Consider the following 285,983-nt stretch of genomic DNA (forward strand, 5'->3'; position numbering starts at 1 on the left):
GGGAGGTGCCCATCTCTGCCACCCCTCTGAAGGGAGGGGGACCAGCAGCCCTCTGTATGGGGCCTCCTCCCCCCCGAGGACACTGCTGGAGCCCAGCGGTGCTCGGGGCTCTCCCTCACGGCCTTTGCACACAGGAAGGTGTGAAGTTCCCTCCGACTGGGACCCCAGGCTGCAGTTCACCCCGGAGCAGAGCAGCTACGCCTTGAACGATTCGGTGCAGCTGAGCTGTGCTGGGGAGTATGTGCCATCGGTCCCCCACATCAGATGCGTTTCCAGAGGGATGCAGGCCTTGTGGAACGGGACTGCTACCTGCAAGGGTAAGCATAGCCCCCATCACCCTGACCCGGGGTCCTGCCCTGGGGGCAGACCCCCCGTGACATGGTCGTGCTCCAGCCTCACCTGGTGACAGGCCAGCAGCGGGAGATGCAGACGCTTTGGCTTTCTCCACTGTCCTGGCAGTGTCTGGGCATCTTCTATCTCAGTCCCTTGCTGCGGGCAGCTGCCAGGTCTGTGCTCCTGGGGAGGGGTTCCAAGGGGGAAGCCTTGCTGGCCAGCGTCTTCTGGCTCCAGATGGAGAGCTGCAGCTGCGAGGCTGGGAGGAGGAGGAGGAGCAGTTAGAGGGCTGCAGCTTGAGGCTTCGGCTCTTTGAGCTGCACGAGAGTCCCGTGTTCCCCTGGGAAGCCTCTCTGAGGGTTGGGTGAGCTCTGGTGGGGGAGGCTGTCACTGCTGCACTGTTCAGCTGGACACGAGGGGGGCCAAGAGAACAGGGTGTCAAGCACCCCATGCGTAGCTGGAACCCAGGGAAGGCTTGGGAGTCCTGGAGATAGGGGTGATGACAAGCCCTGTGCCCCTGGACAGTGCCTGCACACGCGGTGCTCCCAGAGGCGCTCCCTCGGCTCTGTGTCAGGGTGAGTGGTCAGAATCATGGGGAGGAGAGAGCTGTCCCAAGCCTCCTCTTGTCACCTCCCCAAAATACCCCTCACCCAATCTTACCTCTGATGGACACATGCCAACGGCCTGTTTGGTGGGACCCAAGACCCCAGAGGGCACCAGTGCTTGGGCATGACAAACAGAATGAGGAAGTGACTCTGAGCTGCAGCGGTGGTTTCCAGCCACCCTTCACCCACGTCCAACGTGCAGGGGAGCTCAGCCACTGAACTACTCTGCATCTGTAAATGGAGATGCGTGGCTCAGGAGGAAAAGCAGTGATGCCGGGGTCCCCATTCGGGGAAACATAGTGTACATGGGTAAGCAGGGTGTCAGGAGGTGCCTCCTAAGGAGCTTCTGTGGTCAAATCCCACCCCATTCATCCATCTCTGAGCACTGACCATCACCACTGTGGACAGGGATGCGCTTCTGATGCCTGATCAGGGCCACTCAGGTCTCCCTGTTTCTGATACCTGGGACCTTTCCTCAACTGAATTCTGGCACATCCTCATCCACCACCTTCCTGGTCAGGCCCCAGCCCTGGCTGACCCTCACCCACAAGGAGAGCTCCATCCTAACAAGCCCCACTGAGGGGTCACATCCTGTCAGATGGGTGCGTCACCTTCCCTCTCCCTTCAGGGACCAGAGGAATTGCTGGGGATTGCTGATACCCCACCACCTACCCCTGACCCTCCTCAAAACATCCTGACCCAACTAACACCCACTTTCACCTCTACCAGAAATGTGCCAAAGGCCCCGCTGGGACTCAAGGCTCCGACTGACACCAGACCAGAAAAATTACAGGAAGAACGAAGAAGTGATGCTGAGTTGCACTGATGGTTTCCAGCCAACCTTCACCCATGTCAAATGTGCGAGGGAAGTGCAGTCCATCAGTCACGGGAAACCTGTATACAGAGAGGTTTGGAATGGAAGGGACAGCAGAGGCAGATGGATCAACATTCAGCCCATGTTAAATGTGGAGTGCATTGGTAAGGGAGGCATCAGGAGCTCTCCTGACTGCCCCACTCTGCCCTTCTTGAGCTGTCCTCCAGCTGTACCTGCACGGGAGGTTCCAGGCTGTCTGCCTGCCTGGGGAAATTGTATATGCCGCTGAAGGCGGTGTTAAGGCAGCCCCTGAGCCTGCCCTGTTCCTGCCCCAGGGCTCTCGGGAGCCTTGGTGGGAGGTGGCTGGTACCAGCCTCTGTTTCTCAGTGTCCCACAAGGAAGGGGCTTTGGAATTGAGGTAGGGGGTAGTGGACAGAGCTGCCCATGCCAGGCAAAGAGCCCAGTATGCAGGGCTCCAGGCTGTGGTTTGTGGGTGGCTGGGATGTTCCTGGTCAAGGTGTGTGGGTGGCGTGGGGTTCCCTGAGGGCTTCTGGCAAGAGCATGTGCAAAGAAGACATGGGCTACAGCGCTGTAGGTCTGACAGGCATTTGTGGCGCAGGTCGTTCAGGGTTTGGGGGATCACAGGACTCTGCTCCCTGTGTCCTCTCAACCTGTACAGGCAGGGCAAAGTCCTGGCCTCCTCTTCATGTGTTGGTCTCCCCTCCCAGTCTCTGCTGCATGCTATCATTGCAGCAGACAGCTTTTGGGTTCAGGCTTTGTTGCCTTCTCAGGTGGATTCAACATGTTGTCCTCCATGAGGGATGAACAGGGCACCAAGATCAAATGCTGGTCCATCAGTCTCCATGCAAATGCGAGTCCCTTGTGGGTGCTCCCAGTCCCTAGAGCTCCAGCTCCTCCTGGCCTTTTCCCAGAGGCGTAGGGGAAGCAGCATAGAGCCCTTCTTGGCCTCGTCCCCTCGCTGAGGATGTGGTGTGGGAGGGCTGCTATGTATGGTGATCTGGAGCTCCATCCCTCACCCTGCTGTGCCAGCAGTGGGATCCCCTACTCCATCCCCTGGCATGCCCTGTGGGGCCACCATCTGCCCTGCTAAAGCCTTCCCATCTTGTTGGTGCAGAGAAATGCCAGAAGCCCCAGTGGGACCCCAAGTTTATCTTTGACCAAGATCAGGACACCTTTAACCCAAATGAAGTGGTGAAGATGAGATGCCCTGAGGGGCACTGGCCTCCTCCCATGGAGATCAAATGCATGAAGCTGGACCCAGAGGAAGGCTCCATGATTCCTCAGAGCAGCTGGTTTGTAAGGAACAGCACAGGTCTCTGGCACCGTGTGAAGGGGAGCTTGACCTGTGTGGGTAAGTGAGCAAACCAGCAACACTCTCAGTGCTCAGTCTGTTCTCCCCAGGCAGGGAGAGCAGTGCTGCATGTGTCCTACAGTATTAGTATCCTGTGTTTGGGGTGGTCAGGGCATGGCGCAGGCATTCACTCCAGAGAAAACTTCTGCTGATGCACCCCAGGTTTGTGTCCCCACTGCTGGCAGCTGGGGCACCCTGCACAGTGCTGAGGGGGACATGCCCTTGCTGCTGTGTGTAGTGTGCCGGGCAGTGTGTCCAGGCAGTCAGATAGGTCTGCTTGGAGAAGATAACGATAGCCGAGAAGCAGGAAGACAGGGACCTGCTCTGAATGCTGGGTTTGTTGAAAGGGACAAGTCACCAGATCAGGTGCTAGCCCCAGGGTGGAAGCTGCATACAAGTGCTTGCTCTTACCCTCCCACACAACCACTGCGGCACCCAGAGTACCCCTGGGAATGTTCCAGGGCCAGAGGAAGGCTCAGGCAGTGCCGGAGTGTGGTCTGCAAGAAGGCGGGATGACCTGATCCCCACTGTGCTGGGGACACGCTAGTGAGGGAGCGGTGGGGATGATGGAGGTTGGATGGAAGGCTGGGAGGGGAAGGGAAGGGAGTGACCCTCTCGCAATGTTTCCTTCACAGATGTCCTCCAGGTTGTCCCTGAGACCTTGGAGATTTCAAGCACCAGCATCAAACTGAACTGGACCTGCAGGCTGCCTGACACCTGCCAGCACATTCGGGCCACATGCCGGCTGGAAGAGCCTTCCTCCCCTCCCTGTGAAGCTGAGGAGGTGAAGGGAGAGGAGCTGCTACGTGGCTGGAAGGGAACATTTTCCTGTCCACCTCTGCAGCCCTTCACTGTCTACACCGTCACCATCTCACTGCCACCCAGCACGATCCTGTACACACGGCTTCTGAGGACAAAGGAAACGGGTATGCTTACACGAGATGTAAAGGTGCCCTTTGCCTGGCAGCTCAGCCTGATCATCTGCTCCCTGCAGTGATGGTCCTGGGATCAGGGCTACTTAGATCCCGTGGGGCTGTGGGGAAGGGGCTGTGCAGGGCCCTGGAGCACAGCATGTCCCCCCCTCACTCTTCCCTTCCTCATTGCTGCTGCTGTGGCTCATGCAGCCTTTGTGGGGGAAAAATCCTTGCTGGCCGCATGTGTGATCCCATCCTCCTGCTCTTCCAGTGCCGGACAAACTGGAGAAGCTGAGGCTGGATCCCAACACAGGGTCCCTCAAGTGGAAGGCACTGCCCTCCTGCAAAGGGGAGATCATTGGATACCAGGTACCAGGGGACCACAGAGTCCCCGTGGTCACCCTTACCTTGCCAGGCACCTCCTTGCCTGGAGCTCTGTGGAGACAGCCTGGGGAGAGGTGTGAGCCTTCCTCAGCCAGGGTCCACCAGCTCTACAGCACTGTAGTTGTTCTGGTGGAGTCAGGTCCCCTCCTGTACCCAGCCAGCTGTAGCACCCCTCTCTCCAGAGCTGCCCAGAGCAGGAGTGGGAGGTTGGTGCTGCTCCCAACCAGCTCCCTGTCCTTTCTCTAGCTGAACATCACGGCCAGGAGAGCACATGATGGCAGCTTCCTTGAATTCAAGCAAGTGTTGGTGAATCAGTCTGTCACCAAGTACACGCTGCCTCATCAGGCACCTGGAAGCAAATATTTGGTGACAGTGCAGGGCCTCACGGCAGCTGGTTCTGGGGCTGCATCACTGCTGGAATTTCAAACCTACGTCTCAGGTAATGTTTTTTCTGCCCTGAGTCTGGCTGAGGTGGTCTCCTGGGAGCAAGTGCTGAGCATGGATCAGCTTCCAGAGCTGTGTGTGTACCCCTCCTGTCCCCACCAAGACAGAGGCAGGGAACATGGGCCCCCTGAGAGCCTGACTCAGCAGTGGGGGCTGTGGGGCTGGGTGAGTCCTGCTTTGAGGGGGTCCATCATCTTGTCCCCAGAGCTGCTGCATTGCTTCAACCCCTGTTTGTGCCTGCAAGAACAGAGGGGGGCCCTCCACTCTTCCACCAAAGAAGACGATACCCATCCCTGCTTTTGGGTACACTTGGGGCTCAGGGTCATGGGGTCTGTGAGTCCTCTTGCTGTGCACAGCTTGATTGAGTGGGCTTCCATATCCCCCGACTATGTACAGGAGATGGGCCTCCAAGGCCTCCCTCCTTCTGCCTTGCCCAGCATATGTGAAGGCAAGGGAAGGCTGTGCCTCGCTGCCCATCCCTGCAGCAGCCAGGACAGCAGAGCCTGGACACACGTGTCTACACATATGCACATGCCCAATGCCAAGGTCGGGGTCATTGCTGACGCATGGCCCAGGCTGTGGCACACACTCCCAGCTGTGTGTTAGTTGCAGGGCAGCCTCTGGACTTGTGGCCTGGGCTGGTGGTCATTGTGGTGGTGGTGGTGGTGCTGGTCCTCCTGTCTGCAGGGATCCTGTGGCTTGTGCTGTCCAGGTGAGTAGGCAGGAGACTTGGAGCTGCTGCTCTGCCTCAGGCCATGCTGTGCTGTGGGGTGGCTGGGGATTGAAAGGGCTGATCCCACCCTTCTGCAGGTGCAGAGGATGCAGCTGCGTGGTTCTACCATAGCAGGGCTCCTGGCTGGGGCTCATAAGCATTTTCCGTGGGGCTGGAGCAGGAACCATGTGTGCTCAGGGACCCCCCAGCTTCTTGGTGTTGCAGCCACCGCTGCTATCTCCTGGAATCTTGGTGGGCAATGCCTGCCAGGTCATGAGTGGCCCAGAGGGAGGGTGTGCAGAGCCCTCCATGCCTCTGCCGCTGGGTTCAGCAGGGATTTGGGTCAGGTCAGCTTCTCCCCTAACTCAGGACCACCCTTTGCCTTCCCAGGAAAAGAAAAGCCTTGCCCAGCAAAGCTGAGGATGACCATTATACAGGTAGGATCCCCACCACAGAGATGGCTGTAAGGCTGGGGTTGGAGTTGGATGGGGAGCAGGTCTATTGTAGAAGAGCCTGTTGTGACCCCGGGGTGGTTTCAGGCAGCCCACCTGCCTCTGGGTGACCTGCCAGAGCAGTGTGTCCCACACTATCCCTTGGCTATCCCCAGCCAAGAGCCTTCTCCTTCTGCCTCTTCCAGCAGCTCTGGCTGGTGTCCCCCTGCAGGGCCAGTAAGGGTTGGGACCTGCCCCTCATGCTTGCCCTGCTCAGGGGAGCAGCACCCTGCCAGTGTTTGTCCCAGGGTGTCCCACAGCCTCCAGCGCTGCTGCCTGTCTGGGTCTGCCCTGCTCCTTCTCCTGCGGCCCCTGGTCCCTCAGACTGTTTCTGTTGTGTTGTCCCCCCAGAGCTTCAGCCTTATGAGAATCTGGATACTTACTGCATGATAAGAGAGACTCTTCTGGCAGTGGAAGACGCGGGTAGGAAATGTATTGCCCTGCCTGTGTTCCCACACATGTCAGGGACAGGTTGGAAAATGGCAGTTGTGATGATGTGAACTCTCCATGCTGCTGAGGGTACACAGCAGCTTCTGCCCTGGGTGTCCTTGGTCTCTGCAGGTAAAGGTGGCTGGTCTGGAGAGCTGTTGCCCAAGACCCTGCCTACCCCGAGGTCCTCAAGAAAGTCAGAGCAATGAGGGAGAGAAGATGGAGCAGATGTCTGTGGCTCAGTGCTGATGGCAATTCCCATATCCCCTTCTTGAGGCTTGGTCCTCCACCACTGGAAGCAGGGCCCAGTCTGTGCTGGATTATTGCTCCCCCTTCAATTTGCTCCCTTATCAGGCTCAACTGTCCTCTGTCACAGAGCAGGAGCATCCCAAGGCCTGGGATGACCTGCTTGTGCCAGCAAGGACATGTTCTGGTAGTCCTCCAGCATCCTGGAAAAGCTGCCTGACCCTCATCCTGTTGCCCTGCAACTGTCCTCTAAGACTGAAGCAACTCTCTGGGTCCCAACCCCTCTTTCCCCACTCTGAATCCCCACATCCATCTAGACCTCCACCTCTGCTTGAGTTTGGCCCAGTCACACTGTCCTTGCAGCTGTGCTGCTGTGTCCAAAAAACCAATAAATTGTTCTGGTTTGCAGGGGATGCTTGCCCCACAGCAGCTCTCATCTTTGTCTTGGTTCCTCCCTGTTTTGTGTGTGAAAATCCTATGAATCTTCATGGAGGATGGACTAGGCTTTTCCAGACCCAGGTAGCCCTGAGGAAGCACACCTGAGAAATGGCGTGCTCCCAGTGCAATGCTTTGTGTTGCTCTTTCCCTCCTCCCCATCCTACAGGTAGTACAGTCCCAGCCACACCTAGCTGGACCTCTGTGTCCATCTGTGACACCTTCTGTGGGTCCTGGTGCTTATTTCCCATTTTGTGAGGTGCAGTTGACCCTGGCCCTCCTGGGAAATTCCCATCCTGCAGCCTTTGGATCTACTCATCTCAGTGACTGCTGCTGCCTCAACGTGGCCACCAGCAGCCACTGCCTATCCTGCATTACGGGATGCTGGTGCCCAGTGCAGCTTGGAGGTTGAGCAACAGCCTGCAGTTCCTCCTTGGTGACAAGCACACTGCTTGAAGATGGGGCAATTGACCACCATCTCTTCTCCAGCCTTTTTATTGGCCTGGGATGACCTACATGTGACAGTAAAGACATGTTTTGACAGTCCTTCATATGAGCTGTCCGATCAGCACCGTTATACATGCAGCTGGGCACTTGGACAAAACATCTCCTTCAGTGGAATTTCATTGGTGTGACCTGCATTCCTGATGGAGCTGCTCTCGATAGGTGCTGGGAAGAGAGGGAAAGAGGGGGCTTAACAACTATATTGGGTCTGGCTGAGCCCCCCAGCAGCCCTCATAGTGCTGTGCTTTGTGCTGATAGCAAGAAAGGCGGTGATAACACACTGGTGTTTGGGCTACTGCTGAGCAGCACTCACACAGCATCTAGGCTGTCCCTCCAACATTCCCCCCTCACCAGCAGGCTGGGGGTGGGCAGGATCTTGCATAATTTTTGGTTTTGCTTTCATTAAACTGCCTTTATCTTGACCCACAAGGTTTCTTCATATTATTTTCTTATTTTCTGCTGAGCAGGGTAGAGATAGAGCTGCTTGGTGGGCAGATGGCATCCAACCAAGGTCAGCCCACCACAGTCCTTTCTGGCACCCAATGTCAAGCTTGAGACAGCGGCAGTTGTATACAAAGTGAGCCATAGCTGTGGTAGTTATCAAGTGGATCAAGTGCAAGCTCCTGTGTGGGTCATGGAGTCTGCTAGGTGGACGGCTTATCTCTATTTTGCGAAGTTTGGGAACGAGTCAAGGGAAACAACGGCTGTGTGCTTTGCTCTGACATAGATGGCCTTTCTGCGCTGTGGGAGTGATTTTGTGGGGGGGGTGAAGGAACTTGGGGCTGAGCTAGCACAAACAATGACAATGTGCTTTGCCCTGGCATTGATGCCTTTGCTGTCCTAGGGTAGCTATCTTGTGGAGAAGATGAGGGAATACACCTGCCTCTCCGTGCCCAGGACTGATGTGGATGGTTTTGTTATGCGGGGTCCTGAGGTCCTGGCTCACCCTTATGTGAGCTGTTCAATACTGTTACTAAATACTGTTGGCATATTATGGGTTTTGTGGACTTTGGTCTCACCCCGGTGTAAGAGGAGACAACTTCTGTGTGAGGCAATACAGAAATGTGCCCTGAGACGGCGGTCCCGGGGTGGCAATGTGTGTGGAAAGATTTAGGCAGATTCCTAGGATGGGCATCACTTCCCATAGCCAGGGGCTTTGCACCTGATGGATGCACTCTGTGCTGGGTAACCAGCTGGCTGGGTGGCTGAGCCCAGAGAGTGGTGGGGAATGGAGCTACATCCAGCTGGTGGCCGGTCACAGGTGGTGTTCCCCAGGGCTCGGTGCTGGGGCCAGTCCTGTTCCGTATCTTTATCAGTGATCTGGACGAGGGGATCTAGCACACCCTCACCAAGTTCACAGGTGACCCCCAGCTGGGGGGAGCATTGATCTGCGGGAGGGCAGGAGGCTCTGCAGGGGGGTCTGGGCAGGCTGGAGCGATGGGCCCAGGCCAGTTGTGTGAGGGTCAACCAGGCTCAGTGCCGGGTCCTGTCCGTGGGTCACACCAGCCCCCACAGCGCTGCGGGCTGGGGGCAGGGGGCTGGGAACTGCCTGGGGGGAAAGGGCCTGGGGGGGCTGGTCGGCAGCCGGCTGGGCATGAGCCCCCCGTGTGCCCAGGTGGCCAAGGAGGCCGGCAGCATCCTGGCTGGTGCCGGGAACAGCGTGGCCAGCAGGGCCAGGGCAGTGCTGTCCCCCTGCTCTGGGTGCTGGCGAGGCCGCCCCTCGACTCCTGTGTTCAGGTTGGGCCCCTCACTGCCAGGGGGACGCAGAGGGGCTGCAGCGTGTCCAGAGACGGGCAGGGGGCTGGGCTAAGGCTCCGGTGCTGGGCTAATGGGGCCAATGATCAGCAACTGTGAGGCAAAGAAGCCCAACAGCTGGGATCCCTTGCTAGAACCTGAGGATCCGGGAGAAGCATTGGAAAAGAGGCAGCAATCTGCAGTCTCTGGAGACAGCTCCTTTCAGGTGTGAGGGCGAGAGATCCATTCAAGGAAGCTCTCACGAACTCCCCAGGAAAGTGGACTACTGCACATGAAGGCATCCAGTACCTGAGGGAACTAGCAGTACTAGCAGCCATCTACAACGATCTAGACAATGAGGAGGTCTCCAAAGATCCAGAGGATGTCCTGTGCACACGGGCCATGTGAGGAAGGTGATTCAAAGTGCCCCGATATCACATTCTAACAGCTTGGCAGCGATGTATTGCCTGGGTATGGGTACACCAGCTGTGGAGAAACTGTCTTCTTGGCTCCAAAACTTGGAAGAACATCTCTGCGCTCCCTCATCCCTACGGGCCAGCACCTTGGCTGTCAGGGGCGCCCCAAGAAACGCGTGCTCTGCTGCCCCAACCAGAGGGAAAGGGAGCCCCAGGCACGTGCCGCACGGTGCACTGTGGTTCTGCCTGCGTGAGCAGGAGAGGACATGAGGAGGTGGGATGGTGAACCCACCTTTAAGCGGGAAGCCTGTGTTAATGAACCGAGAGGGAAGACGGCTGTTAAGAAGGGGTCACCCACGAGAGCTGTCGGCACAGTGGCTGCAGAGACACAAGAAGGTAATCAACGGTCTGCCAGACACAGAAGAACTGAGGTCAGCTCTCCTGATCCTGGTGAGGGGACTTCTGGTCCGGCACTGCAAGGGTCAGACAGTGAGTACTCTGAGCAGGAACAGGAATGGAGGGTCCCTGCCTTCAGGCAGGTGGAGGAAAGGGGTGACCGGGTATACTGGGCCATGTGGATTCGATGGCCTGGCACATCAGAGCCACAGAAGTATAAGGCTTTGGTAGCCACTGGTGCGCTGCCTGCCTGCCGATAGGATGTAGAGAATAACATATTTTGTTTTCCTTTGCTTCCACATGCGTGACATTTGCTATTGCTTCATTAAACTGCCTTTATCTTGACCAACAAGTGTTTTTTTCATCTTATTTTCTGCTGAGGACAGCAGTGATAGAGCAGCTTGGTGGGCACCTAGCATCCAGCCAAGGTCAACCCACTGCAGCCCTGTGTGACTACTGCTGGGAGAGCAAGGGGAATACACTGAATTTGGATATGGGGAAACAGAGGGTTGGTCTGTGCTCCTGCCACCTCCTGGGATGCCCTGCTCCCCACTGTGTATCCTTGTACCTCATCAGACCCAGGGCTATCAGACTCTTCCTGCTCTGACCAGACAAATGATAAAGACACATGGCTGGAGGGGGCTGCCTGCCCCCCCAGCTCCTGCCCAGTCCCCTCATTGCCATCACGGGTTCATGTTCCCTCCGGGGTTCTGAGCTGTCTGCACCTTGTTGGAGCAAGGCCATGAGCTGGGCTTTTGTGGCCTGGAGCTGTGGCTGACAGCCTCCCCAGGCCTTCAGGGCTGTGCTGGGCAGCTCTGACATGAGTTTGGATGGGGTGTGTGTTGGGAACCAGTGAGTGGTGGTGCTTCCCCCTTAAGTCATGGGCAGGAGTGTGTCCCATGCATGTGGTGTGGGCAAAGCTGAGGGACAAGCATGGTCTTTGCTGCTCTGCAGCCCCCGTGTCTGATCACCCAGCCCTCTGGGATCTGAGACTTCCCAGGGAGCCTATGGGAGGTTCTGGAGGAAAAGAAAAGCAGGAGCTGCTGAGGGGCAAGGGGGGTGGTTTAGTCATGCTAAGGGTTTCCTTGGGCACTCTGCTGGCACAGGAGGTCATGGTGATCTGCGCACTTGGGGACAGAGGAGACTGCTGCCAGACTGAGGAGGGGGGGAGGCAGCTGGGGATGGAGGAGCAGGGAAGGATGAGAGAGAGTGTGTGCTGAGTGTTTTTTTCAGAAGGACCAAGGACCGCTTCAGGCGTTGAGGTACTACTAGCAGTTCGCATCCCCATTCCTATCCCAGCTTCTTGCCAGCTCTTCATGTGCTTTCTCAGAATCTTCCATCTCCTGCGATCATTGAGGGGAAGTGCAGTGACTTATCACAACTCTAAAATCCATGCAGTGGCATGGGGAAGCACACGGGTATTACCTCAGAAAGAGGAGCAGTGCTTCTTGAATGCATTTTGGTAACTAGGAGGGTTTGGGGAGGAAACCCTTGGATCTTGGTGTCAGGGTTTCTTCTACTGAGTACCAGAGGCTGGATACCCCTGGGGAAAAAAGGACAAAAGGCAGGAGCACTGATGCTGATGGGAGGTTCCCTCCCCAAAGAGGAAGCCTCTTGTAGCGCACAAGGTTTCACCACAAGTTTATTTCCTTCCTGTGGTTGCAAGTCTTGCAGTCAGTTACGGATGCCTGGGCTCAGAGGCAGCAAGTGGGGCTGAGATTTCAGTCCTGCCTAGAAACTTCATGCTAGCATGGCCCTGCAGTTGCTGTCTCTGAGGTTTCTCCTGGTCCTTCCATCTCTGCTGCCAGCACAGGGCTTGGAAGAACCTGATCCCAAGGTCCAAGGAGTGCCCGGGGAAACAGGTAAGAAAGGGTTCCTCCTCTTCCCTGGAGAGATTTTGCCGCTCCTCCTCCTGCAAGTTTGAGATGCATCTTTACTGCCTGCAGCCCTGGGCTGTGCCAGCTGGGGTGCCTGCTGTTTCTGGGAGACCTTAGTGGGCAGGAGCTATGGTGTGGTGTGGGTGCACTGGGGGTGCTGTGGGAAAGACAGGATTGGGCTGGATGGTTGGGGGTGGCTCATGCCCTGCACCAAGCCAGTTTGCCAGTCATTCCCTGGAGGTTGCAGGCATGAATCAGGTATGAATTCATGCATTGTGAATCAGGGGAATGGTCTTCAGGGAGCAGGATGACAGCTGTCTGTGCACGTCCTGTCCCCAGGTGTGCCCAAGGAACACTGTGCCTGCTGAGAGCAGAGCAAAAGGGAAATTGCTGGCTGGCTGGGCCTGGGCGTGGGCAGCAGCTGGGTGCCTGTGCGTGGGGTAGGTCGCAGCTGTGTGACAGTGAGACACAGCTTCTGGGTACTCAGCTGGACATCTCTTGCCTTCTGCAGTCAGGGTTTTTTGAGAGCAAAGCCTGATGCTAAGTGGCTTGTTCACCAGCATGTCTGTACTTCTTCATGGCTGTTCAGAAGATGGTCTGAATCTTGTGAGATCCTTTCTCTGCCCCTTTGGGAGAAATAAGATTGTGTTTTAAGCACTTTGATGCCTCTCAGAGTACCTTGTAGAGGCTGGAATTGGGAAGTGCTCCTTCCCAGGTACCAGCATCCTTGCCTGTAGGAACCACTGCCATAAAGCCTCCCCCCAGATCACTCAGCAAACTCCTGGGACAGGCTGTGGCTGCTCAGCCCAGAGGATGGTGAATGTGGTGAGGAAGGGGTGTGGAGGAGGAGCAGGGCTTGTGCCAGGGAAAAAGGGCCGGAGCTGTGGTAAAGCAGAGGGTGTGAATGGAGAAGGCATTGCTCATCTGCATGTCCCACTGCATGGTGGCGTGGGGCAGGAGGACAGTAGCTGAGGGACTGACTGAGCCAGCACAGGGACCCCAGAAGTGTAACAGGGACATCTCTGAACCCTGTGGTAGTGATGAACCATGGCTGGAGAGACATCCGCCCCAGCAGGACTGATGGTGCCATGGCCCATCAAGGGCAACCTGAGCTGGGGTGGGTGACATGTCTGAATGAGTGGTCAGAGGGTGTCTTCTAGTGCAGGGGTGATTTTCCTGGGAAGCTCCCTCGTGTGGGCTATGGAGGAGGTAATGTAGTGTCACTGGACACAAGGATGGATGGGGCAGATTCATGGATGAGTGATCATTGACGCTTCAGGTACACAATGAGAGCCCCATTACAGCAAGCCTTGCCTGTGGGTCGCATCCTGGCAGATGGATGGCATCTTCCCTCTCCCTTCAGGGGCTGGAGGGATTGCTGGGGAATTCTCTTCCACCAGTCACCCATGCATCACCTCATCATCTCCCAGCCCAGCTAACACCCACTTTCACCTCTACCAGAAATGTGCCAAAGGCCCCGCTGGGACTCAAGACTCCGACTGATACCAGACCAAGAGAATTACAGGAAGAACGAAGAAGTGATGCTGAGTTGCACTGATGGTTTCCAGTCAACCTTCACCCATGTCAAATGTGCGAGGGAAGTGCAGTCCATCAGTCACAGGAAACCTGTATACAGAGAGGTTTGGAATGGAAGGGACAGCAGAGGCAGGTGGATCCGCATTCGATCCAGCGTGGAGTGCATTGGTAAGGGAGGCATCAGGAGCTCTCCTGACTGCCCCACTCTGCCCTTCTTGAGCTGTCCTCCAGCTGTACCTGCACGGGAGGTTCCAGGCTGTCTGCCTGCCTGGGGAAATGGTATATGCTGCTCAAAGCGGTGTTGAGGCAGCCCCTGAGCCCACCCTGAGTCCAGCCTGTGGTTCACCAGTGGGTGGGATGTTCTTGCTGCAGGTGTGAGAGATAAGGGTTTTCTTGAGGGCTTCTGGCAAGATGGTACGCACAAGGGAGAGAGGCATGAGAGGGCTTTGTGTGGTCTGTGTGGTATCACAGTTGGGTGAGGGGGATCAGAGGGCTCTGCTGCCTGTTTCCTCTCAGACTGCGCAGCTGTGAGTACCACAGCTTGCTCCCTGTGGGTTGGTACCCTTCAGGCTCTGAGTCGTGGTGGCTACAGGCTTGGCACCATCTTCTCACAGCGTGGGGCACTGAGGTCCCCTCCAAGGGAGAACAGGACAACAATGGGCTGATTAGGAATACAGCTGAGGGGTCCCATAATTTTTGAAAACAATAGCCTTCTGCTGCTCTCCAGCTCAGCAAGTGCCCTGAGACCTGGGCCACAGCAAGAGGGCTTGGAACTGGTTCACTGCAGGAGACTGTGAACGTGGATGGTGTGGAGAGGTCTGTGGGAGGGGGAGGGGATGCTTCTTCTGTGACTCCCCCTGGGGCCAGGTTCATGCCATAGCCCAAGATTTTAGGGTGTCCCGTCTGGTTCCCATGGGTGTTTTGCTGACTTCATGTGGCAGGTTCATAGAATGACAGAATCATTTAGGTTGGAAATAACTTTTGAGATCATCAGGTCCAATCATTAACCCAGGACTGCCAGGTCCATCACTTAAACTATGTCCCTAAGCACTGCATCTACATATTTTTTAAACATCTCCAGGGTTGGTGATTCCACCACCTCCCAGGCAGCCTGTCCCAGTGCTCCACCACCCTGTCAGTGACAACGTTTTTCCCGACACCCAACCTAAACCTCCCCGGCACAGACTGAGGCCGTCTCCTCTTGCCCTGTCACTTGTCACCTGGGAGAAGAGACCGACCCCCCTGCCTACACCCTCCTGTCAGGCAGCTGCAGGGAGCCACAAGGTGCCCCCGAGCCTCCTCCTCTCCAGGCTGACCCCCCCCAGTTCCCCCAGCCGCTCCCCACCAGCCCTGTGCCCCAGCCCCGGCACCAGCCCCCTGCCCGTCTCTGGACACGCTGCAGCCCCTCTGCGTCCCCCTGGCAGTGAGGGGCCCAACCTGAACACAGGAGTCGAGGGGCGGCCTCGCCAGTGCCCAGTGCAGGGGGACAGCACTGCCCTGGCCCTGCTGGCCACGCTGTTCCCGGCACCAGCCAGGATGCTGCTGGCCTCCTTGGCCACCTGGGCACACGGGGGGCTCATGCCCAGCCGGCTGCCAACCAGCCCCCCCCAGCCCTTTTCTGATGGGTACCTTTCCAGCGTTCCTAGGGCTTGAAATAGCCCTGCCTTCTTAGATGCCACAAGGCACCAGGGTCAAATGTTGCTCCATCAGTCACTGTGTGAGCTTTGTGCATAGTATGAGCCCCTCATGGGTGCTCCAGTCCCTTGAGCTCCTGTACTCCTGGCCTTTCATGGGGGAAGCAGCTTGGGGCCCTTTTTCCCCTCATGCTCTTCCTGGGTATGCGGTGCATGAGGGCTATTCTGTACGGTGTCCTAGAGCACCATCTCTCACTACACTTGTCAGGGAAAATGAACCTTTCTCCTGGGGTCTATGCAGAGCAGGAAAGGGCTAGGTCTTTCTAAGAGCTGCATCTATTGGACTGTAGAGATGCTGGGACCCACAGACCCCTCCGTTTTGATCCAGTGGGGAAAACTACCTTGAGCAATAGTAGTCCACACATTTACCCACATTCCTTTCTGTCCAGACTTCTGCTCCCCTTCCAGAGAGCTGGAGTGACCAGTTTAACTCTCTCTTTCTCTCCCACCCCACTGGTGAGGAGCAGGGCTGTCTGACCGCAGCACCCTTGCAAGGCTGGGAGGGGAAGGGAAGGGAGTGACCCTCTCACAATGTTTCCTTCACAGAGGTCTTCCAGGTTGTCCCTGGGACCTTGGAGATTTCAAGCACCAGCATCAAACTGAACTGGACCTGCCGGCTCCCTGACACCTGCCAGCACATGCGGGCGACCTGCCGTCTTGCAGGGCCTTCCCCCCGTCCCTGTGAAGCTGAGGAAGTGGAGGGAGAGGAGATGCTACATGGCCAGGAGGGAACATTCATCTGCCCCCCTCTGCAGCCCTTCACTGACTACACTGTCACCATCTCACTGCCGCCCAGCACAATTCTTTTCAAGTGGTTGGTCAGAACAGAGGAAACCGGTATGTGCGCAAGGGTTAGAAGAGAAGGGATGATCATGGGCTGTGCCACACGATAACAGATAACAGAGGTAGATAATGTCCCCTTTGCCCAGCAGTTCAGCATGATCATCCACTCCCTGCAGTGATGGTCCTGGAATCAGGGCTGCTTGAATCCTGTGGACTGTAGGGGAGCCCCCCGAGCACAGCATACCCCCTCCTCACTCTCCCCCTCCTCACCACACTATTGCTTTTCTTGCTGTGGTGGCACATGCAGCCTTTGTGAGGGACAAACCCTGTGTGAGGTGTCCCTTTGCAGCCTGTCCCCTGAGCCAGGAGCTGCCTGCACCCTGCTCTGGGCTCAGCCCTTCCCCACCAGCCCCGTGTGTGACCCCATCCTCCTGTGCTTCCAGTGCCGGACAAACCAAAGAAGCTGAGGCTGAGTCCGAACACGGGGTCTCTCAGGTGGAAGGCGCTGCCCCCCTGCAAAGGGGAGATCATCGGATACCAGGTACCAGGTGTGGTCTCCTTCACCTTGCCAGGCACCTCCTTGCCTGGAGCTCCATGAAGGCAGCCTGAGGAGAGTAAAGAAGGGAAAGCCATAATGACCTGTGAGATGAAAGACAAGTTGAGGGCTCCTCTTGTGGGGGATATCACAACAGTGCCTGAGGTGTTGCAATACCATAGCTGGCCTTGGGCTCATGACACGTATACACACCTCTTCCAAAGAGCAGCCTCCCTCTTGCCCTCAGCTCTTCACAGAGGCTTGGTCCTTTGCTCACGGAGGCAGCCACTGTGACATCTTGAGTGTTGGCTCCAGGTTCCTCCTCTCCTCCTCCTTGTCTGCTTTGTGGAGCCTTCCACGGCTGGGGCAGGCGCAGGGAAGGGGAGGCTGGCGCAGGGCTTTGCTCCGTCTCGGTGCGCTGTGGGCAGGTTCCCAGCGGGCGGGTCGGGGCTGCTGCCCTCCAGCTCTGTCCCCTGTCCCCAGCTGAACATCACGGCCAGGAGCGCGCGGGACGGCGGCTTGCTGCAGATGGAGCGGCTGCGGCTGAGCCGCTCGGTCACCGAGCACCCGCTGCCTGGGCACGGCCTCGGCCACAGCTACACGGCGACGCTACAGGGAGTCACGGCCATCGGAGCCGGGGCTGCGTCGCTGTGGGAGTTTCAGCCCGACGGCTTGGGTAAGGCCCGCTGTGTTCCAGACCCTCGGGGTGGCCCTGGCGTGTGCCCCGGCTGAGGCGGCTCTCTGTCCCCAGCCCGGTGGGCTCCTGGCCGCTGCGGACGAGCGGGGGCACAGGGGAGCTGTGCTCCACGGCCAGCGCTGCCCGGGGCTGCCCTGCTCCTGGCACAGCCAGCCCCGCCGCGCTGTGCTGCCTGCTGCTGCTCATCCGCTGGGTCTTGCCTCCAGACACGCCGCACCCTGCCGGCATCAGCTGCCGCAGCGTCCGTGACGTCTCCCCATCGCAAGGGACGGCCGTGCTTCCCCTCCAGCCCATCGCCCGTCCCCCCGCGGAGGTGAGGTGAGTGCAGCCTCCGGCGGCCCTGCTCTCCGCGGCCCCCGCTTGGGCTTCCCCCCGCAGCCGCCTCTGCCCCGCTCTCCCCGTCAGACAGGGCATCTCCCCCGGCCCTCTCAGCGCGCTGCCTTGCAGGGAGCACCAGCTGATCGTGGCCGCCACGCACAATGGCACGGTGGTGGAAGGCGCCTGCTCGGGGGAGCCGCAGCCCCTCAACGCCAGCCGGCAGCCCGACACCTACGTGGCCGCCGTGCTCAACCTCACCGCCCCCACGGACTTCGTGCTGGGTGCCGGGACCCACGGGCAGGGTTACCGCAACGCTGCGCTCCGCCCGGGCTGGGACTACACGGCCCTTCTCCGCCTCATCCAGCGCTCACAGGAGGTACTCGTCACGGGGGGAGGGGGGCTGCCGCTCTCCAGGGATGCTGCCAGCCGGGGACGGGACCCTCGGCGCGGTCTGGGCTGGGTGCCGATGGCAAGCAGCGGTGCTGCCCAGGCTCCGGTCCCGGCCCCTGTGCTGAGAGCCCAGGCACCTTGACAGGACAGTGTCCCCGGGGTCCTCGGCCACTGCTGGGGCATTTGGTGGTCATGCGTGGGAGGCCTTTGTCCCCAGGGAGGGTGGTGGGGAAGCAGTGGCCTGAGCTCTCTCTTCCGTCTCCTCCCACAGGCAGAGAAGTTCACCTGCATCTGCTACAGCTTCTCTCTCGGTAAGTAAGTGGGCTCCTCGCTCCCTGTGCCCGAGAGTCTCTCCTGCACGTCCCCTTTTCCCAGCCTGGCCGCTTCCCACGGAGTGGTGCTGGCCGAGCCCAGTGTCTCCTGTGGGGTGGAAGCAGCCTTTTTTTTCCCCTACGTGAGATCATCCTCTATCCCAGAAGAAACCTAAGCCCAGACACACATCTGCTCTCGCACATACCCTTTGCCATGGTTGGGGCCATTGCCAGAATCTGGCCCAGGCTGTGGCACCCACTCCTGCCTCTGTGTTAGTTGCAGGGCAGCCTCCGGGCCCTTGGCGTGGGATTGTGATTGGGGTGGTTGTGCTGTTGGCAGTCCTCCTTGTATCTGCCGGGATCCTGTGGTTTGTGCTTTCCAGGTGAGTAGGAAGGGGACAGATTCAGCAGGGCCACAGGCAACACCAGTCTCTTACTCAGGACTCCCTTTTACCTTCGCAGGAAAAGGAAGTTTTTGCCCAGCAAAGCCAAGGAAGACAATTAAAAAGGTAGGAAAATGCAACTCCCTGGACCAGCATCACAGAAAAGGCTGCAGGGCTGGGTGACAGCTGGGAGGAGAGCAGACATCTCCCAGGAGATCCTGATCCTCAGGAGAAACACCTGCACATCCTCTTCACTGACATGTCTCTCGATTTGCTCCAGCCCTGTGGTGCCGTGGATGGTCGGGATGGCTCTGCCCCCTAAGCCCCACGCAGCAGCAGAACATGGCTTCAGGTAGCACTCCCAGCCTGAAGCAGTGGCAGGGGCAAGCAAAGGCGGGATCCCAAAGGGTGGCTTGTGGCTTAGCCCTTTGAGGGACCCATGGCTGTCATCACCTCCAAGGGAGCTATCTGCTAGGTGGGGTCTCAGGAGGGTCAGGCTGAGGGACTGCTGCTCCTACCTGGGCACTGCCGAGCACCTCTGGAGACCTGTAGTTGGTCACAGCTGTGACGGAGGGGTTGGGCTGTGGCAGGTGCTGCCCTGTGCTCCAACTTGTCTCAGACACTTCTGTGCGCAGGCAGCTGTGGTGGTGGTGTGAGCTCCCCATGCAGCCAAGGGCACACAGCAGTCTCTGCCCTGGGTGTCTCTGGTCTCCACAGGTAAAGGTGGCCATGCTGGATATCAGTCAATCCAGCCCCTGCCCAGGACCACAGGAAACATTCCGAGCAGTGAGGGAGTGACGAAGAGGAGAAGGATGACCCCAGCTCAGTACCAATGGCTGCCAGGTCCCCTGGCTCTCCTGTGACTGTGACCAGCACTGGGGATCCCACCCAGTTCAGCAGAGCAAGAGGAAAAGAGGAAGCCAAGGAGTGCTGTGAGCTTTTTCTTTCCTCACCTCCTTCACCTCCCATCTTTCACTTGCTACTGTTCTAAGGCCTTTGAATGTTACTTTCTGTAGTTCCTCTTTTTTGGGTGTTGCTTTCATTTTTGCTTTCCTGGAAGCAGGAGCAGTATGCCAGATTTCCCAGTCCCTGACTCACAGAGGCTCAGGCTCAGTGATGCTCCATGCTCCTGAGATGTCCTAGGTTCCCAGCCCCTCTCATCAATCTCTGCTGACATTCAGCCAAGGCCAGGGCTCTGGTGGAGGCTGGCCTGACCACACTGCCTTTGTGACTCCGACTGCTCTGTCTGGACAACCAGTAAAGGCTCGTGGTTTGAAGGGGGCTAGCTGGCCCACTACAGCTCCTGCCTGGTCCCCCCATTGCCCTTGTGGGGTCACATCTCTCTGCAGGGAGCTAACTGCGCCTTGCTGAGGGGAGGCCATGAGCATGGCTGCTGTGACCTCGTGTCCCCAGATGGTGCCTGACAGTCCTTCTGACCCCTGGGGCTGTGCTGGGGAGCTCTCACATGAATTTGAATGAGGTGCATAGTGGGAGTCAGTGAAGGGTGATGTCCCTCAACACACATCTTGGGCAGGAGTTTGCTCTGTGCCCAGCTCTGTGACCAGAGCTGAGGAACCTGTTGCTCTCAGCTGCTTTGCAGGCCCTGTGCCAGGTCAAATGTGGAAGAAAAGTGAAGATCAGACGTCACTACCACCATGGCCAGCACAGAGTCTTTATTGGTGAGACACAACACAAAGGCGTGGAGTCAGTCCTGGCTCTGAGGCCCTTTGCCCTTGAGCAGCAAAGGCAGAACCAGTCTCTGTGGTGCAGCAGCCTCCGCCAGGACCACATCCAGGATATCTAAATTGACCCCCTACCACCTGGGATTGCCATGGTCAACCCAGACAGGCTGGTGAGGGAGCCTCTCTGGACCTGGCAGGGCTGTGGCACCTGGATCAGCATCAGGAAGAAGGAGCTCCAGGAAGGGATTGTGTGGGGCGGGAAGGACCAGGCTAGCCTTACAGGACTGGATTGTCCTTCCTTTGGCTTTTGTTGGCTTTGGGCTTCACGGTTCTTCGAAAGTAGGACAGATAGCTTGTACTTCTGAGCCTTGTGGATCTTACAGGGCTTTGATGCTGTTTGATGGCAAAACACAGTTTGGGTGCTGGGGGAGCCACCCCATTTTCCCTGGGGCTGCCTGGAGGGACAAGGCATGTGGATGAGACAGCTCGTTCTTTTCATCCCTGGCACAGACAGGTCAGGTCCTGGTGCCTCTGCTCTCGTCTGCATACTCAGGCTGTGATTCCAGGTAAATTCCTGTGAAAACTCTGGGCTAAGGGCCAGGTTCCCACTTCAAAGCCTGACCACAATTTGGAAACAGTCCAGCCTGTGCCCTCCAGACACAGAAGACCCTTGGGGTGGCTTTTCAGAGGAGTAAAGCATCCTAGGGCTGTACACATCCCTCTTGTCTCCTCTGGTTTCTATTGTTATTGATGGAGGGCTGTCAATAGAGTCAGAGGCCAGGCCAGAAATGGGCTGTGGACATGCCTCTACTTGAAATTCCCATAGGTTTCAAATGAATTCAAGTAACTGAGGGCTAGTTCGTAGCAGAGTCCATACTGCTCCTGTGGACAGAAAAATGTATGTGAGAACCTGGTACACCAACACCTACCGCAGAAGGCCAGCCTTGGTTACCAACCTCTCCCTGAGCAAGCCAGGCACAGGTACAGCCCACTCTCCTCCTCTCAGTTGGAGCCCACCTTCTCTGGCTGAGGAATCACAGACATGTGCTCCAGTAGCTGACAGCTGGGCTACCCCATTGCTTGAGCCAGCAGGTCTCAGAAAGAGCTAGTCTCCATGGCATGAAGCATCTGCTGCTCACTCCCATCCAGGGTGCTCATCTTATCATGGCCTCTAGCACCCAGACCAGGTGGTGAGGTGGGTGCAGGACAGGCATCTGAGCAGCCACCAGCGCAGCCCTCTGTTGAGCGGGCCAGGTGGACCAGAAAGGGGCAATTCAGCCCACAGGATGCTTCAGTGCCCATTTGATTCTGCAGAACCTGCCCCTGAGTGAGTGGGTATGCCCCAGCAGCAAACAGTGTTTTCAGAGGTGTCATCTGCCCCTGCTGGCCCCAGCATGATCTGAGCAGAGAGGTGCTACAGCAGCTTCTGGGACAGTCCAGGCTATGGCTCTTGCTCTGGTGTTGCCATCCCATCTGGGTTTGAAGTCAGAACCTACCACATCTTTAATCAGCTGTCTCCGCCGCTTCTTCAGCATCCTCACAGCCTGGGATACATCTACCAGGCCCTCACTTTGGATCTGCTCACACAGGAAACTAGCAGCACAGAAGATCCCGCTCCGGCTGGCACCATCCCTGCGGAGGACAGCAAAGGGAGACTTTTACTCTGAGGTCACCTGTCAAAGCTGAGCCTCAGAGGTGTCCCACCAGACCTGCAGGCTCTGAGGATGATCTTGTCCATAGATCCTGTGCCCAGCTAGCCTGTACAGGGAAGACTTCCTCCCTGAACACAGCTGAATTCACGTCCATATGTCCACCCAAGATGGAGCTGTGACCCAGTTCACTGACACAGTCTGGGCTGAGCCAGCTCTATGCCATGAGGGCTCCACCGAGAGATATCACTCACCAGCAGGTGACAAGGATATGACCGTCTTGGCTCTGCCGATGGTGTGTCTCCACCTTCCCTAGCAGACTGATGATGGTGGCAGGGTGTGGGGGAAGACGATGCTGCATGGGCCAGTCCTTCAGTTGCCAGAACCGGACTTCCAGTGCAGACTTCTTGGGCTAGTGGGAAAAAAGACACTTGGGTTGGGCAGAGAAGAATCCCGTTGGCTTCATGGAGGTAAGGGAAGATCAGTGCATGTTAACCATGCACGCTGGATCAAGGGAGCAGCTCCACATAGGGTGGCCTGGTCCCAGACTTTGCCCTTCTCCATTGAGTGCTCTGAGACTCGCAGATGGACAGAGCACAAGGTAAGAGCTGAGCACCAAGTGCAGCTCAGATGGATGTCAGTCCAGCACCCGGCTACCCATAATAGCTGTCCCCATACACCAACCACCAGCGAGATACAAAACCATTATCTATGGCTGCTGTCCTTTGAGTTGGAAGAGTACACAAATGTACCTCTGCCTTGTACCTCTGCCCACAACCTCATCCTCTTGGGACTAACCTCTCTCCCAAGGCAAAAGGCCTTGCTCTGGCTAGTGCCCTTCCAGGATCCCATCAGATCCCTCTAACTGTTGTAGTCTCTGCCATCCCTAGCTGTGACTTTGACCCTCAACCAAAGCCTGCTGACACTGGAGCCCGGCTGGTCATCCCAGCTCTTGCAAAGGCAGTTCTCAAAGGACTTCACCATCTCTGCGCAAAGAGCTCACCTGCTGCCTGTTGGTGAGGGCAAGTGTCCAGGCTGTGAAGCCAGCTTCAGGCTCCTCTGAGATCAGGTGGACATTGAAATGACCGTAGGCAGCTTGACCCTGGGTGGGCCAGAACTCCACGTATGTCTGAGGGAGAGACACACATGTGATCACACACAGCCCCAGCCTACATGCGTGGCAGAGCTCAGCACCTCATGAGGGTGTGCAGATAGCAGCCCCTCGCCCATGAGCCACTGTGTGTACGTGGATGCTCTGCCTGCCATTTGCTGGGGACCAACTCATGGTGCTGCAGCCAGAAACATAATACTCCCTCAGAGAGGTCTCCTGGGCAGGGGTAGGCAAAACTGAGGGATGCTCCCTTGCTGTGACACTGGGGACACCCCACTGCTGTAGCGTCACAGTGCTACAACTGTCCTCAGGGTCCTCCCAGGTGGACCCCACAAGCTTGCAATGGGCTCCTGCAGCAAGCAGTGCTCTCATTAGAAGAGCTGTGCAGGGACAAAGGCTGAAAACGTGCTGCCTGGCCCCACGCAGAGCCAGGAGATGGGAGGGTCAAGCATGGGCTGCTGACCTTGTCCAGCTCCTGGACCTGGTTCAGCACAACCACCGATGTGCAGGTGTAATCCCAGACCAGAGCCCAGAAGTCCACCAGTGTGGTGGGAAAAGGCAGCTGGGTGATGATGAGTCTGTCCTCCTCAATGTATGTCTGCAAAACACACCAGGGCGTGGGGGAGGAGAAGGTCATACAATCCACCCCCCCTGAGAGCCCCTTCAACAGTGGGAACGGCCCCCTGCCTCCATCCATCCAGGGTTCTGCAGGCTCAGAGGAGAGCCAGAGGAGACCCAGGCCACACCAGCCCTGCTCAGAGCAGCCTTGCAGCCCACTGCCCCCTCAGGTCATCACATCCACCCCCTGCTCTCAGCAGGCAGAAGCCAGCCGCTGTGAGGCTGTGCAGGCAGGGCTTGGGCTGATCATGGGGGCCATCTCCTGGCATCTCCTGGCAGCATGGCCCCAGCTGCTGGGAACTAGTCGCTGTGAAGAAGCCCCTGGGCTGGGACCCCTCAAACCAGGGTGGCATGGTCTACCCCTGCCTTGAGCAGTCATGGGGTGTGTGCGTTTGCGTGTGTCTCTGCTGCTCTCAGCAGCTCCCATTCCCTGCTGGGGCCAGAGCCTTACGTTGGCAAAAACAGCGTTGATGTAACCTGGTGAGCCATCTGCGTTCAGTAAGGACATCAGGATAGGTCGGCAGGAGTCCGCTGTGGAGGCAACGGGCAGAGAGAGAAATGATGAGCCATCTTTTCCCCCTGCAGAGGGCTGGGGATTTCCCTGCATGTGTTGGGGTCAGCGTGGATCCCTGTGGCATGGGCTGGAGGGGCTTGGATGAGCAGGCACCACCAGCCCCATGGCCATGACAGCTCAGGGCTGCCTGACACGGCATGTCTGGAACACCATGAGTGGAGGCACAGCAGGTCCGTCCACCTCATTGCTCCCTGATGGCTCATCTGAGCTTTTCCATTGGGGAAGATTCAACCCAAGAACATGTTTATCTCAGGCATACCCCATGGATGCATGCCTCCAGCAAGCTCAGAAGGAAGCAGGGATGGGGTCTTGCTCTCATGGAAAAACCACCCTAATCTCTATTTATGATGACTGGACCTTGGGCAGAACTTGCCAGTATCATGGTGCTGGGGCGGGAAGCAGCCAGGCAGCATCATCCCCCCATGCTGCTCTCAGGTGCTGGGTCACAGAGCAAGGGGCTGCCCAGCCCTGCCAGCAGTACCTGGCAGGATCCCTGGCTTGCGGTTCTTGGGCTGGTTGGTGGGTTTCTCTGCTTCTCTGCATGGCAGGAGCTGGAACAACTCGGAAAATTTCTGCAAGGCCTGTAGGGATGATTCAGTCAAGCAAGTCTTGCCTGTCAGCTCCTCCCCTTCTTCAGTCACCTCAGGCAAATGCTTCCCCATCTCCATCCCACAGCTGGAGGGAAGCATTAGGGGGGGAGGCACCACAGACCAGCCCCCGCAGCACCAGACCCAGTGTACCATATATTGGTGGTACCTTGAACTCCTTCTCAAGAACATTGTTGTGCTTTGAGGTCTCAGCTTCTCGCAGGCAGTGGACATGGCTGGTGATGCTCTCCACTGGCACCCCGGTGCTGCCGCAGAGCAAGCCTTCGAGCAGCACCTCGTACAGGAACGCGTACTGCTCCTGCATGAGGATACGGGTCAGTTGTACAGTCACGAGCAGCTCCATGAGGAGCCCTGGAACTCCAGATCACCAGCTTACTGGCATTGACCCGTGCCAGGTGTGAGTCAGGTCCATCCTTCACCTTCTTGCTGTGGGGCCCTGCAGCTAGACACCTCTCAGTGCAAGCAGCCCTGCCCTGAGAAACAGCCAGCAAATGCAACAACGCAGACAAGACCATCTTCCTGTGGTTTAATGTTCCCTCTCAGACCAGACCCCTGCTCTGGGGAAGGGAACCCAGAAAACCAGTGAACTAGTTCTACAAACAGCCAGACGGTACTGTCCAGCCTAATTTCCTCCAAAGGGTGCCAGCACTGAGCAGACCGTGAGGGTGTAGTCCCTAGTCCAGGACACAGCAGCCCAGAAGATACCACAAGGGCAGACATCCTGAAAGCCTGAAGGACATGTGGACTCTTGTTCACACTCCTTGCCTACGAGGCAGCCCTTCTATACTAGGATGAGTGGTACATATTAATGCTGCTGGCACCTCAAGGTGTCTTAGGGGAACATGGAACACCACTAAGTTCAGACACAGCATTGAAAACAAGATACTGTAGTCCTCATCACCTGGCAGCTCCAGTCCCTGTGGCTAGACCATGAATGGCATGGACAGTGTGGCTTTGCATGCCACATCACTGAGAAGGGTGGAAAGCAGATCTGCAGCCTGAGAGTGTGCAGGAAGCAGGTAACTCTCCTCACCTTGGTCTGCACCATGCTGACCCGCTGCTCTCGCAGCCTCTGCACGCAGTGAAACACATCTACCTTCCTCTCAGCCTTCCCCATCTTCAGGAGGAAGTCCAGGGCTATGAAGGTACCTGTGCGCCCGATCCCTGCACTGAGGACACAGAAAATTGGGGGTCAGTGCTGCCCCAGCCACCTCTGTCCCAGCACCCAAGTGCTGCCAGCCCATTACCTGCAGTGCACCAGCACGGGTCCAGCAGGTTTTTCCAACCCCGTCTTGTTCACCATCTCCACTAAGCACAGGAGTTGGGCAGAATTTCTTGGGACCCCATGGTCTGGCCACAGCAGGTAGTGAAACTGCTCCACCACTCTTAGGGGAGCACAGCCTGCCTGCAGAAAAGGAGACATGGCTGGCAGCAGGGAGCAGGAACCAGCTCAGAAGCGTGCATGGAGGGACACCAGCACAGAGTGTTCCCCTCTGGCACTCCCACTACAATCACTGCTCTGCTACAGCTCATCAGACAGTGAAGGGCAGATTCACTGAGCACGCAGCTACACAATTCACTTTGTCCTCTGCTTCCCCGTGCTGTGAAGAGTGAACTCAGAGCAGTAAATGTAGCTTGTGCCCCAGAGGAAAAGACCAAAAAAATCACAGTTCAGAGTGTTTCCATAGTCATTGAAATGCCCTGGCTTTCCCAAATAAGGTACTTCCTAAGGCTGGTGCTGCACTGAAGTGAATGTAGTCACTTTTGTTACCAGCCCATTTGTATTTTTCCCTAAATATCACATTCACTTGGCCTGAACTAACGAACTGGTATGTCCCACCATCAAGTGTTCTTGGAGCTTTACCTTTCAGCTACACTTTGCTCTGGGCAAGACAAGAAAAGACAGGAATATGTGTAACTGGAATTTCTCTGTATTGTACCTGTTTTCCCCTCCTTCCAGCTCCTTCAGTTTCTGCTTTTTTTCTGAGTCATCACTTCAGAAGTACCCATCTTGAGAAATGTCATTATGTAAGTTTTCTTAAACCATAAACTATCTGCTCAGGTTTAGGAGCTTGTAAATGACCACGGAGCTTCAATGTGTACCCTCTGCAGATTGGCCCAGGTGGCAGGCAGGCACCTTTCCCATCATCGTGGATGTACAGAGATGCTGTTTTATACTCTTTAACTGCTTTTATACCCTTTGTGATCACCTCATCCAAGCCCTCAAGGATGCATGATCTGCCCATGTGCATCATCGGTCCAGACTCAGCTGGACCGGTGGAGCTGATGCATTGCCTTTGCCTGGCACAGAAATCTGGGGCCAATGCCTTGGCGTGGCACCCAGTGGTAGCAATGCTGACCTGCTAGTGCTGGACACCAGCCTCTCTTGGCCAGCAGCTCCCACCGGTTGCTGAAACTCAAAAGCATCCTGCATCCCCATCTCAGCTATACACCAGCCTTACCTTCTGCAGGCAGAAGATGCGCGTGATGAGGCCTGTGGTGGTCCTGGTGTTGCTGAGTGTCACAGTGAAGTCCCCATAGACCTGCTCCTGCTCTGGCCAATACTGCTCACACTTAGTCTGTCAACAGCAGTGAGACCACTAAGCATTAGCCAGCTCATGAGGGTAGCATTGCAAGCCAGCAGTGGTGTGGAGCTGCTCTTTGCCTTCACTGACAGCTGCACTCGAGCAAAGCAAAGCAGGCAAGGAAGCCTGGGCTCCGCAGAGACCCAAGCTGAGCACAGGCTGAGATGGTTTCTCTACCTTGTTCTGCTCCACTAAGCCTGTCAACATCACAATGACTGAGATCTTCTCCTGCCAGACCATCTGCCAGAAATCCACCACTGTCCCAGGTAAGGGGCCTGGAGGAGGAAGAAGAGAGCCCTGTGCCAGTGCCTGGGCTGTGGGTGTGTGGTGGCCTCCGGGCACAAACTGGGTGTTCCCAGGCTATGAGCAGCCCTGGGCTTCCCTCTAACTGGGACACCACACAGCCTGGGCACAGCAGAACCTGGCAGGGACTGCTGTGCACTTTGGCTTCATCACCCATGTTAGAAATTAGGACAAGGAAGAGGGAGGGCAGGTGAGCCGAGGATACGTCAAGGACTCACTGCTGCTTCAGGGGCTCCCCCATCCACATCCTCAAGAGGACCCATGAGCTGCTCCCACACTTAGTGTCCTATTTCCTGAAGAGCATTTCTGCAGGTCTGCAAAGACTCTGAGACCTCCTTACTGCATGCTGTGCAGAGCAGACTAACCCATCCCAGCTTTGCACCATTGGAACAAGCCTGTCTCTGAGTTTACTGAATGCAGACACGTCAGGAATTTGCAGGTTTGTTCCCATTGCGCCAGCCACCAAGGGGAACAAATCAGGCTTGTGCATGAAAGGTCCACGTACTCAGCCTGGGCAGTGCAGGGATCAGCTCCAACTGGCCACTGCCAAATTGCCACTTAGGCCTTCCATGCCCTGCAGTAGCTGTAGCCACCATCCAAGACAGGCCCAGGGGATACAGGGCCTTGGACCGAGCCATTAACAGCTCCTAGGCTGCTGTCCCACTTCCCCACTCCCCAAAGTACTCAGGGAAGCGACTGGCATCTCCTGAGTATGAGGGCTGGGAGCACCCACCTTGAGCTGCAATGAAGAAGCGTGGACTCCGGTAGCTCTGTGGGGGAGAGGTTCAAACAGCTCTGATCGAACAGGTGAAATATTTAACGAGGAGTGAAATAAAGGACCCCATCCCCACAGGCATCAGAGCCCAGAGCCCTCAACACAGTATGTCCCACAATTACTCCTGGCCAGCATGGAGAGAGGGTACCCAGGGGCTGCATCTTGTCTCCTGTCCCCTCACACAGGTCCCTTTTTGTTAGAGATGAGAACTGCACACAAACCCAGGGCAGCTCAGAGAGGATGAAAAGAAAGTGACATCCCAAGATCTGCGCACACTTGAGGGCAGAAAGTGCCAGACCATTGGGCCAGCCATGTGAGCAGGACTGTCCTCACCCAGCATAGCCAGACACCTCTCCTACCCTGCCCAGGCACCCCTACCCTGCTCGGGGACAGCGATTCCTTGCTACCTACATCAACATAGCTGGCATTGATGTAGCCATTCCCTGTGTCAGAGGGCTGCAGCACCACACGGCAGTGATCATCTGAAAGAGAAGGAAGGCAGGAATCAGTCAACTGTCTCTTTGAGGCAGCAATGAAGTGACTGTTTGAGGATAGGAATGTAATTTAAGAAAGTCCAGCACAGTCCACTCCCTCCTCAGCAGCACTCCAGGACCCAGGACATGTTCAGAGGTAAAGAACATCTTACGAGATGAAAGATGACATGGCACAGCAGGAAATGCAACGTGATTTTGGGGAAGACTGTTAATCACAGTCATAGAAACATTGAACGGTTTGGGTTGGAAGGGACCTTAAAGATTATCTAGGTCCCACCCCCCCTGCCATGGGCAGGGACACCTTCCACCAGACCAGGCTGCTCAAAGCCCCATCCAGCCTGGCCTTGAACACTGCCAGGGATGGGGCATCCACAGCTGCTCTGGGCAGCCTGTTCCACCGTCTCACCACCCTCACAGTAAAGGATTTCTTCCTAAAATCTAATTTAAATCCACCCTCTTTCAGTTTAAAATCATTCCCCCTTGTCTTATCACTACACACCCCTGTAAAAAGTCCCTCTCCAGCTTTCTTGCAGGCCCCTTCCCAGGTACTGGAAAGCCACTATAGGGTCTCCCCAGAGCTTTCTCTTCTCCAGGCTGAACAACTCCAACTCTGTCAGCCTGTCTTCATAGGAGGGGTGTTCCATCCCTCTGATCATCTTTGTGGCCCTTTTCTGGACTCGCTCCAACAGGTCCATGTCCTTTTAACACTGGGTGCCCCAGAGCTGAACGCAGCACTCCAGGTGGGGTCTCACAAGAGCAGAGTAGAGGGGGAATATCACCTCCCTGGACCTTCTGGCCACACTACTTTTGCTGCAGCCCAGGATACAGCTGGCTTTCTGGGCTGTCAGCACACATGCAGTTTGCCAATGGCCAGATATTCACCATGTGGGGCCCAGAGAAGCTTTAAGTGTTGAAAGCAATTGGGTCACTCCTTCTGCTTTCCCACAAATATCTGCCTCTGGAAGGGACACAGCAGTGCTCAGCAGTGACTAACAGCAGGAACAGGAATACAATGATGAATGATTAAGTTTGCAGGGAGACTTGAAGAGCAGAACAAGTATTCTCCAATTGGATATAAAACAGGGGGGCAACATGATGATTTTGGAAAATGCCTTTGGGTTTCAGTGGCCACAGAGGATGAGATGAGGAAATGAGGAGGTGCACCTGTGACAGCCCAGCACCTTGTACTGCCCAACCACCTCCAAATGCCTGTGCCAACCCCAGGAGAGCTCTCTTACAAGGGATGATGCTCTTGTAGCGGTTCTTGCTCTGGTTACACAGCTCCTTCCCAGCATCACAGGGGTGCAACAAAGTGGAGGACAGTTGCTGCAGAGGAAGAAGGCAAGCCCGCTTTGCATTGGCACATGCTCTGGGGCCGGCTAAGGCCAGCTCCATCACACACCCAAGGAAGGAGTGAGGGCTGGGTGGACAGTGTGGCTAGGTGGGAAAGAAAAGCTAAACCAGACCTGATACTCTCTCAGACGCCCAGCACCGTGCCTGTCGAGTGATTCATCCTCTGTCAGCTCTGCCTCTATTTCTGCCCTCTTAAACCTCTTCAGAGTCTCCAGCAGTTCCTCCACTGGGATCTGTGTGTTCAGCTTGCACACACCTACAGAGAACATGAAAGAGAACAGGAGTTTAGCATGCACCTGATGGCTGGGCCTGGAGAACCGCAGCTGGGACTGAGCTCACATTGTGGTGATCAGGACCCCACCGAACCCGAGACTGTCCCTCCCCATGCAGGTCTGTTTCTTCTGGGAGTGTCCCTTTCCCCACGCCAGCCAGCTCTGATCCCCTTGCTCTTGTAAGTACCTTACAGAGCCTGCAAGCACCCTGCCTGGGCTTTGAACAGGCAGCCTGTCCAGACAAGGTATCAGGGCCTCTGCTTATACTGCACCTCCTTGACATCTTCGCAGGGGGATAGTGCTGTTGCTCTCCGAGGTTTTTGAACCGTTGTACTTTTGCCTACAAAACAGTGAGTCAGGCCCATAGACCATAAGAAGATAGTGACAGAGGAGAGGCTGTTGCCCATGTAACAACCCTGCTTCCCACCTTGCTTTATCTCAGGGTTCACTTGGACACTCTCTGGAAGTGCAAGGCACTGGATGGCTCACAGAAGGCAGGAGAGGTGAGGCACATACTGACCTGAAGAGCACGAAGAGCAGCAAAATCCCCAGTGCCAGGAGTACAATGACCAGCACTACTGCCAGCACCACAGGCATCCTCTCTAGCAGCGGTGTCGGCTCCTGTCCTGCAACCAGTGCAGCCCAGACTCAGGCTCCCACACAGCCTGAATCAGGCACCAGGAGATCGATCCCACAGGGGCATGGGATGAAAAGCAGCTTACCTCATCTCCCACCACAGGCTCTATACTGGAGAATAGCTAAGCTGGTGGAGAAAGACTGCGTGCTTGCCTGGGTGTGATACCCTCCAGTGTGGGCCCTGTCTTCCTAACTGCCCTAGGCACAGCCAGAGCCTGGTGAGGTGTTTGCATTTCTGGGATTGTACTTGTAACAGGGGAGTACTGGGATTAAGACACAATATATGACAATGGCAGGGATGATACACAGTGTCCAGCTGCCACTGGTGCCACACCTGTGCAAGAGGCCTGATGTTGCCCAAAGCCCATCTATCATAGATATCCTCAAGACCCAGAGAACTTCCAGGAAGATGCTAGTAAGACCACAAGACCCTACTGCTCCTGGGCTCGGCCAGCACCACTCCGTGGGAAGCGGCCAGGCTGGGAAAAGGGGACGTGCAGGAGAGACTCTCAGGCACAGGGAGCGAGGAGCCCACTTACTTACCGAGAGAGAAGCTGTAGCAGATGCAGGTGAACTTCTCTGCCTGTGGGAGGAGACGGAAGGGAGAGCTCAGGCCACCGCTTCCCCACCACCCTCCCTGGGGACAAAGGCCTCCCACGCATGACCACCAAATGCCCCAGCAGTGGCCGAGGACCCCGGGGACACTGTCCTGTCAAGGTGCCTGGGCTCTCAGCACAGGGGCCGGGACCGGAGCCTGGGCAGCCCCGCTGCTTGCCATCGGCACCCAGCCCAGACCGCGCCGAGGGTCCCGTCCCCGGCTGGCAGCATCCCTGGAGAGCGGCAGCCCCCCTCCCCCCGTGACGAGTACCTCCTGTGAGCGCTGGATGAGGCGGAGAAGGGCCGTGTAGTCCCAGCCCGGGCGGAGCGCAGCGTTGCGGTAACCCTGCCCGTGGGTCCCGGCACCCAGCACGAAGTCCGTGGGGGCGGTGAGGTTGAGCACGGCGGCCACGTAGGTGTCGGGCTGCCGGCTGGCGTTGAGGGGCTGCGGCTCCCCCGAGCAGGCGCCTTCCACCACCGTGCCATTGTGCGTGGCGGCCACGATCAGCTGGTGCTCCCTGCAAGGCAGCGCGCTGAGAGGGCCGGGGGAGATGCCCTGTCTGACGGGGAGAGCGGGGCAGAGGCGGCTGCGGGGGGAAGCCCAAGCGGGGGCCGCGGAGAGCAGGGCCGCCGGAGGCTGCACTCACCTCACCTCCGCGGGGGGACGGGCGATGGGCTGGAGGGGAAGCACGGCCGTCCCTTGCGATGGGGAGACGTCACGGACGCTGCGGCAGCTGATGCCGGCAGGGTGCGGCGTGTCTGGAGGCAAGACCCAGCGGATGAGCAGCAGCAGGCAGCACAGCGCGGCGGGGCTGGCTGTGCCAGGAGCAGGGCAGCCCCGGGCAGCGCTGGCCGTGGAGCACAGCTCCCCTGTGCCCCCGCTCGTCCGCAGCGGCCAGGAGCCCACCGGGCTGGGGACAGAGAGCCGCCTCAGCCGGGGCACACGCCAGGGCCACCCCGAGGGTCTGGAACACAGCGGGCCTTACCCAAGCCGTCGGGCTGAAACTCCCACAGCGACGCAGCCCCGGCTCCGATGGCCGTGACTCCCTGTAGCGTCGCCGTGTAGCTGTGGCCGAGGCCGTGCCCAGGCAGCGGGTGCTCGGTGACCGAGCGGCTCAGCCGCAGCCGCTCCATCTGCAGCAAGCCGCCGTCCCGCGCGCTCCTGGCCGTGATGTTCAGCTGGGGACAGGGGACAGAGCTGGAGGGCAGCAGCCCCGACCCGCCCGCTGGGAACCTGCCCACAGCGCACCGAGACGGAGCAAAGCCCTGCGCCAGCCTCCCCTTCCCTGCGCCTGCCCCAGCCGTGGAAGGCTCCACAAAGCAGACAAGGAGGAGGAGAGGAGGAACCTGGAGCCAACACTCAAGATGTCACAGTGGCTGCCTCCGTGAGCAAAGGACCAAGCCTCTGTGAAGAGCTGAGGGCAAGAGGGAGGCTGCTCTTTGGAAGAGGTGTGTATACGTGTCATGAGCCCAAGGCCAGCTATGGTATTGCAACACCTCAGGCACTGTTGTGATATCCCCCACAAGAGGAGCCCTCAACTTGTCTTTCATCTCACAGGTCATTATGGCTTTCCCTTCTTTACTCTCCTCAGGCTGCCTTCATGGAGCTCCAGGCAAGGAGGTGCCTGGCAAGGTGAAGGAGACCACACCTGGTACCTGGTATCCGATGATCTCCCCTTTGCAGGGGGGCAGCGCCTTCCACCTGAGAGACCCCGTGTTCGGACTCAGCCTCAGCTTCTTTGGTTTGTCCGGCACTGGAAGCACAGGAGGATGGGGTCACACACGGGGCTGGTGGGGAAGGGCTGAGCCCAGAGCAGGGTGCAGGCAGCTCCTGGCTCAGGGGACAGGCTGCAAAGGGACACCTCACACAGGGTTTGTCCCTCACAAAGGCTGCATGTGCCACCACAGCAAGAAAAGCAATAGTGTGGTAAGGAGGGGGAGAGTGAGGAGGGGGTATGCTGTGCTCGGGGGGCTCCCCTACAGTCCACAGGATTCAAGCAGCCCTGATTCCAGGACCATCACTGCAGGGAGTGGATGATCATGCTGAACTGCTGGGCAAAGGGGACATTATCTACCTCTGTTATCTGTTATCGTGTGGCACAGCCCATGATCATCCCTTCTCTTCTAACCCTTGCGCACATACCGGTTTCCTCTGTTCTGACCAACCACTTGAAAAGAATTGTGCTGGGCGGCAGTGAGATGGTGACAGTGTAGTCAGTGAAGGGCTGCAGAGGGGGGCAGATGAATGTTCCCTCCTGGCCATGTAGCATCTCCTCTCCCTCCACTTCCTCAGCTTCACAGGGACGGGGGGAAGGCCCTGCAAGACGGCAGGTCGCCCGCATGTGCTGGCAGGTGTCAGGGAGCCGGCAGGTCCAGTTCAGTTTGATGCTGGTGCTTGAAATCTCCAAGGTCCCAGGGACAACCTGGAAGACCTCTGTGAAGGAAACATTGTGAGAGGGTCACTCCCTTCCCTTCCCCTCCCAGCCTTGCAAGGGTGCTGCGGTCAGACAGCCCTGCTCCTCACCAGTGGGGTGGGAGAGAAAGAGAGAGTTAAACTGGTCACTCCAGCTCTCTGGAAGGGGAGCAGAAGTCTGGACAGAAAGGAATGTGGGTAAATGTGTGGACTACTATTGCTCAAGGTAGTTTTCCCCACTGGATCAAAACGGAGGGGTCTGTGGGTCCCAGCATCTCTACAGTCCAATAGATGCAGCTCTTAGAAAGACCTAGCCCTTTCCTGCTCTGCATAGACCCCAGGAGAAAGGTTCATTTTCCCTGACAAGTGTAGTGAGAGATGGTGCTCTAGGACACCGTACAGAATAGCCCTCATGCACCGCATACCCAGGAAGAGCATGAGGGGAAAAAGGGCCCCAAGCTGCTTCCCCCATGAAAGGCCAGGAGTACAGGAGCTCAAGGGACTGGAGCACCCATGAGGGGCTCATACTATGCACAAAGCTCACACAGTGACTGATGGAGCAACATTTGACCCTGGTGCCTTGTGGCATCTAAGAAGGCAGGGCTATTTCAAGCCCTAGGAACGCTGGAAAGGTACCCATCAGAAAAGGGCTGGGGGGGGCTGGTTGGCAGCCGGCTGGGCATGAGCCCCCCGTGTGCCCAGGTGGCCAAGGAGGCCAGCAGCATCCTGGCTGGTGCCGGGAACAGCGTGGCCAGCAGGGCCAGGGCAGTGCTGTCCCCCTGCACTGGGCACTGGCGAGGCCGCCCCTCGACTCCTGTGTTCAGGTTGGGCCCCTCACTGCCAGGGGGACGCAGAGGGGCTGCAGCGTGTCCAGAGACGGGCAGGGGGCTGGTGCCGGGGCTGGGGCACAAGGCTGGTGGGGAGCGGCTGGGGGAACTGGGGGGGGTCAGCCTGGAGAGGAGGAGGCTCGGGGGCACCTTGTGGCTCCCTGCAGCTGCCTGACAGGAGGGTGTGGGCAGGGGGGTCGGTCTCTTCTCCCAGGTGACAAGTGACAGGGCAAGAGGAGACGGCCTCAGTCTGTGCCGGGGAGGTTTAGGTTGGGTGTCGGGAAAAACGTTGTCACTGACAGGGTGGTGGAGCACTGGGACAGGCTGCCTGGGAGGTGGTGGAATCACCAACCCTGGAGATGTTTAAAAAATATGTAGATGCAGTGCTTAGGGACATAGTTTAAGTGATGGACCTGGCAGTCCTGGGTTAATGATTGGACCTGATGATCTCAAAAGTTATTTCCAACCTAAATGATTCTGTCATTCTATGAACCTGCCACATGAAGTCAGCAAAACACCCATGGGAACCAGACGGGACACCCTAAAATCTTGGGCTATGGCATGAACCTGGCCCCAGGGGGAGTCACAGAAGAAGCATCCCCTCCCCCTCCCACAGACCTCTCCACACCATCCACGTTCACAGTCTCCTGCAGTGAACCAGTTCCAAGCCCTCTTGCTGTGGCCCAGGTCTCAGGGCACTTGCTGAGCTGGAGAGCAGCAGAAGGCTATTGTTTTCAAAAATTATGGGACCCCTCAGCTGTATTCCTAATCAGCCCATTGTTGTCCTGTTCTCCCTTGGAGGGGACCTCAGTGCCCCACGCTGTGAGAAGATGGTGCCAAGCCTGTAGCCACCACGACTCAGAGCCTGAAGGGTACCAACCCACAGGGAGCAAGCTGTGGTACTCACAGCTGCGCAGTCTGAGAGGAAACAGGCAGCAGAGCCCTCTGATCCCCCTCACCCAACTGTGATACCACACAGACCACACAAAGCCCTCTCATGCCTCTCTCCCTTGTGCGTACCATCTTGCCAGAAGCCCTCAAGAAAACCCTTATCTCTCACACCTGCAGCAAGAACATCCCACCCACTGGTGAACCACAGGCTGGACTCAGGGTGGGCTCAGGGGCTGCCTCAACACCGCTTTGAGCAGCATATACCATTTCCCCAGGCAGGCAGACAGCCTGGAACCTCCCGTGCAGGTACAGCTGGAGGACAGCTCAAGAAGGGCAGAGTGGGGCAGTCAGGAGAGCTCCTGATGCCTCCCTTACCAATGCACTCCACGCTGGATCGAATGCGGATCCACCTGCCTCTGCTGTCCCTTCCATTCCAAACCTCTCTGTATACAGGTTTCCTGTGACTGATGGACTGCACTTCCCTCGCACATTTGACATGGGTGAAGGTTGACTGGAAACCATCAGTGCAACTCAGCATCACTTCTTCGTTCTTCCTGTAATTCTCTTGGTCTGGTATCAGTCGGAGTCTTGAGTCCCAGCGGGGCCTTTGGCACATTTCTGGTAGAGGTGAAAGTGGGTGTTAGCTGGGCTGGGAGATGATGAGGTGATGCATGGGTGACTGGTGGAAGAGAATTCCCCAGCAATCCCTCCAGCCCCTGAAGGGAGAGGGAAGATGCCATCCATCTGCCAGGATGCGACCCACAGGCAAGGCTTGCTGTAATGGGGCTCTCATTGTATACCTGAAGCGTCAATGATCACTCATCCATGAATCTGCCCCATCCATCCTTGTGTCCAGTGACACTATATTACCTCCTCCATAGCCCACACGAGGGAGCTTCCCAGGAAAATCACCCCTGCACTAGAAGACACCCTCTGACCACTCATTCAGACATGTCACCCACCCCAGCTCAGGTTGCCCTTGATGGGCCATGGCACCATCAGTCCTGCTGGGGCGGATGTCTCTCCAGCCATGGTTCATCACTACCACAGGGTTCAGAGATGTCCCTGTTACACTTCTGGGGTCCCTGTGCTGGCTCAGTCAGTCCCTCAGCTACTGTCCTCCTGCCCCACGCCACCATGCAGTGGGACATGCAGATGAGCAATGCCTTCTCCATTCACACCCTCTGCTTTACCACAGCTCCGGCCCTTTTTCCCTGGCACAAGCCCTGCTCCTCCTCCACACCCCTTCCTCACCACATTCACCATCCTCTGGGCTGAGCAGCCACAGCCTGTCCCAGGAGTTTGCTGAGTGATCTGGGGGGAGGCTTTATGGCAGTGGTTCCTACAGGCAAGGATGCTGGTACCTGGGAAGGAGCACTTCCCAATTCCAGCCTCTACAAGGTACTCTGAGAGGCATCAAAGTGCTTAAAACACAATCTTATTTCTCCCAAAGGGGCAGAGAAAGGATCTCACAAGATTCAGACCATCTTCTGAACAGCCATGAAGAAGTACAGACATGCTGGTGAACAAGCCACTTAGCATCAGGCTTTGCTCTCAAAAAACCCGGACTGCAGAAGGCAAGAGATGTCCAGCTGAGTACCCAGAAGCTGTGTCTCACTGTCACACAGCTGCGACCTACCCCACGCACAGGCACCCAGCTGCTGCCCACGCCCAGGCCCAGCCAGCCAGCAATTTCCCTTTTGCTCTGCTCTCAGCAGGCACAGTGTTCCTTGGGCACACCTGGGGACAGGACGTGCACAGACAGCTGTCATCCTGCTCCCTGAAGACCATTCCCCTGATTCACAATGCATGAATTCATACCTGATTCATGCCTGCAACCTCCAGGGAATGACTGGCAAACTGGCTTGGTGCAGGGCATGAGCCACCCCCAACCATCCAGCCCAATCCTGTCTTTCCCACAGCACCCCCAGTGCACCCACACCCGCATGTGCTGGCAGGTGTCAGGGAGCCGGCAGGTCCAGTTCAGTTTGATGCTGGTGCTTGAAATCTCCAAGGTCCCAGGGACAACCTGGAAGACCTCTGTGAAGGAAACATTGTGAGAGGGTCACTCCCTTCCCTTCCCCCCCCAGCCTTGCAAGGGTGCTGCGGTCAGACAGCCCTGCTCCTCACCAGTGGGGTGGGAGAGAAAGAGAGAGTTAAACTGGTCACTCCAGCTCTCTGGAAGGGGAGCAGGAGGAGTCTGGGGTCATGGTGCTCCCAGAAGCTGGATGTGATCTTTTGGGACAATTCTCCCAGTAAGACAACTTGCCTCCATTCATTCAATCATCAGGACATGGTGGGGGTAACAGAAGCGGAGGACAGTGTGTCCCCAGCTGGGCTGCATCACCACTCTCATTGCACCCTTTGAGGTGTGTGACTGTGGTCATCGTTTGGTGCCATGGGAGAGCACAATGGGACACATTTCATCCTGCCCTTGCAGGACCTGCTTTCACAGTCATCAAACCAAACAGCACTGGCCTCAAGGGAAAATCATGACATTCCCATGCTGACTCTCACCCAGACACATTCGCAGTATCCTGCCCTAGTAGATGACCAATCTGCTCCTGATGCCACCCTTACCGATGCACTCCACACCGGACTGAATGGGGATCCAGTCACCTCTGACGTCCCTTCCAAACCATGGGTGTCTGTATACAGGTCTCCTATAACTCGTGACCTGGACTTTGCTCAAACATTTGATTTTGGTGAAGGACGGCTGGAAACCCTCAGGACAGCTCAGCATCACTTCTTCCTCCTTTTGGTAATTCTCCTGGTCTGGTGCCAGTTGGAGTCTTTGGTCAAACCGGGGCCTTTGGCACATTTCTGGAAGAGATGCAAGTGGGTGTTAGTTGGAGTGGGATGTTTTGAGGAGAGTCAGGGGTAGGTGGTGGGGTATCAAAAGTCATTCAGACTATGTTAAAGTGGGGCAGTCAGGAGAGCTCCTGATGCCTCCCTTACCAATGCACTCCACGCTGGATCGAATGCGGATCCACCTGCCTCTGCTGTCCCTTCCATTCCAAACCTCTCTGTATACAGGTTTCCTGTGACTGATGGACTGCACTTCCCTCGCACATTTGACATGGGTGAAGGTTGGCTGGAAACCATCAGTGCAACTCAGCATCACTTCTTCGTTCTTCCTGTAATTCTCTTGGTCTGGTACCAGTCGGAGTCTTGAGTCCCAGCGGGGCCTTTGGCACATTTCTGGTAGAGGTGAAAGTGGGTGTTAGTTGGGTCAGGATGTTTTGAGGAGGGTCAGGGGTAGGTGGTGGGGTATCAGCAATCCCCAGCAATTCCTCTGGTCCCTGAAGGGAGAGGGAAGGTGACGCACCCATCTGACAGGATGTGACCCCTCAGTGGGGCTTGTTAGGATGGAGCTCTCCTTGTGGGTGAGGGTCAGCCAGGGCTGGGGCCTGACCAGGAAGGTGGTGGATGAGGATGTGCCAGAATTCAGTTGAGGAAGGGTCCCAGGTATCAGAAACAGGGAGACCTGAGTGGCCCTGATCAGGCATCAGAAGCGCATCCCTGTCCACAGTGGTGATGGTCAGTGCTCAGAGATGGATGAATGGGGTGGGATTTGACCACAGAAGCTCCTTAGGAGGCACCTCCTGACACCCTGCTTACCCATGTACACTATGTTTCCCCGAATGGGGACCCCGGCATCACTGCTTTTCCTCCTGAGCCACGCATCTCCATTTACAGATGCAGAGTAGTTCAGTGGCTGAGCTCCCCTGCACGTTGGACGTGGGTGAAGGGTGGCTGGAAACCACCGCTGCAGCTCAGAGTCACTTCCTCATTCTGTTTGTCATGCCCAAGCACTGGTGCCCTCTGGGGTCTTGGGTCCCACCAAACAGGCCGTTGGCATGTGTCCATCAGAGGTAAGATTGGGTGAGGGGTATTTTGGGGAGGTGACAAGAGGAGGCTTGGGACAGCTCTCTCCTCCCCATGATTCTGACCACTCACCCTGACACAGAGCCGAGGGAGCGCCTCTGGGAGCACCGCGTGTGCAGGCACTGTCCAGGGGCACAGGGCTTGTCATCACCCCTATCTCCAGGACTCCCAAGCCTTCCCTGGGTTCCAGCTACGCATGGGGTGCTTGACACCCTGTTCTCTTGGCCCCCCTCGTGTCCAGCTGAACAGTGCAGCAGTGACAGCCTCCCCCACCAGAGCTCACCCAACCCTCAGAGAGGCTTCCCAGGGGAACACGGGACTCTCGCGCAGCTCAAAGAGCCGAAGCCTCAAGCTGCAGCCCTCTAACTGCTCCTCCTCCTCCTCCCAGCCTCGCAGCTGCAGCTCTCCATCTGGAGCCAGAAGACGCTGGCCAGCAAGGCTTCCCCCTTGGAACCCCTCCCCAGGAGCACAGACCCGGCAGCTGCCCGCAGCAAGGGACTGAGATAGAAGATGCCCGGACACTGCCAGGACAGTGGAGAAAGCCAAAGCGTCTGCATCTCCCGCTGCTGGCCTGTCACCAGGTGAGGCTGGAGCACGACCATGTCACGGGGGGTCTGCCCCCAGGGCAGGACCCCGGGTCAGGGTGATGGGGGCTATGCTTACCCTTGCAGGTAGCAGTCCCGTTCCACAAGGCCTGCATCCCTCTGGAAACGCATCTGATGTGGGGGACCGATGGCACATACTCCCCAGCACAGCTCAGCTGCACCGAATCGTTCAAGGCGTAGCTGCTCTGCTCCGGGGTGAACTGCAGCCTGGGGTCCCAGTCGGAGGGAACTTCACACCTTCCTGTGTGCAAAGGCCGTGAGGGAGAGCCCCGAGCACCGCTGGGCTCCAGCAGTGTCCTCGGGGGGGAGGAGGCCCCATACAGAGGGCTGCTGGTCCCCCTCCCTTCAGAGGGGTGGCAGAGATGAGCACCTCCCAGGATGCGGCCCTGGACCCCAGGGACATTAATACTCCTTGCACCCTCAGGTGCGGAGCGGGCGGGTTACCCGGTGGCCCTCCTGCCCACACAGGTGCTGTGGAGGGGTCCCGGCCAGAGGGATCCAGCAGCGCGGGGGCTGCTGCTCTCCCTTCGCTCTGTCCCCCAGAGACAGGAGCTGGGGGAGAGCCAGAGCCAGAGGGTCTATGCTGGCATTGCTCACCCTCCCACCTCTGGCCCTCGAGGCAGCTGCCAGCAGCCTGTCCTCAGACCTCCACATGTAAATTCACAGCACTGGCCACAAAGCTCACACCCCACCCCATGCACCCAGCCTTTTCTCTGCACTTCACCCAACACGGGACTGCTTTGTTGTGCCTTGGTAGGCATGTCCCCTAGATTTGCTCACCCAGCACAAACCAGGTGCATGAGAAGGTATCAGGGTAGCAGGTGGCCTCCCCTAAAATAGGATGACACAGCCCTCTTCAGCTGCACATCTCTCTACAACTGTCTGCTTGCTGGCAGGCAGCACTCATGAGGCTGCAATCCCTTACACTAGAACACCAGCATCACCACACTCCCCTTATCTTATTGCTCACCTGCATTCCTGCCATCCTGCTGGGCACTACCTGCTCACACCCACGTTCGTGCTTATTTGCAGCGAAAAGCCTGCTCAAGTTGCCAATTTGCTTTAGCTCTGTCAGTTACACTTCTTTTTTCCTCTCTATCTCTTGCCCAAAATAGCCCCTCGCTCCAAGGGCTGGGTACCTCCTGTCTCATATTCTTCCATTCTCACTCAGGAGGGGCAACACCCCCACATCTGGGTAGGCAGAAAAGACTTGACAGGAACTGCAGGTACATATTTAACCAGCTGTATGTTTAGTTGCATTTTTCACCACGTAGATTGGGCAGCTGATGGAAGTAAATTTTCACTTTCCGTTAGCTGCTAGACAGGAGTGCTGCTTTCTCTCTGCATGGCACTAACCTGGTCTCTACCTTCTGACCAGATACCAGTTTTCATGTAACAAGGAATGTACCTCTCTGCGAGCCCTTTTCAACCAACAAATTCTGCTGTAAGTACCCAAATTTTCTCCCGAGTTTCTGGGGTGCAGCCAGGCCAGGCACAGTGAATTTGCTCTGCTTCCCAGCACGCCCAAATGACATTAGGACTCACCATGAAACCCTGATTGCCCTGCGCTCCTCATGCAGCAGGCCAACAGACCACAACAGCTGCATCACCCCAGCCACAATAAAGTCCCTGCCAAATAAATGGAATAAAATACCACCAGATTGGCAAATGGAGAAGCAATTATTTCAGGCAAGTGAGAGCTACTTGTGAAGGCATTTTTAGTGCTTTGTTTTGCATTTCAGGGCTTTAAAATCGTGCCTGTACAAAGTTTATTTGTTGATGGGGATCCTTCCAGCTTCAGTCACAGCAGAAACGTGAACAATCATTGCTTGAAAACAGGTTTGTGGGGCCTGACCGAGCAAGAAGCAGTTTGGGTGAATGAAACCCCTCCAGTGGAGACAGCCCTAGGAGCTGAGGGGGCTGTGAGTGCTCATGAGCAGCTGGCCCTCCCAGACTGCCCCAGTCTTGACCTTCAGTGCAAAGGGGGCTTGTTGCTCCTTTTCCATGTGCTTCCATGCAACCTGGTAGCTGTTACAGTCGCCGCAGTGGCACAAACCCCACTGGCAGCACAGGGCTTGGCAACGTGCTGAGCAGGAAGCCAGGAGGAAAACAGAAGTTCTCCTTTGTGTGCAACCTGGTGACACGGGTGCAGATTTCCAGAGATATCTGGGGCAGTGATCTACAAACACTGATGCTCTGCTGGCAGGGGTGGTTGTAGCTGTATGCCAGAGCTCTGCCTTGGTCCCAGCCCTCCCTAAGCTTCACACCAAAACTGTTAGTGCCCTTCATGTAGCAAAGCATTTGCTCCTGATAAAACCATGAACAAATCTCTCTAAAGGTTCAAGAGGCCTTGTATGGTGCTTCCTTACCAAGTCCGGGAGTAATGCTACATCTCACGGTTGCTGATTTAGAGGTGTAATAGAGTGCAGACTTACTGTAGTACAAAGGAGAATTCGTCCTTAATGTTTAAAGTTAATGATTTTTTTTTACTAAAAGGTGAAGCTTTTGCATGCTGAAATTAGGTGTAATTCAGCATTATATTGATTACTGCTGACAGGCACTTCGGATTGATTCAGCCTTTCCCTTAGTTATGGTTGGTTCACTGAAGTACAAGTAAACAGGTGCTGTGTAAGAGTCCTATGCTGTAAGCAGGTGTGAAAAGATCCCCTGGACTCAGCTGGAACAACAGCCACACATTTCTGACTAGGCTGGCCTGCTTTGTCAGAGTTCCAGTGAATCGATTCTCTTAAACCTGGGCATTTATCAGCCCTAAACCTTTTCCAGAGACATCAGCACCTTTTCCCTTTTCTTTTCTTCAGGAGAAAAGGGCCTGGCAGAGGTGCAGTTTTTCTCCCAGGCTTCCTCAGTCCTGTCTGTGTCTGCTCTGATCCAGTGTGGTTTCCAGTGTGGCATCAGGCAAGGGCAGATGGCTGAAATGTGCTTCTGCAGAGACTGCCTGTGTGCCAGCGGTGTGTCAACGGCCACATGTGCCTTTTCAGGCACAAGGACTACACCAGCTAGCAGTCCCACAGGCAAACCTTCTTGCTGCCTCCTTGTACCTGGCAGTGCCCGCAGGGTTCTTTGCAAGCACCGGTGGGATGCCTGTCCTCTGCAACTCATCCTTCCCTTTCTGGGTCCTCTGAGCTCTGGGGGTGGTCATTCGTCCCCCTTTTTTCTTCTCCACAGGCTCCCCTGTGCACTTTGGCCTGCTAGATGTGGCCCTGTCATGCTCACACATGGGGCAAGCAGGGGCTGATACACCACCCAGACCCATGCTGGGCATGGACCATGCCAGGCAGAGCGTGAGGGCTGGGTGGGAGAGATAAGACAGGCAGAACCCACAGCTCATCCCCATCCTCAGAGGAGCCAGAGCCTAGAGAGCACTGCTGTAGGGGAGTGCACCAGCCTCAGAAATCAGCCTGGGAATTAATGCTGTCTGACAGAGGGATGGATAAGGCAAAATCAGCTCAGTTGCCTTGCAAAGGGTTTGTGTACACCAGCAAGGCAAGCTGAGAGGCTGCCAAAGCCTACTGACCTCCTGCACACAGAACATTTTGCTAGCAGCACCTGTGCCCCCACAACACCTCCAGGGCTTATTTGCACCTCTGCTGCTGCAGAGGAGCTGAAGACATGCAGCTTGTCACAGCATTGATACCATGTGCATTCAAGCATCTGCAGCTGCTCAGAGCCCTTCCCAGTGACTTTTCTGTTGACTGTTTGAGGCAAAAGCCTAGAAGTCTCTGCTTCCCCACAGAAGGGGGAAGAGAAGATGCCCTCTGTTCACATCTGTTTTTGTCTCAAGAACATTGCTGAACACAATCCAACTCAACCTCACTTCTCCAATAAGCCCAAATCTAGCAGGCGTGTGATTACCACTTGGGACTCACTGGGAGAAAAATCCATGACTGCTGGGTGCAGTCTGGACACACAGGGTGGGGGACACACCTCTGTTCTCATCCTTTCTTACACTCCTTCCCCGATCACTCTGTAACATTTGCCATGGAAAAAGAGCTCCTCAGAGCAAAGGGGCCTTTTCTGTAGCCCAGGGTGGCTGTTTGTGCGCTTTGGTGGTGGCCACGGGGAGCTGTGGCACATGTGAGTCAGAGGGTATTGGATGTCCACCATGCTGTGCAAAGGAGACGGATGCACACACCTCTGTGGGGGGGCACAGGGCACTGCTGAAGAAGGGAGGGTGCGCAGAGAGAAAGGGGAAAGAAACACTCAGCTTCTAGTCTTGTAGGGACTAACAGCATCCGGGAGACTAAAGAAACAGTCATCAAACACTGGTTTTTACCCTGCACTATGGTACACAGAAAGCCGCCCACAGGCCCTCCACCCCCAACTGCAGGAAAGAGGCTGACACAAGTGAAATTTCCGTGTGGAAAATATGGTGTAGAAGTGACCAAACAGGCACCTCTCATTGGAAAATACCGTGTAGATGTGACCAGACAGGCACCTCTTATAATGTGCAATGTGTGCTCGCTGCAAAATGGAGAATGCTGAACGCCTAGGCAGTGGTAACAGAAGGTTAGTTTGTTTGCCTCATACAGTCAGAGATTAACTGTTACTTTTTTTTTTTTCCAAATTGATACTATTAAATGAATACTCTCCTTCTTAGTATTGCTTAATATCCATGAATACAGGCAGCACTGTACAGAAATACCTGGACTGCCTGTCCCTGCTGCAAGGGGAGTTATGAGTGGCAGGCAAAGCAAAGTGCTGGCATGCCCTAGAAGCACATGCCGGGAAGCATCAGGAGAAAGGAGAAATAGCTATGCTGGTAATTCAGGTCAGGCTTCTGGGTTCAGCCCTTTGCTTACCAGCAAAAGATGTACTTTCTTGCCTTATATTGTGCCCTACACAAAGCATAAAAGAGAAGGTGAAATGTAAGGAGCAGCAGGCAAAGTTCAACCCTTTTCCCATGGCAGCTCCAGCAGCTAACAGAGATGACAGCAAAGTGCACTGGAGTCTCGCTGTGTTGGATGCCACGTGCTCACTGAGAGGAGCTAAGAAAAGCAACCACCATTTCCACCAGTGGAGAGTGGTATTGCAAGCCACCGAGGAGGCATCCTAGGGTCTTAAAGCATCTCTGTACTCTTCAATAGCAACCAAAGCTCCAAGTGGATCTTTAAGAGGGATGGGCAGTGTTAGGGAGGGGAAGGGGCAGAGAGACCTCCAGGCTGATCTGCTTGGGAGCAGTGCCAGGGAAAGGAGATGGTGAAGCAGGTCACTGAACAAGGCACCATGGGAAGAGCATGGAAACGGTGGCACTTTAATCTGTACTGCTCTGCCATGCAACAGGGCGTCTGGCAGGGTTTTAAGAACAGGAGGTGAAATACTTGTTTCCTGAATCTATAATGTAAAGTGGGAGCATGGTGGAGCACACAGTTCACAGCTCCAAGGGTGTCAATCCCCAAGGCACTCCTCTGCAGCATCTCTTAGGGTTTGTGTTTCCCACAGGATTCACTCTAGGCAGTGCTTGAAATTCGAGTCCCACTGGCACAAAACCTTTCAGATTAAGCGTAGCCTTATTTTACCAAGCACCCAAGCACCCATGAGGTGTTGCAGCTACACCTCTAGTTAGGGCTTCTGGTTAGCTGCTACTAAATTGCTGCACAATGTCAGGCAAGGCTGATGAGAAAGTGGCAAGGGACAGCCTGGATCACAGACCTTGACCGCAGGGAAAATATCCCATAGAAACTTCTCAACCTGCCTCACAGGTGCACTGGGACTGTAATGGGATGAGGCTTTTGTACTGGTGCAGCATCTCAGGGGTGAGAAAAACCCCATAAGAACAGCACTGCAAAACAGTAAGGTGACAATAGGACAATGAGACAATGAGCCCTGCTCATTGCACGGTGGCCCCATGATAGATTGAGCAGAGCAGCAGCACTGCACAGGCTCACACATGAACCACATGTACCAACCACATCCTCTGCCTGCAGCTGCTCTGCTCCTACCTGGGCTTCCAGCCACACAGCATGCACCCTCACCCCCTGCCCAGCGCCGGGACGCAGCTCTGCTATGGCAGGGAATGCCTGGAAGGGTACAGCAATGTGCAGTGGGAGCAGCTTGTCCACCGTTCCCACTTGACTGTTCCCCCTCCCTGATTGTACCCTAACATCTGCCAGGGTCACAGGAGATGCTCAGGGACCCTGGGGAAGGGGGACTCCTGGGTCATGTCCTGTCCCTGTGTCTCCAGTCTCTGTTCAACAGCTTTACACTGCGCCACTGCCACTGTCTGCCCCACAGAGGCCCATTCCACCCTAACCTGCCCCATCCTAGCCTTGCCCTGTCCCTCAGTGAAAGAAGGCCCTCCATCTACCATGTGGTGGCCTCTGCACAGGTCCTGGGTGGGATGAACCTGTGTGCTGAGGATACAGGCAGGGCTGCCTGCTCTGCTGGGTGGGGCTGGCAAATGTTTGTAGCTTGGTTCCTCTTTTCACAAACACCAATGTGCAAACTCAGCAATACTATCTCTGCTGCTGGCAGCCCCAGTCTCATCCAGGGGCATCTGGGTGACCAAGATGTGCAGACCAAGATGCCAAGAGTCTGCTGGCCACCAGGTCCCCACTGCACTCCAGTGCACATGGTATGGCCTTAGTGTGCACCGTGCAAACAAGCTGGAAAGCCACACAATGCTTGGGCACAAGTGCACGTGCCAGCCTGGGAGGACAGCTTCGGTGGGGGATCTGGGAAAGGGGAAGCCACTCTGGGAAGGAGGATAGCCTCTGTTGCACGTTTCACTCTTGGTGTTTTGAGTGACAGTGTGCTGTGCTCATGCTCCCTGCAACCCCAGGGACACATTTCCCCTGGGAATGAGCCTCTATGGCCCATATCACACAGTACAGACCCTACTGTCATTTCACATCAACAACTAAAGATCCTGGTCCCATTCCCCGGTCTCTATCACAGCCAAGGCACTTAACTGGCAGGTTTCTCTAGCCTGTGTCAGCTCAGATGCATCCCAGAAGCAGAACAGGACAACACAATTCGATGCTAGTTTAATGATTTTCATCACTTAGCTCCAGCAAGACTGATTTAGAGAAATACTCTGATTCAGGCATGTGCAGAGCAACACAAGGTCACGGCCCCTGGACCACAACTCAGACCCCAGACAGTGCAGCCTCCTGTGAGGTCGGATAACGTGAACCCACAGACTGACTCTGCTGGGGTGAAAGTGTGCAACCTGTGTAGGAAGAGCCCAGAAGAGCTTTGGGGGTGCCCTGGCCTTCCAGCACCAAGGAAACCTGTTAAAGAGCAACTGGAGTACATCATAACTCCTGCTCCCAGGGTCTCCTGGACACACGGGCTTGAGCTCATGGCTCCTCAGATCTTTGCTGGGCAATAGCACCCATCTCCACTGCAGTGAGGACAGAGCATCTGCACACTGTGCAAAGAGAGACCACCACCTCTTGCTCCTAGGGGACATTTCCCACTTTGTGGAGGAATATTTCATTCCTGGCAGAGGCTTTCCCAGCACACTGAGGTTTGCTGTCCTCCACCCCCAAACAGAGCCTTACCCCACCACAACCCAACTAATGCCTGAGTCTCTTGGGTCCTGGTATGGACATCAGCTCCAGTCCACTCTGATGCAGCTATTGCATCCTGCACATGGTATAGGTACACAGCAAACCTGCAGCAGAACAGTGAAACCTTCTCTTCAGCGGAGCGAGGAGAAAGCACTTCTTACCTGTTTCCTGGGGTTCTCCGGAGATGTTGGGGTCTGGGTTTTCCTGCTCCTGTGCTGCTAGCAGAGGTGTGAGGAGGAGGAGAAATGTCCATCGCAGGGCCATGTTTACTTATGCTCCCAGGGCAGGACTGAGGTCTCAGACCCTCTGGCTGCCTCAACAGCACACACGTCTGATTGCAAGAAGTGCAAGCACAGAAAGGAAACTGCCACGCAGAGAAATCACATATGGTGCAAGAGGCTTCCTCATTGGAGAGGGAACTTCTGCCAGTGCCAGCGTTGCTTTTGTTCTCTTCTGTGCACCCAGGAAGCTTCACATCCCTTTTGCAATCTAGCTGTTTTCTGATATCTTGTCTGAGAACCACAGTTTTCAGGATTTCTGGCAAGAGCAATTACTAGCTGCAATGGCTAGGTTGCCTCCTTTCCTGGCACAGATCTTAGCAGTCCCAGAAGGACTTGTGAGGTGTGCTGGTTCATGGCTGGGGTTTTGCAGGAAGATGTAGCTTCCATACTCACACAGTAAAGTCAAGCAGAGACTACATCAGACAACTGCCACCTTGTTACTGTCTGATAAGAATCATGATAAAAAGGACTTCTAAAGTGCAGTGGCATTTAGTTAGCTGGCAGTGCATGCCATGGGCAGGAAAGCCAAGGTTTTGGCAGGAGTGGCTGGATGCTCAAGACTGGACTGAGATCAGATGCTCAGGAACAAGCTGATGAGAGCTCTGGGGACCTGGAGCCCATGGGTTGTGGCAGGTTGTGTTGCCAACACATGGTGGGAGTGGGAATGACCATGAAAGGGTGAGAAGGTGGCACAGCCATGGCAGTGGGCAGGGAAGGGGCTGCTTGTGAAACTGTGTGGCTGGAGGCTGGTGGCACTGGTCACAGCAGCAGACCCAACCATCAAGAGGTGGCACAGGGCAGGAGTTCATGAACTTGTGCTCCAGCTTCCCCAGCCACCCAGCAGCCCTTGCTGGCTGTGCTTGGCATACTTCCCCGCTGAAACACACAGCTGTAGAAAAACAAGCCCTGAAATCTTCTCTGAGGCTTTGCAGCAAGGCTGAAGCCCCTTGTCATGGCCGTCCTTTTTACTGTGGTCTGCAGCAAGGCCCAATACTCCCAAGGCTGGGGTCAGGCTCTGATTTCGGCTGATGCACATCCGTTGTTTGATTTGTACACCCCATGACACCTTTATTCAGCAGCATCGAGCAGGACAGTGTGGGGTGACCCTCTCCACATGCACTCCCCCAGCCACCCCAAAAATCTGACCCTGAGCGAAACATGCTAGAAGTCTCATCGGGCTTTTTTTTTCTGCAATTATGGTGCCTGAGGGCAGATACTCCTGCAGTCTTTTGCCTCTCAGGGGCAGAGCTGGAATCTGCCTGGCCACCTTCCTTGTGCCTTCCTATGCTCAGAATGGCAGTCTCGGCCTCTTCTCCCTGGTCTGTTTCATCTCTTTCTGCAACAGAGCTGTTAGGACCAGTGGTCTGCCCCAGTAAGCTACCTTTTTACTTACTTTGCTCAGATGTGAAGCTTACCCACAGAGAGCAGGGCACATCCTGGGAGGCAGCTGGGAGGTAGCTGTGCTCTGCCTCAGTGTGGGAGGTTTGTGAGGTGGGGGGAAGCAACTGCTCCCTGCCCCAACAACAGCAGCAACTCAGATATCACCTCTCCTTGCTCCTTGGTGATTCTGGGTCTTTCACAAAATAATCAAAGGGCTGCAAAAGCAAGCTTTATCAGTAGGAATCTTTGGAAAATGAGTAGGGAAATTCCATAAATTAAAAAAGACTGAAAAAAATCACATCCCTGGTCCCTCTGTGCATCAATCCTAGCACAATGGTTGTCAGTTCCTGTGTTAACAGTATATGGCATCTCCACAAGCTCTTCATTACTCCATCTGAAATTTCAAAAGCCGTGGAGGAAGGGTGGCCCAGGCAGTTTCCAGGAAGCCCTCTCATTCTTTCACTCTTCACACTTCCCTTTGCTTTACATCAAAAAAATCCAGCCTTGATTGTAACCTGGGCTGCACAGAGGATCAGGGGTGTTGCAAGCCAGTGCCGCTGTCCCCAGTGGGTCCACCAGCTACATGCTTTGTTCAGACAAGGCAAACCAAAAGCCACAAAGACAGCTTTGGCTTGTTTGCAGCAAGACAGGATGCAGGTGTCCCTGGACGTCTGGGTTTGGCAGGTCCCACTGCCTCCCCTGTGTCACCCTGCCGCAGAGTGCACCCTCCACATCTGGCACAGCCAGGAGGACGGGCAGGGCGTATTTTGGCAGGGTGTAGGCAGAGAGCAATGTCCTGCTGTGATGCCAGGGTCCAGGCATACTGCCATGCATATGTCCTATTTTGCCACAAACATCACAGTGCACTGGCATTTGGGCCACACTTTGCAGCCGTCTTGCCACCCTGGGGGATGTTACTCCTTCACTGTGAGGACATGCTCTCTTATTGACCCTACAGACTTTGTGGCAGATGTAAAGCTCTTGACATCTTTGCAAAAAGGACTGCTGGCTGCTTCTGCCGGCTCTTCTTTGCTCTTTTTTTTGTTTTGTTTCTGTTTGTCTTATTGAGCTTTTACATCTTACCTGCCTGATACTATTTTTTGTCATGACTAGACATGACTTCTTTGAAGGGGCCTGTGTTTCAAATAACCTCTGGCCCTGGCAGGTAGCCCTGCTTGTCCCTCCCTATCTTTTGATACCAGGAGCCTTGAAAGGCCACCTTAAATCTTTGCAAGCTTGTATCTCTTTGTATCGGTGGTACAAAGAGGTGTGCATCCCTCGTCTAAAACAGGGGCCCCATTGCTTGGGCCAGGTGTTGCAGAAAAAGGGCTCCTGCCTGTTCCTGGCCTCCTGCCCACAGCTGGAAGTCAGTGCTTGCACCCACATGCACAACTCCTCTGCACGATGCTCTCCAGGACCAGCACCTGCCTTGCTGTCCTCACTTAAATCCCTCCTGCACTGTTGCCCATGGACCATGTGCAGACGCTGGTGCAGAGAGACTGGCTTTTGCCCCATGAGCATGGCAGCAAGGGGAAATAGGGGCTGTGGGCCAAGAAAGCCACTCATGGGCAATGCTACCACTGAAGTTCATTCAGAGAAAACCTTGTGGGTTTCATTGTACAGATGGGGGCACTGAGGCGGAGAGGGAGTCAGCAAAGGGGGCGAGGAAGGAAGTCTGCATGGCAGATGCTGATTTCAGTGCTAAGTCCCAGGATGGTGCCGCAACTGCAACACTGTCCTTCCTCCAGCTGAAAGGGAACTGGCCTGCACCCCAGCATCTGGTCTTGCCTCAGATGCTGCCACCAGTGTGGTCACACCAACCAGGGAACTGGGAAGCAGCTCCTGTGACCCCAGGCTGGGACAGCCACCACCTCGGGAGCTGAACTCTCCCCAGGCTATGCTGCAGCTGGGCTCTCTGAAAGCTGTTCTGAGAACGCACAAGCTCTCAGGAGTTAATATAAGCTCATACATGGTTTGATTGGCCCCAAAGCTGGGTTGCAGCGCTATCCCCAGCCGGGCAGCCCTTGCTCTGTACTGCCTGGCTGCTGCATCGAGTCTTCCAGGACCTGGGGATGTGTCACTGCCTGCTGAATGCTGGCATGCTGAACATCAGGTCTGGCTGCCAGGAAGAGCGTGAGAAGGAAAGGCATTCCCTTCCCTTCCCCAATATGTGGCTTTTCCTTCAAACACATATTCCCACTTGCGCTTTGTGCTCCCTTGCATAGATGTTGGCCCCTCTGCTGCCCTCAAGTTCGGTGCTGCCTGCAGCCCTTGCAAGAGAAGGGTCAATCCCAGCAGAGCATGAGCCCATTTTCCATCACACTGGTGTTCCCCTCCCTTGCTCAGCTTTTAGTGCCTTAAAAAGCTGCTATGTTAACGTGGTAGCTTCTTTGTTCTCTGTCAGATGCCATGCAGTTGTGGTGATGTGACAGTCACACGTTTCTGCCAGGCCTAATACTGGTGGCTACTGAGTCTGTTCAGTGAGACACCCTCTGCTTTCCCATGAGCCTTCCTGGATGGCAGGCCTTGCAGGTCTGTCCTTAGAAACTGTTTGTGATGTCCTGGCTCAGCCATAGGGTTCCGCCTCTGAAAACAGCTCTTTTGCTGTGGCTGTAGACTCCCAGGGCCTTGTGCTCGTGCTGGGGCTGCCTGTTCTGACTCCATGTGCATCCTTGTGCCATCTTTCCCCGCCTGTTCTGGCTTGTGCACATCCTCATCCCACCTCTCCTTCCCTGTCCTGACTCCATGTGCATCTCTCTCCCACCTGTCCCAGCCTGTCCTGCCCACACCTGCATCCCACCATAGCTCTCCCAGCCTGTCCCCAAGGCAGCTTGGCAGTTCTCTGGCACTCAGGTGCCTCCTCACTTCCCAGTCTTCCACAGCAGCCTCCGAGAGCTGCCAGCATTGCTTCAGCCCTGACAGGCATCTATGGTCACAGCCTTTGCCTTGAAGGTGAGTCAGGTCCTGATGACCTGGGCAGAGAAGGTCCAAGGGGACCTGCCAGAACCCTCTAGCACTTGGCACCAGCAGGTCTCTGTCTCTCAGCTGGCACATCAGATTGTCATGCACATCTGGATTCCCACTGCACCCTTAATCCCCCTCCCAGCCATGCTGACACCTCATGCCTTTACCTCCCCCGCTGCTGGATCCCACAGTCCCTGGCCACCATTCCAAAGCAGACCCTCGTACCGTAAAGCTGGGCTCCTCTTTGCTACCCACATGCTGGATGCTCTGCTCCCAGGCTTCATCCCCAGAGCCCAGCACTTCTTTTCTAAGACCTGCTCTGTGATCTGCAAGGAGGCCAGAAGCTGCTTGCAAGGAACAGGAACGGAGGACACTGCTGCTGCTCCAGGACCCTGGACAGGTGACATGAGATGGGCAGGACTGACTATACATCTTGCTGCTTGACCAGAGCTACCCCTGGCCTTGCTCTACACCTCAGCACATGCAAGGTGAGCACCAGTGCTGGGGTGGCACCGGTGCTGGGGTGGCACTGGTGCTGGGGCTGGCGACTGCCCTGTGCCTGCTAGGACGTGGGGCTGGCCCTGGCAGGCAGCCTACCACCACGAGGTTGGGAAGGGACTTTAGTTGGTGCAGTAAGGCGGCCAGGGACAGGCACTGTTTGCTAGTGAAGGGTTGCTGTGTTTGGGTTCAGGGAAGCACCCAGGGTGGGTCATGCATGCAGCATGACCATTTTACCTGTTCCCACCTCCTCTGGAGCTGCTCACAAGGCTCTGGGCCAGCATCAATCCCTCTCTCCATTACCACCCACACCTCACAGCACTCACCTTTCTGCTGCTCTGTCACAGGTGAAGGGATGCCAAAGGATGCTGAGGTCCCTGTGTCAGGGGGCTGGCTGAGCTGCCCTCAGAGAATCACAGAATGATCAGGCTTGGAAGTGACCTCTGGAGATCATCTAGTCCAACCCCCTGCTAAAGCAGGTTCTTCTCAGACCAGGAGACTCTCCTCAGACCAGAAGCTTCCTCTGACCAGGGTCATCTCAGGACACAGCAGCACCAGATGGCTCCTCTCCCTCTTCAGCCTGCCCCTCGTGGTCCCACATCCCCATCAGGATCCTGCAGATGACCCTCCAGGACCAGGACACCAGCAGAGCCACCAAGCCACAGCAGCAGTGCTGGCAGCTACTGTCCCATACATATAACTGCATGCCTTCCGGCCTCGCAGGCTTCACAGGCTTTGTGCCCCATGACAAGTTCCTGACTGGGACAGGCTATCTGACAGCCATCAACCATGACCAACTTGAGTTTAGCTGGATGATCCCAAAGAAGACTTCAGCAGCCACAAACCCCATCGCAGCAACCCCACATCCAAGCCTCTGACACCCTAACCAACACACTATGCCTCCCCTGCACCCAAGGCTGCCCCAGCAGCAGGCACCCAGCAAGCAGCTCTGCATCAGCTGGAAATCCCCTCTCCTGCCCCGGAGCTGATTCAGCAACCTGCGGGCTGTTTGCTAGCGCACAATCCCCTTCTCCACTCGGTCCAGGCAGCACATGTGGGGAGAACAGCTTGGCTCTGTGCAGTTTGTGAGCAGCCCTGGCCATCTATCCTCCACTCTCACAGGTTAATTAAAACAGCCCATGTGCAACCCCTGGCTGCTTGGTGCCTCTCCAAGCCAGGACAGGGGCTTACGTTGCTTCTTTTCTGGATTTTTTTTTCTACTGTTTTGACTTACTCCACCACTGCAGACCGTTTGTCTACATCGATGTAACAAACTCAAGTGTGGTGTCCTTGCAGGAAAGGCTGGAGCCTCAAGCAGAGTTTCCCCATTCTCCCGGGAGCTACTGAGGTGCAAAGGGAAGGGCTGGGCTCTTGGGGCTCATTCCTGCTGGATTTGACATCCAGTACTTGTGAGTCTAAGTTTAAAAGTCCCAGAGCCCTTCCTTGTGAGTGACCTGCAGCCTCTGAGCTGCATGGCCAGGTTGTCCCAGGCTCTGGGTCCCAGCCCCACAACCCACCCTTCACTGCCTCCTTCCCATGCTGCTCAGGACTTCCTTCCACTGCCCACAGGTGACAAGTGCCAGTTTGACCACACCTATGGACACCTTACTCACAACACCCTGGAGAAGCAGATGGTAGACTGTAATACGTGTGAACTCCTGTCTGAAACCTGCTTCTGTCCCTGCAAGCATGCAGAAGGAACAAAGACAAGGAACCCTGAAGAATGCTGCCTCCCTGAGACGTGATCTAGCCCCCCCAGCAGCCTGAACTGACAGCTCTGGTACCTGGGGGCAACCTATCTCCTTCTGAAGGTCTGGTGTTGGCTGTGGTGGAAGCTGGGCAAAGCCTGCAGTGCAGTGTCCCAGCAGAGGTAACCCTCATATCCTCCCCAGGGGTGGGATGAAATCACAAGACAGGGTAGCTGGGAGCTCAATCAGCACCTTTTTTATTAATATGCATCATAAATAAAGAAATAAATAAAGGCGAGATACCTTGTTCTAACAGGGAAATACAAATTAAATATGGTGCAACGTCTGCTAAGCAATGTACAAGCAGGAGGTAACCTTGCAAGACCAGGGCCCCTCGCCATGGGGAAGCCAGCCCAGGCACGATGCTGCAAGCAGCGTCAACCCGGCCAAGGCACCAAATACTGGCATGGCCTTTCACTAACACTGTTCCCCACCTGATGGGTAAATGAAGATCCCCACCCCAGCAGGTAGCATGAACATGGCAAGGAAGGGGTTGACTGGCATTGCTTCTACCGAGGACCCCCAGCATCCCCTTGTGCTTGTGCACATTTGTCCCCCACCACCCTATGGCACTGCTCAGCAAGACCAAAAACACTACGCCAAGGAGAGCACCACCCCTCCCTCCCCGGCTCCCCGACTCCCTCTGGGAGCACCCTTCGATCTACCTACTGGGAGCGCTGCCCCCAACTCCAAAGAGCACCCCTAGCCCAGTCAGGGACCCTGCCCTCACCCCGGCCCCTCCAACTCCCCCTCCACTGAGCATCCCAGGGCTTCCCAGGCACTGGCTGCCTGCTCAGTGTGGAGGGCGTGGGACCACCCCCCAAAGAACCCATTTCCACACAGGGTGGCACTACTCATCCTGGACCTACGTAACACTGAACATCCACACACCTTCTTCACGACCCCACACACCCCTTTGCTCCGCACACACACACATACCCTGTCCCCCTCCTCTGGCCGTGGCCAGGCACAGCCTCAGCCCTGCAGTGTGGCAGTGCCAGGCCACTTGGCTCGGTACAACACACCAGGCACCACTATAACGCATTAGGACAGGGCTTCTCCAGCGTCAGGGAGCGTCCCTTGCAGCCCCCCATCAATGCAACCCATCAGTCCAGCCTTGCAGAGACCCTGCCAATGCGTAGTGGCTCTACCCCTGCAGCTGATGGTGCCAAGGATGCTGAAGGCTGCAGACTGCACTGCCACCCCCAGGGAGGGTACGGCCAGCATTCTGCACCCTCCAACATGAAACTGAGCCAGGCAGCAGGAGCAGCACTGCTGTGGCAGGGACTGCTTGCATTCCTGTTACGTACAAGTCAATGGCCTACAGGTGCTGGAAGTGACATGGGGTGGAGGAGGCTCAGGCAGTCCCCGGTGTGGTTGCATGCATGGCGATGCCTGGCAATATGAGGTGCAGCTCACAGAAGACCCCACGGGCCGAGATGGCCTTTGGCAGCTGCACGAGGAGGGGCAAGAAGGAACCACCTATGGTTACTGTATTCTGTAATGGCAAGAAAGGTAAGAAACTAGCAAGAAGCTATGTCTGTTCCTCTGGCAGGGTAGGCTTCCCCAGAGGAGCCTCAGCAGCTCATGGTACTGTGCTTGGCCTCCCAGCCACATCAGTAGTCCTCGTCCTCCGGATGGGTGACGTACATGACAGGCACCAGTCCCTTCTCGGAGCCAAGGCTGCACTGCAGCCAGTCACCGTCCACCTTGGAGATGACCTGCAGGATGTCCCCCTTGTTGAAGCTCAGCTGTCCTGCCTCAGTGGCAATGTGATGGCAAAGAGCTTTCACCTCACTGCAGGCAGAAAGAAGGGAGGAAGGATTAGCTCACCACAGGATGCTCACCCTGCTGAAGCCCAGGGACCACTGCAGGCATAGGGGAGTGAGGAAGACCACCCCCTGCCTTCCTCCCCAGCCAGGATCCCAGCTGCCCCCCAGCTTCCCCTCACTTGCAGACTGCAGAGTTGCAGCAGTTGGGTGCAGAAGCTGCATCATTGTCCCAAACCATCCCCTAGTCCACAAGTACAAAGGAGGTCAGGTGAACTGCAACAAGCAGAGCTGTGCCAACAACACCCACTGCACCCCAGTGCTTGCAGGACTGCCACATGGCGCCACTCACCAGGGAGGCTGGGGAGACAGCCCCCGGGCTGGCTGTGCCACGGGGGGCACTTCAGGTGGCTCTCGCTGGGAGGGCTCTGGCTCAGGAGCTGCTTCTCGCCACATGCTTGCCCCAACTGTTTGGGCCACCAGCTGGAACACAGATTTGTCCAAGCTCAGCCAGCCAGAGGGCAACCTGTAAGAAGAAGACAGAAGCAGGTAGTGGCAGGGAAGCATACCTGGGGGCAAGGAGCAGCTGCTCTAATGGCAAGGTCACAGCTTAGAGGTCTGGCTCCATGCATGAAGCACACTGTGGTCCCCAGGCTGTCTCCTGGCCGGGAGGGCTCAGCATCCTGCAGATGCACCTTGGCCTATACTGGGAAGGACATTTCCAGTGGCCATAGAAACAGTTAAGGGTATAGAGGGAGAGGCAGTGCAGGGAGGTCTCAGCTACACTGGGAACTTCATGCCTCCTCCTCCTCACCTGTTGCGTACAACAGGGATGGCTCCATGTTCCGTTCTCATTATGTGTTTTTGGGAGGGATGACTTGATGATGGGGGGCGTGCAGCCAGGGCCCTTCCCCTGGAGAGGGGGCTTAGGACCTGAGGCAGCGGTAGAGCTCCGGCAGAACAGGAAAGCCCAAGAGGCTGACTGAGCAAGGGTAGGAGCTGAAGGGGACGGTGGTGTGGGAGGAATTAAGGCAGGCTGGCAGGGGTGACAGACCTCTCTGTTCACACACTGCCTCCGATGTACCACTGTGGTGTAGCCCAGCAGTCGGCTGTTGGCCTGACTTCCACCTGCACTACTGTGACCACGGATGAACCAGCCCTCCCCAGCCCCAAACCGTCCCTGCCCTTACCTGTTAGGCTGCCTGGGCTCTTTTTGAACTTTCCTGGACCCAAACAAGTGTCCCCACTTGATGGGCTGGCTGCCCTCTGATGCACTGGTGCTGCTCTCCTCTTGCGGGACTGGTGCTGCTCCCACTCTTTGCTGAGCCCCCGCCTCCTTCTCCTTGCTGCGCTTCAGCTCCGTAAGCACGGAGTCTGGGGGACTGCCCATCCAGAAGGGCCAGCTCCGTTCCTTCACCTCTTCACTGACCAGTACCTGCTGGGGCTTTTCCAAGGGCTCTTCCATGGCTTCAGGACTTGGCTTGCTGGCAGCCTTGGGCTTCTCCTCCAAGGTGCCCTCAGCAATGGGGCAAGCTTCTGCACCCTCCACCACCCCTTCGCGGGGAGGTGGTGCCTTGCGGGCCTCTGCTGACCTAGGCACAGTATTCGAAGTCTTCTTCTCATAGCGGATGAACTTAGAGCCTTCAGCTGAGCCCTCGATGTAGATCTGAGAGCTCTGCATAAGCTGGTACCACCAGCCTGCCTGCCTGTCCTTCTTCCTTTCCCACGTGCTCTCTCGCATCTTCCTCCGCTCTTCCTCCCTGTCGCTGTCTCCACAGGAGGCCCCCACACCCTTGACCCTCTCACTGGCAGCTTGCTGGGGGCTGTGGCCTGGTGAGATATCACCATCTCTGGCACCCACTTTGCATGCTTCAGGGGCAGTGCTGCAGCCGTCGGGGTCCTCACTGCTGCCCCGCGTCCGCATCAGCTGCAGGGTGGAGTGTGCGGAGAGCAGCAGGTCCTGCTTCACACGTAGCAGCTCCTTTTGCTGCTGCTGCTCTTTGCCCATCTGCATCAGGTGGTGCTCGAAAAGCAGGTCTAGGTTGAACGGCAGCAGGGAGAGAGGCTGGAGCAGGAGCAGGAGCTCCTCGAAAAGAGGCTGGCACACGCTGTGAGACAGGCACAAAAACCCCACCGGCTGGTAGTGTGCCAGGACAATATCTGTAGGGCAAGAGACATTAATTAGAGGCCCTTGCCACTTTCGCCAAGCCACCAAGAAGCTGCTGACACTGTAGGGAGAGGAGCTGGTCACTAGTTTTTGTCACAGCTGTGGCTGCAGCGTGAGGCTCAGCACTGGGTCAGGTAGCACCAGGTGCTCTGTGAGCTCCTGGCAAACTGGCCCAGACCCTGCAGCACCAGCCTGGCAGACTATCCACTGGGATGACCTCTGCTGCAAAATACATGAGAGTAGAGTGTGAATAAAGAGCATTAAAGGCTTTGCACGTATTAAAATTCTCTTCCCACCTCCTGGAGATGAACAAGGAGCTGTGGATCTGGCCAACACCGGTCCCCTACGGAGAGGGGTGTCAGGGGCAGCTGAATACAGCCTTTCCAGAGACACAGCTGGGCTGAACTGGATCCTAACAGAAAATGGGCTAGTATTTCTACCTGCAGCATTCACCCTTCACTTCATCCTGCAAGGCCAGGTTGGATGGAGCTTTGAGCAACCTAGTCTAGTGGAAGGTGTCCCTGCCCATGGCAGGGGTGGTGGTGGAAGTAGATGATCTTTAAGGTCCTTTCAAACCCAAAACATTCAATGATTCTATGATTCATCTGACCACATCTGCAGTGCCGCCACGCTTCAGCTTTCTTGTCAGGTCTCACTCCCAGGGACAACGTTGGGAACAGGATTTATGGCTGTTTAGCCCCATTGAGATAACATACAACACAGACAGGACTTGCACCTTATCTCTACCCGCTTTGCCTGGCCTTCCTCATCCTGACAGCCCTAGCTTTTGCTTACACTTCTAGCTCTTAATGATGGCTTGAAACAGATGGTCTTCTGCTCCAGAAAACCAGGATGCTTTCTCTTGCCACACTGCTCAGCGAGTCTGCTCTCCTGTCTGCTCCAAAAAGAAGTGTTGACTGCACACACAGACCTGGGAAATGTCTGCTGACAGCCCCCAAATCTGCCAGAAGATACTGGGCTGGACTTCTTAGAGTGCACAGGGCCCTGGGCTGAGCACAGGCTGAGCAGCAGCATTCTCAGGAGATCCAGCAGGTTGAGTCTGTCTCACTGTGCACTTAGCACTTAGTCATGCTGCTTGTAAGCATCAGGCAGCTTGGTTGTGCTGCTGAGTTATCTGCACACTTCAGAAACATTTCTGGTTGAAAAAAACAGATATATCCAGTAAAAAGTTTGGGCTTTTGTCAAGAGGTTTTCCTTTCCATTTCTTTCCATTTCCCATGCCTGAAGGGTTTCAGCTAAGTGTGCACATCTCCATCTGTACAAAGCTCTTAGGCACCGAGCATGGAACACAGAAATTTGGAGAGGGTTAGATCTGGTCTCCTGCGGGTAGACTAAGGGATCTGCATTGGAGGTGATACCCTTCGATACCAGCTGCAGCTGGGAAGAACATGTCTGGCCAGGCTCACCTGGAGGGAGCTGCATGGAGCTTGGACTTCCACCTGGAACTTTCCCAGTAAACTGGGTCTGTGTATACTCTGGTCCTTCAGCTCAGAGCAGAAGGGAGCAGCCCAGGCTGAGAGAACAACAAAAGAAATGCAAGCCCCTCCTGTGCTCTACACTGTGCAGAATTTGTCCCCCACTGCAGCCCACAGCCCTCAGGCTCTTACCTTCATGGTTGTAAAGATGGTTGAACCAGAACTCCAAGGACCGAATACTGCAGGAAGGGGAAAACAAGCAGTGAAATAAAGAAATAAAGAAAGAAAAGAAAGAAAGAAAGAAAGAAAGAAAGAAAGAAAGAAAGAAAGAAAGAAAGAAAGAAAGAAAGAAAGAAAGAAAGAAAGAAAGAAAGAAAGAAAGAAAGAAAGAAAGAAAGAAAGAAAGAAAAGAAAGAAAGAAAGGAAGAAAAGAAAGAAAGAAAGAAAGAAAGAAAGAAAGAAAAGAAAGAAAGAAAGAAAGAAAGAAAGAAAGAAAGAAAGAAAGAAAGAAAGAAAGAAAAGAAAGAAAGAAAGGAAGAACAAAAGAAAGAACGAGTGAAAATCGATTCATCCCCTTCATCCTTTCTGTTTTACAAGAAGAAGTGTGGCTGGAAAAGGGCATTTATTTACACAGCATGAGACTGTGAACCTCAAGACCTAGTGAAAGGACAGTGGCTCACTTCCATTAGCATGCGCTAATCACAGTCACCCAGATTGTCATGGAGCCATCCAGTTTGCTTTACATGAGGCATTCTGCAACCCTAACGCCTAACAACCATGTCTCCAGCAAACTTCCTCACCATTTAGCTCCTAGGTCCACGGCTTAACTTAGTTTTTCTGAGAAGGGCTCACATGGAAGAGGCAAATAATTTACAAACGTAAGACTATTGCTGCAATCTTGGTATCTTGTGCCAGGAGGGGAGACCTGGGCTACCCTGGGTGGGGAGAACAAAGCAGAGCTTGCTCCTGCTTGTAGGGATCCCCCAACATCTGGAGAACTTGGGGACTCTTGCTGCTGCCAGGGCTCTTTCTGACCGCTGGAGAGGGGCAGGGAAATATAATCCTAGCAGAGCTCATCCCTTCACCGTCAAGAAGACATTGCTGCCACCTTCTGTTTAACACTAAGTGTAGTATGCACACTCCTTATCCAACCTGGAAGAGCCAGTCTTGACTCCTGGAACAGGGCAATTTCTCCTTCAGAGCCTCATGCTTGTTCACTGAAGGCCCGCAAAGCGGTGATGTAAGTAGGAATTTCCAGGAGTAATGTATGCATGTGTTATGTCTAACCTTGTATGAACCCTGACAGATTCTTCCCACCTAATGTTCTGGGGCTAAACCAAGCTGACAATGTCCTTCAGTGGGCTACAGCCACTCTTCTCACTCCTGACCTGGCTGGGTAGGCTTTGATCCTTCTGGAGTTCCTTGAGGCTCACAGGTTCTTCCTTCCCTCACCTGTAACTGGGAAGCAGCTTCCCAGGGTTCTTAAGTCTTTGACAACTGTGCCTGCCTGCAGTCAAGGACCAGCACCTGCTGCCAGCCCTGGGCAGTGACATGCAGCCAGCCCAGGGAGCCTGCTTACTTGAGGAGGCCAAAGATGAATGCGTTGAACCTCATGGTGTGGTTGGTGAGCTCCGTGTACTGGCTAATCTTGCTATAGAGGCTGTGCAGCAACTTGGTAGAGGGGCCTATGGAGAGAAGCAAAACTTTGAGATTAGTTGTGGTCACCAAAGCCAAAAATGACACCATGGGGAGGAGCATCAAGTCGAGGGTAGACTTTGGCTGCGTGCCCATGCCTGTATATGCACTGCCCCTCCACCAAACACCAAGATCAGCTCACTCCATCCCAACAGTTAAGACTCCACAAGGGAGATGGGCTGTGTTCTGTCCCAGACTGCCACTCCAAAACTCTGGGAGGGTTTCAATACCGCAAGGACCTGCCTCCCAGACTTCAGGGACAATCACGGCCCTTGGCTCAAAATCAGCAGGTACACAGAATATTGTGGGAGGTGGTTATAATTCGGAGTGTCTGAAATCACAGAGGTAAACACAGAGCTGGAGATTTGCCTCAAACAGGGTGGGAGGCTTTCCAGCCCTGGATGTAAATTCTTCATGATGCAGAAATCAGTGTGGCCCTGCCATCTGTAACCTCAGAAAGGAGTGACAGCCACTGCCACAATCCAGGGTGCAGCCTGGCACTAGCATCAAGTGCAGGTGTTGTGGGCATCCTTGAGCCAAGTAAGCTGTGAGTGCAAATTCTCTTACAGACCAAACTGAAGCACAATTCCGCCTTATACAACAGCTGTGCAAGGCTAAAGATGGTCTAGAAACACCCTGAAAACTTAGAGGGGGGAAAAAAGATTTTTTTCCCCCTTTTTTTGATTTCTAGGGCCTGTTATAGGAGAATTTGGAAATTTCAGGGGAAATGACAATAAATATTTGGGCAGAACACAGCACTGGCTCTCCCATCTTGCAAGAGAAGGTCAAGCTGCACCCTGTTCCATGCAGGAGATGGATGGGTATCAGTCTGCATTCCCATCCTTATAATCAACTTTCCCTAGCACCTCCCAGCAATAACATGGCAGTACCACAAAGTAACGGGCATTGCTGCATGCCCTCCATACCTAGCTGAGTGGATGCCTCCACCACACTCCAGGGGATGTTCCTCCTCTGGCCAATGATCATGTCCAGGACGTAAGCCTTGAGCCCATCACTCAGAATGTCCCGGACAGCAGGGCACAGGTATTTCAGGATGAGGTGCCCCACGTTGGGGCTCACGGAGCTGTTCCCAAGTTTGGCCTAAAGGAAAACAGGCAACAGGGAGAGTGTTGGTAACTGCTCTACAATGTATAGATGCATGCAAACAATCTAGCCCCACTTGCCTACTACAGACACCCAGCAGGCAATATCCAGTCTATCATGACGCCCAGCAGCTCCTTGAACTGGAAGGCCCTTCTTCACCCCTGCTGCCTCATACACCACTTCTGGACTGCTCCCTGTAAGGGCTGCCCCAGGCTAGGACAAGGGAATAGTTTAGGAAGAGAATATCCCAACTTGGGAAGAGGATATCCCAATTATAAGGGATGCCTGGTTCTGCCTACAAGTATAACAAGGCTGTCCTGCTGGAGGAAGAAAAGAGTAGGGGATTTTTCTGCTGCTGTAGATTTTCTTGTTGCTATTTTTGAACCAGAAAGCAGCAAGCCACATAGGAACTACCAGCTCCGAGGGGTTAAGGAACACTTAACTCAGTGACATGCCATGCTGTAATTCCTAGGGATTACTATAAATAAACAGGGTGAGGGCAAAATGGATGGACAGAGCTCAGGTTGAGGTGAGGAACACATAAGAGCCCAGCACCAGCAGAGCAGGGGCATATTCTGCTGCATACAGCCTTTTAGCTGCTGAGGAGTCTATCCAAACAAGTCAGCCTCAGGCCGTGCATGTCACATTGGTGGTCCCAGGCAGTGGTGTTCAGGGCACACAGATTTTAGCAGCTGAGCTGGAATTACAGTAGCTAGCTGGCACAGGTCCCCAAAGGCCCTGAACTGAGATTGAACTTCTGGGTCAGGAATAATCCCGTCAGATCCATGGAGCGTGGGAGCATCAGGGACGAGTGCTGCCTTTTGACAGGTGAATGCTCAGCCCTTGGTGCACTGACATAACGAAACCCCAGGTCAAAACCACAGCACTGTCTGGTAAGTAAAGTAATGGGGGAAAGCTGCCATCATTCCCCAAACCAACAATGCGAGAACAGGGAATTCACTGTGAAGCCTTAAAAAGCTGTGGGAATCCCAACAGCTCTGGTTAGGCTGCACAGCAACCTCTGCATCAGCAACCGTTGTAATTAGGGGCAAATTACCCTGGCCTCTGAGGTAAGACTGAATGGGCTTGGAATCTGTCCCAGAGAGGTTTCTCCTTGGGGATGGCACTGCAGGTCATTGTTGTCCAAACAGTGTCACATTGCTGCCACAGAGTCCCCTGCCTGAAGCAGAGCATTCAGCGCTGAGAGGAGGCACCACAAACACGCTGGGTGTCACAGGACTGCAGACACTGCCTGGTACAAACAGAAGCAAACTTGCTCTGCTTCTGTGTTATTCCAGAAATGGGAGATGAGGGGAGCACAGACCAAAGACAGCCAGTCCCATGAACAACCTAGGTGCACTCTGAAGCTAGTGGGTTCATGGTAGGACTACAGATGGTGCCCCCCTGCCCCACATGGGCAATGATTGATGCACTTTTTTATCACTACGGAGCCCTGTGACACATCGAGGGAATAGGGAGATTGCTTTGTCCTGGCACCAGTGCCAGAACAGAATCAGGGAATGTGTGGAGGAGGGACACACAACTCTGTACTGTATGAGAAAAAAGAGTTGGTGTACTGCATCAGACCAGAATTCCAGCTGGCCTTGTATTCTTTCTTATAAAGAGCCTTAAGTAAGTACATAAGAAAGAGTCAAACCAGAGCAAACTTATATAATACTTGCCCTTAATACTCTCACAGCCTACAACTACTTTCAACTCAGAGAATACCTAAGCTAGACATTCTTTCCCTGTATTCAATAGACCTCAATGAACTTCCCTTCCCTGTGTTTTTCTGATCTTCCCTTAATTCCATGCACTCTTTTGGCAACCCAGCATCGGGCAGCAAGAACTGTCACAAATTTATTATTATCTGCTGCATGGCGTACCATTGCCTTTGTTTGGTTTGTTCTTGGTACTGCTGCCTTCACTGGATACCCTGCAGTTTTTGACTACAGAGGATGGAGGGGCAATCTTTCTCCATCCTCTCCATGTCACTCATGATGTTGAAAGCAAGACATACCTTCACCCCTGGATCCCTGCTGGTTCCAAAGTGAGCCACAATCAGGTCAACAGCAGTGTTGATTGCCTTCACCAGACCTAGAGGGAAAGAACAAGTCAGAGAGCTGCCTAAGGGGCTCTAGGACAGACCCTAGGACAGACCAATGAAAAAAACAGGCAGGGGCATTTCAGGCCCGTGTCAGAATGTGTGACCTCTCTACCAAAACCATGCAAAGCTTCTCCAAACTCCTCACCAAATCTGTACTTGCAGGTTCCAACACTCACCAGCCCAACAGCAGGACGACCTTTGTAAGTGGCTGAAGCATAAGACACCCTGTCAATATTCCCGAAGGACATGGATTGTCACCTCCACACACCATCCCTTGAGGGAGCAGGGATGAGGACTGGGGCAATTAGTCTTTTGCTGCTTTGACCCTACACAGTGGCGGGGCAGAAGCCATGCATTTGTCAAGCTATGTAATGACGTTCAGTAACAAGCCAGTGGTGGGTGACCTGACACCTGCATCAGTACAGTGCAAGAACAGAACTGGAAGAAGGGAAAGCTGTCATCTCCAGTAACCACCAACACAGAGCTGGCAAAGGCAGGGGAGCCTTTCTGCACATCCCTTGCTCCTGAAATGATACTGAGTTAGCTGTCAACAACCCAGTCCCCAATGCTGCCTCTAGCATGGGTCTCACCACAGCCATATCTAGTCCTGCTTTGAAATCCTTTCTTCCACTCTTTTATATAAACAATTTACCAGGTAAGACCCATTAGACCTTTTACCTAAATTACAAAATGTCAGGCTAGCACACCTGCAACATCACGCAGATACACAAGTCTGTCCTTGCATACTGAGACAGGGATGGCCGCCTGCTGTGCCTTAGGGTCATACTCCTGTGCCTGCCTGCTCTCTCTGCTCTTTCTTGTGGACTAATGATCCTTTCTAATCACACTTTCTGGGACAAGCAGCTCAAAGATACTCCATGGCACATTGCATGGTGCAGACACCACAACAACCTGCCATGGAAACAGCCAGCAGTCCAGGGGGACACGTAGTTATGATGCTGCAGTAGAGAAGGACAGGGAAAGAAATCATTATGTCTATAGAGATGAGATGAGACAAAGAGAAGCACTGTCTCATGCTGCACCACACCACATTCTCATCCATGAAAGATGCACAGACTCACCTTTCTTCTGCAGCAAGTCGATGGAGATGGACTCTGTGTTGCCATCTGGGGAGAGGCAGAACTCAGCAGGGGGTTTCTCTGCTAGTGAGAAGTAGTCAGGGAAGAAGTCAGTGTAGGTAAGCTGGAGTTGCCTCATAGACTGTCCTGCAGGGCCAAGACATGGGGGAGAAGGATCATACCACAGTCTCTCCCACATGGTTCGCTTTTTCCAGAAGCAACCTGCACCAGCAGCCGTCTTCACCCCAGCCTGTCCAAGGCTGGGACAGCAAGGCTACAGGCTTTTTACTCTCCCAGCAACGGTTTGCAATGTGAGCCTGTACAGTTCAACCCCACGGTCCACCCAACATCTAGCTCCACCTTGACTGGGAGCTTATGGGCACTGGAAGATGCCATGGGAGGTTCAACCTCACAGCCTGGTGCTATGGGAAACCTTGCTGCACCAGTCTCTCAGGGCTGCTGTGTGGACAGCCCCAGCAAGTGGGGTTGAAAGCAGAGCACAGAGAGAATCCTTACTTGTCACACAGAGGCATCCACAGGCAACAAACTACATGTCTCTGCCTGTCCCCTGGGATGGCCTCTGTTTTCAAGAGGTGACTTCTGCAGCAGCTCCTTCATGTGCTCAGTTTCCATCTGGTCGATTCCCCAGCCCTGTGCTATGCATCTTCCCGTAAAGGAGGGATGGAGAAACTGGATTGGCAAAGCAAGGTGTAGAGCTTTGTGGAATTCCCTTCTCGACTTGAGGCTGGCCTGAAGAATGCTCTCCCTCCCACAGACAGGCAACACTGCTCTCCCCAGAGGGCTCTCAAAGGTTCAGCCAAAAGCAGCCTGCCCCTCTTAGCCCTTCCTGCGCAGGTTTTGGAGAATAGGGAAGACATAAAGGGCAAAGCAAGAAGACAGAGTCCTGTGGAGCACTACAGTGCTGCCAGCTGCCCCATGAAAGCTATAGCCCAGCACCTAGCATGCTGCCAGGGTTGGGACAGACGCTGTGGGGCACAGACACGGGATTTCCAAGGGCCACAGCTCCTGTGTTAGTCCAGGAGCGCTTGCTGAGGTCTCAGCAGGCTCTTGGGCCATTCACTTTCCCCTTCAATCCAGCCCAAAGCCGGACCTCACTGGTCTCAGCTCATGGAGAAGAGGGGAGGCACCACACAGATTGTACCTGTCAGTGAGGCAATTTTCACCTTACTCTTGTACCCCTCAGCCCCACTGCGAGTAGATGCATCATTCCTCCTGCTTGGAGCCCGCAGAGCAGTGATGAAGCCAGGCTGAACCTGAGCCCCAAGGTCACCTCCCAAGACCCCCCAGCAGAAAGGTGGTGCGCACCGTTCAGCTTGCAGTGGAAATGGCTGGTGTTGAGAGTGCCAGGGAGCTCAAAGATGGGATTCACCCAGTTCAGCCGAGGCTCTTGCTGCCTTCTGTCTAGGCTACCTGCTAAGCCAGGCAGCCCTGAAACGCGGTCCAGACCCAGGGGGTTCCTCCGCCTGTACTCCCGCCACTTCAGCGCTTGCGGAGAGAGGTGGTTCGCTAGGAAGTTGCAGACAGTGAGCACCAGATGGGAGGATATGAACAGATGGGAGGACATGGAGGGGAGATGGGGAGAGAGAAGATGAGGAAGAGGAAGGACAGAGAAAGAGAGACAGCACATTAGTTAAAAGTCCAGCAGTGTTTCAGGACATTAGCACATGTACATGGAGGAGGCAGAGGCCACAGCCTGGCAGAGCATGGCAGGAGCCTGCGTGGCCTCATGGCTGCAGGCATAGAGGGTTCAGGTTTCGGGCACCCCCAAGGATGCAGCATGGGGTGCTGTAAGAGCAGAAGGCCATGCTGCCCTCTCCAGAGGCATAGCGTAGGAGTCAGGACTGCAGGGACAAGCTCTTAGCATAGGGCTTCCTTTTGCAGACAAAGCGATGGTAGGGGCTGTTGGGCACTGCAGCTATAACGATGGGGAACCGCCATAGCCATAGGGAGCTGGAGATGTTCCAGAACAGCACGTCCTGGTGGATGGGTACCTACCATTGACAGGCCGTATTCCCAGGCTGCTCAGGGGACCAGAGCTGTTGCTCTCACTGCCACTTCTCCAGTGGGGATCTGCATGGCCTCCCACTCTGCTCACGGGCATACCACCCACCGAGAGGGGCGGGAGGGACCCACTGTGGAGCTGATACTCTGAGAGCGGTGGACTTGGCTCCAGCGGTGCCTCCTTCTTGGGAACCAGCTTGGGGTTCTCCTTTTGTCTCAGGGCATCAGCTTTGGTGGATTGGGAGGGCTGCATGGTGCTGACAGCCGGGGAAGACCTCGTGGGAAGCAGGCTGGCGGAGATGGGGCAAGACCTACTTCTGGGGGGCTGGCCCTCTTCAGCTCTTTCTGCCGTGGGCGAGGAAGAGGAGTCCATGCTTTGAAAGAAAGGCACGTTGCATCGCACAGGAGAGTAACTCCCGAGGGGGGACGGCCGGGTTGTCTCAGGGGCAGGCTTCTTAATGCAGCCATCATTGCGGGAGGCAGCTCCGTCTGCTGAGCGCTGGGTCAGAAGTGTGCTGTGGGCTTGGCTCCCTGCCACTGCTGCCTGCTCTGCCGAGGTGGCCAGGGCCGAGGACTGGGAACTGGAGATCTGTTGGCTGGCAGGTCGGTTGCTGGACAAGCTGTAGAGTTGGGAAAGGCTGGAGGCAAAATGGCTGTGCAGGGCACGGGCCTTGGGTGGCTTGCTGAAATGGTGCTGGAATACAAAGGGCTGGATGGGCAGAGTCGTGGGACGCTGGTCCTTGCTGTAGCGTACCACAGGCTTGCTGTCTGTGCCACCACCTTTGGGGAGAGAAAGGGGTACAAAGTGTGAGGACAGGCAGAGGGACAACCATCATCAGCCCAGCATATCGCAGGCAAAAGGGAGTGTGCTCTCAGCTGTGAGAGGAAGAGGATGAGCTAGAGGCCAGTGAGACACAGCGTGGTTTGAGTCTGAACTGGTTACACACATCATGAACTGGGAAAGTAAAGACATGTGGCCCCAAATGCAGAGTTCCCAGCTGTTTACAGCTGTCTGGAAGAGTAGGACGCTGCACCAGGAGCTTGTCTCTCCTTGTAGGGTCACCAGCTTCACATCCCTTCCCCATCCCTTGCTCCCAGGACAGCACAAAGTCGTGGCCCCAGGCACCTGCCTTCACCCTGTCTCCACCCTGGCAGTACCACAAAGACATGGCCCAACACACTGTGGTACCGCCAGATTTCTTATCCTGAAGGACTGTCCCCTCCCACATGTGCGGAGATCTCACCCAGCTGAGCACAAGCATTGCATGCAATAGCATCACAGCCCTGCATCCCGCATCGCACTTGGTGCTGTCGGAAAGGCTGCTTGCTTCCCCTTCTCCCTCCCTCCCTCCCTCCCTCCTTCCCTCCCTCTTCTTTCTCCTGTAACAGTCTCCCCTCTGAACACACAGCTCCCTTCATTCCCCTGCCTGTACCAGACCTAAGCAGGATGTTCCCAGACAAATTAGGACTGCAGCAGAAATAGAAGACCTTCCAACCCTGGAAAGTGGATGCCTGCTCCAGCAAATGGTGGACAGGGGTGTCCTAAAGGAGTGTGCTGGGCTGACCTCCTATGTGTGCATGCCTCCAGCTCCTGGTGGGGCCACAATATCCTGAGGGACACAGCTGAAGCATGACACACTGTGTGCTCAGTGCACAACACACACAACACTGGATGGACACACAGGGATGACTGGGATCCCTGATCACCAGCCACATCGCATCCTAGCATGGTGTGGAACCTTTTCCCTTGCTTCCCCTCCACTCTCCAAGCTCACAGCAAATCTTGGGACAAAAGACGTATCCCAAGCATGGCCCTGGTGTTACCTGCTGTCTGTGGGGTGTGCCAGACCCTTCTTCCTATAACTAGCTTTTAGCAGGGCTTGTTTTCCCTCCAGCCCCTTCTCAGACCCTCTAGGCTTGCTTGCATGCTGCTCTCAGCTGGAGCACACCACTCCTCTAATCTCTGCAAAACTCATGCTGCAAGTCCTGGCAGAGACTGTGGGAGCTCCATGACCCTGCACTGACAGGAGACTGCTGGCTCTGCCTCTTCCCTCTCCACCTCTGCCCCATGTAACTCCAAAGAAGAAAGGCTAAAACCTCCTCAATGGTTCCCTTCCCTTCACCTGCTGGGAACATTACTCCGCTGAGCATCTACACATCTTTGTCTTAGGAGCTAAAGGCGGGTGATTCTCATGGACTGGGGGAGTACAATGCCCTGGAAGGCAGAGAGTCCTCCAGGCTGCACAGACACTGAAGTGCTAATGCCATGTCCTTCCTTACACAAAACGAGAGGTTTACAAAACCTCAAGAGGCTTTAGAAATACAAAGACAAGACACTTGCACTGATCTGGGTCTGAAATAAGCACAGCAGGGCTCTGTCCCAGGGAGTGGTAGACCAGGAAACAAACTGCACAGACACTGGTCTCCCATCACCATGCTGGTTCCTCTGCTGCTCCCCTTGTGTCCCAAAAAGCTGCCTTTCTTTTTACTTCTCCATTCTGCCTAGTCTGGCTCCTTACCGTCTGCTTGGGCTCTAACATCTCTTTGTCCGTGGCCACCGGCAAAGCCACCTGAGAAGAGGGCATCTGCCTCCGTCAGCAGGGAGAGAGAGGCTTGCTCACCTGCCCCATGCCCACTGGGGACCTTCTCACCGGCGACTGAGTCTTTGGTGGAACACAAAGCCTGGCTATCCCCAAAAGTGTGATTCAAACAGAAGCCCTCGCAGCTCTGGTTCAGGCCATGGACGAAGGGCATGGGTGGAAGACTCTGGCTGCGGCGAGCTCGTTCTTCAAGGAAATTTGGGCAATCCCGCTGTGTCTCAGGGATAGGAGAGAACTCCAAGGAGGAATCACCACTGGACCGGAGTGGTGGGGAGGTGCCATTCTTTTTCCGGCCTTTAGCCAGTTCAGCAAAAGATGTCACCCGCTTTGGGGGAGAACTCTGGATGGGTATTGCTGGACTTTCACTCAGCTTGACTGGACAGCTCACCATGCGTTCCAAAGAGCCCAGCCTGCTGCTAGGACTCCTGTCCAGGTTCTGATCATAGCTCCTGGAGCGCTGCCGGCTTGTGTTGAGGTTAGGTGGCGACACGTTCACGTAGACCTGACCCTCAATCATATTCTGGGTGGATCCTTCCTTCGCCTCCTCTTCACTGCACTCCACGTTGCTTTCTTCTTGTCTCAGGTCAGGCCTTCTAAACAGATAATATTCAGTGGGCTGGGCTGGGCTTCCTTTGGTATGGTCTTCCGAGCAGCTAGTTATGGAAGATCCTGCTGGACTGGGAGAAGACTGGGAAGACAAGTCACACGTGACCAACTTGTAATAATTCTGAGTAGCCACAACAAGCCGTGCTTGGCTCTGGAAGCAGGCAGTGAGGTCTGAGCTCTCCGAAGTGCAAGGCTCACAGTGGAGGTGGTAGGAGTTGCAGTTAGCATCAAGGACAGGTGAGGAGGAGTGTTGACACCCACACACCTTCCCTGAACTCTCTGGGTGATGCGACTCACAAGACATCTTGGATTCTGTGGGTGATGAATGCAAATCCAGGTAAAAAGCTCCTGTGTCTGAGTGGCTGCAGAAGGAAGAGTCACAGGACAGGTTGGCTGAATTCAGGTTAGATCGAGAATGGCCATTCATTTTGTTGTAGAGAGCACTGAAGTTCACCAGCACCCCGTCAGAGCTGTTGCAGGAAGAGTCGCTGATGTAGCCCATCTGTTGGTCGATCACTTCAGACTGACTTGATGAACTGTAGCAGCGACAGTGCTGGAGCTCTGAGCTGGAACAGCTGCATGTCCGGCTGTGTAGGGCATCCTGATTCCTCAGTGATTCACCTGTGTTCTGGTTCCACTCCTGGTCGCCACCATTGAAGGAGAAGGTGGAGGAGCTGCCACGATGGCAGCTGCATTCATCCAGCTCCATGCGTTCTGAGCCCTGGTGGCACCTGTTCGCATTGTTCCTCTGCTGGACATCGTCACTGCTGATTTTGTCCTCTTGCCCATCTACCACACCAGACCGGCTGGCCATGTTCCAGGACTTCACAATATGGTTGGAGTCGTGGAGGTGGAAAGGGGGCAAGGTCAGCTCATGCAGATGAAAGGGAGGCTTGCCAGCCACAAGTGAGTTGTGAAGGTGGAAAGATTTTTGACCCAAGTCATCACCAAAGATGCTGAGGTCTTCACCCTCACTCAGCAGGAAAGGGTTGTGTCGCTTACTGATGCTAGGGACAATCAAATCCCTCGCTTTGCCTTCTTTGTTTTCTGAGGCCTCTGCTGGCGTTTCGGAGGTCTGGAGAAAGCTGCTGTACAGCAAGGAATCGGTTTGCGAAAGGTCTCTGTCTGGAAGGGCAGAGGTCCGTGTAATGCTGAGCTCTGGCTGGCAGAAGGGGTTGGTCCTTTTGCTTACGGAGCAGCACTGTCTGTCAGGGACCTGGCAATGCACCAGGGGAATGTGATGGACAATCAGTGTCTCACCAGTCAGTTTGGGTGGACTATCCATGGTGAGGAATGCTCTTCAGGACATCAGTTAAGCTGGTGCTACCCATGGACAGGTAGGGCTTCACATGAGAGGCAGGGAGGACACTTCTCATGAGGAACTTCAGATACCTAGAGAGAGACAAAAACACAAAGGAAGTCACCTCTCAGGAAAGGCAGTGACTATTTAAAGCATCCTTGGTTTGACTGAAGACTTGTTCTTGTCAGCACAAGTACCCACGTGCAAGGTCCTGAGTTGTCCTTCTTCAGGGAAAGCATCACAAGCACGTCCCCCTCCCTGCAGACTCCTGGGACAACACTTGTGCTTCCACTTGGCCCTCTCAAACTTTTCTGAAATAACTGTTTCACTCAAGTGGCCAAAGGGCTGCACAGGCTTTGGGCTACGTGAAGACCTCACCACGGACGGCACTATACACTCACAGGACAACACGCAGACAGCACCAGGTCTGAAATGAAGTGCTGCACTCTGATGAATGCACACATCTTCTCGGACTGGATTAATCCTTGCCTCCCTTTAGGTACCTTGAACTTTCCTTTAAGGACCAAACACTGAACCGTGCCGCCAGGCCTTGCAGTATTAAGAGACACACAAGTCCAGACAGAGACTGGAAAGCAGGAACAGACTGGAACAGGAAAGCAGCAACAACCATGCCTCTCCAACATCCAGCAGCCCTAAAGCTCATTCACTGGTGCCAAAGTATGCAACTAGATACGCACACAAGGGACTCTCATCTGCAAAGGAGCGGATGACTTCAGTGGGGCCATGGGGAGCCACTGGTGATGGTCCCATACAGAACATTGCCTTCTGCTGAACTCTTGCTGATGGTTAAGCCTCAGCTCAAACCAGCCTCTCTGGTGATCCAGGGTGCCTGGTTCACAGTCCCCTGACACTCGGCCACAGTACCTGTGGCACTTACCTGCTTATCTTACTGCCTGCTGCACTTCCTAACAGTAAGACTGCCACAGGGGCGATACAGGCAGAGCACTAAGAGCCCGACTCCCTCAGTGTCCAGTAAACAGCAGGTTCTCATGAAGCTAGAGGGGCATGTTCATCAGCATTTGATATGGGAGAGCGGAGAACATATTCATTCCTCCTTCCCTGTCGAACCCAGATGTCTAGCCTGCAAGCCCTCCAGGACAGTCTGGAGGGAGGTTCCCTCTTGCCTTCCCTTCTACATGCCAGAGAAGCCAGTGCAGAGAAGTGCACTGGAGGGCAGCTAAGGCAGCAAGGAGAGGAAGAAACCACAAAAGACAACAGTGATCCAGGATGGTCCTAAGGGATTAAAAAATTACCTAGTGTTCTCATAGATCCACCACTTCCTCTGAAAATCCTGGCCCAAACACCCTTGGTCAGCAATCCATGTCCCGTATTCCATCCAGGCATCCTCAGTGCTTGCAGCACCCTGACACTGCATACTGTGATACTTGTCTGGACTCCAGAACCCTGGGACTTCTGCCACTTCAGACTCTAGAAGGTGGGCATTCACAGTATCTGCCTTTGCCTACCTTACCCCAGCATTTGTGACTATGGGAAGAAAATGGATTTGGAGCAGGCTGCAAAGGCACATGGGAGCCCAGGGGGGAAACTGAGAAATATGGGATAAGTGAAGTTTGAACAACAGCATAAGCAATGAGCCAGCTCCACAGAAAGATCAGGAACTTCAGTTCTTTCAGCTTCATGGCATGAGAAGAGCTATTAAAAGATGCTAAAAAAAAAAATCAAAAGAAATACTTCCCACGCATAGTAGTGCTTCTCACAGACACAGGATGATGCTGTCAGGAAAAAAAAAAAAAAAAAAAAAAAAAAAGATGAAAAATGGACCTAGTGTCTACAGTAAACACCCAATGATGTAAAAGTTAATGCTAACACCAGTGTTAGCGAACAGAGAAGCCTGCTGGTAGACTCCACCAGAGATCATTACAAGACCTGCACGAGGGACACCCTCACTCTCATGTCTGCTTCTGCTGGGATGTTTCACCTAGGGTTTGGCTCTGAAGTAGAGAGTTCACCTGGACTGCTTGGACCACATCTAGCTGGACTATGGTGTGACCCTAAACTCTCCTCCACCTATAGTCTCCCTATATCACCCCTTACTCCCCTTTCAATGGCTCCTCTGTCTTACAAGCCTCTAGCTTCCTTCCCACAGCTGCTGCCATGGAGGTTGAGAGGAATGAGTCTGTCCTCAGCTCACTTCCTGGGGGGAGATCTTTTACATCAGGGATTCTCAAGATCATATTGTTTAAGAATCACCATGGGTAACAGTAGCTCTTGATTGTGCCAAGGACACCCACACGCTCAAAGTGGTGTTCAACAGCTGGGGCAGTGTTCATGCACCGGTTTGGACCTTATGCACCACTGATGGAACATGTAGCAGCAGGAGCCCTTATTTCTCCTGTCTCCTGCTCCCTCCCAGCATTGTATGAAAAAAAGCTGATCAGCTAGTGCCTATGGGCTCATGCAGACCTCCCCTGTCCTTGTTACTGCCTTTGTAGGTGATAGCAATGCTTAGATCACATCTCTCCATAAGGCTTTGCTATATTTTGAGTGTTGTCACAATGTAACCACTTGAAAAGCATCATTTTGAGGATACAGACTGTGATGACAGCACACTTCACTGCTGAAGTACTAGGTCTTCACTTGTGGATAACTGGCTAGCTGAAAAGGGTCACATAGACATAGTCCAGCTGGCTGGACAAAAATGCACATCGCTCTCAGCTTATCTGAAGTAAAGCAAAAATACACTGTCTTTGGCTGTCCTTGTTACACAATATCAGGAAGATCGCGGTGGGAAAAGAATGTTGCAGGTGGGAACAGATAACTACAGAAGAGAAACTAGGGGCGGGCTTGGTATTTGGGCAACTAACCAATAATGAGCTTAACTTTTGTAATATGTATGAGCTAATTATAACAAGGCATAAAAGGTGACTGTAAGGGACAATAAACAAAGTCTGCTGATCACTCATATTGAGTGACTGTGTCTTCCCTCCGTCACGACATTCACTGATGCTGGGAAATGGCTGCTTGGCAGCCGGCTCCCAGTACCAGCACTGGGTCTGCTGACAAGCCCTGCTGAGCAACACACACTTCATGCTGGTGCAGAAGCTGCTGTGGAAGGACAAGGCTTGCACAGGCACACTTTGACATTTGACAGCCAAATGTCAAGAAAGCTGACACACAGCCACTTCCCAGCTGTCGCTCTGGAGCTCTGGCTGCAACATGCAACTCTGCCCAGCTATTTAGTTTCGCTGGCAGCACAGGCTCTCCCGGTCGACTGGGATTCACTGGCTGTCAGAGATACTGCAGCAGACAGATGCCCACTGTGCCTGCACTCACAGCCTGCTCCCAGCACAAGGGTCTGCTGTCCAACATCACAGGTGGCACACAGCCAGCTCCTGCTGCGAGCCATTCTGACAGCTTCCTTAGCGATATGTGTGACCTTTTTTGTGCCCTAGATACCCCTCCTCTTTCTTGGGACACATCTCCTGACATCCTTCTGTCTCAGGGATGCAGGGAAGTTGGCAATGGTACTGCCAGCACAGGGATTATTCACTTCCCAACACCAGAGCACCCTCCCTGGCCACACATTCCCTGAGTCTCCCTCCCTGATTCTGGAAGACTGTAGAAGGATCCTCCCTCTTCCTATTCAGCATCTGGTAGGCTGGGATTGGCACTGGGGCATAAAAGCCAGCAAGCAGAGTAGTTTCAGATTCTGCTGGCTTTGATCAGCTCTTTTTACAGCCCTCACACCCCTTTGCAAGCAGAAGTTTCCAGATGTGGATAGGCAGTCTGCACCTGAATACTTTTTGCCAAATCAGTTCATTCTTCTTATTTATCATTTGCAATAGCTCAAGTTCACAGTGTGCTGAATCCTGCTCAGTCCTACACACACAACAGCAAACAGAGCACCCAGCAATGATCCCTGCCCAGAAAAGCACATCATCGTGGCAGTGAAAGGCTGGGAGGCATGTAGGGAGCACCATGACTCTAGACACATCAGTACAACAGCCATTTTATTTGCAAATCTGAAAATTCTTTGCCCTCTCTGTAATGACACCATCTGCTGCTACATGGGAGACAGGGCTATTTATTCAGTCAGCGCTTTCTGGAGGTGCTAAGGTTACCTGGAGAGGGTGAGGGCCAGACATCGCACCACCTGTGGACCCTCAATCCAGTCAAGGTAATACAGAGCAGAGAAGGATGCTTTTTGTGAGATACCTATGGTGTAGTGTGGAATTGCTTATGAATGCTTGTACACCCATGTAAATAAATAAACAAACAAACAAACAAACAAACAAACAAACAAACAAACAAACAAACAAACAAACAAACAAATAAATAAATAAGCAAACACATGACAAAACAAAGGAGGCAGCGTGCTGAAGGTAACAGGGGCATGCAGCACCTTGCAGAGCTGAGCCCTTCAGGTTATGCAGGTCATGCCTTTTAAGTCCTTGCTGAGTGCTACAGAAAGGCCCTCAAATCCCTCCTCTGTTGTACCCTCAAAGACTGAGGACATTGTGCTGATTTGAGGGTGGTCAGTGCAGCTCAATAGCTTCTGGAGTACGACCTCCTGCCTCTAGAACACTGCTGAGAAGATGCAGAAGCCATCAGAGCTGGCTCCAAACTGGCCTGCAAGGTTCTGCTTCAATTAGAGGGGGCTCATGCAAACACCAGCCCTGCCTCCAAGTGCTGATGTGTTAGGTGTGGTGCTCACATACCTCCAGGCATGCCCCGCTACCTGTTACCACCCCAGCCACGCTTTCGGAGTTCCATCACTGACAGCTTAACACCCGGCTCTGCTCAGCACTGTCAGCTGCATACGTGGGGCCACAGGGTTCAACACACAGAGATCCAAGTTTCCCCATAAAATGTAATGCAATACTGTAGGAAGCATGCAGAGATTTAAACAATAAATGTGATTTAAATGCAAAAGGACTGCACATATACCACAGAGGATGAAGAGGCAGGAGCAAGATCATTAGAACCATCAGCTGGAGGCAATGATGGCTTTTTGGAGACTGGCTCTTCTAAACAGATTATGGTTCCACAAATCACAGTCACTCTGCTATGAAACTGAACGCTCAATGGAAACCTTTATCTGTGAGGGTTCTTGCTGTCTGTTTCTCAATGGCTGTGGTTTCACTACCATCATCATCTTCCTCAGAGGGACCAAGATCCATCATGTGACTCAAGGGTGAAAGACAGAAAAAACAGAGTTAGAAGCTGGGCATTCAGTTTCATAGATGAACCAGCAAAAATCCTTTTGTATGGGAGCTGCTTGTTCTCTGAGGGTTGTTAAAAGCTTTTGCTTTAACATGCCTGAAGAAACCACACACCTCTACAAAACAAGCATGAGCAGAAACGCTGCAAAAGCAACGGTTTGCATGAGCTTGCAGATGGGGGCACAATACAGACATCGCCTCCCTGCTCCATGGGGAGAGATATATTCAGTGTACTCCCCCTACGTCTTCCTCCAGGCAAAAGGGCTAGCAGATGAATCCAGACTGAAAGCCACTCTTCAGACTGGGTGGAGGATCTCAGGGCTCACTGGTTCCTGCACCAGTTCCCAGGGTCCCAGTAATGCAGTTTAGTCCCTGCCCCAGCTATGACACTTCAAAAGCTGCTAGCACAGTACTGAATGGTTTTTTTCAAAAAAAAACTTAACAGGAAAATTTCAGGAGGCTGGAGGGCCTTCATGGAGCAGCTAGTGAAGAGGATGGGGTGAAGGGCACAAGATGAGTGGCCTGGGGATGGGTCTGAATCATGGGGGTGAATAAGAGGGTGGAGGTGAGGAAGCCTGTACGTTGTTGCAGGGTGGGACCAGCTAGTGGTATTTGTTTGGACATTGTGCTGGCTAATACATCTCTGCCAAATTCATGCCTTCATTAAATGCTTTAGTAAATCATCCAGCATATTTAATGAAAGAAAAGGTGTAAAAGGAAATACTAGTTGTTTGACTCATCCTAAACCTCCAACTCTCCTTCCCTGCTTCAGGGAACAGGGAGCATAGTGAGGGTGGTCTGCCTGGTCCCAGGCTGAATATTCCAGCACCCAGAGTCTAAAGGGGGCTGCAGCAACACAGAAAGACTAAATACTTCCTAAATTTCTGCCTCAGCTCAGGCTGGCTCCTCTTGTGCTGAGCAAACAGTGATTTCATTCCTGAAAAGACCACTCTCTTTTCTTTCCACAATGAGTTGCTGCCTGGGCCAGGGCTTTTTCCAGAGGTTTCCAGGACAGCCTGACTAATGTATCATTACTAGCCATGATTAATGTACCATTACATTCCAGAACTATACAGGATTATGATGTGTTCAAACTGGAAACTGCAGCACGCGACGATCAGTCACAGCCCTTGTGCTTGTGGCAGCAAGGAGCCGCGCAGGTCAGGGATGAGGGGCTGGCCAGCAGAGATTAGGGGGGTTGTGATGCAAAAATAAGCAATAGGTGTTATATGTATTCCTGCCGATGACACAACTAGCATGAGGTAGGTACTGCCTCCCAGTCACCGGAGAAGAAGCCCCAGCTGCTTTGTGCATTTTGAGTTACGCAAGACATCAGAAATAGCTCAAGCAGCAGATATACAGCAGCTCACCCAGGAGCTGGACAGTGACCGAACCAGTTTCTCCCATTTCTGTGCTCTCTTGCTCTATGACTCATAATTTGGCATGTGGCACTCGGCAGAAGCCACTTACAGGTGGTGACTCATGAGCATCCACCGAGGTGATCTGGGCTGGAACCTGCTCCTCCTTCTCCCCACTGGCCATCTTCTGCCCCAGCTCCCACCACATATGCTCCTAATTACTATATGCAATTCCTCAGTGGAGAAAAAGACTCTGATGTTTCTAGATGTTCATATTGCACCAAAATTGCGACTGAATTAAAGTGCTGACACAGTAAATGCTTCCCCACCACAGACACTCTAGTAGCAGCAGCAGCAGGAGGGACTACACTTCTATAGCACCTGAGCACTCTGAAAGCACACTGAAGATTTACAAGAGCAGAAATTACACAATTCCTTTCTGAAATATGGATCTGCCTGGGTGCTGGACCCTGGCTGCTGCAGGGTTCCCAGAGCCCTCAAGAACCCGTGCAGAAAGAAATAAAATCCTATAAGCACATGAAATTGCTGGGCAGAATCAGTAGCTGAAGATGCCAAGCTTAACTCCTCCTTCACTGCACAGCACTGGCCAGGGCTTACCTGCAGAGCTGGCTGCCTCTTGGACGCGCTTCTTTTACAAACCTGCCTCACCTAGGAACCAGAGGCCGCAGCTGAGTCGTGACAAAAACACAGCCAGCAGCAGAGTCAAAGCCTGCAGAAGCAGGGACTAAAGTTTTCTCAACAAATTCTACGCCTGGGAGCTGTGAGCTCCAAATTCCCCACCACAACAGCCACGGCTGGGCAGGGAATAAAGCATCCTAATGAGGGAGTCAGGCAGCAAACAGCACAGCTTTGTGATTCAAAGCTGGATCTCTGACCTGTGCCTGCAGGCATACAAGATGGCAAAGCTGCTCCCGAAGTCTGTTATATGGCTACACGCAACAGTGAGCGAGCAGCTCACTTCCGTTGAGCATTCAATTTCTTGCTCAGGTGTGCACTGCAGGGGCGAAGGCTCCCGAGGTGATAGCAAGAAGTGGAGAAGGCATGGATGCTTCATATGGATGGAGGTGTTTTCAACAGCACTGGAGGTTTCAGGGGTTTCTGGGGATCTGAAGCATCCCTAGAACTACTGTACTTTGGAAAGAGCTCTCCATGAGGGGTCATGAATCACTTCCACTGGGGCCTCAGGATTTTCCTCCCTAACATTTACTGGAGTCTGGCATCAGACATCTTGGTGTTGCCCAGCCCATGGCAAAGACAGCCTTGCTTACCCAAGGCTAATGGGAGGATAATTTAAGAAGCAAGTTTCATCCTCACAAAGAATAAGCACAGGAGGACAGCTCCACCTCAGGCAGTCCTAGATACCCTATCATGTTCATGATTTGAGGAGAAGAGATGTGCTAAGGCCTAAAAGGGACAACGAAGGTCTGTTCACAGTGAGTAAGACCTCACTGCAGTACTGGTCAGCACACCCATGCAGACTCCAGCCTCTCCAGGGCTGTGCATCTTCACTATTGCTTCCTCTCTGTCCAGATTAAAACTGGCATTGCATTTCTGACCAGACACACATTGCAGGAATCACATCTGCAAAACAATCCTGAACTCTCCTTACAAGGCAAAAGCATCAGGGATCACCAGAGAAAGCCTGACAAATAAGCAACTCAGTCTTGAGATAACTCAGTTAAAAAGGCTGTAAAATGTTCAGTGTCTGTTCAGCCCAGAGCTCTATGTATACAGGAATCACTGACTATCAAGTGAAAACCAAATGCTTCTGGGATGGCAGATTACAGGTGTACAACCTCATGTAGCAACACAGCAAAACATGGTACAGAACAGGTAGCAAAGGTACAGAAGAGTGAAGTAAAACCACGGCAGGGTCAAGTTCTTGAAATACATAACATATCACCCCACAACCCACCATAAATAAAGCAGCTAGCAATGCCAAAAATCCCCGGAAGCATTATTTTCAGACTTGAACACAGCCAGGGTGCAATGGTTTGCTACCAGGACTAGGTGGCCATGTCCCAGTGAATAGGAGAAGCAATGCAGGTATGGCATTACCTAGCAGTGATGGGCATCAGTTCCGCCAGAGTGCCTGCATCTGCAGGGCTGTATTATTTTTATGATGCAATGGAACTCAATATGCACTGCATGCAACCAGATCAGGAGCTCCAAAATCAAGCACAAACAGAAAACATCCCAGCAGCAGCCTGGTTTTATTAGATGTTCCTTTTCACAGTACACATCTAAATGGTTTTTCAAACAGCAGCTGTGTCCAACAGCTGACTCTTGCTAACACTGAAGGAAACTTTAACGCTTTCCAGCTCTAGGCAGTTCTGCTGAGACCAGAAGCAGTAAGTGGATACACAGGAAGAAAATTTCTGTCTCTCCAAGGAAGGAATATGTAACATGTAATTCATTGGTCAGGAGGCTGGCAGCACCCTGATTTGGGGATGATAGCTACAAAGCAAAAAGGCTGAGGATCAGCCTAATAAAGGCAGCATCTGATGAGACTAATGCATCAAATTTATCCTGCCCTCTGAAGGACATCAGGACCACATATACTTTTGCTGCTGATATCCAACTGCTTTTAGACCACAGGCTGGATTTTGCAGTCTCTTGAAGATTAGCTGGAGGAAAGGACCCTGTAGCACACAGGTTTGGAAGGGAATTTGCCTGATCACTCTTAAGACTGTGCATTTCTTGATTTGGCCAGATCCCTGAAGAAAAAGGTTCTCTGCAATCATGTCCAAATGCTGTCTAAATCTCACTTCAACAGAAAAACCAGGGTGGGCAAGAAAAAAAGAAAAAAAAAAACCAAGGCAAGATGACTCCCATGATGATGAGACAAGAAGCTTCTGATCTGGGAGGAAATCCTTGGACTGCAGTGAGACAGTGCAAGGTTAGAAACTGTCCTTTGCACTACACAGCAGGTCTTCACATGACCTCCCTGGCCAACACAAATCTATTTAAAGAATGCTTTTCTTAAGAAAGATGAAATCAAAGGCAACTGTTGCCACCAGTTCAGAAGGATGAGGGAGGAGAAAGAAGCAATGGATAGATGAACATACTTAGTCTTCACAGATCAACTGCTACAGGGAAGTCTTGATTCATCTGTGGACTGAATCAGATAGGCAAAGCCTCATGTTCCGCCTTTCCCGGCACAATTTAGATGCTCTGCATGAGGTGTAATAACCCCAAAGTGGGAAAATGGGTGACTGACCGGCTGCTCCATGCTCCCTCCCAGTCACAGCCAGCCTCCTCCAGATGGGAAGAGTTTATGTCTAGAGGCGGGTTTCAAAACTGGCCAATAAAAAGTTAGGAGCCTATATAATCATAGTACTATATTTTTTTAACATCCCTGAGTATTTCGCTTTTCTTATGAATTCTTGCAACTTTTAGGGCTTGTAACTTCAGGAACCAGTGAGTTCCACACTAAACTACTAGTTAACTGACAGTCCTATCGGACATAAGGGTATTTCATTGCTTCATTGCTTGAATGAAGGACAAAAACTTCATTGCTTGTCCTTGGGCTAGGGCAGGGAGAGTTAACATATTTTCTACTATGTTTGCCACCCCTCTGAGTACTCCCAAGCTTTTCATTCTGCTCATGTACAAGAGTATTCCCAGATCCTTGGTCTGGCCATCAACTTCTCTCTAAGTGTCCTGATGTGTGGGTGTTTCTATGTTTGCATGGCCGGCAGCAGGGTAGAACTCAAGAGGATCTGGATAAAACTGGAGCATCAATTTACGTAAGAGTATTTTCCATGTATCAGAACTAGCAAAAAGCAAGCCAGGACCTTAATAAAATACTTATGAAGCAGACCAGGCACTCCTAATGATTACATATACTGTTCTTCTGAGAAGAGAAACTCATCCCTTGCAGGGGCTGGCAACCCAAACCAAACTGAGCTTGTAAAGCTCTATTCCGAACAGTTTATTTTAGGATATCGCTCCACAAGACAGCTCATGTGCTAATTAGGCTTGGAATGACTGGGCTTAACAACAAAGCATTAAGGGTCTAACTAACTAAATCTGGTAACTCTGGATTAACCAAGGTCTTCTGCTGAGGAAACTCTTGCCAGGCTGCAGAAGATGCATAGACCTGTTCACTAGGAGAAAAAAGGAGAGCAAATGGGATGATCCTTGGCTCTGTACTGGAGGAGTACAGCAGGTCAGGATCCAAGGGGACACACCAAGTTTACTGGAGGGATGACCACTCTGCTTTCAACTACTTCAAGGGTGTTTGAGAGGGCTGAGGAGACACCTTAAGATTGTAGGCTCCCAGACCTTCCCAGCTGGGACATGCTCACATTAGGACATGTCCTTTCTTGAAGCTGTTGTGTTCTTCCTGTACCTGATGTCTCAGAGAAAAGAACAACAAGTGGTGAAGAAGAATTTGTCGCTCCAAAGTCCTTGCACTGAAATGGGCCTCAGCTCAACCAAGAGGTTTCAAAACTCTGCAACTTCTGAACACGTACTATAAATACACTGGGTAGTCTTACTCACACAAATGCCAAGAAGCCATTTGGGAATATTGCTGGGCTTTGAAGTTTGACAGCAAGATTCATGGACTAATTAATCACAGTATGTGAAAATTATTCCTATTATCAGTTTCAAGTAATCCTCTTTAATTTCCTGGAATGCTTCCATGTTACAAGCAGGGCACCTCATAAATACTTACCGTCTTTCTCTGGACTGCTCATTATTTTTATATCACAAACACCAGTTTCCCATTTAATACAAATAATTACCATTTCTTCAGTCTCTCCTCATGTAAGAGTTTTCCAGGGCTCTTGCAGTTTCCTGGGCAGTTTCTTAATTCCTTCCAGGTCTGCAGTCATGCTTCTGAGCTGGGGTGACTAATTGCACAGTTTCCCAATCAACAGTGGGCCAGCCCCTGACTCTGTATCAGCATCAGAAGACTGCACCATAATCTTCCATTCCGTTTCTTATGTACCTTAACATTCATATGTAGACACTTATCAAGTAAAGTCCCTTATGACCAGGGTGACATACAGATACTTTTTGCAGTTTAATGACATCACTTTAATGAGCTGAAGTCAATTTAATCAATTTAATCAGTTCAGTGATTTGTAACCTGACAAAGTGTACTTTTATGAGTATCTTCTGTTACACACATTTACATACCTCAGCATTAAGCTCAAAAAAAAAAAAAAAAAAAATCAAGGTTTACAACAAGACTAGCCTAGAAGAAACCAGGGTATTTTTCTTACATATCTGTTCTCTGAGGAAAGGAGCTTCTTTTTGTTGTCTATGGAGTGTGGTTTTCAGGGGTTTTGCTCCTCCAGGTTGCACAAATTCTCAGAGTAGGCTTGTGAGGACAGGTTTGCCACGTCCCCATGCAAATCCTCTTTGCAGTCCCCCAGTAGATAAACGGGTCTTCAATATCTGACTAAGATACGGGCTGAAGGATATTTTCCCTGGTGAATTTGCCTCATGAAATCAGTGAGGTCTGGTGGCTTCCTTCCACGAAAGAAGATTCCCCTTTCATCTTGACGAGCAGGCCAAGAGGTTGTTGTGGTTTTTCTTTTCAACCTCAGCTCGTGCCAAGGGGAAAGCAGTCAACAAGGCAACAGACCAAAATACTGGCTGTCAAACATGCTCTGGTACAGAGGGGAATCACCTTGCAGTGCCTCCAGGACAAATACAAACACATTGCTTCAGTTGGTGGTGTTTCTCCACTGCACAGTACCAAATCATGTCAGCAGCACAAAGCCTGCAGAGGTCAGGGTTATGGAGATGAAGATGTTCTTTGTGGTCTCTGAAGCTTGTGCAAAGTCACCAACAGAAGCACAGGTAATAGAAACCCCAATGGATCAACAACTACGATCAGTGCCTGAATAAGATATGGCCAAACATAAACTGAACGACATGTGACTACAGCATAGCCACCTTTGTGCATTAACCACCCTCATGGCATTGCTTGCCAGTGCTGGGACATACCTGTTTCTGGCAGTTCCTCCTCTCCTCTTCTGTTATCGTGCCATGAACTGGCTAGCTCTACTGCACTAGGAATCCTCTAGGGACATCTGAGGTCCCCCTGTGCTCCATGCAGTCTCACCTTTCCTCTGGTCCAGTACTCCCCCAAAACCAGCCAGTCTATCAGGAAGCAGGGAAGGGAAGCACATGGGAACAGAAAGGCTGTCAGGCTTACTGCACTAAGAAGTAGTCACCACCTTCGGAGTGCTTTATAAATACAGTAATTATAAATAGCAAGTGCCTGCAGAAATGAAAATGAGGCATATGACAAGGAGCTGAAGGCAGGAGACATCTGGGTAAGGAGGTGCTCTCCTCGGTGGCCATTTCAAGCAATATGACCTGCAGCTGAAGCACAAATCCCAGCAGCAGGTTAAGCTAGATGCCACTGGCTGTGGACAAGGGAGAAGAGCTTGCTGCCAGTAGAAAATGGCTAAATGCAGATGCATGCTGAAATCCTCTTGCTGTTCTTCCAAAGGGCCAAGCTACAATCACTGCTCACAATAAGCCACATTCAGGCAAGAAATCCCTTAGAAGTCCCTACAACAACTGACATCCTAACAAGTGAAGGAGAGGTCAACCAGAGTAAGCCAAACCCCAAGGCAGTTGTCTCACTCCAGGTATTGATCATTAGAATGAATCAGGCAAAGCCAAGGAAGATATACTGCATGAGCCAGTAATACCCTGGGACCAGAGATAGGAATTATTTATATCTCTCACTGGATCTTCTCCTATGTGGGTTTATGATTCTGCCACTTGAGTTACTGTAAATGATCCGAGGGTTGGACTACAGGGAAAAATGCCATGTAAGCAGACACTGGAACCAGCCTCACTACTAAGAACAGAAAATTGCACTAGCACAATGGTCCAGACAGGTCATTCTCCCTGCTGAGAAGGACATCTGTGAGGACAGCTATGCTATCTCAGTTTACACAGAAGACACATGACAATGCAGCATGAGGCATACAGCCCTGCTCTTTGCCATGGGAACCCCACAGAGGGACCAAAAGAAGGTGTCCTGCTAAACAATTCAGGTGAATTGGACCCACTAGGTAAAAGGAGGCCAAGTAAGCATGCAGTTGGTCCTGCAGCAATGCAGGTAGAGCAGAACAGAGAAGAGCCTGCCCACCGAAAGCATTTAGGTTGGCGTTTGCAGAAGTGATGGCAGCTGCTGCCAGCTGCTGCCAGTTTACAAAGAATAAGGTGCAGTTCTGGATTTAATCTGATGTGATTAGTCTATGTAGGGAGCAATGTATGTTCTGGCTTCCTTGAAGAGTAACACCTGAAGAGCTGGTCCCCTGAGGGTCAGAAGGAGCTGAGATTATCTAAATGTTGCTAAACTGAGTCTGTGTTAGCCAACGTTCAGGAGCACAGATTTTGCCCAAGGTTGACTGCATCACAGTTAAGCAACCCATCAGTTCAAATCTCACATCACAACTTGAGTTCTTGTGAAAAACTCATCTTCCTAAAACTGTATGCAGGGCTTTTTTCCAGCACCAGTGTGCAGGAGAGTTCCTGAGCATTTGCCAGAGCCACAGATGCTCAAGTGGGTCTTTTGCACAGCTGGGAGCCAAGGGGAAGGCAGAGTATCCCAGACCAGCACCCATTCCTTGCCCATGTGTCCCACCTTTCCCCAAGAACAGAGCAGGGTCTAGTCTGAGGTAACAGTGGGTCCAGGGCAAGTAGCAGGTGAAAATCTGCTGCACATTTGTCAAGGTCTTCCCTAAAGGCTCTATTTCTTCCCCTGTGTAACTCCCAGAGGAGAAAATCCCCTCTTACCAGAAGGGACTACTAGCTCTCATCACTCTGAGATACTTGTGCCACTGGCCAAAAAGCACAAAAGCAGGGCAGTGACACTCGCTCTCTGCTTCCAGACAGCATCTTGTGCTGGGACAGAGAGAGACAGTTTGGTGGTAGTGCCAGCTTCCTCTTGCTTGCCAAGCAAAGCAAAGCAAAGCATTGCTGCCATCACTCAAGTATTTATTATTTGCCACTCAGAGGTACTGCCAGCCCCATGCTGTCAGCACTGCACAAAGACCAACACACGGTCTCTATCCCAAGAGTTCAAACTCAGAGGGTGACCCTCAGCCAGAAGTTGCCATCACCCACATTATGGCCACTCACCTACATTACAGCTCTGCCTTCTGTCGCCCTCCCATTTACACCAGTGAACAGCTGCAGGGGATTTCAGTGGCTTTTTTTTTTTTTCCTATCTACTGATAAAACCACCAGCAGCTTTGCCCAGTGAGGAATATTTGCATGCGTGTGATGGACAGAAAAAAACATTGCCTACATGACCCTGAGGCTGTGACACAACTGCAGTGGGGAGAGGAAGAGTCTGTGGACAAGCCTGCTCTTGTGCTTATCTGCACAGATACATCCCTGCTTTGACCCACTTCTTTCAGAAAATGAACGTTAAAATAATTTTCATTGAGAGAGGAAACTGGAGCAGAATTAGGAACTAGAGCCATTTTGACAGCCCGTTTCTTTCTCTTTGGAGAGTAACCAAATTCCAGAGGAGTGGGAGGGCACGCAGGGAACCTGCTCAGCAGATAACCTGACAAATCCCTGCTAAGGCTAGTTACTAACACAGCTGTCACTGATCATTGCTGTGGGATTTCATCCCCTGCCAGACAAGCTCCCTCAGCTCCTTCAAGCCTTATCTTGTAACCTTTTGCATGGCTCTGGAAGGGGGTGAACTTCTGGCTCTTTTGGACTTAAGAGTCTGACCTGCCAGAAGCACTTTATCCACATCACGACTCTTCCCACCAAGCAGCACAGGCAGACAAGTGAACTTTCCCACTACCGGCCAGATTTCAGCAGCTTCCACAAACACAGGACAAAATCTTCTCATCTGGTATCGTCCTGTGATTCCACAGCTGACAGTGAGGCACCTCCAACCTTCTGCTTCTGAGCCACATGCACAGATCTCCGCATGTCTCACTTTCAGTTTGCTTTTCTTGGGTTTAACCATCAGAACCACGCCTACTGAGATATCATCCAGCATCATCAATATAGAACTGCCTTTGAACTAAGTATCTCAAGCTGACCCAGTTTATATTAAACAGAAGGGTAAAAAGTGAACACCTCTGTAACAAAACCTTTCTAATTTTTAAAGAGCCCATCTCTGGTGTATCAGGAAAAACATTTATAAAAAACAACAAGAACAAAGAACTTGGAGAAATACTGCAGAAAAGTCTTTCAATGTGCATCCTAAGTAAAAAATAATAATCTCAAATCACCAAGCACAGTGAGAAAATTAGAAGAGCAGAGCTCCTGACCAACCTGAATGAATAACTACACCAAGAAGGATATTAGAAGTAAGTAAACCAGCATCTTTGGCACTGTTTTAGCAAAACCAAGCATCCTAAAGCTGCAGTGATGACAGGTTAGATAATATAGAGGGAAGAGGGTGCAGAAAATGGAATGAGTTTTTGGAGTGGAAACAAATTCAAGAAGATTAATGCAGTCAAGTCAGAGGGACAAGATATTCTTCATCCCAAAACAACGGAAGAATAGTTGCATGACTGCAGCTGGAAGCAAGACTTTTGATAAAAATGTCTGTGAGGAAACAGAGGAAGGAGGGAAAGCTGTGTGGCTGGCAAATAAAGGTAAAATCTGTACCTGTTCCGAAAGAGGAAGGAAAGTGACCCACAGTACATTTATCAACCTGCCCTTAATATTACATAAGGCTTTCAGAAAACATTGAAAAAAGAATAACAAGACTGGGAAATAAATGAAAAATGGGGCAATGCACAACATGGGGTTGCAAAGGGAGGGCTACTGTCTGGCTATCAGGAATAATACCAGAGTGAGATCTTGACCCATCAGACTAGAAGACAATAAAGGTCCCTGGGACAGATAATTCATTCTTTCTTTGCTATCCACAGCCTCAGACACCTGTGAGGTGGTAATGGAGCCATGGGCAGGCCACTCCTGAGTCCATGGCATATTCTCCTGGGCCACCTGCACTTCCTGCAATGCAGGTCCAGGTCCCTTGGATCTAGAGATCCTGCTGCACTTTAACTCCAGCATCCTGCATCAATGCAGTGAGGAAGACACACACCAGCAATTACATCTCCTTCCTGCAAATCATTTTGGTCAGCTCCAGTCACCAGAAGCTCTTGCCCATCTTTTAAGCATCTCAAGGCAGAGATTATCTGTGCACTCTCACTGCTTAACAGATGCTCTTACAAAAGCAGCATCTACCACCTAGGTACAGACTGTATGTCCTGGGGAGCATTCCCACCCCATGCAGCGAAGGAGGCTACATCACTTTCTTTTTATTCCTTTAGGCAAGCACCATACACAGAAAACTATACACATTTTTTCTTCCGTGCCCCAATATAATAAGTATGTGTGTCCTGCATAAATGCGTCCTGTTGCATATCCTGTCCTCCAGCCCAGGATGCACCACACACACACGTGCTGTTGTTACCCCCCACCAACCTCCTGTTAGAGCCTGTTCTGCAGCAGCACCACAAGTGCAGTCGGATACACACCTACAGCAGCATATCCCACTCCCTGCTCCCATCGGGCTGAATGGGACAGAGACCTGGAGACACAGATAGGGTTCCCAGGTCCCATGGTGAGATAGGGATGACAAGGAGCTGCAGTTCAGGAAACCCCATGGTGCTTGCAGGAAATTGTCACAGAGCTGCGACAAGAATGCACTCTGCTCTGTGATTTTGCTGGAAGCCCTCTCCTTCCCACCTGGTACCCTGCACTGAAACTCTGGGTTTATCTTCTTCACCAGGCATAAAGGCCGGAGAGCCTTGCCACTGCATAGGGATGGAAAGGGAGCAATGAACTGAGAACCTGCAGCAGCAAAATGGTTCCTTCATAAAACTGCTGCAGAAAAAGGCTGTGCTGATGATCGCTCCCACCTCTACAAACCCCCTGGGGCTGCACGCTGCACTGGCCATCCCAGGGAACACAGTGAGAGGATGGAGAATGGTGGTACAAATGACACATTTACATTCTGTGACAATGACAGCTCTCAGTTTCCTCCTCTGTGGTCTCTGACCCAAAACTCCCTGTTCCTCTAGCTCTGCAATGCCCCTCACACCTGCCTCTTTTGTTCCATGGTTCCTCTACAGCTCTGACAAACATTTACCATTTTATCTATGTTTTTCCTACCATCCTGTTGCTCCTAATAGGCCTAAAGGTGGCTTATCTGAATTACTCTTGGGTTACTGGCAAACTGCAGAAAGTTTTTGTGAAAACATAAACTTGCCAAGCTTGCTGCTTAGCAACACTGGCATACAAAGCTGTAGGTATATGGAGATAAAAAAGTAGATCTCTGCTTCCTCCATGCTCCATACACCTTTACAATACCCATCAATCCAGACCCTGTATGGTCTGTTCCACAACACCCAGTGCTAATGTAGATCCCGTTAGCACCACAATCCCCCCAAACACCTGCAATTACAACCCCACATGCTCAGCATCTTCCATAACCCCAAAAGACTGCGTCTGCTATTTGCTTATCCCTTTGTTACCACACTCCCACGTGTATATTCCCCTGTAGCCATGTCAGTTCAAAATCTCATTCTTTCACACCTTTGTCTTGTTGCTGACTGCTACCCTGAATATCACCTCTCCGGCATTCATATCCCTACCCCACATATATCCTTCTCTTTGTTCAAACCCTTCTCCCTTCGTGTTTGCAGATGCAATTTGATGGAAGGATTTGTGCAGAGGGTGAGGGTGGGAAGAAAGAAGGTGGACAGGGAAAAAGGGGATTTGGTTATAACAAAACCATGTAATTAAGCTCTAGTAACTGGCACCCAGCCTGAACCCCTCATTTCAGTAATTAAAACCAGTAATTCCTCCATTCCTAGATAACCTTTCTCATCCAATATGTGAAAAGCGGCAGGGAGAAAGCATCCATTTACACAGCAAGCACAGACACGCCCTGAGCAACACAAAGGACTCCAGCCTGCACAGAGCCCATGTATCTCTTAGCAGAAGAACAGGATTTTACCTGCCACGATATTTTATCCTAATGCCTTTTGAACAATTGATTCACCAGTAGGGGAGTGGGGGTGCGGGTGGGGGTAGCAAAAAATGTCAAAAGCCACACTGACAGCAGCCTTTCCTCTGTCTACATCCTTTGTTTCTGGCTTTTCATGGAAGCGCTGTCTGTCAAAACAGCTTTTGAGCTGCACAGCAGCATCACCACCAGGGATGCACAGACAGCATGGTAGCTGGAGGGACCAAAACAATCCGTGTGGGCTTGGCTGTCATGGCAGGCACAATGGAGAGCTGTGCGACGGCATTGTCGGGGCGAAGCACGGCTCGCCTCTGCACAACCAGCCCCGGACATGACAACCGCTATTTCATAGCTACAATGGACAAATACACATTCTGCGCAACAACACCAGCCTCCTCGCTTATATACAGCCATTATAATCACAGCAGCTCCAAAGCAATGCAGCCCCTGAAGAGACAAAGCAATCCTAAAATCCCTAAGCTTCACTGGGTAGCCGGCAAAGTCTACAAAAACAAACCAGCCAGTTTGCAGGACAATGAACAGCCTGAAAAGCATCAGTATGACTAACGCCCACCCCGACCATTTCTCCATCTCACCTTTCCACAGATGCTCCGTTCCCTGTCTCACTGAACACGCCCTGCTCCAGCACTGCTGAGCTCTTGGATTCCAGCGGGCTCCGTGCTCTCTCACCAGGATGCTGTGAGAAACAGAGAATCAATTTTTTTCCATTTTTTTTTTTTTTTTTTTTTTCACAGCTGCATCCCTGGCAATGCAGAGGGTCTGCGCAATCACATCTCCAATGCTCCTGCTGCTGCTGCTGTGACGTTGCTGCGTGTGAAGGAGCAAGCATGCCCACAGCACCACCGCTCCGGCTTGCAATCGGTCCCTGCGGAACCTCAGATGAGGCAGGGGATGGGAGGGAGCGGAGAAGGAGAGGAGGGGAGATAAGTCAGGCTGGAAGATGGAGGATTGATTCTTATAGTAACAGGGAAATCAGGAAGGTAGCATGAGGAGAAATGAAAAGACTAAAGCCCGTGCCATGAAATAGAACTGCAGCATTTTATTCTGTGATGAGCTTGGGTTTCAGATGCTGTGTAGTTGCAAGCTGTCTGATCTCTTCTCCTGGCTTTGCAAAGGAAAGCAAAAGGAACTGCAGTGCTGTGTCCCTACCGTTGATAATGGCTGCTAGAACCCTTGGAGCTAAGATGCTCATCTGCAAAGAAATGCACAGGCAGAGGAGGAGGATGGGAGGACTCCTAACTGAGAGATCTGGAAAACTACAAGAAGCTTCTTGAAGCTTCTTTTACATTTCTGTAGCGTCTTTTGCTTGAGAGCTTCATCAACATTATCTGTGCTGTATCCCTGAAAGGCAGTCCCCCTGGGGTAAGATGCAACCACCAGCACCTCCCCTGGTACCAAACACACCTGGCAGAGGCAGGCTGTCTGCAGTCCCTGCTGTCACAGGGAGACTCAAATCAAGGTCCCAGCAACTATTAACTACAGCTTGTGATAAAAACACTGCCTGTAACCTGGGCTGAATCCCAGCATGTCCACCAAGCAATTCACAAGAGATCTTCCTTCTGAAACCCGCAAAAGATCAGGTTCTTTGCTATCCCAGGGCCATGTGAAAGGATTTTTCCATCACCCCCCTTTCACCAGAGGCAATTGCAACCTGCTCCACAGGCAAGCCAGTGCTGCTCCTGACAGTGTGTGGCTGATTCTGTTTTTCTGCCACAGTCTGGGCACAACCACACAGCCCAGAAACTCAGCTGTGCTCCTGGCTCTGCCAGGGGAGATGTTTCTAGCACTGGAGCAGCTGCCCTGAGACAACTGTTCTGGAGGGACTGTTACCAAAATTGTAACCAAGAAAGCTCTCCAAACCAAATGGTAGTTTAGAAAGCCAACATTGGTTTATTGCAGCACTGGGGGCATGGGGGATTTTTCCTCCTACCATGCACACCAAGCTGCTCCAGGGTACACATTATATACAACAGAGTAGTTGTATATTCATAGTATGTTACATATGCATTGTCATTCAAGCACAGGATTAGTTACAAGTTTCTCACTTCTAATGCAAATTAGTGTGCATCCTCTGATAGCACTGCTGAAGCTCTTTACTAACTATGTATGGACCTCAAGAGGGGGTTTCCCCTCTTTTGGGGGGGGTGCTATTGGAGTCAGAGGTTGCCATCTCCCACTGCCGCAATCGCTTTTGCACTACTTTCAACTAATTTTCTGTTGATGTCAGTGGATTGTAACACCTTACCAGCTTGTCTCCTCTTGCCAGAACTTTCCTCACTTGAAGGCTTCTTTTTGCATAACTTAGGTAATGGTGTTCTTTTCACCATTTGTTCTTTGTTTTCCATCCTTCCCAAAACTGACTCCCTTGATTAGAAGTCCTTTCATTCGTCACTTTTTAACAACTTTATAAGAGTCAGCTTGACTCAAAACTGTGCACAGGTTTGTTTAACATATAGTTAAACACTAGATCAGTTTGGTAATTTAGGAGTTTAGACAACAGGACCACCCACATTACTGCACTTCGCCACCGCCCTGAACTGAGCTAAGCAGAGCTCAGAAAACGGAGTGGCCACGTCAGAAAAAGCAACCCCTATGAGCCCACACCAAACCCCATCTCCTAACCCAAGGCTCCATGGAGAGCAGGTAAGTCAGAGAAGAGGTAAAAATGTCACACAGACACACGGCTCAAAGAAATTAAGAACTGTCACACACTCGAGTACTTTTTGCCCTACACCATGATGCACCCAAAGCAGCAATCAAACAAAACAAGCCCAGACAACATAACACTTCGCAGAAGCTTTTGCCTCTACAGAGGCCAACAGAGAAAGCTATGACAGCAAAATGTTGAGTCATCACTGGAAGCGGCTGCCAATTGTCTTGGACCCCAGACCACCCAAAATCTTTAAAACACCTCTTCAGGTAACATTCAAACTGCATTTCTGATTGTAATCCAGTGGCTGGTGGGTGGCTCCCACCAAGGGCTCCCCCCAGTGCAGACAGATCCTTCCAACCAGAACACACCTCACGCTGGCTGTGGGCTGTGCAGCCCCTTCACACTGGAGCCAGCACTGCAGACGGCTCTGCTGCTCACCTCCAAACACTGGGAATGATCCGCCAGCCCGTCCCAAAGCTCAGGGTCCGCAGGTCCTTCCCGAGAGGCTGATGCACCTGCCCCACCTGTGGTACTTCACGCTCCCCAGCCCACCACTTGCCTTTCCTTGGATGCTGGAGACCTGCACCACCACCTGGTCCCGTTCAAGCAGCAGGGATGAGCTCCAGGGAGGATGCAGAAGCGAGAGACCTACCTCCACGCCTGGCCATTACAGCAAGCAGAATGCTAGCCCTGGTGGTTTCTGCTCCACCCAAGCTGCAGTAAATGAGACTATTTACTGTACTCCCATTAGCGTGCAGCCCCCGGACCCCCGCACAGCCAGTCCCATTGTATTATCAGTGTTAATTAAGGCAGGCTCAAGCAGCCATCTCTGGCCCCTTCAGCTGGGACAGTCAGGGAGCAGCAGCGAGGAAGGAGACAGTCTCAGCTGCAGAGCTCTGTGCAGAACAAGGAGCGTTTGTTACCCAGGAGACTCATTCCCACAGCAGAGAGGAGAATGGAAACTATTTCCATGCCCTCCCCAGTCCTCCACAAGCATTGCCAATGCTGACGCCAGGAGGTATAAATGCTGGCAGGCTGAGTGCTTGCCTGCATCCTTGTCCCTGCCACAGGACACTGGCATTAACCAATTCACTGACAGCAATGTCTGCCTTGGGTGACCGACATGCACACCAGAGCAGATGGAGTCAGGGGGCTGTTTTGTTAAAAATCAGATAGAGCAATGCAGCAGATAAGGGGCTCCCTGAGAAACCCACCTATTTACATATCTCTTCCCAACATCAACATTTGTATCCTCCTCCCCAAAACATGTTCAGCACCTTCCCACCACCCCACTTGCACCTCTGCAGCAAGCACCCCTTTGCTGCATCTCCCTACCGGGCTCCACCACACTCAGCAACAGCAGTAAAAACTGATGGGCTGCCCTAAAGCTTTGTAGGTACTAAGAGATTACAGGCACTAATGAGGAAGAAGAAAGCTGTTTCCTGGGGACTGTCTTCTAGGAGATGACTTCTCTTTGATCACAGAGATGAGTCGCACGGCTGATGCCACAGTCTCAGGCAAGGAGGGGAGGAGGATACTGCAGGCTGCTGACTGCACTCCCTAGAGAAGCAAGGTGAGGGAGATGGAGGTGCCAGAACACATCTGCTCCTACAGTAACAGGTGTTCCTGTTCTGCTTGGTCTGGAGAGGTAGGTATAGGTGCTTCCCACACACTGTGCAGGAGAAAATTGCTTATCATGCAATGTCAAGTCTAATTCCTCACAGGCATCCTGCATGTCAGGTGGGGCTTCTGACATCTCACCTCCCTCCTTGCTCCAAGGGTGTGAGAAGTCAGTGCACATGTTCGCCCACCCATGAGCTCCACTAAGGAGGCACACCCTGTTCCCAGTGCCAGGCTGAAGCAGAGCTCACTGCTGTGGAGGAGCCCCACGTGCTGCACTCACACTGGACACCAGCCATGTGTGTGCCCAAGGCGCTTGCTGACAACAACCAGGACACAAATAGATCATTTAGGCAGAAAAAAAGCACAATACACTTCTGTCTTGGTCTCAGGCTCCTTCCTTCATATTCCAGGTAGGAATTGGCTGCTCAGGTTAGCATGCCCCCACCTACAAGAAGGAAGAAACCTTTCCACTTCTACTGCAGTTGTACAGCAAGGGCACCCACCAGCAGGCCAAGCCTCCCACCCATCTGCTGCATGCTCCAGTGACCAGTGAACTGGAAACAGCTCAGCCCCAGATCCCAACCAGCAGCCTGGGCTGCAGCTCACACTTCCAGCACTGGGCAGGAACAGGTCTTCAACCACCCCTCACCATCAGGTGCGGTGCACAGTGCGACCACCCTCACAACATCCAGACCACCCCGGGGCTGGTGCCTCTACACTGCAGCTCACAGCTATGACCCAGCACAGGGAGCTGCCTGCCACCTCCTCCTAAAGGATGAGTGTTTTGACCTAACCCTCATTACTTTCACTGTGTCTGCACCTCTCAAGGAAACAGAAAGTGGTACAAGCAACAGCAAGCTCATTGCCACAGTGGGCAACCTGTGCCTTGCTATCTGCAGATGCAACAGCATGAGCCTCTCGCTCATCGTGACCCCATCTGCAGCATGCCCACAGGAGGGAGGGACATCTTCACTTTTTCCCACATGCTGGACCGACCACTCATGAACAAAGCAGGAGCAGCTCAGTGCCTTCCCACCTTGCTCACTCATTGCTTGTGGCACAAATCTGAATCCCCAAGACATGGCAACCCCATCCATCACTACTGAGGCCATTTCAGCAATGCCAGAGAGAGGGATGTTGGTCAGAGCTGAAGTAAAAGCATGGTCCTGCTCAGCTGGAGCAAGGGGGAACAGAACACAGAGGCCAACTGGAAAGCAGGAGATGCTGAAAACTTCATAAAATCCTCCGAAAGGAAAACAAAAATAATTTCCCATCCCTGCAAGCCCTGCCCTTCAAGGTCAAACAACATTTCTCTCTCAAACACATAGAGATCAATACAGGCTGATCATTACCAACATGCGCTTGACAACTTTTCTATTTGGTGGGAAGAAATACAGGAGCTTTTGAACGAGGGGTCAAAAATCCAAGCAGATTGATAAAAAGCACACATTAGCATAGTGGCAATGCCTGCCCTCAGTCCTTGCATTTCCCCAGGGGGTCAGCAACAACGGATCCCTACTGAGCCTGCCTTCCGAAAGGATCGGATGCCAGGCACTGGAGACTGGGGAGTTATGCCGGTTGCAGACACATTCACAACAGCAGGATTCAGAAGCACACACACACACACACCCCCCCATGATCCTGCGCCAGCAAGTGCTGCCCACTGCCCATAACATCAATACTGATTTCCTCAGGGCTAGTGACACAAGGCAGGAGTCACACCTCCAAGTAAGACAGTAGCTTGAAAAGAGAAAGTTGTTTTTTTCCCCCAAATTTGAAATTTCTTGTTGCTTGCTAACGGCTTTCTAAAAGAATTAGTTCCCCAAATTAATTTCTTTGATGTTTTAAGAACATTCTCTGAATTTCCAGTTTATCTTTACCCATGCACAGCTCACCCCTATTCACTCATATTCCAAAAATGAGCTTTAACGTCAGCATTTATTCAGTCTGTGTTTAAAGTTATATCATCTGAGTTCTTTAATCACTTCACATTAGGTAGGCTTTCCATTTCTTTGATCATACCCATATCCCTTCTCTGCACCTGACCCAGTTTGCACACAGCCTTCAGAGAGCGACTGGAAATGTATGCGGTCTTCCAAGCAATGTCTCACCATGACTTAATATGCTAAAAATTCCCCATTTCTGCCTCAAGTATTTTGTCCAATGTGTCACGTTGGATGACATTTATCTTTTTCATGGCTGCAGCATACTAGATGCTCACAGTTGTCCTGGACGTCACTGACAAACCCTGGGTTTTCCCCCCTCTCACTTTCCCCAGTGAGGTCCCAGCTGGAGCTGAACTTTTTGCTCATTTCTCATGCACACAATCATACAATTTTGAACGATCCAATTCCCATTTGTATGATTCCTGAAGGACATGCAAGTTCTTCTTGCTGAATAACCCTGAACTCCCTGTGAGGATGCTTCCTAGCTTTGTGTCTTTAGGAAATACCACTAGTAAAATTTTAAGGCTCCGAGTGTTACTTGAAGTATTAAATAACTTCCATTTCTAGACTTCTCTCCACTAACAACTTCTTTTCAGACAAGCAGTTCTTCTTTCAACATTCCTGTTATCTTCCTCTAGTCTGTTTACTGCTCCTTAGATCTCAAAGGGTATTATGGATAGAAGTCCACATGGGTTCAAGGGGAGGCAAGACAAGGACTTGAGAGAACCATTTCAGCTTACTAAACAGATAAAATATAATAGATGTAGCAAAATCCCCTGGAAAAAATCTTGGGATATGAGACCTGCTTGCCCTGCTCACCCTCCTCCCTCGCTGACCACCTGCAAACTATTTTTGGAAAAGTCATACTGGGCAAGGTGGTTCCTTCATCCCAGTCACTCTCTCGATTTCTATCTCCCTGTACTCAGGTCAAATGCTTCCTACTGCTAGCAGCTGATGCCTCACTGCCCAGGAACAGAGGCTTTCAAAAGCTCCATAAGAAGTCAAAACTACCAGATAGGGCTAGTGCTGGCAAGGCTTCCCACAGGGCTGGGCTGAGTTCCACGTACTTCTCCAATACTGAGACATCTACGGGAAAACCAAACCAAGCCCACAACAGCTGTCTCTCTCCAGGTCCCTTCTAGCCCAGGATTCCACTATATTCATAATCTTTTCCTAGGAAAGTGCTGCTATCAAAATTTTATACACTGGAGACTGGGGCAATAAGGAGATGTGAATCACTTGGAAGGTTGTGGGAAAAGGAGAACAGATCCTACAATCCCAGTGCCCATCTTCTAGCTATAATACTCAGTACTGCCCAAGCAAGAGCAGAAAGAACTTTTAGGCTGAGAGAAATCAGGACAAAAACAACAGAGCAGCTCCTGAATCATGCCTGAAGCCTCAGCTTCAATCTGATAAACTACGCTCATAAATCTGTACAGCAGACTGTGAATTAAAGCAAAGCCTGGATATAACTCATCCAGCCTGAGACTTCAGAGTGAAACAGGAGCTCAGCTCTCAGAGCAAACCTCCTTTTTCAAGCATTCACTCAAATATTGATGATATACTGAGTGGGAATATAAACTCTTCCACCAATCAAAGCCTTGGCAAAAGGAACTGAAAGGGTATCATTACAGAAAAGATACGCCTTCTAATCTGGCAGTATTTGCTCTGAGCAACCCGTGGTAGCAGTGGATATTAAGGTGTTATTGGCTTCACTCCTATTAAAATCAGTTTTTAAAATGGGATCAATGCTGCCTCTACAGCACAATTTACCTAAACCATTAATTTCACCATAACTTAATACTTCCCTGCAGCCACAGCAAAAGCCTTAAGTTGCCACATTACCTACTATACTGGAGCTGGTGAATTTAGCAACCGCAGTTCTGCTGTATTCACCAGTTTGTGTTCTGACCTCAAATAAAAATTACGTATTTCCAGCTAAGCAGCTGAAAAGCCGGAGGGCTGAGCTGAATCTGCAGCCCAGAAATGGTTCACTATCTACATACTAAGTACAACCACAGATTGCTGTGTACACAGCATGCACTGTTCAAGGAAGGTGACTGCTTATAGTTCCCGTGATGTACACTGAAGTGACATTCCCTTCCCACTGCAGGGGCATTGCCTGGCTGACTCGAAGTGAGGGTGACTGCACTGCATACGAGCCTCAGCTCACGGAGACTGCAATGGAAGGGATGCAGCAGGAAAGGGGCAAGCAGAGGAGAAGAAAAACATCACTGTTGGACACACAAGAGGCCACATACAAGAATGGAAAAAGCCTCATGCCCTCCTGGTTCAATACTGAGTGTCCTGGTTTTGGCTGGGGTGGAGTTAACATTCTTCTCAGTAGCTCATACAGCGCTGTGTCTTGGCTCTGATGTGAGAATGCTGGTAACACACTGATGTTTTTAGTTGTTGCTGGATAACACTTATACGAAGTCAAGGAGTTTTCCGTTTCTGGGAGGGGACACAGCGAGGACAGCTGAGCTGAACCAGCCAAAGGGGTGTTCCATACCATGGGGCATCATGCTGGGTATATAAACCTGGGGGGTTGGCTGGGGCCTGGGGATCGTTGCTCGGGCACTGGCCAGGCATCAGTCAGCGGGTGCTGAGCAGCTGTACTGTGCATCACTTGTTCTCCTTTCTCCCTTTTCCTCTGGATTTTATCCTTTCCCCCACCCTTCCATTATCACTTGTTATTATTGTTATTGTTGTTGTACTTACATTTTTATTCAGCTTAAATTATTAAATTGTTCTTATCTCAGCCCTTGAGTTTTACATTCCTTTCCGACTCTCCTCCCCACCCCTCTGGGTGTGGGGAGCAAGCAAGCGGTTGTGTGATGCTTGGTTGCCAGCTGGGGTTAAACCACAACAGTCCTTTTTGTGGTGGCCCCACACCACAACTAAAAGCATCAGTGTGCTATCAACATTGTTCTCACATCATAGCCAAAACACAGCGCTGTACGAGCTACCAAGAAGAAAGTTAACTCCATGCCAGCCAAAACCAGGACAGAGTCATAAATACTGCAGTTTTCCAAGGCAACAAGGAAAAGTGCTGCAGGTTTCGCACAGAAAGCCCACACTCGCCTCTCTGCGCATGCCACAGCACTGCCCTGCCATCACTGCTCAGGGCCACCGCAGAAGTCAAGCGGTGAGATCTCCCAACTCACCACAGAGTGAGTTCCCAACAGACCTCCCTGTTCTCAAGCTCTCCCACCTTTGCAACAAAGCCCAGCAAACACATAACCACCCGCTGATTTATTAGAAACGTGCTATTAATTGTGGTTGTTTACACTGATTTTTTTTCTTAAAGTTTCTCCATTTACCACTCAAACCAGACATGCAGTGCTGCTCTGCCAGTGTTACTTGCCCCAGCTGTCTGTTTCAACGGCCAATAAAGCAATGTCTAGACAGCTTGTGCTTCTGCACAGCGCTCTGTCATTAAAAGAGGCTATTGAAGGTACACTCAAAAACCACCTGCTAGCAGGAATGCCACAACACAGTATTGGCAGGCACAGGACTTCAGTGCCACCCAAGAGACTGTCTGTGCTCCTGAGCACCCACATCCCAGCAGGCACCAAGGAAAGCTGCAAAAGGGAGAGGAAACAGGACCACTGAAAACTTCTGCTAAAAACCCTTTGTAATGCAGACTTGTAACTAACTCCTGGAGACCCTGTCCACCACTTGTGCATTTAACCTGCTGGCTGTCAGATGGAGTGGTTATTTTTTACTCTTCATCTGTGTTGTCTACAGTACTGATACTGTTAGCTGAAGGGATAAGGTCTATTCATAAACAGCAAATTGGCAAAAATTATAACCATTACCGTGACAGCTCACACACCACAGATTGCACATCCCCACCCATAATCATCATGCATGACCTGCTCATTCTGAAGGGATCTGTGGTTACCATAGATCACAGGCTGAACTTGGGTAATAGTGGCATTTTGCTTTGAAGCTGACAAACAGTATGTAGGGCTGTATGAATAGGCATGTCGTACGCAAGACGTGGAGTAATCCTAATCCCTCCTCTCTGCCCAACACACCTCATGGACATGTCCTACATGTACAAGCTGATGAGAGTTCAAAGAGAGCAAAACAGAGTAAATTGCAAAGCAAAAAGGTTAGTCGCTTGCAGAAAACTAGGGGGCACATGAAAGCTCTTCTTAAATGTATAAAAGGCTGCTGCCAAGAGCAAGTGAGTAAGCTGTTCTCCAAATCCTCAGCAACAGGAACAGGCTCCCTGAGGGGCAGCCAGGGGAGTTTAGGTTAGACATCAGGTATAACAGATAAAACTAGCTGTTCATTATTCTACCAAAAAAGCAGAGCAGTCAGGAGATAAGACTGGTTTGCTTAATATTTTTGCGTGGTCTTGTCTGCCTCAGCAGCTCTTTACTTACTTAGAGGTGTGCATTCCTGTAATTTTAACAGGCTTTTACTGTCAGAAAGTGGAAACTATTTGGTTTTATGCCTCTGCCACTGAAGAAATGCCCATCTTACGGTCTTGGTCAACCCCATGTGCCATGGCATCAGGAGGCAGTGATAGAGGGAAGGGAATGGACTGCTAAGATGCAGGATGCAGCAGATAACGTTCCAATCACTGGGAGCTTCTGGAGGGATGAAACAAAGAAACAAGGAGTGGCATAGCTGAAGTCCACTATGCCTGGGTCAGGGAGATGTAATTATGGCTTCTGGAAGTCTTATTCTCATGTGATTTCTGTTTGACTCAGAGGAGCAGGAAGCCTCTAATGCAGGATTAAAAGCCTAGAGCAGCTTATTCTGTGAGGTAGAATAGCTGGAGAAACAGAAACATGCTCCTGGAAAGACACATAAAATGTACAAGTACAGTCTGAGAGTGGAAATGCATCCCATGCCAGCTGATCTAGTAGCTAATGCACCCAGCTGTTGAAAACATACACCAGGTGGGTTTTTTTCCTAAATGGAATATGCTTAGCACCAGCTTTTAGCCAGTGGATTCATCCACCTTTCATCCACTGCAGTGAAGTGACTTTTTCTCACAAATTTGGTATTGTTGAAGATGATCCTTCACTAAGTTTTTCTCTAGTTATTATTAACTTCTTCCCATCTAATCGAGCAGGCTGTCCCAGATCATCGGTCAGCTGTACCTGACATCTCCATGCCAAGTCAGCCCATGAATAAACAACCTTTTGGGTGTATGTGCCTATTGGTATGTGCTTAATTGGCACAAAGAGTCTAATCTGCAGCACGTAGCTGCTATGCTGCCAGCTGTACAAGTCTGCCTCCTCCAAAAGACATGTGGAACCGACAGGCAGCCATCCCATATGCAGGCAGGCACACAGAGCCAGAAATGGGAGGTACATGGCTGTCAACTGTGCACAAGAAGTTTACTGAGGCTGGAGGGATAAAGGGGATCCAGGTGTGGGAGGAAATCCTGCCATGCTCTTTAAAACAGAAAATAAAAGCTGGCAGACGCAAAGCCTGGGCACCAGCAGTGACACAGGCCACGAAGGCAAAGCAGGTCACAGGAGATGCCTGAGAAACATGCCAACCTTAGACTGTGTTGGACAGGCTGGGACAGGGCTCAGGCCCATGTGAAGCAGATGAAAGGGCTGGAGCACACTGCCCTACGGGGCTCCCCATGGAGACTCTGCACTTGAGGAGCTGCTGGAAACTGGTGTGGGGCTCCGGCACTGCACAGGAGACTACTGATAAATGCCAAGCAAAGAGGTGCTTAGAGATGACAAACATGGTCATGTGTCCCCATGCACCCCAGACACATTCCAGTCTGGGAAACAAGAGCATGCCAGCGTGGAAAGAGCCTGAAAGAGCTCTCAGGAGCTCTGTAGTGTACGATGATACTCAGAGACTTGGCTCAGGACTAATAATAAGCAGCAGTGATGATGACTCAAGAGAGCAACTTTGTTGGCTGGACATGGGAGAGGAGCAGGAAGGAGCAGAGGAATGAACGAGCAGGAAGCCCCTGATGAAGGACTGATTGCCCAGAGCATGTTCCTGGAAAAACAGAAACATGCTTTTCATCTCCATGACGTTTTTCCATCTTGGGACAATTCTGAAGCCTGATTTCAATACATACTTAAGAAAGCATCCCATCCTGTGCAGAAACCCAGCATGTGACTCTCAACACACAGCAAGGAAAAGAGAAGACCAGATAAATGGTGAGATCGGGAAGAGGGCTAGTAAGGGCTCAGCATGTGAGATATAACAATCCAAGCCAGAAGACAAGCTGCTGCTCTGCTCTCAACTCATGCTCAGTGCAACAGCTGGAGAAAACTCTCAGTCATGACCTTTTAACAGGACCTGCTCTCCATCTCTAGGAACACCTGCCAGAATTAGTAATCCCATATCAGAGGAGGTAAAGCATGGCGTGCCAAACAGCACTTGTGACCTTTTTAGCAATTTTTGCATGCCTGCTGTTTTCACAGAAACTTTCTGTATCAGCTTAAAATAAATCCATCCTTTCTGAAAGCAAAGTACTCAGAGACTGCAGAAGCATCTGGCCCTTCCTCTACAAAGCCAGAAATCAGCACGGGTGTTATCTGGGGATGCAAAGGTGGAGGCCAAGGAACCATACAGGGGGATTAATGCTGCAGTCCTGAACCCAGCATCTGAAAGTGTGGTCTCCCCTGTCCATGACACTGCTGCTTTCGACTCTGAGCAAATACGTAAGCCCAAGCACTGCCCCCACGTTTGCAGCTCTTCTCTTCTGCATGCAAGGCTCCACATATTAAGCTTGTAACAGCACAGAGTGCTCCACTCCCACAGGGGGTAACTTATCCTACATCCCATATTAGACCAGGCAAGACAGAAGCCACATTATCTGTCTGCAGAAGGAGCATCTCTGTCTCCATATGGGGCTTCTTTGTGCATGAGCCCTCCAAGAAGCATTTCTGTGAGTTCTAGGTTCGATGCACTGAAGACAAGGACTCAGTGGGGTCTGCTGCTTTCCAGTGAGGTCTCTTGTTTTCCAGCACACAGCAGAAGCTGATGCTGCAGCAGCACGCAGACAGTGAGTTGCATACCTAGCATAGGACTTGACCAACAGGCAAAATCTCAGGGAGCGTGGGTCCCGAGCAATCTCTGTAGTGTGGTCTGGTTTACAGTTACAGGCACCAAAACACATTTCACAGCATGAAAAGGGCAGGATTTTGGAATAACTTTTGTGTTTCTATGGATAGCAAGAATATCCTGAGTTGTAGCTGTTAATTTAACATACAGATTTAATATGCCTGCCCCAATTAAACTAATCTCCAGCTACCAGCCCTTGGGATAAACCTAGGACGCTACATATGCCATTGCTACAGCCCAAGACGTTCTAGTGAAGCACCTACCTGTGGCCACCATCAGGGACCTGGCAGCAGCTAGATTAAATCCCAGGTTAACCCCTCCTGGAATGTCCTACCTCTCATCAGACCTAGCAATAACACACACAGGGAAAGCTCAGTAGCAAATAGCCTAATTAGAAGTGAAAGTCTCATATCCTCTTGGTAACCAGCACATCTACTGCACCTGAGGGTCAGTATCCTCTGTGGTCAGCAGGGCAGCAAGAAGGAGGAAAGCATGGGGAGCCCTGCCAGACTCCCTCCTGCTGCCCCCTCCCAAGGGTCCAAGGCTGCTCTCTATGGAAGATTCACAACACTTTGACTAAAACAACGGCAGCATTTGGGCAGGGCTGGGTGTTATTTTTAACACTTGCTCACATAACTCTTTGGATGAATCCTGGGAAGAGCTTGTCACCAAAATAGTATACTGTGGGCACTATTTATACACCCACTGGCAGCACAGCAGGACAGGCTGAGAAGGGAAAGCTAGAACACCCCCTTCCCTCCTCACAACAAGGGATGCAGGGGGCCCTGAAACATGGTTTGTGGTTTGGGCTCACCCTCATAAGTAAACCATCACCTGCAGAAGGCCTGATATCCTTGTTTGTCCTGTTTAGGAGACTCTCATCCACATGGGAGGCAAGCCCAGGTACAACAAGCCTGGGGAAGATGGATGGCTGTGTGTACAGGGGCAGGTGCATGCCAGCTGCTATGAACTAAAAAGAGAACAGCTGTGCCTAAACACCAGCGAGGTCAGAAAACAGTGCTGCTCCCCTCCTAATTATCCATCCTTGGCTAGTACAGGGAAGTCCAGTAGTAGTAGGGTTTCTTGGTCATCACGACTATCATGGTTTAATGCCAGACAGCAACTAAATACCACATAGCTGCTTGCTCACTCCCCTCCCCCCACCACAGGATGGGGAGGAGAACTGGGAAAAAGATAAAACTGGAGGGTTGAGATCTGAACAACTTAATAATTGAAAAGGAGAGAGAAGGGGAGAGGAAAAAAATCGAAAGGGATGGGAAAAGTCCGAAGTGATGCACAATACAGTTGCTCACCATTTGCTGACTGAAGCCCAATCCCCAGGCCCAAGCACCAATCCACAGGCCCCAGCCAACAACCCCCAGTCCCTTCATAACCCTTTTGAGACTGTTCAGGGAAAGAGGGCTTTTCCTCTGTCTCATATTCTGTGGTAAAATAAATTTTATTTTATTTTTTAATTTTAAATTTTAAATAAAAGACCATATTTTATATATATAAATATTAAAAAATTAAAAAAATATTAAAAATAAAGCCATTTTCATCCTTACTGAACTTCCTTCATTTTTGTCTTCCATGAGTTTTTTTCTCCCTCCCCCTTTCTCCCAAGGCACACTCAGACTGCTCTCTGCTTTCATGTCTCCTAGAGAAGCAGGTGACATGACCTGTAGAATATGCACAGGATGCTGTGTGTGAACAGAGAAGACAGATGGGCTCTGGAGCACCAGCACACCATCCTGCAGTAGAAAGGGAGCCAGAGTCTGAGTTTCCAGTGTGTAGGTAAAAAGCAAATGGATATATGCATTTCTTTTCCATGCAATAGAGGCTACAGCCTGATCAGCATGCTGACTGCTCATTAGAGCTAAAGAACAATGCAAAATAAAGCTGCATACACAGTGCTAATTGAAGCATGCTCTCCAGGCAGGGGCAGGGTTGGCTGCCACGTTACATTTAGCAGAACAAATGGAATGGATCTGCTCCTACCTTGCCAGATGCAATCTCCCCAGATCATGGCCTCTGCTCACTGCAGCATGAAGCTGGGGGCAGCAGCAACAGCATGAGAGCAGCAGGACAAATACAGCACGCAAAGCCTGTGGTAAACCAAAGCAAACCCAGCTTGTGCCCGTGTTGGCTCAGGGATCAGCGAGCCGTGCTGCGGGGAGTCTCTGCAGGCTGCTCCCCCGTTGCTGCAGGATGGCGGGCGAGAGGCTACATGACAAGGCACTTCTTCCAGATGGGAGCTGGCTGAGGGATTCCTCCCGCTGCCAGGCACCTGCCTCTCCTTGGGCACAGCAGTGCCAGGGTGCCAGTCTCACTCACAGAACATGTGGGCAGGACAGAAAAGCGAGGGCTGCGGGCTGCTGGCAATGCAAGGGCCAGATCGCTCATGAAAGCCCCAGTATAAACACAGATGCACTGTCGAGAGGACTACGGCAGAAATGCAGCTCGTGTTACAAAGAGCCATTTACAGCAAGCTCAGAAAGAAGCCAGCAAGATGAGGCTGTGCAGGCTGGCTCCATGGACTGACTGCTCAGGCAGGGGGTGGGAGGGCAGCTGCCTGCGAGGGGAAGCCCTGGGGTGAAGTGACCACTAACGAGGGGAGACCCCCCCCAACTCCACACTCTCCAGCAGCTCCTACAATGCCATACAGAGCACCTGCTGGCAGGAATGCAAACTTAAGCAATTTGGTAGCCTATGCCCCACTTGGGGTGGCCCCAGCCCCACAGCTGTGCTGGTGCTACAGAAGCCCATCATGCCCGGGAGAAAGGCTGATCCGAGCGTTGCTTCATCCGTGAGTGGGATCGGCTGATGGTGAAGGAGCCCATTCCTCTTGTCCAGGCCCTCTCCCCATGCTCAGGGGCTCCACATCATTGGGACTTGGAAAGAGAGACTCCTTCTGTCTCCCATGTGCCTTTGGCACTTCCTGCTAGGATTCTTCTTTCCCTGACATTTCAGGGTAACTTCCGAGCTGTACTGGAACTGGACTTAATGGCAGATAAGGAAGATGGGGGATAGGGACTAGCTTGGCAAGGAAGCAATGTGTCCAAGGGTCTGGAGGCTTTCCCTCCCCTGTGCCCACAACTGGAACCAGCAGTATGGGGTTTTTGCAACTTCCAGCTACTGCCTATTAAACAAGCACTGGAAAACCTCAGCAAGAGGCTGAGAAGGTGCTGTTTCAGGATGCGTATCACAGCAGGCTTAGCCTATTTTCAGTAAGCCCAGAGCCAGACAGGCATATAGCTTATGATCTCGGGGTGCAACTGGTGACAAAGAACAGGGAGCCCATGTAGTTCTGAAGCAACTAAAATCTGTTCTGTAGAGGCTGGGGGGACCTCCTTTGAAAAAGTATTTCCTAGCCTCAATAGAAAAAGTTTGGAAACAGTTGACTTAGGCCAATTGCATCAGTGTGTGCTGTTAAAAAACTAGCTTCAAGGACAGCACAGGGACCCCAGAGTAATAGCTGTATGTCCTGGTGATACCCCCCAGAAAGGTGAAGCCAGCCAGGGATTACGCCAGGCTGAAATGCTCCCTGCTGATGAATGCAGCCAGGTTGTATTCTCTATTGTTTCCCTCCTCCAGCAAAGTGCTGGTACGGACACTACATCTCCACCCAACTGAGAAAGCAGGGTTATTGGAGTTAAAACTTGCAGTTCCTGCAGACCCTGATACCCTTCCCCTGGACTGGCAGTGCCTGCGACAAGGAAAGTGCTTTATGCTTTCGGCCTCCGTGGTGCAGGGGGTCTCCACTGCAGCCCAGCGCAGCTGACCTGGGGATGAAATTAATGCTCCTGGCAATGAGGTACCCTTGCACATGACAAAAAGGGAAAACTTCCCAATGTAACAGCAGTGACTCTGGTCCCAGGTGGAGCTCCTCAGGTCTGTCTGGGACAAAACAGAGCCATGGCTTCATCACCAAGCGTTCATCAACATGGAGGGCTCCAGAGAGGGGGCTGCATCTGCAAACATGATGAGCCTTCATGACTTACTCCTGCTGCAGTGGGCTTGCAGGGCAAGGTTTTGGTGCGGGGGGGCACAGGGGCGGCCTCTGTGAGAAGCTTCCAGAAGCTGCCCCTGTGCCCGGTGCAGCCCGTGCCAGCCGGCTCCGAGCTGGGCCCGGTGCTGGGCAAGGCCGAGCCCGTCGGTGCCGGTGGCAGCCGCAGGGACCGTGTATTTCAGATCGTGTATTTAAGTGCGAGCGAGCCCAGCAGCCCCGCGGCCCCCCGGGCCGGGGCAGGGGGAGGCCGGGGGGCTCCAGGCGCCGCAGCAGCGGCTCCCCCAGCCCCGCGGGGCGGCCCCCGGCGGGGCGGGCCGTGCCCCCAGCCCGCGGAGCCCCCGGGGGAGCAGCTCCCCCCCCGCAGCCCGGGCAGGGCCCCCCCCGGGGCAGGGGGTGCCCGCAGGGGGCTGTGACCCGCGGCAGCGGCGCTGGAGCAGCTCCGGGCAGGGCCCGTGGCCCCGCGGGGAGAGGAGCCCGGGCCGGGCCGGGCTGGGGCAGGGCCGGTGCCCCCGCGGCGGCCGGGCCGGGCCGGGCGTGAAGAGCCGCAGCCCGTGGGAAGGACCCACGGCGGAGAAGGTCGTGGAACTGCTGCCGTGGGCTGGAGCCCGGGCTGGAGCGGGGGCAGAGTGAGCAGCCCCGTCCCCGAGGGGGAAGGAGCGGCAGGGACAACGGGTGAGGGACTGACCCAGCCCCCATCGCCCAGCCCCCTGCACCGCTTGCTCGGGGTGTTTTCTGATCTGGGTGGTAATGAAATAAACTGGTTTCCCCAAGTCGAGTGTACTTTGCCGTGACTGTAACTGCAGAGTGACCTTCGCCTTACCTCGACCCACAAGCCTTTTGTTGTATTTTCTCTCCCGTGTGGCTGAGGAGGGGAGCGATGAGCGGCTGGGGTGGGCACTTGGCCTCCAGCCGGGGTCACCCCACCCCACCTGAACGGTGACCAGGACAGGTGTCTCCTGCAGTGAAGGTACTATACTGACACATATAAGCAACACAACACTGAAGCCATTATATCTACCAAGTTGCTTCTGCAGCCAAGCTGGTCTTAGCCAGGGAATGGCTGAACACCAGATGATCCCAAAGGGTTTAAAAACCATTCACAACAACCCAGGCTCAAACGAGGCAGTTGAGAGTATTTAGATCAAGGCTGCCCACCACATCTGCAGCAACAGGAATCCTGTCAAGGCACAAGTGACAGCCCTGCAGCACCCGCAGCCTCCCAGGAGCACAAGCATTGACCTTGACTGGGGAACCCTGTCTCCAAGTTCTCCCCTGCACTTTCTGACCACACCTGGAGAGATGGAGGAAAGTGCTGCCTACAGAAAATGGGGTTTAGCAATCTGTACAGCTGGGCCTTGTTTCAGTTTGGGAGCTGCTTTTCCCTACCAGCCCTTCTCCACCTCAGTCAGACCCATTGCCCACGTTCCATCGTTCGCTGGAGGAATCTAGCCATTACAGGAGAGGATGGGCACAGAGGGCACCACTTCACAGGGCTTTACTTGTCCAGCTCAGCTACATAAAACTTCCAGCACACCACCTCAGTTTCCCCCCACCCCGTGACATAAGGATCACGACACTTACCAAGTCACTGCAGATGTTGTGAAGTTAACTTCGTTATGGGGTGCTGGCAGTCTGTACACAGAAACGAGCATTCTGTGACACTCCTTTTCCACCCATAAAGCAGACAGTCCTGGTGGCTTTCCCAGGCATACAAGCTACTGCACACAGCTTTCTTCTCCCTCACCACAGCAGGTAGGCTGCAAAGACAGGGATCCCCATTACCCCCCAAATCTGGAGCTTTGATCCCTCTACCAGCTGTGTCAGGCCATCTGCCAGGCAGGAATGCGATGCACCAAGCCCAGCCTCAGCCGAGCTGTCAAGGCAGCGGAAGGGCTGGGGCTGCACTGCTCTGGAATTCCAGCAACGCACAAACGCCCTGTCAGCCTGCACCAGGAATGACTCCTCCCTGCCCTGGACCAGGCTGAATCACTGGAAATACCAAAACAACGATGAGGTCACGTTCCCAGAGCAAGGAACTGCAGCCAGATATAGCTGCATGGAGAAACGTGCTAAAAAGGGACACAGTGCACAGGCTAGAGGCTCCGGCAGACAGGCACCCCGGGTATTTGTCTTGTTTAAAAACAGCTTGAGGCTGCCAGGAGAGGTTTTTTTCTCTGCAGGGAGCAGCGAACTGGGGAGCACAACAGGGGCTTTAAACCCTTTATCCATCCATTGACAGAGACACAATTAGTGCTCGTGAGAGTATAGATTTGGATTCAAGGAATGAGGCAGACGTACAATTAGGATTGGATTCTGAATCCAGTGTTCCCAAAATCTCTCTGTGATAACATGTGCAGGCGTAAGCAGTGAAGAATCCCCCTGCAGCAAGGTGAATGGCAGACAAAAATCATATGCCCATTACTGTCTGGTTGCCTTTGCTACAGCCTCCCAGCTTCTACAAAAAATCCCAATGGTAAGTTTTCAATGGGGTGAGCAGCAAGTAACAGTGGCTCCTATTGCTCCTAAAATGAGGATCTGAGGCACTCAATTATCAGCAAATAGGCTTTCCAAGGCAGTGCAGTTCCAAGCTTTTCCCAGTTCTCAGTGGAGAGCGACCGGAGACATTTTGCTAGACTGTGAAGGAAATTGCTACATAGGACTTGGAAAGGATAGAGGATCACAATAGAATTTGCAATAGCCTGCTCTTTCCCCCCCTCTGTAGGAGAAATTTGGATGGCTAACAATAATACCCACACTTATTTGAAGAAGATGCTCTAAGAATCTAGATTTTGTTCCATCAGGACATAAACCAGATCCTAATCAGAAGCCAAGGGGGAGCAAAGAGGAGCAGATAGCTAACGCCAGGCATCTCACATGGCTGGCTGGGCAGCAGTCATTGAGCTGGCAGACTTCGCAACAACCACAGCAGCCTCTGGCACACTGAGCTGGTGGGCTATGTCTGCACCAGTCCCTTTCTCCTGCAAGTGCTTTCAGATTTGCTAATAAAGATATAAGAAAATTTGTGGTGGCCTGTGCGAGAGCCATTAGACCAGAAGTGCTCAAAACCAAATCAGTTCATTTTCTAACCAAATCAGTTCATTTTCTCCCCCACAGTTTCAGTGCATTCTGGTAACAGGAACCACCACAGTGGGTCACACCAAGAATTCTTCTGGTCTATTGCTGTACCCTTGGCATTTTGGCACCATCGTATACGTATCACAGAGTACAGAGTGAGCTCTCCTGAGGCTACACTCTTCCATCCTGCAATAATTAGCAGGCAAGGAGGTCACACTCCAGAGCTGGAGGCTTCACACTGGCCACCACGTTTAACAGCCACTGAAACACATCCATGCCACTGAAGTGTCTGATTCCTCTTGGAATCTGTGTGTATTTTCAGCCTTCATGCCATCTCATAGCAACATGTTCTGCAAATCAGCTGTGTTGAAAAAAGACTTCCTTGACCTCCCGCCTAATAAATAATTTTGCTGTATGTGCTTCCTCTGTGCTCTAAGAAATAGCAAAGTTGAGTAACATCATTCCTTATTCAACTTCTCCCTACTGTACAGTATTTTATAGGCCACTATTATTTCCTACTGTCATCTACTTTTCCTTGTTTAATTTCTCTTCCTACAGAAGCTATCCCAGTCCCATAATCACCCTTATTCCCCTTTTCTATACCATGTCCAGGCCTAAGTCACTCTTTTTGAGAGAGAGCGACCAGACTGTTACGTGGTACTCAAGATGCAGGCACAACATGACTATATACCTAAATACACAAGAACATATACCGGTACTTTTTCATTTATTCTTATTTCCAGTATGAGGTCTGCCTTTTTGGCTACAGCTGACCATTGAGCTAATGAGCTCTGGTAACGATCCACAGTGACTCCAAAGGGCTTCTTGTGGGCAGTGAGAAACTGTTCACAAATCACCGTTACATGTGACATTTATCAGTGTGGAATTCCATTTGCTGTTTTATCGTGCTCATAGTTTTGCAGGATACTCCTGTAATTCTTCAAGTGGTTTTCAAACTGACCACCCTGACTAACTTCAAATCATCAGAAAATTATAGTTGTCACTCCATCGTCCAAACCATCACTAGATGAGCTGTACAGCATCTGTTCCACAAAGATCCCTGCGGGACCCAGGCACTGCAGGTACCAGAGCTTTCATGCATTGCAAAGCATGGCATTTGACAAGGAGTGGTCTAAGCACAGTGACCAGCAATGCTCCATCTCAGTGAGATATCCCACCATGTCCTGATGCAAGGAGCTGTGGAGCTCTAATCATCGTGGTCTGCACCTGAACTTGTGCTGACACAGGGCCATGCACAGGTAGACACCTGTACCATATAATCCACAAGGCTTTGCTGGGCACAGTCTCAATGCTCTGTATGTGGTAGCACAACCACTGCAGCAGTAGGATGGCCACACTCCACATTCCATTGCTGGGATGTGATTAGCAGCACACCAAATTTGTGCTCACACACCACCATCTGAACCAGTGCCTTGCCATGGCACTCATGGAGGATGCTGCTGTAGTTTGAACCAGCCATTGTGAAATCAGCCAGAAAGAAGTTCTTCTTGTGAAGGATGTAAGCAAGCTTCCCAAGAGACACCACGACCATAGTGCATAGTTTTCTGCAAAGCAGTTGAACTAGTAGAGAGGCTGTAAGCCTCCTAAGGCAGTGTCCTTCAACAGCACCATTTACAGGTTGTGCCAGACAGATGCTGATATCAGCAGAACATTTGTGACAGCAGCCCAAGAGCGGTCCATGGAGAGACTGTTCAGACAGGAGGACACTGTGACCCGTTCTCATTGCTCCTGGTCCCCGGCAATGTGGTTAGCACAACTAATGCCATTTTACGAGGCAAACAGCCATTCTCTGTGACTGAGTAGGTCACACATCCCTTTCCTCCCCCTCACTACCAGGCCCTGAAGGTCCTGTGCACCAAGCAGACAAACCAAACAGTATTTTTCTTCCCCTCCCTACTGGTGTCAACGTTTCCAGGCATCAAGAACCTTTAATAGTAACTATGATTTAGTGCCATCATCATTCTGCCAAGGATCCCTAAAAGAAGTGTCAGTGCCAGGTGACAGACACACGCTCCCATCCACAGCTCCACTTAGGACTTGGTCAGAAGTGCAGAGCCCAGGGCGAGGCTTAAAGGCTACAAAGATGCTCAGCAAATACCCACCCTAGGCACAACAGATGTGAATTGTGGAAACCAGTATTCCCAGGCCAGGCAAACACACACAAGAATAAGAAGAGGAGAGGGAGAAACTGTGGCCTTCAAATAAGCAGCAGATATCACAAATAAAACTCCAACCAGGATGGATTTCATGTTCCAGAATCAGACAAACAAGAGATCTATTGTCAATAAACCTCAGAAAAAACCCCGCTGTGTGTCCAGGGCATTGACGAAGAAGTGGGAATTAAGTGTTCAGCGGAAAGCAGATTGAGTAAGGCCAAGCAGAACTGAGGGAACCAGCCTCCCCTGTTACCCTCCTGGAGGGACACAGCAAGCTAAAAAACTCCTACCAGCTAAGTTTACCCTGAAGCACTCCAAGTTGAGCTGGCAAACCAGCAGGAACTATGTCTGGCCCAGCTTCAGCAGAGCTCACCACAGGGAAGAGCACCAGGCAGCTACAAGTACACACAGTATCTTCATTTCATTTATTGACAGAGCTCAAGCATACCCTTGCACACAGCAGCTTGATGGTGTGGGGAAGGGTGAAGGAGCACCTCATTTATCCTTCATCTTTTTCATGCAAAATATTGCCTGCAATCCCGGAGAAAAGACTGAAAGGAGGTTTCAGTGAACCATAATCCCTATGTAACAGCCTGGTCTGGGATGCTGCATTCTCCAGCTCGCATAAGAAGAGAACATATGTGTTCCTGCACATTGCCCATCGAACACTGCCCCATCAACAGCTCCACTGACCCATCCAAAAGGCAAGACAACCAAGCCACTGAGCAGAGAAAACTCAGGATACCAGGCATCCTGCACAGGAAAAAGTGTCAGACAGCATCTGCTGCCACAGCAAAAACTGAACCAGAAGCAGAACTGCAGGCAGAATACTAGGCAACCATAAACCAGGCTTGCATCTTTTGAATAGTCTATATTCCCTTATTCACAGCCTGAAGGTTTTTGAGGGATGATTGCCAGGAGGTAAGGAAGCCTCTGAAGCAGCTGCTCTAGGTGTTGCTATCTAAGCCCAAAGGATGCAAACCCAATGCTGCCAGTGAAAGGTCACTGGACTGGAACCTGGCCCAGCAGCTTCTATGAAGCACATGAACTAGGAGACTTTCAGACTACAATTTTTCAACATGACAGTACAAATTAGTTTTCTAAATACAGACCTGTACTCTACATGGAATGAATGGCCTGGCTGCCTGCAGGGCTGATGAAGGGTAGCACTCTTCTCCAGATGACACAAAAGACCAGTTTAAAATTCAGGGCAGCTAGTGACTCTCTGAGTCACCTTGGTCTGCATGCTTCAGGTCCTAGCTCCCTGCTGAACGAGAAGATACTGATTCTTCCTGCCTCTCAGGGGAGGGAGAATGCAATACAGCTTAAAAGATCCCAGGATCTCTGCCATAAATCCCAAAGTTAAGGGAGGCAAAAGGCATCATTCATTACGCACAAAAACCAGCCTTCTTTTATTAAGTGCCTGATATGGATATGGAAGCAGGATGCAGTCAGTAACAAAAACATTGGCCTTCCCTTGAGACACAACACTCAGATCGGACTGCACTTTGTGTGCAGGGTGGTGCATGGGCCTGGAGACAGCACCCATAGGTCTGCCCCAGCCTTGCATTCAGGTCTGGGAATAACTGCCCCCGCAGCGCAAACAAGCGATTCAGCAGCACAGCCCTGCCAGGGCACAGACAGCTCCCCTGGAGCCAGGCACGATGCTTCCAGAGAACCTACAAAAAGCCAGTGGTTGGATCATCTGTTTTCCTAATTCAGAGGAAGCCTGGCCCTGCTCCGATTTCCTGCAACATCTCTTGGTGGCGGGGGGGGGGGGGGGGGGGGGGGGGGGGGGGGGGCGGGGGGGGGCGCTGGAAAAGGCCAAGATCCATTATAGCTGAAGTCTGGCAGAGGGCTCAGCGCTGGGAGCTGACAGCTCAGTACAGCCAGCTCCACCCAGCAAGAGAGGCAGGCTGGGGAAAGAGACGGGGGTATGAAAACCACTTCCCTTCAAGCTGGGAGTGATGGGAGTGAGGCTGCTCCTCCACAGTGCCAGGCAGAGAAAAACACTCTCTGCTTCTGAGTGATTTATAAAAAGTAGGGCAGCAGAAGAGTAGCTTTGGAGAAACTGAAGAACAGCTGAGCTGCAGCTACAGCAAGAAGCACTGGCAGGTCAAGCCCAGGCTGCAGGGCTCTGTGTCCTCCTTCTGAGCCCTGCATCATGTCCACCCCTGCTGCCACCCAGTCCCATGTCACTGGGACGGAGATAGAGGTGGCTTCTGGAGAGGTAGCTGAGACTGGGAACTCACCTTTGCTAGGAGGAATGACATCTTCTTCACCCCAGCATATTTACATCAGCCAGCAGGTAAGTAGATGGAGTACGAAGCCCTTGCCAGCCTTCATGGAAAAAGCCTGCCCCTGAGGCAAGACACCAGTTTAAAGCATCAACATACACAGACTTACACTGTGATGACTTCAGCTCCTCCCCTTGTTACAAGGTATGAGACAATGAAAGACAAGAGGTATATTTAGCTAACACAATTTAGCCAACAATTGTGCATATTCACAGTCAAGTTAGGAAAAATAACCACTGAAGCTGCCTTAGAGATCAACAGAGAGAATGAGGCTGTCAGAAAAGCAAGTGCAGTCTAGCCAAGGCAGGAAGCACCTGTGCTACTGTACAGGCACTGATGACAAGAGCATCATACAAAAAAAATTCTGGTCACCCGCACTTAAAAATTATAAACTCAAATGAACAGGTGCAGAAAGGGCCTGGGGGAAACACAGAACTTACCAAACGAGAAGAAACTTAAGACCCTGGCTTGTTTAGCCAAGCCAAATGTAGGCAGAGAGCAGATAGGATTGCTCTCTAAATATATCACAGGAGACAAACAAAACTGCTGAAGCAAAAGGATAATGCTGGCACAACAACAAGAGAATAAATGCACTGTGAATGCATTTAGGTTGAAAATTGAGGGTGGGGGGTGGTGTGGTGTCAACCATCAGAACAGGAAGCTTTCCCAGCTGCAATGGCAGATTCTGATTTTAGGTTTTTATCAGTGGTTATAGGACACAGCGCTCACAGATTGCCAGGAGGTCCCCTATGCTCCTGTTTTTTGTTCCAGCTAGTAATTAGCATGGACATTATTCAGATGGCTCCTTTCTTCCAACAGACTTCGTTGAGGATCACTCCAGTTGGAGAACCTAGGTTAAGCATGCAGTGCTCCTCTGCCCTCTCATTCTGTAAAACCTCTTCACCAGTAATGACTTCCAGGGTACAGGTCAGTGGAAGAGAGTTGTGTGGCTGCACATGGATAAAGCGAGAGCATGAGAGCAGGAATGCGGGTGTTGCAGTTAGCAACATAAAATACAGTTGAGGTGCCTCTGCCCAAAGGCACCTGATGCCCCGCGCTATTAGTGGGAAAGGCTGCTCTGTGCCCACCTTGTTGGATTCAGGGGAGAGATGCTCTAAGCCCTTCTCTGCTACAGTGTAAGAAAAGTAACCGTATCACCACTGGTTATCAGTAAAGCATCATTCTTCATCCTGAAATTGCTGCCCAGTGTGCTACAGCACAACACAATGCTCAAACCATGGACCTTTACATTATGGAATATGTATGATGGCAGAAGGGTGGGGGAGGGAACAGCCCAAACCAAAATGCATTTCAGGGGTTAATTTTTTGTACATCTATCAAATACAAGAGCTTCGTAAAGACTAAATTACCTTCTTCAGACATTGCACAACCGGTGATACGAGGTCTGACACCGCCCCCCCCCCCCCCCCGCGCTGGACCGAACAGAGCACCGCGCACACGAGAAATACCGACACCCCCCCCCGCCCCGCAGCTGCCCCCCCCCTCCCCCCCCCCCCCCCGCTCCCGGACAAGCCCCCCTCCCTCGGGCCGCCCCCGCCGCCCCGCCGCCCCTTACCGGCCGCCCGCACCGCTCCGCTGTTTACCGCCGGGCGGCGGGGCGGGATCTCGGCGCTGCCCGCCTCCACCGGGCCCGCCCGGGAGTCGGCGTCCTCCGCTTGAGAGTGCTTGACGTTTCCTCTAAGTTTCCTCTAGAAACATCCTTGATAGGATGCAAAGCTTGGGAATTCGATGGTTCCCCAAAACCAGAATACTGCATGGAAAGCGCTATCACCTCAGATCCATCCTCCTGCTTTAAGAGGTCCAGGAATAACATACACATCTGGTTATAAATGCCTTTCATCAATTAGCAGAGCGGCAAGGAATCAATCATCCCAATATTCTCTCTTTATTTAAAAAAAAATTACAAAATCAGGAGTGACGTAGGACAGACATCACTGCCAGCTGATGTGTTTCAAATGCTGATCTTGTCAAACCACTGAAATATTTGTATCTGGCGCAAGCTCACCAACAGCTCTATTATCCCCTGCACGTCCTATATAGAGCACTTGCAAATCCCCTTCAGCCAGAAGGTGAGTGCTTTGCATGTAAACCTAAGAGAAGAGTGACACAGTCTCCGAGTTGCCTTGCCCTGTCAGCAAAAGGTCTGCTGCCTCTGCTGCTCTGCATTATATTCTGCTGCATTACACCCTAGGAACAGCTTTGCTAGGACTCTCAGTCCACAGACCAGTCTGGGTATTGTGGGGCTGTCTGCTTACTTGCATAAATTCTCCTTTTCCCTCTAGCCCCGGGGAGGCTGACTGTGAAAGACATAATCCTCATCAGAAAGCCATGATTGTCTCTGCAAAGTGAGTGGTAAATCAGAGGGCGGTGACAAGCACTATCTATCACACCAGTTTCCTCAGTCAGGGTGCAGGCTCTTATTTTACTTGGGTATCTCCTTGCAGGGGAGATCACTGGATTAGAATTTGCTCTTTCCCTAGCAAGCACCTCCTGGCCACTGAAGTCTGGATCCAGTCCCAGCCCTAGTTTTGCACTGACTGTACTGAAATTCTATACTACAGTTTGTAACATGCTGCCCGAAGCAGCAGGTGCAACAGGCTGGTTTTTTTCTGGGCTGAGTTCAACCCAGGGAGATGAAACCTTCTATTAGAGCTTAAACAACCTTACACAGTAACTGCTGAAACTGGGACCACAGGCAGCAAGGTGCTATATGCATACCGGATGAAGGGATTCAAAACAGAGAGCTCCAAATAAATACCAGATGGTTGCTGTGCGAAAAAATCCGATTCAAAACAAGGAAGGATCTAAATTTGTATAAAAGAGCCAAAAAAAAAAAACCCCAACCAACCAACCAGCCAACACTGCTTCATCCCCTGCACAAAAAAAGCTCCATTTAGACAGCTCAGCAGTGCTGGCAGGACAGAATTTCACGCTGCCACACTGGCCTTCCACCCAGTAACCCCACTGATTATGGAGCTGGTGTAACAAAACAGGGAGCAAATCCCAGTCCCTCAAGATCACCATGTCTTTGGCTGTGTCTGTGCATCTTAGGTCCCTCTGCTGGCAGGCAGACTGATAGGATTTTCAGTTCTCTGCAAGTCATGATTGACAGGTGAACTGTTCCCAAATAAGATACTAGCCAGCACAGAGAAGCAGCGTGGAGCCTCCTGAGCCCTCGCTGAGTTCCTTTGAAACTTGACCACAGCACTCGTCAGGGAGGGTGAGGGAGCCACCAGGTCATGCTTCATCCCTCACACTGAGCGACAGCACTGGTGCAGTGAAGGGCAGGACACCCTGCACTCGCTGTGACATAGCATCTCTGCCTCTGATAACTGCCTGTGTGATATCCATCAAGTCAGATGTGCCAGTGCCTCGGCCTGTTATGGTGGGAGAGACACCTGGTGCTGGCAGCTCACGTGAGCCCTAACCATGACACAGGCTTCTCAGGGCCAGATTTTATGGCTTGATCCATAAGGGAGCCTGAGCTGCTTCTGCCCTTATAAGTCTAAATTAAATGGCTGGCTACAAAACCTGTGAGGGCTCTGAAGACAATGATCGTTTACAAGAACAGATTTGCAATGCAGATAAAACAGGGCAGGCTGATGCATGTCAAGTCCTTGTCCCCTGACCAAGTAAGGTTTTCTCTGAACTTGCAGCACTTCCCGACTGCAGATGCCGGAAGAGGGTGGTGTTTGGGCACTGGCCATCTCTTGAGAAACTGGATTAACTGTTAGTGTGAAAGGAAGTTATTTCCAACTCATGCCTTCCAAAGTGCCTGTGTACAGTCAAAAGGCTACAGAATTACACATATTACAAAGATTGGGGGTTTGGGGGTTGTGTGGCTGGACCTAAGGCACAACTGGGGTCAATACTGTCACCCCAGCAATATGGCCCAGAGTAGATTCATGACAGAAACAAAGGCACATGAGTGAGAAAGACATCACCAATTCAGCCTTTTCCTCAGCCTGGATGTCTCCTTGCTCTGAGGTATGTTGTTAAAAGGAGAAAAAACCCCCCAAAACCAGCATTATGAACAATTTCGGGGAGCAAAGATGCCTCCTGCAGCATGTTCTCTCTTGTTCCAGGGAGGTCTTCTGGGATACCATACAACAGCTCTAATTCACCCTGCCTGCCTTCCGCAGCAGCAGCACACATCTTTGGAAGAGATGTTGGAGTCAGAGGGTGCCTGTGGGTGAAAAGAAAGGCCCAGCTCTTCGATTTTGTATCCTGGAGGGCAGAGCTCTGGGCAGCCACTGGCTCATTGCTTTGTAGAGAGCACAGCCTCCTCTGCTGACAGACCTTCGCTTTGCTTTGCTTTGTTGTTTTTTTGGGGGTTTTGGTTTGGTTTTGGTTTGTTTTTTTTGGTATTGGTTTGTGTTGGGTTTTTTTTTACTACAGTCCTTTGTGTTTATATTTCTCACTATTTGGTGAAAATGTTCCTGTTGTGGCAAAAGGTGATTTTGGCCTCATGTTTCTCCCAGACATAATGAGTGCTCCAAAGCCATGCTGATGGGAGAAGGCATAGCCGGAGCGGCGGGTGCTGGTCCGACGCAGTCGTCTCTTTGGTGAGGGTGGAGGTGGTCGCTTCTTGGCTTCTTTGATCTTGAGCAAGACCTGAAATCAGAAAATAAGATGGAAAAAGTAGGAAGTGCATCATTATTCACAAGCACAGTAAAGGAGGAGTAAAGAAAGGGAAACAGAAGCAGAGGTCCAAAGCCAAAAATGATTGACAAAACAGGAGGGTGGCAGGAGGGGTTGCAAAGCAGGAATTGAACTGGCAGAACAGGATGACAGCTTGGTAAAAGGAAAAGGCAGTCTTTTTCTAAAAGTCATTAATGGAAGTGTCATCTGTAAGTCATGGGAGGGGATGATTTCAGTGCATTGTTTCTCACATCTCTGTGATGCCTCATTTGGGGTATTACTGCAACTTTTTTAGGCAGTTTGGTCAAATAACCCAAAATGTGGAAGTCATTACACATTTGTAGCCAAAAGTCCAGAAAACAAACAAGGAAACAAGTGGCTTACTTAATCTAGAAAGAAGACTACTAAACATGATCTCTGATACATGGAAACTTTTTCTGGTGAACAGTGATCAATAGATTCTCATACTCTTTGGCAGAAGAGAGAGAAATAATGCACTTTATTTGCAGGTAGTGGGCTCTCTGCTTTCACATGGCCACCGAGATCATCTGCAGACAAGCATCTTTTCAGAAAGGGGCTGTCAAAAGCAGAAGGTCAGCTGTGACTGCCAGCAGCTCAGCAGAATCCCCAGCCACTGGATCCCTGTGCTTCTTGCTTGGGACAACGGCAACTGTAGGTACTTGGCCTCTCTAGATCTCAGCTCTGCATTTAAGTCCCTGTCATACTGTCAGGTGGGGATCTCCATACAGCACTCCTCTCTGGTGGCAATTCACTTCCCAGAGGACGTAGAAAAGTAAAGTAATTCTGCACTAGAGAGAGATGCTCAGCCCAAGTGCTGAGGCTGGGATTCTGGGTGATGGATGTGTTGGGCTTGTACTCAACTGAAGGGTATGCTCAGCCCATTCTTACACATCTGAACAGCCTCTTAGCTGTGCCCTGAGGACCTCCCTACTGAGCAGTCTTCTCTAGCACCCACCTACCCACTCTGCAAGGGCTGAGAATTCCTTTTCACTGGTTTCCCACAGTCCTGGAGCACCTCGGGAGCCTCACAGACACCCCGAGGATGAGGAGCACGGAGGTGCCTGCCCCCGGGGCTGTGCTCAGAGGCAGGCGTTTGTGGCAGCTCAGCGCAGAAAGAGGAAAGCAGCACCAGGTGGCAGCAGCATTTAGCAAATGCTCTTGTCTGAAAGCGAGCCCGGGAGCTGCGTTTATGCCGATAATCTTGAGGGGTCCGTTAGCTACAGCGAGTTGCGTGCTCTCTACCCACTCCATCTCTCCCAGCCTCTCCTCGCCACAGTGGCCTCATCTTCATATTCCTGGGGATGGCCGGACAGCTGTTTTCAGAGGGGGCATATAACCATTGGCTACAAAATCAAGTAAAATCTTAAGTAAAAAACCTCCCGAGTATGCCTGGGTGGAGGGTGAAGGGCTGTGGTCTGCCAGGCTAAAAACCGTATGGCAGCAGGGCAGGGAGAACGTACCAATCCTTTGCTACTGAGCCACAGCACTTAAACCCCACACCTAAAAATAGAACAGCTTCCTTGCTGCAGTGCAATTCTATCCACATCTAAATAATCTCAACCTTGATCCCAGCTGCAGATGAAGTGTGCCAACCCCCAAGTTCAATCCTCCTTCTCAAGGGACTAGGGGACAGATGGATGGCAGCACTTCCACCTACAGGGACACACACCCTGAGCAACGCCAAGCCCATGCAATAGGGCTCCACAGCAAGCTGAGGTGGTAGTAAGCAGGATTTCTGGTTTGATAAAGTATCTCCTTACTTTATCACTGGGAGTTGGCTTTAACTGAGCCTTCAGGAATCGAAAGCCAACGACAGGCAGCACACAGAGGGCAATGCTGAGGAAGATTGCTAGCCACACGTTTGGTTGGCTGAGGGTGTTTCTAGCTGTACCTGAAAAACAAAAGCATGATTAAAACTGCAACAGCAGCACCTCTCACCATCATTCACCTGAATCTTTCACTCTGTGATTCCAAAGCACTTGTCAAACAGAAGAAAATATAAAGCAGACACCATCTCCTACAGTGAAATCAACTTGCTGTAGAAAGGACAGCAACACCAATACCACTGAGACGAACAAAGAAAAATGCAATGTCCAGGCACAATGGCAGCAACAACTCAGGGAGAGAAGGATATCAGAGTGAATGCTTCATCTCTTTACAGAGTCATGTCACTGCAAAGGATTGGCATAAATGTTCAGGAGACCTCTTCAGCAGCAGTCCAGCCCTCTCACCTTTTGCCAGGACTCTAGTGGAAAAGGAGGAATACTATTTTCTTATTTTCCAGCACCATTTCCTGAGGCACATGGAGTACTGACTCCAACTGCCCAGCAGATGACAGCCCTTTACGAGAGGAGCATGTGTTGCTCTGGTGTCTGGATAGACAGAGTAGCCTAATTCGTGTATTGGCAGAGCAACTGCCATGTGCTGGCGTGACACTGCCACCTTCTTTGAAACCGAAGTGTTCACTACTGGCTTCTCCAAAACTGAAGGAATGTAAGATAGAACAAACAATCTGCAAAACCCTCATTACAGGGCTTAATGATGTTTTTGTTGGCAGTAAAGTTGCTGAATGTTTTCAGTTAGCCAAATTCTGCTGTAATACAACTCCACTGAAATTAAAGTAAACAAGTTGTCTGAGTTCAAACTAGAAACACTTCCCTTAAATTTTTTTTTCAGACCGAGACCTTATTAAGTGGCTCCTAGCTTTATGGCTAATTTGACCTGCTTAGTACCAACAGAGCAGCAGATAGAGATGTCCCTGACAAGTAAGTTACTACCTGTCTTTGGAAACTGAGCAGGCGCTGTCTTCTTTCACTCAGCATTTTTGATGCTAAAAGCTGCCTTACAGTGGATGTGACCATTTGCTAGGAAAACGTGTTGCAACAACTGACCTGCATCTCAGGAGTTTCTAAAATGGCCAAGCACCTTGCTATTGCAGTGAAGATGGGCTTCACAATTCATCCAGAAATACAGGCACTGATTAATACATCAGTCTGAGACTTGAAACAAAAAGCATTTGGATTTCAGAAGTAGAGTCTTAAAGCAATGCTATATCAATATTGGCTATGGATGCACAGAGCTATTGAAAACACGTGAATTAACTTTGCTAAGCTTTCATCTTCCCTCCAGTCAAAGTCTAAGGAGATGGACTCATTTTTATGTTATCCTTCACTGTTCACACGTGTTCAGAAATCCGCTATGTAGAGTAACTCCAAAGACTTGGTCATCCCTGGAATTCTTTTTGTTGGGAATTTGCAATTTAACCTAGCTGAAGGCTCACCATAATCACATGGCATTTTTCTCATGTCTGACTGGATTTTATACTTCTATGCTTTCCTATACCGATGTGTTAATTTATTTACAAAGGGACATGCATCCCTCTGCAAACAAAATGCTCCTAGACATCTGTAAGGACTGGATACTTGGAAACAGAATATGAAAGAGCAGCAGAAAGCATTCCAGCTAGCTCAGTCCATTTATTCAAAGGACCATTCTTTTGGCTACCTGTGAATGTGCATTATTAGGCAAGGAAGTGAACCTGGCACACTTTCACCTGGGTGGATGAGATTCAAAATAAGCATTCCCAGATGCCCTCAGAAATACCCTAGCATTTCTTGTAGAAAACATAGTCTGTTATTGCCTCTAGAGAGGCAATAACATGTACTAGAAATACATTTAAGTCCTGCAGTATGCCCATTTTGAGTGCAATCCAGATTTGTCCTGGGGCTTACCAATGAAGGGAAAGGAGGCTGTGAAGATCAGGTACATGCCATCACTATACATGGTGAAGGTGATAGCAAAGTAAACAGAAAGGCTGCCCCAGATGAAGAACTGGTTCACAACTGTCCAGTAAGAGGTGTCCAAGCCAATCTGAAAGAATGGAGCAATACAGCTGTTGTCAGTGCCTTAATTATTTAGCAGATCTGTGCTGAACACAGCTTGGTACCCCTGCCCCTGAGGCCATTATTCATTCAAGTCTCCAGAAGCAACAAGCCACAGATCAGGATGCTGGGAGACCATGCAAGGCCAGCATTGACCAGTGGCCAGTACTGGAGACAGAATGCTAAGTTAAAATGAGCCATGGTTATGTCCCCACCCCCAGGCTGTGTTCTAGCACTGAAAGTTAGGGGAAAGAGCCTACAAGACCTCAGACAGCAGAAAACATTATCTAGGGAGGTGTGATTGGTTTTCTTTTAAGAAATTTCTCTCACCTGGCTAGTACCATCTGAATTTTGTACCACCCAAGTCTTGGCTATTTCTTCCAGCAAGTGCAGGCCTGGCATCAAGCATGGGACCTGGCTAAAGGGACAGGCCCATAATGGACACCCTATATGCAACTTCCTGATAGCAGACAGATAGTCCTGTGCTTCAAACCCTTCCCATAAAACTGCAACGAGTCGTCCTCTATTCACAGCCTTAACTGTTTTGTCTGCTATGACTGCAATCTTCCCAAGACAAGAACAGCTTTCCTGTCACCCTGATCTTTCATAACATACGAATCTGTTGTTCTGTTGAACCGGGGAAAGTAATCTGGTATCAAGAGACTTTTTTTTTTTTTTTTTTCCCCAAGAATGCAAGATACAGCAGAAAATACAGTGCTATCAAGATCCCAAGTGGCCCTCCAGACGCTGTCTTCATAAAACAATGACTAATTCTGAAAAATATTACCTGGGATGCCTTACCTGTACAGACACCACGATCAGTAAGCAGGTCTGGGCCATCAGTGCAAAGGACTGGTAGTCAGCCACGGCCTTCCCATCGCTTCTTATGGTATTGTACATGGCCCCGTAGGGGATGAAGAAGAGAATGAGAGAACTGTAGATCCCTTGCAACATGCACGTGACAAACACCATTTTGTTAAAATAGAGGTTTTGCTGGCCAGGCACATATAGCTGAGGAAACAGCATGCTCCAACGATCATCCACATCCTGAAAGTAGAGAGGAGGTGGTCAGATTTTCTGGCAGCTGTCCAACTGACCACACAAGATGACTCAGTGTTGCCATGTCCCTGTGACATGCATCTCCATGAGAAAAGGCTTAGTGCACAATTCACTCAATTGTGCTGACTAGCATGCCACATCCCAGGGTCACCTGGAAATATTTTCCGTGTTGAATTTCATGGAATTCAATCGGGTTGAATTTTCTTGTGTGGAGAAAACTGACAGGTGCTGCAAGGAAAATGAAGGGATGCTTCATCTTAAGCAGACTGCATGGTCTGCTCTCCAGAGACTTGCCTGGAAGCTAAGGGATAGAAAATACCTCCCCTGGGGCCACACACAGGCAAGGGTACATGACTTGGACCCCTTAAGTGTCCAGAGCTGAACACTGTGAACCACTGCAGAGTAACAAGTTCCTAGTTACTTAACTTGTAAAAGGCATATATGAGCAGCTTTGTTGCTTCTATGTCTTGCCAAACAGTAATAACAGGGTAGAAATGTGTGTGTTAAATTACTGCAGAAAGATTTCCACTAAAAAAGGGTGAACCTGGAAAACCTGGCTTCAGAGATCTAGCTCATTCATTGTTTTGTGTCATCGTTAAAATGTCACTTGTCAGGCTTCAAGAACAAGTTACTACTGCTTCAAGTACGACGTTACTACTTCAGGAGAGTGTTGCAATGGCAGTTTTTACTGTAGTCAATATCCTAACCTGAAAGTCTGCTCACACACTGAAAACCACAGGCCAAATCAGGACAATACACCATCTCCTCCCTGGTGCATCCTTTTTTTTTGTGCTCTCAGGTCTTACTGGCAGGAAACTATTTCAGGAGCTAACACAACAGCTAGCCAAAAAGCCAGCTGCTTTTGCTTCATGAAACCAGCTCAAAGCACCTGGAGATAAATCACCTATAAAAAAAAATCCAAGTGTTGATAAAAGCAGTACCTGATCGAAGAGGCTCATTCCTAGCACCGGCAGGGAGGTATATACCAAATTGTAAAGTGTAATGAACCACTCATCATAGACAGTCTAAAAAAAAACACCAACAGACCGTGAAGTTAGCAAAAAGCTGCCTTTCCCATCTCTTCCAAAGTGTGCACAATCAAATGCTGGAACATCTTGGTTTGAGGTGCTGTGACCAAAAGTGTAAGGTGACTCAAGCTCAGCACCCCTAAACAGCTACGGGAATACATGAGGAAGGACCATGTTATGGACCTGTTTGCTCAACATCCACTGCTGGCTGCAGCCAGAGCAGGACCCCCCGGCACTGTGCAGCAGGCAGGGGTGGATGGCAGCTGCCTTGCCTGCAGATGTGCACCCTCAGCCCCGTGCTAACACTTGCATGCTACCTGCGCTACCTAGGGACTGGATTTTGTTGGAGTTTTGTTTGTCTTTAACACCAGTTTTCTTGCTGCAGATTTGCTCCTCTTGCAAACTACTGAAGCACGCAGGCATCCTGGGGTTAAACAGTTTGCTTCAAATGTGCTAACAGGGCAAGCACAGGTCTTACACAGGTACTTGCCAAACTAGTCAGGCCTCAGTGTAATCTGCATCTGTGTTTGATGGCTGTATTTGAAAATGCCACGAGGGAGCTATGTTCTTCATAATGCACCTAAATGTATTCAGGCATCTGTCCTCTACCAGCAGCACAATGAAGGCAGCAGTATCTGCTTTATGTTCATACAGCTGAGGAAGACAGACCTGTGTGCTGTTCTGTGAGGTGCGGGGAATAGCTTAGTTTATTTCCTTTTAAAAATGCTTCCAGATACTTTGCTTGAAAATGCTAGGCATGACTGTGAGAAAACAGAAGCTGGACCTACCTGGGCTGAGAAGCCAGAGAAGAAGCCATACCAGAAGTGCACTAGCGTGAAGGCAAAATTCTTATAGAAGAAGTATTTGAGGAACTTGCACATGCGGATGTAGGACCACCGGCCGTGGACCAAGAGCAGGCGCTGCAGGTAACGGAACTGTGCAAAGGAGAAGTCACTGGACAGGACTGCCTGCATCCCCTCCTGGCCGCTGATACCAACCCCAATGTGGGCAGCTGCAATGAGAACGTTATTGATCATGTCATTACACGGAGAGTTGTGGTTACCCCATTTTTTACATGAGTGCCCTGCACTGGGACACAGTTAGTTCCCTCCCAGCCTTCATAAAAAGTCATATGTAAAGTTATTTTTAAAAAAATAAAAATATTTTTGGGCACTAATTCTTTCATCAGCATTATGATTTTGGCTGTGGTGATACATTTCCAGTAACTAGGCTTTTATTATCTGAATAAAATTACAACCTCAGTGACAATTAATGTTTTCTTTCTGAATGTTTTCATAAAGTATAAATACTGCAGTTCATAATAACAGCTTCTGTTTTGAAAAAATCACTTTAATTTATATTGACATGTGACTTGTATTTACATTCATGCATGTCCTTCCAGCAGTCTTAAAACATCACTCCAGACAAGCAAAATCTTCCAACCCCTTACAGATTTCTCAGACACACCGCTACAAGGCAGACTGCAGCCTTTTTACATTTCCTAGGCTTTATTAGTTCAATCAAATAATTAGATAGAAGAGTCATGTCTTTTTTAATAGTAACTTGGGTTTATTAAACATGGACATAAGTTTAATGTGACAGCTAATTATACAGCTTTAATTAATGAGAACAATCTTGGTGGCTGGAGGTTGGTTAGATTCTGAGGTTTCTATGGAAGAGTGAGTTGATAAAATCCCAAAGTCCCAAGCCTCCCATGGGGGGAGCGGGTTAGTTTCTAATTATCATGTACACTTTAACTTTTCTTATCCTTTCTTTACTGACTGCCTGACCTACCTCCCTTGAAGCTCCCTACTTAGCCTTTTCCTTCTTAATTAAAAGGCTCCAGTTAATCAATTCCTCCAAATTAACACAAGGAAAATTAGCAATAGGCCCTTCTGAATAATCTTAATTTAATTATAGCTAGTTAGGGGACTTTTTTTCATAAATTCACTGAAGTAATGCAGCATCAAATGATGCTCAAGGACGAAGGGACCTAGAAGCCTGTGATTTATAACCCAAGGGAGATAATTAACAAATGGTGCTACCACATGGAAATGGTAAAAAAAAAATCATGTAACATTACACAGATTATTTACAGGCATGAAGATTTTCTTTTGGCATTGCAGACAGGCTGAAACAAACTTGTTTGTTCTTTGTATTGCCCTTGTGATGGTGGCCATGCAGAGACACAGGTGGACATGTCACAGCCTTGGTGGGCTTTCCACAGAAACACAGCACCACAGCATCGTCAGGGTTGGAGGGCACCTCTGGAGATCATCCAGACCAACCCCCTGCTAAAGCAGGGTCTCATAGAGCAGGTTGCACAGAGTCGCATCCAGGCAGGTTTTGAATGTCTCCAGAGCAGGAGATGCCACAACCACTCTGGGCAGCCTGTTCCAGGGCTCTGTCACCCTCAAGGTGAAGAAGTTCTTCCCCAGATTCAGATGGAGCTTCCTGTGCTGCAGTTTGTGCCCAGTGCCCCTTGTCCTGTCGCTGGGCACCACTGAGAAGAGCCTGGCCCCGTCCTCTGGACATTCACCCTTAAGATACTTGTAGACATTGGTAAGATCCCCTCTCAGCCTTCCCAGGCTAAAGAGGCCCAGCTCCCTCAGCCTTTCCTCACCGGGCAGATGCTCCAGTCCCCTGATGGTCTTTGCAGCCCCCACCGGACCCTCCCCAGCAGTTCCCAGTCCCCCCTGAACTGGGGAGCCCAGCACTGGGCACAGCACTGCAGGTGGGACCTCACCAGGGCAGAGCAGAGGGGGAGGATCCCCCCTCGACCTGCTGGCCCCGCTCCTCCTCATGCCCCCCAGGGTCCCACTGGCCTGCTTGGCCACCGGGGCACACAGCTGGCCCACGGGCAACTGGCTGCCCAGCAGCACTCCCAGGTCCTTCTCCGCAGAGCTGCCCCCCAGCAGGTCACCCCAGCCTGTGCTGGTGCCTGGGGCTGTCCCTCCCCAGGGGCAGGACCCTACACGTGCCGCTGTGGAACTTCATGAGGTTCCTCTGCCCGACTCTCCAGCCCGTCCAGGTCTCTCTGAACGGCAGCGCAGCCTCCTGGTGTGTCAGCCGCTCCTCCCAGTTCTGCATCATCAGCAAACTTGCTGAGGGTGCGCTCAGTCCCTTCGTCCAGGTCAATGGTGAATGAGTTGAACGGGACCGGGCCCAGCACCGACCCCTGGGAGCACCGCGAGCTACAGGCCTCCAGCTGGACTCTGCGCCGCTGATCACAACCCCTGAGCCCTGCTGTTCCGCCAGCTCTCGATCCACCTCACTGTCCACTCATCTAGTCCACACTGCCTGAGCTTATGTGTCAGGATCTTACGGGAGACAGTGTCAAAAGCCTTGCTGAGGTCAAGGCAGACAACATCCACCACCGCTCTCTCCTCATCTACCCAGCCAGTCATTCCATCAGAGAAGGCTATCGGGTTGGCCAGGCATGATTTCCCCGTGGTGAACCCATGCTGACTCTTCCTGATGATTTTGTCTATTCTGAGGTAGAAACAAAGAAATGGGCAATAAGTGCAACCTTAGCTTCTTGCGATCCTGGTGGTGGAAGCACAGCAAAAGGCCTCCTGTCTGTCCTAGAAGGCAGCAGACACAAGCAGGTTATAGTGACAGCACTCTGTAGAAACCTGCCAAATCCTGGGGCACAGCCACTTGCTGCCACAAAGAGGGTGGCACAGAAGGCACCTCAGGTATGTGTTCCTGCTGCTAAGCCACCCACCTCAGAAAGCAAATACATCAGTGAGTCAGTTTGCTAAAGCACGCTGGCTGCTGGCCATCACTCACTTTTGATCATGCTGACATCATTGGCGCCATCTCCGATTGCCAGGGTCACAGCCTTCTTGTACTTCTTCACCAGCTCCACCACCTGGGCCTTCTGCAGCGGGGTCACCCGGCAGCAGATCACCACTTTGCACATGCAGGCAGTTCTCACCAGCTCCAGCTCCAGATTCCCTTCTAGCGCATAAGCCTGAGAAGAAGGGGCAAAGGGGGCATTCGGGTCAGACTCAGAGCAACTCGTGGCCTGACAAAGAGGGTGCAGCGGGAAGGAAAGGGGAACTGAGCAAATTCTTCCATTCGGCAGAAGGAAGGTACAAGATACTTAGTCGCAGGGAGCATCCACACCGCACAGCATATGCCACCCAGTGTACACCTACAAGCTTGCACCTTGGGTGCACCACAGCTGGATATGCACAGCTGTTCTGGTTGACGTAACGTGACAGTGCGGCAGAAATGTCAAACAACAGGAGCACTAAACTAAGGAAGCTGCTGCTGGGCCTGAGGCAACCCTGTGTGTCTCCATGTGAGAGTCTCTGCTCATCCCTCTTGGTTTATTTTTCAAGGTCTGGGAGATATGTGTATAAATAGAAGATATTTCAATTTTGGAGTACTTAATTAAAAAAAAACATGGAAAAAGCTGAGCTCAGGTGGGCATGACAAAGCAAAACACAAAGCCAGGGAGAAGGCAACTTTGCTCTGAGTGCTGACCTTTTAAATCAGTCATCTGCGTTATTTCTGTTTGGGAAGTACAGAAATAATTGGATGTCTGGTCACCCCTCCAGATCTGCGTGAGGATGACAGAGTAGCGTTAGCTTTTCATGTTTATTTCAGATCATGCTTTTTGGCTCTGTTCTTTGGTATCTCTTCTCAGTAGATATCCGTGGAAGGAATTTAAAGGGCTCTCCCCTACTCAAAGCCACTGCAGCAGGCCCACTGCCCTTTCTGCGTAAGACAGACAATCCTTAGGCCAGATATACTTTATTCCAAAACAGAGAGCTGTGAGGCACCAGCAACTCCTCTTCCCTCCTGTCAGTGGCAAGCAGGCTTGCTCAACAAGAGACCTTTTCATGGTTTAGCTTTAGTACCATCTGCTCAGTGTGGCTGGAGATGGCTTTTGCCACAACATCCTCACTGCGCAGCACTAGCAAAATGTTATCACGTAGTACTAATGGTACTGCACACAAATCAGCTACTGTGGTGATGCCATTACAGGTGCTGATGTGCTTCTGTTCACTCACTTTGTTCAAGCAAGAGCACATGTGTGCGTAGCCCCAGTGCTGCTATCCCAGTCATTTGCACATAGGGATACAGCACTGAACAGATGCTGTGCTTGACTGGGACGGTATCAGCACTATTACCATTGTCCAAGCTGTAGGTTCATAGAAATAAATAAATACAGTTTTGTCCACATCTGTCCTTGTTGTCCACATCTAGGAGAGAACCCTGGTCTTGGTGAGACCAGCTGTGTCCACTCTGCTGCAGGCTATGTGAACTGACTGCTCCCACAGAGCCCAGATGTGAATTTATTTGTCTGGGACATCTCCTTGCCAGTGTGTGGGTAAATGTGTGGGTTTCCAGGAATAACAAGAAAGCTTTGTCACTGCTCCCAGTGGTGCTTTATAGCACCGCACTCAGGGTGTGTGCTGCAGGCTGAAGGAACAGAGGAGGAACAGGCATGGGCTTGTGGCAGGCCAGGATGTCAGAGGAGTCGCCAATGCAGATACGCTGAACTCGACAGAGTTCTTGTCTCTTTTGCATTGAGGATGTGAAGGGAATTAAGGCCCTGGAGTTAAAGAGGGAGTGACTGTAAAAGAGGGAGAGAGGGTACTTGACAATGTAGACACTGCCTGAAGGTGTCCCGTCTAGTCCAGGGCCCGTCCATATACATGGCACACAAGCCAAGAATGGAGCAAAATGAGATTTTTTTAAATAGCCATTTGCCAGGCTGGTATAGAGCTGGGAGTTCAATTTGCTGGACTGCTGTCAAGAGAGGCAGCAACCACAGGGAACAGAAGCATCTGGTCCCTGAAAGGCAGCACCTCCCAGCTCTTTCCACATCTACCTATTTGCTTCCTCTGCAATCTGGGAAAGCAAAACACAATAGACAAATAAACCTGATCTAGATAAAGCCTTCCTTCCAGACAGGTTGAAATGTATCTAAATTGTTTTTTTTTTCTCTAAACTGCTCTAAAAGATTTCCAAGGATGGAAAACCTATTCCAGTGCTTCACTGTTCTCACTAGGAAGATATTTCACCCCAAACTCTCTTATCTCAGTTTAATTCCATTACTAAGTTTACCTATTATTATTTGAAGAGCATCACCTAGACTGATCAGTATTCTTCAGGCTCTCTCACTTCCCCCTTACACTTTCCAGATCACGCATGACTACTCTTACAATTTTATTTTTACTCTCCCTAGTTGGTCTACATTTTCTCAAAGAAAATGGCCCAAATAAGCTGAATTATTTCAGGTAACACTTTACCGATGCCAAATGAAACAGGAGGCTTTCTTCGCAAGTCTTACAGATGATGCTTTTACATACATATCTCTGATTTTGTGTGTGTGTAGTTGATTATGTGAAAGTGGAGAACAAAGCTTTTGTTCTTACTGAATTGCATTCTCCATTTTTCCAAAGTATTTCTGCAATTTCTTAAAATTGGTTTCAGATCTGATCTTGAACTCCTGTAGTTTCTCCCAGCCTGGTGTATCTGCTCTCTTTTTAAGCAGTTAATGCAAACACTGAATATCAAATAGATGTGGGATAGCCCTTTGCAGATGCTATTAACTGTTGTTTTAAGTGAGCCTTTTAAAAGCCATACTTTCCAAGCAGTCTTTCATTTGTCGCTTAGCAGTTTTATCAGACTGTATTACTTTAGTTTGCTTGGAAGAACATCATGGGAGAGAGCACTAAACAATTTATTAGTTAGGTTATAAGATATATATCCTGTAAGTTAAATATATCTGTTATCAGCTGTATTTAGCAGAACATGTTCTTGGAATATTGAAAACCTTGTCTGATGTGATCTTAGCTTCTTGCCATAAACTGACTGCTTATTTTTCCAGTATCTTTCTGGAAATGAAAATTGATCCAGCTACTCTACGCCTCTTGTTCCTCTAACATCAGGGCCAACGCTTCCCTGTTCCAGTCTTCTGAAACCTTGCCCATCACCTTTGATGTCTCAGATAACCACTGAACCTAATCTTCAATTAGGAAAAAAAAAATAATCAACCCTCTAGAGCTAAATTTGTAAAGCAATTTCAGCTTCCAGTATGTCCCTGTCACATTAAGCTCTTCAGAGAACTCAGCCCTAACATGACTGAACCTTTCTTACCAGGCTGTGACCGGTGATAACCAGACCGTACACACCATTTGCTTGCTCATCAGGTATAATTTTTGGTTTTTTTGAAGATTTTTCAAACTGAACGTTGATTTCATCACTGTCCAGAAAGGAGTCTGGCTTCATCTTTCTCCTTGCATTCCTAAAAATAATCCAGAATAATAATGAAAATCTTGTAAAGATATGTATGTTTTATTAAATAAACTTTAAGAAAACTAAAGCAATTAATGCTTCCCTTTGAAATTTTAGTTTAATTTTCCTTGTATCCCTACAACAAGATGCATTTAGCCGCTGCTGCTCTTTGTGCAGATCGTTCACATTTCTGAAGCTCTAACAAGTGTGTGCTAAACCTGTGCTGATTTAAGGTCAACCAAATCATCTGAGGGTCATGAAGGACAGTATCCCAAAGGGCATCCCAATTTCTGTGCATATTGTCTGGCAACCACCAGGACTGAAAAACTTTCCCATTTTCCACCTATATCTTAGAACTTGTGTCTACCGAGTAGGCTAAGGAGGAAGGTAGATTTCCAGATAATGTTAGGAAAGGACCATATCCAGACAAAGGACTGCAATGTGGATGAATGGCAATAGCAGTGGAGCAACAGCATAGTTCAAGCCTGGAGCCAAAGGCTTTGTGGCTCCAGATCACTTGTCTTTGGCAGCGAACAAATGCCTGCCTGGCTCTGCTTTCTTACACTTTATATAGATTGACCTCTTGGATCAAGAGGCTTCAGAGTTTATCCTCAGAGATTTCTACATAATGTGTAACTACTGGATCTACAAGGGAACCGGCTAGCCCTTATCTAAGGTCCCTGAATGAACTGCAACAAGTCCACAGGAGAAAAACGTAGAATAATACAAAATACAAGTAGTGTCAGTACACAGCAACGGAGCTGTATATTTCAGCCATTTACCTCAGCTCGTTAAGTACATCATCAGACGTGTTGCCTTCAACAATGAAAACATCTTCCATGTCATCATTCAGCAAATTGCAGGAGTAACCAATGTTCATTGCTGTCTCTGGGAAAGATAAACCAGGAAGATGACCCACGTTAGTGGTCCCAAACTCACCCACCATCCCTGTGGCCTTTTTATATACATGACAAAAATTCTCTCTCAAAAGCTCTGTATTTAACTTTCCCTCTCCCTACTCCCAGAAAAGCCCAAAACAATAGTTCGGAAGAAGAATATCAAGACATTTTGTTCAGAAAATTCGGGGGGAAAAGGTATTTTGTTATTTCATAAACAAAACCAGTACATTTGGAATATGAAAAAATGAAATGTTTCTTTTTTTTCAAAAATTTTCTGCTCATTTCTTGGATTAAAATATTTGCCAACACTTTTGCCCTCCCTGAAACACCATGGTTTCAGTGCAGTTACTATTTCTCCAAAAGAATTCACTGGAGTTTATTTATTGTTCTTTCCAGCTTCATGATTTCCCCAAAAGCCTGTGTTCTCTCCATTTCTATTCTGGATCATTAATGCCAGGGCTGAACTGAAACAGACCCAACATCCACTTTAGCACTGAAGGTCCTGGAAAGTGTGACAAGATTTTTACCACCTCCTCCACCAGGACAGTCGACTGTACTAAAGTGACACCTTCTCACAGCATATGACAGGGACCATGGGATGCTTACTGTCACCTGTCCAAAGGCAAAGGATGTTCCCTTCGCACTGCTTTCAGCCTCAGGACAGGAATTAAGAACAGCTACTACCTAGAGTTACTTGGTCTAATTACGGACAACCAGAGTTTTGCCTAGTTGGCAATGACGCAAACCCTGTAAATTTGTCATCTGTGCATTTTTCAAAGAAGAAAGAATGAGAACGTGGGTCTTAGCAGAACCATACCACTGGTGGGGAAGCAAACATCCAAAGCCATAGCCCCTTTACCTTGCTTGTCTCCAGTAAGAACCCATATCTTAATGTTGGCTTTGGCAAGAGTCTCAATTGTCTGAGGGACTCCGTCTTGTAACTTGTCCTCAATCGCTGTGGCACCTAGCAGCTTAACAGAAAATGGCAGGGAACGGGTAAGTCTTCTCATTGCTAGCAAAGGAGAAAGCATTAGACCTTCAGATAATTACTCAGTCAAACACAAATGACATCCAGGAATAAGGTTGTGCTGATTTTCATTCTTGTTTAGCAAATTTACTGTACCGAGTAGAGCCCTGATCTGGCAAAAATTCTAGTCTCTAATCCCCCAGGCTCAGGTGGATCATGAACACACATGAAATTATTTGCCAACACATTTGTAGACCTGCAGGTCTGCGTTCTTCCACATGACCCCGTCACAGCAGATTGAGCTTTAACTGAGGGACAAAGACAGCTGTGGATCCATGTCCCCAAACCTCCATATGCATCCTCTCATGCAGAGCTTGCTCCCAGCTGTATTGTACTGCAGCTATGGCTGTGAAACATCTTCTCTAGCCCATAACAGACCTGTGCCCAGGCCTGCTCCACACTACCACACAACTAAACCACAGACTGCTCATGACACAAACCTTCATGATTTTAAAGTTATTTCTTGTACTGCATTTTGGAGATACTTGGTGGCTTTAACCTATCATCAAAGGGACACGAAGGCTTCACTGCTAGCTCGGGTTTAGACAGTATCTGCTACTACCTACCTCCTGCTGTAGGGAGACTAGATTCAGAGGTTGGCTTTAAGCCCAGGATCCCTTTTGGCTCCCTGGGATGTTGATCATTCATCAGCTATGAATGCTACCAATGTAGACAACAGCTCTGATGGAACTTCTCTATAGGATCCTCAAAACTGCACAATCTACATTTTACAGCAGTAGCCCCTGGTCTAGTTAGTGAGAGCTTAAATGTTTGTAGCATACAAAGTCAACTCCTGGGAGCACCTGCTCATCTTTGGCAGCCTGAGCCTGAGCTGGAAGCCCAAACATGGACATTTATATCAAATGTGCCTGGGAAGAGAGAACAAAGTCTGGCATTTCCCACAGTCATTGTCTTTCTGGCAGCCCAGAAAGGCACAATAGTGTTGTTGACAGGGCCTAGCCTGTATGCCCGTAAGCTGGTGTAAGAGCAGCTGGAGTGACAGTCATGATACTTTCTTGACTGTGGATCTTCCTTAGTTTTTGAGTCAGTCAATGATAAATGGCATTTTTACTACTATTGTCTGAATCTAACCATGTTCCACCCCGTTGTGTCCTTATATCCTTTGCTCCCTCTAAGCGCTTCTAGCAGAAGCCTGCCACACACAGGACTTCTGCTCTTGCCTTTCAACTAGACTATGACACTTGGCAGTCCTCTACACCTTCACAAGATCCATCTGCTTCTTTGCTGACTGTGGCACTCACACCCAGGCTTTCCCACACCTACCTTCTGTTCTTCCCACAGCACCTTTGGGAAGTAAAGTCACTCCTATACAAAGTACAGAGCAGGGTCTGGTGTTAACAGTGTTTTCTTCTGAGCCACTCTTCTTCCTGCCATGAGCCCACGACCTTTTCTCTACTCAGGCCATGAGCTTCATAACCCTTTTTTGCAAAGCAACTGGACCTTTAACCTCCTAAACCTCCATGTCTTTCCTGCTTTGAACATGACCCACAGAGCATTTGTGCGATGTATTCTCTGAACTGGAGGATCATCATTTTCCACCACTCCACTGAGACTCAGAAGGGCAGCAGGTTCTGCCCCATGGACTATGCAACTTCCAGAGGTCAGCATCTCCTTGGCTCACACTCGCTCCTTCCCAGGCCCTGCTGGCATCCCGAGCATACAGCTAGTGAAAGGAGCAAAGGTGGCAGCTCCCAAGATTTCTGAGATTTCAGGAAAGCCCTGCTGCGAGTGCAAAAGCTGAATTGCTTCCCCTCAGATCCCACGCATCCTTTTCATTCATTATTCATTAGTCTAAAGCACAAGGCAGACTCCTCAGAGCATTCACAAAGCTGTAACAATGCTCAGGGAGAGAAGAATGATGTGAAGATTACAGTTTAGCCCTATTTCCAATTGACACAAACATGTTCATGGACATCATCTCCCCATCCCACCCAGGGCTGCAAGAACAAAGAGGACTCTCTCTGAAATGGAGGGGCGCTGGGGATTATTCACTGCCTGCCATTTCAAAGACAGGAAAACACGTAATCAGCCATTTGCACATACAAGGAGAGCTATGAAATATTTGTGTCCACGTCATCCCTGACACCCACGTGAGTTAAAATAAAACCATTCTCCTGCACTGGTGGCTGACACCCCGGTTATGGGCTCCTGACGGAGGTGCCAGTGAAAACCCAGGACTGCCATATTCTTCACTGCTCCTGTCACACAACCCACTTAGCTGTTTGCAGAACAATGTTTACTGAAGTCATCTTGAGCTGTTTATTGACAAACCACCATGCTCGCTGCCTCCCCCAGAGTTTGACCCAGATTCCCTGAAGCACTAACCATTAGGTCTTTTTCAATCTCTTCATATAGCTCTGACAATTTATCTTCCCGTCCTTCCAAGGCAGTGCTTGCTTCATGGTGACGCCTGATCCAGTCCTGGAAGTAGTCTTCGTCCAGGCTTTTATAGGCCACCACAAGTGTCCTCAGACCTTCACCAGCAAACTCCTGTGGGACAGTGGTGAGGCAGAATAGTTCAAAGAAGAGCAGTCAGCTCACCTGGGCTTACAAAGGACCCTCAGAAAGCAAATGGCTATATGCAAAAGCTTCTTGCCTAATGTCCACAGAGGAAAGGTGAAAAAATTGAACCTCAGACCCCAAATCTTGGGGTACTTTTTAAAAACTAGTCCCAGACCACTTTATCATTGCCATCCATGGTCCTTACAAAGAACAAATACAAAAGGTCTTCCCAACTTTCTGGCTTTAAAGCTTTACATTAACCAGGCAGCTGTTTCCCAGGCTCAAATTTCTCAACAGAACATTCAGAATAGTAAGACCTAAATAAACACTGAACACAGCCTTGACTTTTGGCTCTGGGCTCAACCTTTTTAGAGTACAAGTGCTGGCTCATATGCACAGTGTGAGCACAGTCAGTCATGACATCTCAGCAAGTCCTTCTAACTGTGCTTTCTGCAGATGTATGATTGACAGTATGGATCTCAGTGTTTGGTGGAATGACAGAGATCCCTTTGTGAAAACTGAAGTGTTCTCCAAGCTTGAAGTAAAGGTGCATCAGGAACAGGCCACCTCCATAGCTCTGCTCTGCCCTCTGCTTTGCCAGCAACTTTCTCTGGCTCCTCCAGGCAGTGAGCAGAGATATTTTTGCTATTGCACAACCTCTCTGGCAAAATTTTCTGTTATCTTGTGCTTCGCACTGTACCAGCAGGATCCGGCATCACAAGAGGGAGTAAATATTTGCCAGAACATCCCCTTGTGTGAGTAACCACCTACCTGTTCACACCATCAACAACATAAAAGGCCACAAGTTTGAGTGATGCATTTTCCTTGCTGCCCAGTCAATATGCCCCTATATGATCTGGAAGAAGGGGAGCTGAGTGAGAGTGTGTCCCAGCACTTGCCTTGTCCCTTCTGACTGAGACCTCTTGGGTCGCAATCACTGCAGATCTTAATTGTATTCAAGAAGGTAAATGGCTCTGTGGCCCTTTACTGATCACCTGAGTTATTCAGGCCCAAGGCATGCTTGAATGCATTGGGTGCATGTGTTGTAGAGTAACAGCAGACTTGGATGGAATTTAGTTCCCAAAACACAGATTGTGCCATTTCAGGTGTCTCACCTATCCTGCCTGACTTCTAGTTCCTACTCCAGAGAAACACGTATCTTCTGAATGTCCAGCATTGTATTTGCCAGATGTCCTGGAGCAGTTCAAATGGCACCTGATGCCCATGCTTAGACAACTAATTTGAGACCAAAGGCTTTATAAATTAATTTCTCTATATATTCCATAATTTAAAAAATTGGTGCTTACATTCTGTTTCCGAAATCTGTGTTTTGTCTCAACACAAAGTATATTTCCATACCTGGTGAAAAGGAAACCATCAAATGCAGAGATGTTGTGCAGAAGGGAACACTTACATTCAGGTGTTCTGTGGTCTCCTCTTTGAGAGAGTTGCAGGATGAATGAAGCAGTTCATAAAGAATGGTGTCAGCCCCCTTGCAGTACAAAGTCAAGTCACCTTCTGGACTCCGCACTATGAGGGAGGAAAAGAAATGCTACAAATCCCAGAATGAGGCACTTGGGATTCACAGCACTTTCATCAAAACAAAGGAAGGTTTTTAGAGGTGTCCAAACTCCACAAAGTTTTGGCAGACTCCCAGGAATCATGACCAGCTTTCATTATAAAAGATGATGCTACTACTCTTTACCTTAGTGGTAGCAGCACAGACAACTGTACCCTGACTGCACTGGTCTGAGCAGATGCTCTGTTGGACTACGTGGTTCCTAAAGGTAGCACCTTAGGCAGGACATCTGCATTCAAAAGTCAAGAACAATTTGTTCTTAGGGAACTGGTCCTGCTGCTCCTATTCCTTCTATCAGTAAAGGTACTAGCACTCTCTTGCTACAGTTACCATATTCCAATTCATGAAGTATCTGAGGATGTTGGAGAGTTAACAAAGGCTACACAAGGTTTCTTGAATAACTTTTGCATTTTCCTTTTGGGAAAGTGGTGTTCTCTACTTGTCCTTGCTTTCTCCTTTCCCACTTTCTCAGATTTTGCTGACAATTTTCAAGCTAGCTAGAAGGAAGGCCATTCCTGCATTGTCATGAGGGAAGTAAGATATGTTAAAAGCTTATTGTCTTCAGGAGGCTGCTCTGTCACTGTGGTCCAGATGTTAAAATACTCTGCCACCTGCCTAAGTGAGGTGTTTACCTAGCACTGTTTCTGTGTAATTGGAAAGTCAAGGCAGCTCATCTCAAGTGCTCAGAAGTAAACATTATTCAGAAAGCATTGCAAAGGACGTCTCCTAGGAAAAGGCATCACAGCAGAATCAGGGCCAACTTGAGAGCCTAAAATGTCAGGAAGGAAAGCAGGGAGCAGAGGGAACATACCAATAACAGACATTCGCTTGCGAACATTGTTGAAATCAAGAATTGCCAGGAGTTTGTAGATTTTTGTTTCTCCCATTTCCACGACAGTGATGGTCTCTGGTGTGCGAGCCCGGAACACAAACCCAAAGTTTCTGGCAGCAGTGACGAGGGCTCCCTCATCAGGAGATTGGGCCTGATACACCAAGCTACCTGACATGCAAGAAAAAAAAGGTAATGCGGCTTCTGTCTTGTTTCTGAGGCTCAACAAATACAACATTAAAGATATTATATAGCAGTTAACCTGTTGCTTTTCTGTCTGTCCTCAGAGGTGCAACTCTAAAAAGCACCTTATGTCCACATGTCTCCATCAAGTCCCATCAACCCATCCTCCAGGCCAGTGCTAGAGGCCTCCTAGACTCTTTTGGGGTCTTTTATCACTCTCTTTGAGTCCAAAAAATCTCATTAAGAGGACAGCTTCCTTGGGTTTAATTCTTTCTAGTTACACATGCATGTATTTTTCTCATTATTATTTTCACCTTATATGTGTCAATTAATGGTTCTATAGCCTTTAAGGAACTCACCCTATCTGGGATTTGAGGAGACTGACCCAGTACTGTGGGAACAGTGGGTGAGTGGAGCTAATGAGTCTCCAGTGGATAGATGCTCTATGCTCTTTGCTTTATGGGACTTAGTGCAGGGCAGAGAAACAGTGGGCCAAGCCATCTGCCACCTCAGGGAAGCTGTGGCACCTGCAATTTCCACACTCCAGAGATGTGGTGTTTGCAGGAGTGTCAGCTCCACCACAGGAACACACAGGGAGTGGAGGCCCTGGTCCTTTCTCTTCCCATGTGGTATCTCCAAAGATAATTGATTTATGTGTAGCCATACACTACAGAAAATCACCAGGGAGCCAAAAGGACCAGTAACAGCTTCTGTGGAGAGGAGACATACTGTGGTGCAGGGTGAACATAACCACTCAGTCTGGTGCCTTCAACAGTCCTCACCTTCCTTCTTCTCCTCTGGCATCACTGTGTGACAAAGCGAGAGCAGCCGGAAGAACCTGTGCGTCGGGACATCGCTCCGCTTCACAGCTTCAACCAGGCTATGGTCATAGAATGCAAACTTCGGGTCGGCTAACTGGTTGTATGAGAAATCAACCTTCTCTGTGTTCTGCAGAAATATGGCTTGGTGTTATTTGTGGAGATGTCATATGATTGTACACCAGTGCCTGCCCATCATAGCCCCTCTGTCTTCCTTGCATTTACAAATAGCCCTCTCCTGCAGGGCCATTCATGACAGAGACTGATGAGTCTAAGTGGAAGATCATGAAAGCTACTGAATCACGAGAGAGAACAGACACTTCAGGTGCCTTTCAGAGCAGCACTCAGGCTGAGAACCTCATCAGCTAAAGATGCCTTTCTGTACTCTCTACAACAGCAAATGCTCCTGCAGGACCTACACCAAAGGGTTTCTATAGCAAAGAAATGCCTATCCTCCAACACATGCCCGCTTGGAGGCATCATGTTCCTGATGTCACTGGCTGCCTGTGATAGGGGAATGTGGAAACCCAAATTAAAACAATTCAAAAGGCTGTGTTCTCCGCCCTGTTCTCCCAAAGCAAGAAAAAATCCTGATATGGAAAAAAGATGACAGACTACAGATGTAAAGGTTCAGCTCCACAGGCACTGCCTGTTTTGTCTAAAAACAAGGAGCCCCAAGTGGAAGGGAGTGTACTGGAGACATGGCCAGAAGCTCACAGTACGATGTGTCATGGAGAAATGCACTGCTGAGCCTGTCTCGGGATGATTCCGACTCCCGCCCCATCCCTGATGAGCTCAGAGTTTCCAGGATGGGAGTCATCCTTTTTTGACCTCTGCTAGCTGACATTTAGAGCTTACCGCAAGAGCACAGACCCAACCCACACACACACTCATCTGCGCAGCATGGTCCAGGCACTGCCACACCATGGATGCAGGGGCAGCAGGGCTGTGCACCAGTGAGTACCAGGGGCAGGAGGAGCTGCTGGGCAGCCCGTTGGCAGAAGACCAGCATGTCTCCCCAAGCAAGTCCACCTTTTGCGTTTTGCTGCCTGAGTGAGGGTAGTCTTTAGGCACAGCACTCAGCACAGAGAGGCAATTTCATCAGGTTATTTAGGATTTAAATGGCCTGGACATGAATTGTTGGAATGAGGAGTGAGTTTTTCATCATCATCTTGCCATTTGTTACTAGGATTACTGTATGTGGTTTTCAGACATTCTACAAATCCAAGACATGGTTTTGTGCCAGCAAGCAGGGGCTAGAAAGAAATGGAGCAGTCACCCAATTTCATACTTTCCTATGTCCAAACATTAGGGAAATTTGACAGTGACCTTGTTATCAATATGAACTGAACTCACTGATTCCCCACCAAAGCTTTAACTAACTGCTGAGCATAATAAAATTCACCAATGTCCAAGTTTCCAATGACACGTATTCAAGAGGAGCTGTGCATGCACTAGAATGAAGCTGAGGGAACAATGGGCACTCAGACCACCCAACGTGCAGGTTTCAATCAGGCCTATTGGAAGGGAACGAAACTGTGGCAATTGTCTGACATCCACAAGAACACACATCCCTGTCATCAGGGTCAAGACCATCAGCTCTTGCAGGATTAAGAGCATGAGCTATGCCTGGGTGGGTTGTGTTTGCCAGCACTTAGGCAGGCAGGTTTACTGAAAGCACAGAACCTGACAGCACTTGAGCACTTACCTCATTTATTTCTATCCTTTGCCCAGCCATATCATAGACATCACCTGCAATGAAGAAAGACTGATGTTATAGCCACAAGCTCTAGGTAAGAGCAGTCTCTGAGCTTCTGTACCACAACAGTCGGTTAAAGTGTTTTGAGATGGTATCTGATTTAAAAGTTTCAGTAAGCATGAATATCTTGACACAGGCACTGGAGATTGATGATTCATATCAATCAGTTTCTGTGTTAATCCATGACAAAATCCAGAGACTGACAGATGCTTGAAACACAAAGCAGTGACCATAAAAATGACTGGCATTTGGATAAAGAAGGCTTGGCTCAAGCTGAACCCAGAAAGGAGGTTGTGCTAGGTAAGAAATGAAGGTGCTTTCAGGGGATGACTTCTCTCGTACCTTCCCTGTGGACTGTGAGGCAAAGTCCAGCTCCTGGATCATATTGGGTTTGCAACAGTCTCTGGTCAGCTACAGAGAATGAGTTGTGAAAGCCCATTCTTCCCATGTCTAAGTAGCATTTTTTTATTTGCCCTGGAACATTATTATGCTCTATTAATTTTCCCTGAACTGGTGATCTGTTCACAGAAATGGAAGATATCTCCAGGAAACACTTGAAACTTCTGTCTGAAGGACAATTTCACTTGAAGGCCTGGACTGTGCCCAGCCCAGCGAGATTCAACACTTCATTGGAATAAGATTGAAACACAGAGAATTACAGGAATGATAGATCCATACCCACATCAGACACCTCAACTGTGACCAAAGTCAATTGTAGGTACTGGTACTCCCTGAAAAAAGCCCTGAAGGTGTAGAGGAAACTCAGAAATCATCTCTCCTGAGAACTACACACCAGCTGATCTCCTGGGAACTGTAACTGAGAGGCTTTTGTATACCTCCTTCCCAATGGGAAGCTTAAGCTTCCAGAGTACCTTCCCTGGCAGCAGAATTAATCCATCCTTTCTGGCCTGGCTTTCCCAAATGCCCCTGAGAAGCAAATCCAAAGCAGTACATTCCCAGGAGGAAGCTAGGCGTTTAGAATCTTATGGGAAATAGACTGTCTGCCTTCTTTCCATGTATTTCCCATTTGTTTCTTGCAGCCACACCCTGTATTATGTTAGCGGCAACATCCACTTTGGACAAGTCATTTGGACACATGAAGGAACAGACCGAATATTTTACAAACTGTTTAGCAGCATTAGCATTGGCTAGCACAGCAGTGCTCTTTGAGATATGGTGGTCTCCAGATATTCACAGAACAAGATTTATAGGAAGAAATAGCTTCATTTATTAGGCCAGCTGATAGCAGTGAGAAACAAAGACAAGCTTTCTAGCACACCTGTCCATCAGCAGGTTTGATACAGGCAAAACAAGCATCAATCTACAGATAAGCAGTGACTAATTTCTCTGGGGAAATCTAATGGTATTAATCAATTCATCAGTTTGTGAATTGTTACCACCTCTTGAGCAGTGTGAAGAAAACTGCCTGGGTCCATACAGTGAATGAGCTGTTTAAGTCAATGACTGTCAGGATCTAACAGAGCTAACAACTTTTGTTTCCCCTTTTTTCCACCTCCCTACAAGCTTTTCTCTATTCTGATAGGTGAAGTATGTCAGGGCTAAAGACAAATGACCAGAACATTGACTAGATGCCGACTGAAGGTTCAGCTACCTAAACAGGTGGATGTGGAAAACTGCCGCTCATGCCATAAGAAACTGCTGAATGTGAGAGGTAACAGTGTGAGAAACTGATAAAATATGCAAATAACCCCATGAGGGATGGATGGTTTCACAAGTGGTTAAGAGGGAGCTAGACACGTGAGTTATGTATGGTATTTTGCAGGGTTAGCAATACCTAGGTAACCATGTCAATAACACGACAAAAGACTGAGATCACCCAGGTAGTGATATCAGAAAAAAACCCCAGATTTGAGTGCAGATGTAGTAAAACTGGGACTAATGAGGAAAAACTAATAAGGTGCAGGTTTTTTGGTTGGGATGATACTGGGGTAGAAAATGGAAGGTTAAAGGGTGTCAAAAAGGGGAAACAAGGGACAGGAAAAGGATAATAAGATATGCAAATGATGTAAACAGGCCTGTCCAGGCAGCCCTGATGGGCAGCCCTGTACTTGATCACTGCAGCTGCTTACAAAACACTCTCTTCTGGATATCACTTTTACTCTTTGTGGACCAGGAGGCATACAATGTGAATAACACTTGAAGAATAAGACAGACAACGTACCATAGGATTTGCCATTGATGGAGCACTTGTTGAAACACATGATGTTCTGAGTGAGAGTTCCTGTTTTGTCTGAGAAGATGTACTTGATCTGCCCCAGCTCTTCATTGAGTGTCGTGGTACGGGCCTGAGCCGGCGTGTCATTCAGAGCGTAATACATTTTACGGTCCCAGTCAATGTAGAAACTGTTACCTAAGCGTATAATCTCTACACTGGTAGAACAGAAAGAGAAGGTGATAGAATATTCATTATTTAAGGGACAAGATCTTTATCTCCAGCAACACTACTAGTGATTGCAATCAGAGAGCAACTTTGAAGGTAATGATAGGGTGTACTTATCAGGTTGTCCTTACATAGTCTGTAGTAAGCAATGATGAAGCAAGTCCCGCTGAAACTGTTAGGTTTATAGCAAATTCCTTTCCTTTATTTATAAACCAACATCTTATAAAAGTATCTGAAAAGTTCCAGAAGTTTTCAGGTTGAAAAGTGAGGCAGTAGCAGTGGGTTTCACTTGGTGCAGTTTTGGGAGTGGTGCTCGGACAGGGGTGGTTTCTAGCAGGACTATGTGCTGGGCTGAGCCTACTCAGTTTACACCCCAACCTCAAGGTTTTGAGAGCATCACGGACACATTGCCTATTCTTCACCCTTGTTGGCCTATATGCAATAACCAACATAGCACTACATTGTCCGGGAAGTGGCAACGTTCACTCTGTGCATATAGCACCAAGTACTATGGATTCTCAACCTGATTACACCTACTCACTTTGCAATCTACTCCTCACTTGAGCCCTACAGCCACCTCAAAGAACCTGATATTCACTTTGTTTGATGGGCACTGCAAGTGGGAGAGAGACACTAACCATACCAGCCATAGTCCTATAGCATCCTACACCTCCACCTCTCCTTTAACTGCCAAATCATCCTTTTCATTGTTTGTAAGGCTTACTGCTGTCCCTGCTCCAACTCTGACAAAGACCTCCGAAGGCAGCAGAAATAAGAAAAGCATCACTGTCATGTAGATCATTCACAATGGGTTTGAATTTGTGTCTAGGAAAAATGCTGCTCCCACCCAAGGCAAAAGCTAAACCTTTTCTAAGAAGAAACATAAAAGGAGTTTCTGGCACATACCTGACGTATAGTGAAATTGGCACCACTGTGTTCAGAATGATCACATATGACCAGAACATGAGGAAGCCTGAGTAGGAGGCAGAGTTGATGCCTTCGGCCCAGGGCAGATAGACCTGGAAGTAGTAGCCCTTATCATACTCCCAGATGCCATTGCCAATGGCTAGGATAAGACACATCAGTGCTAAAAATGCAAAAATCTGCAAAAAAAACCCCAAAATATTGCATTTTAGAGACAACGAATTTGTGATGTACAGGTTAATCAGCTGAGCCTAATGAGATCAGGTTGGACAGCGTGAATTGCAGGAAAATGTTCCAAGGGGTGAAGGAGGAAAGCCAGCAAAGTTATGACACTTTTATCTCAAGGACAAAATTACATGGTGCAGGGTCTGGAAATCTGGAATCACAAGACCTCAAACATCTGGGGGTTTAAGTCCCAAGCAGACACCTAAACCTGGGTGCTTATGGGCAGACAGCTACAGAACATCTCATTAGAGGTGAGTAGAGCTGCGGGTCCTCAAATGTCTGGCTGCACACTTGGGAGTAGAAACTGCTTGGAGGACTTTACCTGGCCACTTGTTGGATGTATCATAGTTTTTCACACCGCTTCTGAAAAACTACTGAAGATAACTTGTAATACAGAAAATCCACCACTGTGCAGGTTGGAATTCAGCACTGGGTATCATGCTGACAGTTAAAGGAGAGTTAACCACTGACTCAGAACTAATAGTTGCCTTGGTACCTGCTATCACAATCTGATTACATTTCCTTTGAATAAACAGAAAGCAACGCTAACCAGTGATGTGTGTGCTTGGACTTTAGAGAAGCCTGTTTCCTGAAGCCTAAAGGAACCAGGGAAACAGCAACTGGGAACAGAATTTCAAAGTGGGACACCTTAGTGAAAACTAGGACTTTCTCAGGAACACCATTTAATAGACATGAAAACTTTACATAGGTCATAAAGCATTTTTGGTTAAAAGAAGACAAGAACATAGAAATACAATTACTTTAAAAAGAATACACAAGGAGAAGAAAGGAAGTTAACAGAATTTAATATAAACTGTAAGGAATTACAGAACTGTGAATATCTAATACTGAAGGAGGAAGGCAGCAGAAAGAAATATCTACCCCATATGATGTAGTTAGCAGATGGAAAAGGCAGACATTCTGTGACAAGGAACACTATGTGGCTCTATCTGCTAATAATAAGCACTTTCAGTCCACTGGGTCCAGGTAATTGAAAGATGAAAGCTTAGAGGGACTAGCTGAGAAAATCTCTTAACTGTAAGGTTAATTTTTAACAGTGCTTTGAAAACTGGGAAGCTTCACCATCCTGAAAATCTGCTAACGTAATTCCAATACTTGAAAGGTAGAAATGGTGATTGTGGGTAAGATAAACTGAAATTAGCTTGACATCCTTCCTGGACAAATGATAATAAACCCAGTTCCGTTGATATCAACTTCTCCAAATATTTGACTTAAAATAACCAACAGTCTAATAAAAATGTGAAGATATAGAATCAACAGGCCGCACAACAGAGCAATTAAAAATCATCTTTTGCAAGTATAATCATGAAGGAGGAAGTATTAGTAAGACGGGCCATTATGTATAAGGCCACCCAGTAACGATCAGATTAAAACTGTAATCGACCTTTTAAAAAAAAATAATTGAGGTACAAACATAGAAACATTGCTGGTAATACTGATATTTGCATTGCTGAGGTACTATGTCAGAGGAAGAAGGGTACTTTTATGGAGCGATTTGAATGACTTGGTGAAAAGCTCACGTCCAGCTAACTTGAGTTTTAATACCAAGAAGCTGCTAAAAAGGGACTGCAGTAAATAAAGGTGCTGGGCTGAGTTTCAGGGGACATATTTATTTTCCACGTCAATAGTAGCTTTGCTATTTAATTATGGGAGGCCAAATAAATTACTCCCCTTGTGAAATAGAGACAATATTGCTTGCTGGTAAGGAATGTGGCACAGTGTTTTTAAACCTCTGTGACCAGCAGTAAAAACAGACTTCAATTTGTGCTGTTGTAATCATCAGGACTTAAGGATATATGAGAGGCATGACCCAGGGACAGGTAAGGTCCTTTATTAAATCAATAGACGTAGATGGAGAAAATAGACAAGCCTGTCTATTTTTATAGCTATGTCTGTCGGTCAGGTAGAAGTTCTCTTTGCAGATCTTGTCTGTTGTAAAAGAAATTAATTAAGAAAGCCAGCTGGCTGTTCTGTCTTATCAGTGTACCCTGCATGATTCCTCACTGCCCCACAGGTTAAAAATTGTTAGTTTGTAGGATACCACATTCCACATAGAATATTCCATGTGTGAGTCAGCAACGGAAATACACATGGGGCAACACAGCAGCTGAACTTCCCCATATCACAGCAGCTCTTGTCTGCAACTGCACTTGCTTTATGTACGTTTTACTTTATGTCATTTGGCATGTCAATACTCTTTAACAGCTCGACTTGTCTGCACCACTCGTGCTTGCACACTAACATGCGGTTTGCTTTGAGACAAATGCAAGAGACCAAGCTGTTAACAGCACCCCTGGAGGTTAATTTCTGTGCAGAGAAACAACCGTATGCAGGGTGTTGTAATCATAACCACACTCTGGAAGAAAGGGATGTGAAAAACACCCTGATCATAGGCTTGTGCATGCTCATGGGGCTTCTCAGCATGAACATCCTCCCTCTATGGGTCCTGCCCATGCACTGCCTGCAAAAGATCCTCTGCAAGACTGGGTAGGATTTTTGTAAAGAGGAGGTGACTTTTGACAAGCATTTCCTGCTGGACTGTGAATTAAAACTGTCTCAGTTTCCTTATTGGCACTTTGGTTTCTGCTCTGCGATTTGAAGCAATAGCTTAAGAGATAAAGGCAACAGCCCTGTTTCTCTAAAAACATCCTCCCCCCCAGCCTGCTAAAAAGCAAGTTTTGGAGGAAAAAGCATTCCTGAAGCTGGCGTGTGCATCCCTGGTGAAGGAACATTCACTTCTCTCTCAGATCACCGAGAAACACTTCCAACCATGAAAAAACAGCTATGGCTGCCATCTGGAAAGGTTCATCCTAGGTTAACCCTTGTTGGGACAGACCAGGGCGACATTATCCAGGACTCCCTTGGCAAGTGCTGCTTAAACACTGCTTTGTGGCTGGAAGTTTTATGGACAATTAAACACAAAATAGCTTTGCCAGTGTTAACATGGAACAAGTTTCATTACACTGAAGATGAACTATTTATAGCGAGCTGTGGCTGCTTTGTATTTCCAAACTCAGGAGTGCAATATACTGCCTCTTTTTATGACAGTGCTTTGTAACCTTTGACCACCCAGTGAGCTGGAAGGACCTGATGCCACATCCCCTTAGGTGTGCAGAGAGCCTGGTGCTTAGTGTAGGACAGGGCTTTACTTAGGCACCAAAATGTTAGGTGCCTTAAAAATGTCTAGAGGAAGAAACCACACCCTTGGCTCCATCAGTGCCCAAGAAGCCAGGCAGAGGCTGATGCAATCGGCTGCAACTTGCTCAGTTTTTAAAAATGGAGCCAGAACGTAAATTCATCTCATTTGTGTCCATGAAGAGACTGAAAGCTCTGGGTTGGACCCCTGACTTGTGAAAGGAGATTTGGGAAATCTTAATCAAATGCTAAATTCTAAGTTCCCTATTCAGTTTTTCTCTACTCTGTTGCTGTGCCCTGTGGATCCCCCCCATCCGTCATCATCTCCAGCTACAGCATAGCAGAACACCTAAGAAAAATGTAAAGTTTTTCAAATATTTGTAAAAATTTGAATCTAGGAGGCCCAAACCTTTTTTGGTTTTGCTGTCCCCTTAAGGGACGAGAACACTGAGGAAAATAAGCTGATGATGGCAATCAAGATTTTCACTTGGCAGAGACTGGTGTAATGTTACTGAAGTCAAGGGCATGTCCTTACTGTACATGGAGCAAGGACTTAAGAGGGGTTGAAGATAACCCTGGAGTGGCTCTCTGTGTTGTGGCACTGCTTTACAGCAAATACTCACAGACAGATGTTCAGAACACTGCTTCACATCTGTGGGAGTTGAGCTAACCACTCCTGCTTTAGTACAACTTCAGTCTCACAGAGGCACAACTGGATCTGTCCACTAACATCTCCAGTCCCTGGGCCCATCTCAAGAGCCTTTGGGATCCTGAGAAAAAAGCAGGACAGGGGCTGGGATGAAGTGGCAATGCTGAAGAGTGGTGCCATCCTGGAGACATTTGTGCTGTAAGCCTCAGTGCTGAGGAGGCATGAAGTCATGGAGACAGGGAGAGCTCAGGATAGCCTTGCTGTGATGATCAGACTGCTGCTGGATACCTTCGCAAGGGATTGCTCCAGCACCTGGGGATGGATCCAGGCCTCAGCCTGGCTGTTCAGGTTGGGCTGGAGAGCAAGAGCAGGAGGGAAGAAAAGGGAACGGTGGCCACCAGACCTTCTCAGTGTCATAAACTGAAGGTGGTATACCATGCATGAAAAAGCATAATGGACTTGGATAAAAGCCTGAAACTAAAGAGCTTCTCTTCAAGCAACATGGAGTAAAGCAGTGCCAGACTGTATGTCTTCCTTCTCCGAGTGCCTTTGAACCCAAGCAGTAAAATCTTGGGAGAGTCTGTAAAAGAATCACTACCTCTGCTTGGAAGTATTTGCCATTTGTTAAAACCATTGGCACACTTAACCCTCAAATCAGATCTGTTTTCCAATTTGAGGAGACCGACTGCTATATTAGTGTTCTCAAATTTTCCAGCTGCTAAAAACACTAGTTTCTGAGTATTAATGAGACCATGTCTAGTATTTTACCCTAATATGTTAAGTCAGATGCTGCCGTCATGTAAATTAACAAACTCAATTACCTAGTCCTATGCAGATATCACCAGAGATGCCAAGAAATCAAGAAGAAGAGCGAAAACTGCTAATGTTTATTTAAATAGAAAATGACAAAATTACCAGGCGAAAAAGGCATTTGCAGGCTTCAAAGTGATGTTCACAGAAACATGCAGAGCAGCGCAAATGAAAAGCTCAGAAGGAAGGTCCTTGCTTTGCAAGATGGGCTGGCAGAGGCACTGCAGAACTCAGGCTGCTAAAAAATTATTACATAATTTCTCTTCTTATCATTAGTCACTTTTGATATTCCCTTATTTGTGTGGACAAAGGGGTGGAGCATCTGGAAATGATGATACATCTGAAGAAATGAAGACACATTAATCAGACTTACCACCAACACAAGTACGTTCATGAGCCGATCAATGCTTGTTCGTTTAAAAGTTGTTTTTCCACTGTTCTGCATTAGTTTGGTGTCTGGCCCTGGAGACGAAACACACTTGTTAATTTTAGTAATAAAGCCAAGCCGTTCTAAAGCCGATTCCCTCTGAGGCCCCACTGTGCTTTACAGCATAAATACCCATCACAGTTTTCTTGAAGGCAGGTACATTCAGTTTACAGTGCTGGTGGGAAACTTGGGCAGTTGCCTTACATTAAGTCACTTGCCTTACATTATATGGACAGAGTCACATAAAGCCATTAATTCTGGATTTTGGCCCAGCTCTATTCTTTCAACAGTTAATCCTCCCTTTCAAGTTTTAATTGCTTTTAACTGAATACCTGATACTGCTGTGTTATTGGTGACATACTATAATTGTCTCACATGTCTACAGCAGCATAGAAACAAAAGAAGATCTGCAATCATAAAAAGCATAGTTCTAATGGTTTACAATAATATTGATGACCATGATATGCTAATATGGGTTAAAATCACATAGAAATTATGTGGAATTTTTAATCAAATACACTTCAGAGTGAAACATTTTGAACAAGCCTGGGGAAAGAAAGACTCCAATTGGCCCAATGTAAGCCAGTAAGGGCAGATTTAATTCAGCTTTATTTTTTAAACATATTTAACTCTTATTCTTCCTATTGATTAATCAAGACTTGTCTCATGTAATCTGCTGCCTGCATTTCTGAAATAAAAGACTACTTCTGCTTACTAAAGCACTTAAGGTGGAATTGGGTGTTGTAATGTAGCATTTGCAATCCACTTTTCTGTTATAGATCCCTATAAAAAAATATCAGATTAAAATCCACTGTAATTTGCATAATTTCTAGCCTAGAGTTTAGACAATTAATCTCATGTATTTTTTCCTTTTTTTCCTGTACCTGGTAGAAGCATATTTACCAAAGAGGAAAATACTTTGTTCCTTCGTGTATGTGTGTACTGGGTGTGATGCAATTCCATGCCAGTACTTCTGTGCTCCACAATTCACATGTCAATTTTTGTACATACCGGCATAAATAACGAGGCCAAAGCACCATTCTGTGTTCCTAATAGTACAGCCCCTCAGCAACATCTTCTCGTTGTCCAGGGCATACTTCTCTCCTCGAAGAGTAAGAGTTCCTGTGAACTTATCCAGTTTGTTATTTGGTGCCTCACATTTGACCTCACCTGTAATAGGAAGGTAAAAACAAAAATGGAAATCTTGGCCCAGAACGATGCCAATCGATACTGCATTCTCAGCTGTTCCCCAGACAGGGAATATTTCACACTGTAGCTACATTCCATTCCTGACTCTGTCATTCCCATCCTGTATCCTATATTTACAGCTGTTTTGGGATATTGCTCCTTCTCCATATTAGTGTCGTAATCCAATGGACCACAATTAACTTGGATTTACCCTATTCTTTGAACACAGCACTTTTTTACTGGTAGAGTACAAAACAAAGTTTCCACAGCTTTTCTGCAGGTGAGAAGAAATGTTGAACCAGCAACATACTTTTAATCCTTTCACAAGCAAGTTTGTAATGGTAGGATGTCACTGGATAACTTTAGCTTAAAGTGCTGACCTTGCATAATTCCTATTCCATTTTCTTTAAAACTGCAGAAAATCAAGCGAGAAAAATCATAGCTTGAAGGCTGCAAAAGAGTAATTAAGTGAGGTGTCTTTGTTCACTGTTTTTTTTTTTTAATTTCATCTGTTACATAACTTAAGTCCCAGTGGCACAAGAAAAAAGATACTGCTACCTTCTTCGGCCACACAGCTGACACTCTTCAGTGATTGGAGAGCCTCTTTCTATTTCCACACTATATTTGTTTCTTGTAATAAAATGTGGTCATATGAAACTGTAAACAGATACTTTGGTATAAAAATGATTCTTTAAATCAACATTTGCACCTGACATCTAAAGTTTCAAAGCAGAGCCCTGTGGATGTGTTAAGAAATGGCAAATACAAATACACCTTACTGAAAGGGGACCCAAGAGTAAAGTCTGTTCAGTTAATCAGCAGGAACATGAAAGTTATTTTGATCACAGGCTGCAAGAATCTACATAAGGACTAGCATTTGTAAAGTATACAGCTCTTCCAGCTGTTCTCAGATAAAACACAGCAGGTTCAAGAGACTGGAAACAAAATCCAGAGAAGTCCAGAAGAAAAGTACAATTTTAAGCATTGTGGTAGTCTCCACCACTGCAAATTTTGAAAGCAAGAATGGATGTTTTTTCCACAGAAAAGTAGCTCTACTTTTGGGCAGACAAATCATCAGACTTGAAAGATGAAGCAATCAGGAAATTCAGTGACACATGTGACATCAAAGCTCATACTGACAACTATGCTGATCTTCTCTTTTATCACCCAGCTAATCCAATAACAATCGCTGCAGCCCCTGCAATGCCTTGAAAAGCACAAATTAAACAGAAGCTTTGCAGTGCAAGCTGAAACACAGCACAATGAGACTGAGGTGAACCAAACCCAGGGCATGATCCCCAACCAGGAAGACCGTGCCTCTCCTCACGCCACCTACGGGGTGACACTCGTGTGGGTACCTTGCATGTCAATACCCACATCTGCTTTCCAGCAGGTGGGTGGATCTGGGTTACTGATGCACTGATTCTGAGATCAGAAGAGGTTCATCCAAATCAGACTGATCATAAAAAAGTGTGAAGCTCTAGATTTTCACCCAATATACCTGCCCTGACCACAGTAACTCTGCAGCTGAAGACACCTCAGCAAGGCACTTGGCTCTTGTCTCTTCCTCCCATTAACAGCAAGAAGATATCTGGAATGCATGTCACCTGAAAGAGTTAAATACTTCCAAGTCTACATGTAATAAGTAGTCAGTTAATGAAAAGTGTTGTTTCTTTCTCATCTCCCAGTTCCCTAAATCAAATAAAGTTTAGTGTTTTGCAGGCGTCTTCCTTATCTGAACCATTGTGATGTCAACAAACATCATAACTCACATTAAAGCATTCCACTGAGTGCCTGTATTAGCTGCTCAACCCTCTCCTCTCTTCCTGTCTTAAGAAGTAATTAGATAAAGAGTTACATAAATATTTAAATACTTCTACAGAGGTTTGCTAAGGGAAATGCAAAGTTGGGTCTGTTTCCAGGCGCTCTTCCCAGTACTCTGCCAAATATAAACCATCCTGGGAAACATTTTATTCATTTTAAGTATTGTGAAGAGGCCACTTTTATTTACAACATAACTAAAATAGAGATTTGCAGGACAAATAAATATCTGATAAGGAAGGTTTCAATTTTCCAAAACACTTTGAAACTCTTTTTTAATTATGGACTTTCGAGACTGTAGTATCCTTAGATAAGCATTACAAAGAAAATGCTTGAAAAATTATTTAGGATTAAGATCTTGCTTACAAATTGGTATACAGAGCAGCCTCTTCAGGAAAATAATTAAGGCATGCCAGTCTGACCATTAACATAAAACACCTGTAAAAACATTTCTCAAGACCTAAACCACTCAAAACCTCAGCCATCACTTCGGAGAAATCCTGATGTACTGAGCTGACACTCAGCCAAGACCACACACATTATTGCATAAAACCTCAGTGCAGAAGGCAAAAGAAAAGCCCGTGCTTTTGGATGACTCTACCAGAGACAGTCCCAGCTATGCTAACTCTTTGCCACGTCCCCACCATTTGTCCTGAAATCATCCAGTTATTTCGAAGATAATTTTTAAAAAATAATTTTTCCTCTTTATCTAAAAATACTTCCTGAGAGCCTGTAGTCCTTGAGACATTCCACGGACAGCAGCACTCACTCCACCCCTTTCCGTACTGACTCTTCCCGTAATCCTGCCCTCGTACCTAAGCCAGCAGGGCACTGTGGAGCGTGAGTAACATCACTTGGTCTGCTTCCCCATCCTCTCTCCACAGACAGAAGATGTGTCAGCACAGGGCATTCTGTTTTTGACAGGGTTGGCTCCTTTCTGTGCATGTGCTGCTGTATATTCCCTGGGACCCAGTGACAGGACGTGTGGGAGTGGTTCAAAGGTTCACCAGGGGAGGTTCAAACTGGACATTAGGAAGTATTTCTTCACCGAGAGGGTGGTCAAACACTGCAACACACTTCCTAGAGAGGTGGGCAATGCCCCAGGCCTGTCAGTGCTTCAGAGGCATTTGGCCAATGCCCTTAGTAACGAGCTTTAACTTTTGGTCAGCCCTGAAGCGGTGTCAGGCAGTTGGACAAGATGATCGTTGTAGGTCCCTTCCAAATGAAATGTTCTGTTTCATTCTATTCTACTCTATATTTAATACACAAAACAGTTCTAAGAAAGGACATGTTGCCTGTTAACTGCACCTGCACTGCTTGTCTTTAAATATCTTAAAATGTAGTCTGTATTGTGGCGCCGAGAGAGGAGAGAGATGCGTGCAGGATGGGGCTTTGGGTTGGAAAGTAGTCACCTGTCCTGTGCGCACAGTTAGTCCTAGGTCTGCATGGTGTCTGGAAGTGCTGGTGCTCAGAATCTAAATGTAATCTATGCATCAGCATTGCTGCATCAGTGTAAAAATGTTTTGAGGTCATAACTGAGCATAAAGTTTTGGGAAAACATTTTCCACTGTGCAATTACAGGAGGTCTTGCACTGAAGTTCAAGGTGGGTCATCTCAGCATGTACAGACAGATGCTAAAGAGAAGTGTGCAGCCAGAAGGAAAACTGCCACCAACACCGCTTCAGGTTATAGCCACGCATGGCACCAAGACCTGCACGCAAGGAGGGACCTCTTTCTCTACATATGCTGCTGACACCTGTTGTACAGGCTGCAACATGACCATTCTGTTTATCTGCTGCTGCACCCAGAGGAACCCTAGCAGGGAGCAGCAGACAGCCTGGAAATAAGACTCCCAGGCACTGCCTGGACTCTGGTGTTTGGGCAAATCCTCTGGAAAGTGAATTTTCCATGTAGGCTTACCGTTGAACTCTGTCAGTTTCTGAAGATCTTCTCCAAGCTCTGCAGTGACTGAGAGTGCCTGCTTCACCTTCAGGTTTGTTTCACTGTAACAAATCACATGAGATAAAAACATGAACTTGAAAGTCATATGTGAACTGAAAGCTCCCCCTGAAAGTCAATTCTGTTCTTGAGGACAAACTTCTTCCTTAGACATCTGATCATCATGTGTCTTTTTTCACTTGACCAGAGGGCGTAGTTGTCTCAGTTGCAAAGTCAGGCAGCCCCCAGGAACTCTGGAGGGTGATGTGGCTCTGTCTTCTCATTTTCACCACAAAGTGCAAGACCAGGCATCTCAGCTCCCTGAGCATCTCACTGTCTATCCTGCTCCTCATGCCTCACTGAACCCTGAGGTATCTGAGCATATATGAGAGCTCTGAACCTTCTCCCATGATATTCTGGTCCTGAAGGGTACTGCAGTCCTGGGACTAGCTAGCTGGGGAGTTTGAAATGCAGTGAATGCAATGTCAAAGAAACACCACATTTGTTCAGGGCCTCCGAAAAGTATCCCCTGGCACTGGCGCGTACAAGGATTACAAGCTCCCGTTCAGCAGAAATCGGATGGGGAAAGTCCAGAGGGCTGTCTGTAGGGTCTTGGGAGAGACAAAATTTCTTGATCTCTTCTGGTCTTGCTTAGTCCTTCAAGCAGATGCTAGCTCCAAACAGTGCAGAAAACGTAATGCAAATTGGGTCATAAAGATGAGGTCATCTCCAGTTTATTCTGATTAATACAAACCAGTTGCAGCCCTCTGACTTGTAGCCAGTTGTGCCCCGGACTAAAAAATGTCTGGAAATCATTGCAGTTTGCATGCATTTATATTATGGTATAGCAGTCCAAAGGAGATTACTGGAGCTATGCATTGTGATTATCTCACCCAGATAATCTGGCTAAGAGAAGAGACTAAGGGAGATGCAAGAAACAGAAAACTTCTGCCAGTTACCTGTGATATTGCAGGAACATGTTTCTAACTATCAGTGTTAGAGGAACTGTTACTGAAAATAAAACGTAAAGTCCCCTCCTCACGTGACATTTGCACTGAAAGGGGCAAAAGTATCCACCAGAAGATGTTATTTTCAAGGTACCTAGCCAAAGTTCATTCTACGTATTTACATATATATCGATATATTACTACCAAAGCTATTTGCAGGTAAGCTTGCAGCACCCAGGGTCACCAGAGATTTGGTCTGGCACTGGCAGTGATTACGCCCAGGGTCCAGGCTTACTCACCCGTCCAGTTCAGCTGTCTCAATGTACGTCAGGCTGTGTGGCTCGCTGCTTGACAGTAACAGTAGGTCGGCCTAAACACAGACAGACAGACTTGGCATGAGTTCACATGGTCAGAGGGCATGGCACTGCAAGGTTGCTTGCGGTTTCTGCACACTGCAGGTCTCTGAGGCAGTTATCATGATGACTGACTAATTTTCTTGTGAGTGGTAAGTGTAATTACAGAGACTAACTGAGCAGGATGGAGAGAAACTGTACTCACCGTCACAAAGTTGTTGTTTTCTAGTTTTATTATATCCCCCACTTGAACATTCATCCATTTTTCATCCTTTAACCTGCAAGAAAACTCCTAGTAAGTAGGCACATAAAGCAAACACCACTTGGGAAAGCAGGATACTCAGCTGTGCTCCTGAAGCCAGGCGGTAGGTGCCATCAGGACTTGGGTTGTTGATCGAATGGAGCAGGGTCTGCCATGATGTGGCCTGACCCATGCTAAGCTAAGGGACTACCACAACACCAAAAAAACCCCAGTAACAGTGGTTGGAGTGACCCATGCAGGGTTGACAGCAAGCCCCACAACAGCAGCACAGTCCGTGTGCACTGTCCCCTCTGGACTAACAGCTCTCTGCCTTCTCCTAAATGGCCATGTTGCCTCAGAAAACACCCTCTCTACTCAGCACGACCTACTTCCCAAACACCTGCGAAAATCGCCAGTTGTGTTACTTTTTCTAGGTGGTGTTAGGGGCCAGAGAAGCAGTCCTGGCTGGCATGGGCCAGGCTGCCAGGGAGGTCAGTGCAGTGGCCTTCACAGCACCGAGCAAGGCGTGTATGCATCTGGCCAGCTAAACTGCAAGTGCCAACGTAACTAAGTCACAACAGCTGTATATGCAAAATCTAGAGAAGTGAAAGATCAAGAGCTGCATCAAAACAGGACTGGGTATTCAAGCTTGAGTTCAGCTCAGCCTTGCTTTTTCAGTGTTGGTCGGAGCTGGGCAGGACCTATGCTTTTCAGTTTTTGAACAAAGGCAAAATACTAGAAAATTTCTGTTTCAATGTATGTTTCCTAGACACAGTAACTAATACACTGTAAATGAAGACACTGGTTTACTTAGCAGAAAGCACAAAAAGTATGTTCCTATTCTTCAGCTTCCAGTTATATTTTTAACTGTTTGATCATCTGTTGGAGTTTACACAACGTACTGCTATCTATAGTACAGAAAAAGAAGTCGCTAGAGACTACACAGCTGTGTACAGCTGTGTCCTATGCACAGAGAGTAAACAGCTCCTCTGTCTGCCACAAAAGCCAAAGCCTCTGCCCTTTTTTTTTTTTCAGGAAAGAACAATGATAGCAGTACGATGTCCAAAGCACACAGCTGAAATGTTTTGAGTACATTTAAGTCAGAAAAGCTACACACACTCAAAGTATTATGACATGTCTGAGGAAGCTATTCCTGCTTCTTAATTTAAAATAACTTGTTGATAATGCCTAGTTTTGATTAATGCAGAAATAAATGCTATAACATAAATGGACATGGAAAGATAATCTTGCTTGTCACTTCTAAGGTACGGAGTAAAATAATACAATACTCTCAAAGTGTCACTTAAATATATATACATGCAGGAACAGAGTTTACTTTTGTTAGTGCAAGGTCACAGCCATAATGACTACACACATTGCTGTACTGCATCTTGGGTTCATTAATCAGACACATAGTCGAGAGCTGCACAGTGAACTAATGGTGTGAAAGACAGTTCAATTTTAAATTGTTTCATGATTGTTGGAAATCACACAGAAAAACATTATCATTAATAAAACGCTCTTACCAGTCAAAATTGCCACAAAAGAGAAAGGACTTACATGCCATTGATCAGGACCTGGACTGGGCGGTTGTTGACGTGTTTGTCACTTTTGTGTCGATTCTGAAAATTTGATCAGTACATTAAAAGGCATTTCCAGAAAGCCAAGCACACAAAAGCTGTAGGCAGTTCATTAACATTTTAGGTTTTCACCCAGCTGGCTGAATGGGTCTGGCACAATGGAGTCACAGCCAAGTTACAGTCAAGCCCATGTTTACACTAGTAGCATGGGGCATAGCTAGACTGTGAAGAGCGACAAGGCAACACAGGGCTTGCTCTTGGAGGGAAGAAGGAAGGTGGAGCCTTATATGTCACTTTGCACAGTCCTGACTCAGCTGGTGTTGGTCCTGTCCATCACAGTTTTGTAAACACTAGGGAAATCCATTCCTCTGGTCTGATATGGAAAGCGGTTGCAGGTGTTCTGGCATTGCTCCCTGGGAGAGCACCTCATCACCTCTTACCTGCCTACTTGCAAAGTTGCACCGAGCCTCCACAGAGCATTGGAATTATTATAATAATGAGAGAAAATCAGATGCTGAACTCAGATTTGACACTACCCTGTGAAGTCAATGGGACTTTGACCATTAGCTCTGACAGGAGCAGACTGGGGCCAAAGCTGGGCAAGTTTGAAAAACCACACATGGGTTTAATGCTTACCTCCTACAAAATGTTTTTCCCACCTACATTGCAGCTAGATGGCAGAGGATGAGTTCTCCAGTGCGGAAGCCTAAGAACAGAATTTTGTGTATGTGTCCAGAGGTATCTATCAGTGACCATATTTTTCAGACACACTGAGCAATTTCAGGGAACGTTAATGGAGCTTCTGGGCTGCTCAGCAATTTGGAAATTCTAGCTCATTTTTAGGTAATGAACTATAGTTTTGGGGGTCTAATCTCTAATCCCATTTTGGCCACAGAACAGGTCTCCAGCTGCCTGCCACTGGCTGTGTTTTAGTGGTTTGCTTTAGCCATTGTGCCAAAGAATCATGGGCAAACTCCAAAGTATAGGTCAGCAATACAGATCTTACAAAGTCATCGATGGCATCCTTGACTCCTGATACAGCCAGCACCAGCACAAGGGGCACCACTGTTGTAAACCAGGCCAGTGAGGAAATCTGAGGAATCAGCTGTAGGAAGAAAAGACCTGAGCTGAGAAATTTCCTGTCAGTTCAGCAAACAGATGGAAGCAAAAAACTGTTTTCTCTGGAAGTTGCAGACATTTTTCTATGATTTCTATGATGGCTGAATACAGCATGAAGACAGAAATGCAGCTCTATCCCTTACACATGACCCCATAAAGGTGGGAGAGCCAGGGAACCCATGCTTTGCTTACAAAACAAGTTGTAATTTAGGTTATAAATATGGAACTGTTGGGTTGCTCTTTCTTGTTGATTGTAAAATTAGGATTGCAAAGTCCCCAGTGGATTTCTTCGGAAGCAGTGGCATGGGCAAGCCTGTTGTGAGAGACCCAGAGCTATCTCAGCAGAGACTGCTGTGCAGAGCCTTCAAATGCTTCTGGTTTTTGTTTCAGTAACTTTTCACATTTTGCTGAAGTAAACTTCATATCAATACACAATGCACAGCTGTTGCCAGGGCTGACCGGGCTCTTCCAAGATCAACAGAGTAATCTCCCCAGCCTAAACTTCTTTAACAGTGAAAGGACCCAAGAGCTGAAGGTGACCCCGTTGTGCATTCAGTGAGGCAGAGATGGATGTGATACCAGCATCAGTGTGTCCATCAGATTGGATTTGGGCAGCGTCAACTCCATGTGCATCATGAAGCTGACATTTATGCCACTAAGTCAGCTGCTTAAGGGTGCTGCTCTTTGGGACTGGTCCTTCCACTGCACTGTCACAACCCAGGTCCTACAGGCACCACCAAATCCAGCCAGCAGGAATGATCTTCAGGGGCAAGCACAGTACCACTCAGCTGTGGAGGCTGCAAGGACATGTAACTGCTGCCTTGACACCTAACTGAGAATATATATGTCCTACTGGGCTGTGGCAAAGAAGGGGGGGTGGGGGGGAGTGCAGACTCCCCACAGCCTACCCATCACATCCACTCCAGATACTGGAAGAGATACTCCCAGTGCTACAGGGATGGAGTGAGTGGGCAGAAGAGGGAGAAAAATTAAACAGAGGAGTATGTAAATATAAAAGACTAATGGCTGCCCTTGCCCTCTTCAGTTTACCTTTGTGCAGGCAGCAGAAAAAGCTATGTGCTTTTTTGTATACAGTCACTCCTAGATGGTTCAGCAAAAGACACAGCAGAATAATTTAAGGCAAATAGTTTGAAATACTATGAATTTGATATACAAACAGCTAGAGTGCAGTACAATACAGGAACAGTGCTGTCAGCTTAGCTGAAAAGGCACTTTCACTAATTTCTTGAAAAATATACAGGGGCTGGAATTTCCCAAATTCATTCCCTGTAAATAAGCAAAGAATCTTGTATGTAGTTTGCTACAGGCCCAAGAAAATTTTGCCCATGCTTTTTTGAGCTGAAATTTACAAAAGGGGTTTTGAAAAAGGTACTTTTGCAAACTTGTGTGCACTGAAATGGTCAAATTTAAAATATCATACTTGAAAAATAACAAAAAATATCCCCCTTTCTTGGTAATGTGCATTCCAGTATGACTCAGCAACATCAGAGTACACCGCATTTATCCATATTGTATCAAAGTGCAAAAGGGCAGAAATCCTGATACCAGTTTCTCCAGTGTGTTTAGCTTTCCAACAGAGCAGTATTACCAACAGCAATGGGCAAAGTGCAGCTCCATACCATTATGAGCCACAGGGTTTAATAGTGTTGCCAGTGTCTGGCAGGATCCATATTAGACACCTTCCTTACCCTGCTGAGCAGGGAGCAGCAATATTCAGCTTTGTTCGAACTAGCTCCAACCTTGAGCCTTCCTGATGTTAACTCCTTCCTTCCCAGGGAAAGAGTAGAGATTACAATTTTTTTTTTCTTCTTGCTATTTTCTTTGAGACTGCCAATGGAATTTGCCTTTAAACCTATAGATAAGAGACAACTTCCTTTTGTACTACAGGAGGAAAAATTAATGCAGATCTGAGGACAGCCAGGAGAACTCTGATTTAGACACAAAGGGGTACTAGAACAGGTCATGAAAAAGGTACAGAGTTCGCTGAAAACTTTAATTAAATTTTCTCCTTCATTTAATTCAAACCCTCATAACCAAATGTAAGAGAGAAAATTGCTTTTCTTTTCTGCTCTGCTTTCTATTACTTTAAGGTTTTACTAAGATGCTAACTCACAACAGGGATATAGCTTGCACTTTATTACAACTGTCAATACATAAACAAGCTCTGACAATAGAAAACATGCTCTGCTAGAAACAGCCCAGTGAATTCATACCTGCAAAATCAGCAAGAAAAGAAAGTAAGCATTGGCTATTCGCTGAAACTGTTCAAACAGGTTGAGAGGCAGGAAAGTGAAGAAGTTGTATTTTGATGTTTTAATTGAATTGTTCTGTAGGGAAAAAAAAAAGGAAAATAAACAGGTTTGGTAAAACAGGAAACAAAATTACAGCACAACCCATTTCAACTCTGTTTTTACTTGCTTATATTTAGCAATAGCATTGTTTCCAAGAGCAGCTCAAAAAACACTTCCTTTCCCCCACACAATCCAATCATGCCGAGTCTGGATAAACAGACAGAATTCCTCTCGGAATTGGTGAAAACATGATGCTCAGTTTATGTCAGTGCAACTGCAGGTAGATACAGGTATATGTAGTTGCTCACAGAGAGACACATTTTTCCCTTATTAATAATGTTCCTACTTAGACAATGCACAAATAGAATTAAAAACTGTAACCAGAACACAACAATTTTGTGGGTACCATCTACAAAGCAGTGTTAGGAAATACCTGCTAGGTCAGTTGTCAATAACTTGTCTGAGATTTGGAAGCACCATTTGGCTGGACAACCCCACAGAAGCTATAGGTCCTCCCAGGAGCAGAACATGTTACTATTATTTTCAGCTGATTCAGCGCAGCAACTTGGAGACGTAGCTTGTTTCTATTCCACAAAGATCACTTGAATGTGGTGTTGTGCAAACAGCCACTAATAAAAGATCTCACCATTTCAGTAAGCAAGTTGCAGTTTTGTTCCCTGTTTCCAGTTTCTTTTTCTAATTGCAGATGTTCCCTCCAGCCACAAGCCATGGCTCCTCCCCATCTGTCTTCTTCAGCTCACAAAAAAGACCAAAGCTCGGGATCACAGAACTGGGTATTTTCTTCCCTGAAGATCAGAGCACTCTGGTCCAGTTCTTGCCACCTGATAATCAGGCTCAATCCATCACACCAAGCCCATAAGTGTGGGCTGCCCCTTCAGCTTTTAGGTGTACCAGATCCTCTTCTCATATGAAGTTTATTAAGCTCTTATCCAGGTTTAGTCCTGGAAGCATGCATGCCATCTGTTGCCAGCATATCTAAAATTTCCCCCCGAGAAGCTCTCCAGAAGATGCCTATTAACCACCTGCCAGGGACCCTAAGGTGTGACAGTACAAGGAGGCAGATATTATGCAGTGACCCTTCATTTGGTAATAGATTTGCTGGTTTGACCAAAGAGAAAATGGTGATAGTAGTATTGTGATAGCCTTTAGATACTGCTAAGCTGGTGGGAAGACAGGACCCACTAAGTATGAATCACAGCCCACTTCCAATCCATGCATTCATCAGGGATCTCAACATTTAAACTGACACACATCAGCATGTTTCCACCATTAAGCTGATTATTTAAGATCACCACTGTAAAGTGTGTATGGGGAAAACGATTCCATTTTAGGCAGTTGCTGGGTTTTGCTGTGCGCAGCCACAAAGTACAACATTCTTCAGCATTAACTTCATGTTTTACCTCTTGTACAAGCCAAAGAATAAGTCTCTGAAAGAGCAGAGATGGAAACGCCCTTTATGGAAGAGCTAGCCAAATCCTCTAGCAAGAAAAGATGTTTATCAGTGATCACCATATGAACAATATTGCCTGTCTCCTGGCATCATGGAGCCATCTCCGGGTGTGGTTAACTCTGCATGTGAACTAAATGTCATGACGCATAGTTTGATTTGGTTTATTTCAAAATTCTTCACCACGGGATATATGTGCTGCACACAGGCTCCGGAGACACTGCTGAAACAGAAACAATGGAATACTGGCATCCTTTGCAAACCCAACATACAGAGAACTAAACTGCTCGAGAAGTCTGTGTCCAGCAGACAGAGTCTGGCAGATTTTTAAATAAAAGCTAGATCTGAAGATGCTACCTGCCACTAATCTGAAAAAAAGTATCACTGACACTTTAAAAAAGAGCAGACAGTAGCTGCAGGAAAAAAATAAGTACAGGGGACCCGACCTTTCTGCGTCAACAGATTTGAGAGGGTCACACAGAACATGGGAAAAACTACTCAGTAAACACTCATATAAAGTTTATAGATCTTTGTCTGCAAAAATCTCAGAGCGGGATAAGAAAAGAATGGGAGTGGTTTCTTTCAATTCCTGCCTTCTATTTCTGTCCATTAATTACGTCAGGAAAACCACTGAATGAACCAGAGCCATTCATTTTGTTTCCTACTGCCATTAGACATGGTAAAAACCTCAGACATAACAGCTTTCAAATGCTCAACTGCAGGAATATGGACATCCAATATTTTCTCCGTAGTAGTTCAGGATTGTGACATTGTTTGACACACACTGTCTTTTGGGAGGCTGGGACACTACGAACCTCAGGATAAGGACAGGGAATATTATAGCAGATCCCATTATTCTAGAATCCATAATTAAAGTGAAGCACCAGAAAAAAAGACGTCCTCATAATCACTATGAACATTTCTAATTCAACAAGTAACTTGTTCGTGGCCCTGAGGGGCTAAAGGAGTATCAATATTAAATGATAAAAGCAAACTGGGGAAAACTTCAGCCTTTCCTATTCAAAGCTCTGCACTCCTGCATCATGGATACAGTTGAAGCTCTGTCTAAGATAGCATTTATGTTTTCATGCAATACACCAGGGCTGCCTGCTTTGACAGCTTGGGCTCTTGGCTGACTACAGAGAAACCTCAGTTGGCCTCTGCTCTTGATTTTATCCTACTCTGTGATGCTTACCACCATTGCACCCTTTTGCTACTTTACAGCTGTACCAGAACCTGGCTCTGGGGTGGCAGGGGTACCACGAGAATCTGCGGCACTCAGTGTGTTAAACATTCCATATGCAGCCATCACCTTATAAGCAATGCCTCTCACGCATCACCTGCCTTACCTCCCTCATGTTCTGCCTTCAGTGAGGGAGACTCCCATAAGGGAAAAGTGACAGAGAGGAAATATCTTTGAAGCAGCAATTAGGTATTAAGAGACCTTAGCAGAACTTCTGATTCTCCTACAGATTTATAAAAATCGAACATCTAAGAAAAGCAGCATTATGAGGCAAACACAAAAATGGGAGTTGGGAGCTTTACACTTACTCCCAGATCTGCCTTAGACTTCTGGTTGACCGTGGGCAGCCCTTGCACACACCTGTGTCCTAAACGAGCAGGCTTGGGCGCCGTTACCCGCTGTCAGCCTCAAGCTCCACAGATGCAAAGCTTGACACCAGAGCAGTGCGGTCTGTGGGTGAGGGATTATTCTCATCTGCTCTTTTCAGGGGCTAGATTCACACCTCCTGGAGGTGTGACTCCACCAAAATACTGCCCCTAAGAATAGTGCTCATTGCGCCACAGTTACACAAGTCCAGATATGGCGAATGAGCTGTGACTTTGGGGGTGTTTTCAGAAGCCCGCCTGTGACGTCTGACCACGGGCAAAACTCAGCAGATGGTCCCTACCTTTGTTCACTGAACAAACAAATCATCTCCTCGCCATACAAGTCACTGGAAATAAGAGACACTCTGCTTTTGTGGCTAGATTACAGGGGCTAAAGGGTGACACCCAGAAAAGGCAGCGTATGGCAAGGTATTGACCAACTGAGTTTATATCACTGGCTTAGTGACATTTTAGTTTCTAGTAGCTGGACAACCTGGCCCAAAGCAAATTTTAGCAAAACACTGGCGATCCTGCAGGAAAACTGGCAATTTCACCTGTGTAGCACAAGGTACAGGCTGATGAAGCAGCTGAGAAGCAGAAACAGCTTCCCCAGGTCCTTTGATAAAGCCTTGCAAGGAGGCGGTGGGAGTGCGGTTCAATGGCACTTTATTTAACTGCAGCAATGCAATTTGAAAGGACACACAAGATGCCATATGCAGAAATGTGACAATAGGGCTGTGAATGTGCTCAAGGACACGTTTAATAAACTCATGTAACTCATGTTCATCTGCTCCCTGTAAAGATCTCGTCCTGACTCCCAGAGGTAAAGGGCTGGCCAAACACCAGAAATACAAAGATCTTTATACAACCCACAAGCCTCTTTTTTTTTTCTTTCTTTCTTTCTTTTTTTTTTTCTTTTCTTTTTAACAGCTTTGGGAATTTCTTACATATGTAACCCCTCAACCCCCTCTTGGCAGCAATAATGAAGCGAATTCCGGGATCCCATCACATGTTGGGTATTCCAGGAAAATCTCTAGGAAAATGTGGTCACTGGTTATGTTTTCCTATGCTGTTCCTTCTGCCTGGTATCATCCCGTTACAGAGCAGTTAATCATCGCTGTGGTCAGTGTCCTCATCATGTTGGTGCAGAGGTGGCATGGCTTGATGACCTCATGCCATTGCTCACAGACAGGCCAAGAAGGGGATCTAAAGGTCTTGTCTCTTTGTTATCTCCTTCAACTACACTGCCTTCTCTTCCCATTCAGCTCAGTGCCTGAAGCTGCTGCCAGGCTGGAAGAAGTGAAGGGGAGGGCAGAGCACTGCTGAGTGGTGGCAAACTCCAAACCAATGCACCCTGTTCACTAAGGTCTCACACAACTACGGTAGGTTTTTTGTCTCCATCAAGTTTAAGCTACTATGAAGAGTGGAGGAGGTCCAGAGGAGTCTATGGACTTCACTGCAGCTCATGCCTGGCACCGCTCAACATTTCCGTGCTGGTCAGGGCCCTAATATGCCTTAAAGGTCTTGACCTCACCTGGCATCTTCATCCACACCCACTGTCCAGGGCTCAGGATCTCATTTAAACCCAGCCAAGGGCCTTCAGTCCTTGCCTGAGGTACGTTATAGGAGTAGCAGTCTCCAGTCTGACATCTGTCCTAGTTTCCCAGCTGGACCTATCCAGCTCTGTCTCCTGGATTACCTTGGACATATGGTACAGTCTTGTCTTCAGCCCTGCCTCCCGCCACCCCTGAACTGGGCTCACTAGATAGACCCTGGACCTGGTTCCTAGATAGACCCTGGGCCTGGTTCATTGCCTCACCTTGTCTCAGATAGTCAGGATTGGCCCCCTTACTACCATCCTGCCCTGTCCCCCGCAACCAGATGCTGCAGGATTGCACCCTGGTCAATGAGGGTGTTGCCTGGGCTGGGCCCACCCTCAGCTCCCAGCTTGTCTTCTCTCATAGGGCAGCCCTGCTCTGACTGCTCCCTGACAGTGCCTCAGCTGATCTTTGGAGGAATCCAGCTAACACATTTCTAAATGCAGAAAGAGCAGTGCAGGTGGCTGCTGTAGCTATTCCTTCAGTGGTTACTCAGACCACTTTTCACATGATCAGACAACACTCCCTTCAGCCTTGAGTGTGATGAACACTGGGAAGCATTTGCAGGTTGAGATGGGAAGAGAGGACAGTCATTGCTACCATCCTGACCACACTGACAAGGTCACTGAGGCTAACCCACCAGGCATCCTTTACAGATTGAAGCATACAAACGGAGGAGGTAGAGCAGAGTCTGAGCCCACTACGAGACCTCCTTCTCCCTGATTAAATTTCAAAGACAAGAACCCAGCTGCTGATCCAGCCCAAGGCAGTGTGCATTGGCCATAGGAAGTTATATACATCCCTCCTATTTCACTAGGGAGTTCATCAGGTGACCAGGGAAGATAAAAGCAGAGTCCAAGCAGCCCCCTCACTGCTGGTTCTGCAGAAAGGATGCTGGTTTGACCCTAGATCCTGATCCAAGATGAAATTTGTCATTGACTCATGGGCCCTGCATTTCCTCTCCTATTGTCTGAAAGCCAATTTCAAAGTTGTTTTTGCAGCCCTTTGTGACGTCCCAGTGCAGCTGTGCTAAATTGCAATATGAAAGTGAAGAAATAAAAGGGAATTGGGATCAGAGTGGACATTAAAGGACTTCAGAAGATACTTTCTTCTTCAGAGCATTGATAGACAAAGAGCCCATCACGGTTGACCTACATGGGGCAGTCGCCGCCGCAGCTGTGCTGAGGACAGTGCAGCCAGATGGGGGACAGGGCAGCCAGATTGAACTGCCTCAGAAAAGAACCTTCATTAAAGCCCTTAAACTTGCTCGATCACCTCTGGCACCCTGCTTTTCACTTTATTCTAATCTTTACACAGGCAAATCTCTTACTGAAGTAAGGAAAGATCTTCCTGTCTGCAGTGTGAGAAAAACACAGGATTAGGACTTGAATTTTCATTTTTACTGACCTATATTGAGTCCATTTATGTGCTGCACTAAGTGCCTTCACATGCCACCCATTCACACTTGGTTTCTGAGTCATTCCTAACTAATTTTGTGAGCTGGTGGGTAGTACGTACCTTCACACTTAACCCTTCTAGTAAAATGCACAGCATTTTGTTTTAAAGTTTGTTTTATTTTTCCAAGCTACTGTGTTCTTGCTGTGCAGGATAAGGCCAAGGATGTCTGGCATTGCATCAGTCTGAGAGATCTTGTTCCAGCCTCAGTCTTCACACTTAACTCCAAATAAATCCTGACCTACTCAAGCACTGCCACTGCTTGAAGATGCTGCCCTTGACCACAGGCACCTCTTATTATTTAATCACAGCAAAAATCATCAGAAGTCATGTAAGAGGCTTCTTTAGATAAGAGACACTTCCCTTGTCCCCCTCTCAGTCTGTGCTGCCTCTGTTCACAGAGGAAAGAGACCACCCCGATCTTCCAGCCTACTGCATGACACATCTCGTATGTCCATGAGGCGCATTCAGTTCTTCCTCTGAAACCACCCCTCGGCCTCACCATGAAGCCTCTGTGTTAAGGGGATTTCCACTGCGTGCAGCTCCTACCCACCCCTTATCCTCACCTGGCCCTGCCAGCCCAGCCCCCGCCACTGCCCAGCCCTCCTGCCCGGCAGGTGCCTGGCTCAAAAGGCTCTGTGGCTGGAGCAGCGTGGCAGGGACACACTGCAGCTTGGCCTCTTGCATGTTTTGTGATGAGCTCTGGGAGGGAGTTTGCTCTCTGAAGTCTCCTGCAAGTCCAAGTGTGATGGATCTGGACGTGCCCTTGCACGCACTGGCGGACATGGCTTTCCACAGCGCAGCATCAGGTTCCTGCAAAGCTGGTTTGAGTGTATTCAGGAGTCTTGCTTCATACCAGGAGGGCCAACTTCCAGCAGCTGCCAGAGCTGATGTCAGACTCCATACACAATAGTTCTCAAGTCTTTCTCAGCTCCTCAGTTCTCCCTTCACAGGTACCCTGTAGACTTTGCACCGGGAAGGGACAATAACCGCCAGCTATTCAGGGACAACACACCCACCTCTGATTGTACTTTCCCACTTCCCTGTTCTCTCTGAGACTAAATGAGGACAAAGCATCTGTGTACCTTTGATCTATGCCTACATAACAGAAACTCTCTTTTTAGTGAAAGGCTCAAACCTTCACACCAGCTGCGGCAATGCAGCCTAGCCACAGCAGTAAGGCAATACACTGAGCCTCTGTCTGTGTTTCCCTTTCTTTTCCTTACTGGCCTTTCTCTGCAACTGCCTCACCCTAAAGAAACATTTACTGCCTCACCTAGCTTTGTTACAAGAACCTGTTCTATAGGTTTTATGGCTAACATGGACGGCCTTAAGTTACTAAGTAAAGTAAACCTCACTCCTGTGGCTTTCACTGTCTAAAATACTTTCTAAGCTTTGTTAAGTTGCTGGGTTTCCTTCTAGTTTCTGCCGAATGTCCCTCTTATCTGGCTGAAATAACTGTTGGTGCAGCCTTCCCTGTACCTTGGAAGAAGACAAGACTTGTGTGGGAGGACAAGGACTAGTGCTCCTCACTGTGGGACCGAGAGCTGAAGGACAGATGTTCTCCTCCTGGCTCTATAGAGAAGACTCAAAAAACACCATGTGGCTCCCATGTCCCCAAGAGCTGAGTGCCACAGTGAAGCGGTGGCACTTAAAACAATGAAGACAGTCCAAACACTTCCGTTGTTTGCTTGTACATAGATCAAATTAAATACCTGAGGCTGAAAGACATGTCGAGGGAGAACTGTGGCTGCAAGAGAGAGAAATTACTCTGTCCAGAAAATGGCAACATGCTGAGAGATGGCTGAGACTAATAGCTGCTGTGCCTGAGCACCCCAGGGCAGGCTCTGGCATTTGGACAGTCTTGGTCCCCATGGTCCACATCCTAGTGCTTAGCAGTGCAGCTCCACTGAATGTGAGGAATGGACCCAGATTTGACCCTTGTAGCAGACTACAGGACTGGAAGAGCTAACTTTCAGGAGCATCATGCATACGTTGATGGGAGACTATCCCTTTTAGGCATCTCCAGCAGTCTACAGCATGGGATCTGAAGTAATTTATGAGCAAGGTTAGTCCTCTTCATAAATCATGGTATTACGGGTTTAATAAATTGAACTTTTGCCAGGACTTATTGGAAATAAGCAGCCCCAGACAAGACGTGCAGCCCCGTACAGTTAGGGGAGTGCTTGTATCACCACCTAAAGTCTTTTAGTGCCTCACCACCCACTCACGCCTTCAAGGCTTGGCTCTTTCTAGATGGTCTTCTAGATTTCCTAAGCCTCAGTCTACACCGGACTCTAGAAATTACGAGCCACAGCTGACTAAAATGAGGGGCAGGATTAATGAAACTCACTGCCAGGTTTCAACATATTACGTTAGGCTGGCTTTTTGGCTGCCTCCACTTTCACACCTAATCAATGGACTCTTATGGAAACACTCCAGAGCTCTCACAGTCCTCTCCTTAATTTTGGTTATTTGCAAATCCTTGGGCATATAAGCAATCAGCTGGGAAGCAGCGACATGCAATGTCAGCCTCATGAATGGCTTTTTGCAGAAATAGGCTTAGAACCAGAAGAGGTGCTTATTGTCCCTACCCTGACATCATTGTACGTCTCCCTCCTGCTTTCTGGTACTGCTGCTGCATGTAGTTTACATTGCAATAATTCAAGGAAAGATTACAAATCAATACATAATGGCAACACCCACCCTAATATGCTACTGGCAGGTTCTGTGCAAATCAAATGCACTTTCCCAGTCTCAAATCACCAGGCTTAATAAGTCATTTATGCTGCATAGTCTTTTACATACATTAACTACAATGCCTCTCATATTCAGGACACATGCAGCAGCTCTGGACCCAGGAAGTCTCTAACCTCTGTTTGGTTCATGGATGAAAGGTGACCACTGAAAACCACCCAGTTCATGTTGCCAGCAGATCAGGTCCATGAAGATCTTTAGTCAAAGCTGTTGACAAGTCAGACTTTCTTTATCATGGGAAATTATAGTGTTCTGAAATGCTGAGGTTTTTTTCAGTTCTTACCGAGAAAATACTTGTGATGTTCCTAAACCAAAACATGATTTAAAGGAACTCCTGAGTAAAATTGAAGGTTGAATTTCACCCTTGGAATTCAAACATGCAGAGGACAAAACCTCAGAAAATTAATTTCCATATTAGTTGGCAGCTGCAAACACTTTGAAAGAATGCAGCTTCAGGATCACCTCACGGAGGAGATGACCCCACAGCCAAGGCAGTACAGGTCTAGCAGCTGAGCTAGCCCTCCTCTGCACCCAACACTGGCAGATGGTCTTCAAGCTGTGGAAATCAAGTTGCCCAGGGGGCTTCCTGGCATTGCAGCCTGGCAGACCTGGGTCACAGCCAGCCTGTGTCAAGGAGCTCCTTGGAGTCACAGATTTCATGGCACAGTGTGAACCTAAGTAGGCCATTAAGGAGTTGGAAATAAAGCTGGCAGGAAGCCACAAAGGCCAGATTCAAAACCTTCCTGCCAGAGAGGATTTCACTGCAAGGGCTGAGGAACTGACACATTTCCTTTCATGTTTTACTTTAAATGGAGACACGTTTCCAACAGAAAACTCCCCCCAGGTTCTGTTACTGAAAGGCCTTGGAGCCTGATCCTGGAAACAATTTGACTCATAAATAATTTTCTGGAAGTGTGCAAAGTCACCGTGTTATGCTCTTCCAGAATTAGATCTCCTTCAGCTGCCCCTTTGCAGGTTTGACTCCAAAGGCAGAGCTCCCTGTGGTTGACTCAGCAAGGAACCATCTCTGGTGGTTCATCTGGCGCACGTTTGCCTTGTTTGCAGAGTCATAACTAGCGTGCAGTCGTGTCACCTCCTTGAAACAACATTCAAGACGTGAAGCAGATGCAGCTACATCTGTGACTACATCTGCATGAAATAACATACGCTGGTTACTTACAGCATATTCGAACTGCAGATTGAAATCTCGGTTGTTTGCTTGAAGTTGTCTCTCTTCCTCTGCAAAGAAGAGGAAACACATCAGATGTGATTGAAGGTAAGCAGTCAATACAGATATGAACAAAACATCAGAAAATGCAAGCAGAGCTGCCAAAAGGTAATGTCACCAGGAATCTGCTCTGGGCTAATCACTCCATGTCAGGGAATTGAAGAGGCTGGTGACATTGACAGAGCAGCACTGTGCACCAATGCCATAGCACTGTATGCCCATACTCCAGGTCTCCTCTATCCACAACCCACTGCAATGCCAGCACTGATTTTACAGGTTGTTCAGCTTTTGCTGGGTAAGAACTACCACTTAACTAGTGGTGCTTACTATTCCTGCTTTGCTCCATCTCTTCCTCCTGAAGTGTCTGGAGCTGTTACCATCAATTTACTGTTAGTGCCTTTCCTCCAGTACAAGTGCATCTCCTACCATCATTCCACGGATGGGACATCACCACCATAGCTGTCATGAAATCAAAAACTACTGGAAGGGATTTCAAAAGGTCATCAAATCTATTGTCTACCTCAAGACAGGTTCATGCCTATCACTCCCAACAAATGTCCTGGAAAGCTCCAGTGATGGCTGTTCTTCAGACTGCCTGTTCCAGGACCACAGTGTCCTTCCCCATTGCGGGGGGGGTGGGGTGGGGTGTCCCATTATCTAATCTCTGGTCAAAGGTGCTCTTCTACTCCCCTTCAGCTCCTTCTGCTACTTGCCAAGGACGCAGAGCACAGACAAGTTCATTATGTATTAAAGGCTGTTATGCCTTGCTGTAGTCTTCTCTTCCCAAGGGTAAGCAATTCCAGTTTCTTCAGTCACTTCTCATGGGTCAGTCTGTCAGAAGTAGCATCTCTCTTGCTGCTTTCCAGTGGGTTCCCCAGTTAGTTCACCTCATTCTGGAGTGCAATGATCAAAAGGGGCCATAGTTGTAGCTAAGGACTTATCAAAGCTGACTGGAGCACAAGGGACACTACTCCTATCTTGTGAACAATGCATATTTGGCATGGGAATTCACCTAGAAGTAATTTAAAATCATATCCCTATGCACAACTAGCACACAAATGATAGCATTCCAGAATATGATCCATTGTAGCAGATCCTTTCTGGCAGAACCGATGCCTCATAACGCAATGCAAATCTTTCGTCCTTGCTGAACTGCATCCAAGTTTTTTCAGACTATTTCTCCAACTAGTTAATTCTAATCCTATCTTTCAGTGCGCTTGTAGCTCCTGCCAGCATGGGGCCATTCACAGATGTACTAAGTGTGTTCTTTATTCAGCCAGCCAAGATGTAGAAGAAAATGTTGAATACCAGACTCAGAATACATCCCCGGTGAGTCTCTCAAGTTTCATAATCAGTCACTGATAACTACTGTCAGTGTATTTTTTTCTGAAAAGTCAGGCACTCACTGTACGGTGATTTTAACTCAAGCATATATATCCGGTTCACCTGTAGAAAAGCCGCAAGTGACAGTCAAGATACATGACGGCTATCTAAGGTTTTTTTTCACTAGCCCTCTGGCTACCATTAATACAGAATTGCGTTTGGTTTGATGCAGTTTTTCGGGACTGCTGACTGTTAATCATCTCTTGCCCACACACACACTTCTAGTTACTTTGAAGTGGTTTGTTGGATTGTTTTAAACTTCACCCAAGAGGTGAAGCCAATATATCTGTAATTGCTCAGCTTTTCTTTTCCCTCTGTTTCAAGACAGATGTAATGCTTTCTCTCTTCACAGTCTTCCGAACTTTGCCTGTTTGTGCACCAGAAACTCTCAACGGCAGCATTACTCCAGGCCATGCTCTACCTTACCTACCCAAACCATTCCCTCTGTGTTCCCCCCTCTCCTCTGTTTCTGGCATCTATTATGTTAGATGTCTAAAGAAAAACAAAAACAAATCCCAGATTTCTTAACATTATTTGCTAGGCTCTTTTTCACTGAGTGGCAGACATAAACTGTCTTTGATCTGTGTCTTACTAGAAGAGTTACAGAGCCCTAGAGACCCCAACTCTTACAGAACAACTTTTATTGCCCTTTATGTCCTCAATATCTTTTTCTCACTTTGAGCCTTTGCCACACAGTTTGTACTAGATAAAACAAGTTGCTTTGCACCTTCTAGAAGCATCCTTCCTCTGCTTGAATTGAATGAGGAGCTTGTGATTTCACCATTTCAGTCACCCTTCTGAGGCTTTCCCTGAAAGATGGTAACTTATGCCTGTGCTCTTAATATTAATTATGTGAGGAAACCACTGCTCTGCTTAATTCTCCCTCCACCCCAGATTTCCTTTCCGTGAGATCTCAGTTAATAGTTCTTCATATTTACTGAAGATATCCTTCTTGAAGTCCATTTAGAACACTTTGCTATTGTCACACACATCATACCATCATTTCATAATCATTCCTGTTTACACTCCCTTCTACTTTCCCAGGACCAGCCAGCTCCTCCTTGTTGGAGGGCATCAGTTCTGGAACAGCCTCCTCTCTAGCTCCAAAAAATTATCCATCTCTGCACTAAAATGATGTGCCAGCTTAACAGGTCATGTTCCCGTATGCTCCTTTCCAACCCTTACTCTGCATAGCTAGAATTCTTCATTTACCAGCATGTCCTGTCTCCTAGAAAACTTTTTTGCCCACACCCCCCCCCACCCCGAAAAATTGCCCCTCTTGGTTTGCTATGGGTAGCATTAGTCAGAGATCTGCAATTTGTTCATCTCTTTCTTCATGCTGGATCTCAGAGCACACGGACATACAAGGAAAACTCTGTTACCCTTCCAGAATAAGCTTTATTCTTTTCTATTAATATTCCAGCCTCATGAGTTATCCCAGCATGTGTCTATTACACCTATTAAATGATGTGCTAAGACATTTAGTTCTTCCTGTTTATTCAATCTTGCATTAGCAAGCATCTAAGCTGTTCAGTGCATTGAACTGCTATCCTTCCTCCTTTCCCTCCAATAACCCTATAAATAACACAGCTTCTCTAATTTTTAAGCCCTTTTTCAGATCACCGTTTTTATTTTTTTATTCCGTGGGCTGTTTTCATCAAGCCTTCTAATTGCTAATATAAAGCTATTGTTAGTAGGTAAATGTGCTTTTCCCTTTCTTCAGGCACATCTAGCAGTGTCAGGCATTTTCAAATCAGCTCCCATCTGCCCCAACTGAGTGATTCAGACCAACCACAGAGGCTTCATTCAAGACTCTCAAAGTGTTTAATCCTTCACTGCTTTCCTTGGACACATTTTTCTCATAATTCACAATGGGGAGAAAAATGTACAGAGAGATCAGAGCAACTTGTCCAGTGTTCCAGAGGAAAACAGAAGCAGAGCTCAAGACAACCAGGCTTGCAGGGCTTCAACTATTGTGTTATGTGTCCCTTCAGGAATTTTCCTGAGAGCAACCAGTATTATCAAAGCAGATGAAAGATGAAGCTATTTGTTAAAAACTGAACTTCCAAACACTTGCACGTTTCCTCCCATACAGTAAATGCTGTTCTTATCCCCTCCCCAGAGGCTGTAAATCTAGTCCTGCAATAAGTGCCACAGAAAAGATAAACAGTTTTAATGTAAATACGAATACATGACAAAGCTTGAAAACATACTGGGCTTCAGAGGCACGCTCACAGAGCCCATGCTGGGAAGGGGAACTGGCAGGCAGAGGCAGAGCTGTCTGTACGCGTGCTGTGTGCTTACATGGAGCAGCACAAGCAAGCCAAAGACCCTGAAACGAAAGGCTGAACACTCACAGGGGACAACGTTGCCCATGCTGCTCTCAGCCAGTAGATCTGCCCAACTGCCTCACCAGAAGGAGCTACGGAAACGCATGATGGACAGAGAGGCATGAAGATACCCAGAACCACTGATCTGGGCTGGAGCCCTCTGGGTATCCCTTCCCTTGCAAGCACATGAGACACAGGGCACATGGCAGAGCCTCAGCATCACACAGCAGCCCCTGAGCAGCTCTAAAGCCCTCAGTGACCTTCTGTTTTTCATAGGCAGGGGATGCTGTGAGGGGACTGCACACATAAACAGAAATCCAAGGGCTGCTGGCAGCGCATGGAGATGTCAGGTGCTTCTTTGCTCTTCCCAGGGCTCACTGGGGGAGTGAGGAACCATGTGAGGAGCCATTCCCCTCCCTCAGCCTGTCCTCAAGTGGCACTGGACACATGCATTTGAATTCAAAGATCTCAAATGCTCCCGGAAAGAAACCACACATGTACCTGCTCCAGTGAAGAAAGGAGCCTGGCTTCTCACCGCAGTGAGGGATGCACTCTCCAAGAGGAATGGCTTTTATGTGAGACACACAAAGAGCTGCAAGCAGCTTAGGGAAGGAGCAGAAACATGAAACAATGGGGTGTGAAACAACAGCAAACGAAACTCATTTAAGGCATTGCCCTCCTGTGACTGATCGTGTGGTACCTAAGGGCAGGTTTTCTAGGACAACCTGCTTCTGAAGGCCCTAGGAAGCTATGAACCCGGTTCAAAACTGCATGGAGTCTCTGGCCTGCCATAGCCATTCATCCCTCCCAGAGGCAATGTCCCTTAAGGCCAAAATACAGGGCCAAGTTCTAGTGGCAAGATTTTAATTTTCCTTACTGGATAATAGCCAATACCTTTGGCTAAAGCAAGAACAACCACAACAAATGGCAAAGGGTGCCTCGTCCAACACTAACAAGCAGAACTTTCTGTCCTCTAGCTGCACCAAAGGAGAACCACCATCGACCACATGCACAGGGCAACACTGCCTCAGTGGTTTTATTTTTACCAACAGAGGATTGTGAGGTCCTGCTGACGTGCCTCCTAAACCAGCAGTTCCCAACTATCCCAGACCAGACAACTCTTACTTGTTTCTGGAACTGTTTGGACAGAAATGAAGCCTCTTGGATGATCACAAGAACCAAAAAGTTAGAGAAAGTCAAGCATTACACCAGCTTTGCCTGGAAACCACAGCTCAGGGTATTTTGGTTGTAGATCCAAGCATGCATGTCTTATCATGCCCCATTGATTCTGAAAGCATTGACAAAAAAGGGAGGGGAAACCTGAAGGGTTATCAGCTGAGCAGCTTTGTATTTCTTGAAACTTTTTTATATCTCTAAGAAGCTCAAACTTTTTGCTTCTGTAAACTGCAGTCACAAATCACTGGAAAGAAGGAATGCAATTTGTCCTCCCAGTTATCATTTCACTGCCACTGAAAACTATTTTAAATTATTCATCAGTGGAAACTCGGCGTACATAAATATGGCTTAGTGCCCAGTTCTTGGTCTAACCACTGAGACCAAGTCACTGGGAAAGTGGCTGTTTTCTCAGGCAGACAGATTTAGGAGCTAAACCACAGAATAACATCTGTGTTTAATAAAATTAAACCCACGCCAAAAATCAGCTATAAATGTAACTGGCCAGCCCACCAGCATTCTCCATTTAGGATTGCTGCACGGAAAAGTCCTGCAAAAGGTTAGATTCAAGATCTGGTCAGACAGCCTGGAAATTTGTTTCTGGTTCACGCTAAGGAGCATGTGCCAAGAGCAATGCTTTCAACAAGCTGTTGGAAAAGTTTTGTAGATACTGGGTCTTGTGGCTCCAAGAAACAGGAGGTTAAGATCTGCCTGGTTTTGCCAAGTCCTCTACAAACTAGGCTCTGACATCTCACGCATGAAACAAACGCAGTCCAATTAGGGGAGTGCCGGTGTAACTAAGCCTGACAACAGAACTGAGACAACGTAAACTCTTAAAAATAATAATTTCTACTCCACCCTTTAAACAAATGACCTCAAGAGCACAAACGTTGCCCTGAACCATCTACAAAAAGTGGCAACCAGGAGCTGGACTCATCTCCCCAGCTTCCCTTTCAGAGTGGTTCTTTGGAAAGAACCTTCCCAATACCTGGTTGTGAAAGCTGTAGCACATTTGTTCTGCTCCCAAGGGCACATATCTGACCTTCCTGAGACTGCAGTTCAGGTCTCTCCTGCAACAGGCTGTAAGCAGTCTCAGAAGACCTCCACCACTCACAGCAGATTTTTTGTTTTGAATGTCATGATGTGCCTCCTTTCACCTCCTCCTGTCCCTTCTCCCTCTTATTTTTGTTCACTCTGCTTTTGGATGGCTCATCATCCCTATATGACCCTAGCTTTTGGTATCACCTCTCAACAGTGACACAAGTGCCACCTCACATCCAGCACCCAGGAGATCACCTGCCTCTTCACAGATGAGAAATCCTAGCGCTTTTTTCCATTCTTTGCTGGACTGGTGGTATTCCCTGTGCACAAGTAACTGAAACCTACCACGGTGCATTTAGCACCTCTGTCCTCCCCTGAAAAAAGAGAATTGCAGTGTCCATTGAAAGGCAACTCCATGGGAAAGGGCAAATCATTCTATAGTGTATTAGGCAACTAAAATTGCTGCTTCTAGGTAGGTTATTATACAAACTAATAGCTAAAATCTCCTTGCACCTTGAAGCAGTAACTGCTCTGTTTTGCAGTCATGAGAGATGAAGGAACCATGCAACACGTTCCTCGATTTGCAGGTGCTGTAGATGGGTATAGTCCCTACCGGTGGGTTAAAGACAACAGGATTATTTTTTATAGCAGCGATATCAAAGGATTTCACATTCACAATAAAGCAGTGTCTTGCTGGGATCAGAGCTGCACCGAGCAAACTCTACCCAAAACCAAAGCCAGGAATCTTCACTCAAAAAGCTCAACATTTAACATGGATCAGAGGATATGTGGGTGGAGGGAAGAGTCATACGACAGGTCTGAGGTTCACACCAGTTAAATCTCTATTTCATAGACAGTCTGGGACACAGACAAAAGCTGAACCCTCATTACCTGAGTGTCAACCCAATGCTGTAACCTGCCTGGTGCTGGCGTGCCTGCTGCTCTGTGGCACAAAACCAAAGCCCATCCCTGTCCTGAACCACAGCCAGAGCCTGGCAGGGTGCAGCAAGCATGGCTGGGGCAGGAGGAGCAGTGAGAACCCTGTGCGATGGAAACAGGGATAGGGAAGGTCACAGCCAAGCCCGGCTTGAAGCAGGAACATGCCCCGCTGGCTAGCAAACAAATGTGGGTTTTATTATTGACTCAAAGGAGGGGCTCTGCAGGGCTCCATGTTACAAAACCACACATTTTCAAGGTGTAGATGCCCTCTCTTCTATGGAGGCTTTCTGGCTGCTGTGGCCAGGGAGGATTTATGCTGGCAATCACGTGCATTTTCATCTCTGAAATGGAGTGGCTTGTATTGAGTGTGAGTGATTTAATTTAAAAAAACCTGCAGCAAGACCATTCAGAGACATCACCATAAATGGATTTAGCCCTATTTCCCTCCTGCATGTTCCTCTGTTATTAAATAAAGATCTTCTTTATTATACCTTTTTGCCATGAAGGAACAAGAATCCTCTTTCCTCCCGAAGAAATGAAATGCAAGAAATACACTTTTGTGGTCACGGATTGTGTCTGTGGTGCTTGGTACCAAGCTCAGCCTCCTGCTAGCACTAAACAAACACTACATGGCAACTGGAATTTTCCACATAGGTAAAACATTTCATATGTCCCTGGTATTGATGCAAAATGGTGGGGTTTTTTCTGGCATCACTATCAGAAGGCCTACTTAGGAGATCTACTAACATACCTCCATTTTCATACAGCAGATGCAAGGTCTGAAATCAAAACTCTTGAGGGTGGACTGGAATTATTTCTACCTCAGGCCCAGCAATTTTTTTTATATGAACATAAAGTTAAATACTAGATCCTACCTTTTTCTAAAAGAAATATTTGATATTATCACCATAATGAGAGAGAAAAGGGAGCTCCAAAAGGATACCTCAGATTTGCCCAGCATGGACAAGGCTCATGGTCCAAAAGCACTCTTGGGACATGGGATTGGTTGAAGTGCTAGATAACCTTGAGACAGAAGATATATTCCCTTTTAAGTTATTCTGGGAAGGGGCAGAGGCTGCCTCATCTCTCCCTTTCCCTGCCTCCCGCAGTAACACCAGTTCTGGTTTTCCTTTGCTTCCTCCTCCCAGTGATGCCTCACTCACCTGCCTTGGCTCTGGGCAAGGGGTGGGGACTCAGCACATCTCAAAAATGCCTTGCAACAGATTATTTCTCAAGAAGCATATAAATCTTTTCATGTGTATATTCAGTCCACTTCAAATGAAAGTACGCATTTTTAAAATATATTAGCTGTAGAAATTGTATCTTCTTCATTTTGGAAAACTTTAGTTTTAAAAAAAAATAATTCAGATTTGGTTTAGAATTTTCTATCACTTGTGTTCTGTTTTTTGTAATAGTAGTTCACAATATTTTGACCAATATCAGCATGCCAAGTAAAGCAGCTGAAATAGTAATCTGGTTTTATTTTAAAAACTAGTCTGACAGTGGCTGGCTGGCACATTTAATTTCCTTTACTAGAAAACAGTATCTCCTAGGCATGCTGGTAATGCCACAGCTTGACAGAATTGCACATGTTGTTAATAACAGTGACACACAGTGATAGGAAGTGATGTAAAAATCATAAAAATAAATACAGCTCTGAAATTAACTTTGAGAAGTTTTTCAATTCACAGTTATTTCCCTCATGGGAAATTATGTAATAATAAATATATTTTTCATATTCAGTGTCTGTTGTGGTAAGACATTTCCTATCAGATCTGAATGGGAGTCCCAGAAGGCAGCTGAGCTTTATGTCTGTAGAGCCAGCCTCAGGCTGCCTTCTCCATAGGGAGCTACTACCCCTGCCAAGCTCAGCCCAGAGCCCAGCTGCACAAAATCTAGCTGCCCTGGAGAGCAGGCTGTCCCTAGGAGCAAGAAGGAAAACCCAGTGGAGCCTTCCAAAAGCTCTGGCTCAATTTATATCCTTCTTCTTCCTCTCACAGTGCCTCGAGGCTGGGCTTATGGAGACCAAGTGGCAGCAATGACTACAGATCTTCCTGTTGACTGGAAGCACACGCCTTGGGACAGTTACTTGTGTAGGTGAGTTCTCCCTGTTCCCTAATTCTGTTTATTTCATAGATAGTACTTGACCATCTCCATCCTTGCGGTACAAAGCTCCAGTTCTGGGATGAAACCAGGAAGCAGAGGGATTCCACATTCTTCAGCCATCAACAAGGCATGATCCCTGTTTCTTCCCACACATTCCATGAATCGGAAATGTCTCCATTCCTCTCTGTTTTGTCAACATTAATTGTGGATTAAACCTCAATGTAAAAGATCTCAGGCACGTTTCACACAGACAAACTACTGCTGCTTATCTAAGGGATGTACTCTTCCATTTCAGCTTGAAGAGCTTCGCTAAGGTTTGGTCATCGAGGAACTGGTTTCCTCCAGCACTCTTTGTGTGTCTGACATGACAGCACACATTAGTGCCCTGTGAAGCCGAGTTTTAGTTACATCCCTGATTCCTTGTATAAAGAACACAAAACTATACCAAACTGACTCTTATCTCCAAGAAATTTAGACCATGTACTTATCCTGAAAAAACACTCCTAACTTTGCCTGAACCTCAGGTCATGCAGGAACAACCATGTACTTGCTGGGGAGAAGCAGTAAAATATTACTGGTTCTCATGGCAGCAATATTGATCCCAGTTTCAGCAGCTGATGCCTGAGGTAATCCATTCCCTCCCATGAAGCTCATATCATGAGCATGGCTTTTCAGTAAGGTTAACTGTCATCCATCTTTGGTTTTGGAATAGGGATTTCATCCTTCTATGAGTAGTACTGTCCCTCCAAGATGAGTGCATGGAATGTTCTCCGTGGAAGAGCCCTGCCTGCTCTCAGGCAGCACAGTCCTACACACTTCACCAAACACAAAGCCTTGTAAACAGTTGGATTAAAATAGCGCTTCAACCCTGGCATTTACTCCAGTGTAATGATTGTGAGGAGGAATCATAGCCCTTTCAGCTTTTGGGCTGCAAGACAAAAGAGTTAAAAATAAAAGGGGAGGGAAAATGCCCTTAGCTTCCTGTTATGGAAGCTCCGCATTCCCTGATCAGCCCAGCTTCCCTTATCCTTCTCTGAACTTCCTCCAGTTTGACTTCATTGGTTTTGAAGTGGTGATCAATAAAATGTGAAACTAAATAATTTTTCTTTATGAAGTATGGGTTTTGTATCTAGGAACACCTCAGTTTCTTAGACACTTGGTTGAAGCGGGGGTTGATTAATTCTCTGCTAAAACCCAGCTACAGGACCAGGCAAAAGAGAAAACTTTCCTAATATAGCATCATAATCTTTTCGATAACCAGAACAGCTACTGATTTATAAGTGCAGATGCCTTGTGTGGATGGTGGCTCACAGACAAGCCTGTGCTCTCTCATCTCCAAAGCCAAAATGGAGAAAAAGACCTCAAGCTGGCAGAGATCCTTCCCCTGGAGCAATCACAACCTCCTCTCCTGGGACTTGCCCCTGCCTCAACACCAGGGCTTATGGTCTGCCCTGTGCCCGTAAGGGGAAACAGCAGCATAATTGCAAAAATAAACCCTCGTGAAAAGCTATTAAGTCTTCTGAGCTCAGAGAGGTTGGACAAAAATTAGTTTCATGTCAAAATATGAATAGAGCACTCATCAAGTACAGGGAGGAACACCCTGGAAAGGAAAGGCTGCAGAATTTCCCTCTTCACAGTGCCTGTAGACATGGATCCCTGACCAGAGATCGTGTCCGGGGCTTGGAGGGGTAGTGATAGAACATGAGACACAGTTCAGTGGCTCCTGCTGCAAAGCCTGATGAAGTACCCAAAGAGGCTGCACGAAGCTGGCCCACTTAAAGGATATGCTAGCAGCCCTTGTGCTGGACTCTTCCAAGCATTCATCTCTTCAGGGATTTCTGCTGCGAAGTCTGGTGAGGATCATGCTGCAGAGAGTGGCTGCTCCCTGTCTCCACCGCATTTATGTGGAGCTCATGGGAAGGGAATTACATAGGCTCTGCCTTCTCCTCCAGAGTCAGTGCTGCCCTCAGCAGCTTTTGGAGTGCTCTCAGGGTGCATCTCTGTGTTTTGCTCTTCTTCCTACCTCTCACTGGAGGGAATATCCGGGCCATTGCCATCAGCACATTTCATCATCAGAAGACAGCATCAGACCTTCAAACTAACTTGCTTCTACCATATTTTAGAAACAGCTGCAGAGAGGGCACTGTGCGTTGCTCACTCACGCACTCCCCCAAAAGATTCTTGTAGCAAAACCACCAAAAGTCAGCTTCCCGGAGCCAGTCATGTGCCATGACAAAGCACACACTTTGCAGCCTGTTCTGTTGCAGATATCCCCCTGTTCGCTGGCATACAGTCGGCACTCCTCCGAGGCAGTACAAAATGTGGGAAAAGAAAAGAAAGTGTGTCTTCCCACCTGGCTCTGCAGGTGTAACACATGCTCCCAAACACAATCTCAAGGGCTTGCGTGTGTGCTGTAGTTACATGCCTTAGCTTGTTACCCTGGACAGTGGCATTACCAGACTGCACTCACCTTTCAATTTCTTCTTTCCAAATTTTAATCCAAATAGAGACATCCCAAAACTTTATTTTAGTCCAACTCCATGGAACTTCTGCAAGAGAAAAGAGAAAGTAATTCACAATGAGGGTTTCTAATGTTGCAGCATGACATGATCCAGCACATACATGTAATTCTCTGCCCATAAGATGCAAGAATCAAGCTCCTAAGCACCAAGGCCAACAGCTATGGTTTATCACACAGTGTATTTTAAAATGCAAAACCGTCTCAGGTTCGTAAGTTGCACTGCATCAGTGTGGGCTACCTTACCTTGGACATTTTGATCTGTCCATTTCCTGACATGCAACAAAGCAGAGGCCAGTGCAGGAGGGACTGAAAAGGGCATTCCTACTGCCTTGGCCCCATATGAAAAGAAGAAATACACACACAGGATTTGTACTTAAGGTACAGAGGAACTGAGTGACTACCCAGAGCAAAACCAGTCTCCCTGAAGAGGGGGAAGCAGCATGAAACACTGGTTTCCTGCACATCTGCCCGTGCTCAGCGTGTGCTGGCTCACACTGATGTCCATCTGCTGGTCACCCTCCGTGTTTGGGGTGGACTAGCCTGTATAGCTCTCAGTGAGATTCCTCCCCCATTGGCTGCAAACTTCCTGGCCCAGAAGCCTGAAGCCAGGCACCAGAAATGCATTGAAGGCCCTGAATATATCCTTGTATGCAGACAAATTGAGCATTAAATGAAATCACATCAAAACTTGTTGCTAATGAAGCTTTCTGTGTTCCAAGCTTCGGACAGTTTATCTAAAGTACTTAATGGTGGTGGTGGTGGTGCTGATAGCCTGCAAAGCTCTGTGAGCATGGGAAAAGCTAGCACTGCCTGGCATGCCTGGATGACTGGGAGCCTGAACCAACAGAAAAGCTGTACCAGTTGCTGAACTGGCCAGTGGAGCCAAGCTGAGATCTCTGAGGGAATCGTGATCTGTCTGGGACAATTTTTCTAGGTGACAGCATGAAGTTTTTGCACTTGAGCAAGGGTGTCTAAGGAGACAAGTATAACAAATATATTGTATTTTAGAAATGCACAAATGCGAATATAGCCTGTGTCACTGACCAAATACCAGCCTGATACAGCATCACCAGACCATGCCCAATGCAAGCTTAAGCCTGGGCTTCACGTCTTCTCAGAAAATGAAGGTAAACCTTTAAGGAAAACTCTGCGATCATTGCATAGGTCAAACATTTCTGCGCAGATCTCTATTCCAGATGCTAAAGCAAAGCTATATTTAGCAGCTGCAATTCAAAGGGCCTGAGATAAGGCAAAGAGCAGCAGGTGAGCTCCAGCCAGCCAGCTAAGTGCTGCACGCCCTGAGCACAGCGCAGCCCTAGCATGGTGCTCCCTGCCACTCACTGCGGTGTTCAGGACCCCCTCTGTGCCCACTTTGCACAGAGATCCTTTTTCTATTCACACATGTAAATCCAATCACTTCTGCTCACCAGAACAAATGTTTTGGCAACACCTGTCCCCAAAATTTCGTCTGTTCATGGACCTAAACCATTTGATGTCACAGCCTAAAGCTTTCTCAACCCAGATCAACCTTACTTTCCATCCCTAACTGACCTCAGCCTATCATTTTTGACATGTCTTCCATGGTTTAGAATTACTGTTATGTCTTACAAAACCCTCCTGACTAGGACTGAGAGCTCCCCATAAGCTGATGGGAGGAGTGAGACACGCTACTCACACAACCAGAGGTAAAGACCTCAGACTTCCTAGAGCACCAGGAGCCACAGATCTGATAATCACTGCCCGCTGGCAGTACAAGGATGCAAAAGGTTGGCTGGTGTTAATCATCATATGGCTATACTGCTGAACTCTGGATTTTGCTGTATTTGCCAAATGTTTTAGAAAAACTATCCGCAGCTACCAAACCTCTCCCAGCTGTGTACTCAATTGACAAGGCATATAATTTCAGCAGAGGGAAAAAAAGGATGTTTATGTTTGTGGGGGAGCAGAGAAGAGAGGGTGGTTGTAAGCTTTCTTTCACCAGTAATAACATAAAACTAACAATAGAGTTAAGATTCACATCTCATAAACAAAAGCATGAAACTTCCTTCAGCTCTGACACATGGCCTTTGTTAATTACTGTGATTCTTTAATCACTGGTTTCTGGTGTGACCACAGCATGACAAAAAGACTGCAGCCACACTCTATTTTGGCATGGAGGGCATCTTTAATTCCTTCAGATTCTCAGTGCATTTGATTAGGACTGCATCAATTGAACATTTTCACTCAGCAGCAAATTTCAGTTACCATCATGGCCAGCACAAATACCGTTACAGGATCACCATTCCCATAAAACCTTGTCTTTTAGGGCAGACATGGGCAATAACTTTGCCATATCCCTTTGTACCAATTAGCTCTCCAGCATGTTACTATGCAGATTTAGCATAACTGCTTACTTAGCTAAAGCCCAGGAGTTACGAATCCTTCCCAAGCTGACCTGATCCCAATGCCATTTAAGAATGTGTCAGTATTCAATGGGCACACACACGTGGCATTAAGGGCTTGACACACCCCTATTGCACCGAACTGTACCTTTTATTTTCGTAATATTGCAAATATCTTCCTTTGCTGCTTTGTTATTGACTCACACCACCTAATCATCATACTTCTTCAGTTAGCAAGCCACTCTCATGCCGGCTATAGTTTCTACATGTACCTGCTTGCCCACATCCCCATTTGTGCCAGTACACCTTCACACTTCCAAGTGTTTCTGTCTGAGAATTCACTGACCATCAGCTGCAAGTGTGAAAACAAATCCAAGCAAACAATGGTGGATATGTCCTTTTCAGTGGTGCTTCAGGTACTGCTTCCAGTTGTGTAAGTTATCCCAACTTCTACAGACAGTTGTGGTTTCTTGGCTGACCTTAGCTCTGCCTGCCTTTCAGTCTCTTGACTTTTTCCTTGGGTATTTTTGACTTTCAATCCTACCTGTAGGGTCCAACATCTTTGCATCTGTTTCCATCAACGATCTCCCTCAGGGTATTTTTTTTCCTAGATTCCAGAAGTAATCAAAATTCATGTGCCTGTTCAGTTTTCTCTAAGTATTTCTCTATTTTTTAAATCTGAGATTCAGTTTCCCTTTCAAAATTCTAATGATGGGTCTTCAACCTCATATCACTCACAAACACTGCTATGGTTTTAATTTCCCTTTGCACTTTCTTAGAAAAAATGATCTGTCTCGCGTTTCATTTTTGTGTAGCATGAAGTACTTCTCAAATTTTGGTAAGCCACTTTCACAGCCTCCTATTCCTGGATTAATTGAAAACCCATAAAACACGTAAAAGCTTTCTATAGTCAGAAAAAAAAGCACTTTCCCATTTGCCTTAATTTTCCCTAGCACCCACTGCTTTCAGAGGCAAAGTGAGGCACTTCTTCAATCTCTTCAAGTTACCTTCCACTGTCCATGTCATCCCTTCTGGATTTTTCTTTTCTTCCATTTCCCCTCAAATATTTTGGGTTGGTTTTGTTTCGTTTCTGTTTACTCCAGGTACCCTGCACTGTTCAGCAATCAACCAGGGCCTGTAGTATTTGAGTAATCGTGCGTGACCAGCTTCTCTGCTTAACAGGACATATATTACTTCCCCGTGTTTCCAGACCCTATAGCAAAAACTATTTAAAGCTCAAATTCCCAGTTCCTCATTTATGAGGATTTGGGGATGTAAGATACAAATAAATTATACCTTCTCACCATAGAAAGCTTTTGTACTTACAGTACTGTCTAGTTACATCTTAAAATTGTGCAGCTGTGATCCACCTGCTTTATGGCTACTGACAGTTTAATCGTGGACTTTTAGCACTTTAACATCCACAGCAAGAAGCTACTTCTTGCTGTGGGTCTTGTATAGGGAAGGGATGCTTTTTCGCAAACCAAGCTCAACCTTATTCAAGAGAGGCTAGAGGCAGATTTGTGTTGAGAACACGACTGCAAAGCTCCTCCTGCCTGAGGGGCAGGTTGCAATGAGCCACGGCACATGGTACTTGCAATGGCTGCAGCCTAATCCAAAACCGTGGTTTGCTAAGGGCTGTACTGAAAACTGGAGGTGGAGGGAGGTACTTCCCACCACCACAGGGATGAGTAGCAAAATGAGAAAAGACATGGCATGACTTGCATGAATGGAGAGCAGATGCTGCAGATGGAAAACATGCTTAGTTCCTTGGCCCCGTTTCTCTGGATGTAGCTACATGATACATCAGATTCAATGATAAATATGAATTAGAAAATACTTGATGCTTCTGCTCCCATCACGTTGTTCCCAGGCTCTGTGAAATTATCCATGTTAAATACAATCTTTTTTGGAAGGGTTATTTGAATGCACATAGTGGGGTGTAGCTCAGTACAGACCAAAATTCCTGCCCAAGCAGTGGTTGTAGCAGAACTGAGGGGGCAGTGAATACTGATGTAATACTAAAAACAAGCACCCAGAGGCAGGAGAACAAGATTTCTGCAGTCAGTTTTGCCACCAAACATAGTGTGGCATGCATACACCCTAAAAAGCTTAAATAGCCCTGTCCAGGTAAAAATTCAGAAACCATACTGTGCCTTCACTCACCAGCTTTCCACGTTAGGTCAGGTTTTGCACATGAGCAAGATTTATAAATTATTTTTTTAAATCTCTGTTCAGCTGTACCAATCACAAATACCCACAGGTCTTAGAACTAGTTTTTTTTAATTACTTATTTTTTTTATTTTTAACTGAAGTACTAAATATCCAACCAATAGAAAGCAAATCCCAAGCACTGGGCATCATGACAGACACGGTTCAAGACTGTCTGTGCTGCCTAGAGCTCGTGGTGGAGTAATGATATGAAGTATCACGAGATGAAGCAAATCTAAGTCTCTAAATTTTGAACATGTATCACTTGAAACTGGATTTGGAGGCACAACTGGGAAAATGTGAAGGGTTTAAATACATTATGTCCTAAAACTCCCTGTTTTCTCCATGCCTTAGTTGCATACCTGCTAAGGGGAGTGCATATATCGGGTGCTAAAGCAGGAGGGTTGTGTTCACTCCCAGATATCACAGACAAGGGCATCACAGCTGGTGCAATGTTTGCTCATGCTCTGGCAACAGCTATGTAAATGCCTGGCACACCTGGCATGGACTGGCCTTCTAATGTGCCATGCAAAGGCACATTTGCAAAGGGACCCCTTTAAACTTATGGTGTATTAACTGTTTCAGTCAAGTTGCTCAAATTCTGGTTCCAAAGAATACAATGCATTTGCTTTCCCCTATCAAAAGCAAACAAGAAAATTTCAGCCATTAGAAATAATTAGTACTAATAATCTTATAACACTGAAATACATTAATACCTGTGCTTCTCCACCCCTCCTTACATCTTCTCATGTTTGAACACCTCAAAAGCAAAACAGGGAGTAGCATGTGTTGCACCACTCCCTGCTTTGCAAGTGGGAAATACAGAAAGCAAGCTGCAAGATGGACAACAGTAACATGTGCTTTTAGTCCCAGAATGACACTCTTTTGGGGCAGAAATCAGGCTTGTCTGAATTCACCCTGGAATAAATTTAAGAAGCCACAAATGATCACTCTTGGGTTTACAAAAGGAGTGGTGACTCTGGTTTAAATCTCAGTGGAAAGAGTCTGAAAGCACCCCTGAAACCTCCCAGCTTTATAAATACCTGAAGAGGTATTCTGGATGAGGTGAGCTAGCCCTTCAGTGACTGGTGCCATTCCAAGCTATACATACAGAAACCCACGGAACTTTGTACTCCTACCCCTACACTCCAATGTGCCAATGCAATTAGCTATAATTGCTGGGAAACAGACTCAGTCTGTTATCTGCCTCGTTTTAAAGTAATGACCCGATATCCTCCATCTGTCTTCATTAAAACACTTTTTAAACTGACACCAGGATGGCCGTCAAAAATTTGCATTCAGGTAAGTTAGTTGCAGTGCTCAAGTTACCCATCAACACGGAGGCAGAGCCAGCTCCCCACCAGCAATGCGGGCTGCAGGCTGCTCCCCCTGGAACAATGCAAACAATAGCAGCTTCCCCGGGCGGCTGTCTGCTGCTGCTGCTTGAAATCATGCACAGCTCAGCTCACTCCACCCAGGAGTCTATCAGCCCGCCCGCAGAAAGAAGCTGAAGCCCAAGCGCTCTGATTAAGCTTCGCAAAACTCTCGGGGTCTGAAAAAAACCCCAATATCTGAGTTTTCTGACCCCAAAAACTGACGAGAAAGCAAGCAAGTGGAAGGAAAGCATTAACTCTTACCCTTGAAGGCTTGCAAAAGTCACAGCAACGAAGTTGCTGCCCTCCATAGCAGTCCTGCACACTCCTCTCTCCTCATTTACACGCAGCTTTATCCCCTCCCAGGACCAACAGCTTCGTCCGTGGTCGCAGCGCCACGACATTCGTCTAAGAAAGCGGAGCCTCTTTGCACTGCCGGACCGTCATTGCGTGCTTCTCTCTGGGCCTCTTAAAATCCACCACTGACCCTCTCTGCCATGCAATGTCCTAGTAACTAAACTTACTTCAAGTTCCCTACTTCTTGCTTCAGTCACTGGGTTTGGCTCCTTGCCAAATCCTTCCTTTTTTTTTTTTTTTTTTTTTTTTTTAATTCTGTTTCCTGTAGATAGGAAGAGTGTGGTAGCTCCCTTAAAAACAAAAGGCTTCAGGACAACAAGCTGCAACAAAGTAAAGCAGAAAAGCAGAGCGCCTAGGCTTGGAGAACCTCAGTTAATTCCAGAGGCAACTGCTGCTTGCCTTACCTACCTCCTGCTGACGTGGAAGCTTTCAAAAGGAAACCAAGCGAGTAAAAAAGTCCAACATATCAAGTTGCTTAAAAAAGGATGAACTGGGTAAGGGATCCATTTCCCAGCAGCAGGTCCTCACTCTGCGTCCTTAATGCTGGAGTTGGTCAGGGCTCCTTAAACCCAGGAGACACTGTCCTGCAAGCTGATCCCAAGGCTCCACCTCACCCACTTTCCAATAGTTCTGAGTAGCAAAAACTCTGCAGAGAAAAACCTCATAGAGCACAGTTGCATAACTCAACCACAGAGCTTCCTCCAGCCAGCCAGAGAATTGCTTCAGCACCAAAACATCAGGGCTTGCTCATCCCAGAGAGCATGACCTCCCCTTGGCCTCGAGGACACTCGCCTGGCCTCACTGCTGTCAAGCCAACTCTCCTCACCAAACCTTCCCGACCTTCCCACTCGTTCCCTATGTTCAACAAACAAAATGTTTGCTTTTTTTGCTTCCAGGTTATGGGACCCTTCACCATACATTGCCTTCCTATATGCCAGTCCCCTGGCATTTTACCTACCAGGTACACTACAAGACTACAACTGGGCCAGCCATTACTTTAATCCACCTCCCGCTTCCCTAGACCTGTCAATTGCAATATTCTAAGATAGCCATATTCTTTCCCTAAGTTGCATTGACAGTAACACCTGCCAGGAACGTGCCAACTTGTTGCAGACAGCAAGGGAAAGTTTCACATGAAAGATTTCTAGATGTATTTATCTCTGGCTTTCCCTTTATCTTCTGTGTTTTCCCACTGGATTTATGTGAACACTGTTAGAATTAATTTCAAACCTACCTACAAACACTTGAATGCATTAACCAGCTGATTTATTATAGTAACATGAGAGTCAAGGCTTTGCCAAAGTTTATGTTCTAGAAGGTAAAAATTTTTAAAGTCCTGTCAAGTGAAAAGCTATGTAGGGCAGTAGATGCTGCAGTGTAGCAGTCCAGTGGTCATGAAGGTTGAAGTCTGGAGGGCAATGAAGAGGACCCTATAGCACTATAAGCAATTTCTAAAGGAAGAACAAAAGCCTATGCCCCATTGCAGTGACTCAAAGGTTGTTCTTCTGAGCTACCTTACCTACCTATCTGAGGCAACGTTCACTGAAATGGCTTCCTAATTCCAACACAAATTATCCACACAAACAGCCAACATGGGACATGGCATGCAGGACTGATCTCCTCAAGACCCAGGTAATTTTCAGATGATTTTGAACAGAAAAGCATCTAACTCGAGAAGGAATTTCTCCGTGCACTAGCTATTTCTCATGTTCTCGCCTCCTACACCCCATCTCAACAGCCACAAGTATCAGGCTTTTTCCTGCAACCAAAAGTAAGTACAAGAATCTGGATTCATTTCGGTTCTTCTGCATATTTGGAGAATGCCTTGTTCTTGCTTCATTCTGGAGTTTTCTTTCTTCTGCTTCCCCCCGCCCCCCCCCCCCCCCCCCCCTTTTAATATGGTAGCTGATGACAATTAATTCTACACTACTCCCACTTTTTTTGCTGCTTTCTTTATACTTGCTTACAACTTTGACCTCAGTGACAGTCATTTTTTTCCTTTCTAGAGTTAGGTTCATGTTCTTCCTGTGACATGAGAGTGGACCCAACCATAAGATCAGCTGGCCTGGGGTCTTGTTTAGATCTTAAAATAACTAAAACTGGGTAGGCTGTATTGTTAATGATTTTTCTTGGCACTGAAATCCACCTTACATATATTGGTGATGACTTTTTCCCTGAGCAATGCTTTCTCCATGGACTTCAGTGAACCTGCCCATGTAGGGAAGCTCAGCACATATGGAAGCACCCAGAAGAGCAGGAGTGACTTAGCGTTACGAACCCAGCTCTAAGGTCTCTGGTCCTTGCGTTACACTTTGCTCCCTAAGTAGCATCTTACCAGTAATTACACCATTCATATCCTTCTTCACAAATTTCTGAACACATCAGGGAGGGCTGCAGCCTGCAACGTCATGGTCTCAGTTTTGGTGCCTGCATAAAGGGTGTACATGTAAACTGGGTGTCTGAGCTCCCACTGCAGCCAGCATGGTCTGGGCAGAGATTCAGCTGGCCAGCTGCAGCCAGGCAGCAGAGGGTTTGCTGTGACCCATAGTTGTGGGAAGAAGTTCAGTGTGTTGCCTTTCCAGTAAATGAGTGGTTTTCTTGGCCAGGCAGCTACCACCACACCATAGTGCTTCACCCTTCAGTACTCCACTTTCCCAACTGCCCACTAGTCACAGAGGGCTAGCTTAGAGTGGGATGGGTAGCAGTTCATGCCATTGAGACCTTCTCCTGGGACTGTATCTAGGAGAATTACTTCCAGTCGTTCAGCCTGTGTTGCATGTCAACTGTTGTCAAGATGCAAAACTGAAGACTTACTGACACTGATGTTTAAGGGTTGCCCTCAGCCCACCCTCCAGACCAGATTTGCTCTCCTTCCAAACAGCAAAACAGAGGACCCTCTTTGGAGCACACAGGATCTAAACATGCCTCATAACCTGGCAAGGCTTTGAATGGCTTAATAATATGCCCCCAAATAACTGGAAAGGATAACTAGGGCAAAGGAGAGAAACAGGAGAAAAACACACCCTGGAGTATCCCATAGTGTAGGCTTAAACTAAATACCAAACCTTGAGAGAAGCCCTCCCTATGTCAATACTATTTTTAAAATTACTGTCAACCTAGATGCTTCTCCAGCTATCCTATAAAGTTTGAAAGGAGCACTGATGATCTTTGCTTTCCCTTACTGACTTATAACTGCAGTCTGCAACTCCTGAACTGCAAGGTTTGAAGCCTGACCTGCTCTGCCATGGCTGGTACCTCCCACTGCAAAGAAGTGGCCGTGGCTGATGGAGCCAAGCTGTGCTCCCTGCATACCCGGAACTGGCTCAATGTCCAGGGGTCATTTCCACGCAAACAACCTCATCTCCAGCTCCCAAAACAACACAAGTACATCACTTATATTAACCATGGGAGTCACAAGTCCAGAAAAGCCTTTCTACATGGTGCTGAAGGGTTTTTTTCACAAACCTCCAAGAGTCAGCCTTAGGTGACTGAATCTCCTCCCACAGCCTGTGCTTTCCTCATCCTAACTTTCTGCCCCTTTCCTGACTAGTTCTGGCCAGTGAGGCACAACTTGTGTAGGGGACGATACTTCACTGTGAGGATCGCCGACACATCTGTTGTTATGAGCACCTGCAATGGCTACAAGGGGTCAGATGGGCATCTTGTCCCGACTGCCCTTGATGTGAGAGATATTCTGCATCTTCTTGCTGTTGAAAGTCAGAGTTGGATGCATAAGAAATACAGGACTGAAAGGAACAAATTGGGACATTGATGCCCACTCCTTGAATATCAGAGAGCTGTTTAAAAAATACAGTGTAGGAGGAACATCCAATTTGCAAATTGCTGTAGTCCAGGAAACACCAGCACAGCCATAAAGTGAATAACAAAAGACCAAAGGTCCTAAAATGTACTATATCGCAGGTGAGGAAAGATGAAGTGTACTGGCAGGATCCTTGATCCCTGCAAAGGATGTGTCAGGTGAAACTGTACAACTGGCAGCAGAAAGCACACCAGAACACTGCAGAGAAAGGGAAAAAGAAATCCTACATTTTCCTGTCATCATGACCAGACTGTGGGAGGAAAATTAAATGGACATGGGAAGGCAATGTCACAAAGTCACCAGTTGCTCTAGGGCTGTCCTTGCCTGTTGCGAGCTACTCAGGGAAATTCACTTAACTTCTCCTGCAAAAAATTGATAAAAGTTGTAGAAAGCCAAAGTAACTCAGTTTGAAGAGATGCTCTGGATTCCCACTCGTGTGCCTCCACCCCTCTGGGTGCGATCTGAACTGAAGTGCACAGCTTTAGCACTGCACGTTCATACCGAAATGTTCCTGTACTTCAGTGGTTACTCCAGCAGCTGGGAGCTGACACAATGCTGCAAGGTATGTGCCAAATGAAAATGGTCATAAAATAGTTTCAGTGGGTGTGTTGCAGAATAACGTGACTCATACTGATCAGGATTCGGTGCAATGACACTTACCTGCAGTAGGGAAGGAAGGGTGCTTGGCTAAAAATTCCTTTTCTCCACTAAAGCCCCTTGCCCAGTACTGCAGGCCCTTAGCAAACAGTGATCAGCTGGGGAAAATCGTAAGAAATCCATCAAGGTGCAACCTCTTGCCTTCATAAAGAAAGCAGCACCTTGCTCTGGTGACTATTGATCTCATGTTCCTGGCACCAACACCTGCAAATGTGATACCTCCTGATGTTTTAAAACAGAAATTAATGTAGAGTCTCTCAACCGTCCCCTTTGCAGCCTACATATGGAGCAGAGCTGAAAACCTCTTGGTCAAAGAGCTTTCATCTGTGCTCAGCTTCTCAGATGACACTGAAGGGGAGACAAAGCTGAGCTCGATTCTGCAGGGAACGAGGCCCAAGATCATCTTGTTTCTGAGGTCCAGCTCCCACCAGATTTGGGATTTTGTGTTTATGAACTCCCTTCTGGCCAAACATTTAATTGCTCTGGTACGGAAGGGGCTGTTGCAAGGGGGGAAAGTCTCATGGGTACCTGAAATGTTTGCTGTGATCCCATGAGAAAGCAGGTGATTTGATAAATGCAGAAGTCAGTGGGAGGTGGTGAAGATCCACCTGTCTCACGGTTACGTTCTTGGATTATAAATCTGTGTCTCTTCATTTGCCTGTGATGCTGCATGTGCCTGACAAAAGCACAGGAATTAATCAGATGCTACAGCACACCCCAGATATGCCCACACCACTTATAGCACATATTTCCCAATCATCATCAGTGAACAAAGTGGAATCTCAGGGGTGGGGGTAGGGATGGGATGCTGAGAAGGGCTTGTTAAAAGCTAATCATGCCTAGGTGAATAGAAAAATCAATAGCTGAGGGCAAAGCAACATCCCAGCTTGTTAGAGCCTCCGACTAAAGTGCCCTTTGTAACACGGGTATTACACAAGATCTCCTGCTGTTATTTGCAAGGCAGGAGCTGACACAAACATGTGCTGTATCTGGTGACACTTCAAACGCTGTTGCATGCACACTCCTCAGATACACATCAAAAAACCCAGCTCATACCACTGAGGAATTAGGATACCCCTCAGTGGGACCCCATAATTGAACACACAGAGAAAATACAATCCATGCAGAGCCTGACAAAAAGCCTTGGTGTTTTACAGTCTTCCCAAGAGCTGTGCATATGGGAAAAATGGGCTGCACTCATAGGAGAAATGGCACTTTTGGCGCAATATAACGTCACCCAAAGGACTGTATAATGGCTATACAATGTTTAATCTCCTGTAGCCTCCCAGAGATGCTATGGTCCAGGTTGTGTTTAACCCATGTACACACTCCACTGCCGTGAGAAAGCAAGCACTGGTGCCTAGCAGAGGTACTAGGAGAGCTCAGCAGGAAAAGGGGAACAGGGATGCAATGGAGCTGCTCCTCAGTTTTCCAGACGGTAATCACAGTGGACACTGAAGACCACTGTCCACCAAGCTGGACAGGTTGTTTCACACTGTGGCAATGAAGGCCTGTCCCCCATTGCACTTCCACAGTTTTCTGCACTAAGCTTGGGGGAAGATCCCCAGATCTGCAGGGAGCAGACAACTTCTGCATTCCCTACAGCATCACCCAAGAGATCTGGAATTTATTCCTTTAAGCCTCTCGTGGTTTGCATTATATATTGCTCTGACAGTCAATTATCCTTCACATGAGGAACTCAGTGGCATTCTAAGAGGATTCCTTTAAATATCATGTCACATCCATTATGCTCATAAACATTTTAACCATAATTCCAAATTAAATACACTATGTGCACATATAACTGTACTATCTCTTTTCCAGGTTACAACTACATCTAGCCTGCCAGGAAAAATATGATCTTCCAATGATATTTTGTATATTTTATAGTAGTGTTTTCTATGTTAGGTCCTCATTATATTACTATAGCTTTTGCTGGCTAGATGGTGGTAAGGTGGCCCACTTCAGAGAGGTCAGGGGGAGCTCAGGGGTGACCTACTGATGTTCACTTTAGGGATGGGCAGCAGCACCAGTATTCCATCGGGGCATGGTCCCAAAAGCGGGCAGGAGCACATAGGAGTGTATTATTCTAGCACTGATGAATGGGACTGGGTGGCTTCTTGACCTGTCATAACTCAAGTTCTGTGAGCTCTGAGAATAAGAAAACCTCTGCCTGGTGGCAAAGGATGGAGTCAGAAAAAAAACACCAAAACCAAACAACCCAGCCATCTTATGAAACAAGGCCCAGGGAGTCTAATGTATTGAGAAGAGAGAATCTGGCTCCCCTCTGAAACATCAGATTTTAGCTAATTAACCAAAGATCTAAAATGTCTGTGCTAATACAACATGGCAGAAATAGGCACAAAACCATTTATTTCCCTGGAGATTTCCCCAAGGAAACTGCATTTTTATCAACAGTTTGCACTCAATTGCTGCATCACCTTGGCAGTAAATAAACTGTATGCCACCATGGCTGCACCAGTATGGCCACAGCACAGCCATTGCAGGTCCTGGAAGTGTCAGCCTTTGCTTTTATTTGGTGCCAGTTAATTTTATGTTAGATTTTTCCTTTGTCTGTTCTCCAGGTGTTTGACAGAAAAGCAAGAAAAGCATGTTTCTCTGCACTTACATGGCTGAGAACAAATCCCTGTATTATTCCCATCTCCACGCACATGGACACTCAGTGTTTAAAGCAGTGAATTCCCATTAACTCAAATTGAAGTTATGCACGTAAATCCCCTGCAGCTGTATGAAAGAGAGGAATAAACTGATGGTTGCACAGGGCCTTCAGGATGTGATGGCAGATTAAGGAGGGACTGTTATTCTCCCAAAAATTTAGGAGAACCTGAAGGGGCAGAAGGCAACAGCAGCTAAGTCAGTGAGAAATACCCAGAGCAGTGCTTACAGCTACAAGGATGCTGGGGATACAGCTCTTACTTGAGGTTAATTGTTGCCATTTCTCTTGTTGGGGTGTACTACAGAAGATCCCTTTAAAAACAAGGACGTATATGGAAAGGGAGGCGGGTATTTAAGTTAAACACCCTATTCCCAGTGTTTCAATTTGGCATACCATGCTTGTTTTTCATGTGCTGCTTGCGGGGTAAAATTAGTTGTGGGCCCCATAAGAAGAGTCAGCATTTGCTCTTTCTGACACAGTGATCGAGGTTTTGCCAGTGTATCTCCAGAAGGCAATGACACACAGCCTGAAGCTAGGAATGTGCTAATGAAAGCACACAACAGAAAAATTCATCAAAGACTCTGAGAGACTAAAGGGAATTAAGTAAGGTTTCAGCAATACTGTGTGGTACCAAATTCCTAGTCAGGAGAAACAAAGAAAGAAGTTTTCTTGAAAAGGAAGTAAAAAAAAAAAAAAAAAACCAACCAAAACACAAAACCCACGGCTCTCTAGCTTGGTATGGCACAGAAAGAAACCCTCAACCTTTTTTTGGTGCCTCCTCTCCCCAGGGAGATAATCTTCAGGTAATGACAGGACATCCCAGCTTAAAAGAATAGAAAGGCAGGTGGAAGCTACATGAGGCTTAGTGCAGCCAATAAGAAACTGTACTCTTAAGCATATCCTTCAGGGTGTGTTTTGTTATTTTAGCTTCTTTTTGTGTGCTGTATCCTATTATTTCCAAATCTGCATTTTAAACTTTTGTATAGACTTGAATCAATTTGTCAATTTGGCAAATGACAAAGCACTCTTCATCCGGGATGTGGCACATCTCAAAACCAGAGCTCTGCCTACCTCCCAGTTCCACATTAGGCTACTGGTACCACAAGCATACAGCTGCCTGTGTGACTACTTAGGCTAGTTTGACAGGGCTTTTTTTGCAGGGCTAGCGTGAAGAAGTGTCTTCTAAGGACTGTTAGCATCTGGTCAGGTTCCCTGGAATGAAGCAAAATACTAGAAAACACATGTAATCCCTAAAGATCTTTGCAAAGATGGTGTAATCAGAACAGAATAAAATTCTTGCCTCAGTAAATGAAAGTCATAATTTTTCTTAGAAAAAGCAAGAGTGGATTAGCTTTGGGGCGAGCATGGCACAGAAATGTAAACGGTTCAGACAGAGGTCTGAGTGTTTCTTTGGATGCCATCTGCTGAACAGGTTATGTCTACCCAGAAAGTCATGGACGTGGTTTTTTTTTCCCTACAGATTGCTCTTTTGTCCATAGGAGAAAAAGTATCATAAAACACAATGGGGTTAGGCAAAGGCAGTCTCCCAAGTGAGTTTGTGGAGCATATTTGGAAAGAACATATTTACACAACTCCAAGAAAAAAACTCCAAGAGAAGAGATCTTGTTTGTAAACAAATAAAGAAAAGTATATTTTAGCCTGGCCACCCCACCTGCAGCACAACTTTGCAGCAAGGGTTAACCATGAGGGAAACTGGTGACAGTCCAGAGAATTACGATCTCTGGCAGGCAGACAGCGTCAAAAGTAGTGTCTGGTGACCAGCTGTCTCTGGGAAAACTCCCTGGCACATGGTAAACTTGTGGGTCACACATCTATACCCTGAGACTCCCAAAAATGTTTGTGACATGAGGCAACCATGCCAGCGAGGCGTGAAATTTAAATAGACCAAAGTGTGTGTTGCTTCATTAATCAACACCTGGTGTGGTGTAAAGTTTTTGAATGAATGATTTCTTGGAAGCTGGTTTCAATTTGCAGTTCATCTTGCAATTCTACAATTTTGATCAGGTTTTTGGTTCACATTTCTAGTCTTTGGTTTGTTTAGCGAAACAAGAAGGGGTGTCCATGGAGGCTCTTAGATCACTTGAAGGGGAGGACTCAAAGGAAGAAGGCAGGCACTTTAGGGAGCTGTGAAGGCTAGGCAGCAGAAGCAAAAGGATTCAAATGTGAAAAAAAGAAACTTTAGGAGCATACTAGGATGAAGTGAAACAGCCTTAGAATCAGACCTAAACTGATAGAAAACCTCACTGCTTGATTGATACAGTAGTAATGAAAAGCACTGAAAACCAGTGAGTTTAACGTATTTTCAGGTAGATGCCTGTGTTTGCTATGTGTGGAGTCTAGGGCTCCCTGTAAGGTACCTGGGAGGCCTAACACAGGCAGCAGAGGCACTGGCTGTTCTTGTGGCAGAAATAGCTGAAGAGGATGTTAATTCGAGTAGTCATGGTTTACAGCCCCACAGACAAACACAAATCACCACGAATTTCAGTTTATGCTCATGTGACAATTCCTACAAACTACAGCAACTCAGGAGTAGATACACATCTGTTTGCACAGCTTTGTTACGGGGGAGCAGCCTTCAGGAGATGTGCGCGGTAGTTGCCACTCCAGCCATCCCCCCCCAGCACAGAGCCAGAGCCCTTGGACAGAAACACCCTGAGATGGCCACCCTTTCCCTCGAGTACGCAAGGACACCACACCAAAGGTGGGGTTGGGGGGGTCTAGAAGAGAACAGCAGGGAGATAAATCCTAATTGGAATGCAAGACAGCACTGTGTTGCAACCAAGCATAAATTAATCAAAACCATTGTTCTCACTCCCTTCACACCTGTATCAATATCTTTTGTACCGTTGTAAAGCCAAAGCTGTAGATTTAAGATGGAAAAGTAAACTAGATCTTGTTTGTCCAAGAAGTGAAATGGCAGGTGGGGAAAGCGTATTCCCAACAAGAACGTAAATTGCACAGAACAGCTCTTATCAAAGGGAAGGGGAAGGAAAGTGAAGGTCTTAATGTTAAACTAGTAGGAAATCCACACTGGCACTGAAATTGCAACCTGTGGTAGCTGCAAGTCCCAGTAAACTCAGGCTCACATGAACAATGGAGTAGGAAGGAAGCAATGGATGAAAGTATAACACTGAATAACCTATGGAGGTGGGCAGGGAGCTGCACAGGCCCCTGCAGTGAGTCAGGGAAAGGGAAAAGGAGCCTGGCTTATCTACAGATCATAGTTATTGGCCCTGTCTACAGGTCAAGCACCCGGCTTTGACCTTACATCTACCATAGTGTTGCCTAACCCTCGGTCTAGGCATCTCACACTGCTGCCCATCACTGGAGCATGTAGGGAAAAGTGAAGTCTTTAACAGACTGTGATCTACCTACATGCCTCATTTCAGTGCTCCTGCTTAGGGTATGGCATTGGAAGCACTAGTAAAACCCCCTAATTCAACCTTTGAGATGTGAAAAACAGTTTTTAAAAGACATAAATTTATCTAAATATATACATAGCTATGGACAGTAGAGCAGAACTCACCTCTTTGAGCTTTCCTTCTATATGAGTGTTGGAGACTCAGGTGGCTTTTTGTCTCACCTCTGTATCAGTTTACCCGGACACAAGAACCTAATCCTGCTCCTCCTGGAGCCAATGCTGAGCCCATGCAAATACGTATGGGTCCTAAACTGGACGTATGAGTGTGAGGGACTGGATGTCTATCCAGACTAAGCACTGCCGCGCTGAGCACATGTGAAGGTGGGTCACTAGCTAACACAGAGTGGCCCCTCTAAGGCAGACAACCAACTAGCTGGTCTTACCCTGGGGATCTGTCTTGTCTGGTGGTGATGAACTATACCCAGTTAAACTGGAAGCAGGTGTCCAGGCTGACTTGAAGAGAGTCATGCTGCCAGCAAATAGTATGATTCACTTTGCTATCAGCAAATATTTCACTATTCACTAATAGTGAAATATTCACTATTTCACTGTTCCCTTCCTTCCAGTTAGTCTTTTGCTTAAGCAAAATAGTGACTTTCAGTAATGCTAAACTATGTGCAGGTCATGAATAAGCTAACGGAACCAAAGCTGAAGTGCAATAAGTGATACATTTGGCTAAATAGAGATCCACAGAGAGTTTTTATTGCTAAGAAAAATAAGTTATTATCTTGAAAGAAAGTAAACAGTTCTGTAATGCCAACTGCAGTGTTCCTTTCCCCTGATGGTTTGCAACCAACACTGAGAGATAACACAGTGCCTCTATCGCCAATACTATGACCTTAACCTTTCCTTTCAATACTGTTTTTGAACTAATTTATTATTTGCAGAGGTATATGTCAAGGTTAGTGCAGCAAATTCACTTTAGCTAAAACAAAAAGTTTTCTTCCCTCCATGGCGTCACTTAGGAAATCTCCTGCTGATTTCTGTGGGACATTTGCCTGTATCAAGATACCTGAATAATCATGTCTTCATGATCAAAGAGCGAAGACCAATGATTTGTTGAGAAAATCCTCCTTCAATAAATGCTAGAGCGTCTTAGTCTTGGGTTGACAGTCAAACTGGTGACAGATATGGGGGAACATTGGAAGATTTCTTATGTCAGATGAGCAAGGATTTGGGCAGGAAGGAGTTGTTTTTCTCTGCAGTACAGAAGGTACTTTGGATGTGCTCCAACATGTCAGTTCTCCACTTTCATAAAGTCTTTGGGCATCCATGAGATGGCATCAACTCTTTGCAGTCTGTCACATACTAGTTTAAAGAAACAAAAATAACTACACTAAGAAAGGCATATGCAGGTGAAACCTGATGGTGTGATTTCTATATAAGAGTCATAAGCAAGGGGTTGAAATGCTCCATCCTAGTCTCACACACCCCAGTTTTAAAGGCAGTGAGACCATTTATCACTTAGTACACAACAGTCCAGAGAGCAACACTCATTAACTGGCCCATTTACCAGTTTGAGCTGGAGCACACCTCCTCCAGAGAAAGTCAGTTATGATGCAAACCCCTTTATGATGGAAGCAGAACATTCCTGTGTTTCATGCCTTTACTGTTAAATTAATATGCAGTCACCAGTAATGGCGATAGGGAGAGCTCAGAGCACCTTTAGATTTAAACACACAGAGATGGAGAAATTTTAAACAGGGAGAGAAGAGGGACCGAGATCCAAAGTCAGTAAAAAGGTCATGTGCTTTCCCACTGACTTTGGAGAGCTTTGCTAATGCCTCAGTGCAGTGGTCCCAACTCACCCTACCTTTGAGTGTCGCTGACACACTAAAGCTGGCACTACATAGAGAAGACTTAGACACAAGACCCATTATTGAAAACTGACATTTACTGATGCGGAATAATCCAGTATTCAAGAGGAAATTCAAAATATATAGGGAAAAATAGCTGACATCTGGACTCCTATGCAAGTTTTTACACTTTTGTTTTAGTAGAAAAAATGAAGAAATTGTCCTACCTGGCTGCTCTGTGTCTTCTTTTCTACCTGAAGCTGTTTGTCACGACGACCAGAAGGGATTGTTTTCAGCACCATACAAAAAGCCGCAGCTTCTTTTAAAATCCCTGGAGGGTTTCTCCACAGAGCACGCCAGGCTTCTCCCCAGCTCGGCTGCAAACCTCGCTAGGGAACACCACGCTTTCCAGGATCTGGAGGTAAACCTGTGCAAGGGCACACTGAATGTGATCCAGAAGTTACAGAATGTCTTGGTGTGCTTCGTGTACTTGATAAGGACTGCAAAAGTTCCCAAAGCTGTGGGTGGAACGTGGCACTGAGTAAATAAAAAGCAATTGATCATTGGACTCGGGTATGACATCAGGTATTACAAAGGTTTATAGACCATGGCCAGGACTCTTAATTCATCTAAGAGGCATGCAGCCTTAAAAACCTGCTGGTGCACACTGCAGCAGCTAAAGGAGCCATCAGAGATGCAAACAACACATTGTACTCAACTTTCTGCACTCAACATTTATTTTCTTGGATGGTACTCAGAGAATTTCAGTCACAAAGTACAATCTTTCTCAAAGGTCAGACATCTCACTGCCTCCCAAAAGGACATACAGTATGTAAAGTCTGCAGGATAATCCATTATTCAGGGGGTTCATGGTGTGAAGTACAACAGGATCCTGATTCAAGCCTCTGGATGCCGTGGTTGTGCAAAAAACCCCACCCATGTAAGTTCAGCTTTTGACACAAAGTTATTTGTTTCAATGCCCTGTTCAGCCTAAAATAGTTTACAAAGATAATTCTGAGACAGAGACAGACCTAACCTAAATAAATCACCTAAGTACAACTGGATAGGATGTCAAATGAAAACTTCTTAAGATAGAAAAAATGTTACTTAAATAATGGTGTTTATCAAACTACACCAGCATTGCAGATTTTCCTACAATTCAATAATGCAAACTTCCAGGGCAAATTCACAAGCTTTGATCTGCCCCTGTAGGCCTTTTTGCCTCCTACTTTTAGATTTGATGACATCTTCTGCCTGAAAAATTCAGAATAGTGTCAAAGGAATAAAGAAGGATTTTTTTCAAAGAAACAAAGTAATTTATTATTTTTTTTTTTACATTCCTTACAATGTGCTGAATTATTGAAGTGGAAGGCTTTTTAAAAGGTAATTCACATCTCCTTAACCATCTTGTCTGTTAGGTGTTTTTTTGTTCTGTTTGTTCTCGGCTAATGAAAACAGACTTGTCAGTACCACCATTCTTTGCAGCCTTTTCCAAATTAAATCTATTCTTTGGTTTGCAAATACAGCAGTGAAAGCGTACCATTTTATTTAAAGTTCTCCCAGTAGATAATGGGCCATGGTTATGACTAATAGGGTCATGTGGACACCTAAAGAAGGAAGGATAGCAGACTGAGCAACACTGAAATGAAGCTCAAATCCCTTCTCACATCTGTGACAGATTCTGTGTGAGTCAGTTAATGCTGCTGTACTTCTATTTTCTTATTCATAAAAGGGAATAATAGTTCTTCACTTCCTCAAAAGACTGAGTAGGAGACATCAGGGGCTAAAAGTTGTTTAGAAACATGCCAGTGACATCTCAGTACATGAGAATTGCTAAGTAATTTCTCATGTAACAAAAGCACAGGCTATCCCAAAGTCCTGGTAAGAACGTTTTTCTTTTAAATGGGAATACTCACCTTTGGGTGGGGGTGGGGTGTACAAATGAATAATAATTTTTCTGCTTACTTGCCAGTTCTTGTATTAGTTCATAATACTATTATTGAAACATAAGAACATCTTCTTGAGAAAAAGGCGTCACATAGTGCAGATTTCAGGTTTAGTATCACTAGTAATACGACAGCCTCTCCTGCTAGCATTTTGCCTCCAGGCACTACAGCTATGAGTCAGCGAGCTGTTAGGAAGACTTTTACACAGTATTCAGAATTGGTCTTGGAGGATACACAAAATTACAATTCTTTCCTGTCTTTGCTGTTTTGGTCACTAAAGCAAAAATAACTTCAAATTAACAATGGTTAACAACTTGCAACTGAGAGTACAGATTGAGCTGAGAGCTTTCATAGCATGAGAACACCATTTCTTTGGAGTTAATAAGCTACTGTTGAAGAATGATGCAATTTTTAAAGGGAAAGATCTGCTGCTGCCTAACAGAAAGCCATTTTGCAAGAACTGCTTACATGATCTGCCCTTCCTCTAACAACCTCAGCTCTTTCCCAGTACATTACTTACAGAGGAGTTTTTTCAAAAGTTGTTGTCTCCTTCACATAATACAATGTATTGGGAAACTTTCCTCCCTCTCCTATCTTCTAGACTATGGGTACACCAACAACCTATTTTTCTAGTCCTCTGTGAATTCAGAGTCTGTTTGTGCAGAGCTACTGAGCATGTTTCTTCATCCTTAGTTTCTGCTTTAGAAATATCCTGCTATGTTGTGGCTTCTTCCTATACCTCTGATGTGCTAGGAAAGAGGCATGGCAACAGACAGATCTCTCGTGATTTCTTGTGGACACTCATCCCACCAGAAAAAAGCATACCCCGGAATATGGAAGTTTAGCACAACACTGATGGATGAAAGGAAAGATGTTAGGGTTTGGCCCTCCTGCATATCCAAATAGAATGAAAAAATCAGTCTAACTGAAAACAGGTCCTAAAACACAGATGTGTCCATCAGCCACATGATTTCACTCAACATCTTGGACAAGGACCAGCCCTACTTCATGCTTTAGGACGTGTCATGCAGGCCACAAAGACCATACAGGTTATCAGCCATACATAATTGGATATCTAAGAACACATACTGGTTAGGTGTGAAGAGAAATGGCTACTTTGAAGTAAGGACACCGCAGCTCAGACTGGTTTGGTCTTCATGCAAACAGAGTAGTTATGCCACAAACCACCAGTGCAGTTTCACAGAACACTGGCTTCCACACAAAAACCATTCCCAGAAACTCCTGTGTGCCCCCATCCTCAGACTGGGAGCTGATTTGGAGAAAAAAAAAGTGTATTTGTTTACATTTTTATTGCGTTATCCAAGTCACTGGCATAAAAGCAATGTCTGCACAGTATAGTGACAACAAGCTGGTGGGGGTCTGCATATGTCTGCTTGAAGTCATTGCCATGCAAACAAGACCTACAGGTATTTTTCATTTTCTTGCTTCATTTTTCTTTTTTTTCCTTCTTTTTTTTTTTTTTAATACATCTTTTCAGCAACTGGTTCAAAACAGTCTCACAAAGACTGGTGTTGTCACAGCCTATGGCACAATGGACTGTGATGCCAGGGTCCAGCCAGTGCTAGGCCTGAAACCAGTGTCTCATGGAAGTGTGCCTTCACACATGGCAGTAATACCAGCAAAAGAAGTCTACAATATAGACCAGAGAGTGAATGTTACTGAAACGAGGGAAGATGAGAATGCCTACTGTTGAGTATTCAGCTTGACCATTTGCTGAGAACCTGGTTTTCTGAAGTGTATTTGCAACAAGGCTGTGTTAACTTGCCTTCAAAGACATGATTCAAATCTCTGGAGGGAACTCCCATGTATATTCACGACAGCTACCCAAACTCACTTGCAGAATTTACAAGTCTCCTACTGTGAAATGTGCCAGCAGATGCTTCCTGACATTTAATGCTAAACACCCTATAATGAGGCTATAAACAGCCTTTTGCTCCAAAACTTATGAAGGAATAGCACAAGACCCCAGGGAGGGACAGCTTGGTAGAAATGGTGGTGGTGTTTCTGATTGGGATTCAGATAGTCCTTCCTGGCATCATTAGTTCTGGTTTAATTTGGTTTAAGGCATGTCAGACTGTTGCACAAACTCCCCAATGCATGCACCATGATGGAAAACAAAAAAATAAGAGGTGTAAGTGAAGAAAGGGTGTCACAATCTGAGTATAAAAGCAGGACACAGTCATGTAATCGTTACAGCCCACTGCTGTCATGAGAACTCCTGACCAAAGTTTCCATTTTAACTTTTGCAATAGTGTAGTTGTCACCTTCTACTGAATTTCAGGAAGATTAATGCACCTGGTTCCCTTTGGCTGCTGTGAAAAGTCTCAGTTTCCCACTGGTTCGTTAGAATACCAGTGACATAACCCTCAAAGCAACAGTTTCTGAGCCTTCTGGTGAAACGGAGTCGTTTCAGTCATGGCTGAATACCCAAAGAGAAACCTTTCAGCCCTCTGAACTATCTTATTAGCAGTTAAATGTAGAGAACACTACAAGAAAAGAACATTAAAAGGCAGGAGAGACATCTTCATAAAATATCAGCTAAAGAACAGTAAGAGAATAAAATCTAGTCCCAATGAAGATGAAACACCTTATCAGATAGGTATGAATGGAGTGTTCAGAGCTCATATTGTTAGAGGTATGTCAAGGCGTGTGCAAGCTTTCTGCTCAGGTACAGCTCACTTTTTCTGTGATTGAAGTTAACATCATTAACGTGACCCACGGTTAACACAGTTAACGTTACAGGACTTTGAACTTACAACAGGATCATAAATGAGAATTTGACCCTGCACCTAACTCTGTGCAAACAAGTGAAAGATCACGAAACATGATTTGAACTTGTTTAGCTAGTTGTTTAATACACACAATCGCCTACAACTGCAAACATTTAAAACGTCATTGCAAGTTATCACTGACATACCTCTGTCTAGCATCATCCATCCTGAAAGACAGAGAGCTCTAAAACATTACAATACACTTTTATGGAACATATCACATATACAACTACGATAGGGTTCACTAAGAGCAACATAGTGCACAGAATTCAAATCCCCCAGAAAAGCAGACTCAGACACACCAATGCTTACACTGACAGAGGAGAAATTTTGATGAAGAACTTCCAGAAACATAATGGTTGACATGTTTATAGTAAAGGCTTAACATTAAAATACACCCTCAACATGACAGTCAAGGCAGAGTACATGACAGCCAGTTTCTCCCTGTGGTACAAGATACTAAGGACCATTTTTTGGCCCAGTATAAGTTAGAAGTGAAGCTACAATACTGTGTGCTAGTCAAGGATGGACCTGAGTTCTTTAATTTTCCAGGCCAGGTAGACGTCTCCAACCTGCAGCATTAAGCATTCACTGCCACACGCCCCTAGTGAAACTGATCCACAGCATATAGTGGATGAGGATACATCCCACTGCTCAAATTCTCATCTGGCATTCACCTCAGCAGATTTAGATGCCTCATTTTCCATCCTCACAAGGTGCTCCCCTGAAGGACCCCTCATGGTGCACCCCCTTGTTACAACATGACTCTTACTGAGAGTCAATTTACAAAGGAGCCATTAATTAATGGTCTTGTGCCCTAGGAAGGAAACAGCAGCACAAGCGCTCATGTCAGTCCTGGCTTTCCTTGCCTGCTCAAATCCACTTTTTTGCCACAGGAACGGTGGGATGTTACTTTTGCATTACTACAAACCTTACCCAGATTTTGGCTCTTCATTATTTCATGTGTCCCAATAGGTGCCTGAGGCTGCTTAGAATAGGTTTGAGGATGAAAAATCAGGCAGTAATTATATTTTTTCCAGGACTTTTCACACATTCCCATGTTCTTCTGAGCACATGAATAGTTTACCGTGCACTCCAGGGACAGTACAAGTTTAGGCAACATCACAGACAACATCTTTTCCCCAGCAATAATATTTAGGCTTTTGAAAAGAGGCATCTGACAATTAAGAACAAGAGGAATAATTTCAACAATGACATCCCCAAGTACAGTTTAAATTCACAAGAGAATAAGTTAAACAAGGATGTTATCCTGTTAGCATAATTTCCCTTTTTCCCTACACGTTTTCAGAGTTGCCTGAGTACGTTCCTTGCATGCTGAGGACATCAAATGTTGAGAGATGCAAATTTAAAACTGCTGTGAAGACGCCTGCGATATCCCCCAGCTACTGAAATAAACTTTTGTTTTAGCTTTGCAAAATCATCAAACTTCCTGCTCTTTCCCATCTTCTCTCAAGAAAAGATAAAGGCTCGATACAATAGGTGCCCTACTTACCCAAGGCTTTGATTTCTCACAACTCTCTGCTCACAGAAGTTGGAAAGGATTTCTGAAAGAGCCCCAGTGTACGTGAATTTACAACCCAGCGAGCCTCTGTGCTTTCCAAGGGGGCTGGCTTCAGCATTGCATCTGCAAGACTTCAAAGGAGAGAGGAAAGTTATTTTCTAGTTAGCATTTCAGTTTCCCTCTCCACTGCCTCTGGATGCTGTCAGCCCTAGATGTGATGTTTCTCAGGACTGGCGCGATCCTGAACTTCTATGAACCTTATCCAAGGAGAAGTATACTTGGGAGAGGCTTTGGTTTTCCTTGCAGGAGCTGGACTGTGAAATACAACCCATCAGGTATATTGGCCTTTGCTTCAGGCACATATGCACGGATGTATGCACTTCACTTTGAAACAGCTACCTGAACCAGCAGGCAAACCCATGACCAAGCCTGCACTCTCCTGCAATCCTATGGACAGAGTGCTTAGACCTTGGTAAAGCTGGCACAGTATTTTGAGGGCTTGGATTCCCCCTCCCTAATTTAACTGCAGCGACCAGTTCACAAAGATTATATCTAAACTGATCACCTGTGAGCCTTCCCCAGTCTCCAAACATAAACCATGGCGGCACACCAGTTCCTGCACTGCCAGGTATTGCCCTTATATGTAACCTCTCACCACCAAGTGTCATGCCCTGCTTTCTACTGGGAGAAAACTTGAGTAAATAGCGTTTCCCCTTGGGGACACTCCAAAGAGCCATGTGGCATGCTTGGGTGAAGTGATTGATCTGGACAATGGGATGAAGATGGGGTCTTCCATGCATGCCACTGTGCACACCTGGGGGACAGCTGGGACTCTGCTGTGCTGAGCTGCCATTCCAGTTATGCCTTCCCTTCAGGTGACTGATTTAATGCCGAGCAGTCAACACAAGGATACATGCTGTGATTGCACAGCCCATGCCACCATTGCATGGTGAATGCCCTGCATGCATTCATGAAAAGGCAGAAAAGTCAGCTTGCCCAATAGCATGAATATTAACCAAAGTCTGAGCCATTCTTCAACCTTAATGCTGTTTTAACAATCACCTTATATAGGTAGTAAGGCTCTACCATCCCATTTAAAGTATTTTTCCCAGGCGATCATGATTTCTCATTATTTTTGTCATGTGTCATGTGCCTTTGTTTCAAGCTCTCTGTTAATGGACTTATTGTTCTGTATTGGAGCAATATCCCTGCCAGACCTAGCTCCAAAGAAAAACAATCAATTTACCTGGCAGGAAGAGCCCCTGTGGTTGGTTGGAGTGGCACCGTGCCAAAAAAAATCCCCACAACACTTGCAGGACCTCATCTCTGTATTTCTGCACAGCACTGGATCGTGCAGTGTCACCCCACCTGAGATAGGATCCTAATGCAGGTAGGACCTTAGGCAAGTGGTGAAGGATGTGTTACTCCTGGCTGAAACCCCATGTGCAGACCAGAACTTTGGCGTGCTGGTGGGGTGCGTATGTAGGAAATATGCTTGTTCTGCTGGGCTGTAGAGAAAAAAGAGGTTTGCTTTCACACCATTTGACAAAAAAATTATTTCATCTTCACCAAATAGCCTATGCTGGCATTTTAGAGTGCTTATAGTTCTGAAAAATGGTCCATTATGTAGTTGCAAAGCACCTGTTCCATCCAAATGATAGACATGAGGGGGCTACAGAGCCATGAGGGCCTCCAGAGAGCGGTGTAGTCTGGCTAAGAAATCTAATCAAGAGCAACACAAGTCTTCAAGTGTTGTTACTGTCACAAAGATAAACTATGTTCTTTTCTTGATTGTACTAGAACTATATATTGTATTTGCAATTTTCAATGTTAATTACATGGAAATAAACCCCTGAAGACTCAAAGGGCTTGTTTTTAATAGCGGGAGGGGGAAGACCTATTTCTTCCCAAGATTCCTATTTCACAGAAATATATAGTCAGATGAGATGCTCTGAGGAACTGGCTAGATGTAGAAGAGAAGGTGGTAAGAACGGCTGCTAACTGACAAAAATATCTCAGTCCTCAAAGGGCTGAGCTGGTGTTTACCACAAGCAGATAACAGGATTAATGGAGAGAGCCTGCAGGCCTGCTGCTTTGGGCAAAGCCCTGTCATTGGAAAAGCTTTTCTGGAGACAGAGATGCCGAAGGAGCTTGGAAAGTTATCTGAAGCAATGAAGAAGAGCTGGGTGGAAGCGCTCTGCAGCACAAGTCAACATGACCTGAAGGAATACTTCTGCTTGATCCCAAATCCATTAGCCAGTATGACCTGGAGCATTTGAGCAAGATGTACCAACCATTTAAGAAGAGAGGAGCTTTGTGCTACCCATAACCCATGGAGAAGGGACTAGGTCAGTCTCTGGTGCTTCATGGGAAAGGTGGGAGAAGGAAACATATGTTTAGTTTTAGCTTATTTCTAACCGGCTGTTCAGTGGGATGGAGAAGGGGGCAATACTGCCTGATCCTTCCAGCAGACTTCTGAAGTACCAAAGCGTACAACCTGGCAGTGGCCTGTTACCTGGCATTTCTTCCTCCTTTGTTCTGAACCTAATTCCAAGCTGACTGGGTCCACATGAGTTCATTCCAGCAACAAGTGCCCTTCTGGTAAACCTGCAGCTAGACAACGCAGTCAAACCTCTCATCTTCTCATGCTCTGAGCACCTGATCTCCCATCACAAGTGTGCAATAAAGTAAGAACCAGCAGCTGGAAGCCTCAACCAGACAAATGAGCATTAGGAAGCTAAACACTTCCGAACCATTAACCAACAAAATAAAACACAACAGCTGATCTCCATTTCTTCGTGTTTTAGCAACAAGATGAGGACAATCTTCTGGGAGATCTGACAGACACATGCAAAGCCACTGAATTCAATGCAGAATTAACTGGGTGATGCACTATGGTCTGAGCAACACAGTAGATTAGGTGAAATGATCTACTGGTCCTCCCCTGGCTCTAATTCTATGGATGTTACACATATGGCAGTCACCGTTGCTTTGGTGCAGTATAGGAAAAGGCCAAAATGATGTGTAGTGAATTGGGCAGATGGTGGGGTGATAAACTATGAGAGAACTGGTGGGCTCTTCTGTGACAGAAATTGATGGCTTCTAATTGCTTGAGAAGATTGCTTTTAAAACTCACGCTAGCGACGCTTTCTGCCAAGTCACGCTTTTCTGTCAATCTTTTAAAACCACATTGCATGACTCAGATGAAACCCACAGCTTGGCCAAAATTGGCTACAGCATTAGCACTTGGATTTCTGATGCTCATTATATTCCAGGAATTGTGCTCTGCAGAACAGACATGAGATATTACCAAGGGTGAGCTACTACAGGTTTGGGGATGGCACCAGACTGACACTGGAGCCTGAACAGTATCATGTTGAGGAGCAAAACATGTTTCTTTATCTCCCATTTCATCATCACATACTGTGCAGAGAAAATTTCAAGTGGGATATCCTCAAGCCACATTCACTTCTTGCCTCTCCCTCCTCTATGTCACTTTGGTTCAAACCTCATGCACATTAACTAACAATTTTCAAATTTCAGCAAAATGCCTGACTTCTGTGGTTACTCCAGGTGGCACAGCTGAATACTGTAGGTTTTCTCAATGTCAGAAGCAGAAGACTGAACATAGAGAGATGCACAACTCACCTTGGCTGTCTGGAGAAAAGATGTTAAGTTATGAAATATGAAAGAAAGTCAGTAAATGACTTGCGAAGGGCAGAGAAGAAAAATACTTCCCAAGCAAAATGTGTCAGTCTCCATTTTGTTTGCTGTTATTTTTAGTGGAGAAAAGCATTTGCTGGCATCACTGCATCTATGGAGATTAAGGGTCGTATATTGCTTACAGAGGCATCTTTTTGTTGTGAAAGGGCCTAAAACAGATTGAGGGGGAGGGGGTGATCACTGAGTGCCATCATGCTGATTATCAGGTGACTGCTGTGAAGCATGGATTGTACCTGCTGGTTTACAGGCATGGAAACCCTTGCTTCTGCCTGGCACAGAGTCAGAAACCAGGTTTAATGTGTGAGCTTGTAAGTGGCCCAGTGGAAGAGGTTTGGCTTGTCGCCCTCATGTTTCTCCTTCTTCAAGGGTGCTCCCAGAGAAAAAAAGCGTCACTAGCCTACAAACCTGTGAAGCGAAACTTCCTCTGGTAGAGGTTTTGCTTTCATTTCCTTCATAAGTTGTCCCTTTCAGAGCATGGATTTGCTAACATACAGCACTTTCCAGGTGACTGAAGCCTTTGCAACCTCCTTCAATTGGGGAGTAATGGCAAGAGTTTAGTTAATCTGGACTCCAGCTGAAAGAACCAGAAGTTCTTCAGTTGTTTTTTTCTGGTTCCAATGTCTAAACTGGACTACAAGCTCCCCCTGCAGAAAAACGTGCAGGGATTGCTCATGCAGTGTTACCAGTTTAAAGAAGGGGTGGTTTGTAGAAATCAGTTGTCAATACCATAGCTTCACCTTTAGCACCAACTGTGGTCTACAAGATCTGCTGATGGCTATTTTGCTACTTCAAATGGGGAGAAGAGGGGTGAGGAGGAAAATGCCCCAAAGACTTCACATGTGCAGCATGTGGGAATTGAGGGTACCTGTGAGAAGGTAGATAGTTTTGTTGAAAAATGTTTCAAAACTGAACAAGAAACTTCCCTGAAAGCCAGAAGGTATTTATGTCTTAAAACTACCCCCCTCCTCCACATACACACACAAGGGAATAAGCTATTGCTGCTGCCAAGCTTTGAGACAAAACCTTGGTTGCTATTGTGTGGGTTTATTGCAGCTGTGATGGTCATCCTCAGAAACTTCCTCCTTTGATGAAACATATGACCTGACCTAGGCTTGACTCCAGGCACACTAAAATAATTCCAAATAAGGATCTGCAGCCTGAGAAGCTGTTGCACTAAAGAAGGATAAACTGACCATGTTTAGCCACAACTTAAATTAAAGGAGGCTTTTTGACTTCATCATGTCTTGCAGCTGCCAAAGCGATACACCTGTCTGCACTTCTAGCTGTGATAAGGAAAGAGGTAAACCACAGTAAATTATGTTTTCTGCTCTCTGAGGGTGTTTCTGACACACAAAGCTTCTGTGCCTAAGTTTGCCAAACTGGTGGGTAATAAAAGGGAGTCTTGGGAAACAGCATCTCGGCGGGGGTGGGGGGGGTGGGGGGGGTGGGGAGTGGTGTAGGAGGAGGGGACAACAAAAGAAAAAAGATGCCCAGCAGGCACTGTGAGTGCTTCTTTGCAAAAGTCACATAACTCAAACATACCTCCCCATAGGCTGGTTCACAGGATTGGTATTTTCACATTTTTTGAATTATAGCTAATAGATGGAAAATTTTGGGTGACAGTTGTCATTACAGGAAACTAGCATCTGAGCCATTGGTTTCTATCAATAATGGCCCTACCAGATGTGACAACTTACAGGTTTTGTCAGCAGATAGTCAAAAAGATGATAAAAAGAAGTCTTACTGTGGGTGTGGTTCTAATAAACAGTAAAAATACTAAAAAGAGCACCTCAGAAAAGCACTGTTGTCCAGTGAATAGTTATTTGCCATTTAAATAAAAGTATAAGTAAAGGGGTTTTAATTTCTGAAACAACAAAAACCTCCATATGTACAGAAAATCAAGTAAAGATAAATAGGAACTGGTTGAAGTTCATCTGAGTTAATCTTGTCAAGGCAACAGATTTGAAGGTTCTTTTAGGCACGTCAGAGTGAGAGCACAGAGCACTACGTACTTTGTCCTAGCAGAACTTGAAGCTAGTGTTTTGCTTTCAAAGTGAAGTCATTACTGCGCTGGAAGAAGTCTTTGACGCAGTTTGTGATGGGCGCAGCAGGCCTGCCATCGTCCTGAGCGCTCCAGGGTGAGATGAGTATCTTTGAATAAAAGCTTTCATCTCCAAGTATTCTGAATCTTATCTGATATTCCTTGAACTTTCAATATGTTTACATTATTTATCACATTGTATTATATTGTACTGAAATAATTAATGCTATGCTTCAAGACTTCTGCTTGTCAACTGCAGGCTGCCAGAAACTCTCACTCTTCTTTCCCAGTGTGAACTGCATTCATTTTCAGTGTATTTTACAATGCACAAAACAGTGCTAAGAAATCAGCTCAAGCATCTCACAATCTTGCTTTTGCTCACTGTCAAGCAAGAGTGTGGAAATGGAGGTCCTCAGGTCAGACTGACAGATGTCACCAAGGTTGGGGATTAGAGAAGCACAGTTCACCTGCCTGCTTTTCTGTCTATATTTGACTTAGACACATTTAGGAGTAAGGAAATTTGCTAAGGTGGTTGCAGTGCTGCAGTTCTGGCTTGTTCTCTCCTTGCAGCTCATCATGGTTTCTTGAGATTTTGCTGATATGATGCTGGAGGATTTCCTTGGTGTTCTGGTCGGAGGGGGACCAAATGCAGAGCAGATGTCGCTGGGCACTCCGGTGAATCTAAAGCCTGTTTCATGGTCATGGGTGACTGAGGGACAGGCTTCAAAGGGACCCTGGGGACCCTTCTGTCATATGCTTTTTTTCAGGAAGGAGGTGGTCAAGGACAGGCAGATGAAAAAAAAATCCTACAAAAGAATAACCTGTCTCAGCCAGACCACCCATAGGGAAAGAAACAGCCTGAAATAGAAAACGAGAAAACAGAAAATACTGCACTGTGGTCACTAAATGTTCAGAGGGCTCAAACTCCTCTGATCCCTGGGGGAGGATCGCTCCCATGCTACATGTCTGGGAGCACTGAAATGTGGAACTGACAGCTTGGCAGCAAGGGTCTATCCATCTGTGAAGGTGGAGGTTATGGGACTGGAGAATAATGTGCAAAATACATAATAAATCCAAGTGACTTCCACCTTGTTAGGCTGACCTGAATAGCATGCAAGGCTTTAGAAGGCTTGAAGGAAAGAATAATAAAGGGTGGAAAGTGAGCCAAAAGGCAATGTGGGTTTGGCAAAGCTAGAATGTGCAGGACCAACTTGACTCTGGCTCTGATATATAATTTCCCAGCTCTAATCTGTCAAACGATGTTTCTGTAAGCTGTCTCCATTGCTTCTGAGGTGACTCAGGAGCAGTGCCATTTGCAGGGCTAAATGCATGATAGTAAGAGGCACTCAATGTCATTCGGGAACCAGCTGAATCTCAGCACCAGCTGAATCTCAGCACAGGTTGTGGCTGGGCAAACCTAATTCTAGGGACAAATCTGACAGCTCAGACCTAGGTAGTCTCAAAAAAACCCCCAAACCAACCAAACAAATCCACCAACATTGCATACAATAGCAGATGGGAACTGGTGAAACTGGAGGAGAGTGGGATCAGTGAAAGGACTATGAGGTGTCATAATGGAAATGGGCTGGGAAATATGAGAAGCCCACAAAAGCAGGGACTGATAATGAGAAGGTGTTAAAGCTAGGGAAAAGTGATGCTAGAAAGGCTGTGCAAAGAAATTAGGCACCTATGACTGGAAATGGAGAGCTCTGCTTATGAGCAGAAACCTAGCTCTTGTCTGGTTTAGCAGAACAAATTTTAGTGGAGATGGCAATATTAGCTGAGCATCAGGAGTTACTAAAGAGGCTTCATCATGAGAAACAACACTGTGGTGCAAGAACAAGTATTTCTAGATTGGCCATAAATCACAGGCAGCAACTGAGAAGATAGTTTTAAGTATCAGAGAACAAAGGTCCTGAAAAAATTCCTTCAGCGTCCACACTGCTGGTTTAAAAGAGGAGTTTGAGGGATTATACGAGGACCCCCAGGGCTGGCTCAGACCCACAGTGTATGTTCCACCAAGCAGCAGGGAACACCGCCAGCCTCATTAGCTTTATTGCACATGTTCACAGACCTACATCCAGAGTTTTGTCTAGAAGGGAGGAAATGAGAGCGTAAGAGCAAAAAAGGAGGAAGATGACGTGTCTGGAGGAAATCCCGTGAGCAGCCTGACCTCCTCCGCTGCCACTACACTGCCTCCTCCCTCCCTGCTGCTGCCCAGAAAGAGGGACACTGACTCCCATGCCTGAAGTGCCAGCTGCCTTCTCAGTCTGTCCTACTCACTCCTCAAATGTTCCCATTCTCCTGCTTGCCTTCTTGCCTCCATCCATCCACTTGCTAATGTCTTCCAGGAAGAACGATAAACCGCCCCCCCACCTCTGCCCTTGGGTCTCTGCTGTCTCCCATTACACAGGCAGAAACACAATGTCCTTTCCTGTACGGCCCTTTTATCCTCATCACGTGCTCACAAGCACACATCATCCCTTCAAATCCTGCTGTATCACTCCCCCAACTCATTATTCTGATGGTGTCACAACCCTGAGTTGGCCACAGCTTTAGAAGGGAATTTTCCAAAGATCAAAAAATCTGTTAAGTCAAAAGCCAGGCTTGCTTTCTTTATTTTTATTCTCAAAAGTTATCTTATGTTTTCAAATAAAGGCAAGAAATAAAAGGATTGTTAGCAGAGCTGCCTACCATACACCAGATCTCAGCAGGGTGCCTTCTTTCTCTCTCAGGTTTGGTGTGAGTAACGCTGACATCCCAAGTTGCAGCAACCTCTTGAACTTCCCCTTAGTTCAAGTGAGTTAGCTGAGTTACTCGCATTAGAATCACAGAATTGTTTAGGTTGGAAAAGACCTCAGAGATCATCAAGTCCAACCAGTAACCCAGCACCACTGAGTCCATCCTTGTCCCTAAGCACTGCATCTACGGGCTTTTTCAACATCTCCAGGGTTGGTGATTCCACCACCTCCCAGGCAGCCTGTCCCAGTGCTCCACCACCCTGTCAGTGACAACGTTTTTCCCGACACCCAACCTAAACCTCCCTGGCACAGACTGAGGCCGTCTCCTCTTGCCCTGTCACTTGTCACCTGGGAGAAGAGACCGACCCCCCTGCCCACACCCTCCTGTCAGGCAGCTGCAGGGAGCCACAAGGTGCCCCCGAGCCTCCTCCTCTCCAGGCTGACCCCCCCAGTTCCCCCAGCCGCTCCCCACCAGCCTTGTGCCCCAGCCCCGGCACCAGCCCCCTGCCCGTCTCTGGACACGCTGCAGCCCCTCTGCGTCCCCCTGGCAGTGAGGGGCCCAACCTGAACACAGGAGTCGAGGGGCGGCCTCGCCAGTGCCCAGTGCAGGGGGACAGCACTGCCCTGGCCCTGCTGGCCACGCTGTTCCCGGCACCAGCCAGGGTGCTGCTGGCCTCCTTGGCCACCTGGGCACACGGGGGGCTCATGCCCAGCCGGCTGCCGACCAGCCCCCCCAGGCCCTTTCCCCCCAGGCAGTTCCCAGCCCCCTGCCCCCAGCCCGCAGCGCTGCGGGGGCTGGTGTGACCCACGGGCAGGGCCCGGCACTGAGCCTGGTTGACCCTCACACAACTGGCCTGGGCCCATCGCTCCAGCCTGCCCAGACCCCCCTGCAGAGCCTCCTGCCCTCCCGCAGATCAACGCTCCCCCCAGCTGGGGGTCACCTGTGAACTTGGTGAGGGTGTGCTAGATCCCCTCGTCCAGATCACTGATAAAGATACGGAACAGGACTGGCCCCAGCACCGAGCCCTGGGGAACACCACCTGTGACCGGCCACCAGCTGGATGTAGCTCCATTTAGTACCACTTTTCAGGCTTGGCCATCCGGCCAGCTCTTAACCCAGTGTAAAGTACACCTGTCCAAGCCACAAGCAGCCAGTTTCTCCAGGAGAATGCTGAGGGAGATGGTGTCAAAGGCTTACTAAGCTCCAGGTAGACATCATAAGGTCTTTCTCACATCCACCAGGTGGGTCACCTTGTCATAGAAGGAGATCAGGTTCCTCAAGCAGGACCTGACGTTTGTAAACCCATGCTGGCTGGTTGTCCTGCACTTGCCATGTGATGGCACTCAGGATGATCTGCTCCACAACCTTCCCTGGCACCGAGGTCAGGCTGACAGGTCTGTGGTTCCCCAGATCCCCCTTCTGTCTGTTCTTTAGATGGGCATCACATTTGGTAACATCCAGTCAACCAGGACCTCACTGGTGAGCCAGGACCGGCGATAAGTGATGGGAAGTGGCTTGGTGATGCTTCTGCCCGCTCCCTCAGTGCGCTGGGGTGGATCCCATCTGGCCCCAGAGACAAGTGAGTGTTTAAGTGGTGTAGCAGGTCTCTAACTGTTTCCCCTTGGATTATGGTGGCTTTATTCTGCTCCCTGGTCTCCCAGTTCAGAGGACTAAGCACCTGGAGAACAACTGGTCTGACTATTAAAGACTGAAGCAAAGAAGGCATTAGGTACTTTGTCACTGTTCCACACACCACCACCCCCGGCATCCAATAAAGAATAGACATGCTCCTCAGCCTTCCTTTTGTTGCTAATGTATTTATAGAAACATTTTTAATTGTCTTTTACTGTAGTAACCAGATTAAGTTCTAGTTGGACTTCGGCCCTTCGAATTTTCTCCTCGCATAACCTCGTGACATCTTTATAGCCCTCAAGAGTTGCCTGCCCCTTCTCGCAAAGGTGGCAAACTCTCCTTTTTCCCCCTGAGTCCCAGCCAAAGCTCTCTGCTCAGCCAGGCCAGTCCTTCCCTGCTGGCTCGTCTTCCAGCACATGGGGACAGGCTGCTCCTGTGCCTTGAACACTTCCTCCTTGAAGAATGCCCAGCCTCCTGCACTCCTTGGCCCTGCTCCCAAGGGACTCTATTGCTGAACATAGGTTACCTAAGGAGAAAATGGCATCTCTGATCACAAAAATTCAGAGACCCACATTATGATGAAATATAAGTCTTCGAGTTATTTAAGCTGTTCTGTCGGAAACTGGCAGCATCCCCCCAAAATATGAGGAGGGGGAGTAGTTTACTTGACATCAAGGTGCTTTATTCTCTCATCTCTTGTCAATAACATCTACAGAGTATTAATGCTCCTGTCAGACTGAAAGCTATGAATCAAGCTTAGCACGTAATTATTTTTCTTCGCGTTATCTGTAACATGTCCTGCTGCCTGCCTGCCCCTCTCCATTCAGCACCTTCAAGAGGGTACCCGAGTAAAAAGGAAACTTGATGGGAAGGCCAGATAGGAGAAGAAAAGGAAGGTAAGTTATTCTCTGTGCTTTTCTGTGATGTCTCAGTGTGTTATGAGAAGACAAAAACTTCAGGGAAAGATGTCAAAGATGGACATCATGAAGGAGGGGAGAACTGTGTGGCTTATACCCCTCGCTGGGCATCTACAGCACCAAAGAAACATCTATGTACTAAACAAGAGTAATTTGCAGAGATGCAGTAGCGATTCCACCCTATGCGATTAGCAAACCGAATTACAGTTACACTTCAACAGACAACTCCAAATGCTGCTAAAAGAGTTTATTAATTTATTAAAGACCGTACTAACAATTCTCATAACAATGGCAGCACAATGATTCAAAATCATGACAAATAGCGTGGAGTTTTGAAAAGCATTATTATAACACACCATGGACAAGAACAAAGCAGATGTGCCATCTCAGAACTCTACAAGCAGGCCCATGAAATTCAGGAGTTGTATCATACAGCTATACAAGTGTCAGAGAAAATAGAAAAACAAAAAGTCATTCAATATGCAGTCCTTGAATTTATTGACAGTATTACAGTACTTTATGGGCAAGGACTGGCTTGTTGCAGCTGCACTTTCCAGAGCACAAAGCCATCTGGAAATAGCAAAAAATCCCCAAAAGAAGAAAAACTCTCTAACAAACATACTTCAGGTGCAATCACTACTCCAGACCTTCCTGCTTATGAATTTTCAGTCAGAAATTCTGACCTCCCTGCAGTGACTTTGCTCAGGACAGTGTTTTGTTTTCCAAGAAAACAAAACCAGGCGGCTTCCTTTAAGACAGTGCAAAAATATTTTCAATGGTATTGTTAAATCACAGATTAATGATAATCAGCATGGATCAATCACAGCATGGCCAACAGCAACTTCAAGATCAGCACTGAATGGACCTGCTGCCCCTTGACCAGCACTCCAGACTGAGCGCGTGCAGAGGGGAGATGTGTTGCTCTCTCTGAAGCGAGCCATCATGTATGAGTTCATAGTGAGGAATGGTCTCAGCTACTCCAGGGCAACAAATTGCTACAGAAAGCCTTTAAGTATTAAACTATCCAATCCTATTTCAAAGAACTAACGAAAGAATATTGAAATGGAAAAAGTATATAGCAGCCATGTTATTTGCCATGGCTCTAATGTTGTTCCCTTCTTTACCGTGTTGGTCACAGTAGCCAAAATGTGACTTGTGGAGTTCAGCAGCTTACAGCACCCCCATGGTGATGCAAGATTCCCAGCAGCACGTGGGGATTTATATTCTCCGAGATATACCATGTACTTACAATGGCAGGGCAGCTGCAGTCTGCTCCTGCTGTGCTGCCTTTGCAGCTTTTGGCTGTGATAACTTAGGCCTCTCTGCACTTATACCACTGGTCTCACCCATACTCACAGCAGCACATCCACGGTCGCACATTCATTTGGTGTGCATCTTCAGAGCAATTTGCAACTTCTTTTTTAAGCAGACATTGAGGTGCCTGTGTATCACACTGGGACATTGGTATAATCTGTGCCAGAACATCCCCTAGCAACTCCACAGTACATAAATTCAATGAGAGGTAACTATGCTTTGCCAAAGCCCCAAATCATTCCTCCGTTGTGTGTTTGTATCGTACTGTGATTGTTTAAAACCTTTTTAACATCTGCCAACTTCAGAGGATAAAATCACAGTGCTGCATATCAACAAAACCCAGCATACCCAGCCTCCAATATAAAATAATTTATATACACAAAGCAGAATTTGCATCTTAAATAAGAAGAGATTGTCTCATTCTCTATGGTGTCTTACCCAGCTACAAAAAATTAATAATTCATATCAGGTTGATGGATTTGTTTCCTCTACAGCACACGTGCGCTATTGGAGCTGACAAAGACAACATGAAAAAAACCTTTTGTAATTAATAAAAGAGAATTGTTCAACACTTGCACATATTGGCACAAGGCAGAAGAGAAAAGGGAACATTACACAGCTCAGCTCAGGTGCCTTCCTCTGTGGAACGGGACTCAGATTTCAACTTTACGAATTCTCTGGCAACTTCATCATTGGTTCTTTGAGAGAGAATCCTCAGGACGGTAAGTCCAGTGTCATCCATGTGAATCCTGCGCCCGAGGGGGCACCAGCAAGCACAGCTTCCTTTGTCTGCTATGTCCCTGAGCTGCATTACTGCTATCCCCAGCACTCGGTCCTCCCGAGCAAAGCAGTAGTCCTTTACACAGACTTGCAGCTCATAGGCATCAGGGCCATCTTCATTCCCCAGTATGCTGAAAAACACACACAAGTTCACTTACAGTTTCTCAGAATGTATAGATTCCTCTGCAAAATAAAGGTGCCAGCAGCTGAATAGAGTGCTTTGATGAGCCACAGAAAACTCCTTTCCACATAAAACCCTTGTCAGAGAGAGAGAAGTAAAACGTACAGAATATGGGCTTTCTTGCTGATTTACAGCTGATAAAGAAAACCTGGCTACTTAAAAAGAAAAAACAAACAACCCTTATCAAGTTGCCTTTGCATGTGTGTGTGTTTAACTATGAAATAAGAGGAGCAGAGAACATTAAAGCCAAACTAATAGATTTTCAACTCAGATGCCTTTAAACGTTTCTGCTTCTGTTAAGGGTTGCTTCAGTCAGTAATTAATGTTTTAATTAGACAAAGTCTTTGTTAAAGAACTGGTATCTTCCATTAAAGCAAAACTAATAAAAATAGATCCACAAGTTTTCTGATGTTTCCAAAATTAAAAGAATAAAAAGAACCCAAAGGGACAAAATCTCTTCACTTAGAGGAAGCCTGCCTTGCCCCACATCATAGAAAAACTGTATGGACAGTCCCTCTGCCTCAAGATGTTTACAGTCTTTTGCTGGTCTTCTCCTCTCATTCCTACTGTACAGATGGGTGAGCATTAGCCTGTAGCTCCCTTTGTTGAGCCTTCCAAGAAGGAAGATGCCTTTGTAATAATGAAAGCCAAATAAGAAGAGATCAATAATCAGTGTTGAGAAAGACTGCAGTTTTAGTAGTGTAGCTTACTACCAGTTCCAAGGGCTGTATCCTTGGAAACAAATTTAGAAAGCATGTTCCACAGGTCAAGTTGGGATAAAAACACACATTGAGATTGAAAGAACTAAAAATATGTAATGAACTTTTAGCCTCAAGTCTACCAATAAAGGATACAAAGTTCATTAAGGTGATGGAGCACAGTAAAATATGTTCATATTACATAAAATTAATTTCAGAAGGTAGCCAAACGACACTGCTGGTGTAGAACAGACCTCAGCATCCCACTCACAGCAAAAACTCCCATAATCTAGCTTTCCTGCCAAGACACTGAAGACTGGGTCAAACTACTCATGCATGTACTCTTTTGGGCCCTAAGCAGGCTGTTCATGGGCACTGGAAAATCTTATCTGTCCTCTGCATCTGCACTTGCCAGGTCAGAGCCCCAGGCTATTTTTCACACTTACAAGTGAAAGGTTTCATTGTATTTGGGAGCCCAGTTGTTGCTCTTTGACTTGGTTGTGAACTTCCTCTTCTTGTCGCTCTGATGGGGTCCAACCATGGTGATTTCAACGAACGGACGGAACATGCCCGATGTCTGCCACTTCAGGTCGTTGGCTGCCACAACTGCAAAAGAGAGTCACAACCTGTTTTACAGTAAACATTCATTTGTTCCCATTGCTCTGCACACCTTCCCACTCTAATCTGCTTTCAATGTTGTGTTTCAGAGGACAAAGTCCATTTCAAAACACGCCAGTGTCCCAACACACATAGGCTGGACTTTTTTGTAATACAAAGATATGCTTTCTTTCTCTACTTTCAGTTCTATGATGGGAATTTAATGCTTGGGACAGCACATAGCTTTTGCCATATGCATATTTAAGAAATTAGTCCAAAAAAACAGGCACTCCTGCAACTCCAGTCAGGCTACCCTGCCAGTTCAGTGCTTATGTCTACATTATGTGTGGGATGAGAGAAAAAAAGGGGCATTTTGGGGGCTGATATTAAGGTCTCTGTTGAAAAGAAAATGAGACTGCAGGTAAGACAAACAAAGCTTGAGCTGTGGGTGGCTCCAGAATCCAGAATTATTAGCTCTTTAATTCTCATTCTGTCTTCGGTCACTGCAGGGACAAACTGAAGCACAGGAAACAGCTCTGAAAATCAATTTTTGCATTGCAGTGTAGACTTAGCCAGAAGAGAGGCCTGAAGAGCCATTTATATAAATCTTTAGAGGAAATGAAAGCAGTTAAATATGCTGTATTCAAGCAAAGGAGATGAAGGAGGAAGAGGAAGCCTGGGATGAATCACTACTTCGGTTATTTTCAGAGCAGCTCTTCAGGGACCTGTGTGGCCTTCAGGATGGGGGAAGAGGAGCCTCTGAAATCTTACTGGCTCTGCAGTCTCTCAGTTTACACGGAGCCATTTCACAATATCACCCTGTCACCTGTCTTGGCAGCACAGGCTAAACTGTGGTGACTGCTGAGAGCCATCACCTGATTTTTGTTTACTTCATATATCATTGCCAATAAAAAAAAGGACTGTACACTATCATGCCACTGGCTGGACAAGCTCATTTGCTGTTTCTCTGCATGTTCCTGATGTGAAACAGAGAAAACAATTCTGGATTCACATCTCATAAGCTAACACAGAAATATAATGACTGCCAACTGGAGATTTGCCTCAACAGTCTCAGAGCCTGAGCCATAACGCATGCTTTGCCGTACCTTTCACTGTGACCTTGTGTTCACCAGTTCCTGGGTGGGTATACAGGTCGATCTGTATGGACACTTCACCCACAGGATCATCCACACCAGAACCTGTTGGAAGAAAATTGACGCCCACCGTGCACACATGGATTATTGTTTATTGGCACCTATCTTTGTTTTATGGCCTCAGCAAGACAAGCGGGACTTTCACAGCACACCTTCCATAGCCAGAATTTCAGTCAACACCGACAACGTAAAGTTAATGCAAGATAACATCAGGCTTGCATGCCCAACACGCATAACCACTAACATTTTTTTGCACTCCACCACAAAGATCGCATCCCTATTGGGAATACTAGTAAAAATTTTAAAACAATTTTAAGGACCTAAAGCTCGACAATGGACCCTCACAGAGAGCAAGGATTTTTCAGAGGTTCCTGCCAAGCTCCTTGTGTACATGCAGGCATTCCAATGGTGGGCATCAGCATTCCTGTCTGCTCAGGGAAGAAGGGAGGACAAAAAAACCAAAAAACAACAAAACCACACTAGAGAGGAAGTTTAAGGAAAAAAAGACACCAAATGTTAGTGATTTGCATGGAGCCACAGTGCAGTCTCACCCTCCAAGAACCTTTTTCCATGTCATATTGTGCCATCCTGACTACCTATCTGCTTCTCTTCAGAAGACAATGAGAACCTTTTCACTGTTGTGCAACAAAAATGCTGAGAGATAGGCCCTCACAACTTCATCCGTTAGCCAGAGAGAATTCACAGAGGACAAGATAACATGTTGTAACAGACCTCATGAACCCTACAATTAGAGTATTACGATGTTTTCCACTTTTTAACTTTAAATTGTAATTATCTATCATGCAGTATGTGGAAATGACATTTTCCTGGGCAGGAAAGTCAAGATGTCATGTAAATTACAGAAGAAGACTGCTTTGCAAAAGGAAAATGAAGCCTTTGATAAGAGAGTAAGATTGATTTTACTTTCTCTTTGACAACTGTCTGGCCACAGGTTCACAATTAGCAATGCTGTTCTAACTGGGATACCTCAAGGTAATTGAGTACATGTGAACAGTAGCGTTATTTTGTCAATTTTGAGGCTAAGACACATTACTAAGTGAAAGAATTGGTGTGTTTTAAACTCAAGATAAGGAGCTTGAAGGATATCATTAAACAAACATTTTGATTAGATAGATCTAATAAGTCAACTTTCACAAGAACAGTCTGCAGGCAGCAAAAACACTCATTTAAAAAACTAGAGGTTGAGAGCTAAACTTTGAAATTCTCTGAAGAGAATTACATGACACAGAACTGTAGGCAGTGAAAGTCATATTAATATACAAGCTAAAGTATCTGAGCAAACAAAACACAACCTCAAATTATTTACCTTAAGGTAGAATCTTATTCTTGACCTGAGTACAGCAAACAGCCTCTAGGCTGTAACACTGGTACATGATCTTGAACGTACTGCTTTCTCCCCACTTAGAAGGGCACTGTTCCTTCTTTTCTGTATATAAGCACAGAGCTTTAAAATTGGTAGGCTTAATTATTGACCTGACCCATCTGATGGTGCAGGTCTCTAACTTACACTGTCCGCATTTTCCATGGGAACAGACAAGATTACCAACAGTACATAATGACTTTATCAGGCCACATCTGCAGAAACACCAGCTGCCAAACACTCAGGTCTTCATTTTACTGATCTTTAGTGTAATAAAGCAGACACTGATGCTTCAGAGGAATGACAGTGGAATCATCCCATTACCTCTGAGGGAGACAAAATTTAGGTTATTATTTTTCTACCTTCATTCTTGTATTTTCATTTAAAAATCCTGTTCTATTAACTGCAATGTTCAGAAACAAAAAACCATTTTGTAGATGGCCACTGAAAAATATTCTGAGCATGCAAAACTGCATGCATACATGTGCTTGCACATTTAGTGACAAGCAGATTTAAACCTTGACGTGAAAGTCTCATTGATATTGCAATACTGAAAGGTGAAGCTGCAGAACTGAGCTCGTGCAATGGGTTACAGATGTAGTTCATCTAAGATAACAAAAATATTTTGGACAGCAAAAGGAGAAATTGAGAGATGAAACACAAGACTTAATTTTTTAGGACTCTCCTGAGCACCCAGACTTTTAGCTACCCCCCTTCAAGCCAGACGGTTCAAGCTCAGCCATAACCTTGAGTGCATACCAGACATTACCATGTATTACAGTAGCCCATCTCAGCAGACCACAAGCATGCAATTCTAGGACTTGAAACAGCTACACACAGCCCATGGTAAAGGGCAGGCAAACAAGCTGGTAGCATCTCTCAAAAACCAGTCCATTTTCAAGACAGCTTTCATATCCCATGAATCAATCTCAGACTTGGGGACAGGCTCTCAGGCAAGCTACAGGCTCCTAAATGATGCAACCTGTGGCTCTTTCTGTGGGATGCAAGCATTTGGTGAAAGTTCACTTCTATAGGATGCTATGGGGAACGGGCCTTTGGAAAAGGTTTCTGAGCATGGGCAAGATGACTTCAAAAGCAAGGCATCTGGCTAATGTTGTTATGGTAACAACATTAGTCTTGAACATACCCTTATCAGGAAGAACGTCCTCATTAGCGGTAAACCTAATACCTTTCCCATCATGCACTGAGACATGGATTCAAAAGGCAAGAAGCAAGCAGGATAAAGAGAGAAGAGTATGAATTACAATCCAATTAGTGGTGTGACTTAAACAAATACAAGACAAATATTCTAGCTCTTAATAGACAAAATATCCTCTTAGATCTTATGCACCAACACAGGCTTTGGAGAGCAGGGCTGCCTGCCACTAGGGGATTATCTGGGTTAAAACAAGAACAGAATTTGTGCTGGCATAACTGCCAGCACTGATCTAACTTTGGAGAGCAAACATTTAACAGCACAGTGGTATAGAAGCCTGCTCAGTAAGAATATGAGGGCAATAGATACCTCACAAAATGGAAGATGCAACCATTGAGCAGTGAAGTAAGAGGCAAACAGCTAGCATTTTAAATAGTTTTGCATGCAGCCATTTCCTTCACAGGCTTGTGGGAAATTTTACTAATGTAAAGAGAAACATCAGTCAGGGTGTTCTGGTAAGCAGATGTCAGCTGTAAACACTAGTGCTGTCCTTTCTGTCCCTCCAATGCATGTGAAGATCCCCAAACCAATCTACCAACTGGGGTTCCTGAGAAGTGTATGCAAGCAATACCCTTTTCTAGCCCAAATCCCAGGAGCATGTTATCACACCTTTCTCAAAGATATTCCAAGATTGATCCCACAGATATTTGGTGGCACAGCTCAAGTTTTCTGTTCCCTAAACAGGGTCCACAACTCTCAAGCCTACTAATGTGGAAGATGCTGATTTGGACCAGCTCAGTGGCCTACCATGCCCAGCACCTGTCTCTTAAAGTGGCTCAGATGAGTCACAAAGAAATGTCATCAGTCAGCTATGAGATGTCATTGATGACTTGTAATGAGTATGTATTACATCCTAAAGCTAGAACTTCATTTTTTTCTAAGTTTCTTTAAAAAAAATAAATAAATACACACACACACACTTCTGTGGCAACCCTGTACATTTCTGCTGCTCTTAGATTATGTTCTATTACCTTTGTGTATCTGCTAAACACTCATGCCCAGTGAAGTTTTATAGTCAAATCATGCATTGCATGAAGCTGCTTCCTCATGTAAGCTTTGAATTTACTACTCTGCAACTTCAAAAAAGTATCTTCTTCCTCTAATTTGAAACCCTCCTGACCACAGCATGGAGTGTAGAACAGCAATGCTGCACGCATCCTTGTATCCTGGCTCATCACAACACAACAGGTTCCACATAAAAAACTAGCTTCAATTCACGGTCTGGATATATAATGGGAAACATTTGCCATGGAACAGCAAAGACTGAAAACACACTGTGCGCACAAGTCCCCCGTTAAAAACTGTTTTGTGTTGTTTAAAAAACTGTTTAATGGCGACAGCCAAGTTCCTGGAATCCCTTGAGGATGTAGCAGTCTTTGACCTGTCTGGCCACTGGATGTCATCGTTGCTCTGCTGGGACACAGCTATAGGACCATTCTCTCAAATGCAGGTACTGACTCTTCAGTTCACTGTTTGAATGCAGCGTGTTTCAACCTAAGCAAGAATGTATCGTGCTGCTAAAGGCAGGGATGATTCAGTCCCCCAAAACCACACTCAATTTTTCCCTTGAAAAACAAACCTTGTTTTGCTCAAGTATTCTCAGTAGCTTCTCCACTGGTTGGGGAACACCAATATGAAGTAGTCTCACTTGCACATGAGGGAAGTGTTGGCTAGGGAGTGCTTTTCCCTTGACTTCAGGGCTCAGTGTGGCAGTACAGTGACAGAGTTTGTACAGTCTGTGGGGTCACAAACTCTCACAGACTTGCAAAGATTAAAGGAAATAGGACCCCAAGCAAAAATTGGCAGGACAACACCCTCACGGAATTGTGTAACTTTTGCTGCTGAGATGTAGTAGCCCAATGCCAAGGCTTGTATTTAAACAGCCCTAAAACCTAAAAGATTGGTTTCAGTTTTGAGCTAATCCCTAATAGCACGTGTCCCCTTTTCCTGAACTTAGTGAGATCCATAGTCAGCCAGTGAAGGTCCCTGACTAGGGACCAAGTTATTCTGTACAACAATCTGGAGATGTTTATATGAAAGCAATCAAAGATAGAGACAATTAACTGTTCACCCCATTCCAAAGCAAGGAAATAGCACACTATCATGCCTTCCTAGAGAGCTACCAAAGAACTTGAGTGACCCATCCCAGAAGCTTATGAGTATGTTGTGGTGATCCGTAATCACGTAGCTCACACATATCCTGTACTGGCTGCAGACAAAACAGTGGTTTTGTTGCTCTCTAGGAGACGTTTCCCTTTACAGGCTTCATGTAGCTCCGTGACTCATCACATTGCTCTCTTAGTCAGGAGTACAGGGGCTCTAGCAGCTGGCCTGTGACACAGGCACTGACTGGTTCCCATGGTGGTGTCTTGCTGAAACGGACTTTCACACCACTGTTTAGTCTCAGTACAGTAACGTGCAATTTCACTTCAGTCACCCACCCACACTAATTCATGAAACATGACTGTTAAGTGAGGACTGCAGAAAAAAAGACCACCAACACCCCAGGCCTTATGTTTCACATATATCTGCTCTCTCAAAATTCAGTTGTTGAGTGGGAAATAACCCTCTTTCCCTCCTTCCCAGCCTCAAAAGCTCTGAACTGTCACATTTCCAGAAATGTTACTGCCAAAAGCACTCTACAAACTGGCAGTACAAGACAGAGCAATTACAAACAGAGTAGATAGCTCCATTCAACTCTGCCAACAACACAAAAGAGTCCTACCCTGAGCTGTCTGAGTCTGGACAAAGGTTTTGATCAGAGTGTCTGTGGTCTGAGTGTAGAGAGACAGAGCATATCGAAGCGACTGCAGGTCCGTACTCTTCTCCAAGAAGGTTTTCTTCAGACCATTCCCACCAGCATGGAAATATTGCTAAGAGTAAAAAGAAACAGGAAAAATACTGAGGAAGAATTGCAAACAGCAAACAATTCACGCACTGCTGTGTGTGTAGATGGGAAAGAACTGGAAAAATTAACAAAACAGCTTCTGTACTGGAAATCCAGCTCTTAAGACCAAGTGATACCAACTGCTCATCGCTTTCCCCTTCCAAAGGACTTAAATATAAATATGCTGGCTCCCAGCATGCCAGTCACCTGAGCCCATCCAGGTTTACACAAACATAGCACTACCACTCAGTTGTGCCTTTATTGCTGTAACAGCAGTGACAGACCCCTGCCATCTCCTGAACTGGGACAGGCACTCTCCTCCCAATAGTATTTGGGGACGAAGCAAGGGAATGACAGAGACAGAAATGGCATCACTTACTTTGATTGTATCGAGTGCCAGATCCAAAACAGCACACTGCTTTGGAGTGAGACTCCTGGTTTCTTCTCTCACCATATGATCCTGCAAACAACCATTATATTTGACATGAGCATTCTGTCAGAGCCTGAACGAAAAGGAGTCCCCAGTATCATCACTTTCCCTGGATTCATGCTGTGGCTATGTGGCCACAGCATTAATTCAGATGTGTAAGGAATGCTTAATGGAGTCTCTCAGAGTAATTTATTAGAGCTTAACTTGAAAATAAACCCACTTTCTCTGTTTCTTGCAGGCACAGAAGAGAGAAATAAAGAAACGAGCTGGATGGAGATAAGCAGCAATTTAAAAATCACAGTTTGCCCCTCAGAAAACTCAAACAGGAGTCTGCCTGCTACCCCCATCACTCTAGAGCAGCCAGAATAAAACTCTCAAAACACCACCTAAATCAAGGAATTCTGAGAACCACACACTGGGCAAAGTTCTTATGTGTGGTTTGTAAATGTTTCTGTTTTAACTCTTCCATCTGCAAAGGTCACTGATTCATCATATCATTGGTGTAGAGGAAGAAAAACAAACAAGCAACATGTTCTAGAAAATACCTTTGCTAAAAGAAGTTGCTCCCATGAAGACCCAGCGTCTCCAATAGCAGAAAGCCAGGAATCTCTTGAGAAGGGATTCCATTTCCTGCAGTGGGAGCATGTACCTGTTACATTCTTGCCTGACTACAGGGATGTGTCATCCTTCGGTATTTCACTAAGCTCTTTCTCTGTGATGCTTAGTCTAGGTTTCAGAGGAAAATGGCACATTTTAGTAAGTCAAAGCTTTGCACAAACACAAATTACAACTGTTTGGACTGCTGGGGGGTCAGGCTGGCTGACTTCAGCCTGGATGCTGAAGCATTCATGAAAAAGATGCAGGCAAATCAGGGAAAGACTACTTATCCCTACTTTAGACGTCACGGCTACTATAAAAGACAGGAGACATGTCTACTAATTTGTCTTTAGTTAAGCATGCCTAGTGTGTGGCACCATTTGTGAATTTCACTCTGATAAACCTGCTGGCTATCCTGCAGCCTGGTGATTCTTCCTGTTGCTATTCCCATTTGTTATCCACCATGAACCATCTCCTGCCTGATGGACATACTGCAATCTAGGTGCAGTACTAGGCATTTGCCACACTTCTCACAGATTCCTAGCTAGCACCTTTGCACAGTGCTGCATTAAACTGTACAGAAGATCCCTCTCAACTCAGCAGTACCTCAGAGAAGTTTGCACCATGCTTTCTTGAGTACTAGAGACATGCCTCAGCTTGGCTCGTTCCCCCCCACAGGATGCTCCTGGTCTGGAGACCTACATGCTCTGTAAGCTGCAACATATCTTCCATTGCGACAAGCTGTCCTTAGGGGAGCAATAGCTCTCTTCGCTCTTCTTTATGAGCTGGGAGTAATTCAATTGAAGATGATGTGGCTTCACACTTCAATACACAGTGGGTAAAACATTCTTTGCTCTGTCTGACAGTCAGATTAAGTGTACAATCAGCCAAAGCCCAAGGCCACATTCATGGGAGAGGCCAATTTAGTAAGGGCATCTGTGCTCCCAAGGCAGAATGACTTTCATGTACCTTGAAAAGACTTTCCAGGTCTACCAGCCAGGTTCCCCACAATGCCACACAGACCAGGTGGTCAGCAATTTTCTCTAAATACCTGAAGAGGTCATTCAGCCCCATGCAGAGCAGTCAAGTCACCCCACTCTGCCCATACTGTCAATGTAAAAATAACGGAGTGACTGGACTGGTAATGATTGCACCTACACGCAGAGGAGCCCACGACTGTCATTTCCCTGTATACCTGCCCTCTGCAGATCCCACACTGTTCCTATAAAGGACTGCAGAATGCTACCCTGCACTTCCCAGATTGCTAGCCAGGAGCAAGCCACAGATATTTACATCAAATAATTATGCAACTTCGAGCAGAAGAAGAAGAAAAAAAGAAAGAAAGAAAGAGAAAAAAGGGAAAAAAAAAATCTTCTGGTGTCTCAGAGTCATCCTTCTATTCTCCACAGGCACTCTCAGAAGAACCTCTGTGGTCAGAGTTTGACTGGTTACCCTGGGGGCAAGAGAGAGGAGGCTGCTGCCTCCTGGTCCAGCTGCTGGCTATTAAGCAAACTAAGCAGAAAGAGTTTGATAATAAATGAGAGGTAGGTATGTGGCACCAAGGTGCCAGGTTTACGGTTGGTTTTCTGAGCATTTTAAAATACACTGTGAAATTGATTTGTCATTAGGATGAGAGCCTGTGCTTGTCAGGTCTGCTAATCTCAGTTTTCAGCCAAGTTATCCAATTCACTAGGGCTCAGTTCCCCCCAAACTATTTAAGACAAATAAAGCTTAAAATCCATCCCATAACTTTCCCAGGCTTTTGTGGAACTGCAAAATGCACAGGAGAGCCATTTACTCATATCTTCCCTATTAGCCTGCAAAAATCATAAGGACAAAAAAAAAAAAATAAAATTCCACGATGCTTACGCAAACAATTTACTCTCTTGTAACACCTTCACTCTTCTGGAAATTTTTGGATGCAGTGTTGGTTCACACAATCTGTCTGAACTAAATGTCTCCAAAATTCAGGTGGCTGAACGCTTTCACACTTGCATATGGCTCTCTTGCCACATATAAAATCCTGCGTACCTATGCTCCTGTACTCCTATTTGTGGATATCCAAATAAAGGCTCGAACACACACCAGGGCTTGCCTGAGCTGCATGATTACATGCATTTCTAAAAATGCAGTCCAGAGTTACCAAAGTTAAGCTTTACAGTAACTGAACTGAAGACAGGCTGCTGCTGAGGGATGGCTGCCACCTCACTGGTGTGAATGGAAACCAGCAAAGCTTCCAACTCCTTCAAGGTAAAAGGCACGCTGTATATACTAAGAAATTCCAATAATGAGAAAATATGGACAGTGACAGCTATTCACCTCGGGAACTGTAATTGGAGGTTTACGTTATGTCATGTCACCGTTAACTCCTACGTAACAGCCTCAAAATGCAGCTGGAAAAAAAAGTGTGTGCATCTAATGACACACCTGCATATCCAGATCACTTACTAGGATTGCTAATAAGCACTACCTTAAAAGAATTATGTACTGTCTTTGCTTATAAACTTGCATAGGTAAAATGTGTCTGCTGGGCAAGGGTAATATATAGTCACATAAAGACAGCTGTAAGAAGTGCGCAAGACAAAAAAAAATTATGGGAAAAGACGAATGCATTTTGAAATTGCACTGATCACTCAGGTGATGCCCTTTGCTGTGGGAAGATTGCCCTGGTCACGCTCTGAGACAGAGTTCATGTTCAGCTCTGTCGTCCTTGCAGCACAGTTTGTGCACTGTGATGCTTCAGATTTATACCTTCTCTTGCACAATACCTGCTCTTTAGCACAAGTCAAACTGCAACATAGTGCAATTTGAATGTTGAAAGGTATCACCATTTTCATACCATTCCCATCGTGACCAGAGAATTAATGCTTGATTGGCTTATGATGAGGTGGCGTGCACTTAGTAATGTTCATGTCATGCGCTGTCATGTCATGCACTGTCAAAACACATCAACATAGCCATCATGCTAAATGCCAGCTTGCCTGTAAAGAGAGCCCACGCAGAAGGAATTTACAGACACAGGCTCTTTTCCATAAGCAACAGTTATTTTTGTAACAGTTCATATAATTCATCAATAGCTAGGCACAATCATCTTTCCAACCAGCATCTCATTATCAGAACCACATAAAGGACTCCCTTTTATACACAGGGATACAGAAGAACTGGCCAGATATTGAGAACTCTACTTTTTTCATTTTAAATTGATCACTTTATCTACAGAAGAGAGAAACTACTTCGATGATTAAACCCACAGTAGAATTTAACAGTTAAACACAATACTAACGTTAGCAGAATGCATTTAAAAGCATATTTAATGCATTTTAAAGCATTTCTCTACAATTGCATTCAGCAACAAACTACTGGACGCACAAGACACGGTAGATGTTACTACACTTCCACGCTGACATACATGGACATTAACAAAAGCCATGCAGAACAATACCTTCAACTTTGACAAGTGTCCCAGTTCCTTAGCAGCACTGAAAATCAACTGTGTGCCCTATGATTGCAAGAAGTTAGAAAAGAAAGGAAGGGAAAAAGATTATAAACAAGCTTTGCATGTTTTTCCTTTCAGGAAGTCAAGTCAGTTCACAGCTAGAATTTTACATAACCACCCCCAGGCCAGTCACAACAAATTGATTCCTTGCCAGTTTATTACCTAGTATAAAACCTGGCATTTCCGTGGATACCACATCAAGAGCTATTTCAGAGCACATTATTCTGCTAACTGGTTCACTGTTGTTACAGCAGCCACCCATTTAAAGAGGATGCGCCTTCAAATGGATTGCACAGGCTGGGGGTGAAGGCGGATCACACAGCTGACGGCAATCTTTCTGTAGAAGCAGAGCCCAATCAGCAGGGTGGGGGTAAGCATACATCAGATCAGAAACAAAACTGGATCCAAGCAGTTTTGGGGTGAGAGATTAGCAAACCAAGCCCAGTGAGTATGACATGTCAAAAGCTTGGCCAGTGGCTCTTCTTCCCCCACTGTGGCTTACTGATGCTGTATGACCAATAAAGAAACAAAAAAGGAAGATAAATCCCAGTGACGGGAAATCTTGCTTCAAGTCACTTACACTCCAGTTTAATGGATTTTTACATACTTTCTCTGCAGTGGTTACAACAAAGCTATTTTTCCTTTCCCACAGCACTTCTCTGTTGTGTAATACTCCTTTCACCTGGGGAGTTAAGTCCAAAATTTAATGAGAAAGCCAAATGCACCCAAGAAAATCCTCCAGTCTCTTCTCCCAGAAATGCTTTACAGGGTGTGCTGGAACTTATTTTCTTGCACTTCACTCCTTTTCATTCATCTAATCTTGCTCACTTCAGCCCTCTCAGACTAGTCAGATTTAGGCTTTAGGACCAAGACAAAACTACAGGTGACTCCTCTTCCCTCATTAAACCTCCCCTCCATTATCTCTCCCTCAGGAAAGGCTTCAGTGTGTCAGCAGCACTGCCCTCTCAAAGATGATCTTTGGCTCACCTTGCTTGTAATTGGCCATTAGGGGATAGTGTTAAAAGTACATGTAAATGTCACCAGGTATCAATTGAGAAGTGCCTGTGGGATGTCCTGGATGAATGCCTGAAATAAGCTTCCAGGGCTTCCAGGGATAGGTATCAGTGGGTGGCACTTTCCAGTATGGTGTTTTTGCTCAGGAAATGCTGAGAAGAAGATGAAACTCATCTTATTTGGGGACTGCTGGCTCCATAAGGACCACATTTCCCCAGAGGTCTCCAGCAAATCCAGCTCTGCTTTCCACAGTGCTCCTTCCCTCTCCCTTTATTACCCTTCCTCACATCAACAGTTTCTCACCCTCCCATTTAACGACAACTGCCATGATCACTCCCCACCCCAACATCCCACAAACTGTAATGAAGCAAGGTGTAAACCCAGAATTCCTATATTGCCCTTTGCCCCTGCCTATGCTACTCAGTTTGTTTTCTTTGCTGCCTTCTTCAGTATTTAAGTCAGTGCTCTGTGGAGCAGGAACTACCCCATACTTGCAGTTTGCAGAGAAGACTCTGGGAATTGGGTTCTACTGCAAAGATCATTGCTGAAATAATTATTTGTTTTCTAGGGTTAAAGTTAACATCAGCCCCACAGATGGGCTCTGCAAAAAAAGTGTATTCATACCTATTGCTAGAGGTATCAGGTACCCTTTTACAGGAGGAAAGCAGGCAAACAGTTTACAGCTGTAACACTGGAAAAACTGAGACCCACTCTAGAGACATTGGACACACTCTGCCCATCACAACAACAGTCCAGAAGTGAATTTTTAGATGAGATACTTTTTCTTTAGTTTTGCCTGCTTCAGGAATTTCTTCAAGCTGAAAGAGTCTGACCCGAAATCACAGATAACCTCTTGATTTGCTCTCCCTGTAAACGTCACCTAACCCTCACTGCTCTTCAGTTTTTTATGCTTGTTGAATACAAGTCAATACAGAATGAACATTATTGACTTCGTAGCTAACAGAAGCTCTCGATAATTAATTAAATTCAGAACTCTTGGGATGGGGGGCAGGGGGAAGTGCAGGCAAGGAGAATGCAATCATAAAAGAGAGCTTCTGAAATGAGATTGGGAGCTTTACTTGCTGCCAGTACCCAATGGGTAGTGTTGAAGAGTACAACTGTCTAAACTGAAAGAGTACAAAGTTCTTAGTATTTCCAGCCAGTGAGGTTGAACGTGACTGCACACCAGGAGCAACACAGAGATTTCACTGTGGGCCACACCAAATAATGCACCAGGGGACACAGCTTCAGCCAGTGCTTGCGTACTCAACAGATGTGCCTGCTGTTCTGTACGATTGGTCAGAAAATCTGTTTGAGTTATGGGTCTTCGAACTTAAGGTTGTCATGCCTGTTGACCAAGCAGAAAAAAAATTAACATTTTTATAACCTGAATTTTGAAAAGCTAAGTGAGTGGTCTCAAAACACACTAACATTCAAGTTTCTTGATCCAATGTTTCCAGCCATCATTAGACACTTTTTTTTAATGCACATTTTAACAACATCAACCAGCCTAGGCACATAGTGTCCCTGCCACAGGCTTCTAAGGAGGGCTGGCAACACTGAGCAATACACAGTGACTTGGGATGCTTCAAGGAACAAAGCTGCTCAGATAACTACTCCTCAGTTCTTGCTTGCTAAGAAATTCTTCATCAATCAGTGCCAATCTTTGTCAATGTGTCAATTACATTTGAGTTTGTCTTCAATGCTGGTAATGTCCAATGAAAATCTGGACAGCTTCTTCCTCTGTCAAATGGCATTCTTGTAAGCAAGATGCTAAACCTCCTGAAAAAAGTTATTTCTTCATGAAAACGTATCGCAAAGCTCTACAGGAAGCACTTACTCCAATGCACCTCTAGGGAATGAAAACAACTAAACTTAAATATCATGTAGTTTTGAGAAAAGCTGCTGACAATGGAATTCATTAAAACATCGAGGACAGAATATGAGCAAAAATTAAGTCCTTATTACAAACTGTTTCTGGCTAGCTCTGCGGCAAATGTAGCTGGAATGGGGACAGACCTTAGCGCTGGTTTTCCTGGTTCTTCCCATGAAGTTAATTTTACCTTCCTAAACTTTCAGGGAAACATAAAAGGTACCAGTAGTCCACAACCCAAAGATTTTAATTTTTTTTAATGGTCTGACTGTTTTTCTCTCCTCAGTGAAAGCGTTTAGAGAAGGATCATTAGCTGACTCACGTCTAATTGCTAGAAGCCAACAGAACTGCACTGGTTTATATTCTAAGATGCTCAGACTCTTGCAGCTTAACTGTCCTATTGCTCAGTTGACAAAAGTTAGGAAAAAAAAGCCTAAAAAATAAGTCTTTTTAATTCCAGTCCTATTTTTGGAAAACACATTATTACTCAGTCTTATTTTTCTGAGACGTACCAATGCAAGGAAATTCCATCTGGTTTTGTACATTCCTTTCCCAGATTTTTTAAATCCCTACGTTCAACAACAATGAGATCTGATCATTTATTAGCAGCATTTAAGTTCATTTAAAAAAAACTATCAGCAGGCAATGATCGCTACCACCTATTAAAAATTAAGACTATTTTTTAGCTGTTGTGCTGTATTAAACACGGAGAAAACAGGCTACGTGGGTATGAAAAAGGAAAAATAATTACCTGTTGTTACAGAGATGTGGGCACATGTACAGTTCACAGACCATCATTTCATCCAAGGCTAAGAAACCTTTTTCTCCTCATCACTGAGGCAGCCTTGGACTTTTCTGCTCCTAGCTAGCACAAGGGAGAGGATTCATTTACACTAGTTGAGAAAGGTTTCAGAAAAACTGTTAAAGCCACACCGTCCTCCATCACAGAACAGCTCTGGAGTGGTGCTCCTTGCAAACAAGCCTGAAGAACAGCCAGTTTGGAAGTCACACGTAAGTTCTGTCTACAGCTTAAAGAAAATTTTGTTCTTATTCTGGACCATGTTCTCATTTAGTGAAGAGAAGTCTGACAAGTAGAAAAAAAGTGCAGCAGGAGCAAGCACAAATGAAGACTCACATGAATGGCTGCAGCGTACTGTGTGAAACAAATAAAGGAGAGGCTCCAGTGGAATCATCTGTGTATAAACTAAGCAACTCTTCACTGACCTAACTAGTCACTGAAGATGTGCTAGAGTTTCGTCCTAAGCAGCGAGGGCAAAATAAATGTGTAACTAATCTGTTAATACCCCCAAGAGTTGTGCACTGAACCCCAAAACAAGGATTCCCAGAGAGTTGTGTTTGCATATCCACTCATCCAAGACAGAGAGTGTTTAATTAAATGTTGATCTTTACTTAAAACTAGTGAGGTGTGAACTGCTCAGTGAGTTACTGGAGATCCCATTGCTACTAATCTCACAACCCACAGGCAGTCTATGCTCAGAGAGGTAGAAGCCACTCATCTGAAAGTCATTAAGGCACCCACAGCTCAGGTCATCAGAGTGGGAGGACATAAAACTGCTCGGTCCCCATTACATCCTTTATGGGTAGTAGCTGACTGCTTTCTCACCTAAGCTTCCCCCTACACAACATCTTTCAGAAGCAGCAGAGAATGGAAGAGCAGAGCTCGTATTTTCTTCCCTGCGTAATACAGGCTGAACTAATTTAAGTGGAATAGATCAGTCTGGAGAGTAACAGGCATTAAAGCACTGTGCAGCAAAAGGCTCACACAAGCAACAAGTGATACCCACTGCAGTGTGATGGGAACCTTCTACCCCAGTATGCTTTCCATGACCGATATCAAACCCACTTTTACATCTCTAGCAACTTTAAAGAAAGGACAGAAAATATTCCATTAAAGGGATTCTCTTCTACCATGAGTATCCCCTACTTCTTAAGGACTGTAGAGGAGTTTTAGGAGGTAAATCACCACTCAGTGGTCCTTCACAAATGGGGAGGCAGCACTAGGGCTTTCTGTTGCTGAGGGCTGGGAGGAAAGTGAGTTACAGTGCGTAGGGCTATTTCTGAGTCTGATATGATTTCAAAATAAAAAAAAAATTAAAAAAAAAGAGCAAAATTAGATAAGAGGTGCGTGGCACAGAAGTAGAATAGCAAAGAGAAAGTACTGCTTCTGCCCACATTGCCAGGTCAGAGTTTTGCATTGCCTTGCGCTGCCAGCCTTCACTACCAGGGAAGATGAAAATCTGGTGGTGACAGAATAAATCACTATATCCCAGGGGACAGTGGAAGCAGCTCTTTGCCCATGTAGCCCATCTAGCCTCACCACAGGTTCCCTGTTCAAGGACTGCAGACATGGCCATTTGAATCATCGCATTGTTCACAACTGCCTTTCTGAAACAACTCTTTTCCAGTTTGAACTAGTTCAGCCCCCTCACTATGATACAATTGATTAGACAGCTAAAAATCCAGCTATGAGCATTTTGCATTATCTCAGACAACTGAGGATGCGCTTCATTACACAAAAAGAGCTTCTCAATTTGAAACTGAAGTGATGGCAACAAGAAACTCTGTGTAAAAATACCCCCGAAATGGCTTATAGCAACATCCCGCAGGTTGGAAGAATTGGTTGATAACAGTTATTGCCTTCTTCATGATACAAGCACTGAATCACTCTACTACTCTGCCTTTACAATTCAAAACTAGCAAGTATAAAGCTCAAACAGCTCCTCCCTGATTCTCCCCAAGGCCCTTGATCTCACTTCTTCCATTCTGAAGGGGTCATGTTAATGCTGTTCTCACATGACAACTTTAGCACCTGTCCCCAAAGACTCCTTTTTACAGCAATTCATCTGAGAGAAAGAAATTTCATCCTCTTACATTTAGATTTCTTTTTTCTCCTTTATATATTAAAAAGGCAAGCAGAAATGATTACTTGAAATCTGAGCTCAGAGCATGCAGTCTTTAACAAGTTATGCCTCACGCTAATTTTATGCTTAGTAGGTATGACAGCACACTGCTTCTCAGCAGTTTTGTTTGAAGTTGTCATCATCAAGGCCAGAGACAAAAGCCTTCCCTCTCAGAGAAAGAAACACCTCATGCAAGGTGCAGGTTTACATCACTGCAACCCAAGAAGTCCACTCAAAATACGCAGGCAACTGCTGAACAGATAAGACCACTATAATTCTACCCACTACTAGGAAAAAAAATAAATCAGCATAAATTAGCCACAGACTGCAAATTTATTTAACAGAGATGAAAAGAAGTTCTGCATTATCTCCAAATAATGAGGTTATAGCCCAAACTTCACACTGCCTCCAACCAAGTGCCATCCCCCAGAGCAGCTGGGCAAGCACGACTAATGTTTGATCAGCTTCTATGGTTTCTCAAAGTTGGGGAAGAGTTAATCTTCCATTGTTAAAAACATCACTACATTCATAAGAGACATTCATCCCAGCATGCCCTCACAGCTGAACAATTATATAAAAGACTGCCTTTGAAGGCAAGCTATCTGGACATGCTTCCAACTCCTCAACATCTGAGACACTAAAATCATGCCAGTCCATACTAATGTTAAAGCCTTCTTTAAGGGGGTAAAACAGGGGGTGGTGTCATTAAAAAGCAAACCCAAATTAACCACATCTACACATGCAGACACCTGACTCATAGATGGCAATAACTAGGTAAAAGAGTTTACGGGCGTTGATCTAATGCCAAGAAGACAACATTAACTGCCCAACAATCCTACATACACAGCTCTCTTTAAAGGACTGCAAATCCCCAATCAATGTGATTTGATATACTTGATGGCAACTCCTCCTGGATCGTGGATTTTGGATTTGGTTGTTTTTTTTTTCTAGTGTGCTCTGTACCTTCCAAACCTACTATAAACAGAGCCGCTTGCTTTCTTTACTGCGTTACAGACATGTTTTTCCATCCTTGAGCAGGCTACACGCAGGCAAATTTACCTGGACAGATGACTCATTAGGTCAAGGAGATGAGTTACACAGGCAATGGCAACACTTTCTGCTATGAGTCAGGAAGGAGAAAATGCTTTACCGTATGGTCTGCAAGAGGAGGCAGCACAATCAGCTTCTCCATGGTATTCATTACCACCCTCCAGAGCTCTTTCAATACCCGTTTCAACACTGTCTTTTCACACACAGTCGCAAACAGTGTCAGGCTGTAGGGATAAAACAAGAACTGAGTACACTCAAAGAATGCAGTTTGCAAGGAAAAAGGAGATGTGTGTGGGAGAATCAGTGCCCCACCCAAAGCAGTTTGTCATAATGATTGCTTTAAGGGTAAAAACCTTCCCTTTCGATAAAGTACAGCCTGTCTTCACCCTTGGTGTTCTAGCACTAAAGACATTTGGCCAAAGTGGAGTATTGACATTTCTGTTTATTGACCTGGGGATTACAGAAGGTATCACTAAGTTATGGTGGTTGGGAATAGTCCCAGTAAGAGCAGGTACCATTGAGCTGGTTACCTTTAAGAAGACACTTCCTAATGTGTCAGGTTTACACAGTGTATACTTTCCAGACTGTTATGCAGAAGTTCCTGCACGGCTTCTATAGCTGTTAAAGTCTCTCCGTCCTCCACCTCTACAATCACCTTAAAGCATTTCTTGGAATTCCCTGTATTTTGTTGCAATTGCATTCACTGCCAATCTGCTAGTTTATCTGCTTTTACATTAAGAAGTTCTGGTTTATCTCCCTAGCTATTCCTCCTTTATTATTGTACAAGCTATCAAAAAGTCCAAGAAATGTTAAGATTCTTCTTCAAAATAATTGTTGGACTTTGGCATTTATGATCACACTGGGAGAGCTACAAAACAGGAACTCTGCAACCAGTAGCAATGCACAGGTGACAGCTGACTCTCCTACACTGTGTAGCATCTCTCAGATTTCCCTTCTTTGCATAGCTGGTTAGACAGTAAATGAACACAACTGAACAGGGACAAGACTGATGGTGGGTAGGACACAGGAAGCATGGAAAATTACTCTCCTCCTGTAAAGGAGGAAAGAAAATAATCCAGGCTGGGATTATCATAATCAAAATGCCTTGCTCCACGGCCAGGCAAAATGTCTGTAGCAGACCAAATTCCCAGTGATACAAAGGAAGATGGCTTCTCAGCATGCGTGAAGGCATGCATGGAAAATGCTCAAATGAGAAGGCTTGTACATGTTACAATTTGTAGAGTCACTAACTACATGGTGACCCAACAGAAATATGGGGCTATCAATACAAAGAGCAACAAAATAAACTGTATTTTAAACTTGTAAAGCTTCACATCTCTCGTGGCATTTAATATGAATATTGCTGGTCATCCCTTTCAAAATAAACATCAGCAAGAAGTTTAATTTCTGCACTAATTAAAAACTATTTCTCTTTGTAGTTCAAGGCTTAGCTGCTGAGAATTATGTGCAGTTAGCCACAAAAAGTCCCTGTACAGCTGAATCATGCTGCATGGTGTTAATAGCAACAATTAAAGCAACGGATCAGGCTTGTGTACATCACATAGTTCAGAAACTTATTTTCTAGCCAGAACAGTACCATGTATGACTAGAACACACTTGCTTAACATGACTGCAATACTGAATAGTATATGCATCAAGTATGTAAGTATTGTTTGCAATACAATTGCTAATTGGCTACAGTACAATTTGTATAGGAAAAACCCCATAGCTAGTAAATTTAGAATTTCAGTCTTTCCTACTACCTGATCAGCAGTGTGTTTTGCTGATTGTTATAATTGCCCAAAGGGGAAAGAACTGAGAGTGCGCTCTGGCACTGAATTAAGGCTGAAGAGCTGATCCATGGCTTGACAGAGAGACAGATATCAGAAGAAAAGCCCTTAATTCTTCCCGAAAATTTGGAGGCTGGACATCTCAAGAACAATCCAAGAACATGGAGATATTTTTCCTTCCCTCATCCTGTTCTTAATCCTACAAGCTGTGTGTGTAACATATATTTGAACACTCCCTTACTTTCCATCCAGGAAATCCATCAATGGCCTCAGGACGTTATCTGCATCTTGTGCAACTGTGTTTCTGGCATTAGCAGCAACATTTCCTGTCCCTTTCACTTGACAGAGGATATCAGACATTTGCTTGACACACTCATCAATCCGACTCTGAAAGCTGAACAGATAGGAGAGAGGCAAAACCAAGATTATCAGCGGCAGAAATGTCAGCTCTAGTACATACGGTAAAATATTGCAAGTCCATAAACCATGCACTCAGTCACATACTCTTCTTCATTCTCAAGATTTGCTGCTCTGTTCCTTATTGTGTTTGTTACTGAGAGACACGCTATCCAGCTCCTTATGCCCATCATCCACAGACAACCTACCACCTCTGAACATGAGACAAATCACATCTGAGGGGAGTTTGTTCATTCAGCTTGCAGAAGGAAGCGATCCTTTCCCGATTTCAAGAAACAGTTACTCTTAGCTCAAAGCACCCTTCTGTATCTTTGCATTCCACACAGGGTGTTACACCACAGACATTGGTATATTCGTATGGAGCAATGGCACAATGCATGCACAACTCTGAGCACCCAGGAGTCCATTGGCAGTAATGCGGTTATGACCCATCATAGGCTGTCTTCAAAATAATAGAGACAGCCTGAAGGGAGGCACCAGCTGAAACCAGCCCACTGCTGTATAGTCCATGCTATATCGAAGTGTCTAAGATGGGATGTGGGGCTTAGCTGTGCAACAAGCAGCATCACTGTATGGAAGTGACATGCAAGCCACTGAAGCACAATTACTTTTCCATCTCTTACTGCTAAGAAGTTCAAAATGAAGTAATGTGATGGTTAAAAATGATGAATAGATCAACAGAGCTGTCAACGTATCAATTCAGCGAGTAAAGGAAAATGCTTTGACATTTAAAAGAAGAGTTACTAACAACAGGCATTAGAAGTGACATTTAGTTATCCACTAACAACATAGAAGTTTGAAACCAGGAAGAGAAGTCAGTGCTAGGAGCCAGGGTAAAGATTTAAGAGCAGGTACACAGGTTTGGAAGTCAGTTTTGTATCTGCATAAGTGGCCTGAACTTCTGTTGTGTGAGCCACCCTGGACATCTGTGGGTTGGGTGCTGGCACACAACCCCTCTGGCCTGTGGCTCTCCCCTTCCTTCTCCACCCGGTCACCTCTTTCCTCTCCTGCACTGCGACCTCCAGTCTCATGGTCCCTTTTGCTCAATTCTAGCCTGCCTCTTGCTGGAGCAATTCCCGACAGCAATTCCAGAGCTGTCCTTCCATGCAGCCTCCACTTCCACTTCCCCCCTTTCTAGCAGAGAGTGGCCTGCAGCACTCAGCTGTGGCTACAATGACAGCTTAACCAGAGACATAAGCCACATCAGATAAAATAGCACCAAGAACTCCCTGTACTGCTGACAATTCCTGTTCTGTTACAGGCTAATCCCACCCCACAGTCCTCCCAAATACTGCACCAATTGCAAGACCCTGCTTCAAGATGCTGCACACGCCCAGCCAGGGGATGAAAGACAACAGAATCTCTTAAGAGATAAAAATTAATACGAGGCAAAATTCTCACAGATTATGAAAAATGATAAATCAGTTACTGTGGCAACAGGTTCACCTGAAAGTGAGGCTTGTGTAGATGTACAGCTTAGCAGGAGCCCTTGGCAGCAGCAAGTTAAAAGACAATCTCATCTATGCTGTCAGACAGGGCCTTCTGCTCCCTAATTCCCACAGGAATTCCCTCCTTCACTCCTACAGCCTCCAAGAACAAAACAGCAGCTAGCCCTGCGTGAAGTGCAAACTTTTCAAGGCTCCTTTTCCTTATGATATCCTTTAAAGCAGAAATGGTTTCTGTGTCCAGACATAATCCTCTCTCAGCACAAAGGTGTTGGGGCTCTCCAGGTGTGTGCTGCTTTCCCAGCAGGCGTAATTATCTCACATAGATGAAGAGAAGTTAAGATCTGCACTGTCAGGTGTGCACAGTGTTGTAGGAGCAACTGTTTAAAGACTCTGCAGAGAACATTGTCAATACCTGTCTTACCTCCCACATTTACATCCTTCAGAACATCTTGCTTGTACCACAGCTTGTAAACCACAGCTCTGCTTTTCATTCCCTACTACTGTTAAAGGAATGAGCAAAGCATCTGAGCTGTCTGACTGGCTAAATCTCTTGCTGGCACATCCCTCTCAAACACTCCCTGGTATATATGCTGATAGTGAATAATCTTTTTAAATCATATTTGCAAATGTCAAGATTGTACCCTAATTGTCTCGTAGCAGTGACACCATGGAGACAGGTTTCAGATATCAAAACAACAACCCCCCCCTAATTATGATTTCTCACTCATCCTCCATATCATTATGAGCCTTATCAATTCAATTCAGTTATGGTTTGAATCTGTCCATTCCTTGCTACAGCATCCATTAGTGGCAATGGGAACTCTTCACTTACCTCCTCACTCAGATCTGTGTGCTGAAATCCGAACAGTCACTGACAAATCCCACTGCGATTTTTTGGTCTAAGTACTGCAAATCTTTACACCGTAGGGGGCCAAGTTGGTGCAATTTGCTTTATTCCCCTCGCCCATGTTTCAGCTACACTACAGTTCATGCCTGCATTAATCTTGTTATAAAGCACAACATAAAATGAATGGGGTTTACCATGAGAAACATTTGTTTTTGAAGATCATTTGGGAGCCCTTTATTTCTAGATTTTGCTTAATTGACATCTTTTATGGTTCACTACAGTATTATTATCAAATTGAGCACATTTTTATCCTCAGGTATATGGTAACATGATTTGCAATAAAACTTAATTGCCGTCAACTACTCTGGCAACACTTTAAAGAGCTCCTCCCCTTGAAACATTAGAAAACGCCATTCACTGCAACATTAGAACAAGTCAATCTCAAATTCTAACCCTGTTTCCTTCTTATTCCAATATTCATTTAACAATCAGAAATCAGTCAGCTGTTTCACACATTTAGAGCAGAACATTTAAACAAGAATGTTGCTTCATAAATGCTAAGCTGGAAACTGCTTTCTGAGCAATAAAGGAGCAGGCAATGCTGCTACTGACAAGTACTATGTAACAAAAAAAAATAATCACTATGTAATTCAAATACATTTCACAGTTGAGAGATCTCCATGTTACATTTCTAAAGAGAACAATACAGAAAAGTAAGACTTGTAAAACATTTCACACTTCTTTAGATGTGTCTCAGTATTTGAAAGACCATGAATTTATGACAAAAAGAAAAATATAATCAGTTGACAAGAGCTCTTCTGTCTTCTTAACCTGACTGAATGAGATTACACAGAAGAAAGGAATGCTTCAAGGACAAGCACCTTGTTATACTCACCTGTTACCAAACACCGCACTCAGCTCATCCAAAACATTGTTCAGCTTCACCTGCAGCTCTTTGAGATGGTCACTTGCTTCTGCATCCAGCTGTGGATGAAAGAAGAGCACTTAGCTTGAACTTAGAGGGCAGTCTGCTGTCCTTCACAGTGGTCTTCCTCACTGCTGAGGCTACTCTTAGTAAGCAGGTGACCTATTACCACTGGACTCTCTGAGCTAGAATGCTCTCCTCCACTGCCTGCTGCTGTCACAGGAGCTGTGAAATCATCAACAGGTATTTGCCTAAACAGCAGCAAGTCATTTCCCCAGGCTCCAGTGGCCTTCAGTATCCTTCCTCATACTTACAAAGTTGAGGAAGAAAGTGGATGTTAACCTCCTGTGGCCAACAGAATAAGCAAGCTGAGAAATCATCAAGCACTGTGCATTACCTTGCGCTCACAGGTCATTTCACCCCTCCAAGTCTAGAAGGAGATCAGGCTTTTCAGACTAAACGTTATTTACTTGTGCATTTCTCCATGCATGGTCTTGAAAGATGCTATTTCACCTTCCATCCTTCTGTCAACTATTCAAACTGAAGATTGACCCAGCCACTGCTCTCAGAAGACTGGACCCCGGCTGTTTTGAAAATCTGGCCACAATATCATGTCAGGAACTGTTGTGCACTCATCACTTTTGGAAACCATCATCTTAGCTATGGGTACTAAGCACCAGTAGCTCTGCTCTCACAGGGAGCCAGACAGCTTTTTGTACGTAACTTTCAGAAAAGGCTTCACAAAACAAACAAGAAAGTGCCCGGAGCACTACATGGATGCTGCTGACACCTTGGCACATCCTGTAAGAAAGTGCTTGCTCCATTATTACCAGTCCAAAGCTCCCTATTTTTACATTCAGCAGTGCCCTGTATTTCAGCTGTAGACATCCCTCCAGCCTCAAAAGAGCCACTTCCGAGAAACCTACCTGTATGTATACATAACAACACATGTTGAATGCTTTGAAATTACTGAAAAAGTAATTTATAAATCAGATTTTGCCTTTGTATGCAAGCAGGCAAGCTGCCTATAAAACAAAAACCTTCAAGAAATGTCTGCATTTGGCATTCCGTGCTTCAGCCCTTACCTCTAAGGCAGAGCATCTATTTACAAATGTAATGAGCCAGATGCCAATACAGTGGTTAAAAATCAGTTTGGAATTTTACGGTATACCCACTCATGGAGCTATACAGGATTTGAACATGACAGGAGTTCCCACTTACATGAAGCCCTCCTCATATTCTTCAGCATCTGTCAGAGAAAGCCATGTGCCTTAGGGGATTTGGAATCTGATCCATTCATTTTCCTGTCGTAAGCTGGCATGGAAAACTGACTCTATTAGGCATCTGAATGTGTGCTAATGAGACTCCTGGATCAGAGTTTTCAAAATAATTAAAAAAACCAAACAAACAACAAAAACCAAGCAAGTGATGATTACTTAAGCCTTATAACTTCAGGCATTGCTAACTCTGACTATTTTTCCTTTATTAAAGGGAATTTGTATTCCCATTACCTTTATAATTCCCTTGCTCTGTGAAGGCAGAAGGAAGCTAACATCAGGCCAGTTGGCAGTCATTCTAGCTAAGCTTGCACACAACAACACAAAACAGCATCTGTTGGTAGTGGTTCGTCTTGCCCCTGCATTAATTCTTCCCTTCTCCTACTGTGTAAAGGAGCAAAAAGTCACAAGCTGTCTGGTTTGCTATTTACTATTAATGGCACTGAACTGTCCTCTGATTTTGGCCATTTCTGGCAGGTTTGAGGCAGGACCAGTTCATGATTCATCAAATCGTTTCAAGTAACTGCTTTTCCAGTGGAATAACAGAGAGGGACTTGGCACAAGACACTATTCTTCACTATTTATTTTACTTCTTTATAAGCTACCAGATGCATGGTCTAGAGGATGTTTGAGGTCAGTATCAACACCTTATTGCCCTGGTTCATGAATCATGCAATGAATTACTTGATTTACTGTGAGGTGAGATGGAGAGCCCACCAAGTGCCTCTAAGCTTCTCCTTGCTATTATACTTGTTGACTGCAAACTGATCTTGTGGGAGCAGAGGAAAGGCTGACTGCTAGCCCTGTACTGCAGGAAGAGAGGGCTAGAACAATGCTTTGCCAGGGGTATGAGCTCTAGTATCTGTGGCGAGGAACTCTCTCTCCTCCAAAACATCAACTCACAGCTCTCTGGGTGCAACTGGCAAGACCACCGCCCAGAGTTAACTTTGAGGTGCCCAGCCTCACCCTCAGAATGCCAAACCCTGGTGGTAAGCATTCTGATTCAGTATCCACCAAGACCTCTATCACCCTAGAAAGGCTGTTGTCTTCTGAGCAACCGCTACTATTGAACAAGGATTCCACATAGTACATTACTGACCATTAATGCTTAGGCATTGGCATGCTTTGGCTTGAAAGCAAATTTTGCGGAATAACCTGAGTGTGATTTAAGTCCACCAGGAAGGTGCTGGTAGGTGTGTACCACTGTTTACGTATATGAATTACATGTCAGTTACAGAGTCCCTGTAGCATGTAGTATAACAGCAAACTATTCTTTGCCCATATACTGGTAACAGTGCTCAAATGAAATAGCATACATTTTGCTGTTGCTGCTCAGCTAATGAATTCTAAGCGTATCAGCTACCGTTAATAGCAGGAAATGCTGCTTGGACTGCATGATAAATCTGGCTGTTAAGAGTAAAGAAGAAAGCAGTGTCAGGCAGTTGGGTCACTGCCATATGCAGGCTTATGATCTCCATTCTGTGGGTGTATCGGAGATGATTCAGAGGAAGAAAGCTAATGAAAAGTTCTCTGTGCAAAACATGGGCCCATACCCACAGCAAGGTGGCTTCTGATCTTTGAGAAAGTGCTCCGATTCCAGTGGAAATAATGGCTGGCACAGGCATAGCTCTGTGGTTGAGATTAAATATGCAGTACAGAAAACTGAAGTGCATGCAAAGAGGGAAGAGGGAACCCTGTATATTTACATTTCAAGGAACAAAGCAGGGACCTGTTAATTTCCTGCAAAGATTTGGGACTTGGCACTTCAGGGAATGCAGGACTTGAAGTCTCATCCAGGCACATTCAGAGCTGGAACCTCAAGTTCTCTGCTAATCTGAATGGCAGCATTTACAGCCCAGTGCTATGAACTTCAGTTTAGGTTGATAACAGAACCCATATGAGTCTAAGAATTTACTGTGATAGGCTTCCACATTTTCCAAGAGATGTCATTAGTTCTTCTTTGGTTTCTACAAACACTGGTGAAGCACAAGTGACCAGAATTGGGAGGCTCCTCTGCAGCTGAAGAAACACAGCTCTTGCCTTCCAGAAGGCTGAAAATGTTAAACAACTTACATCTTAAAGCCAGAGAACCTGTGAAATCATCAGGTCTGATCTGACATAGCAGAAGCTAGAAAATTTTGCTCTGCTATCCTATTTTAGCTTCAGGAAAGTTACAAAGTTCATCTGGCTCTAGCCTGAAGCTGCTGATTTTTATTCTGGCTCCCTCCACTAGCCCTGGCAGCTCCCTTCTGCAGAGGTGACTGTGAGGCAGGGAGCTCAGCAGACCCAACCTCCCTTTAGGGACTCACTTGCACTGAATTTTCATGCATCTCCCCACTTTGCTATAGGATTCAAGAGAAGTAACCTGGAGCACTGAATCCAAACAACAGCTGCCAGCTTCTCAAATACCAGGGTGGCCTTAACTATGGCCATGCGGGATGCTAAAGAGGAACAATCAGCAGATAGCACAAATCCTTTGAGAACATTCCTATCAAGTCTTGCTGTTTCTAAGCTGTCCTGCAATTTATTATTCAGGTGGCTAACTTAGGATTTAAAATGCGGGCTAACACTGGCTAAGCATTAAGAGGAGAGTTTCCTGAAGCATTAGTTGTATGGATTAGCTTGAAACCAAAGGCATGAAAATTGTATGATGACAATCTGCTGCTACTCAGCAGCTAATTTTTTGGGTTCTCTAGGCAGTGCTTGTCTCTGATACCTCACATGCGTGACTTTGAGGAAAAAAGAAGGTGCAGAAATGTTTTAAACTAGGCTTCTGCAGCAAATCCAGGCTCCAGCAGTGGGCAATGCAGTACAGGACCTTTTGACTTCAGTGCCATGAGTTCCTAACTCATGAAAAGCAAAATAACAGACTGCAGAAAGCGATCTCTCTCAAGTGAAATGAGAAATGCTTATTCTGGTGTCAGGGACAACACACAGAGCAGGCTGAAGTCCGCAGGAAAATGGCAGAAGTGGGTTAGAAACTGCAGGTCACATTAGACTTTATTAGATAATGTATGAATAATTAAATAAATGGGGCCAAGTTCAGCCAAACACTAGCAATGATTCTATACAACCCACTTTAGCAGAAAGCTAAATTACAATCTTCATTCTGTGGGTGTATTGGAGATGATTCAGAGGAATCAAAGGTTTCAAAAGGTATTAGCGTACTCAATTTCCGTCCAGGACTCACCCCCTGACTCCACTGTTCATTATGCTTTTAATGCTACCTGCTACTCCATAAATGCTGCCTTTCCAAAACATGCTTCAGGAACATCTGAGAATGCTACTGAGCCACCGTGAAGCTGTTTTGATCCCAAGAGATCAACACAGTTCAGAAGGGAAGTAGAAGTATTAATTATAAATCCTAAAAATCATTTAAGATACTTCTTTCTGTGCGTATTTATGTATGTGTCTGTATAAATATATAGGCCTTGAGATCTCAAGCACAGACCCAAGAGAATCCCTCCACACAGAACTCTCTAAAGCTCTGCTGCTCTCATTGTTTCTGACTAGTAATGTTCACAGACCACATGATGCCAACACATTAAACCCAGAGATGCTGGGCAATTTTTGACCTGCTTTGTGCCTTCTGAATACTACAGTTGGAGTAAGAGAACTTGGGCAAAGGTACAATTCCTCATTTGGGGGGGCAGGGAGAGGAAAGTAAAGGAAGGCGCTTTATCAAGGAGCCCAATCTCAAGAAATAGTACTGAGCAAGCACTTCTGTCCCACGCTATGCCATTAAACCTCACGGTGACTATGGGTAAGCCCTGTCCCTTGATTTCCCTCGCTGCAAAAGGCAGTAAGTGATACGGATTTCTGTAGCAGTGTGTTTTGGACCCATTCACATAGAGCACTAAGTAGCAGCAGTATTTCAAAGCTTTTCAGAGTTGTGCAGTGCCCCAGCTACAGCTGTAGGTAGAGATGGTTCTGCGAATGAGAAGCAGCTGAAGCCACAAACACATGTTAACTTAAACCAGTCCCCAAGGTCTGGCTTCACACGTGGTACACCTAATATACCTGCCACAGCAACAACGGAATATTTGGTACCTAGTTCTCTACACCTCTGAGAACACAAAAAAGGTGAACAGTTCAAGACAACCAAGACATACCACTATGCTCCTTTCTCACTCCCCCAAGGAAGTAAGAAGTTCCTTTTTGGGTAGAGCAGTCAGGACAATGCTTTGTGTGAGCTACTGTGTGACGTATAGATGAATGTAAATCAAACCTGCCGCAGAAAGTAAGAACTGCCCTTCCTGAAGGAGAGGATAAAACCCATAGATGCATTTCCAGCAGCATGTCTGTCTACATGTTCTATATTTAAAGCTGTTGTCTCACCAGTTGTTAGTCACTAGTCAGGTTCAGTCTGCATCACAAAAAGGACTACTCAAACTAGGACAAGCCCTCGTTTACTCTAGCAATACAGACGATCTAGCATGTTTCAAGTCAAGAAGCAAAGTACTACACAGTCACCCAGGGGGAAATCCTGTGGGTAGCAATAATGCAGGCACCTAACACAACATGATTTATTTCTGGTGATCAGTGGCAGCCTAATGAAGTGGACAAAGCACATTCGAAAGAAAAAAAAAAAAAAAAATCAGTTCCAAACCCCATCTTTCTAGCACATTTGCCACATTTCTTCCTGTCTGGGTTCCTCTCCCCGTTTTTCCTTTTGATTCCACAGTAAAGGAGAAATAGTGGATTCACTACTTCTGTTCTACCTTACCTAAACCTCCTGAGAAAGGTTTTGAAGGGCAGAATGCAGAGAAAAAGATCTAGACTAGGACAAGCACCCAACAGTCTTAATAAATTATTTGTGCCACTGTTTAACACATTATCAGGTGATATTTTCAATTTGAAATATAGGGAAACTCTAATCAATGGCCACCATTATATAACATAGTAGCAAATTTACTCCTTAAGGGAAGTACACATAGATTAAAACCTTTTAAACCACTTCACAAACATTTCATTGCAAGTTTATTTATTCTTGAATAATGAGCATATAGCTACCACTGCTATTACAGCTGAGGGCATACAATGCTAGTTCTTGATGTAAGGCTCAGAAATTAGGATTGTTGAGATCACATGGAAAAGAATGACAGTATTTTTCCTTGCCTCATGGGGTGAATCTGCTTGTTGAGATTTTTGCCACTTCATAGAATTCTGCCACTAAGCACAAGAAATATCTGAAACAGCAATGCAGGCAAGAAGTGAGCTGCCCATCAGCAAAGCTGACTTTCCTCTTAGCGTACAGGTCATAGCACAGGCTCTACCACAACACAACCACAGAAAATGCACTTAGGTTTTGAAAATATTTTTTTCCTAACATCAGCATCAGCAGCCTTTTCTTCATCTTCCTGAATCTTGAAAAGCAATGGGGAAAAAAGAGACAGAGAGAGAGAGAAAAAAAAAAAAAAGGATATACAGATTATATGAGAACAGAAACAGCAATCTGGGGGAGGAAAACCTTATTTGTATAAAAATGGTCATCTCAGAACAAATGGACACTTCTGAGTATCCAACAATGCATGAGCACAGAACTCTTATTTGCATGTTTGCAATATATTAGACATTGGACATTTAGTGCCAAAGGTACTGTCTCACATTTATATGTCATGTAAAATGATTGGATGTCAACAGTTCTCAGAACTATCTGTCTGTCTTCAGACTTGTGAAACCACCAGCCATGCCCACATCTAGCCCACATGAGCACAGTATGTAACCTTTCCTTTCCTTCTCCATGCTGCTCTGTGCTTTAAAACATTCACTCCTGCATCTTATGACAAATTTAGCTGAAAAGTCTTCAGGCATGGCTATCCCTTCACAGTTATTATAGTCCCAGGTGTCACAGGGCTCTCCTTATGACTGCAGTCTTCCAGAATCAGTATGATGCAAATAACCTAGTAACAGTGCAGTAGGAGTGAGTAATAAACTCAGTCTCTTAGTGCTCTTACCTCTTTACCACCCATGGCTTCAAACATCTTCTCTAGCTGCACTCTCAGTTGTTGGATGTTATTCATCAGGATGCAGGGCTGAAGGGACAAAAGCAGGTGCCTGTCACCGCTCAGGATGCCAATACATTTTCGTCAGTGGTACAATCTGTGCCTCAATACCCCTCCCCAAGTAACAACACAACTAAAAGTCAAGTTGGAGGTATGGCATGCATACATTTCAGTACCCAAATGTAAGAAAGTCATTTTTTTCTCCAGCATGAACTGGGATGACCAGTTCCAGAAAGCCCATATCAGGAGACCTCTGCTGTTGTATATGTTCCTCCTTGGTTTTATCACAAACAGAGAACAAGCTGAAAAGGAATTGGTGTAAGGACAAGGTCCAACTCTCTGCAGCTCCTGCCATGTCCTGCAAGAATCCATGGTGCGTCACATTCAGTCTCGCCGTAATGTACTATCGTGAATGGTGTACGTCCCAGATCAGAAGGGGAACTGCTAGCCAGAGCTGCATTCAGAGATGCACCTGGGTCCTGCCAGGCCAAGGCTGAGAGCAACAGTCAAGGGCAGCCTGAGCAACAGATTCTTCCCTCTGCAGTTACATCTCCAGTACTGCTGTGGGAGACAGCAAAACCAGCATGGAACAGAACCAGGGTTCAAAAATGTAAGGCCTTGCTTTATTTAATACACAGAATTTTACTGAATTCAGGATTAAACAGCAAAATAATCAGATGGAGACAACAGTAAACCGAGAGTGTTGTGAAGTACCAGACCTACAGAGCAATCTGTGCCCATTTTTTGGTTTGTTTTTTTGTGTTTGTTTTTTTTTTTTTCTCTAAGCACCTCTAAACCACCAGCCAGACAGGCAGAGTGGAAGTTAACTTCCAGGGGACCTGACAGCCTCCAAGCCCTGCAGATCATCTCCAGGACTTAGTTTTATTTCATGTCCAAGCCACAATTCAACCTGCAAAGGCATATGAATGGTGATGTGAAAACACTGAAAACATTTACGTCATCAACACAGTCAGGTGCAATGCAAGAAAGCTGGTTTCATCAGGACAATTATGCTATTCCTCAGGGCAGTGGAGAAGTTCAGCACAACTCACCAATTTCTCCTTGGAACAGTAGGACTGGAAACTGTTGGAAAGGATGTCAGCATACTGCATCAGTACTTTCCCAATAGTCTGCAAAGACAAGTTGTGAGCACTGTTACTTGCCCTCTATCACTGCAGAAAAGTCCAGGAAATAAAATGAAAAAATATGATAATATTTTGTGTCCCACTAAGGGAAGATAAACAACTTGATGTTGAGGGAGAGTATTACCTTAGCAAACCTCCTGTTATAATGAGCAACAATAACAGGGTCTGGGCACTCCAGCTTCTTAATGATCTCAAAGCTCTGATTGAGCTGGGTGAAGACATCCACCACTGAGCAAGAGAACAGGGCATGCTCGGATGTTTGCTGGAACTAAAACAGAAGTACAAAAAGCCATTGTCGAATGGAAAGATCTGAAACACAACCATCTGATGGACTGTCTCCATCATCTGCTGTACTGGGGACAGGATAACTTCACCAAAACCTGCACTTTCCTTAGAATTAGCCAAAAACTCTCCAAAAGGCCCAGAAGAGCTAAACAGCCAATTCTTTTGGGTTATAAATTTACCGTCTTTCACGAAATATGACATGACAAGTATCAAGAAAATGTAGCATAATGCTGAGACCCTTAATGGAATACACAGCTTGCCTGTCAGTTATTGCGGAAAGAAGGAGAGAATGAAAAGCTTTTTTTAGATTTTCTTAAAATTCAGATAGTAAAGAGAACACTTACATTAGCATTACAGACTACAGCGTCAACAGTTACTGAGCAAATGAGAAGGCTCTTGCTCTCCATTGGGAATACCCAGCAAATTAAGAGTAAGATGACTCTGTCAGTGGATTAAGGTCACATTGTCACTGCACGATAAGTACATGCAGAGTGCCTTATATTTCAATTACCCCTCCCAGAGAGAGATGAGACAGCACCAAGCCACTGGCTGACAGATTAACAGCAGCAGAACAGGACAGACATAAATGAATGATATGCACCTTGCTATTAAACAGCTCTCTGTGACCTGTAGAGAAAAGTCCTAAAATAAATGAGTTTCCCAGTAGTTTTTCAAGCAAAATGGGCTTCATCCTTCATTTATATAGCAGCAGAATTTACAGTGTTGTTTGGTTCTGGGCAGTGAAGGATGTGGCACCACATCTTCCACTCAGAGTGACCTACATACCCCATCTTTCTTATCTCTCTCCAGAGCACCGTGCAGGAATTCTAAGGAAACATCTTCATTTTCATCCAGCCACTGCATCACAAACTGCTCAAACCACCTGCAGGAGGGGCAGGAAAGACAGCAAGTTACAGCAAGAAACAGAGCACCCCAACCAGACTCAGATAGTGCTGCTGTTTCGGCAGGCCTTGTGAAGGCTTGCCACCGTTAGATGTCTGAATTGTTACCTGTGTGTGCAGCCAAACTTCCCCAAAATACTCCTACCTGTACACAAGCTACCAGTGAGCAGGGTCTGTATCGTTACTTGGGCTGGACCAGCAGAACACAGACTAGCCCATCCTCTGCAGACCATTTGTCCTGAGCTGGTTTTGTCCTTCTCCCCTGCCTTTCCTCTTCCCTGGCACTTTCCCCTTTTCCCCCCCTTTAAGTACCACCTTCCCCATTCGCCCATGTGTCAGATAGCACAAGGGAGACCACCAAACCCACAATCTCTGCACATCCAGAGAGACAGCACACTATCCTGCTGCCCATTTGGGTGCACCATCTTTCACGTCAGAGATGCAAATGAGTATGAAGGGAGGAAAAGAAGCACCTGTTCTCCAGGGCCCTTCAGCCACTTTATCTGCAGATACAGACATACTTCTGGAGGGCCAGGAGGGAGAATCAAGGCTACAAGTTTTCTCCACTTCAATCCTACTCTCCCTTTCCCCAAGCCTTCTCTAGAAAACCCTCCTGTTTCTAAGGGCTGATTTCACTGTGAAGATGACTGAGTAAGATTAACTTCTGGTGATAGCACAGCATATCTGCTTGGGCTTGCAGGAAGCTGGCCAGCCCCGTAAGCAGCTCCTCATTGTTTTCTTTTAAAGAAGTACAAACTTAGTTCATGTTAAGTGGTGGACCAACAGCCTTGGAGCATAGTCAAGTCCCCAAAACAGGCAGGTCTTAGAAGCAGGATAGGAAAGTTTGTCTCTGTTCCTTCTCCCCACTTAGAAGGATAAGCTAAATAGTAGAGAAGAATCCAAGAAGATGCTGGAAGAGCCACTGCTGTACTTGGCACGGTCTTATATGAGATGGTGTCTGGAGCTCCCTCCTGCACTGAACAAAAGGCTTCTACACAACCCCACCTGGGCCAAACAGGCAAGGTGAGAAGCAATTTCAGTGATGGGACCTCACAGCTGGTCATCCCTCTGTTTGCTGCTCTGTGGGACACAATAACACAGTACAAAAGAGGGGGGGGGGGCTATGTCTGTGTTTAAGCAACAGCATAGTGGTTACAGTTTTATTTTAAATGTCTGTCTAGAATTTGTGGAAGTGCCAACATACAGCAGCTGAAGCAAATCTTAATTTCAAATATTACTGAACAGTATTCAAAAATTAGGGGAAAGAAGTGCCCATGTGTGATTTCAGTCCATACAAAAGATTATTGTATGAGCTTCACAGAGTACAGCCTCCTCTGAACAGGCAGCTGTGTTCATAGAGATTGTGCTAATTATGGGCTGAGTTTGCAAAGAACATGAAAGCATGTGCCAGACAAGAGAGGGAGATCAAGAGCAAATTCACAGACAGCATACTAGATAGCCTTAAATACTCTCTACACTTTGAAATATAAAGTGCATCAATGCTAATATTGGAAATTGTAACTGACACAGTGTTAAATGCCAACAGAAACCTGTCTGTGCAGCCCTATTTAATATAGACAGTAACAGCGGAACATTGTCACAGGCATATGGACTTCCTGTATTCTGGAAAAAATCCTTCTGAATGGCACTTTAGGCTCCTAAAAGCCAACATATTTTGGGGTCTGCTGCAAGGTTCATTTTGTTTTAAACTACAACAGCGTATTTTAACACAAGACCTCAATCCTTAGAACAGAACTCAGGCAGTTTACAAGGAAGCAACTACACATCTTCCACCTGTTTCACAGTTCCTAGGCTGCAAGGTGCTGACTGCTTCACATGTCATACGTCCGTGTACAGGGAGGACTACTTGTTTGTGCCAGAAGCCATAATTTTAACTAGGAGAAGTAGAGCAACTTCTTGATTATCACTCATCCTTACTTACTGCATCACACAGATAAGAAAAGGCCATTAACTGTTGAGAACAGTCATTGCCCATTTTTATAGCTACCATATGTTGACATACAAAATGAAGTGTATAGGTATTTTTTACTGTCTTACCAAATTGTCTAATCAAAGGTGGTAAGGAGAAAGGTACTGCTGTATGGCTGCTGGTGGTGTGTTTGCTCCCACTCCTATTAAACAAAGCATTATCTCCAGAAAGAGGTTTAATATGACTGTTTACATGCAAAGTTAATCACTTAGGTCAGGTCAGGAAATTCTGTGACTACATTTGCAAAGACAGCCTCAACGCTGTCTTTTATTGGCTGCCAGGAAAACACAACAGACATAAATCATCTATAAAACACTGCCAGTCCCTAGGCACATTCAGGACCAAAATGCACTTTTAGCTGTAACACAAACCTGCAGTTATCTTAGGCCAAATACCCCTTTGACTATCAGGTCTTGCACTGCTGAGCAAGTGAGGGGGGACTCTGAGGACTACAAAGGCAATATATCTAAAACAATATTCAAAACTATTTAGCATAGAAGCTAATAAAAATAATCTGATTTCATGCAGAAATAGCTTCAAAATGTTAATATATGGCAAATACCTTCTTCCTTGCCTGCTTCAGTTATTGATCTAGAAGGAAACATCATGATGACTCATGCACCAGCACACAAGGCAGAAGCTTACAGTGCTGCTTCAGAGATACTCTGTGCTTGCAGGGGTCAGCACAGCCTGACTCGAGATGGCACAGCCAACCTCTCCAAACAAGGTTTGCACAGAATACGCCTCAGTCCTGCCTGCTGGGAAACCGCTGTGCTTTGTGCCTAAATGGAGGTTTACCTCTGTTGGTTGCACAACGGTAATGTAACACAAAAGGCTGCAATTTCAGCTTGGCCATGATCCTGGCTCCTGCGGTCTCACAACTTTACAGGTGAATTAACCTTGTTCATTTGCTGTGTTGATGCATGTGGATACCCAGTGACCATCCTGTGGGCCTTGGCAAGCACAGAGGCATTAAGACAGGCAGGGTTTCAAAGAGTAAAAGAGCAAGTACTGTGTTCGATGAAGTGAGCGAGAAGAATAAGACAGGATTTCAAAGGCAGAAATGCCTTCCCCCACCAGAGAGGAGGTAGTCTCTAGTACAGTTACAATACTAGCTGCATTCTAATGTCAATATTAAAATAAAACATAGAACACTTATTTACACATCTTAAAAGCTACCGTTCTGTGGAAACTGACACTTTGCAGCTTTTAGCTGGCAGCTAGAAGTGAAGAGAGGAAGGTTTGAAGATCCACTCCCAGCTAGACTGCTACTTCAGCTTCAGAACTGCTGCTGACTTTCAGAAAACAAGGGGAGTATAAAAACTTCAGTTTCAATACTTTGGAGCCTTCACTTTATCCAATCATATCCCAAGGCTATCAGAAACATGGTTTCTTACAGTTTCAACATGAAAAGTGAGTTTATGGATAGCCTTGTCTGTTGGGTATACGGACAACTCAGCTGTTCTCTGGACAGCAGCAATTTCATTACATCTGATTTACTGATACGCAAACCTGACACATGGACTCGAAGCTTCAAGACTAAAAATACTTGTGGTGAAGCAAATCAAAGGACAAGAGCACATTGCTCTAATTGATAACAAGGGGATATTTTGTGACAGGTGAAGGTTGTGGTTGAAATAAACATCACCTGTGTCTGACAGTGTGGTTATTGTATTAAAGTACAAGAGTGAAGTAACAAAGCCAGTGGCTGCAAATGTACAGGAGCACTGAAGCTCTACCGCAAAGGCCAGCAGAGCAGAACAGTCTGCAAAGGACAGCAGAATTAAACTGTGCATCATTATCCTGATTACACGGGAGAAAAAGAGAGATTAAGAGTATCTGATGGCTTGCCTGAGACTGCACTGACTCAGAGGCACAGCAAAGAGAACGGGGCTTCTGAGACTGTCACTCCAGCACCCTGTCCAATGAGTTAATGCCTCTCACCGACCTGACTTGTTAAGCAAGGCCCATAGCCCAAGCGGAACAATTGCATCAGCTGCCTCAAGTCTTATTAACATGCAGCTAGCACCAGGCCTGAGGGACTGTGTGCACCACAGGATGGGAAAAGAATTCGGAATGCCGAACTGGAAACAGTCCAAGCAAGATGTTATTTTCAAGAGGGGCTATGCACACTGCTGCATTTGGACAGCAGTGAACAGTATATACATGAACAGCTAGGTAAGGCTCTTAAGACGCTCTGTTGAGGATGCCTGGGGGCTGGCCTGGGGCCACTGGAAGCATCACTAGTCAACAACACCACTGAAGAAGAGCAAAAAAACCAAACAAACAAACAAACAAACAAAAAAAAAGACCAACCAAAAAAACCCACCAAAACACAAAAGCTGCTATCAGCCCAGCATGTGAAAGCAGCAGCACTGCCTGCAAGGCAATGCAACACAAGGTCTATATGAAACATAACTATTTAAGTCTGGGCATTGCATGTACAAACATAGTCCAGCTGGAGCGAGGTGAGTAAACTTCACTTACAGGGAAAGCTGGGAACAAACAGGAGCCAGCACAAGGCTGGGAAGTGACATGAGAAAAGCATTTTACTCCTGTAAAATAGGAACTACTTGTTCTCCATGCTCAGGCTGCTAGGACAGGATATAACAAGGCCAAACCAAAGTTAGAAAGATTTGGAGGGGGAAAAAGGGGAGTGTGTTAAACCCCCAAAACTGAATGGAGAGGTAGCAGTGGAGCACAGGTAAAAAAGCTGCTTGAAGGAGATGTACAGCAATCATCTTCACTGAAAGCTCTGAAAACCAGTTATACACTGCTCAGAAATAACACGCGTACTTTTGCCTTAGGCCAGGCATGGGACTCCAGTTAACTGTTCTCTCCAGGTTGCTCAGACAACTTTTTGGGCTCACAAACCTTCTTCAGGTCTGAAATCTACTGCTACTCTTTTAAAAAGGTTGAACAGAAGTTGTGAACAATTGCTTAGCTTTTAGGAGCGACAGCTTATCTAATGTTTTCAATTAAACCACCTAGACTTACTAAAAAACATTATCTTTACTTAAAAATCCTATTGTGTGTATACATATGACATTCATACACACACATATAGACATACATACAGTATATACAGATAAAGCTGTATCTATTAACACAAGACTGTAAACATACATCCAGAAGTCTGTTGTTCAAGAACCGACCAAAGCCCCCACTGCAGGCACAAAATGGCTTAAAGACTGTCCATGCCATTGCTAAAGGGTTTTGAGATCCTAGGAGATACTGTACAATAAGGGATTGAATTGTGTCAGGGACAGCGTCACAGAAGACCAGAGGGGTCAAACATGCATGTAAACACAGAAAATCAGGGGTGAAGAAATGGTGTATCATGAAGGCAGTCACAGGAGAACCAAATGACTACTCTCAAGGTAACACAAGGAGACAGATAGTGGGGATTTACTACAGGAGACGCAGCACACTCACGCTGGATATTCAGGCACTTTTCCCTTGAAGGCAGGCAGATCGTGAACATATTCATTGTACAGCCACTTCACTTTGAAGTGTAAATTCATATAGTCTGCACTTTTACACAGTCTGTGTTTCTCATGCTCTGTAAAGAAGGAAAAAAAAGCAGTTAGGTCTGAATTTACCACTATCACTACATCAGGAACAGGTGAGTCTTACAAAGCATGTCCATAGTATGTAATTGTTTTGAGGATGAAGCACCTATAAAGCCACAAAATCTTCACAACACAGGATTTTGGCAGCAGGCAGGCGTTCTTGGTGGTTATTATTGGAGCTATGGAATTTATTTCTGTAGCTTCAATTAATACTTCCATTTGTTAAAGACTTTCTGTTGTCAAAGCACTAAAAATAGAGCAATCTCTTATGGCCTTTCCATTTAATACATGACAGTCCAGATCTGATCTTTGCAGGGGGAAATAAATTATCAAGGAGAGTGAATCTGTTCATTCTCTGGTGTAAACAAAGGCAATACCAACATGTTAGGCTACATCCCCTAAGAGACAAGAGTAGAAAGCATCAAGTTCTTTAGAGTTTGACAGTGTGAGTCACAAGCAAGTTCAAATGAGCTATACAGAAGCAATTTATTACACTTCTCTTCCAGAACTGTGTTATTTGTATTGCCTTCCTGAGCACAGTTCACTGAAGCAACCCATGGATATCTCTACCTGCTGCTGAGCCTCTTACTCCTGCCAGGTTTTGTTATGTTTTTGTTCCCAGGCTATGTCAGGACAATGCAGTTACTCCCTGTATAACACACATACCCCCACAACACAACCTTTCCCACACACCTATGCTGCCAAAGTTATGCATACTCATACCTACGTTCCTGCAAAGATCATCTCCCTACACCACTGCTCCCCTTTCTCTCGCACAAGAAACGTATGCTCCATTGTCTTTGCTTTCAAGGCCCTTCACAGCCTAAGTCCACACTACTGTCTTTCATCAGTTGACTCCCACCTCTGGGTCGCCCACAACTCCTGCTTTTAACCTACTTAAGTTCTCCCAAAACCATCTCAACACTTTCTTCCAAGCCACACCTTGTGCTTACACAGGCAGCTCTTTCTGCTGCACTGCTTTTCTTCAAAATTCTCCTTGAAAAGAATAAAATTCCTTTTTCATGATGCTGACTAAGCAGCTGGCTTTAGCTTCCACTGCGATCCTGAATTATCAGGTGACTAATTCTGCACCACTGTTCCCTAGTGTTGCCCGTACACACTCATCTCTTTCTTCTGCCAAGCCTCAACAGCATGAATACCCTTTGTGCCAGGCTTCCTTGTGCATTCAAGCACCATAGCAAGCTGCTAGTCCATGACTACAATGTCTAAAACATACATTATTTTAACTTAAGACTCAGGGCTTTTTTTTCCCCCAAAATGTGACTTCAGACTCGCCTTCCTACCTTTTGTGTGGTTATCTCATTACTGATGTAACTTTCCAAAGGCATCACTGCTAACATGTAGACAGGATCCAACTATGTTGGAAAGTGGAAGTATTTCTCTTAACTCTGAATGGTTTTAGTCTAGGATTTCAGTACAGGTATCCAGTAGCTGGGTAGAAATATGCGTACACAAGCAATAACTGCTACAGGTATTAATCATCAGAAGATAGGTGTTAATGATGTAAAAAGGCCCCAGCTTTCTAATCAGTTACCTGATAGACAAGCTTATCTTACAATATCACAACCTATTTTCATGTAAATGTGAATTCTTGCAACTATTCCAAAACATTAAGATATTTCCACATCTCTCTCGAAGCTTGATGCAAAAGAAGAAAGGCCAGGTAAGTTATGAATTATCCCACTGAAAACACAAAAACCAAGGAACTTTTCATGCATAATTATTCCATAAGCCTTGTCAACTCCCAAGCAGTGGAACAGTGACTTATTTGCAGACCTCTGTAAGGATGTAATACAGATTTCCTTCTAATTCACGTGTAGCAGGTCAACAGAGGTACAATCTCTAAAGAAAAAAAATTAAAGAAACCCAACCTTTGTTTCAAAGAAATTAGAATGCCCAGTATCTGAGAGGCATAGTACTCAGGGGTGATGGTTCAATGGACAAATTACTCTACATATGCTACTTCACATGTACTATGATCCATTACTCTCCACACTGAATTTGCTTGTACTGAAGCCAAGCAAAGTTCATTCCTGTTTGCAGACCAATAAATCTAGTACCTTTCTTGAGCACTAAGGAAGTACAAGTATAGTCAGTGTCTGAACTGCTGACCTCCCTTGAGAACAACTGCAGAAGAAAGTGCAAAGCTCTCTCTGCAGATCTAAAATGGGAAACAAACACAGTAATAGTGGCGCCTGCTTAGCTCCCTGTGAGAGTGAGGAAATCAATGGACAATTATAACTTCATTAACTCTGACACGCACTGTCACCCAGGTGCTGTTCCTGCATGGGGAAAGTGCTGTTCCTGCAGAGGGAAGGTTTGACTCGGAGGTAGAAAGGACTCAAATCAGATTTATATCCTCAAAATTAAGTAGTGCACTAAAAGCAAGTAATTCAAGCCTTTTCCTGTTTTTTAGGGCATTTGAAACACTACTAAGTTGCAGAAGAGGAAGATGCACAGCAGCCACAGAAGCATAAGCCCAGGGACTGCTACTAGGACTACCTAGCCATCTAAGCAGTAAAGAAGCTGGACACCAAGGGGATAAAACTACAGGAAAGTAAAAAAGAGGAAGAGAGGTCTTACCACCATAAAAGAGAACTTTACGTATGCGAAAGAAAGGTGGGGCTTGTGACAGAGAAAAGACAGAGAAAAGTGAACTAACAGCTCAAACATGCTGGAGGACAAAAAAAAGCCAACAAAGCCCCAAAACCCCCTCATCTCCAGCAGCCCACCTGCCTTCCCCACCTTCAATGGACCCCGCACAGTTTGGATCAGCTGCTTTCTTTCTAAATGGAAATGTTTAAGAGCACTTTAAGGTGGCATGGAAACACATCAGCCAGAGGTATACTTTGAAAACCCATTTTAGAAAAAGTAAAGTGAACAGGAGCCATCAGTCATATCATGTTTTTGTTCTGCTTTATAACTTGCTGGCTTTTAAGAGCTTAGCAGCAACAAGAGTGGAAGAGTGCACAGATATTTCGCAGCAACTGCTGAGTTTTATCCTGAAAAGACCACAGACTTCTGTAGGTCTCTCACATTTCCTCAGCAGTTTTCATCTGCAGTCTCCTCCAGAGAAGAGCTTTTAGGGTCACCAAGGCCATATTATTAAGGCATTAATAGGGAACTGCTTCCTAGCAGCACACTTTCTAGTGCCATGTCCAGTTCTGTTTTTCAGGCAGAGACCACAACTTACATCACATCCTTAATTTGTGGATTTTCCTCTTGATTATCAGCCTGCCTTCTATAGATTAATTTCTGGCAAGTAATGCTGAATTTTCTGTCCTGGCAGCTGTGTCTCCTTAGGGGAGACAAAGGCATAAGACAGGTCTGCAGTGCACTTGCCTTCCAGCAGTCAAACACACTGCTGCTGTGGCTATTGCTACCAGTTGCTGAACACATTTTAAATAGAAAATAGGTGTTTCACTTTTATGACTTGAACATTTTACACTTTAGCAAGCTAACTCTTCAGAAAGTGCCCAAAAGACACATGCTGAAGCATCCGCAGGCTAGCAAGACTGCTGGTTCTGAAGCCCCGAACCACTGTGTTCCGGGTGTAAATTAGGATTTATACATTGCCCTGCACAGGCTGCATGGTTCACATGGGGGTGAGCTCCAGCTGGGAGAGGCCTGGCTAGCTTCTACCCACCGGGAAAAAGGAAAACAACTCACACAGCCAGGCACTGCTCTCCAGCTCAGAGAAGCCTGAGCCTCCCAACCGTCTTCAACACTGCATACTGGAGAGCAATGTAGGAGCATCAGGCTGGAAGCCAGGAGGGGCCAGTTTCACACAACCAGGCCCACACTCTCTACACCGAAGTCACTGCATGGCCTTTAGGCTACAAAAAAATGTACTGCCACTGCCGGAGATCCTCAAGCGTCACCCCAGCCAGGAGGGAAGGAATAGAGTCACACATGAACTGGAGCTCCAACCTCAGCAGTTATTCCTTATCAGACTTTATCTATACCTTAATGCCTGGGACCCAGCAAAGGGGCTATCGCCCAGAACTGCTCAGCATATCAGGGACCATCAAAAAAACAAGTGGAGTGACTAGTCAGAACAGGAGTCTCCTTACAGCACATATCCTCCATTTCTACAGCAGCAGCATAGTCTTCCAAGTCGTCTTTGCAGATCTGCTCATCACTGGCATAAATCTACAGGACACTAAAGCTAGTATTAGCAACTACATCCAAAGTGCTAAAACTATGGGTAACAGAAGAAAGTCTTCATCTACTCACAACTATAAACTCCACCAAGACGCATCGACTTACCACTTGGTGAGGTGAATGAGCTCATGTTATCTAGAACTTAGGAAGAGAACATAAAGGAAAACACCATAAAGAAAATTAGAAGCAAGTGTTATACTCTGGGTTCACGTGCACGTATCTCCACAAAACAGATCAGCTTTTGCTACAGAGAGCTCCTGATGCATACAGATCTTGGAGCACACAAGAAATGTACCCAGGGGTTACTCCACAAACTGGCAAAGTCAGGAATACAAAATGCCTGGTGTAGTTAAACTGGCAGAGAAATTAGCAACTCAAGCTGAAAAATGCCAGAGCCAAGAGCTGAGGACCTCAAATCTAATCATCATCCTTCACATCACTTAATCTGTTTCTTTTATCCTTCCTTTCTCCCTCATTTTAAAGAAAATAATGCAGCAAGTTAATCCAATCTTACATATTTAAAATACAAGTAGTAAGGCCTGTAATTAAATTATTGTAGAGCTTGTTCTAAAGGTTATCTTCAGAAGTTTCTGGAGAGCAAAGCAGTGAGGAATCACACTTGCCTCAAATAGAATTCTGCCCCCTGAGGATTTCTTGAATATATATTTGGAAAAGACACACACCAACACAGACTCAATCTTTGTTCAATCCTCCTGCAGGACTTGCACAGCCAGAGTACAAATACATGTACTATGTAGTTTTTCAGCTCTTGTTCAAAACACAAACTGTTCCCTGTCCATCAGCTGCCTTTGTGTCAACTTTTCTCACCAAGAAATAATTTCAAGAGGGATACTCCTTCAGCAAGTATTTGCTATGCACTGTTGAACTCACAGGTAGAAACATTATGCTAGTCCTTGTCTTAAGAAGCTCTCAGTTGACCAGCAGGATATCAGGGAAAGCTAAAATAAGCCCAGATTCACCAGGGAGGACAGAGTCAAAGGGGACATGGTATGAGATGTGAACAGCAAAAACCTGGGAGGCAGAGTTAACCTGGGAACTGGCAATCAAATAGAGCCATTTAAAAGAAAAAAAAAAAAAAAAATCAGTCAAAGTCACATCTCCTTTGACAGTCAAATTCACACACATAATCAGTAACCTTTTTGCAGCTGCATTTTGGATGCAACAGGGAAAGGGAATCTTAGGAAAGTCAGCAACTAGATTTGGAGAGACCCAGTTCTCATGGCAGCTGATAAAGGAGGAAGATAGGGCACTTTTAACAGTATCAGAAGAGCAAACTGCATAATAAATGCCTTAAGGACAAAATGGAAAGAGAAGCCAAAATGGTTTGCAGAAGCAAAGAGTTTCTAGGGAAAGTGAACATGAAATTATCACAGTTGCCTTAGTCCTTAATGCATGAGCAAGTAGTGACAGTCACTATGAGACTCGTCAGCATCGTAGGTCTTAGTCCTTCTTCCCAGTGTCTAGTCTTACATCAACATAACTTCACAAGACAAAGGCACTGTGGGTGACAAGCATATATAAAAAGTTCTTAACACAGAAGTGAGAAAATTTCATTCAGGCCTGCAGCCTACTGAATTCAAGCCTAGAGCTGGCAAAGGGTGTCCCCCCACAGCACGGTCTCCTATCCTTGTGGCACTGACAGAGACGAAAAAACAGACAGAGTTCATCTTCTTCACTTACAGAGCAACCCCACAGACTGTTCCCAAAGAACAAAATCCAGGAAACTCGTTACTGGCAGCAGGTTTTTTTCTAGCAGTCTGAAGGAAGAGTCTAATATGTTGTCACTCCTCCAACTGAGCTTAGATCAAGCTGGGGACAAAAGGATTTAGCCTAATTTTGCAAATCACCAAAAGCAGTAACTTGACTTGCGTTTGGAATATGAATACAGCTAGCATGCTGTAGGCAGCACTGGCACTCCTGATTTATCACATAATCATGAAGCCTGATGTTGCAAAACATTGGGAAAACAACTGCTACTGCAGCTGCAGAGCTGGTGGGAGCTGGATGCTCTCTGAACCTTGGTAAGATGATGATTACATTGTGCAAATGAATTTATAGGACTAAAACCAAGTTTAGAATTAACTATAAGAAGAGTAATGCAAGCAGCAGAACTCCTTCCCAGGCATTTGCTGGGCTCTGCATGCCTGACTCATTATCAGAAACAGTAAAATTTCTCTTTTACTAGAAGTCTGGTGGAATTATGCAAAGATTAATTCAAAATGAAGATGTCTGCTGCAGGACTTGTTCTAACAGCATGTTTCTGCCAAAGGCTTAGACCATTTACGCTGTATCATCCAGGGAACTACAGCCATGGCACAACCCAGAGTCCACCTACTTCTCCAGCTCTTTCTACCATTGTGCATTGCAGAAAGAATCTGCTGCTGATCTAAGCCATTGTATCCTCAGGCCAAAGCAAACTTCTGAATTTAAACCAGCTGGGATGACAATAAATGGTTTGCAACACAGCCTGACAGACAGGTCTAGAGCTCATGCAGATGTCAGCTTCAGTCCTCACCCATAAAGCAGCTGTCCACAAACAAGCCACTAGAAATCCCTGCTCCAAACAGTGGTGCTACTAATGTGCTTAAGCCTCATTTAGAACAAATGGACAGAGAATAAGAATCAGCAACAAGTCAGCTGGCAGCAGTAAGGAACTCTCTTACCTTCCATGGCATATTTCATATCCTGGGCGAAAAGACTCCACATCACTTCTGCACTGATCTTCCCAACAGCAAGCTCCTGAGGAAACCTGAGGGGACATTTGGGAAAGGTTTTGGCATGTATCAGAGCAAAGGGCTCTTCTTTATTCAGCTCTGAGTTAAATCACAAGCTGAAAAGCTCAACATTACAGATGCTTCCTTCACCCTAGACAAATGATCAGGTGGAAGTTGGAAGACTGGACTCTGTGGCATAGACTAAATAAGCTGAAAACACACTGCTGTTGGGACTGGTTTTACCTCAAAAAGCCAAGCCCTGGATGCCTCCCCTAGAAGAGATGCATACAATAATTCTGGGAACATGATCTCAATGCCTTTGCACCTTTTCTAGTGTTAAGAGGCTGACAGGTGAACAGTAATCAGGTGTCCCTGCCATGTCACATCAATGATCACTAGGGCATCGTACACAGGTCTTTGTGTATAATACGTTGTCCGATGTCTCCCCCTTTTCTGCCCTGCGGGACTGGAGGAGTATCCACCGGTTTAACAGACAGTGTTCAGGTTCCTTTCCAATGCTGTGTCAACCCCACCCAATGCAATCTCCCACTGCTGCACAGAACACCACACGTTCCTAAATCACAGTGTAAGGTGTTGTCACCATAGCACCACAGTGTGCATTAATGTGCATCCCAGAACTGAGCAACATCAGAAAAAACCAAAAGAACATCTCACCCCATTTTCAGGTGCCTCCCTGAGTTCAGGATTGTAATAATCAGGGTGTTTGTGCTCGAACGCCATCGTAACTGAACCTTTTGAAACTCTTCCATCCCAATCAAAAAGAGTTATTTATATAGATAGAGACAGATAAGACAGAAAGACAGACAGACAAGATAAGTACTTCTATAAATACACAAGTGACAGAAGAGAAAGAAAGCAGTTTAACAAATAAAGCAGAACGCACAGAGACTAGCACTAGCCATATAGGACATGGAAGATTCTTACTGATTCAGGACTGGGGTATAAGAATTCTTGTCCTCTTCTATGATGGAAACTATCAGAGTGATGAGTTTGGGCCAGAAATCCAGGTTCCTGATGCTGGGGCCCTGGTCCTCAGGAGGAAGGTCCTGATTTTTGTTCTGGAAAGGAAGCCATTGGAAAACCAGTGTAAATTTAAAGGTGAAAGAAAAAGCTGGCAAATATAGATCACCATACAAACTCCAAACACTAATTATCTGCAGACTCTTAATTATCTGAAGAGCTTATAATTATTAATGTCTCCTGGCCACTTGCATGATCTAATGCAAAACCGGTAATGTGCCAAACCATGGTGTTTTACTGGTGGCCTCAGACCCAAATAATCCCTGTTTCATCATTTACAATGCCAAGAGTAGGTCAGGCTCCAGGAGACCTGCTGAGACATCATTTGCTCTAAGCTTGTTCCAAATACTTGCTTTTTACGCACCTGGGTTGACGACTATATTCACATTGACAGGGGGTGCGTGCATTACTGCAGCGTGGCCAGTAGAGCCCTCATAGATTTGAAAACGATTTGCATCTAGAGGTACCTCTTAAACCCGGTGCAGGACGCTGGGTGCTAGAAAACTGCTTGAGGTTTATCTGTGCTAAAGACAGTTTTCCTAAGAAGTCTACATTTGCTCTAATTGACTTTTGCTCAGTCAAAGCTGCATCAAACCTTCCCTTCACAAATAAGTGCTCATGAACTAGAACAGCTGAGGCTGGCAAAAGGAATCATAATTAGTTAGCGTAAAACAATTATCATCCTCCACTTACTAATTAGTGTTCATTAACTGATTACAAGTTTTGTGAATTCAGAAGATAACAAGTGACATAATTCTGTTTTTGTTGGCTTTATATAGCATTTAGTATTCTTGTTATTATCTTAAGAAAATCAGAAACTTGGATTTCTGCCCGCTTATCAGCTACTCACAGGATCTGTTTGGTACTCGCGACTGTACAGCTCATGACAGTTGTTGAAAATGTACTCATAGGTGGAGTTGAGGCAAGCTTTTACACAGTCCTTCACTACCTGGCTGGCTCGGGGGGGACTCTGCAGCTCTTGGACCTGGCAAGGAGACAACAGAGTCAAATAAAGCACCGTTCATTAATCAGACAGGGAAGGAACAAGGCACCAGTCTGGGAACTACTGATTCATCAGGACTTGGTGGGTCTGCTTTCAGTGACTTGTGCTATCAGTGACCTGAAACCATGAATGGGTCGCTCTCCCCAGGCATGAAACAGCAGTGACAACACTTACGTCCCTGCAGGGTCATTTGGAGCGTAAAAGAGACTCTGAAGTGCTGAGGAAGATTCTTCAGAATAAAAAAACCACGTGGCTTGGTATGTGTATAATCTGAGCCAAGCACATGCAATTTCTGCTAAATTTATAGGATTTTGCTACAAAGCCAGAAAGAAATCTTTTCTGACACTGGAAGAACATGCAACGAACTAGTGGAGCACATTACATCTGATCTGTGAAGTCTTGCTGAAGACCACTTGCATGCCTTTAATTGCAAAAACTTTCTGAACATCTTTCATCACAAGCTTTATTGAATTTTAAAGCACACCTTCTCCTCTTGCAGCAACTGCTCTTTTCATTATTACATTGCTTTAGAAAAACACTGCAGAGTTACTTCAAACTAAACAGATACGCAGGCATCACCCTGCAAATAAAACTATAACCTGAGACAATTTTGATAGTGTCACTGCCTCCAAATTTTTCAGAGTATTTCTATATAAAGCAAACTTTCAATACAGACATACTATCTGAATGAAGAATTTAGAAATACATTTTTAAAACATCATTTACCCTAGGGTTTAAGAGTAAAATTTTAAGCACTTCCTGAAACAGCTCATATTAAAGATTTGTTTTGGTTTCGGTAAGATAGATCTTACTATGTGATATCTGCAACACATGCAACAAAATATACAACAATATTCTTTAAAAGTTTTAGAAATTAAAAAGTAGGCATTAAAATTAATGTCATTACACATTGCTAGAACAATAAACTTAAGTACAGAACCAGCACATTAGCATTCATAGCAACTGTCTTGGATCTCTACTGAGAGATACTATCCCATTTCAGTATCTTATCTTCCAAGAAATAGATTTAAATCTATTTATTAGATAAAAGATGGTGAAGAGATGGTAGTGACTGACAAATGTTATAGACAGTTTTATAGGAAAGGCTTCCTAATGGTATTTAAAAAAGTAAATCAGACAATTTTCTTTCTTTGTGGGTTTGTTTTTTTTTTAATTATCATTTTGTGCCATATTTATGACTGAAGAACCCCAGGGGAAAAAACAACTTTCATCTTCATGATGCAAAATACAGTGAAGTAAAGATAAAATGTGGGTGTTTATTACATGGTCAGCACATGATCTCCCTTCTTCTGAAGTATCTAAAGCACAATGACATGAAACAACGGTTTGAAAACAGGAAACCAACCCCTGGGACAAAAACTGCAAAGGCCCCACCATTCCCATTCCCACCCATAACACTACCTTCATCCTGAAAAAAGTGATGCTGGTCAGCAAATCCACTGTAGACTTCAGGTCCTGCAGACGTTCGCGGCTGCTGGCTGGGAAGTTATTCTGTCGACAAAAAAGGGAAATCCTGTTGGAAAGCACAGCCAGATCTATGCAAGGCTTTAAGCATGAGCTAAATAAGGAAAGTGTCTTGGAAACATTTCCTGCTTGACAAGCTTGTACGGCTCAAAACAATGCTCAATAAAAAAGGCCTTTTTGCTGTAGGAGTTTATCTGCTTGCTTAATTAAATAGCTTCTCATGTGAATATACAGTCTGTGGATGCCAGGAGAGTGGCAGCCCTCGGTGGCAGATCTCTCCTTGGCTGTAGGAGCAGCAGGCAGGGAGCAACAGCCCTGCCACCAGCAGCCCTGGCCTCCTGCTTGAGGTTGCTTGTGCAGGCCATTTCCTTTCTGCACTCACCAGATGGGTTTTGGCTTTTCTTCTGAGACACCAAGAGGTGTGGTATATTAGCATCCTATCCAGAGAAATAAACTGGACTGAGAAGGGGAAACGAGCATTGTTCCGTATAAGAAGTCATTGTAACCACTCAGTCGGCTGGAAGATCCAATCTGCCAAGCTAAGCACATACCCTTTGGTGCCTCCTTCGCTCTAATCCGTTTATTTTACACATTTTGCCCACTGCCCCACTGTCTGTAGCCATAGCTTCCTCTTCCCCTCTCTGGGTTCCACTGAAATTACAAGTTTCATTATCCCTTCCAGATATGATACATACATGTGCATGTGTGTAGGTACATACATATATGCATGTAAATGTATATGCTGAATTCAACAAGCTTTGCTTCTTGCAGGACACTGTTCCCTTTCTGACCTCAGGCACTGTGCCCTTTCCTATATTCCCACTCTTTCCTTCCTGCATCCTTTAACAACATTCACGTTCCTCAGTACGTTCTTACATTCAACTGATGTGACTGGTTTTGCTGTGAGTAAAATAGCAAAGACAACCTTCACTTGGACACTATCTTCATATTTGCACATTCAAAAATTATTAGAGACCATGGTAAAAAGGACAGAGGGTAACAAGCTTTCATTTATTAATGAGGACTTGCAGAAAAATATGCTGTCTCTTGACAGCAATTGAGTATTGCTGCAGTTCAGCTAACTGCTGCAAGCAATTTAATGCTCTTTACAGCCATTTGTAGATGCTTATTCCTAGATTCCTTTTAGAGTTAAGTTATCCACACACAGACTCTGGCATGCAGGGTATTTCCAAAATCAAAGACTTCCGTGGGTCAAGATTTAAACACAATCCATTGGATAAACGTTAGGGACTGAATGCGTGTTCTTCATTAGGAACAACAATCAGGAAAAGATAACATTATCTATATTGAAATTCAATCTCCTCTATGGTTATGTCAGCTAGTGAACAACGAACAAGAAGGACAACTGGCATGCATACAGAATAACTGCACTTGCTTACAAAACGCTTTTCAGAAACAAGCATTGGAGCTACTCGATAGGGCTCCACCTCTCCCTCCTGACCTGCCACCCTGCCCTGGAAGGAACACACATTAGTTTGACACTTTTTCACAAAACCACACTGCTGGTTATTAGTTGTTTTAAGTGCTTACAGACATCTTGATTAAACTGGGGGGAGAAGGAGGCTTAATCTGGATAATTTAAGTTGTAAACTGCCACCTCCTGTCTTGAAAGCTCAAAACCAAAACCTTTTTCTTCTAGAACTTAACGTGCCCTCCGGGGGTCCTAAAATTACTGCGAGCTCCTAATTAGCTTCAGCCATTTCTCTAAATATACTACCAATTAAATAACATCTGAATTATTTAAACAACACAAATCTTTCCTCGTCCTTTACTTAAGACCTCACTTGTTGTCCATGGTTTAGTTGCATTAGCCACCAGGAAGCAGCTTTTATTGAAGACCAAGCAAACAAAAAAGGCATCAACGCTACAGATTCCTACTGCCATGTGTCGATAATTTTCCCTCCGCTACTCAGTGGATCAGTGCTTTCTTTAGAACTTCTCTTACTAGTAGTGTAGCTTTACAGTAGCTCCCTACACAACATTCCTTTCATCTTCTTTTGCACTTTGCCCCTTGTCCTTTTTGTTTATCTTCCTAATGCACTTCTCTTAGTCCAATCATGTTTCTCTCCTCTATATGTTTTACTGTGGTTCAGACAAATGCACTAATCAGAAGAGGATCTACTTTTTAAGTAAATAAATAAAAACAAAGCTCACGTTTTGCCACCATTTTTAAATTTTTCAATTAATTATTCACTAATTAAAATAATACAGCAAGGAATTAAAAGAAGAGCCAAATCACATGATAAGACTAGGTTGACTCTGGAGTAGCAAAGAAAGAAACCATAGGGTTTAAGAAGCTTAATGAACTGATGCCAACATTTGAAACTCATCTCTTTCCCATATGCTGAAGTGGGGGGGATCTCAACCTGAGAGCACATCTTGTAGATCCAGAGTCAAGGACAGTGATTCAAGTTTGCCAAACCTAAAGTAAGTGACAACATGGCTGCAGGTCCTCTAAAACATTTCTGTCTTACTCGGGGAGAACAAGTATCTTTTTCCCTTTGTAGATGACACCTGAAATAGCTGATAAGAATAATTCTAACTAATCCAGTCCAACTCATTTTTCTGGGAAAGCATCAGGGATGAGCATAGTTCACTTAACTTATCCTTAAACTATTTCAGAGGTACTGAAGAATTTATAATGGAAGAAAAAACCCACGGTTTAAGTTCTATCCGCGAGGAAAACAAAACGGTGTGTTCGAGCAACAAGCTTGTCATGACAATTCCGTAAGACATGAAGTACCCAAAAGGTGAGAAACGTAAAGAGAAAACCAACAGGTGTGTCTCCCCTCTGCCCACCAGTATGGCTGAAAGGATTCTGTTTATTCCCTCTCACCCTGTACATTGAGAGATCAATCCGAAGTGAATTATGAAGCTGGTCCAGAAGCTTCACAAATCGTTCTTTCTGTTGAACAGAAAACACCAAGAAACGTTACCTAGCATCACTGGTTCAATCAATGTTCAGAGTAAGCAGCAGGATATCAGGGAATTAGTGTCAGTTCTCAGGAGAGCAGGAGGAAGCACTGTGTATGCATGATATTGCACAAACACTATTTTCCTTCAATTCTTGGATTTACTCTTACACTGTAATTATTTCTGAAGTCTGTGTAACATTAGAATTGTCAGAAAAATACTCCATTATCACTCTGAAGTAGAGGCAGAACAAACCCCCCTGATTTCTAGCTTGCAATTTGCACCAAACTTATATTTACGAGAAAATATTGAGAGACGAATAATGAAACAGGTAGAAAAGGGTCTAATTCAGAGCAATGCAACAGCTCTAAGATCTTATCTGTTAGTTCTATCTTCTCAAGGCCAAGTCTCTCCAATGGATTCGGATTGGGCACTGCGAACACCTCCCCATTCAAACTATAAATTCTTAGTCTGACAGGAAGCAAGAACTTTTCCAAAATCATTTTAACCATTAGGGGAATAGACTTTTGTTTTTGTTTTTTTCTTAAAGCGGTTGCCGTTTTTAAAAACAAAGTAAGTTCTGAAACGATCAGATCACACAGTATATTTTATCAACAGCATCACCACACAGAGTTTAATATTATGGGCTCATTCCATACCATCTGTGCTCCAGTGTAATTTGAACACGAAGAATAAACATCACAATGCGTTATACTGATTAATATCTAAAATGTGTGATGATGATGACAATAAACCCATGCTTTTTGTCTAGTCTAGAAGAGCTCCACAGCTTCCAACGCCTCACAGATTTAACGTTCTTTAAAAAGAACAAGTTATTTATTGACAGGCAGATGCACTGTAGGCAAATTACAGAAGTCCAATTGTAACATCACCAAGCACGCGGACATACCCCAAAATTGGAGGCTGCAAAGCGATCCGAAGCAGACACATTTGTGGAGGCAGTTGTGTGTGCATAATAAGCATTGATATTGGCAAGTAAGGTGCTCATCACAGCTGGCACGCCTGGGCACATGTATTTAGAAGAAAGACATGCAAAATGCCTGCAAAAGGACAGTTCTGTAAGTCATTCTGGTGTCTTTTGTGTAGCAGAACTTGACTCTATACTGTTAATAGCCCCCTTATTCTGGCTGGCATCATGAACAGATAGAAGTTCTGTTTTCTCCCCTTCTGTAAATCTCCAGCATCTCATCTTTCAGAAAGATGCCACCTAGGCAACAGACATGCTCAAAACAGTAGAAATCCCTTCAGTACAGCCCTTTCCAAATCATAGAACAGCATCTCAGCTATTTGATGCCAACAGCTTGTGACTTAGGTGATACCCTGCGTCCTGATGTCAATTCCTAGAACAGCCTGACACAAGGAAATCTACACAATTTGCTGCCACTTGAGGCAGCCACAGGTTCTGAGGTAACGTGAGCCAGCAGCAACTGGAAAGCATTCAAGCACAGTGAGACCACACACTAGTATTTCTGTGCTGCACTGATATGTGATTCCTTAGGGCTAACCCTTCCAGCCTGCAGGAAGCACGCACACTCAATTGCATTTTCTCATTTAACTGTTCTCATTAAAATGCAAGGAACCCTCCTGCAGGAAATCTCAAAATGATGCCAGAAGCATCTGGGCTTGTGAAAAGATTAAAAAATCAAAGAAAATTTGTCGGAGGGGGGGAATCAGAGCTTAAGAGGTCTGATCTTATGGGACATGGCAAGTAAAGTTCATTCCAGACAAGAGAGTCGGGCCATTTTTGAGCAGTACTTTTGAAGCAGGAATCCTCACTGAGCTCCTGAACTATATCTGGGAATTATTTTCTAAATGCAGCTTTCTCCCTCAGGAACTCATAGAATCACAGAATGGTTTGGGTTGGAAGGGACCTTTAAAGGTCATCTAGCCCACCCCCCCTGCAATGACCAGGGACATCTTCAACTAGATCAGGTTGCTCAGAGCCTTGTACAACCTGACCTTGAATGTTTCCAGGGATGGGGCATCTACCACCTCTCTGGGCAACCTGTTCAGTATTCCATGAGCCTCGTGGTAAAAACTTTCTTCCTTACATCCAGTCTAATCTACCCTCTATCAGTTTAAAATCATTACCCCTTGTCTTCTCGCTACAGGCCTTGCTAAGAAGTCTGTCCCCACCTTTCTTCTAAGCCCTCTCTAAGTAATGAAAGGCTGCAATACAGTCTACTTGGAGTCTTCTCTTCTCCAGGCTGAAGAAGCCCAACTCTTGCAGCCTTTCCTCATAGGAGAGGTGATCCATCCCTCTGAGGTGTTCCATCTCTCTGACTCATCACAGTGCTCATTAACCTACAAATGATTATAACCAACAAAGCTCCAACGAGAATTTCACAGGAATTCAGAAGTCAGTGTTTCAGACAAACACGACACGCATGCCTGAACGCTAGCTTGCTTGGTACACGGTACCTATGCACCAATTGGTTATTTAGGAACTTGATAAATAAAGACAGACACGTCAAACAGCTTTGTTTAGCTTGAAGAAGAGAAAGCATGGGGAGTGGTGATCTAATCAATGTCTTGAACTACTTAGCAGAGAGGGGAGGGTTAGTGAGAAGATTGAGCCAGCCAAAAATCCTTTTAGAGGGAAGACTGAAGGATAAGCAGTGAAATGCAGGAGTTACAGCACAGGAAATTCAAAGTAGGATTTTCAAATTTGCATTTCAACCAGGAATTTCTTCCCCAGAGTAATACAGCCTGAGGACAGAAGCTCAGAGCGGTGGTAGATCTCCATCCTTGGAAATTTTCAACAAACTGGAAGAGGCTCTGAGCAGTCCAGTCCAGCTTCCAAGTCAGCCTTACTATAAGCAGGGACTAGACCTCTGGAGGCACCTTCCAATTCTTTTCCACTTCAGCTTAAATCAATAGACAGAAAAGGTCCCTGCAAGGTGACATATGTACCAATCATAACACATGCAAGCATCCAGATCCCAAAACGTTCAGCTTCTAATGTGCAGAAGTTCACTTTTGTCTGCTGTATTTAATACCACCTTCGAAATAAGAAATGAGCTAAGCATAGCACTACTAGTCTTTAAGAGGAAGAATGGCTAATCCCTAATCCAGGTAAAAGTATCATGACAAGAAAAACTCTCTTTGAAGATCAAGAACTGCATTAGCCTAGCTCCAAAGAGGACAAATCAGTGTCTCAGTTACTCAAACTTCCTATAAATGCCTTCAGCAGCACCTGGGAAATGAGTGACTTCAAAGGTCTATATCAATTGCCACAGCAGACATGTAGGACAAACAACGGTCACAAAACCTCATCCCTTCTCACGTTACCAGAAACCTTCAGTGGCATCCTTGGGCAGCATCTTTGTAAAACAAGAGTGCTCAATTATCAAAAGTAAAATATGGTCATTTACACTACTGAAGTTGGTGTAATTCCTTAGAATTAGTTTTAAAAGTAGTCACAGAAACTATTCAGATAGATGCTTAATTCCAGCACTGTGTCAGACATTAACTTCTAGACTTTGAGGAAACCAGTGATTCAGAGATAGGCAGTCTCTTCCTGCTCACAATAAGACCTATAAGGAGCAGCCATCACTGCCAAGCCTTCCGTTATCAACACTTTTAATCTTCTAAATATTACAGCCACATCAATTAGTTACACCGCCTAAATGCACGAAAGACCACACGAAATGCATCTTACGTCATGGCCTGGTATATTGATTCAATGCCGTAACGCATCGCAAATTCATCCACGATCTCTTGAGCCGTTTCATCAAAATACACCTTCCAGGCATCATCTCCTTTGGCATCAGGGATCTTCACCACCCCATTCCCTTGCACATCTGTGAGATGGTGAAAGAGGTTCTGAAATACAAAACAGGAATGAAATCATATGTGAGGCTGCTGAAACCTCCAAGTGAGTTTCATGAAGAACTTGGAACTGAGAAGGCAGCACAACCACAAACTTCTTTGCTCTCCTCCCTTTTTCTTTCCCTCTACCCACTATGTATTTTTCTGCTTTTAGCTTTTCTTCTTGAGTGCTCCTAGCTGAATTTTTTGCATGCATACCCACAACTTCACTCAGCAGACATTGTGAATGATGCAGAGGAGTGTTTCAATGCAGTGAAACCACAAACTAATTAGATTCCTGAAACTTACACCTTTCTGTCCTCAGAATGAAATGCCTTAAGATGGACAAGCTATTTAAACTAGCTGATGTAACAGCTCTGTATCAGCTTTTTAATTATTGTTATTATACAGCAGAACAGTCCAAACAGATACTGTATTTTTTCCTGAAAAGGACATCCTTAAGATCACTCCTAATAACTAGACACTCACGTTATTATTCAACATAACCTTTCACTTTATCTAACACTGCAAAAGCTTTCAGCTATCATTACTGTGCAGAAATTGCATATTCAGTTCAGTAGATTTCTCACTAACCCTCAAATTCATGTCACGTACAGATTCATCAGCCTTTCAGACAGCTGGCTCCCTGTAGTGAAGGATGCAAAAGTCTAATGATCTCATTAGGACCTAGAGGACTCTACTTTACACTACTACTTTTCCTGATCAAATTATTCCAGTTGTAAATCATCTTCTTTTTATTATACATAAATGAAAGAAGGTGATACTTAAAAAAGAGATATATTCGCAAAAAAAAGAAGACAGTGAGTGATCATGCATTTCAGAAGGGAAAAACCAAACAGCTTACTGTAAAAAATGGCAAATATGTACTGATGGACACAACACAGCCTACTACAAGAAGCCTTCTGGTGTTTTTCTGAGCTTCGTATCTGTCTGTTCCCTGGTAAGGCCAGAAGACACAGCAGGGCTCATCTAGCCCAGCATCTGGATAAATATGCTGTGCCTGTAAGTTAACATTCCTGATACATCTGCCCTTGTTTTATAATCTGAATTTGCTTAAACAGGCTGGACCTCATGATATTTTCATACGTCAGATGAAAGGGGCTTTGCCTATTCTTCCTTATTCAGGCACTGAAGAGACTGACCCTGCCACCTGCTTTGTCTCTGATAGACAGACTAGGCACCATGCGTTCTCCGAGACAGGGTTTTCCCTTTAGTCCTTCTCACAAGTCATCTTTGGATTTCTCCCAACTTCTGCAGCACTGCCTGCCCAGCTCAGTCCATCCTGGGGCAGGTCAGTACCCAGTAACTGCAGCTTATCTTCTCTTCCCCCACAGTTGTTCATAACTACACACCAGTGCAGCAGCACAAAAGAATTTATACTGCCAATACCTGCATCACTCAACAGCCAGAGTCAAAGAGCTCCCCAGTTCAGTATTTACTCACAAAGCATTTTAGTATACCTTCTCCAAAGAAAGACAGAGGTACAGTACATGCTGAAAACATCACTCAAGGAAATTTGGAGTTTTTTCCACATTGAACTCACAGGGGGCTCTTAAGCTGGACCAGTGCCTGATCTCTGCCTGGCAGCAGCACAGCTGTGGCAGTGGGACAGACTGAGCCAGCCAGCCCCCAACGCGAGGGACTGGCTCCCTGACTCTTTTTTAGGTTTGCCTCCCTGACAAACGCAGGTCTGATGATTCAGCATGTTCCCAGGCCCACACAGCAAGGAAAAGGAAGCTCATCTAGGGTACGGAGGAACATTTCAAGGAAAGAAAAATCAGAAAATCGTTTCTTCAACAGACAGAAGGAACATGGTGATGACTGAGCTGAACCAGCTTCTTACCTCATGAAGGCAAGTGTACTGAATATGATACGGGGCCACCTTCTCCTCCCCTTTGATCTCCACGCTGATTTGCAGGCGAATAGCCCCGGACACTGCAGACTTATCTGTTCGCTTCTCTAGAAAGAAAGATCATTAGCAATTAGACACATTGTTCATGGTCAGAACAAAACTGGGGTGACAACACTGGAAAAGGAACTGCTGGAAGCTCAGGCTGAGCCTGTGATCAGAGTCACCATGGAGAAAACTTTCTAATACACCCTCACTATGACACATCTAGCCAGAACAAAGTATGTTTCTAGATGTAAGACAGTCTTTCTGACAGCAAATGTGCTACAGGATCTCAGATTCAGTCAGCTGTACTGGAACCACCAAGGACAGAGCCTTACCCCTAGGAACAGGGCTGACTGACGTGGAACTTGTTCATGACTTCACCATATTCCTGAGCTTCTAGGAATTACTGGTTTTCCCTGTCAAGAAGATTTTGGACCTCCTAGGATTATTACTATGCCGGTCAATTCAGCACCATCTGGTTACTTCCCAGTACCTTCCACAACGTTCTATTTTGGTCACTGGGAAAGGTCTCAACAACTTCCCAGCCCAGTGCAGTGTACTTGCAAGTCTTACAGACTAGTGAAATGCTTGTGTTTGCATAAAAAAGGGCACAGGATAGGAAATGTGTCCACCAGCACAGGTGGAATCCAGCCGTCCTCCGAGCATTTTACCCTTTGTACTTTTCAATGCCTGAGAGGGAAAGCGTTCTGACATGTTAGACTCCTCTTCATTTTAACTGAGATCAAAGCCGTGTAGCTGCTCTACAGCACCATCATACACCCCTTGATATCATGTGAGCCTTTTTTTTTTTCCTTTCTTGCAAACTGTCTGTATGCACCCAAGCACTCTCAAACATTCCCAAACTAACATGTGACATGTTTTCAACTCCAAAGCCCGGCTCACCAAGGTTGTACCACACATCCATTTCTCCACTCAGAGTACGGACTTCAATGATTGTCTGCCCCAGGAAATCATCTGACTCGCGTTTCAGTCTCTGCTTGACACGAGACTTGATGTCATCATCTTCATCCCACACTCGCACCTTGATCCGGTCAGAAGAATTATGGCACTCACTGCAAACAAGACAAACACAATGTGGAAGAGCACGTAATGCAGCCAACTTTTATATGCTACATGCTTCACATTCCTCTTGACCCACTTGTCCAACAGTAGAGGAATGCATAAACAAAATCTAAATAAACAGGCATTGTTTACAAGTGAAGCGTCTGATAGGAACTCCACAACAACATTTTGGTGCAGGCTCCTGTGACACGGTAGGTACTGAACTTCAGATGTATGCTGAAGGAGTGCCCTGTCCTGACTGCAGCCACCAACTTCAGGCTTGCTAAGTGGCTGTGACTCTTCTACTCATGCTCACTCTCAGCAGCAGCTCGCTGAACCTGGGAATTCTCTTCACTGTTACTGCTTTTGCTGTGAAGCCCACAAAAGCCTGGTAATAGCTAGGCTGGTAATCTCAGCGCATGCACCCCAAAAACGCTGATAAGCATCTCATTAGTTTCTGATAGCTCTCCCCATCAAGGATCTTCTGTAGGCTTTAAAGATTACGTTAAAGGCTTGTGTTTATGCAAGTGTGGTATTTAGGATAGTATGATCAAGGTCTAAGACAAACATCCTTCATGCCATTTTCTAATAGAAGAGAAATAGCTCAGGCAGAGGTAGCTCTCTTACTTTGAGATAGTTACAGAGCAGTAGTGTATTAACATCTAATACATTACAGTCAGATGATATAGACATCGCCTGTGTTTGGGAGGAAAGGGTGGGATACAGTAGTTACAAAGTTGGTGGTTTTTTATTTATTAGCATTGATTCTGCCTATTATTCACAGCTCAGTCTGATACTTTGTGCTCTGGGCAGATCAGTAAAGACATTTTCATTAAAAAAAGCAATTTATTGTTTGCTGAATTGGCACCCTCTAGCTTAATGCACAGGCAAAATTTGCTGCCTCCCCCTCTTTTTAAGTGCTCAGATACCTTCTGTAGATCCAAATAGGCTCCTGGATGTCAGAAGTGGGTAGAAGCAGCTTATAAGAGCTCTGCTCATTTGCAGGGCATGCAATACAATAAAGCAATCTGAATGCTCATATGAGACCATGACAAGGGTGATTACTCACCATAACCACTACAAACGTCTGCCCTCAAGGAAATAAAACCTATGAAAACAGGCAAAGTCTGCTCAAGGCCTGTTTTCCAGCCTTTTTAACATTAACATGCTGCATCTGTTGCTAAGTAACAGAGAGAAGGAAGAAATGGGTCACAAGTGATCTGCTAAGCCTGGTCAATAAGATGTGGCAGTGACTGGTATTAGCAAGCTCTCTTCCAAGAAATCATTTGGGCTGCTATTGCCACCATTGTCATTCAGGACCGCTTAACAGATGTCCTTGCAGCTCCTACTGATTTTTCCAGTACAGAGGAATAGATGGCAATTATACAGGGAAAGTTAGAGGTGATTTCATGCAGTTCTGATCAGGAGCAGAAAGCATTGCTGCTCCCTGCTTTTGCTGTGCAATCAAAGCTGTATTTAGACTCCAGACATAAGAAGGTTCAGTGTTTCTCTCCTGCCTTTATTTGCCCCTTCCTCCTCCTCTACTTCAAGGATGTCTTCCTTTAACAAAACCGTGCAGCAAGCATTCACAAGCAGGGAATGCTTGGACTGCTGCTCTCTGTAGCTCTCAAATTTATCTCAGTACATTGCCATATATACCAGCAACACAGCATAAGCATGTAAAAGTCCTCTGTTCCTGACATGGTGCACTAACGTATAGCCTGGCAGTACCATAGAGGCTTAGTGTTCCGAAGTGCATGGGCACTAAAAACACAGACTGGCACACAGTGCCATTTACAAAGCACTAGCAAGTTAGCTCCTGACTTCTTCAGACTTCTGGCACACCATGACTTTTTTTTTTTTTTTTTTTTTTGTTAGGAGTGCTTTGATCTTGTTTCTTTGCTACCAATGGTCAGAAACTTGCTCTTTCCTTTAGGAAAACATTCACTGTTTAGACCTACAGCTACCTTAAGTGGTCCCACATG

At 47.3% G+C, this 285,983-nt stretch overlaps 6 protein-coding genes and 1 long non-coding RNA gene across 36 annotated transcripts in view; 3 read left to right on the forward strand and 4 right to left on the reverse strand.

Moving 5' to 3' along the window:
- The window catches only part of LOC130142208 (uncharacterized), a 7,004-nt gene extending 2,883 nt beyond the window's left edge, over positions 1-4,121 (forward strand). The window contains exons 2-4 of the mRNA XM_056323700.1: positions 135-317; positions 2,888-3,124; positions 3,760-4,121. Of these exons, the coding sequence (XP_056179675.1) occupies positions 135-317; positions 2,888-3,124; positions 3,760-4,121 (782 nt within the window). The remainder of the gene's footprint in view (positions 1-134; positions 318-2,887; positions 3,125-3,759) is intronic.
- A 1,349-nt stretch (positions 4,122-5,470) lies between these two features.
- On the forward strand, positions 5,471-6,495 carry LOC130142331 (uncharacterized). The gene is made up of 3 exons (XR_008819358.1): positions 5,471-5,578; positions 5,969-6,015; positions 6,421-6,495. It is a non-coding gene; the product is annotated as an uncharacterized LOC130142331 (long non-coding RNA).
- A 5,405-nt stretch (positions 6,496-11,900) lies between these two features.
- Positions 11,901-20,050, forward strand: LOC130142327 (uncharacterized). 3 transcript variants are annotated; one of them, XM_056324020.1, is made up of 11 exons: positions 11,901-12,091; positions 13,568-13,810; positions 15,883-16,173; positions 16,563-16,660; positions 17,138-17,330; positions 17,558-17,669; positions 17,799-18,045; positions 18,331-18,370; positions 18,648-18,753; positions 18,833-18,879; positions 19,471-20,050. In XM_056324020.1, exons 1-10 carry the CDS (start codon positions 11,980-11,982, stop codon positions 18,873-18,875), a joined length of 1,485 nt encoding a protein of 494 aa, XP_056179995.1. In that variant the 5' UTR covers positions 11,901-11,979; the 3' UTR covers positions 18,876-18,879; positions 19,471-20,050. The 3 variants fall into 3 exon arrangements, with proteins under 3 accessions (XP_056179995.1, XP_056179994.1, XP_056179996.1); XM_056324019.1 differs by having other exon boundaries at positions 17,558-17,664; XM_056324021.1 differs by lacking the exon at positions 13,568-13,810 and having other exon boundaries at positions 17,558-17,664.
- Positions 20,051-20,411: 361 nt separating this feature from the next.
- On the reverse strand, positions 20,412-52,910 carry LOC130142326 (receptor-type tyrosine-protein phosphatase kappa-like). Of its 6 annotated transcripts, none has more exons than XM_056324012.1 (29): positions 48,328-52,910; positions 40,693-40,875; positions 39,100-39,342; positions 38,722-38,964; positions 36,517-36,759; positions 34,154-34,444; positions 33,667-33,764; positions 32,997-33,189; positions 32,658-32,769; positions 32,282-32,528; positions 31,957-31,996; positions 31,298-31,403; positions 31,050-31,117; positions 30,619-30,761; positions 30,391-30,478; positions 29,070-29,140; positions 28,617-28,653; positions 27,758-27,855; positions 27,458-27,574; positions 26,243-26,400; positions 26,029-26,164; positions 25,144-25,293; positions 24,869-24,968; positions 24,265-24,344; positions 23,659-23,793; positions 23,088-23,213; positions 22,339-22,496; positions 21,932-22,067; positions 20,412-21,317 (listed from the first exon to the last, which is right to left on the reverse strand). In XM_056324012.1, exons 1-29 carry the CDS (start codon positions 48,428-48,430, stop codon positions 21,243-21,245), a joined length of 3,978 nt encoding a protein of 1,325 aa, XP_056179987.1. In that variant the 5' UTR covers positions 48,431-52,910; the 3' UTR covers positions 20,412-21,242. The 6 variants fall into 6 exon arrangements, with proteins under 6 accessions (XP_056179987.1, XP_056179990.1, XP_056179989.1 ...); XM_056324015.1 differs by having other exon boundaries at positions 38,722-38,928; positions 39,307-39,342; positions 48,328-52,909; XM_056324014.1 differs by lacking the exon at positions 40,693-40,875.
- Positions 52,911-55,211: 2,301 nt separating this feature from the next.
- Positions 55,212-118,106, reverse strand: RUSC2 (RUN and SH3 domain containing 2). Of its 9 annotated transcripts, none has more exons than XM_056324279.1 (14): positions 117,940-118,106; positions 110,396-110,571; positions 92,094-92,194; positions 71,038-73,014; positions 68,411-69,196; positions 67,721-67,921; positions 66,398-66,541; positions 65,229-65,305; positions 63,031-63,205; positions 61,989-62,094; positions 60,602-60,648; positions 57,997-58,966; positions 57,159-57,332; positions 55,212-56,834 (listed from the first exon to the last, which is right to left on the reverse strand). In XM_056324279.1, the coding sequence occupies exons 4-14, from the start codon at positions 72,905-72,907 to the stop codon at positions 56,654-56,656; spliced, it is 4,731 nt and encodes a 1,576-aa protein (XP_056180254.1). In that variant the 5' UTR covers positions 72,908-73,014; positions 92,094-92,194; positions 110,396-110,571; positions 117,940-118,106; the 3' UTR covers positions 55,212-56,653. The 9 variants fall into 9 exon arrangements, with proteins under 9 accessions (XP_056180254.1, XP_056180253.1, XP_056180245.1 ...); XM_056324278.1 differs by having other exon boundaries at positions 66,398-66,478; positions 70,936-73,014; XM_056324270.1 differs by having other exon boundaries at positions 70,936-73,014.
- A 140-nt stretch (positions 118,107-118,246) lies between these two features.
- On the reverse strand, positions 118,247-204,792 carry LOC130142407 (phospholipid-transporting ATPase ID-like). Of its 3 annotated transcripts, none has more exons than XM_056324282.1 (28): positions 204,528-204,792; positions 185,536-185,614; positions 174,046-174,104; positions 163,902-164,015; positions 161,555-161,653; positions 160,529-160,590; positions 158,933-159,005; positions 158,674-158,744; positions 157,410-157,492; positions 153,492-153,650; positions 152,427-152,515; positions 147,196-147,392; positions 146,071-146,279; positions 143,838-143,881; positions 142,094-142,259; positions 141,111-141,299; positions 140,135-140,250; positions 138,544-138,708; positions 136,030-136,141; positions 135,054-135,159; positions 134,134-134,281; positions 130,807-130,990; positions 127,803-128,026; positions 126,928-127,011; positions 125,729-125,974; positions 124,778-124,916; positions 122,807-122,937; positions 118,247-120,998 (listed from the first exon to the last, which is right to left on the reverse strand). In XM_056324282.1, the coding sequence occupies exons 2-28, from the start codon at positions 185,576-185,578 to the stop codon at positions 120,777-120,779; spliced, it is 3,534 nt and encodes a 1,177-aa protein (XP_056180257.1). In that variant the 5' UTR covers positions 185,579-185,614; positions 204,528-204,792; the 3' UTR covers positions 118,247-120,776. The 3 variants fall into 3 exon arrangements, with proteins under 3 accessions (XP_056180257.1, XP_056180258.1, XP_056180256.1); XM_056324283.1 differs by lacking the exon at positions 204,528-204,792 and adding an exon at positions 192,317-192,553; XM_056324281.1 differs by lacking the exon at positions 204,528-204,792 and adding an exon at positions 191,816-192,137.
- Positions 204,793-221,847: 17,055 nt separating this feature from the next.
- UNC13B (unc-13 homolog B) overlaps positions 221,848-285,983 on the reverse strand; it is a 214,319-nt gene continuing 150,183 nt past the window's right edge. For 4 of the 13 annotated variants that reach the window (XM_056325063.1, XM_056325061.1, XM_056325065.1 and 1 more), the window contains 23 exons: positions 283,840-284,009; positions 282,886-283,001; positions 280,873-281,036; positions 278,101-278,251; positions 277,114-277,182; positions 274,194-274,283; positions 272,619-272,753; positions 271,673-271,806; positions 270,677-270,762; positions 263,671-263,797; positions 258,130-258,226; positions 257,183-257,326; positions 256,966-257,043; positions 255,866-255,943; positions 248,602-248,690; positions 245,236-245,388; positions 243,305-243,428; positions 236,293-236,349; positions 232,203-232,283; positions 231,662-231,809; positions 226,292-226,384; positions 225,035-225,194; positions 221,848-223,840 (listed from right to left, as the gene is read on the reverse strand). In XM_056325063.1, coding sequence (XP_056181038.1) covers positions 223,555-223,840; positions 225,035-225,194; positions 226,292-226,384; positions 231,662-231,809; positions 232,203-232,283; positions 236,293-236,349; positions 243,305-243,428; positions 245,236-245,388; positions 248,602-248,690; positions 255,866-255,943; positions 256,966-257,043; positions 257,183-257,326; positions 258,130-258,226; positions 263,671-263,797; positions 270,677-270,762; positions 271,673-271,806; positions 272,619-272,753; positions 274,194-274,283; positions 277,114-277,182; positions 278,101-278,251; positions 280,873-281,036; positions 282,886-283,001; positions 283,840-284,009 — 2,830 coding nt within the window. In that variant the 3' untranslated portion in view covers positions 221,848-223,554. Of the gene's footprint in view, positions 223,841-225,034; positions 225,195-226,291; positions 226,385-228,867; positions 228,925-231,661; positions 231,810-232,202; positions 232,284-236,292; positions 236,350-243,304; positions 243,429-245,235; positions 245,389-248,601; positions 248,691-255,238; positions 255,275-255,865; positions 255,944-256,965; positions 257,044-257,182; positions 257,327-258,129; positions 258,227-263,670; positions 263,798-266,411; positions 266,454-268,097; positions 268,134-270,676; positions 270,763-271,672; positions 271,807-272,618; positions 272,754-274,193; positions 274,284-277,113; positions 277,183-278,100; positions 278,252-280,872; positions 281,037-282,885; positions 283,002-283,839; positions 284,010-285,983 lie in introns of all 13 variants that reach the window. The other 9 variants (XM_056325066.1, XM_056325060.1, XM_056325064.1 and 6 more) reach the window with 6 other exon arrangements.

Source organism: Falco biarmicus, chromosome Z (genome assembly GCF_023638135.1).
Source record: "Falco biarmicus isolate bFalBia1 chromosome Z, bFalBia1.pri, whole genome shotgun sequence".
Taxonomy (NCBI): Eukaryota; Metazoa; Chordata; class Aves; order Falconiformes; family Falconidae; genus Falco; species Falco biarmicus.

What these genes read in the sequence shown, in the direction of transcription:
- LOC130142327 (XM_056324019.1), top strand. Translation starts at nt 11,980, where the DNA reads ATGGCCCTGCAGTTGCTGTCTCTGAGGTTTCTCCTGGTCCTTCCATCT. An exon ending in GGGAGATCATCGGATACCAG is followed by an intron (nt 16,661 to 17,137) that starts GTACCAGGTGTG and finishes CCCTGTCCCCAG; the next exon opens with CTGAACATCACGGCCAGGAG. An exon ending in GTTTCAGCCCGACGGCTTGG is followed by an intron (nt 17,331 to 17,557) that starts GTAAGGCCCGCT and finishes TCTTGCCTCCAG; the next exon opens with ACACGCCGCACCCTGCCGGC.
- LOC130142326 (XM_056324012.1), bottom strand. Translation starts at nt 48,430, where the DNA reads ATGGCCCTGCGATGGACATTTCTCCTCCTCCTCACACCTCTGCTAGCA. An exon ending in GTCCGGTGTGGAGTGCATCG is followed by an intron (nt 36,760 to 38,721) that starts GTAAGGGTGGCA and finishes CACCTCTACCAG; the next exon opens with AAATGTGCCAAAGGCCCCGC. An exon ending in GGTCAGAACAGAGGAAACCG is followed by an intron (nt 33,765 to 34,153) that starts GTATGTGCGCAA and finishes CTGTGCTTCCAG; the next exon opens with TGCCGGACAAACCAAAGAAG.
- LOC130142407 (XM_056324282.1), bottom strand. Translation starts at nt 185,578, where the DNA reads ATGTCTCTATTTGGATTAAAATTTGGAAAGAAGAAATTGAAAG. An exon ending in CAAGCGAATGTCTGTTATTG is followed by an intron (nt 140,251 to 141,110) that starts GTATGTTCCCTC and finishes CCTCCCTCATAG; the next exon opens with TGCGGAGTCCAGAAGGTGAC. An exon ending in AGACCACAGAACACCTGAAT is followed by an intron (nt 138,709 to 140,134) that starts GTAAGTGTTCCC and finishes ACTGTCCCACAG; the next exon opens with GAGTTTGCTGGTGAAGGTCT.
- RUSC2 (XM_056324273.1), bottom strand. Translation starts at nt 72,907, where the DNA reads ATGGATAGTCCACCCAAACTGACTGGTGAGACACTGATTGTCCATCAC. An exon ending in GCAGGGATCCAGGGGTGAAG is followed by an intron (nt 63,206 to 65,228) that starts GTATGTCTTGCT and finishes GTTTTCCTTTAG; the next exon opens with GCCAAACTTGGGAACAGCTC. An exon ending in CCATCTTTACAACCATGAAG is followed by an intron (nt 58,967 to 60,601) that starts GTAAGAGCCTGA and finishes CTTGCCCTACAG; the next exon opens with ATATTGTCCTGGCACACTAC.